This window comes from Musca autumnalis, unplaced genomic scaffold (genome assembly GCF_047663935.1).
Source record: "Musca autumnalis isolate F117 unplaced genomic scaffold, ASM4766393v1 scaffold_1, whole genome shotgun sequence".
In the NCBI taxonomy this organism is placed as follows: domain Eukaryota; kingdom Metazoa; phylum Arthropoda; class Insecta; order Diptera; family Muscidae; genus Musca; species Musca autumnalis.
The window spans coordinates 116,470,346-116,758,703 of NW_027411644.1; the positions used below are offsets into that span (position 1 = coordinate 116,470,346).

The 288,358-nt window shown below is 35.0% G+C and overlaps 1 protein-coding gene and 1 long non-coding RNA gene across 51 annotated transcripts; both read left to right on the forward strand.

Annotated features, from left to right (window-relative positions):
• The first annotated feature begins 6,920 nt into the window (after window positions 1-6,920).
• GluClalpha (glycine receptor alpha 1) lies at window positions 6,921-237,060 on the forward strand. 50 transcript variants are annotated; one of them, XM_073989521.1, is made up of 16 exons: window positions 6,923-7,318; window positions 14,815-15,353; window positions 48,671-48,709; window positions 79,382-79,408; window positions 121,812-121,982; window positions 125,846-125,958; window positions 126,875-126,942; window positions 177,285-177,354; window positions 185,748-185,984; window positions 186,280-186,414; window positions 200,480-200,632; window positions 210,998-211,177; window positions 218,117-218,223; window positions 223,747-223,826; window positions 236,043-236,147; window positions 236,553-237,060. In XM_073989521.1, the coding sequence occupies exons 5-16, from the start codon at window positions 121,921-121,923 to the stop codon at window positions 236,560-236,562; spliced, it is 1,320 nt and encodes a 439-aa protein (XP_073845622.1). In that variant the 5' UTR covers window positions 6,923-7,318; window positions 14,815-15,353; window positions 48,671-48,709; window positions 79,382-79,408; window positions 121,812-121,920; the 3' UTR covers window positions 236,563-237,060. The 50 variants fall into 50 exon arrangements, with proteins under 50 accessions (XP_073845330.1, XP_073845405.1, XP_073845614.1 ...); XM_073989274.1 differs by lacking the exon at window positions 126,875-126,942 and adding an exon at window positions 153,497-153,567 and having other exon boundaries at window positions 6,925-7,146; window positions 210,998-211,162; window positions 223,702-223,826; window positions 236,031-236,147; XM_073989452.1 differs by having other exon boundaries at window positions 6,940-7,318; window positions 210,998-211,162; window positions 223,702-223,826.
• Window positions 154,045-160,380, forward strand: LOC141405355 (uncharacterized). Its single transcript, XR_012413191.1, has 2 exons — window positions 154,045-156,412; window positions 156,567-160,380. It is a non-coding gene; the product is annotated as an uncharacterized lncRNA (long non-coding RNA).
• Window positions 237,061-288,358: the final 51,298 nt, after the last annotated feature.

Below are 288,358 nucleotides of genomic sequence, written 5' to 3' on the forward strand. Positions count from 1 at the left end.
TTCAGTGGGAGCATCCGAATAGTAGTAAGTCTTTCATTAGGTGGGGTGAAGCTGGAGGCCAGTTGTTTTAACCTCCGACCAGCAACAAATCCGCAACCAAACTCATGCTTTATGCCATGGCAGCTATAATACAGTGTGTCACATTTAGGTGTTGTAATAACGCCTTAACCAATCGTATCGTATTTCCTGTATGGGAGTAATGTCGGCCTTGCACATCTGCTAATTCTCTATAAAAAGAGCGAATATTCCAGGTGTAGATTCGCAGATCATGGTTCTTAAAACGTTTGCGGGGTCGTCACTTTAGAGGGGTTTATTCATGTTTTCTTGTTGTTTCTTTTTGCAGGGTTGGGTTACTAGCCCAACCCAAGCTTTTAACGTTCTTATGGGTGAACGCGCGGCACATGTTAGCTCACTACCTTAAACTGGTTTTAAAGGAAGCTCCCCAGGTGACACCACGGGGGAGGTCAGTGTCCACTTGAGATGAAAGAGGGACCAAGATAAGTCTTGGGGGTTTGCAATGTTGAAGCCAGACGAGGCCGTTGCTTGGTATCTTTCATCTCATACGTCTCCCGGATAGTTTGTCTTCAAATTGATTTTTCTGCGTCTTAGAATAGTTTAACAAATGAAAGATATGTATGTGTAGGCAGACAAAAACATGCTGCGATTCATTTGGTAAGATGAATTTTTGACAAGTTTCCTGAATGTTAATGAACATTTTGTATGATAAACATCAGGTGGAATAAATAAATATGTATTTACATACATATTATATACATGACACATCATGTGTCGTATGAGTGATGTCGAACAAAAAACTAATCGTATAGACACTTCATGGACATGATAACTTGTCATGCCTAACGACATCATCATGTGAACAAACATTTATATGACGACACATCCTGCCAATCGTTTTGTATGTAAAGACTAAAGCAGTCATTCAAAGGTCTTGCTTTATGTTTACTTTTTTTGGTGAAAGGATGAAATTTATTTAAATGAAACTCTTCATTACAGACAACTAATGTGCGCCCCGAGACTCATTTATCATCAGGAACAAAAAGAGGCCAGCAGGACACACACTTACACAACTTTGATGTATTGCTTTAAAATTTTGTATCTTTAATTAATTTGTAACTATGTAAAAGCTAATGAAAACAATTTTAAGATTCGCTAGTAATCAACATTTTTTATTATGGTTATGAGAGTGTTTTTCGAAAATATTTAGTTAAATCTGGGCGTAACTGCATTTTTTGCAAGACATATAAAAAAAGTAAGAGAGGGCTATAGTCATTCGGGGCCGGGTTTTCCACAGAATTTATTTTATATTATTGCAACACGTTATGTTATTGATATAATATGCCACCAGAATTTAAAATTTGGACCAAAAATTTAATTTGAATATTTTTCCCACATTGCACAGTGGCGGCACTTACAAGGGAAGGTATGACAAAAATACTTTTGGATAATATATCGATCTGAAATTTTTATCAATGGCTCCTAGTGACATGAAAATACTATAACAAAAATATTTCAGTCGTAAGGTCCAAATTTTCGCGATGTTCCCATATAACACATCATCCTAAATTGTAGAATTTTATTGTTACCAACATATGGTTCAAACGAATTTGTTGTAATCAGGTACTAAGAGTTCTTATTGCATATTAAACCTCCACGCGAAAAATTGTCAATATTGGTCCATGACTTACTATACTCCCTACATTTTTATCTCCATTCAATGTTTTTTACAGATATTTTTCAACCGGAGTCGTCTTTAATAGTGAACTCAGCGTTTAGAAAATCACCTTTTAAAAGAATGTGATATCGGTACACTTTTGCCCACAGTTTATGATTTAACCAACTTTTGTAGCAGAATCGCCTGTAATAATATATTGTTGGTTCTCAGTGTAGGAAATCACTCCTTAAATTATTCAATATAGATCCACGTTTCGGCGAGGTCTAACATTATTAAAGTTAATATTTAAAATGTGTAGATAGTCTAAGTTACCATGACAAATGAAATCGTTAATAGCATCAATAATAGTCTTATTGCAATACATAAGCACTAAAAAACATTTTATTGAACATACATATAAGAAAAGGTAAATAAATACTTTAAAATATTCCAAAAAATATAAATTCAGCACCTAAAAACTGAGTTAAACTTTTAGCCATAACTGCCAAAACCGCAAATTTCCGCAAAAAGTCTAAACAGTTTTGAAATCGACGGAGCCTTGGCTTCAGTTTGGTACTAGTGGTGATTCTTGCATATGCCTGGAAAGTAACTGAAACTTTAAGGAAATCCATACATCTATATTAAATATTTGGCAACACTTACATTTTATAATAACTATTTTTTCTGTATTTAAATAAAATTTCTTCTCCAAAATTAGTCATGTTTGTGAGGCTTTTTCTCCTTAAGAACCGCGAAAAATGGAAAAACAAAGTTGAGTTTTGAAAAACTTGGAATGTTTAGAAGCGATTGGCATCTTTAAATTTTTAAAATGATGACATTATTTTTTTGATTTTTGTCGTTGGACGCATCCACTGTGCAAATCACGGTAAATTTCACACACGATCATTTTTCAAAATTATTTGCATTTTCCTTCACCAAACCACTTCGTTCAAAATTTTTCAGTATTAAAATATAACTGTGATATCCTAGCATGATTATGGTTACACTACACAATTAAAACTATGGGATTCCTCTATATACTAGGCTGTAACTATATAACCTAACCATGTACATCAGCATAATCGGCATCAATGGAAAGGTCAAGAGTTCCTCTTCTAAATATAACTTACAGGGGTGGAACGTACAAAAGTATTAGTCCATTTCACCTGCTAAACATTATCTGTTCCTTATGCTAAATTGCAATCTTCCTCTTCTTCGTAAACCCAAACCTTACTTAAAATTTCAAGCCGATCAGACCATCATTCCGGCCTATAGAACCGCTATTTGTACGTTACAAAATCAGATAAAAATGTTTTTTGTTTTATTTCACATCCTATTTTTTTATGATCATCGCCAAAACTAATCGTTTCTATAAATACAAAATTTTGTGACGTGAATTCATCCAGATATGAATTTTGGTATACCACACGATTGCCATTCCACATTGTGGTGGACCACGATCTGCTATTAAAATTTTGTGCATATACCTGAAGAAAGGAATGGACTGAAATATCCCATACTGGAACTTGATCTAAAATTTGGAGTGATTTTTTCATGGGGGAGTTATTCGAAGCAGTTTTCTGATCTGGTCCATCTTCGATTTAAGATCTTTCAATATTGTAGGTACAATGTTTAAACCTTTTGAGCCATAATGTCAGGAAGCATTGACTTGCCGATGAATAAAATTTGGGAAAAAGGGTGCTTCTATAGACCATTTCTGTAAAAGAGGGTGCATCCGTAGACCCTTTTTGGAAGAAAGGCAGCTTCTATAGACCCTTTCTGGAAGGAAGGGTGCTTCTATAGACCCTTCCTGGAAGAAAGAATGCTTCTATAGACCCTTTCTGGGAGAAAGGGTGCTTCTATAGAACCTTTCTGGAAGAATGGGTGCCTCTATAGACCCTTTCTGGAAGAAAGGGTGCTTCTATAGACCATTTCTGGAAGAAAGGGTGCTTCTATAGACCATTTCTGGAATAAAGGGTGCATCCGTAGACCCTTTCTTAAAGAAAGGGTGCATCCGTAGACCCTTTCTTAAAGAAAGGGTGCATCCGTAGACCCTTTCTTAAAGAAAGGGTGCATCCGTAGACCCTTTCTTAAAGAAAGACAGCTTCTATAAACCCTTTCTGGAAGAAAGAATGCTTCTATAGATTATATATACCCTTTCTGGAGGAAAGGGTGCTTCTATAGACCCTTTCTGGAAGAAAGGGTGCTTCTATAGACCCTATCTGGAAGAAAGGGTGCTTCTATAGACCACTTCTGGAAAGAAAGGGTGCTTCTATAGACCCTTTCTTGAAGAAAGGGTGTTTCTATAGGCCCTTTCTGGAAGAAAGTGTGCTTCTACAGACCATTTCTGGGAAGAAAGGGTGCTTCTATAGACCACTTCTGGAAGAAAGGGTGCTTCTATAGACCATTTCTGGAAGAAAGGGTGCTTCTATAGACCATTTCTGGAAGAAAGGGTGCTTCTATAGACCACTTCTGGAAGAAAGGGTGCTTGTATAGACCCTATCTGGAAGAAAGGGTGCTTCTATAGACCCTATCTGGAAGAAAGGGTGCTTCTATAGACCCTATCTGGAAGAAAGGGTGCTTCTATAGACCACTTCTGGAAGAAAGGGTGCTTCTATAGACCACTTCTGGAAGAAAGGGTGCTTCTGTAGACCCTTTCTTGGAGAAAGGGTGTTTCTATAGGCCCTTTCTGGAAGAAAGGGTGCTTCTACAGACCATTTCTGGAAGAAAGGGTGCTTCTATAGACCACTTCTGGAAGAAAGGGGCTTCTATAGACCATTTCTGGAAGAAAGGTGCTTCTATAGACCATTTCTGGAAGAAAGGGTGCTTCTATAGACCATTTCTGGAAGAAAGGGTGCTTCTATAGACCATTTCTGGAAGAAAGGGTGCTTCTATAGACCATTTCTGGAAGAAAGGGTGCATCCGTATACCCTTTTTGGAAGAAAGGCAGATTTTATAGATCCTTTTTGGAAGAAAGGCAGCTTTTATAGATCCTTTCTGGAAGAAAGAATGCTTCTATAGACCCTTTCTAGAAGAAAGGATGCATACGTATACCCTTTCTGGAAAAAAGGGTGCATGCGTAGACCCTTTATTGAAGAAAGGGTGCATCCGTAGACCCTTTCTGGAAGAAAGGCAGCTTCTATAAACCCTTTCTGGAAGAAAGTATGCTTCCATAGACTCTTTCTGGAAGAAAGGCAACTTCTATAGACACTTTCTGGAAGAAAGAATGCTTGTATAGACCCTTTCTGGAAGAAACGGTGCTTCTATATACCCTTTCTGGAAGAAAGGGCGCTTCTATAAATACTTTTTGGGAGAAAGCGTGCTTCTATAAATCCTTTTCTGTAAATCCTTTTTGGAAGAAAGCGTGCTTCTATAGACCCTTTCTGGAAGAAAGTGTGCTTCGGAAGCGTGCTTTTATAGACTCTTTCTTGTCCAAAAATCGGCCCAAATTTGGAGCTAGGAATATTTTGTCTAAGCTTAGATCAAGTTCGAAGTTGGCCATATTGGGCCTCTCCCTACTACCTCCCCAACAAAAATTCAAAATTGTTCACAAAAATGGTGCGTATAACTTTTAAACGGACTAACCGAATTGGTCGAAATATTTTTTCCATACTTAGATTACATTTTTTTAGTACAATTCCCACAAAACTTCAACAATTATCGCTAATGATAATAATTCTTAAAGATAGTATTCGACTTTGTCATACTATATATGAACTCCGGCGAAGCCGGTCCCAATCCTGGTTGAAAAAGGAGGAGGAATTGTCGCTAGCCGATGAGGTGAATTGAATTACTCCACAATGCATCTCTGGAACGAGCGACATAGAGTCAGGTAATGATCTCCTACCATCAATGAGATCCCCGAAATCGCCTAAGCCGGTCCCAAGCCCGGTTGAAAAAAGAGGAGGGGTTGTCGCGAGCGATGAAGTGAATTGAACTACAACCCCAATTCATCTCTGGGACGAGCGACATAGAAACAGGCAGCGACGTATCCAGAAATTGTATTTTTTAGACATTTTTTGTATATTTTACTCACAAAACATCAAATTCTGTCATCTATGAACATTGCTGTTTCAGAATCCACAAATTTCCCAGGTTTTTGATTTTTTCATCTATGAACATTGTAGTTTTAGAATCCGCAGAAACTTCCCAAGTGTAAACGCCTTCCATTTAAAGTTGGTTTAGGCGCATCCTGTATTATTATCTTAAATCAAAAATTCATGGAGATTTTTTAATAAAATATTTGAATCTGTGTTCGGCAAATTGTAGTTCATGAGATTATCTTTAAATTAAATTATATCGAGAAAAAATTTTTAATATGTGAAATTCAGCAACATGTGACAATTTAGCCCATTTGCGTCGGCGATCCTCTTTCTACATTTGTTACATTTGATCTGAACTTAGATTTAATGTACATCCGCTACTGCATATTAACCATGGTCAGACATAAAAGATTTTCCGAATTTCCTTTATAACATGTAGGATAAATTAAATGACTCTATGACTAAAATGCTGAAATTCCATTTATCCCTTCAATTTGAATGGACCCCAATCTCTAAACCTACCCATGCTAATTAAGCATCTATAAAAATGGCCGTAGACAAGCAACTCAAAAACAAAAAGTAATTGTGGTGAATTGGATTATTCTTCCGACACCCTTCTCATTTGTCGCATACGTATGCCGAGAATTACTTTAGCAGTTCGTTTGGTATGTAAAAGCTTTTAACATTTTCACATATTTTAGTTAATGCTAAAGCTAATTATACTGTTAATTGGGAATATGTGTTTTAATACGTGAGAGTGTGTGCATGTGTTGTGGCATTTACACACATACACACCACCACCACTACCATTATTAATTATGGACATGTACAAATGACGTTGATAAAAACAACAGCGGCAAACAAACATTTGGCCATAAAGCTTTTGCTTGTCATAATTTCAGAAAAGCCGAATTATGACGATGATAAACAACAGAATACGACGACAACAATGCGAGAGAAAATATGTTTTGCATACTTTGTAAAAAAACGAATAATTTGAGAGAAATCATGTGTCTGAAAAGGGGGGAAAATTTTGTAAACAATAAAAGCTTAGGACATTTGAACCTATTTTGCACCCTTTTTGGCCAACTTAAGAGAGAGAGAGCGCGTCTAAGAGAGCCACCTGTACTAAAAAGAACAACATAAAAGCTTTGCCATAATTTAGGCTCTCCAGCATCCGCATAGCACAGCTTATGAACCTCTTTGCATTTTACATGGATTTTTAGTCAGGTGGAGACAGTTGACGTGTACGGTTGTTAAACGGTTAATGAGATTTTGTGTGTAAAAGTTTGCAAATTTTCAAGAAAAGCAAAAAAAATTAACACACACATATACAAATACACAAAGGTTTTTCTACAAAGCATATAAAAAAATTATAGAAAAAATGTAAAAGTTTATAAATTTTTATAAAACAAAATTTTGGTGTGAAGTGTAAGTGATAAATTTGATGAAAAGAGTTAAGATTTTTTTTGGAAAATTGAAGAAAAAATGAAAAGTTGACCTGTGAAAAAAACGGTTATGAGAAAAAAATCAAAGCTGAAAAAACACACATACACACAAACCAATCCAAAAGCCTTTGTTAACATCTTTGCAAAGAAAAAAGGTATACCAAAGTTAATGAGAGATGCTGTAGAGGACGATGGCCATGCTTGCTGGTTGGTGGTGGTAGTGGTGGGTAAAAGTAGTCAAGTGAAATGTGGTGGTATGGTAAGGTTAAAAGTAAAAGGAACAAACACTACCCCCACAAATGAATGGTTCGTTCGTGTGAGGAAAGCTTTTGCTGTGGCTGGCTTATGCTGCTTGTCAAAGGCAGGGCCGTATGTTGTGTTTGTGTGTGTGTTAAGTATATACTTATGTACTCACCACACCCTGATCCTTGTTTAGCATAAAATCAAACATGACACACAGTTTGGGGTTTGAACTGACTTCCTTAAGCTAAGAGCAGCATTTCTAAGGTTTAAGGAGTAGTCAGTCAAGTGAGAGGTGAGAGTAAAAAAGGAGTTTAAGAGACAATGTGTGACCATGTACTACAAACTCATCTCTGAGGCATGGACTCACCACTTGACTCGCTCTCTGGTACTAATGTTATGACGTTTTTATGTTTTGTTGTACATGCCTTAGCATAGTTTGCAGAGATTCTTTTTTTGGGCCATAAAATACTCGACGGATGTGTTTGTTTCATTGTTTTTGTTGTGATACTGTGCAACTTTTCAACAGCATAGAGCAATGGTGATATTTATTAGGCACTGTAAGCTCCAAAGGACCAGACGTTAAGATTTTTTGTGCAAATTTACCCCAAAAACAAATGTGTTACAAAAAATGAAAAGCAAATAGTAAAAAAATAAAAAAGTGAAATTAATTTACAAAGTTTTAAATGAATAACATTAAACAAACACAAAAATTTACAAGTGACAATTTTAAAACCACTCTTTTTTGTCTTCTCTATGACAAATGCCCCAGTTTTTTTGCCCAAGCCTAAAACTCGGCCAAAAGGCTACACAGAGCCACAAAAGTGTTTGAAATTTCTTTTGTTTTTTTGTTGGTGTTCATCGTCTTCACTTTATTCTGAAAACATAAGAAGCGTGTACAATAGTAGAACATAAATAATTTTTGCCAAAGGCGAAAGGGGGAAAGCCATGTAAGGAAATATTTGTGGAAAACTAACTTTGAGGAAAATATGTATTTTACCTCGGATATACAGTGAGACCTTCCATTACAAGATAATCCCGCAACTATAACAGCTAAGCCATTGTGGTGTTTAAAACTATCAAGATACCTATATATAATATATATGTATATATAGTCCACATTATATTAGAAAACATTTCGTTGTCATCTTATTTATTGAGGAGGACTACGCAATAGTGAAAGCTATCCACATTTTATGTTTTCCCTTCATTCTTATAAATTAACCTGGAAATAAACTCAGAACCTTTTGATAGTGGCTCCCTTACCAACATTAGTATACCACTGTCACTAGTCCAGTGCCTTACTTCAAACACGGTTACCAGCAAGCGTCCTCTATTCTTAACAGCACAAAACCAACATCAAAGAAATCATCCAACCAACGTACCAACGACAGCAACGGCAACAACAAAAGAAGCATAAAACAGCATCCTTTGGCAATAAAGGAAAACAGCAACAAAGAAACAGAAAAAAATGAAATAAAAAATTACTCCGGCTATTCTTAAGGCACTTCAGCTGTAGGCCATACAAAGAAAGGAATCTCCAGACATCTCTTTGTTTGTAGATTTCGGTTTTAATAATCAAGCAACAGCAACATATACATCTACATCTACATCTACATACTTACAACAAATACCTCGTCGTGTCTTTCTTCTGCCTTTCTTACCTTTCTAGCACAGTAGAAGTTCTGCAAGAAAAGGGAACTGACATGTCAATCAAATCAAATTAAAAATAATTTTCTTAAAAGCCATAGTAGAATCTTGGAAAAAAAGAAAGTAAAAAAGTGTACAAGAACGAAGAAAACACAAAGAAAAAAAGGAAAAACTGAAAGCTCAAACAGCAGACATAGATAGATAAGTATACACAGATAATTTTATGTCCTTTTCGTTTGGGAGAAGAAAAATGGCAAAAGATTTTTTGAACTCTGTTAAAAATAAATCCAGACGAAAACACACACTGACACATTTGTAATGACAAACGAGATAAAAAATGTACATAGACCCGAATCTGGGATACTGTGTCACTTGAAAGAGTCATTAATGTAACGGAACGGATATACAAGTAAATGACCGGAAACATTAATGTTTGATTATAAGAGGATAGGAACAAAGCAAGGATGGGAAAACAAAATCTAACACACATACATATAAGTAGATAAATGTAACGTTTAAGCATTTTGTTAAAGGCCCACAAAAATGTTTTTGATATACTCCAGGATATTTATTCAAGATTTAGAATTCAAACAGTTTATAATCCAACTCAGAGCTCGGCTAAAGTTGAATAAATGTAATAAAATGTTGTTGCTTTCGTTGTTAGAAGTTTGAATAAATAACTTAAGATTGAATTCTCAGAATAGCTAATAAGATATAGAACCAAATTACCAATAACACTGAAGAATTTTCCATTTCTTAATAAGGTAATTCTAGAGTCTTTGGAGATACATCAAAACCAGTGAACGGCAAACAATTATGAAACTAGAACATTTAAATTTTTAAAATATGCTTATCAAATCGAGTGATTTCTGAGTATTTTTATTATACCAACTCTACGCATTAGGTGCATTAAAACAAGCAAAATGTATTAGTCGGATTTGCCAACAGAGATATATCCGCAGCCTGTGACATAATGAAAAGATGAAACCCCAAATCTTTAGACCTGGCGTCTACAAAATATATTGAATCAAAAGCTTTTGGCTTATTCCATGATTTTTATAGACATCGCCCGGGAACAAATTTTCGTGAGGTTTTGACTCAACAATCACAGTTTTGATATGAGGCAGATCTACGGCAAGAAATTGAAACAAGAAGTATAATTTTGGCGATAATTTTCAACAACCCTCAAATAACGCCACATATAGTTGAGAGCTACATATACCAAATCATTGACCTACGTCAACAATGTTTAGGAACCAAGTTATACTGCTTCAAATGAGACGAACCTCTAGAAGTGTCCGATATAAAATTAAAATTTATGCGCAAACAGGTACTTAAGCCAAAATGTTTGAACTCTTGTGTGGTAGGTATTAGAAGGAGATGTTCGCCATCTTTGTATGTATTTGATGTAAACTTCGAAAAGCTATTACGATGTGCCAAGTTTGGATCAAATCAGAACTCGCTTCGAATTGTACGATGTGTCCTAGTCATTTTAGTTTGTACCTGAAGTATTTTTGCCATTTAGTTCGTCACCGCAGAAATTATGGGCTTGCCTTTGAAATCGAGTATACCGCTGTAATAGCACAAGCGAGGATTACATGATGTAAACATTTCAAAAATATCGAAGAATTGGTCTTCATCTGCATATTTACGAAAATTTTTGAATTTTTTTGTCGGGGGACCAGAAAGATTTGACCGATGTAGTCCATATTCGAAGCTAATCTTTGTCTCCTAGAAATATTATGATGTGCAAAGTGTAGACCAAATTGTTTGATCCGTTCGAGAGTTATCGTGCGCATTAGTCAGCCTCAGCCTTTCAACAAGTAATAAAGAACCTATTTGCTATGTCGGCAGCTATATCACCTCAGTTATAAGATACACACCAGTAGTGCGATTTCCGACAAAAATCGGTAAAATTATAATGATTATAATTTAGGTAATTATCGAAATTTGTCGGTAAGTTAGCGACCAGAATAAAGTTGTCGCTAGGTATTACCGACAGCATCAGTGTTGTATACTTTTATTGGCACTTTTCATTCGTAATTTTGCGTTTTCATTTTACCGATTTTTGTCGGTAATCAAAAAATGAGAATCCCACTACAGGAGTAATGTTAGTAGTGTTTTATTTTTCTAAAACTTGTGGGCATTTACAACCAAAACAATCTACGCGAATTAAATTCTTAATTCGTCAGTTATTAGAAGGGTAATTTTTGGTGAAATTTCCGGCCCATAATTCAGGAAGTGCGGACGTCCCAAAATCTCTTCCGATTTCAATATAATTTGGGACATTTATTTCTACACCATTTTCACATGTAATTCGAAGAATTTCAGTTATAATTCCAAACATTTAACTCGTAATTACTATTGAATTTCGAATTATTTCATTTGTAATTTGAGAATTTCAATTATTTCATTTATAATTTGAATTTTTCATTTGTAATTTGAATTTTTTCATTGTAATTCGAATTTTTCCAGTTGGAATTTGAATTTTTTCATTTGAAAACCGAATTATTACATTTAAAATACGAATAATTACATTTGTAATACGAAAAATTTTATTTGTATAAAACTAATGCAATCAAAAATGTTGTATTTTTTATTTTGAATTAATTAATTTCGACTTTTTTATTTCAAATGGAATAATTCAAATTAAAAATGAAATAATTGGAATTTCAAATGTAATAATTCGAATTTCAAATGAAAAAATAAAACAAATTTCAAATGGAAACATTTAAATCGCAAATGGAAGAATTCGAAATTATTTGAATTTCAATTGGTATTATCAAATTACAGATAAAATAATTCGAAATTCAATTGTAATTCTCAAATTACAAGTGAAATTCTTCGAATTTAAAATGATATAATCAAATTACAACGGAAATTCTTGTAATTACATGTGAAAATGGTGTAGACCAAATTCCGTCACACATTTCTAGGAATTTAAAACGTGAGACGATATGACCCATCTTCGAAGTTTGGAAAATATCTTGGCTGTACACTGTTTGCTCAAAATTGGGTACTTTGTTGAGAGTTAGAGAGAGAGCTTCTGTCATACAGGCGGATGACTAAATCGAGTTCATGTTGTCTAAAACGGAGTTGGTCTCAATGTATGTAGGGCATAAAACCATTTTTTTTCAATGAAGCACATATCCTATCGCATCAAGCCATAAGGCTAAGGATATAAACATTATAACTCAAAAAATTAAAATGATAATATTTGCGCCGTTTGCACCAAATCGGGTACTTTCGTCATTTTAGTTGGTGGCGTTACCTCAAAAATGGATGGACTTTCTCCCGAACAAAAATATATTTTTGTTATCAGGACCACATCATAAAACTGCCAAGGATGCGAGAAAGTCCCTTAAAATTAATTTAAGAGAAAATGTTTAAACTGAATTAAAATTAAACCATAATACCAATGTACAGTGTCGGACAAAACTAAAGCACCCCACCAGTACACTTTTTTAAAATTGTATTTTTTTTGGTCTGTTCCAGTACTGCAAGAATCTACTAATTTGTACAATATTTTTCGATAACATAAAGGAATAATTGTTATCGTAGTAAAATATAGTAGCTTCTTGCAGGTTCGGGAACAGGGCATTTAAGAAAACAAGGTTATAAGTTTGTTTCTTATTTTTCTTTTTATTTATATCTTTATTAAAAAAAAAGAACAAATTTAAGGAATTCTGAATTTAATAAAAAATTTTAAATTCAAAAAATAGTTAAGTTGGGCAGGTCAATGGAGAACTTCTGTCGAATTATTTTGGAATCACTCCTTAGTCACTTTCGCTACAAATTTTGACTCGTTATCTTCCTGGAATGTCCATCTAAGTGGCATCTCTTCTTCAGCACAAGGCAACATCACGCCATTTGATACGTTACGATACTTGAAACGATCCATAATTCTATTAATTTTATGAATTGGTCCAATCACTTGCCCCGAGAAAAAATCTCAGACCTCCATGTTTTACAGTGCCTTTGCAATATTTAGGATTTAACCGTTGCCCATTTGATCCACGCCTTATGCCATTTTAATCCTTTAAACTAACCTTTGTCAACAAAATAAGTCCGCCTCTACCGCTCTTCTGTAAATCGTTCTTTGGCTAATTTTTAAATCTAAGCGACTTTGTATTTGACCAGAAGATGCTGTAGCATCATTTTTGGATGAATATGAACAATATCGGGTAATGTTTTGTTATAGCCCCCTAATAGCGGTACTTCCCAATTTTCGGCATTTTGAGGATTTAAGCCACATTTTTCTACTAAATTACCTGTAATTTGGTACTTAGGGTTCCTAGTGGTCACAAAACTTATCCACCAAAAATTGTGGACCTCTGTACACGTTTGGGTATAGCCCCCATAAACCTCCCGATTTTCAAAATTTTGAGGATTTCAGCTACATTATCCGAAAATAAATAATTTCGCCAGAAATAATTAACAATTTGTTATCCTCTATGCCTACAAGATGTGCGTGTGTCATTCAGAATAAAGATTTTAAATTGGGGTGTGCTTCAGTTTTGTTCACTTATATTTGCGACTTAAAATGTTTTTTGAATTTTAACCTTTTGTTTAAAATCCTGAATTTCTTAGGTTTGTGTTTTTTAATAATGAAGTTATAAATAAATAAAAAGAAAAATAAAAATAAAAAATAAATTTATAAAATTGTTTTCTTAAATAAATTATCATTTAAAAAAATGTACTGAGGGGGTGTTTTAGTTTTGGCCGACACTGTACATAACCTAGTGCGGCCCAAAAGCGATTTTTTTTAATGGCCTACCCCCTTATTTTTTCCATTTGATCGAAAAATATTATATATGAAATTTTATGGCGATCGGTTTACGTAAACCCGTGCCACCTGAATGATCTTTGTTAGTATAGTAATTTGTGTCGGACCAAAGGTGAATTTTCATAAACATTCTCTAAAAGCCGAATTTATCGTCAAATCGATGAAAAAAGATTATCATTTAATTGTTGTGGCTAAAAAACGAATCCTACAAAAAATGTTTGAAAATTGGGTCGGATTTTAATAATAGCTACATTATTGAGCCCAAGGTTGCGTATAATTGGCTAAATACGTATATTGGAGCAATTCTCGGTTTTTATAAATGTTTGTTGAATTCGTTTTTTAGTCACATCAATGAACTGTTTTTCATCGATTCGACAAGTAGACTGACTATGATAGTAATAACACTGTTCCCTTGGACTATGTATGTATATTCCTCGACAATTTGAACCAATCACCTATTAATTGATTTGTATTTTATAACAGCTCTATCCTTTTCATCATCTTATTGTTTAGTACAACTTCTTTGTGACTAATCATTTCAAAAACAACATATCTCATCTCATTCAAAATGAATATGTAGTGTGTTAGAAGAAAGCTTAATTTACGCGTAATTTTTGACGATATCCTGTTTCCTTTATTTCTTGGCACATACATTTTAGGTGCATATAACAATTTCCTTAGTTTGGTTTTAAAAGGGGTTTGGTAAAAAATATCCGAAAGTCATTTGCTGGGGTTATTGGGGTACAATTTAGATTTTAAGTGGTGATAGGCAACACCTTTTTAAGTCTTTTACTTGTTACCTTGTTGTTGGTTGCTTGTTTGGTGGCTTTGTAGTAAAAAATCTCAAATATTTGTTGGCAAACCATAAAGAAGACAATATAAAACGCCCCCGTCAATCGAAAATCAAGACTAAACGAACGACATACCCTAAAGTGAACAAAGTTAAATATAATTATTTTGTGTTCTCGTTTGCAGTGTCTTAATGCAATAAGTGATGTTCTCTGGTCCCCATTGACTTTATGACTATTTAATAATTACTTTTTTTTAAAAATAAAAATTACCCACAAATTGTATAAAAGTTACTATTCAAATAACAATAACAACTAAGATAACCGCATTCAATGACAACAACAACATGAACAATCTACATACTACATAATTAACATTGTCAAAAACGAGAACAACAATATCAACATAATTAGCAGCAGCAACAACAACATCTACATTCCAGCAACAACATCTACAAGCGAAATTACATTCGATAATCATCGCAAAGGGAAATCTCTGCAAAAACAGAATCTCTGGAATTTGCCAAAGACCACTGTGTTAACCACATATACGGACACCCGAACACACGGACACTCGCACACGGACACTCAAACACCCATAACCGACCGAACTGGGAAATCACAATTAATGTCTGTCATCTGTACATAGCCTGTAAATCAACGTCTAGCAAATTACAACAACAATAACATTACAATTACAAAGGCCAATTAAAGCGTTTAATTAAGGTAAGTCAAACAAATAATTTAATCATCATCAACAACAAATGTTTGTTTGTTGTCTTTGCAAATATGAATGGATTTTTGAAAATTTAATTATATCAACAAAATACAAGGTGAATTGAACACATAAACATAATTAAGTGTTGAAATCTGCTGACAAATGATAATAAAATGGAAAAAAAGTATTCCCAGCAAAAATTTGGGAATAACATTAACCGAATAACCCCTTTATAAAGTTATATGAACAAGCTACCTTCTAAATTAACAGTAGGCTGAAAAACAGTGGGTTACATCTTAAAAAACTTACAAGTGAAAACTACTTACTTTATTCATTATCAAGTTATGAATACGGTGGCACATAGCATGTGTATTCGAATACAAAACCGAAAGTTGTGACTCCAACGCTATGGTAATGAGAAACGCGAAAGCGTTGTTGACCTTTAAACAAGAGTGTGTGTTAATCAAAAAATCAACAAGTAAAAAATAACGTTAAGTTCGACAGGGCCGAACTCATGAAATATTCGGAACAAATATGGAGTTATGAGTTTTCTTTCTGTTGCGAAAGTACAAATGCCCACAATTTTAGATGGATAAGTTTTTTTGTACCACTGGGAAAGTACCTGAAATCAGGAGAGTCCGTTATTTTTTATTCATGGAGACTACACCACAACGTGAGTCTATGTCCACAACCTTTTGAGGAGAAGTTTGTTCGTTATATGAAAACAAAACATGGGCCAATGTCCACAACTTTTTTAACCACTTCGAAACTTAAATACCAAATTACATCTAATTCGGTCTTAAAATGTAACTGCAACTTCAAAATACGTCAAATGGGTCTTTATAGTTTTTGACCACTAGGAACCAGAGATGGAAAATTAAAAATTTCTAAAAGTACTGAAATGGTACTTTTTGAAAAACATTTTTTATTATTTTTTTTAAGAAAAAATTAAAAACAAAAATTTATTTCCTAAAAACAACAACAAAGGCTTTTATTTATATCTATGAAATCTGAAGAATGTTTCAAAATCGTATATATTTTTATACCATATATATGTATAATCTCCACTCCTTCGCAAAAGTGCAGTTTAAGACTGCTTTGATTTTTATGTGCTCCACCATAATAGAGATATAATTAACTTTGTCATTCCGTTTGTGACACATCGAAATATTCGTCGGAGGCCTTATAAACCAATAACCATGTCCGTCCTTCTGTATAAATCAAGGTAAAACTCCCTATATTTAAGATACAGGTTTTTAATTTGGTACAGAAGTTCCAAATACTCCTACGATGGTTGTGTGGTATTAAAAATTGGCTCTATCGGACCATATTTTGATATAGACCCATACAATGGTATGTTGATGGTTAGAGCCACATTATCATACCACAATTGTTTAAATTTGGTATTTAGTCTTCGTTTGGGCTAGAAAACTCTCCCCCATAAATTTGTCAGTGGTGGTCATCGTTCTGATCGCAGTCGTAAAGCTTCATTTATATTGAACTTTAAACAATTTTTTTTGAATAATTCGCGATTGATAGCCCAAAAAACATGTTTTGGTGGCCGATGTAAACATCGTTTTACGTCACTATTCAAAACAATAGTCGAACTATCGATAGTTTGCCCAGCATTAATATAGCCCCAGTGAACAGGTATTGCAGGTTCTCATATTGAAAGGTACTACGGAAGTGTTAATTTTTTAGTGTCACATAAATTTTTTTTAACGTGTGCGACCAGACTATTTGAGATGGTACTGATTAGCCACGGGGGTACTTTGGTACTTTTTATAGTGAAATGGTATTGCAAAAGTACTGTTGTACTGAACTTTCCATCCCTGCTAGGACACTAGACTATTCCAAAACGTTGATATATATATCTATTTCGGTCTGAAAATGCAAAATCAACAACGTATGGTGTCAACATGAGCACAGGCGTGTTCAATTTTTTGGCCAAGTCTGTTGTCATGTTTTTGAATCTGACCACTAATGGCGTGAAGATGAGCACATGCGTGCTCAGTTTTTAATATTTTGACCACACACATGCTGACTTTGACCACGGTACGTTGTTATTGACACCATCTCGTCGTCGCCTATCGGATACTGGCGTGTGATCAATGACGTACTGCCAACCTCTAAAGATAGCCGAGCTTGAAAATACAATGGTTGAGTCGGCACTTCTTTGTATCTGAAAGATTGTTAGTATTATTGAAATCTAAAAATATGTCTAGATCCTTATTAACCAGAAGGATCAACAGGTTATCTTAAGTAAGTCTGGAGTGCCTCAGATTAATCTGCAAGACTTTAAGCATAATTTTTGTTGGGCGACGAGGTGGATGGTAAACAGCTTTTCGGCACTGTCGACGTCAGGTACACGGCTTTCTGAATGTCGGACGAACTTTCTAGTTTTTTGTTGGGATTCATAGGATGTCCATCTTCGTTGCTTTTTTAGTGATTTGCTGATGAAGTGTGCGTGGCTAGAGCCCAAGAGGACTGACTGTAACCGAGGGGTTTTGTTTTTGGTTTTAATTGCTGCATTCATAATTTTCTCCATCTGTTGTTCCCGCATATGAATAAAACGGAAAAATATCTCTTATCCAGAATCTCCAATTAAAATTTCGTCATGATTCGATCAAAATTCTGGCATAGAATGGCAAATGGACACACATAACCACATCAATTCAGTACGTCGAGACATTCATTTGGGCACCAAAAACCGACACATATCAAACTAAGTTATAATACCGTTTTCCACATAGTAGTGTAGGTTATTATAACTTACCAATACTTCTTTAATTTTTTTCAAGCTAAACTATTTTCATTTCAGTCTTAAATAATAGAATAACCACCTGAATATTTCCAATGCAAAAACTTGATAAACAAATTGTTAAATAATTTGCTAGTTTTCAACGTTAATATGTAAAAATGTATATTTCACATTCCTCTTAGAATTTTACTATTCCCTTGCATTTGCAGCAGCCACGGATGCAATGCCGTCATTTAATGGCCGACCCTTAAGTGACTGACTACACTTTTAAATGATTACAATTTACAGTCAAACCCTTTTCATACCATTCAATTGAAGGATTCGTCGTCCATCAACAACAAGTATCAAACACTTCAACAACAATTTTTATAGATTCTTTGGCACATTTTAGGGTTTCGACCATAAACGACCTATGAATGAGGAACAACCACAAATATGTTATTGTCGTAAACAGCATTGATGGCTATCAAATCAAAAATGGAAGAGGGCGCTTGCTTACATTGCAATGGCTCACAATACATATGCACATACGTACAAAGTAACACTTATATATTTTAAGATATTTTGTGGTTTCTTTACTTTTGGGGCCATTTCCTTAAATCCGACATATAAGTGCGCCATGTAATTTAAGTACATACATATGTAAGTACATACAACCACATCTGGCATATTTGTGGTCAAGTCGTTAAGGTCATATTTATTTTGTTCTTTTTGTAGGTTACTTGTTGGCCAAAAGTATGTTATGGATAACACAATTAGTGTCACTACAGCTTAGATATTATGTCCACAATTATTGACATTTGATATGTTGTGATTTCTTATTGAAAAGGGAATGTGAATGGAGGCTGGTTTTGGTAATTTATTTTGAGTGGTTTTCATGCCATATAATAGATAAGAAGAATATTGCATTTCCTTTTTATTGGGTGAATGTTATATTTATTCCCACAAAAATTTGAGATCCACATAAGCCGAATAGCCCATTACAAATAATGGGTTATTTCTTACAAAATTTTTCAAAGCAAAACTGCTTACTTTTGCTCATAACTAAGTAATGATTAAGGTGGCGCAGAGCGTGTGTGTCCGACTACAAAAACGTCAGCAAACAATTTATTTGTTGGCAGAATTAGGAAGAGTTGGTGGTGCTTTTAAACAACCCGTAATGTTCGTAAATTGGGCACAGTGTGTAGTGTGTTTGGCTACAACAAAGTTCGCATGTATCATCCAGCAGAGAGCAAAATATTATTTATTTTTTCAACTTCTAGTGGGCTATTCTATTCAGTGCGACATGTCCTTGCTCAAATAATGTGAGAGTAGAGTGATATGTAAGTAGTTACGACTACCAAAAATTACTATAAACCACATTATTTGGTAATCATTTCTTGTACGGATTTTGGTTCTGGTTGCATAGAATATTTTGATATTGAAATCCATCGGCCAAAGCAAATGGGTAAGTTGGGTAAGCTATCTGTTCAAATTGCAGCTTTTCAATGTCCAGTTTGCGTATTGTATCAGATCGTTGGTAATTCGCTATGTTCAATCGGTTGCGGACCTTTGCTGCAGCAATGTAATGATCCAATTCGATTTTTACTCCTCGCATAGATCGTTAGTCGACCACACACGATGAGTAGCCTCCATCATCAGTTTGGATTCTTGAAAATTGATGTGGTGACAGCGTCGTCTATAAGCCCCATCCCGCTGTTGGATGTTTGGTTGGTTTACGTGGTGGCTATACTTCATAGCCTCAATTAGTATGTGAGAAATACCGTTTTGAAGACCACACCACTCGTTCAGATATTGCTATTTCATTGTAACGTGTTCGCAGTTAAATCCATCCTGATGAATTTAGGAATCGCAGAAGGTCTCCCAGTCCTTCTTCGGTTATCTCGGTGATATCATTAAGGAACGGTTGTCCAAGAGCTTTGAATCGTCGTTGCATTTGTGCAGGGCTGTAACAGAAGAGGTGCTCAACAGTTTCCTTCTCTTCTTCATTCCCGCAGTTCCGGCAATGGTCATTGTGTGGTAGATTTAAGCGTTTTGCATCGTTGCCAATTGACCAGTCACCGGTTAACACTGCAATAAGTCCTGCCAGGCTCAGCACAGTGATTGCTATTTCTTTCGGTAGTTTTTGAAGCACGCACGCATGTCCGTAAGCTCTGTCTCTCCACATTCCTAAAGCAAGGAGTCTTGCGGCATTACATGTTGCAGTTGCTTTGATGTGTAAATCTATTGGAAAAATGTGCATCATTATATTGAGGGCTTCAGTTTCCACTTTTGGCCAGCATACTAGTGCTCCATATGTATGAGAATTGGTCTTATTATGCTGGTGTACATCCATAACACAATTTTAGGAATAGGGCCCCAACGGCTCCCAAACATTTTTCGACATGTGTAGTTTGCATCGGTTGCTTTGTGATCACGATGTTCCTTGTTACGTTTCCATTACAGCTTTGACGTCTAGATACTTGGCGTGATCTGATAGGGCTATTTCTTGACCTCGTAGTCGTGGTAGATTGGGGATTGCATATTTGGTCTTCGTAGTGAATAGCACCATCTCAGTTTTTCCTGGGTTCACTCCCAGGCCACAGCTAGTGGCCAAAGTATCTAGTGATTTCAGGGCTCCGCTCACAATGTCAGTTATCTCGGACGGAAACAAACCAGAAACGATAATTACCACGTCGTCCGCATAAGCTTAGGTGATTGCATTTTCGGACGACGTAGTAATACACCATATGGTCAAGTTTGTTAAGGATTTCATTAATGACAAGGAGCCAAAGTAGTGGCGAGATAACTCCTCCCTGTGGTGTTCCTCTGTTTACTTGCTTTGACAGCGTTTTGTTTCCCAGTGTGGCGTTAATAACTCTACTTTTCAGCATGGTAGTTATCCAGCTACCGATAAATGGTTCCACGCCGAAGTTATCTAGAGCTTGTTTTATTGCCACGGTACTAACGTTGTTGAAGACGTCTTCTATGTCCAGGAACCCAGCTAAGGTAAATTGTTTGTGCTCTAAGGACTTCTCAATAGTCCTAACGACTTCGTGTAGGGCTGTAGCTGTGGAGCGCCTTTTTATATAAGCGTGTTGACTAGAAGATATGATGTTTGAGTTGCCCATCTTTTCTCGAATATGCACGCCGATGAGTCTTTCGAGCGTCTTAAGTAGAAATGATGAAAGGCTAATTGGTGTTAGCATTTTCATGACTACGCTTTCCTGCTTGCTATGATAAGTATGTTGCTGCGCCAGAACATCTGCCAGTGTCTTTCTAACTTCGTGGACCCATTCTTCGTCGTCGTCGCAATACGAGACGCTCCCACAGTCTCCCCAACAACAACAAAAGCGGCATATAACGCCACAAGTCGTTGTTCGCAGCGATCCGCGAAACAAAGCTCACGTTTGCGACATTGGTACAGGATTAAGTGAATTGTGGGCAATAGTTAAATCACTTTCGAATCCAAAGGATGATAGAACTGTAGAATAGTGACTGATCCAAAGAGGTTCGCGTGTTATATTAACTGGCAGTTTATATAGGACCCGAGAGCAAAAGGGCGAAGAGGAGTGTGCTACGCAGTATAAGAAAAGCAGCCGAGTTCACCACAATTTACGATGAGCGATGTTGCAGACGTCATCCGAAACGCGAAGTCAGCGTTGGGCCCACAAAGAATTTCAATTGTAATGCTTAAGCAACTGGATGAACCTGGAGGTGACTATTTGACAAGTGTCCTCAATCTATCCCATATTGTACCAGAAGTCTGGTATTGTACTGATTCCGACCACTTAACACCCCAAAATATTCGCTGCAACGTTCGATAGCATTTTTAAGTCATCCGCACAAGCCACAGCTATTTGCGATGAAATAAGAAGTAGGAACAAGGTCCTCAAGTCGCTGGCAGCAGCACTTGGGTTGCTGACAAAGAAACCTTGTTTGCCTCTTACAAATCAATAGGCCAGTCTGTGGTAAGCTATGCGCCGCCAACGTGGTTTGCAAATGTTAGCGCTACGCGGTAGAAGAATATTCCCTGTAACGATTTAATGGACAGGCTTCCCTCACCCAGGCACGTTTGGAGATAACTTCTAGACCAACGAGCCTGTCAGGCAGGTTTGGATAGATTTCAGACTGAAATGGTTGCACAGGCAGTACAGAGATACAGTGTGAATGCCGTACTCGAAGAATATTCCCTATCCATCGCAGTAGAAGAACGCCAGCTGTCAAGGCAAACACAAGTGGTTTTAGCCCAATTAAGATCCAAACGATGCATTTGTATTGGACCACAATTTCCAACATATTGCCCGGCATGTGAATCGGCAACGCACGACATGCTGCATTTGTTTAGCTACCCAGCTAATCCCACTGACCTGTCTCCTGATTCTTTATGGACGCAACCAGATCCAGATCCTGATAACTGAACTAACACACGATCGAAAGTATTTGCGTAACGTCCTTGAAATGGGAATTTCGTTGATAAGAAATTCACTTTAGTTGCTTGGTTCCTCTCGAAGTTCCTCACAAACTTAAGTTTAGATCTTGACAGCTGAAATTCCCATACGCTGATAATGTCGGATCTTTATTTGCATACCTACGAGTATTGCAGTATGTAAATACAATTCGGTATGCTTTCTATACCCTACACCACACTTTGGTAAGGGATATTATGTCTTTGTGCATTTGTATGTAACATGCATAAGGAAACGAGATAGACCCATAGTTCCTTTTGGGGATGTACATAGAATCACTTTCTGAGTCGATTTATGCATGTCCGTCCGTCCGTCTGTCCATGTATTTGTGTGATCAAAGTACAGGTCGCATTTATTATCCGATTCAGCTGAAAATTGGGGAATATCATTTGCTTACCCACAGGAAGAACGCTATTACTTTTGGTGAAAATCGGTTTAAATTTGGATATATATTTTCGGCCGATTTCACATATTTGCTGCACCGAACATGCTATATATGTCCGATTTCGATCAAATTGGAATGTGTGACTGAATTCTGTCAAAAAAAAAACATATGCCAAATTATAACGAAATCAGTCCAGATTTAGATATAGCTCCCATATATAATTTCGGCCGATTTCTCGTATTTGCTGCACCAAACACGCTATATATGTCCGATTTCGATGAAATTTGGAATGTGTTACTGAATTCGGTCTAGAAATAAATGTGTTTAATTATATTGAAATCGGTCCAGATTTAGATATAGCTCCCATATATATTTTACATATTCACAGTGGCGTAGGGTATCATATAGTCGGCCCTGCTCGACTTCGATCCTTTTCTTACCGGTTTTCCACTGCTTCTTTGTCTTTGGCATTTTTGGTGGGTGTTTCTCCCTAAGTACTTTTTTCCACCAGTGCTTTTTGCTAGAGTTGTGCCAATCTAGTTCAATTGAACGACCTTGTTCACTATTTAGTTCAATGGACTCCGATCGTTTGTATGAAACAACTGCGTATACGTAATACAACACGTTAGTTTTTATGCTCATACGTTTTTGAAGTAGGACAATGAACTATGAACTAGATTGCCCAACTTTACTTTTTGCCCGATAAGTAATGGTTTGTCGGATTTGTCTGACGTTAAAATGTGAGATTGAGGCTCTGTCTATTTAGGATGTCGTCTATGACGTCCTGTTCCATTTCTGAAAAATGTATTGTAAAGTGTTTAACACAAATGACACACCCGGAAAAGTGAGCAACAATTTCATATTCGAAATTTTCTAATTTACATATCATCATCACCAAAAACGTCACAATTATTAAATTATAATCATATCTGCTTAAATTAAACATAGTCCTTCAATATCGTTCCAATTCTTTTTGTTTCTCGCTTTTTTTTTTGAAATGAATGCCAACGGTTTTCGCAGTTTTTTTGTTTATTCGAATAACTGCCGATTAAAATGACATTTCTTGGCAAGTTATGATTTTTTCCATCACAAACTGGGTCAGCGTAAATACAAAAAATCTGGGTCATGTGATTTCTTCTTCTTCTTGTGCTCGTTGTTGTATGTTAAATTCAAATTGAAAGAAATTTTTGTTCTGCATATTCAAATCAATTCAATGTAATATCCATTGTAGGACTTAGCAATTACACAACATCAATCGCCCAGAGAAATGTTTTAATCCAACGAGAACAACTATGCAATCCAATTAGGGCTTGGATTATGGGGAAATTGCATAATTAAATTTAATTAAAAGAATGTATATTAATAATTTATTAAGGATTCTTTAAGGATTTACGGCATGTAAAACATTTTATTTTTTCATGTATTATTATAGCAATTACTAATAGGCATTGAAATTCCTCCTCTTACTAGTTGCTATTTTGTAATGCACAAAGTTATTTTGTGGGTTCTGCATGCGCTCCTCCAAAACGAGCTTCCTTATGCCCTGAGTAAACGAATTTTAGCATTTCCTAAGTACTTCTATTTATACAAGTTAGCGTGATTGTGGCCATATCTAGTCTGCCTATCAAACACGTCTGAGTTTGTACTAGCAGCATTTACATACCAAACTCTATCATTATCGTCAGAACATGCAATCTGTAATTGTAATCATTTGACGTTTTCATTTTGAAAAACGTTTGTAAAATTCTCTGTCAATAATAGCAATTCACCAGTCTATTTGTCGTAGGGGGGTGAATGACCGTATTAGAGTTTTTCATTTTATGAAATTTATACAGAAGCACAGAAGAAAAACACTTCCATATGTAAATATAAATAACTGTGTTTTGTAATGCTAATGGTTGTGCCAAAGAAAGAAGATGAAATGGTAAATTGTTGCAAATAGGTCAAATCGGGTGTCACAAGGATTCGTACTCAAAGAATATAAAACGATAGATAGATATAAATAGATATGTAGCCCTCAACATGGGAAATATTTTTGCTTTGAAAATAGTAATGACAAATAGAGGCTACAGTTTATTTGCAGGATAGATAGCTCATACTAACTCAGCGATAAAGCAAAGGGGTGAATCCATCCCAATTTTTCTTTTTTAATGCAATAACTCGGAAACAACTATGTTGATTTTCACAAAATTTTCTGCCATATGTGGCCTTCCTTATACTAGCAAATTGTTACTGTTGATAAACCCTTTTGTCGGGGTGTTGATTTGTCAGAAAAAAATAAAATTTCCTCTATAAACTTGAATTCGACTTAAAGTTCCCTCAATGTGTTATTTTCAAAAAATATGCGAGAATGTTTTAACAAAAAACTAAATTAAATTGGAACGGTGGAATTAATGTTGTGTATTTATAATCTAAACAAATAAGAAAAGCACAAACAATAATACACGTACCTAGGTTTGTATATTCGACACAGTATATTTTGCGGTATTTTCTTTCGAAATAATTTTAATTAATAAATACTATCATGAGAAAATAAACAAGCAGAACAAAATGCACAACACATTTTTGTGTGTACACACACTGCTACCAGAGGTCCGCAAAATGCATATAAAAGGCACACTCTATTGCCTTTTCCCAAAAGCGAATAGTGCAGTGCCTTGCATATAAAAAATATGAATGTGCAAAAAGCAGATTCACCCCAAAAAATGATTCACTGCTTTAGTGCATGCTTGCTTGCTTTTACATTTGTATTCACACGATTCGCAAATGCAGTATGCACAATACTGCATACCACCACACAGTATCGTACCATCTTCTGTTTGAATAAATGAATATATTTTGAGTTTCTTTAATAATAGGTTAAACTAAACTAGTAATTGTTTTTATTGTCTCAACATTAATTTTTTTATGTTTATTAACATGTAAATTTGACCAGAAATATCTACTGCTTTTTGTAATGCAACGTGCTTTTTCGAAGGCAGCGTGCAAAAAAAAGACAACGAGCTCTTGTAGTGTGTTGTGTGTGTGCAATTTGCACACACTCATGAAAGTAAAGGCAAAGCAAGCAATAGCATTAAACAGAGATGGCAATAGCAAGCAATGAAAAAAGCACGAAATCGCGAATATGCATTAAAAGCGAGTGGCATTTTGCGGACCTCTGACTGCTACCAACCTACAAAAAGTGCATATTTATTTATAAAATGTGCTGATAAATTTGGCCTCTGCCACGAATGCATTTTTAATGATTTTCTCTGTGTGAGTTGCATTTCAAATGCAAATGAAATTCACCAGAAAAATAATATTTTTACAGCAAATAAACAAAAACTGCAATGATGGGCAACATAGCAAATTGTGATTGTGTCACATCGAAGGAAAGAAGGATTAAAAAAAGCAACAAAGTCAACAACAACATATCAACGAGGCGCAACAAAAAGATTTAAATGTTTATTAAAATAAATAAATAAAATAATTAACATAAATGTCATTTGACCAATGTAGAATAGGGTAAGTGCCAAACAATCCATTAAAAATATTGGCACTCATAGCTAATAAATTATATTTTCATGCTAAAAAGCAAAGTGATACAAAGTACAATTTTGTTATTCTTTGATGAGGGCGCCAACGTTAGAAATAATATAATTATATACAATATATATTAATGTTATGCCTAACAAGTAAAAAACAATCAGTCTGTCTTGCCGACTAAAATACACGCTCAGCATATGACATTGAAATAATGCTGTGCGACATTTCAAAGGCAATCGTGTGCAAACAACACCTACTAAATGTAGAGACAAGGGCGTAGCCAGGATCAAAATTAGGGTGGGGGGCAGTTATTTTTTTTGGTGATGAGTATAGTTTTTACATACAAAATTTTAAAACCTTTATTTAAGTACTTACCTAATGAAAATTAAGAAAAAACGTCCATCATGAAATATACTGAACTAATACGGAATACTTAGTTTTCTTTCCTTTACGAAAGTACCATGCCCACAATTTTCGGTGAATGTTCTTGACCACTGCGTAAACCAATTACCTACCACCTAACCAAATCCGTTCAGCTAAAATTGAGTACAATACTTGAAATTGGGCGGTATCGTTGTTTAAGTCTATACCAAAACGTGGGACCTATATCCACAACTATTGTCCGTGAAGTCTTTTCGTCACTACGAACCCTTAATGATTGCTCCTTTCGAGAGTTATCGTTCACACCATTTTAGAGAATATTTTGCGAAACAAGCGAAATATGCAGCTAATGACATGGAAGCAAATTCCCTTGTTGTTCGAACGTAGTAAATCCTTAACAGATCACGGTGCGCCTTAACTAACTTTAAATGAAAGGTACTTACACCTGGGAAGTTTTTGCGGATTTTGAAACTACAATGTTCATAGATGAGAAAAATAAAAAACAAAAAATCGCCCGAGGGTCAAAGTTCACAATTTAGGTTTATCTTAGGTTTTCAGGATTTTGTTTGGAAGCGGCAAATCCTATCGAAATGGAACTAATGAAAATTTTATAGAAGACTTTCACTGCTACAACATTTTCTTTAGTGACATTTCGATAGGACTTGCTGCTTCCAAGCATAATCGTGAAAACCTAAAAAAAACCTAAAAATGCTAACTTTGATTTATTATTTCGATTTATTTGAAAATCCCTCTGATTTTTATGTTTTTTATTTTTCTCGTCATGAACATTGTAGTTGAAAAATGCAAAACTTCCCAGGTGTAAGTACCTTTTATTTAAAATTAGTTAAAGCACCGTGTGATGATTTCAATTATTTTCAAGATATTATCTACATCTATATTTGCTTTAATTTTGAATTTAGGGTTAAGGTATTTGGAAGTTATTACCTACATTTACGGGGTAAATTTGCTGAAATTTGGCCAATCTAAGTTCAAGATGATCAAAAAATTTATCCACCGAATTATAGACAATAGGGGTCCACGTTTTGGTATAGCATTTTTATACCCTCAGCCTTTAGGCTAACGAGGTTATATACACTTTCATACGATCAAAATGTGCCTTATCGACATAATTATTTTAGACCCCAATTAAGTTTGGGCGAAATCTGTTTCAGACAATTTGGAGTCGTTTTAGCCATGGACGCACAACAACTCTCGAACGGATCTACCGATTCGGTCAAAAATTTTGCCTTCGTAATATTTTGTCCAAACTTAGTATAAGTTCGAAGATAAACCATATCGATCCACTTCTTCAGCTACGTCCCCCATACACGTTAAAAACTTTTCGCTAAAATGACTCGCACCACAACTCTGGTCCGTGCTTTGCACATCGTAATATTTTGACGAGACATAGATTGTCGGAACATACTTTAAAGAATTTCACCTATGCGTTCTTGAATAAAACCGTTTTCAATTATTAAACCAAAAATATCTATTTAAAAGTGGCACAACACATTTTGACATCACAAATATTTAAAAGGTGGTATAAAAATTGCATATCTCATCTTTTTTTCAACCGAATTCATTGGTTTTTCTAATTTTCGAAAGCTTACTTACAAATAATAAATTAAATATTATAAATTACCGAATTTTACCCATTTCCGTAGGATAATGGAGATAAAGCTTAAAAAAATAATATGCAGGTGTTCTAATGTACCAGTTAGGTTTGGTTGGAGTCCGTGGATGACAAAAATACCTTTGGTTTCATTGGGTTACTTCATTTTCTGATTTTATAACAGTAAATATAGAGAAACCCAGTGTTCTTAGATTGTAAACTTCAAATAGGCATACATTCTGTCGTTTCAGATTTCTATCACTTTCCTTTTCTTTACACTGCACTATGGTCTCAAATCCAAATTTTCTGGCCAAAACAATTTCAACGTCCATTTTGTATTGAAATTGATTATTATTTATAATATGTGTGTAAAACCCGTAATTATTACGTGTTTTCGTCCAAAATTAGGCAAACCGAAAAAAATCATTGAACAGGGTGGTCCGGTTGTATGGGGTCTAAACCAAAACATTGACACATGTTAACAATTTTTGGTACGAAGTATTCTTATCTTCTAAGAATTAGAAACACCAAATTTCAGCCGAATCGGTTATAAAATGTCGCTAATTTCCCAATATATCTAAAATCGGACGGTGTAGTTATATGGGGGCTATGACAAAAGTTGGACATATTCTGAAAAACGTTGACAGACTTGTTTTCTGCACTCTCAATCCTCTAAATATGAATTTTAAGACAAATGGGTTGAAAATGTAGCTATGACCATCAATTTTCATTTGGATACTACATACAGTCATATAGGTATATCTGGTCATATTTGGTCATTTGTTAAAGTTTAATTATATTTAAAAAATATTTGTAAAAAATAATTTTCAATATACATAAAAACATTGATTTTACCACGCCAATTTCACAAATGTCTCCGTTCTTTTTTTAAACATTATGAAAGTACTCACCATCAGCTTCCCGATTCATAATAAATTTTGTCTCACTTCTGTATATTTATGCAAGGATAGAACACAACAAAAAGAGTATATTTTACAACATAAATTCTTTTTTATTTTTATAGAAGAAAGTCTCAACTTTGACACTGCACCAACTAAAGGCATCTATCTGCATTAACAAAAAATTAATTTTTTTCAGTGGAATTAAAGTGTATTGTATTATATTGCGCAAAAAAAATTTAAATTTTTAAACCTCCAAAAAATAGTTTTGTCCAAAATGTCTTGACTGAAACCATAGTGCACTGGTACTCTAGTGCGTGTGCAATTACAAACATACGCACTAAGGTACCAATGTGAATGACAAAATAATAAAAAACACAAAGCCAAGGGAAGTGCGGCATTCATAATACAGATCTGAAATCTGTAAAAAATACTGTTTCTCCATATAAAAAACAGCGTCTGATTATTTACATTCAATGAATTCATTTTCATGTGTTCTTGTGTTTATTATATTTTTTATACACTCAGCATTTATGCTAACGAGGGTATATACACTTTCATACGGGCAACATGTGCCTCATCGTAATAATGGTTTTAGACCCCAAGTATGTTTGGACGAAATGTGTTTCAGACAATTTGAAGTCGATTGAGCAATGTCCGTCCGTCTGTCTGTCTGTCTGGCTGGAGCGCACGATAACTCTCGAACGGATACACCGATTCGGTTCAAATTTTGGTTTTCGTAATATTTTACATAAACTTAGTTTAAGTTCGAAGATGGGCTATATCGGTCCACTCCTTCCGGTACCTCTTCCACAAAAGTTCGAAAATGTTCGGAATATTTGTGCGCACGATAACTCCTGAAGGGAGTAACCGATTTACTTTGCCCATCGTAAAATGTGTACCAGACTTAGAAGATGTTTCAATATAGACTCAATCGGCCCACTCCTTCGGGTACCTCCCACACAAAATTTTGGAAAAGTTCAGTTTAGGGCCATCTCTCTAATCACTTGGACGTTTGTTTTAGCAACTTGTATTCACGACGGCACAAGTTTCATTAGGGGCAAGTCCATACTTCCTGAGAGAATAGCCAAAAAGTTGCAAAAAACCCCTATGACACCGTGTGAGGTGGTTGGAGCGCAATATAACTCTCGAACGGATCTGCCGATTCGGTCCAAAATTTGGCCTTAGTAATATTTTGTCCAAACATAGTTTAAGTTTGAAGATAAGTCATATCGGTCCACTCCTTCAGGTACCTCCCCCACAAAGGTTCAAAAATGTTTGGGAAATTTTGTTCATACGGTAACTCTTGAAGGGAGTGGCCGAATTGGTCCATACTTTACACATCCTAATATATCTACTAGATATAGATCAGGTTCAAATATGGACTATATTTGTCCAATCCATCCGGTACATCCTACACAAAATTTCGGATAAGTTCACTTTAAGACCTACTATCGAATCACTTTGATTTTTGTTGAAGCAACTTGCATTCGCTGCCTCAATTACGATGGTAAACGTCCATACTTCTTGAGCAACATCCGGAAGGGTGTAAAAACCCCCTATGGCACCATATGTAGTGGCTAAAGACCCACTTCCATAATGGTCAATGTTGATCCATTCCTTTTAGTATCTCCTCCGCAAAACTTTTGATCTCTAATCCTAATGAACATTTTTGTCGGTTCAAATTCCAAAATTTTTAAAAACCCCTAAATACATACGTTTTTTGGGAAAAAATTGTTTCAATATATACAGGCTGAGGGTATATCTCTGTCGGCAAATCCGACTGATACTTTTTTACTTGTTCTTTATGAATTTTACATAAGTCATTTGGCATAACATAACACTAGACAATTTGTCCTCCCCTTTAAATCTATGCATACAGTTTGTTTTATTTATTTTTATATTGTTTATTTACTATTTTGTTTGTAATGTAGCCATGTTGATCACGGTGACAACGAAACGTGCACATTTAAAAATAAATTCAAAATTAATTGTTTATTTACAAATGGGAAATGGCATTAATAATGCACAGATGCAACCGTCAATTTACCGCAATTTTGTTTGTGTTTTGGCGTTTTTCGTTGACGAACTGAAACTGAAAGTTTGTTTTGTAAATATTTTTGTGTTAATGCTAAATTGCCTTTGGATATGAAAAAAATATGACAGGATTTTATAAATATGTGGTCAAATAGTACAGGATATTTTTAAATACGTCTAAGGTTTAGATGTTTCATTGAGAAACGCCTTTATTTCTTAAGGAGACAAAGTGAATAAGAAAGTGAAAACACTTTCCTTCTAACAGATACTTAAATTCAGCGATAAACATAATTTCAGTACAAGTATATTTTTTCCTTCTGTAAACGAAGTACCCTTCTGCGTCGGAATTATTATGTACTCATTTTTTATTCTATTCGTTTTGATTATTTCCTGGTTTCTAATTGTTACTGTTCCATTTCCAATAACACTTACATACACATGCACATACATATTCATTGTGCATTAGTAATTCAAGAAAACATCACGTACTATATTTCCACTCTTTAAAATCAGCAAATTATTGATTAGAAGGGGCAAAGTAAAAATACTGAAAATTGCTCGTTGTTTTTTTGCATTTGTTATTTCCACCCACACATACTACCTACAAGTCCTTGTCTGACTAACTGATTACCTAGCAAAATATAGAAATATTGTTGGCAGTAGCATTCCATTTAATATGTCATCTCGTTATGGCAGTGTTCCAGGCAAGTTGTTATGACAAACATGTGAATGCGAAATGACTATTACTAAGAACTATTTTTTGTTTGTTTCCGAATTCTCAGTATATTACAAATGCAACGAACAAAATCGTTCAAATCTGGAACTCAAAATAATTTGTTATATATTTATTACACGTGTATGTTCAGTAATCCCTTCTAATGAAAAATTTAGCAAGAAGAAGTCTAAAGTGGCCGATATATATTTGACAGAAACTTTTCTAGGCTCCAAATGATGATCACAAAAAAATTATCAGTGAAATATTCACACTGATCTTTTCAGTTATTTTCTGCTAGGATAGCTTGGATTTGGCGAAACCTAACTAAATTTATACAGTTCATCTCGGAACTGGTTTTAATGTTGGTGAGAACATAAGGATGCGCAAAGTTTGGAGCGAATCGGATACTCCCTTCGAGACATAGACAACGTTTTTTTTCTAAACCATTTAGTTCGATTGGTCACTTTGGTCTTTACCCAAGGACGACATGGGTTAACACTCGCAAAACCAATTTCAAAATGAAATTGAACCCAAAATATCTGAACTTTATGGGGGAAGTACAAAAAAAATACCTCGTATGAAGCATGTTATAGGAGAACATTCCAAAATTGCTTTTGAAGAAAGAGGAGAAGTTAGATGATAGCGTAGCCGCTCCACAGCCGATATGTTCAATGAGCCTCTACCAAAGGCGAAACATGTTACATAGTGGTGGTTGTGTGGGTTCGAATCTTCGGCTTTCCTTTTACACTTGCAAAAGTCGTTGGTTATTAAGCTCGGCTCTAACGAGAAATTAATTATAATTAATATTAACAAGTATGAACGGCGTTAAGTTTGGCCAGGCCGAACTTGTTATACCCTCTACCACAAGTTTTATTGAAGTAAAAGTGGAACAAATTTTATCAAGTTCGGTAAAACAGTGTGGCTAACCTTGAAAATACCGACGAAAACGTCGATCTATACCTTCAAATTTCTGGCGTAAAGTTTTTACTCTCAAATAAGACTAATACCTTCAAAAATCAAGAGCTACGCTTCTATGGGGGAAATAGGAACCCGAGGACCTATACTGATAATTCTCTTCTGGAATATTTTATAACCCCATGGAAGACTAAATAACAATTTTAAATATTTCAGTGGGATGTTGACGCTACTGCTTTCAGAATTACGAAAATCAGAGGTGCAGTTCTATGTGGGCTATATCAAAACGTGGATCTATTCCGAATTTCAGTCTGAAATGCTTTTACCTCCATCAAACACTAAATACCAAATGTCAGCCATTTCGGTGGGTTGCTGTAGTCACAACCTTCAAAATACTGAAAATCGCGAAGTACCGTTCTATGGGGCTATATGAAGGCGTGGACCTATACCTACAATTTTCTGGGGGAAAGTGTTATGCCCAAAGGGAAGACTAAGTACAAAAGTTCAGTCATTTCGGTGTAATAATGAGGCTAAAACCTTCAAAATACCGAAAATCGGGTGGTACCGTTCTATGGGGGCTATATTAACGGACGGACGGACAGTCATGGTTATATCGACTTAGAATTGTATCCTGATCAAGAATATATAATATACTTTATAGGGTCTCCGATGGTAGAGGGTATATATTATGGTAGAGGGTATAAAAATGATAATCGCCCTAATAGGGAAAATTTTCAAATAAAAATTCCAGATTCCCTTTTACCACCAAAAAGCTGTCACTTTGTTTTTTTTTTTTTTTTTAGAACATTCAAGGCCACGCCACTCATATCAACGGAAGACCCGTATTCTCCTGATAGTACCATGGATTTTTAAGTTGTGGTTTTTGGTACCCAAATATAGACTTTGCGACATTATCGGGACAGGAAATGTCGTTTTCCACTATGTGGGCAAGTTGCGGAATAGGTTTGTGCAATCTGTTGTGTTTGCAGCTTCTCGACATCCGACTGTAGCTAGATGTCGGCTGCGTTAGAACGGACTTTCGCCGTAACACTAAGAAGAGTGAGTACCATGACAGCTTCAAAGATATAGTCCGAATCGATGTTCGCTCCTCGAATCGATGGGACATCTAACACACAGGAAGAGTGTCTTCCGTCTATAGCAACATGATCGATCTAGTTTCTGGATTTGTGAATATCGAAGTCTTAGAACGTGGTGGTGCTCGCTACCATGTCGCAGCAAAATCTATCAGCCTGATTCCGTTGTCGGGGTCCAAGTATTTTCCCTCCCTATTTAGCTTTAAAATCTCCTAGAACAGTCTTAATTATAGGTCTCTCTCCTGGTCTGTTCTTCTTTCTCTTCGGTCGGGGCAAGGGCGCATATGAGACTGATGTTAAAGAACGTTGCTTTTATACGGATTTTGGCAATTCTCCCATTCACCAGAGAGAATCTGTAGACCAGGTTTTCAAGTTTTTATGGTAAATCCAACACCTAGCTCATGTTTCGTTTCATTGCAGTGTAATTTTTTGATCTTTACGTCTGCCCCTGTTTTACCTGTTTTATTACATCCGCCATTTCGCAAACTGCACCTATCCTGAAAAGTTCGGACATTCCAGGTGCATGTTTGCAGATCATGGTCTTTAAAACGTTAGGGTGTTTCTTCAAATGTAGAGAGGTTTAAGGTTTGAAGATTTAAGCCTTATTATTATACCGAAATGCTTAATATTTGGTGTCTAGTAGGGCTACAACAATATTCCTTAGAATTCCATCCTTTGATATAGTTCCCAATAACGGTACTGCCCGATTTTCGGAATTTTAAAAGTTTTGTTAAATTATCTAACCGAATGGCTACAATTTAGTATTTAGTCATCTTGGGAATATACAATATTCTTGCAAAGAATTGTCGGTAATTGTCATCGTTTAGATATATGTAGCTCCCAGAGAACGGTACAGCCTAATTTTTGGTATTTTGAAGAATTTTACCAAATTATGGAACCGAGGTGGCTTAAATTCAAATCATAACAGTACATTAGGGTTATGACATTTTTACAACCTATGAAATTTTGATGCAGTTTTACCTAAGATTATATAAAATCTTAATTATAAGATGATCCGATAAAAAGGCTCACGCACAAAATCATTTGAAAGCTGTTCTATATGACCGTTGTGACAAAATTTGGAGTTAACTATAAGCAGATATATAACTGAAAACAAGTAAGAACGGCGTGAAGTTCGGCCCGACCGAACTTGTTATACCCTCCACCACGAGTTTTATTAAAGTAAAACTGAACTATTAGTTTCCTTTCGTTTATGAAGAAGAGAAATTAATGAATTTTTGTATAGACATTTGTAGTTGTCCTAAGAAGATGTGGGGTGTCGCAAATAGATTTTCAGTCCACGTTTTGATATAGCGCCCATATATCGATGCCACCCTATGTAAGCCTATGTAAGCTTTTTATAAAGCTTTGATCACATTTCCAACAACCTGATTTGTATCGAACTTTGCATATCGTAATATTGCTTCCAGAAAGTGATCAGATTCAAATATAGACTATATCGGTCCACTTCTTCGGATACCTTCCACAGAAAATTTCACAGAAATTAAGTAATTTCGGTAGTTCTAGCAGTACTCGTTGTTACAACAGCAATGTTTTGTTAAAACAAGGAACTTTACTCATAACTTTTAGTGTGAAGAACGTAGGTTACTAAAACTTTCCAAAAATGTATCTTATAGTTGAGGGTCGTATGTGGATAAATATGGGCCACATAGACCTGCGGTTTCCTATAGCCCCCACATATCGGTGGTGACCGTTTTTACGTATTTTCAACCAATTTTGCTGCACTTTGGTATATTGGGGTTTTCAGTGGATGGAGAACATATGTACAAAATATTGTCAATATCTATTGAGCGGTACCGGCCAATATGACAGATTCTAAAAACATTTACCAATCTATTTGTTTGCATTTTGATATTTTATATTCTTAGGTAGAAAACCGTTTTGCGAAATATTAGCAAAGTATTTTTTCTTTTTGCAGTAGCCCCAATATGAGGGGGCACCCCATTTGGGATATTTAAATGGTGTTAGGTAATTATTGCCAACCGAGTTTGGTTTAATTTAAAAAATTTGTCTTCATTGAATAGAAAATATTCTAAAAAACCATTCAGAGCATAGATCCTTGCTTTGGCTCCTCCCCCAAAAATTTTTTTTTGACATTTTTTATTTCAAAAATACCGCCGCATAGCCGTATAGAGCATGTAAAACTACTATGAAATACGGTGCCACTTGTACTCTATCGCGAAAAAAGTTTCCGCACCAAATGCATTGAAGTTCAGTAATACATCATTTAATTTTATTTGTTATAATGACATATACGCTTTTCGTAATAACTTATTATTATTTTTAATCTAATTTAAAATCAATATTAAACCATTCTTGCCCATTTTGTTATCTAATCGCGACATTTCAGAGCATATAATGCACCTTTGACATTATTGCACTTTTTATTTTTCTTTATAAACTCCCGAGTTTTTATGTTTATATTTATTGCACCTATCGGACAGGAGCAATTGATAAGAATAAATCCTACGGCGCGGCCGAACTTAACGCGTTTCTTACATGTTTGCATTTCCTGAGTTCTTTGTCACATTTTCGGGCCGAAATTTGGATACAAAAGTTTTATACGTACATTTTTAATGCAGGGCAACGTTTTGGTGGATACTCCGTGACGGTGGAGCTAAGTACATACTTTTATAAACTAAACGTAACTAGTTATTCCATTTTGCTTCAATGCAAGTTGTTTTTTTTTTTTTTTACTTTTTTGTCAACTGGGTTCCGAATCGCAGCATGCACAGATTTAGCTGATGTTGAAGAATTAACTTTTATCCCAACTGCTGCTAGCTATCTTCTACTAAATTGTCTTTCACTCTAATATAGAAACGACAAATTCAATCTGTCCATCAGGATATTAATGAAAAATCCAGCATTAGTTTCCTACCTTCTTTTATACAATTAAATCAATCGGAAAGGATCTCTTCTAAACGCTACAGGACAAAATATATGCTTTTAGTTCGTGTGAATCCGTCCTGCTATGTGTTGAAATTTATCGCTAACTTTAAGTTGACATTTAGTCCCTGTTGACGATGAAGCAACAGTGACACAACCACAACTGTGACCTCCATATTTCTAACGAACAACGAAGCTACAAAGTCCACTTAAAAAAATTAAATCTGTTTTTTTTTTCGTTCATTCGGTTTAGTTTGTTGTGATCTCCCTCATTGTTGTTTCGAACCAAAACAAATAAAATGTCCAAGTGCATTTTCAGCTAACGTCATGTCCAGTTATCAGAGATTCTGCTTGTTTGTCACACGGTCGATGGAAGGTGATGGTGTTTCCAAATCCTTTTTAGAGCGACATTATATGATGGTGACGATGGTGGTGGAGGTTGTGGTGGTGGTTGAAAGAAAGCTTTATTTTACAATCTCTGTACACGGTAACGAGAATTGTGAAAAAATCCAGATATACAGTTGACATAACAAATGACCTTTGGCTCGATAAATGGACGAGGTAGGTTTTTGTCGCTGCACATTGCATGTAAGCCGAAAGAACGTACACACGCACACTAGACCACCATGTGTACACTACAAGTGCATTTCATACAACTTTATTAATTGGTTCAGAGAGAGAGATGCAGAGTGAATGCAGGCAGCTAAGGGGTTTGGGTGATGATGAAACTGCAACCATGGAATATTTAATTATGGTGTCCAATATTAAGCTTACTTCACATGTCCACATACATTTGTATATACAACACTGCTTAATAAATGTTTGCGTTTAAATAGTTTTTGAACTTGAGCTTGCCATAGTCACCCATCAGATTGCATAGCCTTGGACATCATGATGTTCGTTGTGGCAAACATATAATTTGTATATTGGCCTGCAGTGCCAATATTTTACATGTGACTCGAAAGGCAATATAAGAGAATTTAAAAGGTTTGCAATAACAAAAAAAATGGAAATCGAAGTTTTTACAAGGTTTTCTTCCATTGCATATTTTTGGAGTTTGGTATCAAAATAACGCAATCTATCGGCTACTTTCGTTCCCCGTTTCGTTATGTTGTTGGTTGTAAGTTCGATTGTTGATAAACCTAAAATAGATCAATCTTAAGCATGTTTTAATAGTATTAGTAATTTACCACAAAAATATACAATTCTCCTTTTTGAGAGAAATACCCCAATGTCCGCTTTGACTCGCATACAGCTAATAACTTAGGTTTAGCTTCACTTCAAAAAGCTTTTAGTGAATCAGTATTCTTCATGAATAGACAGCGGAATCCTATTCAAATGCATATATGGTTAGGATGGTCGTAGAGAAACTCGTTTTATCACAAAATAAAACGAATTATGCGCAGAATATTTTTCATATCGTGCATATTTTGACATATTTTTACATATTTGCATAAAATGAGCATATGCAAAACCATATGTAAAAATATATACAAGGATTTGTGGTTTAAAAATCCCACCAAAATGGCTGAAATGTGGTATTATGTCTTCGTTAGGGGTATGAAGTTTTACACTTGAAATTTGTCCGCATGGGTCCACGTCTTCATATAGCCTCCATAGAACGGTACCTTCCGATTTCCGATATTTTGAAGGTTGTGGCCACAACATCACACTTAAATGGCTGACGTTTTGAATAAAGTCTTTGTTGGGAGCATAAAACTTTCCAGAAATTTGGTTTTTACCATATGTGTGTGGCTGGGTGTTTGAACACACATATATAAAGGTTTTGTGTTTGTGTGTGATCTTGATATGTTTTTCCATCTCTTGGTGCCACACACAAAACTCCCTCAAGTCCAACAAATCACGCACGCACACAATAACACAACACAAACTCAGGTCAGGTTTTCTTTCTCTGCTGGTATAGCTTTGATTGCAAAGTGCAGCGTAATTTCATGCAACACAAGTTTTTAATTAAATTTCAAATGTGCTTTTAACATCAAGCATAAGCACAAAAACCCTGATGTTTGCAGGTGTTGTGAAAGGGACCCGCACGCATGCACAACAGCAACAACAACGAAATATTATTACTCGACCAGGTACATATGTATCAAAAGATTTTCTGCTGAACACTCACCCCATAAACAGTTGAGGTAGTAAACGGAAAATATAAACAGAGTTGCCAGATGAAAAGAATCGAACGTATAATTATCCCGTATAATTATGAGGTGATAAGGACATGATATCAGAATATGTTAAAAAGAAAATATGTAGAACATCGATGCGCAAGAGAGCGTACATAGGCTCTCAGTGAACGAAAATAAAGTGTCCATCGCTGATGTGGAATGAATGAAAGTTCTTTTTCAGTCTTAGTGCTATATACATATATGTTAGTTTAATATTCCTCGTTCGAGAAAACTTTCGACAAGAATATTTACACTCGCTGCCTGCATCTTATCACCTCCATTGTGACAGTCCATTTAAGAACAAATTTGAAGAAGGATCAATAGGTCTAAACATCAACCCAGAAAAAAGGAATTATGTGGACTTTCAGATTTTTCGAACAACCAGTTATGCTGAACAAGACAATAAATATTTTTAATAAAGTCAAATGCCTGGAAGTAATCTTGGTTAAGAAACTCAAAAGTTCATATCCAGGGAAGGACTTACAAAAGTTACAGATGTTGGTCAATCTGTAGAAGTTGTGTAGGCTCGAAATGGGATACAATCCTAGAATTACACACTGGTTATACAAAAGCGTAATTACACCAAATACCACACGGTAGTGGTAATCACGACCGCCTTGCACTGAGAAGTCTGCGGTTCAATCCAGGGTTTCAGAGTTGGAATCGGAGTCTGAAGTCTAGCAAATACTGAAGTCTAGCAAATACTGCTGGAGTCGGAGCCGGAGTCGTGAAAAAAGCGGGCAACAATTTGTTCTATCAAAATTTTCTTAAATCAGTTAAATGACCATAATTTAAATATTGTATTTTAATCTCTATACTGATTAGAAAATACATATAAGAACCATTTTTGGGTCAATCGATTCGTTATAATAAACTTTGGAATAATGGTTTCACATCTCATATTCTCTTGTGGAAGATCTTGTTTTCTAGTCATTAATGCCTTCTGTGAAAGGACCTGTTGGACTTCTAAGAAACACCTTTTGGTAATTTAAAACAAATCGTACTGAAGACCAACTGGACTTTTATAGAAGTGATATTGATCCTACTAGACTTCATGCTGAATTTGTATGAGAAAAGTTAGAGTCTTCTTCAAGGTGATATTCCTTTCATTTTTTTAAAGACACCCAAATCGTATGATCTGAGGAAAATTTGGTCTCTAGGAAGTTTATTCTTTTATAACAGAAGATCTGTAAGAAAACCCACTTGACCTTTTGTCTCTCTATGAAGGGATCTACCAGTATGCTGTAAGAAGTCCTGTTGTTCTTCGATGAGAAGATATCAAATGAATTTTTGATTAAATGTAATGCCCATATCAGGCGTGTTAAATAAATTTGTCTAGAGGTTTATGCTAAGGAAAGGGCAAATGTATGTTTAATAATAGAGTTATTATTGAAATGACCGAAAGGGAAAACGGTTAACAAATCTACGTTAAATTATGGGCATTACCCCTATAGGATGGTGGATATATTAATTTCTATGTCTATTAATATTTCTGTTTTTCTGTTCGGCCTAGCCGTACTTAACGTTTAATTGTATTCTGTTTGAGTTGGTAGAAAAATGGCACTTTCCACCATAAGATATTCACTTTGTTGTTCAGTTTGTAACACATCGAAATATTTGGCGGAAACTCTATAAAGTATAAAGATGTCTGTCTGTCTGTTGAAATCAGTATAGACCTCGCAGCATTTAAGATAGAGCAATCCATATACTGATACTGAAGTTTGCATTACTCTTAAGATGTTTGATATTTAAAATGGGTTATATCGTTCCACGTTCCGACTGATTTTCGGAATTTTGTTATATAGTCTTTGTTGTATAGTCTTATATAGTTGTTATATAGTCTTCGCTAGGGGTATAAAGGATTCCTGGTATAGGTTTACGATTTAGTATAACATATTATAACGGTACGGTCGGATGTTATAAAAAATTATAACGATATTGTATTTATTTAATGTTATTTTTATACATACACTAGCTGACCCGGTCCGCGTTGCTGGCCCGTTGTTTGGGTTCTCCGTGTAAACTTTAGTTATCTATCCAGTATTGATACACCCATAATTAGGCATCCCTCTAGAAACTTCATAATATAAATCAATGTTTTGACATAAATTTCATATAATGGTATCCCCCAAATTTAAGATATAAAATCTATTTTATTATACCCTTCACCATAAATCGACAGTTTAAAGCACTTTGTGACCCACATATAATGGTCGGTGCACGTCAATTAACATTGCTATAGTATATTGGATTGTTGGTCTAGGTTGGGGTCGTAATTATTACTGCAAAGAATTGTTGGTATAGGTCCACGTTTTGATATAGCTCCCATAGAACGGTACCGGCTGATTTTCGCTATTTTTGAGGATTTAACATCATTATCACACCGAAATGGCTTAAATCTGGTTTTAATATATTTTAAAGAGGAGAGTACCAGTACCTCCCGATTTTCGATAGTTCAGAGATATAGCCACTGTTCAGTATACGTCCTCGTTTTGATATAGCTCCCATAGAACGGTGGCGCCTGATTTTCGCTATTTTTGGTGGATTTAACCTCATTCAGGCCGATCGAACGTAACGCTTTTTTTCTTCGCGCTCTATATGCAATAGTGGTAAAATACCCCTCAGCGAAATGTATGTTCCTTCGGGATATGTATGGCAACATTTATACAATTCATAAAAAAAAATTACTTCTATAAATTGTAGTTGTTATTATCGAGATTTTGCTGTATTTAAAAAATGTATCTTTACCTAGCTATTCCAAGGACTGAAATCAATGCTCATGAAGTTTCACTTCCCACATTTTGAGATTTTATCCGTAATTATAATATTTTCAAAAATCGAACACGATCGCGGTATTCTGATTCCAATGATGATGTTGTATTGTATATCAATAACTTTGTCTGATTTCCAATGGATCTTTTTGGAACTTCGATCCGGATTTTACTGTATTCCAAAATGTGGAGTTGATCGCGCTGTCCCACTTATTGTTTAGTGTTCAGCGTTTATAGCGTTTTTTAGGCACGCTTAGAAAATTATGTATATTATCTGAAATAATAAATGTTTGCAAATTTTGTGATGACCGCGATATTTCATTTCCGCGAAGACCATTCAGGGTCAAGACAGTAATTACAGTAGTATTGCAAACAATCTGTAAACAATACGTTCAAAAATATCATGGACTTCAGATTTTAAAAAACCACCGGTCACTACTCCTAGCCGTATAAAAACAGCTTACGACATTTATAATTAATTGAAATAATACATTTTTGAAATTTTTGGGATGACCGCGATTTTCACTTCCGCGACGACCATTCAGGGTCAAGACTGTAATTACCATAGCATTGCAAACAATTTGTAAACAATATATTAAAACGTATCTTGAATTTCGCGGTTTTCTTAAAAAAATGTGGGGAGGACCATCGGTCACTACACTTAGCGTGATAAAAAAATAGATTACGACCTATTCTCAGACCTAAAAACTCCACATACAAAATTTCATAAGATTTCCCAATCGATTTTTCGGAATTTCAATATAGTGACATCTCAAGTCATCGGGATTTTACTGTATTCTAAAATATGGCGTTGACCGCGTGATCCACCATATTGAAGCCAGTGTTTTAGCGGTTTTGTAGTCACGCTTACTAAAATTAGGTATATTATCTGAAATAATACATTTTTGAATAAATTGGGATGACCGCGATATTTCACTTCCGCGACGACCATTCAAAAAAATATATAGCCTATTTTCACCACCGGTGTTCCAAGTACATTATCTGAAATTTTCAAGAAAATCTATTCAGCCGTTTTTGAGTCTATTCGGAACATACAAACAAACAAACATACTAACATACACACATTGCCTTTTATATATTAGATAGTCTGACCTTGAAGAACCTATTCTATTCTATAGACTAAAACACCAGAAAAATTTTAAAGGAATTTGACCTCGGCGATTTTGAGCTTAAAGATGAAGAGCTACAACTTTGCCCCCAAGAGTAAAATTCTTAATTAATTCTCTTTCTAGTTGAGTTTTTATGACCTAAGAGTACATTGAATTCGGTGTGGTTGTTTCAGAGAAATTCAAGATCAAAATTAAACTTTGGGTTTTTCAACAATTTTTCATTAAAATATCAGTGTTTTTGTGGTTTTTATATCTTCCTATGTATTAAAGATTGTCAAACACCAACAAATAAACAAATAACACTAAAAAAACATCGAAAAAAATTTAAAAAATCAAAAAAGAATTATATTTTTTAAAAATTAAAAAAAACTCCTTGGGATTTCATAAAACTTATGTATATAACTTGTATATAAAGTCATATACTCAAAAAAATTTAATTTGTGTCAAAAAGCTGTAATTCATATGGGAAACGGTATAGAAAAACATACATTTTTACCCATGTAATTTAAATAAATTGCAAAAATTGTTAAACGGCACGAGTACAAAAGTATATATGGACTGAAAGAGGAGACTCTCGGGCATCTTTCTGTGAAAACAGAACATTCCACAAAAGTTCTAGTCCACTAAATTTGGAATTTCATAAAATTTAGTGCCTGAGGAAAAATAAAATCAACTCAAATCAATCAATTTTTTAATGTAATCTCCTTAGGTCATAAAGCTCGATTAATTAAATTAATTAAAATCTCATAAATAATGCCCTTCGCCCCTAAAAAGGCAAACATTTAAAAATAAAATAGCTCATGTTGTGTAATTTTCTAAAACGATTTTTAAAGGCCACGATCGTACCTACCTTACAAAAATAATGAGCACAATATCTGTTATAGTTTTCGAAAAAATAGCTACGTCTTTCTCCAGAAATTTGCAAAAACCGCGTATTTCCCAAAAATGGGGAAAATGTCCGTCTTTAGCGAGGTAAGCCTAACGGAATAGTATATCTTTAAAATATTGTGGTGGAATTTATTTTCGGAGTCGACTCCGGAGTTGGAGTTGGAGTCAGAGTCGGAGTTGTGAAAAAAATTGGACTGGAGTCGGAGTCTACCAGAAATGACTCGACTCCGAAGCCCTGGTTCAATCCCTGATCAGAACATCAAAATTTTATGCGATGGCAAATCCCTTCCGTGTAATGCTGAATTACATTTAATGAGTATATCAGTCATCACAACTTCTCTAAAAGTGGTGTCGTAAGACACGTGGTTAGCCCCCGTCTATAAAGCGGGGTACACACGGTCAGTTTTGCTCAAATAATCGGTTGTTTTCCAGTGTGGCCGTTCATTTTTGACAGTCATCAGGCAACCACAAAATATTTTAATGTTGCTGGTCAGTTTGACAGTTATCGATATTTCCGAAAAATCGGCAGTCAAAACTGATCGTGTGTACCACGCTTAAAAACAGGGTTCCATATCATTGAGTCAATATGAATTGGCTTGCTCCCATTGATATCAGAGAAGTCTATCTTGTCCCTTTGCGGAGAGACCACCGTACATTCCACCGAATCATATTGAGGATCACATCGAGTGATTCAACAGACCATATTGTATCAGACAGGATGCCCGAAACATATGTAGTTTTTTGTGAGAAACACGAATACCAGACAGAGACATGTGAATCGATGGAACACTAGCATACAGATGGGTCGATGGTAGTGGGATAACGGGGTAGGGAGTTTATGGTGAAGAACAGAAAAACAAAAATCTTTCCGACTGCTGGATTGTAGGACGATTCTTCAGGCGGAAGTGCAAGCGATTACTGAGGGTGTGAACTGGTTTAGTACTAAAACGAGGCCAATCACTGTTCACGTCCTTAGGGCAGTAAAATAGCATTAAAAGCTATAGGAGCCAAGTCAGTGAAATCAAAAACTTGATTGGACTGACCATAATCCCGGTATGATTCGGTGCACATTACATGGGTACCACTGCATGCAGGGTTTAAGAGCAAGGACACAGCTAACTCTTAGGCAAAACATACTAGAGAACAAACTACGGTAAGTGCGGCGCTTCCAGTGTTAAAAGCTAGGGCACAGAATGCCTTGTTTCCCTGTCATTGTCCAGCTTTCGCGAACTTCAGAAGCCAGCTTCTGAAAACGACACAATTCAGGAACTAAAGTAGGCAAACGAGTTTAAAAACTTAAGACATTTTCAGCCATTTCGGTGTGATAATGCGGCTAAAACCACTTAAACAATATTTAGGGAAAGTTTTGTAGCCCCAAGGGAGACGGAAGGAAGACGAAAATCAGGAGGTACCGTTCCATGTAGGCTATATCAAAACGTGGACTTGTACTGAAAAATTTCTGGGAAAAAGTTCTGTAGGCCCAAGGAAGACCAAACACCAAATTTCAGCCTCTTTGGTGTGATAATATAGCTTAAACCTTGAAAATGACGAAAATAGGGAGGTACCGTCCTATGTGACCTATATCAAAACGTGGATCTGTACTGACAAATTTCAAGAGAAAAGTTTTGTGGCCCCAAACAAGACATAATTTCGAATTTCTGGGAGAAAGGTTTGAAGCCCCAAAGAACACTAAACACAGTCGAACCTCGAGTAGCCGGGAAGTGATTATCCGTATCCATTATCCAAAAAAGAGAACAGAGAATTTTTTGTTCATTTTAAACCGAATAACGGCGAAAATCTTTAAGATCCGGGATTGTAATTCATTCGACCAAATTTCAATAGACAAAAAACAATGTACAAATTAATTATTTTAGAATAGTATCAATCTTTTAAATTTCATAATAAATTCACAATTGGCTATCAATTACAAATATTAGCAAAAATGCGTATTTTTTGATTAAAAATATATGAGAAAAAGTGTTACACTATTATCCGGGAATATCGATTTTTTGTATTACCTCCGGTCTTAACTATTACGGTACTACATTTCAGTCCTATCGGTGTGATTATGACCCTTTAACCCTTTAAAATACCGAAAAACCGAAGGTACCGTTCTATGGGGGCTATATCAAAACGTGGACATGTACTGACAAATTTCTGGGGACAAATTTTGTGGTACAAAAGAAGACTTAATACCAATTTTCAGCCATTTCGGTGTAATAAGCGAAAAGAACCTTTCTATGGCTCTATCAAAATGTTGACTGATATAGGACAAACATCCTACCAAATTATAAAGATCTTAAATATTGCGAGCTTTATCTTGATTTTAATAGACGGACGGATGTATGAACAGACGGAAATGGTATATCAATTTAATACAGATACTTTAAAGGATGTCCGACGAATATTTCGATGTGTTACAAACGGAATGACAATTTTAGTTAATTACATCCTTCATATTATGGTGGAGGGTATACAAATTTATGCACAACGGTAGTGGTGTAGGGTATCACATGTTTTATATACGATGACTCTTTAGAGGTGATTGCTAAACTATGACTATATTCCTATGATTGACGAAAGTGTGTCATACCAAATTGATGAAGTCAAATGATTTGGTGGTGATGGAGACGATGATAGGGAAATTGTTTGACCCTTACAAATGGGACCTACAAACTTTAATTTAGATGGGATCATTCCCCACAATGGATGTTCCAATATTGTGTTGTTGGCCTTTTCCTCGATTCTTTTCTTAAGTCCATTAATCCTGGTAGAAGGTATGTCATGCTATTCCGGAAGTGTTTCATTTATTGGTGATGACTCTTTTCCTCTTTTCAGAGCCACTGTAGAATACCAGCTATATTTTCAGAACCCTTGCTCACTTGACGCTGTTTGTTGGAAGCATAACAACGTGCAATCGACGGATAGCGTTTCTCTTGTCAGAATATTTCAGGGTATCACAAACGCAATGATAAATTTAATATACTCTCTTACTTACAAACTCAGACTGTAGCTAGAAAGTTATTTTGCTGCTCATAGCCACCTTTCATTTTTTTTAAACATTTTCCAAAATCTGGCATCTTTTTTTTGTAACTTTTAACAAGCTCCAGCAACTCTCTAGGGGAATATGAAAGCAGTGCAAATGAATTGCATGCTAAGCAAGCTGAATGTTAATCACCTACATACACCATCCCTCCCCAAAAACAACAGGGTCACCACTAGGTCGGCAAATGCAGGCATCCTAACACATATATCTGTAGGAGTATTGTAAATGTCCAAAGTGGTTGTTTTTATAAATCAGTTAAAATATGCTAAGGCAAGTTGATGGGTCGCTGGTGATATGGGCTGTTCACAGAAATACCATGGCCACAGCTTGTTGTCGTTGTTGTTGTTGTTTTGATAGAATCACATGTCTTTGTTTTGCATTCATTTTTCATTTCTTGCCGTTTTTTCCTTTTTTTGTTATAAATTATATTAATTTGCCTACTTGTTAAGCTATCTGCTGGTTTTCGAAACGCGAACTACCATTTGCGAATATAACTTTTCCAGAGTTAATGTTGTTACTGCCATCTTGGGAAAAGCATGACAACGTATGTGTTTTTTTAGTTTAAATTTCATTACAGTTTTCCCTTTTTTATGATATTCCACTTTATTTACGATGACAACATAAAAATAAACTGTCCAATAAGCAAGATAGAAGCCCAACAGCACAACTGTGGTTTGAGAAACGCAGTTTAGTTAAGCCGCTTTTAATGTATGGCAACAAAAAAAATGTTGAAATATTTTACTATGCAATAAATATCTTGGAGGAAGGTTCAAGGCTATGCAATGTGCGACACATACAACAGAATTGGCATTTGGAATATCTGATAGTTTAAAAATAAGCTAGTGATTTAATTTTTATTGTAATTTTATTTGCAAAAAAAAAACTTGTGCGAATTTAAAATAGACATTTACAATTTATCTGATGCGTAACATAATATTTTCTTATTTTGAGAGAGAATTTAATACAAATATAATTATACCCTATACCACAATGTGGAAAAGGGTATAATAAGTTTGTTTTCCCAAAAATTCATGTAACGCCGCGAAATATTCGTCGTAGACCCCTCATGTGGTATACCAAACTTCATATCTCGACGAGATAAAGCGATTTAGCGATGTGTGTCCGTCCGTCCGTCCGTCCGTCTGTCCGTCCATTAAAAATTGTAATCAAGCTAGAGGCCGCAATTATGGACCGATTGTCACGAAATTTAGTATGGAGGTCGGGTTTGGACCAGAATAGAACTGATTAGTTTTTGGCGATGATCGTGAAATGTTAAAGGGATGAAATGGACCAAAAACAAAATTTTTGCTCGATTTTGTAGCCGCTCTGTAGGTCGCAATAATAGTCCGATCGGCGCGAAATTTTAAACGTAGTTTTGGTTTGAGATGAAGAAGTAGCGTGCAAGTCAACGGTATGATCGGATAATATTTAGCGGGTTAAATTGATCAAAACTTTTGTGTATACATTTAAATAAAAGTTATCATTTATCAAAAGCTAGCCCGGAAAGCTAGTGCACAGGGATAGTGGTATAGGGTATCACATGGTCGGCCCCGTCCGACTATAGTCTGTTCTTACTTGTTTAAATGGTTGTGGTTTAAATAATATAAAGTAATATTTTTATTTTTTAGGTAAATGGTTTTCAGAAGTCATTGGAAAAAATTTCTATCGTAAGTATGTAGATTTCGAATATATTTTTATGTCCTACACCTTCTACTTTGTACAAATGCACTATGGTCCCAAGTCAAAGTTTTCTGGCCAAAAATTCTTCTCATCCACTTTGTATGGAAAGTGTTTTTTTTTTTTTGAATGTGTAAAAACAGCTATTCGTATGATTTTCGAATAATAGCTGGTTTACATTCGGCATCGTTTCGTAATTTCGAAGGTGTTTCGTGATTTCATGCAAAAGTTCCGGACCACACTAGAGTAATTTCAATGAAATTTTGACACGAAATTTTGAGCTTTTTGGAAAAAAAACACATAATTTCAATAAACTAGTGTACACGGTTTCATGTGTTGCTTTGTTGCAATATTCGTATGAAACAAACAGACTATTTTATTTTACATTTTCTTTTAATTTCATGTCAAAATTATAGTGAAATTTCTTTAGTGTGGACCGGGACAAATCAAACAAAATTTACCATGATTTCGCATACAAAACTGAAATCATCTCATTTCGGCAATTCAGCGAAATCAACATCGATATACAACGCTGTCTTTGCCTGAAAAAGTACCAAACGTTGCAACGCTTTTCACGTAGCTCAATAAAAAAGGTAGAAGGTAAATTGCTGCAAAAAAAAAAAAAAAACAAGTGAGCCAAGGCTATAGTCGGGTCGGGGCCGACTATGTGATACCCTACACCACTACCCCTGTTCATAAGCTTTTGACTAATAAAATTCAAAATATTAAATTTGGGATAGCTTAGCGCCTTTGCTCTGAATGTCTACATTAACACATGTCAATTTTTTTGAAACGCATTTAAGTGCATCGACAGTACAACCCAAATAAAAAATGGAAAAGTGGGATGTATGCCAACCATCAATAGGCTTCTTTCTGTGTTAGACACCCCATCAACCCCCAAAATTTCGTGAGGATCCGATCAAAATTTCGTAGTGTGATTGCACAAAAATGGAAAAATGGATGCATTACCGACTATTGCGATATCTCTGTTGTTTGACCACCTATGACAACCTACTTCACATCTTTGTAAAGGTGATATTTTCTACTTTCCTTGCTAGGTTTTGCTTTCGATATACCACCTACAGAAGGGAGATATTAACTTTGAAATAAAACGTTGGCCTTTTTTCCAAATATTTTTGTTTGTCACATTCCGACCCCTGAATAATATCCGACCATTATCAAAAATCAAAAGGTTTTTTCCTCTGTGGGACCCCCAATAACACCCAAAATTTCGTGACGATCCAATTAAAATTGCGACCTGTAGCGTGATTTCCAAAAAAGTGGAAAAATGGGATGTATTACCGACTATTGCGATATCTCCGTTATTTGGATACCTACGCCAACCTGCTTTACATCATTGTAATGATGGAATTTTTTACTTTCATTGTCAGACCTTGCTTTTGGAAGGTCCGGAACCAAAGCTGTGATATTCGTCATTATTATTAAAATCGCAAAAATGAACAGTTGTGTTCTATTAGCGGCTTTTGCGATATCTTCGTTGTTTGAACACCTACGAGAACCTACTTTACATCATTAGAAAGGCGATATTTTCTACTTTCATGGCCAGGTTCTGCTTTTGGTATACCCCATATTGAAGCTGAGATATTCGCTTTGGAAAAAAACGTTGTCTTTTTCTCCAAATAAGTTTTTTGCCCATTCCGTCCTCTGAATATTATCCGACCATCACCAAAATCAATAGGCTTCTTTCTCTGTAGGATCCCCATTAGCCCCCAAAATTTCGTGACGATCCGATTAAAATTGCGACCTTTAGCGTGATTACAAAAAAATGAAAAATTGGGATGTATTGCCGACTATTGTGATATCTCCGTTATGTGGCCACCTACGCCAACCTACGAGTACTTTGCATCACTGTAAAGATGGGATTTTCTACTTTCATAGTCAGACTTTGTTTTTGGAAGATCCCCAAGCGAAGCTGTGATATTCCTCATTATTATTAAAATCGCAAAAATAAAAAGTTGGGTTTTATTAGCGGCTATTGCGATATATTCGTTGTTTAATCACCTACGAGAACCTACTTTACATCATTAGAAAGGTGATATTTTCTACTTTCATGGCCAGGTTCTGCTTTTGGTATACCCCATATAGAAACTGAGATATATTTGCTTTGGAAAAAAACGTTGTCTTTTTCTCCAAATAAGTTTTTTGCCCATTACGACCCCTAAATATTATCCGACCATCACCAAAATAGGCTTCTTCATCTGTGTGACCCCCATTAACCCTCAAAATTTCGTGACGATCCGATCAAAATTGAGACCTGTAGCGTGATTTCCACAAAAGTGGAAAAATGGGATGTATTACCTACTATTGTGATATCTCCGTTATTAGGTCACCTACGCCGACCTAATTTACATCATTGTAAAGATGGGATCTTCTACTTTCACAGCCAGGCTTTGCTTTTGGAAAGTCCCCAACCAAAGCTTTGATATTCGTCATTATAATTAAAATCGCAAGAACGAAAATTTGGGTTTTATTTGCGACTATTGTAATATCTTCGTTGTTTGATCACCTTTCATTAGAAAGGCGATATTTTCTACTTTTATTGTCAGGTTTTGCTTTTGGTATACCCCGTATAGAAGCTGAGATATTCGCTTTGGAAAAAAACGTTGTCTTTTTATCCACATACGTTTTTTGCCCATTCCGAACCCTAAATATTATCCGACCATCACCAAAATCAATAGGCTTCTTCCCCTCCGGGACCCCCATCAACATCCAAAATTTCGTGACGATCCGATCAAAATTGCGACCTGTAGCGTGATTACAAGGTTTAGATGGACAGACGGACAGACGGACGGACGGACGGACACACATAGCCAGATCGACTCACATACGTTTTTTGCCCATTCCGAACCCTAAATATTATCCGACCATCACCAAAATCAATAGGCTTTTTCCCCTCCGGGACCCCCATCAACATCCAAAATTTCGTGACGATCCGATCAAAATTGCGACCTGTAGCGTGATTACAAGGTTTAGATGGACAGACGGACAGACGGACGGACGGACGGACGGACACACATAGCCAGATCGACTCAGCTCGTCGAGACATTCATTTTGGTATATATAAGTATGGGTTTACGACCATTATTTCGATGCATTACAAACTTTTTGGCCAAAACCAACTTATAATACCCTCCCCACATAGCGGTGTAGGGTATAAAAACGAGGGTATATACACTTTCATACGGGCAAACTGTCACGGTGCTCTTGAAGCAAATTTAAATGACAGGTGCTTACACCTGGGGAATTTTTGCGGATTCTGAATCTACAGTGCTCATAGATGAGAAAAATCAAAAAACCAAAAAAATCATCGGAGCGCTTTTTAAATAAACCGCGATTCAAGATGACATTTTTATGGGGTTTTTTAGGTTTTCACTATTTTGCTTGGAAACTGCAAGTCCCTGCAAGTCCAGAAGATTGATTTTTTTGGTTTTTTGATTTTTCTCATCTATGAACATTGTAGTTTCAGAATCCGCAAAAACTTCCCAGGTGTAAATACCTTCCATTTAAATTTGTTTCAAGAGCACCGTGCTGTGCCTCATCGTAATAATGGTTTTAGATCCCAAGTATGTTTATGATTTAGCAATGTCCGTCCGTCTGTCTGGAGCGCACAATAACTCTCGAGCGGATCAACCGATTCGGTCCAAAATTTGGTTTTCGTAATATTTTGTCCAAACTTTGTTTATGTTCGAAGATGGGTTATATCGGTCCACTCCTTCTGGTACCTCCCCCACAAAAGTTCGAAAATGTTCGGCTCACGATAACTCCTGAAGGAGTAACCGATTTATTTGGTCCATACTTTGCACATCGTGAAATGAGGTTCCAATATGGACTCAATCGGTCCACTCCTTCGGGTACTTCCCACACAAAACTTCGGAAAAGTTCAGTTTAGGACCTGCTCTCGACTCGCTTTGATTTTTATTATAACGACTTGTATTCACTGCCCCCATACGACGGTACAAGCTTCATCTGGAGCAAGTCCATACTTCCTAAGAAATTCGATCCAAAAATTTGACTTTCATAATAATTTTTTCCAAACTTAGTTTAAGTTCGAAGATAAGCCATATCGGTAACTGCTGAAGGGATTGACCGATTTGGTCCAAGCTTTACACATCTTAATATATCTACCAGATATAGATCAGGTTTGAATATGGACTATATTTTTCCACTCCTTCGGGTACCCCGATCACAAAACTTCGGATAAGTTCACTTTAAGACCTGCTCTCGAATCACTTTGATTTCTGTTGATGCAGCTTGCATTCGCTGCCTCAATTACGACGGTAAAGTTTCTTTCAGGGGCAAGTCCATAATTCTTGAGAAAACAGGCCGGAAGTTGTAAAAAACAACTATTGCCCCATATTTAGTGACTGGAGAGCACGATAACTCTCGAACTGATCAACCGAGTTGGTCCAAAATTTTGCATTCATTATATTTTGTCTAAAATAAGTTTCAGTTCGAATATGGTACTGTCCCCCAATATTTAAAAAAATTTCACTAAAATGGTATGCACGATATATCTTGAACGTGGCAATCAATTTGGTCCAAACATTGGAAATGTATACCTATGCTGATCGTTGTGGTCCTGTTTACAGCCATATTATGTTTTCCATGCTTCCTGGCATGATGTTCCCAAAGTTATATTATGACCCATTGAAACGATATCTATCGAAAAAATATGACTCTCAATATAAGATCCACTTCCATAATGTACCTCCTCCGCAACATTTTTGTACTTTAATCTTAATCCACATTTTGTCGGCAAGTTCAAATGTCCAAAAGGGGCCACAAAATTCTGAAAAGACCCTAAGTACATTATTTTTCTCCGTAGATGAAAGTTTCAATTCACATAGGCTCAATCATATGATTGCTTTAAGTCTGGAGTATTCTCCCATTGGCTTAACTTCATCATTAATCTCTATTACAGAGATATCATATTTCATCCTGGCGAAGGGAATTATCAATTGGTTATTCAGTTTTTGATGATTTTTTAGAGAAAAACCGAACTCTTTGGGAATGCCACAAAAAATGCTCATAAGAAGCTCAACAACAACCACATAGAAATTTGTTTTTGTTTGTAACGTTACTGTCATCGGTAGATGTAAACAAAACAAGGAAATGTCTATAAATTATTGGAATTTAAAAAACTAATATTTTTTTCACATTTGATTGAATATTTTGAAAAACGTGAATGAAAACTCGTTAGATTTTCAATTTGAATGATTCCATATCATTCCACTAAATGCATAATTTCTCGCAGAAAGTAGAATTCTTGCAAAAATGTTTGGGGTCGCGGTAATTCATCGAAAAAGGAGAAGCTGCTTCAATCTTTTGTTTTTGGAAACAAAATAGCACACGTTTATTAGGGCTTTATTCTTTACAAGTTTAACAAAATACCACACATATTAACAAATATTGTACCGCCTCTATAAGCGGTGTTTTAGTGTGCGGCACGTCGTTCGGACTTGGAGGAGGTAACATGTCAATGATATGAAGAAGTCTTTATGGGAAATAGTTTTTTTTTCTGATGAATACATTTTTTCTTCCAAAAATATATATCTCTAATATACATACATACATCGAACATAGAAATAAATATATAAAATGTCGTATGGAATTTGACACTAACATTACAGCCCAGTTCAGTCAGCTGGGTATTGCTGTTACCACGGTGTAATAATAGCTGTGTCTTTTTACGTGATAATTTGTAATAATTATTACTAATGTTGCTGTTTTTGACAGTTGTATAAAAGAAAAGTTCCTGAAAAAAATGTTTCAGCAACATTTAGTAAGAAAAAAGACACCCCTAATATACCTGTCTGCGTACTCGATAGTTTGTAATAATTATTACAAATGTTTCAAATTTTGACAGTTGTATAAAGGAAAAGTTGCTGAAAAAATTGTTTCAGCGACATTTAGTAAGTAAAAAGACACACCTAATATAAGGTGTAAGTGACAATCATAGGGCTTTGAACCTTTTTTATAAACTGAATTGTCAGAGTATATTAAGGATCTACCCCGAATATTCCAAACTTTAATAATAGATGTCCAATCTGTTCTATTCAGTGCCGCACAATAAATATATGAAGTGTAGAATGTATCACATTATGTATAGAGTAATTTCGATGCCAATTAGAATTACATTTTAAATCTTTTTATTTATTTCTTGTAAATTTTTCTGAACTATTTTGGAAAGACCCTAGTATTCAAACGTTGCCATTGGCATTTAATTCCTATAAAATTATGTTGTTATTGTAAAATTGTTAGTTGTTCTAATTCCTGCAAACACCTTATATTATTACACCATGGTTGTTACCTTTTCTTGTTCTACCATGCATGAAAAGGAACATGAGCTATGTGATGGATTTATGCTTAATCCTGGTCTGCAGATTTACTTCGGTATGAGAAAATTACCACAATTACCGGGCATGACATTAAGATTTTTTTAGAATATTTTAATGCTAAAATTGCAAGGCAAAATGTCCTGCGGCTGCTAAGTTCAGCCTCCATGACCTAATATCCGGCATGGGAATGAGGCTGATCGATTTTGCTGCGACAAGAAACATTGTAGTGAGCAAAAGAAGACTCCTACACCTCGAAATATACAAGGCCATGTGGATATCTCTAAATGGAACAACCAGAAACCAGATCGATCATGTTGTAATAGATGGATGACACTTATGTAGAGTCCGATCGAGGGAACCATTTCTATGTAGCAGCTTATGTTGGCACTCGTCTTAATGTCTGCACAAAATGCAAATGTCGAGAGGCAGCAAACACAACAAATAGCGCAAGCCTACTCCATTTACCCATATGCTGGAAGACGGTGCTGCATTAACGCAGTGACAAAGAATAGTCCATCTTCTTTATACTACTGCAAAATCTATACTTGGGTACCAAAAAGCACCAACTACAAATCTATGGTTCGATCGAAGCGCCAAGGCAAAATATGGGGAGAAGAGGAAAGAGGAGAAACGTATTTTCAAGAGAAAAAATAAAGAGAATATAAGAAATAGCGTGAGAAACTCGAGATGTTCAGAAACTGTTCACGTAGGAACAGGCAAATTTTAACAGGATAGATAAGGAAAGGAATCTGGTAATTGATAAAGATATCGACTGAGAATTGGCGGCGATGAACTAATCCCAATTTGGCTGAAGCAAAATATACCTTATGATTGGAATCATAGACTGCTTTGTCCCATGCACTAGAAAGGAGAGTGAACGGCTAAAATAAATGAAAACTGAATAATCGGGCCATAACAATACCATTAACCAAATTTTCACTCTACTCTAAATCCTAGAGGAGAGCAATGAAAAACAGATGAACACAGGCCACTTGTTTGCCGACTAAAATGTCACCTTTGACAGCTCAATAAGGTCAAAGTTGTTCTAAGCCATGTCTGAGTTTGTCAGTTTATGATGTGACCTACTAAACATTTTGTTGAAAAAATCGTACGCGATGAAAATGTATAAGTTAGCACATCCCTGCCGAACTAACAAACATCATTGTTGCTTGCTTGGCTGTGTTGTGTTCTTGCTAGGCTACATTGATGGAGTCGTGTTACGTCTAGTGGCGTGATCATGGTGTCAGCACTTTTTGTCTTTTATAACTTAAGTAGTTTAAGTAGAATAAGTTTTTGGATTTCAATAAAGAAACAGTTTTTTTAAGCTCACCAAAAGACGAAGAAGTCTTTTATTGTTAACTGGCGCCCAACCGGGTTCAACCCTACAAATATAAAGATCTAAAAAAAGAGATCTATCAGTTTAAATCAGTCCTACGAATATAAAGATCTAAAAAAAAGAGATCTATCATCTTAAATTTAAATTTTGCTGAAAAAGGAAGCTTTACTTAAAACTTGCTGGATTAAGAGGCCTCGCTTAAAATTTGCTGAAAATTCTAAGGATCTACTCTTTTTAAATAACGTAATACTTACTGAAAGTAATATTTACTGGAAGGAAGCCTTACTTAAAACTTGCTGGATTAAGAGACCCCGCTTAAAACTTGCTGAAAAATATAAGGATTTACTCTTTTTAAACAACATAAAGTCATGTAAGTGTGTCACTCATTGAATTTCAAAATTGTGTCCAAAACTGGTGAATTAAGAACTTAATATTAAGAAAAAACAAAGTGTAGTGCGTGTTTAAAAAATTTTTATCTTTGTGCCAAAAAAAAAAAAACAAACACAGTGATTTAGATCTTGTTATAGTCGTAACAATTTTTTGTTTGAAAAGACAATATGAACAGTGAAGAAATGACTGCATTAATAGAATCCGCTGTACGTACAGCGATTCTGGCATATAAAACAGAAGTCGACAAAAAAGTCGACGAGTTAACAAAAAAATTATCGTCCATTTCAGTAGGGCAAACAGATGTGAAACCATACGAAGACGTAAAAATTTATTCATCAATAACGTGTGATGAATCACTTGATATTATCAAATCTTTGCCCGAATTTGACGGGAAAATCGAAAACTATGTTTCGTGGAGACAAGCGGCACATAACGCGTATAAAGTCTTCGAAAAATACGATGGTAGTTCAAAACACTACCAAGCGGTCTGCATTATTAGGAACAAAATTAGGGGGTCAGCAGATGCTGTATTAGCGTCATTCAACACTGTGCTAAATTTTAAAGCGATCATAGCTAGATTAGATTTTACATATTCAGATAAAAAACCAATTCATCTAATCGAACAAGAACTAAGTACCCTCAGACAAGGCGAACAGTCAGTGATTCAATTTTATGACGAAGTAGAGAAGAAACTGTCGTTATTAACCAATAAAACAATTATGAGTTACGACAAAACTCTCGCTTTGGCCATGAATAACAAATATAGACAGGATGCACTCAGAGTATTTGTTTCCGGATTGAGGAAACCTCTCTGCGATGTGCTTTTCTCAGCCCGCGCTGCTGATCTTCCGTCAGCTCTAGCCTTAGCGCAGGAGGTAGAGGCGAATCACGAAAGATACGTCTTTGCCACATCGTTTGCGAATAGGAATGATGAAAAAAAGTTAAGGTCTGAAACCTCAAAAAAAATTCAGCCAAGAAAACCGTCTGATAGTGGTTGGAACTATAAACAACAAAACTATCATAAACAGAAAAATCCACATTACGAAAATGGTGGTGATGCTAATTTACAGGCTAGAGATCAAATAGAGGACATGGACTTGGACCCAACTTCGTCTAAATTCAGACAACCGACCAATTATGGTAACGGTAAAACTTCTCACAGACAACCATTTAAGCGTCAAGCTGGGTCTGGCCGAAGTACGGGCCCAAAATTTCAAAAAGTGAATAATATGATTCCAGAATCCCATTCAGGAGAAGAGCAGGCGGGACACTATTGTGACATAGCTCAATCCGAATGTGGAGACATAAACGATGAAATAAATGAAGACCGTGACTATGTAAATTTTTTAGAGGCAGGTCCCTACTACCGTTCATAAGGCGGACGATAGCAGGGAAACCAATACGCCTTTTAATTGACACTGGTGCTTCAAAAAATTATATAAAACCTCTCAATGAACTGAAGCATATAATTCCCGTAAGTACTCCTTTTTCAGTTCACTCTGTCAACGGACAAACTCCTATTAAACAAAAATGTTTTGTAAATTTATTCGGCATGAACTCTACATTCTTCATTTTGCCAACTCTAACAACATTTGATGGAATTGTGGGCTTAGACCTATTAAAGAAAATCAATGCAAACATTGATTTAAAAAAAGGATTTATCCTACATAATTCTGGCTCTGAACTAATTGAATTTTTTGAATGTAAAGATGTTAATTTTATAGACGTCGATAAAATTGATGTGCCTTTCGCAATTAAGGCGGATTTTCAGAAAATGTTAAAAAAACGAATAAAGGTTTTTGCTGATCCTAAAGAAGCACTACCTTATAATACAAATATCGTTGCTACCATTAACATGGAGAACGAAGAACCTATTTATTCTAAACTATATCCATACCCAATGGGTGTATCTGAATTCGTAAATTCAGAAATAAAAAAATTGTTGGCAGATGGTATAATTCGACCTTCAAGGTCACCATTTAATAGCCCAGTATGGGTAGTCGACAAAAAAGGTGTCGATAATCTAGGCAACCGAAACAAACGTCTCGTTATAGATTTTCGGAAGCTTAATGCCAAAACAATTAGTGATAAGTATCCCGTTCCGAACGTAACAATGATATTATCAAATTTAGGTAAAGCAAAGTACTTTACCACTTTAGATCTGAAATCCGGGTTTCATCAAATTGAACTCGCGGAAAGAGATAGGGAAAAAACGGCATTTTCTGTAAATAACGGAAAGTACGAGTTTTGCCGTCTCCCATTTGGACTAAAGAATGCTCCTAGTATGTTTCAAAGAGCGATAGATGACATACTAAGAGATGAAATAGGCAAAACATGTTACGTTTATGTTGATGACGTTATTGTTTTTTCAGAAACCAAAGAGGATCATGTAAAACATATCGACTGTGTTCTTAGGAAACTGCTCGATGCAAACATGAGAGTCTCTGTCGAAAAATCAAATTTTTTTAAATCTGAAGTTGAATACCTTGGCTTTGTCGTATCCAAAGAAGGTATAAAAACCGCACCATCAAAGATAAGTGCAATACAAAATTTCCCAGAACCAACGACGTTGTTCGCACTAAGATCGTTTCTTGGGTTAGCAAATTATTACAGATGTTTTATCAAGGACTTTGCCAAAATTGCAAAACCTTTAACTGATATTTTAAAAGGAGAAAACGGTAAAATTCCTGCAACCAAATCCAAAAAGGTTGTAGTCAATCTTAACGCCTTCCAACTGGATGCATTTCACAAACTGAAAAATATTCTATCTTCGGAGGACGTCATGTTGATGTACCCTGACTATAAAAAACCGTTCGACCTTACCACTGATGCATCAGCACATGGTTTAGGTGCTGTCCTATCCCAAGAGGGAAGACCAATCACTATGATTTCTAGAGCATTGTCGGATAAAGAGTTGCATTTCGCAACAAACGAAAGGGAGCTTTTAGGAATAGTCTGGGCTCTTAAAACATTAAGACATTACCTCTATGGTGTGAAGACTCTTAACATCTTCACTGACCATCAACCTTTGACATATGCAGTTTCGGATCGTAATCCGAATGCAAAAATTAAGCGCTGGAAAGCTTTCATCGATGAACATAATGCAAACTTGTATTATAAGTCAGGAAAAGAAAATCAAGTTGCAGATGCGCTATCAAGGCAACTTGTCCATGCGTTGGAGAACGATAATTCGTCAGACATGGCAACAGTCCATAGTGAAGAGTCATTCACTTACACTATGGAAAGCTCAGACAAACCGGTCAATTGTTTTCGCAACCAAATCATTCTGGAAGAGTCGGAATTTCCCACCACTCGAAATTTTATACTTTTCGGAAACAAAACGAGACATATTGTACAATATAGAGATAAAAACGAAATATTGGCCAAAATTGTTGATGCAGTCAACACTGAAGTTGTCAATGCTATTCATTGCGGCCTACCTGTGTTGGCCCACATTCAACACGATTTGATTAGAATGTTCCCTTCAACGAAGTTCCGATTTTGTAGTAAATTTGTCTCTGACATTTTCAACCAATGCGACCAGAGAGAAATTGTCGTAAGTGAACACAATAGAGCTCATCGGGCAGCCCAAGAGAATGTTAAGCAAATCCTTTCAGACTACTATTTCCCCAAAATGGTGAAAATAGCGAATGAGGTTGTTGCCAACTGCAAGACATGTTCAAAAGCAAAATACAATCGGCATCCAGAAAAACACGTTATAGGAGAAACAAAGGTTCCTTCTTATTCCGGTGAAATTCTACATATTGATATTTATTCAACTGATAAAAACCATTTCTTAACTTGTGTGGATAAATTCTCAAAATTCGCTGTGGTACAGCCAATAGCGTCCAGAACGATTCTAGACGTAAAAGAACCAATTCTCCAATTAATGAATATTTTTCCAAATACCAAAGTTGTCTACTGTGATAATGAGAGGTCCTTTAACTCTGAGACTATCAGATCAATTCTGAAAAACAGGTTTAATGTAGATATTGTCAATTCACCTCCTCTACACAGCACCTCAAATGGGCAGGTAGAGAGATTTCATAGCACTCTTGCCGAAATCGCAAGATGCTTGAAAATAGAAAGGAAGATCGAGGATACCGTCGAACTCATCTTACAATCAACTATAGAATACAACCGAACAATTCATTCTGTCACGAATGAAAGACCTATTGATACGATACATTCTGCACCCTCTGAGGTAAAACAAAAGATTAAAGAGCGAATCTCTAACGCGCAAAACAGGCAGTTACATTACTTTAATAAAAGTCGTCATGACAAAGTTTACAATGTGGGGGATAAAGTCTTTGTTAGGAATAATCGTAGACTTGGAAATAAAATGACACCACTTTATGAAGAAGCTACTGTCGAAGCAGATTTGGGGACAACTGTCCTAATAAAGGGGAGGGTGGTCCATAAGGACAACCTCAGATAAATTTTAGTTTATATTGATAAAATGTTTTTTTCTGCTTTTGTTTTTTACCTAGGCTGTTACTACAATTTCTTTTCATACTAACGTTGACTCGTGCAAAGATTATTGACTATTCACACTCCGATTATGTCCCAATTTTGGATGGGAAAGCCATCGTTTGGAATGACTATGGGTATCTAAGGCATACAACTAACTTAACAACGTACTTTGAGATACAACGTGAAACTAAAAATGCAATTAGCATATTTCCTCAGACTCATGTAAAAAAGATATTAGAATCCGATTTATTGCATATTGATACTCTTTTAACAACCCTCACCATACATCATCGGCATGTAAGAAGCATTAATTTGATAGGCAAAGCACTTAAGGTCATTGCGGGTACACCAGATGCAGATGATTGGGAAGAAGCAAAATTAATCGAAAAACAACTTGTAGACTCCAACAATAGACAGATAGAAATAAATACAAAAATACAAATTGAAATCGAGAAATTAACAAACGCTGTAAACACGATTTTAAGGACTCGTAGAAAGGAACAAATTGATACCGTAAATCTATTTGAAATTTTAATGGCCAGAAATCGGATGATAGTTATGGAACTACAAAATATAATTTTATCCGTAACTTTAGCTAAAATAAATATTGTAAATCCAACAGTTTTGGACCAGGACGATTTAAAAATATTTATAAAAAATCAGAGCAATGAGCAACACACAGATTTCACCATATCAGAACTAATGTCTTTGTCTAAAGTAAAAGTAATATCAAATGAATATTGTTTGTATTTTATCATTAAATATCCTATTCCAATAAGAACATGTCAGAAAATTTCTTTATTCCCAGTACCTCACGATAATAAAATTATCCAATTCGCTGACACCAACACTGTAGTAGACTGCGAAGGCAAGACGTATTCAGCAACAAATTGCAAGCAAACAATATCTTCAACCTATTGTCAACTTATGCCAAGCGAAACCTGCGCTCAACAACTCATATCGGGTGAATCAGCACACTGTAATACGCAAAGCAATAATCTTGATAAAGTGGCAGAAATCGACGATGGAATTATCATTGTCAATGACGCTATTGCAGAAGTGAAAGAAGCAACCGAAAATGTAAGAAACATAAACGGCGCATTCCTCATAACCTTTGAAAAAAATGTGACTGTCAATGGTACACTATTCGTAAATAGAAACAACATTGATATGCGGAAACCAGGAACACCATCATTCCCCTCAATTATTATAAACAACCACAGTGAAATTTTAAGTTTGTCATCTATCCATCAGATGAACTTGCAAAACTTACAATATATTGGCGACCTTGAAAAAGATGCAAGAATGCGACCAATTTTAGTTGGCGGTGTTGTTTTTATGAGTATCGGAATACTCCATTTCATATTGTGCCTCGTCAAACGTAGGACAAAGATAAGAGAACAACAAAGATTTAAATCTGCCGTAGCAATGGCTATAAAGAAGACCGAGGACGGCCTCCACTTAAGTGAGGGGGTAGTTAGCACATCCCTGCCGAACTAACAAACAACATTGTTGCTTGCTTGGCTGTGTTGTGTTCTTGCTAGGCTACATTGATGGAGTCGTGTTACGTCTAGTGGCGTGATCATGGTGTCAGCACTTTTTGTCTTTTATAACTTAAGTAGTTTAAGTAGAATAAGTTTTTGGATTTCAATAAAGAAACAGTTTTTTTAAGCTCACCAAAAGACGAAGAAGTCTTTTATTGTTAACTTATATACAAAAAATGTTGAAAAATAGGAAACGACATGAGATTTGAAATAAAGAGTTGAATAATATTGGCCAACCTTGGTCTAAGTTTAAACAAAAAAAAAAAAAAAAACATACTATACTAGACACTGATGCTATCCGTACTAATGTATGGATTCGAAGCATGACTTTGCGAAAGCAGATGAGATAAAACTTGTTGTGTTGAAGAGAAAAATACCCCTTAGTAATGTTGGCGACATTTTCTGAGTATTCCAGCCTTGAAAAACTTCTCCACAAGTGGCGTCTAAGAAACGCCGTTCGGACTCGGCGATAAACAGTAGGTGCCATATCATTAAGCTAATTATGACTCGGGGTGCACTCATTGATATGAGAGAAGTCTCCCTTGTCCCGTATGGGATGTTGTGGAACAATGTTGTTGTTGAAGAGAAAAATTTGAAAAATACATAAGCCCATATCCGCCATATGAAACACAACTTATACCAGAGACGGATACCGATATAATAAGAGGTGCCGAGCTACAACATTTGCTTTGGTTGGATAATTCCAATAGGATAGATAAGAAATATCCCCACAGAAAGGCATATGAATACGAGCTATTTGACGGTATACGAACCAAGGGAAGACCAAAACTCCGATGGAAAGACCAAATTGAAGATTATATAACAAAACATGGCATCCAAAAGTTCCAGCCATTTAATAATGTTGTACTTTCGTTGAAGAACCATAAATGAGATATTCTATCACGAAACATTCACATTAGTATTCCGGCAACAATATTGACATGGTGCCGTATAAGTAATATTTGAATAACTGTAATAAACCTACGTCACAGCTATTGTTACACTATTTGTATTATCCTAATCTAATTTGTACATCGTATGCTGCTGTTTTTTATACCCTCTACCATAATATGGAGGGTATAATTAAATTTGTCATTCCGTTTGTAACACATCGAAATATTCGTCGGAGTTATCTATGAGTTCATACATATCCCCCGTGTAAGCAAAATTTCATAATTTCAATGCATATGTAACGTTACCGGGTCGAAAACGGCCATGTTACTTACACCACGGATTTTGCCTGGTTCATCGTTGCCAATGTGTTAAAAATTGTAAAACACTTATATGTATGTGGCAATGTTTTTACGAAATCATGAATGAAAATCACCAATGTTACCACATGTTTTCAAAATTTACACGCCTCGGTAAATGGTACGTAGAAATTACCAAACGCGTAGGTAAATATTACTAATAGGTAGCTACCTATCCGGTTACATAGGGCTAGAAATTACGGGCATCAGCATTAAATCGACATAACCATGTCAGTCTGTCTGAAATGTAGTATTTAGTCTTCGATAGGGGTATAAAACTTTCCGCATACAATTTATCGATCCATGCCTTCATATAGTCCCCATCACATTAGCTTTTTACTTGCAAACGTTCAAATTTTGTCCATGTCGACCCAGCTGAACTTAACGCCGTTCCTACTTATTACGAGGGCTGCACGATAACTATCTGGAATAACAAAAAAACGTGAATATTTACCATCAACAATAGATTTATTGTTTTCTTAAGTAGTCTCCAGCATGATTTATACACTTTTTCATGCACTCAAACCAATTGTTGAAGCACTTTTTATACGCCTTCTTTGATATTCTGGAACCAAATGAAGTCATTAGATCCCCACTCAGGGCTGCACGGCGGATGACCCATTAATTCCATGTTTTGTCAGGTCAAACAGGCGTTTGTTAGAATCGATGTGCGAGCTCGCATTGTCATGATGTAGATTGATTCATATTCACTTGTTCGTTTTTCGAATTTCTCAGGAGACTTCAGGCAAACAAATTGTGGTGCACCACTCAGAATTAACCGTCCTACATTTCTTAAGCCATATAGTCGCCACACAGTCAGTTTTGCCGAAGAAACAGCCGACCATTTGCTTCGAAGTGCTTCTTACATGAACAACTTTCGTTTAATTTGACTATCTTTCGAAGACCTAAACGGACGATTCCTGTTTTGTTTCGGGCTTATAAGCATAGATCCAAGATTCGTCGTCTGTGGACATCTTATAATCGTCGTTTGAAGCACCGCTATCATTGTTATTCACAATTTCTTTGCACCACTCCGCAAGAGGCTTTTTTGGGCGATTGTCCAATTTTGCTGGATCTAACGAGAAAAAACCCACAATATTTGGCGGCAAGTGTTCATAAAATATCAAATGTTAGTTGGTGGAATAAATGCCCAAGGATGCCTCTATTATGCATTATCCGTACACGCACGGGTTAATTTTTTACTGGCGCAACGGCCTTTGTTTTTTGGCGAGTGTGGGCAACGATTGAATTCATTAAACCAGTTTTTCATAGTGCTATAGAATGGCTCTTTATAGACATACAACGATTTAATTTGATGATTATCCACGTGGAAATTTGTGAAAAATTATCGGACGGAAATGTTCACAAGTAAATTCGATTTTTTATTTTTTGCAAAGTCATATTTTTTTTAAATCACTGTAAGCAACACAATAAATGGTCGTATGACAAACTGTCCCGAGTACGTTTAGGCTAAAAACTGTCAAACTTTCCAAAAAATTTTTCAAATGGCGCCTGACAACACGCGCTGTTGCCTAGGTCGCAAACTTTTCTAGTTCCCCTCGTACGCGATGTAAATGTTTATGTGTAAAAGAAATGTTAAAAATAGCACCGCCAAAAATAAAACTCACAACATCAGTTTTAAAAAAAAGAGGTGAAAACAGTTTAAAAGCAAAGCCCCCAATTATCAAATTAAAACCACATTCTACCAGACAGTAATATTACACGTATGTATGTATGTATGTATTACACGTGTGTATGTATGAATTTGAAGCATGGGTACTTGCGAAACCGGAGAAAAATTCTTGATGATAAATGAAACAAGAATTTTACCAACCGACAAATATCAATATAATAAAACGTATGGAGTTTCAACGGTTGCCATGGAATGGATAAAAAGATCCATTAAATAAATAAATAAATTGATATTACATATTGAAAACAGTTTAGTACATGGGTTTCTCATTCTGAAAAATGTTGAATATATACATGTGGTGTATCTTCTATTATCCATTTTATACATAGGAAAAAAGATTCAGTTATTTATGGTATAATATTGTACTTTGGTTCTTCAATGAATGAGATATTAGATCACGAAATATTTACATTAGTACAGTATTTCGTTAACAATATTGACATGGTGACGTATGTGTGATATTTGAGTAATTGTAATAAACATACGCCGCAGTTGCTGCAATATTTGTTTTTTATTTTTTATCAATCAATACAGTTTACAACCCCAAACTCTGCAGATTTTTTGTTTTCAAAACAAAACAGCAATTGGTCTCCGAAGAATGTTTATTTTTATTCCACTGTCTTTGAAACAGGTTTTTATTCCCTCAGCATTTATACCAGTGTCGCCCAAGATTTACCATCAATGTTTTAGTATATGTGTATGTATGGGTGAAAAAAACCAACAACCACATGATGTTTTTATTCGCGTACACTGTAAGTTAGAGAGAGAAGCAAATGCAAAAACAACTCAGTGGGCGCCCTCACTATACTTCATCGCAAAGAAGCCCTTCCCTGGGATTTATACTAACGAGGTTATATACACTTTCATTCGGGCAAAATATGCCTCATCGAAATAATGGTTTTAGGCACCAAGTATGTTTGGACGAAATCCGTTTCAGACAATTTGGAGTTTCTTTAGCCATGTCCGTACGTCTGTTTGTCTGGCTGGCTGGAGCGCAAGTTAAATAAAACAAACTTTATAGGGTTGGGAAATTGGGTTTTCGTAGTATTTTGGTCCACTCCTTCCGGTACCTCCACCACAAAAGTTCGAAAATGTTCGGAAAATTTGTGCGCACGATAACTCTTGAAGGGAGTAACCGATTTGGTCCATACTTTGCACATTGTGAAATTTTTACCAGATTGACTCAATCGGTCCACTCCTTCGGGTACCTCCCACACAAAATTTCGGAAAAATTCAGTTAAGGACCTGCTCTCAAATTGCTTTGATTTTTGTTGTAACAACTTGTATTCACTGCTCCTCATGCGACGGTATAAGTTTCATCAGGGGCAAGTCCATACTTCCTGAGAAAATAGTCCGAAAGTTGCAAAAAAAAACCCCTATGACACCGTGTGTTGTGGTTGGAGCGTAAGATAACTTTCGAACGGATTAACCGATGTGGTCCAAAATTTGGCTTTCCTAATATTTTGTCCAAAATTAGTTTAAGTTGGAAGATAAGCCACATTGGTCCACTCCTACTGGTACCTCCCCACAAAATTTGGAAAATGTTCGGAAAAATTGTGCGCACGATAATTCTTGAAGGGAGTAACCATACTATCGTAATTTCTTTACGGGACATAGATCAGGTTCAAATATGGACTATATAGGTCCACTCCTTCGAGTGATTCCCACACAAAATTTGTGAGGAGTGCAGTTTAAGACCTGCTCTCAAATCGTTTAGTATCTTTCTCTAACAACTCGTAATCGCTGCCTCCATTACGACAGTACACGTGTTTTCAGGGAGGTCCATACTTCCTGAGAGAAAAATCGGAAAGGTTTAAAATATCCATATGGCAGCATGTGTAGTGTCTGGAGCGCATGATAACTTTCGAACGGATCAGCCGAATCGGACTTCGAATCCGTTTGGTTTTTGTTGTAACAACTTGTATTCGCTTTCCCCATTACGACGGTACATGTTTTTTTCTTACTTTTGAGATAATGGTTCAAAAGCTCCAAAAAGACTGCCGACACAAACTATACTGGGAAGTACGTAAGATAACGCGAAATTTGGTCCAAACGCTGTGCATCGTATTAAATATACGTCGTAAGTATTGTGTGTTATTTTTTTCTTTAGGTCCGAGGCTGAGGGCGTATCTCTGTCGGCCAAGCCGACTTATACTTTTTTTACTTGTTTTCTATTAAAATATGCACATCTTTCGATTTTGCTGGTTATTAACACTTTCTAAGTGTGTTATGAGCACATCATTGCCGTAATAATTTGATGCTATATCCGACTACCTTGAAAGGCAACAGATATTCTATAGTACAATAGAAAACATTGCGCCTATTCTGGTTAGAATGCAATATCCCAAAAATTCTGTTACACATTGAATTGTTCACCGTTTCCTATAATTGTTTGTTCGTTCGTTCGTCCGTTCACATTCAAGACAATCGGCTATTGACAACCGACGACAAGCGATAGTTGGTACAGGCAATTGTTGCCAAATACTTAAGTGTGTCTTTGAACAGCTTGTTGAGCTACTAATGCCACATCGTTAAGACGATGATTGCAGTCTTTTTTGTTGGTTATTTGTGGTGGTGTGATGTGATGCACATCCATTCCGTCAAATGGCATTGTGATGCGATTTATTGCCCTTTCGCTATTGTCTCCCTATCTCTTGCTCTGTGATGGTGCCACTAACATTCTTGACACAAAATAGTAATTATAATGAAAATATATTTAAAATCTCACACATTGCGTATTAAAAATAAATATAATTCATCAATTTTTCTTTAATGTTCAAGTGTTTTGTTGGCAAATATTTGTGATTTTAATAACACTGGGCAACATTTTTAAGGTAATCTTGTTCAAACAATTTGAACTAAGGATTTTTTTGAAAGTACAGACCCAAACGACAAAATACCCTAGTTGGGCTTTGTTGTGTCAGATCCAACTTTTATGGCCTCATCAAACATGGTTAAATATTGACTTTTTAAAGCAATTCTGGGCTATATCTGTGAAACCTATGCGAATCTTCATATAACCCCTGAAGCAAATTTGTAGATAAGGGCATGATTAAAATATTTGTAGAAATAATGAAAAACCACATTTATTGCCTCAAATTTTATAAAATATGGAAAATTTCCATCATTTGTATACATTTCGCACCATATCTCCAAAACCGTTAATTTTTTCTTTTGGAAAAATATTCACTGGAATGTAATATGTCAATATGGTGAAATCCGAAATGGAGGATAAACTGTTGGTGTGAATTGTGTTTGAAATACGTGTTGTTAAAGATATGATGAAAATACCGCTGAAACAACATGGAGTAAGCATTTTAGAGTTTCAAACTGTTCTGAAGAGTTGCTGAGAACTTTATTTGGAAGGTTTTTGCAACGGGTTACTTGGTTTAGCTCCCAATAGTTTAGCTGATACTGACCAGAATTACTATTATAGGGCTACAATATTGCCAAAGGCAGCAAGGCCAAATTCCTAATCGTTTCTGAGATAAAGGCAAAATAAATGCAAAAAACTGTAGTTTTATGCCGTAAAATCCGAACTGGATCTGACAGGACAAACCCCTACTAGGTTTTTTTTGTAGTTTCAATCTGTACTTTTAAAAAATGCATACTAGAAGTTGTTTCCATTTTAAGTGTTGCATAGTGTAAGTATGAACACTGAGTGTTGTTATCAGTGATGCCAGTTTGCCAATTTATCTTCATTTTGACGAATTTTAGACCAAAAAAGCAGATTTTTACCCCTAAAACGCCGATTTTTAGTTATGGCAACTTTTTCACATACAATTTTTGTTTTGTGTGAATATTAGGGTTATGACTTTTTTACAACCTCATATCCCTGTATCATAGCGTGATGAGTTTTGCCATAAGATTACATAAAATCATAATTATTAGGTGATTCGGTGAAAAAACCTCACGCACAAAATGATTTTAAAATTTGAATTTATATTACATAATTTTTTATGATTTTTTTCCAAGAAAAGTTTCGGACTTTTTTACAGATATTTTTTCACGAGAAAGGTACTTTTTGATCTACATTCGGTAATTTTTGTTGAAAAATATTGAATAGTTTTGTGGCAAATGGACATCTACGAGACATTGTTTTTTAAAAAAGCGTCTTGAGGTGTCCCCTCTATCTCGAAAACGACTGGACGGATCATCACATACTAAGTCCCAATTTACATTGGGCGAGTTTACTTGCGGCAATTGTCATATTGTAGGAGAGGGAGGTGAGGCATATGGTAACCCTTTGCCTCTCAGCACCCTCTCTCACCTACAAACTGACAATTGCCGCAAGTAAACTCGCCTAATGTAAATTGGGACATACTTCTGCTGGCTTAAAAAGTATCTAGTAATCTTGTCTTTAGACGAGGAAATTTGAAAAATATTAATTTAAAAAATTGTGGATTTTTAAATTTCAAACTTTGTTAAAAAATTGTGTAGTTCAAGATTTAGAAAATCTCTTCTTTATAGAAACGATTTCTATGTACTTAATAATAGAGTATAATTGTTACACAAACATTCCAAAAGCGGCAAGTGAGGCTTGGGGTCGTGTTGTACTCAATAAGCCCATAAAAATATATGATGATCGGTACAGTCCTTCTCGACCTATAGTGAACATCGTTTTAGAACATTCCTAGTTTGACTATAATCGTCCGATCGATTTGAAATTTTCACCATAGATATATCTCGATGCCCTGATTATGCAAACTAAAATTTTACCGGCGGTCATAACCGGTTATCCGATTATTTGAACCTAAATTACGGGTAAAAAACCGAATATATAACTGGACCGATATGGGTATCAAAAGAAATGTAATATTTCCAGCTGTATATAAACCGGTTACAATTCTAGAGCAAATTGTGGGTACGCGGGCGAAAGTTTCTTTAAAATTGTAAGTTTTCTTAAGTAGCCGGCCTTCGGCCGGGACTTTCAAACTTTGTCCTATGGACAGGTGCAAAAGTTTCTTTAAAATTTTAAGTTTTCTTATGTAGCCGGCCTTCGGCCGGGGATTGAAGACTTTCTCCTATGGACGGGTTCAAATTTAGGCTACGCGGACAGCAGTTTCTTTAAAATTGTAAGTTTTCTTCCTTAAAATTTTAATAATTACCAAAATTTTTAAGCAAAAAATATAGTAAAAATATACTTTTTTCTCTAACTCCAAAACCGGGTTTAGCATCTTAACAGAAAATAAATCGTTAAAAAAATGTTATTTTAAGCTTTCATTTGATACCCATATTGTTCAGAAAATCCGGTTATATATCCGGTTTTTTACCCGCACTTTCGGTTCAAATAATCGGATAACCGGTTATGACCGCCGGTAAAATTTTATATTTTCGTAATCAGGGCATCGAGCTCTATCTATGGTAAAAATTTCAGATTTATCCGACAGTTATAGCCAAACTAGGAATAAGCCGCCGATTTTTTGACTATTGGAAATACTATTTTGCCGATTTGACGATTTTAGCTCCCGAAAATTGACGATTTTCGACCAAACTTATCTGACATCACTGATGCAAGTTGTTACAAAAGAGAGCAACACGATTTGAGATCAGACCTTAAACTGCACTCTCCACAAATTTTGTATGGGAAATACTCGAAGGAGTAGACCTATATAGTCCATATTCGAACCTGATCTATGTCCCGTAGAGCTATTACGTTACGAAAAGTGTAAACCAAATCGGTTACTCCTTTCAACAATTGTCGTGCGCACAATTTTTCTGAACATTTTTGAAACTTTTGTGGTGGAGGTACCTGAAGGAGTGGACCGATATGGTCTATCTTCGAACATAAACTAAGTTTGGACAAAATATTATGAACGCCAAATTTTAGACCGAATCGGCTGATTTGTTCGGGAGTTATCGTGCGCTCCAACCACTATACATGGTGCCATAGGGGTTTTTTCAACATTTCGGAAGTATGGACTTGCCCCTGATAAAACTTTTACCGACGTATTGGGGCAGCGAATACATGTTGTTACAACAAAAATCAAAGCGATTCGAGAGCAAGTCCTAAACTGAACTTTTCCAAAAACTTGTGTGGGAGGTACCCGAAGGAGTAGACATATAAAGTCCATATTGGAATCTCATCTATGTCTGGTAGAAATTTCACGATGTGCAAAGCATGAACTAAATCGGTTACTCGCTTCAAGAATTATCGTCCGCACATTTTTTCCGAACATTTTCGAACTTTTGTGGGGCAGTTATCTGAAGGAGTGGACCGATATAGCTCGTCTTTAAACTCAAACTAAGTTTGGATAAAATATTACTAACGCCAAATTTTGCACCAAATCGATTCATACGTTCGAGAGTTATCGTGCGCACCAGTCAGACAGACGGACGGACATTTCTTAGTCGACTCCAAATTGTCTGAAACACATTTCGTCCAAACGTACTTAGAGTCTAAAGCCATTATTTTGATGAGGCACATTTTGCCCGTATAAAAGTGTATATACCCTCGTTAGCATAAATGCTGAGGGTATAAAAACAAACGTCTCCGATTTAACATCACTGAAACAATTTGGCAAAACAAAGAAACCACAACACTTTCCAAAATTTTCCATAAAATGTCCGGAAATTCAATCAGCAATTTGTGTAGAACTTTTATAAAAGTCCACATAACTTTTGACCTTTGTAGTTGGTTGGTTGCCATTGGAGTTTATGTGTTTATGTGCAGCTTTGTCTTAGTTGCATCAGTGTTTTGTCCAAACATTTTAAATTAATCTATAACTCAAACCTCTTCTCCCTCCCTCCCTTTCTCCCAACGTCTACAAATCTTCAATTTACTCTTCCTCTACGGGTGGAAACAAAGTAAGCCAACAAAAGCTGGCAAATACGAGAAAATTACATTTTGCAAATCAATTATATCAGTTTCATACTTCCATAGTGTATTCCCGCTCCTCACTTCTACCATCCTTAGTTACCTATTAACACTGGCATTTCATTACTTACTAGTGTGTGCGTGGTTTTAACTTCCTCATCAGTTAAGGGGGGTAGGCAGATTCTAATAATAGGTAGGTTATCTGCTTAACAGTGGTACGTTTGTGTAAATCAAACTTTCAATACCGTATTATATGTCAAATATTATTGTTTGTTGAACCAAAATTTTCACAGTTCGTCACGGAAAATTTTTCTATTATTTTGGGCAAATTTCTTCCAGTAATAATTATAAATTATAATCGAAAACACTTTGCGATACACAGTTTTTAAAGGAAAATTCCACTGTGCATCACTGTGTATTTCTGCATGTTTACGAAATAAAAGATGATGGCTGCCATGACGCCTCTCACAAGCTTTAAATTTAGAGCATCCTTTATTTGGTTTAAACTTTGGCATTTGCTTGAAACAATAAATGCAAATTTCAATATTATTTTTTTTGACGATGCACTTAAAAGGCTTTCGTTTTAACATTTTCAACTTTGCTCTCGTTTTTGTTGTTGCTGCATTTCACAACGACTACCTTGCTCTTTCTCTTGTCTCTTTTATGTGTTTTCATTTGCACACTTTTTATTATCTCTCTCTCTTTGTAAACTTTATTGTCGAGTCCCTAGAGGAAGTCCAAGTGTTATTGACATTTAGGATAAAATACAAATAAGAGCCAACAAATAGCAAAGCGATGGGTAGGCAGAGGGGGATACGTGGTGAAATGAAACCTAATTAATCTCTTTCATTATGAATGAATTGCAACAGCTAGATTTCAGTCAATTGTCACGTGTTGGGGCGTAACGCCAACTGCCGCACACATACACATGCAACCAAAGAATAATGTGCAAAAAAGGTAAATTTGGATGTCATAATGAAGGCTAATACATTTGCAGAATATCTACAAAAACAATTTTCTAGCGTTTCAAGTAATCCGATAACCTCTACTGAAGACAGGGAAATCATTAATACACCACAAACGTGTCAAGAATACAATAATGACACTGAATTCGAAAGAATTACATTCAAAGAAATCTGTAACTCAGTGAAAAATCTCGATAACAAAAAGACCCCTGGGTTTGACTTAATAAGAGGAGATGTTCTTAAGCACCTACCTTACCACGGCATCGCAAAGTTGTATTTTATAATGAATGCTGCTTTCAAACTTAGATACGTCCCCAGTTACTGGAAAGTTGCTGAGATAATAATGATACACAAACCTGCTAAACCCCCAAACGCAATCAACTCATACAGACCAATATCTTTACTACCTCTAATTGGAAAGTTATTTGAAAAATTACTTTGCAAACGCCTTGAAACCATTGTGACTTCAAAGCGAATCATACCGGACCACCAATTTGGATTCCGGAAAAAACACTCAACCGTTGAGCAAGTACACAGAGTTGTTCACACAATAGAAAATGCATTTGAAAACAAGCAGGTATGTACCGCCGTCTTTCTGGACATTTCCCAAGCTTTCGACGGGGTATGGCATAGCGAACTTATTGAAAAAATTAAAACTTTACTACCTCAGAAGTACGTCGACATCTTATCATCTTACCTGGACGATAGATATTTCAGAGTCAGATACGACAATGATTTTACAAAATTATATCCAATAAAATCCGGTGTCCCACAGGGCAGTATTCTGGGACCCCTTCTCTACCTCATATACACCTATGATATGCCTTTACACGATAATTGTTTCATTGGAACTTTCGCGGATGACACGGTGCTAATGTCAACTGGTCGAAATTCCACCGAATCAACAAAAAAACTCCAATCGGCGCTAAATAATGTAGTCCAATGGACCGATAAATGGGGCCTAAAACTAAATAGCAATAAATCCGTTCACGTTGACTTTTCGACAAGGCCGATACAATACAAACCATTGTATATAAATACCAATGAGGTTCCACATGAATCCTCAGCTAAATATTTAGGGATAACCCTAGATTCAAAACTCAGCTGGAAGGAACACATCAACAATAAGCGGGAAGAATTGAATATTAAATACCGCAGTTTAAATTGGCTGTTGGGAAGAAACGCAGTCCTTTCAACCGACAACAAATTAATGATATACAAACAAGCATTAAAACCGGTCTGGCTCTATGGTATTCAGCTCTGGGGCTGTGCTAAAGATAATCATCTGGAAAAAATCCAACGTTTTCAAAATAAAGTTTTAAGAAATTCTGTTAACGCACCATGGTATGTCCGCAATAGCGACTTGCATCGCGACCTGAAAATGAAAACTGTCAAGGAAGAAATATGCCTGCATGCTGAAAAATACTACTCAAGACTTCAAGAACATGAAAATATTGAAGCAACGAAGCTGTTACACACATCAAATCTGCGGAGAAGACTCCGCAGATATAAACCGTATGATTTACTTACCCGATTTGATACTCTAATTATATGATGATAATAAACCTTATTTAACTTATTAACTAATTTTAAGTTGAATACTTTTGTTTTTAATACCTGCACTATATGAACTACTAGTTAGTCACTTTAGTTATTAGAGACTAGTTGTAGTATTAGTTAAGCTGTCTTTGTATAAAAAGCTTAATAAACAAAAAAAAAAAAAAAAAAAAAAAAATAATGAACGACGATTTACGACAATTCAGAGAGAATTGTTTGGAGACACATTAAATGACATGCATGACACGTGTTTATGACATGTCACCTGGAATTATGACTGTTATAAAATATTTTTATTTAAAATCTTTTTGCGTTTGGTTATTTTCTAGTAATAAAACGGTGACAAAATTTTGGAATAGCATGAGCTACTTTAGAGGTACTTTAATAGAGGTGGGGACCCACAGACTTTACTTATTTATCTAAAACGGTCAAATTTCGGAGTTATTGCTATTGCATTAAGGACAATACAAGATGACCTTGCTAAACTATGAGAACTTTAAGTTAGTATAAAATATGTTCCCAGCATATTAAATGTCAGATAGACTTCTTTTCTTTCTTCTCTTCTTTCTTCTTACTATGACCTTTTTTCTAAATGTCAAAATTTCAAAAAAACAGAGATATACACAGAAAAAAAATTGTAGCCATTTGATAAAAAATTAAAGGATCAATAAAAAATGTATCGATCTTCCGGCGATAAAAAAATTTTCATATTGACAAAATTCGATAAAAATATTTGATCACGAAGTAAAAATACAGTTTGATAAACTAAAATTGTAATATTGACTAAAATATAAGTCGATTTTCTTATTTTGAACCGACAAAATACTTCACATATTGACAAAAATATTTATCAAAATATTCCACATTCTGCTCTATAAAAACAAAAAATTATTTTCTTGATTAAAAAAATTTTTGAATGCATCTTTTTTTTCAATCGATGAAAAAATGATCATATTTACAATAATTTTGTAGTTTTTGGTTAAACACAAACCCAAAAGCCACAAAAAAATGCATATACACATTTATAAATGGTGGTGTTTATTTATTTAATCAACAAAAATTACAGATACAAACAACAGATTAAAGAAAGAAAACCGGAATAGAATAATTAATAACTGAAGTAAATAATTATTTAGTGACACAAATAAATTTTAATGAAAGAAAACAAATAAATCACTTTTAAATATAAAGTACTGGGAACATCGCTGAACGTAAGTTTACGCTCACGAAAGTCACAATGCCTTACTCTGGTATACATACAAGCCTTCACCCGATCACAAGTAGATAAACAAACCAAATGCCACAGAAACGCGTCATCCCTCCATGTCGCAAAAATGCTTTGCAATAAACACAGCAACGACACTCACATCTGAAGAAAAAACACAGCACATTGTTGTAGCGCGCTCTCTCTATGCCGTAAAAAAGTATTTTCTCTCGCTCTTGAGAGAGCGAAAGTGATTCGATAGCAGGTCTTAAAGTGAACTTATCCGAAATTTTGTGTGGGAGGTACCGGATGAGTGGACAAATATAGTACATATTTTAACCTGATCTATATCTGGTAGATATATTAGGATGTGTGAAGTATGGACCAGTTCGGTCACTCCCTTCAAGAGTTATCGTGCGCACACTTTTTCCGAACATTTTTGAACTTTTGTGGGGGCGGTACCTGAAGGAGTGGATCGATATGGATTGTCTTCGAATTTAAACTATGTTTGGACAAAATATTACGAAGGCAAAATTTTGGACCGAATCAGCAGATCCCTTCGAGAGTTATCTTGCGCTCCAACCACTACACACGGTGCCATAGGGGCTTTTTGCATCTTTCAGGCTATTTTCTCAGGAAGTATGGACTTGACCCTGATGAAATTTGTACCGGCTTCTCAACCGAAATGCTTCTCCCAAATAACTACATATGCATTGGGGGATTTTCAGATTTTGTGGTCCTTTTTGGACGTATAAACTTGCCAAAAAATATGTACATATATTTGGATTAAAGCTCAAAAGTGTTGCGGAGGAGGTACCCGAAAGAATGCATCGGCATAGTCCATTTTGGAAGCGGATTTTATTTTGGGTGTCATTTTTTTAATAAATATTCATTTCAGTTGTTCTCTGTTTAACTTAGAGGTTTTGGACCACTATGTCATGGACTTGCCCACGAAAAACATAATATCGTTGTAAACAGCCATTTTGTAATTTTCAAAAAATCTTCGAATATATCCTTAACTGCAACAAAAGATAACTGACAAGCAACAAAAATGTTGTGGGAGAGTTACTGTAAGGAGAAGACCGATATGGACCATTTTCAAAGGAATGGATTGACCGTTAAGGAAGTGTGTCTCCAGCCACTACATATGGTGCCATAGGGGGTTTTTACACCCTTCGGGCTGTTTGCTCAATAAGTATGGACTTGTCCCTGAAAAAACTTTTACCATCGAAATTGAGGCAGCGAATGCAGGTTGCTTCAACAAAAATCAAAGTGATTCGATAGCAGGTCATAAAGTGAACTTATCCGAAATTTTGTGTGGGAGGTACCGGATGAGTGGACAAATATAGTACATATTTTAACCTGATCTATATCTGGTAGATATATTAGGATGTGTGAAGTATGGACCAGTTCGGCCACTCCCTTCAAGAGTTATCGTGCGCACACTTTTTCCGAACATTTTTGAACTTTTGTGGGGGCGGTACCTGAAGGAGTGGATCGATATGGATTGTCTTCGAATTTAAACTATGTTTGGACAAAATATTACGAAGGCAAAATTTTGGACCGAATCGGCAGATCCCTTCGAGAGTTATCTTGCGCTCCAACCACTACACACGGTGCCATAGGGGCTGTTTGCATCTTTCAGGCTATTTTCTCAGGAAGTATGGACTTGGCCCTGATGATATTTGTACCGTCGTGTGGAGGGCAGTTAATACAAGTTGTTGCAACAAAAGTCGAAGCGATTCGAGAGCAGGTCCTAATCTGAACTTATCCGAAATTTTGTGTGGGAGGTACCTGAAGGAGAGGACCGAGTGAGTCCATATTCAATCCTCATCTAAGTGTGGTAGAAATTTTACGGTTACTTCCTTCAAGAGTTATCGTGCGCACAAATTTTCCGAACATTTTCGAACTTTTGTGGGGGAGGTACCGGAAGGAGTGGACCGATATAGCCCATCTTCGAACTTAAACTAAGTTTGGGCAAAATATTACCAAAGCCAAATTCTTGACCGAATTGGTTGATCCACTCGAGAGTTATCGTGCGCACCAGCCAAACAGACAGACGGACGGACATTGCTAAATCGACTCCAAATTGTCTGAAACACATTTCGTCCAAACATACTTGGGGTCTTAAACCATTATTTCGATGAGGCACATTTTGCCCGTATGAAAGTGTATATACCCTTTCTAGCCTAAAGGCTGAGGGTATAAAAATTAGACGATCACTAAAAAAATATTTCTGTAAATTTTGTTGATAATATTAAAAGTTTTGGATGGGGATTTGATGGGTGGGCAATAAGTATAAAATTTTAATACAATAAGTTGATTTCAACTGGACATGGGCAAAGTACCGCTATCAAGAATTAAAAAATTAAATTTGATAAAAAATTCTTAATATTTCGTAGAGTATATCTTTTGATTGCCACCTTGGCTTTTAATTTCCGTTAATTGGACATCTCTTCCGAAGCGAAACCTTCTGAGATATATCGGTTCAGATTTTATGTAGCCCCCATATATATTTTTTCCCGATTTTGCTACAACTCGTTCAATTTTAATCGAATTGTCTTCCAATTTAGTATGTGTTATCTTTAGGCCCCTGAGTAGTTTCGCCGATTTTCGTTTCAGTTTTGGATATATCACCCATATATGTATATCTTCCCTCTATTTTGCTATAATTCGCTCAATTTTTGATGAACAGCCTTCAAGTTTAAGATGGGATGTTTCCTCAGGCCCGGTTCAGTTTTACCGGTGACCTAGTTTATGAATGTTTGCATAAGTACTTATGAAGGCACAGGAATGAAAAATATCGACTTTGGTCCATATCGATTCAGGTTTAAATATGGCATCCATATATAATTTCGACCGATGTCACTCAATTACGAGTAATTACGTCACATTTTCGTAATTTAATCAATATCTCACATACATTGCGTGTTCAGTGCATCAAATACATAAAATCGGGGAAAGATATATATGGGGGCTATATTTCATTGTTTTATTTTATTATTATATATTTTATTGTTATTACTTGTAATAAATAAAATAACTCAAAATAGTGTTATTTATTGTACTTACAGGTAATTAAAAACCAGTATCTACATAACGTAAGTAAAAACCATTTAAAATAATTTAAAAATTTCTAAAAAAATATCCACATGAGCAGAATAATCCACTAAATAAGTAGAAGGCTTAAAAATAATGAGTTATTTTTTAATTTTACATTATACTTTATACTGATGCCAATTGCTGTTTAAAGATTGTAAAAATTGTTTTTTTTTTTTTTTTTCTAAACAACTAATCCTAAATAAGTTACGTCTTAAGGGCGTATTCAATAATTTAAGCTGATTAAGTGATAAAATCAAAAGAAACAACAACAACACCACAATGCTCCATATACACTCAACTCATAAGTATGTAAATCCCTCTTAATGCACTCCTTCAAATAGAGTACCACCATAACTTTTAATTTAGAAACCACATATTTTGAGTCGCAAAATAAAAGAGAACATCCACTTCATCAAGTTATTATTTATTGAATTCATCCGCTTAGAAATACTTCAGTGGTATTTTATTTTACGTACCGACTGATTATGAAAAGAGGCCTAGCTAGAACAGAATGTCAAAGTGTGTGTGACATAAGTAGAGCGGAATATTCCATTTGATGGAATTAACGGAATATGTGTGCATCCTGTTTTCAATTTTTGTCCTATGACAGATCGTCACTCACAATCACTAAAAGGAAGGAAACTGCATTGGCTTATTTAGTAAACTTTTAACTTCATATGAGAGTGCACGGAAACATACATACATATGTACATACATCGGTGTGTAATCTCTATATCCGTTATTGGATGTGTATGTATTTATGATTGTCAGATACATACAGTTGTACATTAATACATGTGAAGAGCATCATATACTTTGTAAAAAACAAATACTTATGGCCCATACCCGCTCTCTTATTTTCATTATAATTTCTCGCCGGAAAGAAAAGTCATTAGGTTGATTAACTAATCGAATCAGACTAAGGAACTCTCAAACCTGAGTTAATTTAGAAATTGTAATACAAATATATACTGAATGATAATGAAAGCACAGAATGAGGTATGACCGGAAAACAGCAAGGGGTGTTATTTCAAAATAGAAAGCCATATCCTCATGGGTGGTAGAAAGAGAACTTTGTTGATATAGCCCACTCCGGGATAAAAAAAAACATTTCCCAGGAACACCACGGTCTCTTGAAGCAACTTTAAATGGAAGGTGCTTACGCCTTGGAAGTTTTTGCAGATTCTGAAACTACAATGTTTTTAGAAGAGAAAAACAAAAAAATTGCCTGAGTGCTTTTTGATAGAGCGCGATTCAAGTTGACATTTTTAGGGTTTTTTTAGGTTTTCACGATTTTGCTTGAAAATCGCAAGTCCTATCGAAATGGGAGTAAAAAAAATGTAGCTATGAAAATTCTCTACAAGATTGACCTTTATGATAATTTCGTAGGTTTTGGCGTCATTGAGATATAGAAGTTCAATTTGGGACAATGCAAACACTTTATCGCTACCTTATAAAACAATGTCATACATTTTTTGGTTTGGGTTTTTACAATTTGCTTGAATATGGTAAGTCTTATCGAAATGGGACTAGAGAGAATCTTTTAGCTGTGGAAATTTTCTACATGATTGGGTTTAGTAATTTTTTCCTAGGTTGTACCATTTTCGAGACATACAAGTTTAAGTTGGGAAATTGCAGTCATGACATTTTTTATAAAGAGGCGATACAGTCAATGCATTGTCCCAATTTGAACTTCTACATCTCAATAACGGTAAAACCTACGAAATTATTATAAAGGTCAATCATGTAGAGAATTTTTTATAGCTATTACATTTTCTTTTGTCCTATTTCGATAGAACTAGCGGTTTCCAAGCAAAGTCGTGAAAACCTAAAACACCCCTAAAGACGTCAACTTGAATCGCGATTTATTCAAAAAGCTGTCCGGCGATTTTTTTTCTTTTTTGATTGTTCTCCTCTATGAACATTGTAGTTTCACAACTTCCCAGGTGTAAGTACCTTCCATTTAAAGTTGCTTCAAGAGCACCGTGACAACCATTAAAAGGCAAGGGAGACTTCTTCCACATTAATGATTGCAGCCAGATTATTTAGCTCAATTATATGGGATCTCTCCGAAGATGAGCAATAACGGTCCACTCCATCAGATACCTCCCCACAAAAATTCAAAACTTTTCGTTAAAATGGTTAGCACGATAACCCTTGAAGGAAATAACCGACTTAGTCGAACCTTTCGTTCTCGTCATATTTTGTCCAAGCTCAAAAATTGGTGATATCCGTCCACTCTTTAAGGTACCCCTCACAAAATGTCAACATTTTTATTTTAATATACTTGAAAATCCATGCCCATAGTTCAGAAGTTCTAAATTATACGGTGACCAACTGAAATGACTGCTGGGCGCAATATTTATTGGTAGTAATGACTCCCAAAATAAGATGGTAAAACAAGAAATGATCATATTGTGATAGACGTAAAACCCTCTTCTAGTGCGGTAGATTCGGACCATTTTCTTGTAGCAAACAATGTACACACTCGTCTTAATGTTGCGGGAACAGTGCGATCTAACACAGCACGATGGGGTCAATGGCAGGTTTTTGAGGCAAAAAGTCATTTTTCAAGTCAGTGATTGAAATCAAATAATAACGGAATTATATTCTTAACACTTTCAAACCTCCAAAACCAAAAAATTACAATCTGACAACGGTCCGCGGTGACAATGCCAAGCTGCCAAAGATGTCATAATTTGCATTCCGTTTATTTCTGACATTCAGTCATAATTAAACAACTTAAGTATTTTGGCGCCAAAACCTGATCTGTTGATATTAAATATTTTTTCAAAATACGGGTAATAGTATGTATGTAAATTAAGATTATTATTAAAAATGTAAATGTAATATTAGATGTGGTCAATAATTTGTGGTGTCAGTAAGTGATGTTTTTTGATGTAGTCTGTGGTATCGTCCATGTGTTCTTTGGAGTAGAACTTTCGGTATCGGGGTGTATTCTCGTAAAAATATGTATCTGGTGAAAGGTGACAATGCCGGCTAACAGATTTTGAAAAGAAATTTTGCGTATACTTGCGAATTTCCAGATTTCATAAAACTTAAAAATTGTCAAAAGACAACTTCGTGACGGGAGTTAAAAAATAAGTTTATAACATTTGTGCACGCCTTAACCAAAAATGGATAAAAATTGGAGGTCAAAAAATCGTGTATTACAATTCGAAAGCTCATGGTTAGCTAGCGACACAGATTTACGCTAGAACAAGGTAATGATACAAAGAAGAGAGGGCACCCTAATGTGGATTATAGTGAAGGAAGAAAACTCGCTTCGGAAGTCTCCTATGAACACGGCCACAATACCAAACACTTGATTCATGCCGCATCTGTTTCGGCCAATTTGTCAAAAGAAAAGTATGTAAACTATGTTCTGACGGAAGTTCGGTATCAACCAAATAAAATGAGAAAACAATTAACTTCGACAGAGAAAATTTATGAACGATATATCAAAATCTGAACCGATTTCAATATGATGTCTCAATAATGTTTTCTAGATTCCGTCAGACACTTTAAATTTCATCACAATTGGACATATATAGCGTGATTGCTGCACGAAATAACTAAAATCGGATGAAAATATATATGGAAGGTATATCCAAATCTGAACCTATTTCGATATAATTTGGCATACTTTTTTCTACACCTCATTCCGTCGCACATTTTAAATTTCATCGAAATTGGACAGAATTTGGGTGTTTGTTGCACCAAATACCTCAAATCGGGCGAAAATATATATGGGAGCTATATCCAAATCTGAACCGATTTTAATATAATTTGGCAAACATATTTCTAGACCGAATCCTGTCAAACGTTTCAAATTTCATCGAAATTGGACAGAAATTGCGTGTTTGTTGCACCATATACCTCAAATCGGGCGAAAATATATATGGGAGATATATCCAAATCTGAACCGATTTCAAAGTAACTTGGCAAACTTATTTCCAGTCCTAATTCCGCCGCATATTCCAAATATCATCATAATTGGACAGAATTTTCGTATTTGGTCCATCAATTACTCGAAATCGGGCGAACATATATATGAGAGCTATATCTATATATAAACCGATATCAACCAAATTTGGCAGATTGGTTTCTAGGCCGATTATAAACATCTGCCCGAAATTTTGAAGGTCTAGCTTGCCCCTGTGATTTTTTGCCTCAAAAACCTGTCATCGGCCCCATCGTGCACAGGAGGGAGGCTGGCCTACATGCTGTAAGGCACTCCTTGTAACGAAAATGTGGAAGCGCAGTGACAAAGAATAGCCCACTTTCTTCAAAGAGCCGCATAATCTATACTTGGGTAGCAAAAACCACCACCTAAAAATCCTTGGTACGATAAGGAGTGGTGTAAGGCTACTGAAGAGAGGAACGCGGCATACAGAGCAATCCTGCATTCAGTAGGAACATGAAGCGTCAAGGAAAAATTTCGGAAAGAGAGGAAAATCCTATTTTCAGTAAAAAGATGAAAGAGCAAGAAAAACGTGACCGTGAGAAACTCGAAATGTTCAGGAGTCCGAATAAAGTCCGAACATTTTAGCAGAGTGTAAAAAACCAGACTGAAGGATATGGTGCAGGCACTTTCTCCTCCGTCATATAAACTAATGTGCGATATTACGTATACGCAAACGTATGGTCAATAAAATAATTAGGTTATACCAATACGATTTTAGACTGGGCAAATCAAAACTTCACACTGCGCCAAGTACTAGAAAAGACCCACGAAAAACAGATCGACATTTACAACTATAAGACGGCCTTCGACATCCCATCAACATAAGTAAGATTATGCAGGATGACATTGGCTGACACAAGATCAGCAGTCAAAATAGGAAAGAACCTCTCCAAGCCTTTAAATACAAAACAAACTTTCAGACAAGGTGACAGTCCACCGTGTAACCTATTTAACATCCTATTGGAAAAGGTCATACGATATGTGAATGCATATACGGCAGAGATAACAAATAAAAAAGTATCAGTCAGTTGTGCCGACAGAGATATACCCTCAGCCTCGGGCATAAAGAAAAGAACCAAACACAATACTTCTGACGGAGTATTTTGAATTTTTGTGTCACTTTCTGAGAAAGTATGAACTGGTCCCGGCAAAAAATAGTACGGCATACACCACATGTTGCCACAAATTTAAAACGATCCCAGACGATTCCTTTATCTGCACTCTTTCCAAACTTTGTGTTGATGTTACACGAAAGGGAGATGAACTGTTAAACGCCATTTTTTTTCCAAAATTTGAAATAATATGAAGTGCAAAGTTTGGACCAACTACAAACTCCCTGCGAGAGCTACCTTGCGGATTTGCCAATTTAGTTGGTGCCTTCAAGGTTTCATGGAGCTTTTGGGCCATTATCTCAGGAAGTATGAGCAAGTAAGACTTGCCCCCGAAAAAATGTACCATCATAAAGGAGGGCGTAATACAAAATTTTCAAAACGATCCGAGAGTAGCTCTTAAACTTCATCTTTTCCTATTTTTTTTTTTTTTGTGAGGTAACCGAAGGAGTGGACCAATATTTCTTCTTTTAACAATATATCCAAAACAAGTGAGCCAAGGCTATAGTCGGGTCGGGGCCGACTATGTGATACCCTACACCACTACCCCTGTTCATAAGCTTTTGACTAATAAAATTCAAAATATTAAAATTGGGATAGCTTAGCGCCTTTGCTCTGAATAAAACGCATTTAAGTGCATCGACAGTACAACCCAAATAAAAAATGGAAAAGTGGGATGTATGCCAACCATCAATAGGCTTCTTTCTGTGTTAGACCCCCATCAACCCCCAAAATTTCGTGAGGATCCGATGAAAATTTCGTAGTGTAATTGCACAAAAATGGAAAAAGGGATGCATTACCGACTATTGCGAAATCTCTGTTGTTTGACCACCTATGACAACCTACTTCACATCGTTGTAAAGGTGATATTTTCTACTTTCCTTGCCAGGTTTTGCTTTCGATATACCTCCTACAGAAGGGAGATATTAACTTTGAAATAAAACGTTGGCCTTTTTCCAAATATTTTTGTTTGTCACATTCCGACCCCTGAATAATATCCGACCATTATCAAAAATCAAAAGGTTTTTTCCTCTGTTGGACCCCCAATAATACCCAAAATTTCGTGACGATCCAATTAAAATTGCGACCTGTAGCGTGATTTCCAAAAAAGTGGAAAAATGGGATGTATTGCCGACTATTGTGATATCTCCGTTATTAGGATACCTACGCCAACCTGCTTTACATCATTGTAATGATGGGATTTTTTACTTTCATTGTCAGACTTTGCTTTTGGAAGGTCCGGAACCAAAGCTGTGATATTCGTCATTATTATTAAAATCGCAAAAAGGAAAAGTTGTGTTCTATTAGCGGCTTTTGCGATATCATCGTTGTTTGACCACCTACGACAACCTACGTAACATCGTTGCAAAGGTGATATTTTCTACTTTCACCAGCAGGTATAGAAGCTGAGATATTCGCTTTGGAAAAAAACGTTGTCTTTTTCTCCAAATAAGTTTTTTGCCCATTACGACCCCTAAATATTATCCGACCATCACCAAAATCAATAGGCTTCTTTCTCTGTTGGATCCCCATTAGCCCCCAAAATTTCGTGACGATCCGATTAAAATTGCGACCTGTAGCGTGATTACAAAAAAATGTAAAAATGGGATGTATTGCCGACTATTGTGATATCTGCGTTATGTGGCCACCTACGCCAACCTACTTTGCATCACTGTAAAGATGGGATTTTCTACTTTCACAGCCAGGCTTTGCTTTTGGAAGATCCTCAACCGAAGCTGTGATATTCGTCATTATTATTAAAATCGCAAAAATAAAAAGTTGGGTTCTATTAGCGGCTATTGCGATATATTCGTTGTTTGATCATCTACGAGAACTGACTTTACATCATTAGAAAGGCGATATTTTCTACTTTCATGTCCAGGTTCTGCTTTTGGTATACCCCATATTGAAGCTGAGATATTCGCTTTGGAAAAAAACGTTGTCTTTTTCTCCAAATAAGTTTTTTGCCCATTACGACCCCTAAATATTATCCGACAATCACCAAAATCAATAGGCTTCTTCATCTGTGTGACCCTCATTAACCCTCAAAATTTCGTGACGATCTGATCAAAATTGAGACCTGTAGCGTGATTTCCAAAAAAGTGGAAAAATGGGATGTATTACCTACTATTGCGATATGTCCGTTATTTGGTCACCTACGCCGACCTAGTTTACATCATTGTAAAGGTGGGATCTCCTACTTTCACATTCAGGCTTTGCTTTTGGAAAGTCCCCAACCAAAGCTGTGATATTCGTCATTATAATTAAAATTGCAAAAATGAAAATTTGGGTTTTATTTGCGACTATTGTGATATCTTCGTTGTTTGATCACCTACGAGAACCTACTTTATATCATTAGAAAGGCGATATTTTCTACTTTTACTGTCAGGTTTTGGTTTTGGTATACCCCGTATAGAAGCTGAGATATTCGCTTTGGAAAAAAACGTTGTCTTTTTATCCACATAAGTTTTTTGCCCATTCCGACCCCTAAATATTATCCGACCATCACCAAAATCAACAGGCTTCTTCCCCTCCGGGGCCCCCATCAACATCCAAAATTTCGTGACGATCCGATCAAAATTGCGACCTGTAGCGTGATTACAAGGTTTAGATGGACAGACGGACGGACTGACGGACGGACACACATAGCCAGATCGACTCAGCTCGTCGAGACATTCATTTTGGTATATATAAGTATGGGTCTACGACCATTATTTCGATGCGTTACAAACTTTTTGGCCAAAACCAACTTATAATACCCTCCCCACATAGTGGTGTAGTGTATAAAAATTAAGGATTTCGGGAGATCTTGACCCTGTATGGAATCATGTTAAATTAACAGTTCAAAATTTAAAGTTTTTAAACATTATTAATAGATAAATTGTGTATTTATCGATGTAATTTTACTTTCCAAACTTGGACAGCTTTCATTTAACCGTGAACAAAAAATCATATGGTATTATGTTTTTTCTAAGTGTGTACAAATATTTTACTGTAAATAACTTGTGATAACGACCAAATTTATTAAATTTATTAAAAGTGTTGCCCATGGGGCGCCTTCGGTGGGGCAGCATCGCCACCTCATTTTTCTTGTCATTAATATTTTTAAGAAAATTATTGGTATAAAAATATCACTATATACAATAAAGAAATAATGTTACTGGCCTACGCAGAAGACACAGACATAATTGCTCGATTAAACCGAGCCGTACAAGTCACCTTTAGAAGAATTGAAAAAAGAGTCCGCCAAAGTGGGTCTGGCAGTCAACAGTGATAAGACGAAGCTAATGGTATCAACACGAGAGACGTCCAGTGGACTCGGGTCAACTGTGGATTGCTTTGGCTGGGTCATGTCAGTAGGATGTATAAAGATGCCACCGCCATTTGACGGTATACGTCCCAAGGGAAAGCAAAAACTCCGATGGAAAGATCAAGTTGAAGCTGATATATCAAAAACAATGGCATATAAAAATGGAGGAGTAGAGTAGAAGATCAAAATGTTTGAAAATCTATTCTTAGTTCAGCTTGTGGAACATAATGTTCTATTGAGAATATAAAGACATCAAAATTCGGAATTTTTGCTAATAAATTTGATTTTAATGAAAGAGCAAAAGTATTGAACTTTTGGAGAGGTGGTACCTGATGGATTGGAGCCGACATAGTCTATCTTGGAAGTGGATCTAATTTTGGTAGCCATTTCTTCTGATAGTTTTCACGCCAACCAGCAATTTTGTAGAGCTTTTGGGCCATTATCTGAGCAAGTAAGAACTTCCAAAAAAATCTACCGTCGTAATGGGGACTTTAAAACGATCGGACAAATGTCCCAATTTACACTTTTGGGAACAATTTTGAAAATTTTTGTGGAAGTAACCAAAGGTCTTGGTAGATATAGTCCATGTTCGAATCTGATCTATGCCTCGAAGAAATATAAGGATGTGCAAAGTTTTGGCACAATCAGTTACTCCCTTCAAAAATTATCGCGCGAACCATTTTATTAATATTTATTTTGTTATGGTTTACATCTTACTGTACTCTTTGAGAATAGCACCAAAAAAGAAACATTTTAACAGGTTGGATTTCGAGGTGAATTTAGTGCAAGAGTTAAGTGAAAGTAAAATATTATTATCAAACAAAATGAACTATATATTGACCAAACTTAATTCGAATAAAATATGCATTGAAAAAAACAATGTATTAACTTAACTTTTATGCAGTTTTGTGTTTGTTAATTTTTCATTAATACGTGTGTTGACTGAAGGACTTTTGTAATTTCATTTCTTCAGTATAACTACATTTCATGTAAAGTTTTAGATATGTTCCCCCTATTTCCCCCCAACGAAATCAGTAGTAGTCCAAAGATTATATTGTCAAACTATCAGCTGCATCTTTCCGCATCTTTGGAACTGGTTCCCAAAATACTAAAGGTACCTTTCAGGGCGTTTTTGTCATTTTTCAAATGTGCAGGTGATACATTTCTGCTTTTTAAATATATAGAAGAGACGATGTGCTGTTCAGTTACATATGTACATATATGAAGGATACATCAAAATGTGGTCCTCAATGTCAAATTTGGAAATGCAGTTATTTTGATTGATTATTACCGCTAGAACCCTAAAAATACCGAATATTGGGCGGTACCGATTTATGGGGACAAAATCAAAGGGTGGACCTACATTAAGCGACAATTGTCTGGCTGTAGCCTACCTCCAGGAAAGATTACGTGGCACTTCGGCCATTTCGAATTTATAACTTATAGGAAACCTTTAAAATTCCAAAAATCGGGCGGTACCATTATATGGGGACCCTATCAAAACGTGGACCCAATTCAAAACATGTTTGCAAATAGGGTTTTTAACACTAGGGAATACCGATAGCCTCCAAAATGCCAGAAATCAGGGGGTACCGTTCTATGGGGGCTTTACCTAAAGTTGGACCTATGTTGAATTATTTTTGCTTCTTTTTATTTGTGTTGCTATACTAGTCTTTACAGAAATTTTCGTATTGATATCTGCTCAGGAAGTATTTTTGACCGCTCTTCCCATACAAGTTCGACCACAGTGCCATCCCAGCAAAATTTGAAGGAAGGGGTTCCATGCGATGGCGTGATTTCATGGCATCGTTTGCATTGGTTCAAACGAAGTCGTGAAGAATCCGATCTTTTCATTAGGATTTGAACCAATGCACAGGAAGTCGTGAAAGATCCGATCTTTTCTTCAGCATTTGAACCCATGCAAAGGAAGTCGTGAAAGAACCGATCTTTTCATCAGCACTTGAACCCATTCCATAGATCCAATTGAGGTGAATTTTGTGTTTTTATTTATACACATTTTTCTAAATATATAAGATTAATTATTTACAATAGGCTTGATGATGTCGGAGACTCGAAATCACAACCAACGTTGTTAAAACTCTCGACGTAATGATAATGTCATTGCAAAGGGTTGGTGAAAATTGCATGTCAAGGCATTGGTGAAAATGACATTCCAAATCATTGGTGAAAATGACATGTCAAAGATTTGGTGTTAATTACATGCTTTGGATCCAAAAATGAATAGCATCCTTTGGGATCGCTCATATAAAATTCATCGATGAAGATGCTAAAAAGATGACATGCCAGATCACTTGCACCCATGATTAAATGGCATCTTTGGCATCGAACATTTTGCTGGGATGAGGTTGTGAACAAATTGTTCAACTATTGACTCTAATGAACGTATGGAGCCTACTAAAGATATATAGAAGCATAAATTAGAAATTTTCTAGGCACCGACCAAATTTCAAACAAATAATCCATTTCGGCAAATGAAAGCGATTTCTTTCCATTCATAACTCATTGTGGCTTTGCGAATTTGAAAGCATTCTGACTTATTTCGGATACCACAAAAGCTATAGCAGCACCATTCACCATGGTGACGAGACAACGAATAGAATGTGAAAATGTAAAGCAATAACAACAACAGTATGAAACTCATTGCAAATTATGCCCATTTTTATACAAACCAAGCCAAAAAAAAGGACAGAAACAAACGAACAAACAAAACAGACTTAACATTGACAACACTTCAAACGCATTTTTCACCCACAGATGAACAGACGACGACACCCTGGCAAACAATCGAAGTCCTTGTAGCCTTGCATTTTACTTTGTCAGTGTTTGTGAATGTGTGTGTCTTTGTGCGAGTGTGTGCGTGTGAAAATATAAATTGAACGCAATATGCCTTAAAATGATAACAAACCAAAAGAACCGTTCGCTATTCGTTCATTCACAAAGCTTTACAACAATAACAACAACGAACAAAAACGAGAAACATTTATCTGAATGCATTTGCAGCTGGGCATCAATGACAAATGTATTCAGAGCCCTTGGCATATTGAAATTATATCCATTCATTGTGTTTGCTGGCTGCCCAAGGAGTGTAGCGGCGAGGCTGCATTCAAACGACCACTGAAGCAAAATAAATGCTGCTAAATGAAAAACTCAAATGGTTTTTTTGTTGTTGTAAAATTTCGAATTATCCATGAGTCCATGAGGACGTAAAAGATATATCTGAATTACAATTGAATTATGCACTCAGAATGAATGGCGACCGATGCTTTATTGTTCCATTATTTTTCGCCACCTCAATATTTGTTATTTTTTACGCAAGAGATTCAATTGTCAGCCTATACCTCGGCAATTCAAATGTTGCGTGGTACAGTCGCAATCTCAGTAGGCACTTGTCCATGTGTACACAATATTAATAATAATTTCCTGTCCATGTTATTTGTTGTGTTGTCCTTAAAAATCGCCATAACAGACACCTCATTTGTTTGTTGAAATTTGTTGAGCACGGTGCTCTTGAACCAAATTTAACTTGGAGGTGCTTACACTTAATTTGAACTTTTATATCGCAATAACGGAAAAACTACGAAGATATTATAAAAGTCAATCTGGTAGAGAATTTTCATAGCTGCAACATTTTCTTTTGTCGTGAAAACCTAAAAAACCCTTAAAAATGTCAACTTGAATCGCGATTTATATAAAAAGCGCTCAGGCATTTTTTGTTTTTTTTTTCTCATCTATGAACATTGTAGTTTTAGAATCCGCAAAAACTTCCCAGGTGTAAGCACCTTCCATTTATATTTGTTTCAAGAGCACCGCGTGAGTTTAAGTAATTCCTGATTTTGCGTTCAATTTTGATTTTGGTAAGTGAAACTGATTAAAGGATTCACTCGTGGAGTCGATCTTTATACACTCAACCTGGTTTTAAACCCCAAGTATGTTTGGACGAAATCCTTTTGTACGCACGATAACTCCCGATTTGGCTCAACATTTTGCGTATTGTAATATTTTGTCCAAACTTAGTTTAAGTTATATAGTCCATATTGGTCCACTCCACAGTGCCTAAATTTCCAAAAAACCTGACCAAAAATCGATAGACAATTATATCAATTTACACTAAATAGTGTCAAATATTGTTTACAGGATCCCACTTGTTCAGTAAGCGGGCATAAAAGCAGGTCAAAGTGTCCCTATTTGGAAAAAAAATTTTCTCATAATTTAAGTTGTTTTTTAAAATATTATAATATCCAAAATAAACGACGGGTTTAAAATATTTTGTTTGTAATTGTAATAAAAAGTATGTTAAATAAATTTAAAATGTTCAGTGTCGCCAACGAAGTCCGCGTTTTTTTAATAATTGATGTCCGTACTTGTTGATTTTTTAAGGTAAATTTTCACAATAAATGCTGAAAATAGTTGTGAGTAATATCGAGTTGGGCTATGTACCTTATTATTTGATAAAAAATAAGACTTTTTTTACAAATTTCCATCGATACATCCTGCACATATTTGCACTTTTCGTTTTTATGTGATATTTTGTCTTCCTGATATATGTATACACATTTTCTTTAATTCAGAATGTCAGGGTAACTTCCTGACGTTTCAGTAAAATTTAGAGTTTTGATGTGTTCTAGGACCTATAGTAAAATTTTATGGCGAAAAAATTTCTATAATATTTTGATACGATACGATCACATTTTATAGGAGATTTTAAAGACTTGTTGAAAAAGGGACCAAAAAGACCCCTTTTATGACTTACACGAGGGTTAGTTTCTTAAAGAAAAATATTCCTCGCATTCTTGGCAGTAAAGTTGCCAAAGCCACTATGTACCTAAAGTGCAAGGATACCAAGTAATCTTAACTCAAATATTTCCAGAACTGTAGAAATGGCAGAAGCATGCAACCCTATTCTAGTTTCTTGCTTTTTTGGCAAAATTGATACCGAGATTTCCTTGGTATGTAATGCAAATAGAGATTTCATTTCTTTGGTGGCTTATAATAAAATTTAGCGGAGAACATTTTTGTCTTTGACGCCATTTTTTTTAAATGACAATTTTGCCAAAACTCACATGAAGTACGACCTTAACCCTAAAATTTTTTCTTAATTTTGTATATTTGTGGAGTCTAAGACCTATAGCAAAAATTGATGGCGAACAAATTTATAGAATATTTTGATCTGATACGATCACATTTTATAGGAGAAGTTAGTAAAGAGGCCCCTTTAATGATGAAATGAAAATGAAAAATATGAAAAATGAAACCAGCGACCCGAAAAACATAAGAACCCAAAGTTAGTTTAAGTCCATTCATTTCTAGAGTTTTGTCCAGGTTTTTTCGTGCACTCCTCCAAAAGTTCAAAAATGTTCCCTAAAATGGTGCGCACGATAAATCTTGAAGGGAGTGACCGGATTGTTCATAACCTGGCATATTGTAATGGTACTTAAAGACATAGGTCAGGATTAAAAATGGACTAAATCTGTATACTCCTTTGTGTAATTACCACACAAAATTTGAAATAGTACAGATTAACAGCTTGGCTCGGATAGTTTTGAAATTGTTTGAAACAAGTTCTTTTTGTGGACGCTTTTACGACAACACAATTCTTTTCGGTGGTACGTCCATATTTCCTGGGATCGTTTTTAAATTTCAGCCTATTTCAGCGGCCTTAGTTACGACGGTACAATTATTTATAACCTCAGCCTTTAGGCTAACGAGGGTGTATACACTTTGATACGACCAAAAATGTGCCTCATAGAAATAATGATTTTAGACCCTAAGTCTGTTTGGACGATATCTGTTACAAACAAATTGGAGACTATTTAGCCATGTCCGTCTGTCTGGCTGGTGCGCACAAATTTCAAAATTTGGCTCTCCTAATATTTGGTCCAAACCTAGATCAAGTTCGAAGATGGGTCATATCGGTCAACTCCCTCGGGTATTTCCCCCAGAAAAGTTCAAAATTTTTCGGAAATATTATGCGCACGATAACTCTCGAAGACACTAACCGATTTTGTCCATATTTTGCACATCGTAGTTTTTCTACCAGACACAAAGTTCAAATATGGACTATAACAGTTCACTCCACGGTCCACATTTTTGTTGCCGATCTGTCTATACATTAAAGTTTAAGTTTACATAGGTTGAGGATATATCTCTGTTAGCAAAGCCGAACACACGTATGTATGTACTTACTTACAGAACATATGTCCTATAAGCCGAACTAAGAAAAGATTCCTCTCAATTTGTTGCATTACTTTTCCAATGTGGAATATTCTTATTCGATCTAGTCTTCCGCTTGTTTACTTCTTTGAAGCCTTGGCCATCCAGTTCTGTGTGCACCCCCGTATTTTAACGCCTTTTTGGAGGGTTCATCATCGCTAATTTTTATGACATGGCCTAGTTAACACAATTAACTACCTCTAAGTTATAGGTGCCAATTTGTCGCAGTCTACTACTTATCAGCACGGCGCCTTCGGGTTTGAACAGCTCAGCCGGTAAGCCATTGGCTCCTGTTGCTTTATTATTCATCAGACGATTCTTTACATTATTTTGGCCGAGCGTTATATACTAAACTTAACACCATCCTCTGGAATTGGATCTGCGGTATCTTCTTCTCTTGTATTGGCTATCAACATTTTGGAAAAATGCCCTGATCCTGTCCTGATCACATTATATGTATCTTTTACCAGATTGCTTCGCTCATCTCTACAGGAGGATGTGCCTATAAGAATCTAAAAGGATGTTGGAGTTAAAATCCCGAACAACAACTACGTCGCCGTAACCTAGTGTTACTTTTCCTGAACATTGTAGATAAGTTCCTAGTCGATTGTATTTTGCAACCAACTACTAGTTTTTTAGCATTTGGCACAAGTTCAATGAATATGTATATCGACACCTCCAAATAATAGTATGCTAAGTCTAAAAAGTGAGTTTTGCAGGAGAAGCTCTCAAAGTTTGGTAATTTTTTTTGAACTTCAGTACTATGCTAAGTCAATATTTGTTTATAACTTCTGTTCGGATTGACCGATCATTACCAAAATTAGACAGAATTTAAGTTAAAGGACGTTCGACTCTTCCATATAATAATTTTGCTAATTCTGAAAAGCGAGTTTTGCAGGACAAGCTCTAAAAGTTTGGAAATTTCTTTGACCTTCAGTACTATGCTAAGTAAATATTTGTTTATAACTTCTGTTCCGATTGTCCGATCATTACCAAAATTTGACAGAATTTAAGTTAAAGGACGTTAAATATAAAAATGTATAGAACTTGAAAACATGCTAAGTCGACTTAGCATACTATTGTTTGGAGGCGTCGCTATATTCGATTTGTTCACCCAAGGCAGAATTTAATCTAACTTTTAGATTATTTTTTTTTTACAAATATTGCCACCACGCCTCCACGGCGTTCGCTATCAAATCTGAAGACAGTATATTCACACAGATTTACTAAGCTATCTGGTATACCACAATTTAGCCAAGTTTCTGAAAGGCAAACTATATCTCTACAATTGAGTAAGTTGGCCTGAAGTGGACTGTATCGAGAAGTGGATGCGGTTTAGGGTGGCAACTCCCTCAGTTGCAAACATTAGCGGGAGTGCGGGAAAAATAAAAGATTTTTTTGTTAAGGTGTTGTTGTAGCGGCAGAGTTTTATTGCTCCTTGTTGTGTTGGAGGTCTTGGTACAAGTGAAGTACAATATATTTGATGCAGACATTTGCAGTCATTTTTGTTCTTTGTTTTTAAATAGGAATGAAATGGAAGTGGTAACCTTTTATACGTAGAGTGAAAGCTCTTTGTATAAAAGGTTACCGGACTAAAAATTAACATATGTTTAAGATAAATATGGAATAAACTATTATAACTCAAGTTTGTTGAACTCGTTTCAACAATATCCATGCCGGAATACTCAAATATACACGTTATATCTAGTTGAAGGAGAGGAATTGTTAGTTATATTTTTGTGGACATGTAAAGTATATAGTAGCCGAAATTTTCAGTAACTAAAATTTTTCTCATATGCGTTAACGGTACCTTTTACTCGTTTTATGAAAATATATGAACTAGGGTTATGACTTTTTTACAACCTCGTAGCTCTGTATGATATTTTGATGAGTTTTTACCAAGATTAAATAAAATCTTAATTATAAAGTGATTCCACCAAAAAAAGCTTCCACAAAAAAAGCTTTTAAAGTTTTTCTGTTTCAAAAATTTTGACAATTTTTTGAAGTCACCCAAAACACAACATAACCAAAATAACATAACCGTTTGTTTCTCATTAATATTATCATCGTATTATTATTATTATATATATATATATATATATATATATATATATATATATATATATATATATATATCATTTTGTGGTATATATAACATTATTTCATATCTATCTATTATACATATATTTGAGTTTGGTGATAAGTGACAGACTGACTGACTGACTCATCATCAACGCCCAGCTAAAACGGCTAAAGCTAGGAGCTTGAAATTTTACCAGTAGGTGGTCACTGTTGGTGCAAATGTGCGAGATAAGGCCGGGCTTTGCAAAATTCGTCCTGGAACCACAAAAAATAACAATAACAAAAATCCTTATTATTCACTGTTATTACTTACTTATGTACTTAGTTGGCAACACATTTGTCAAATTAAATGCTATAATTTCTTAATACCGTAAAATATCACAAACATTTTCAAATTTTGTAGTTTACTTCTAGGCGCATTTATTTTATCGTAAACCAATATATATATTGGAAAGACAATGAAGGTTGTTATTTTCCATTGCAACAGATGTCGCAGTTGGTGATAATGGTATAAACTTCATTCTGACTTACGAATGATTTACGTCTCTTTAATAATTTTGTTTTCACATAACAGGTGTCACACAAAAGATTTTCTTTCTTTAAAATCCAGTTAGACAAAAAATGACTAAAAACTATGAATTTGTAAAAATTTTGATTTTCAATTTCAAATTAAACCAAAAATTCTCTCAATAATGTTTGGTTTGTTGAACATATGAGATGCTGTTGAAGACAAAATTAGGGTACTAAATTCAGAAATCGGTCAGAAATAACAAAAAAAAAATTCTATTAAAAAAATAGTTTTAATGTTGAGATTTTCTTTATAATTGTGTCACTTCCGCTAACGAAGTAGCGGGCACATGCTAGTATCATATAAACATTAAAAGTGGTTTGTGCGGGACCTTTTTCAATATTTAAGTGGAACAAGAGTTATTTTAGTCATTAATAGGCAAAAGGTCATTCTTTCGGGGAAATAATTTTTTAAGACAAAATTTTTTCACTTCATAGAATTTTTTCAAAAAAAAAAAAAAAAATTGTTTGTGCGGAACCTATTTTTGTAATAAAATTGAATGAATGTTATTGTAGGCATTAATAGGCAAAATATCATTAATTCTCACTACAGGAAATCGTTTTTAAGAAAAAGAATCAAAAAGTCATAACCCTAATATGAACATTTTAGTCTTTTTACATGGTTCACCAGAATAGAACAATGTTAAAAATTTACGCAAATCGATTGTTGGTTGCGGTAAAAACTTCGGACTTCTTTCTGTCCCTGTAGCTCTCGGCCTTTTTTCACACTGTTTTTCCAAAAAAAAAAAAAACGTTTCGATATCAAAATCCGATCCGATATTCACACATTTTAGAATAATTCGTTTTTACAGTGTTTTATTTAACTTGCTTTGGTGGCTGTTTAGTTCAAATTTAGTAACTCATTTTTCACACAGTTGCAGTTGACCAATCCACTATGGTTTCAAATCGATTTTTTTGTGTTTTATTTTTAGATTAGATAATTAAAAAAATTTTAATTCTATTCGTAGAGTAGCACTATAAAATTATTATTATGTTAGGTTATATACACTCCCGCTAATCTGATTAGGATGGATTTTTTTCATTTTACATGTTCAGGCCTCCTTAGTTGTATTTGGATTACAGGTCCATACTATATTGTTTTTGAGAGTCCTATAATATGCCAACATTCATAAGAAAATATATATCGGACTTGCTATATTTGCTGGCAATATACCTATTGCAATAAAAATTTACAAAAATTTGCATTTTTTGGGTCCTCAAAAAATTGGTTTGGTCAATAGGTTTTAATCAAATAAAATTGAAAAAAATTATATTGTTATCATTCTCATAACCATATGTATCATAAATGCTCGAAAATTTTTCTGAAAAAATACTTCTTCGATGACAAATAACGTAGAAAATTGTTATTTTAATTTAACACATCTTTTATACTGCTGTAGCCCCATAAAGGCTTGAGATTGCTTCCTTAAGCACTACTGACAAATCAGCTTGAACTTTTATCGATACTGCTCGAACTAATAAATTTTAGTCATTTTGTTGGGACATCCTTAAATTTGTGTTTGCCTTATCTTCCTGCTTTCTGATTTTTCGCAGAACGGAATTTGTAAGCGTCCACTTGATTGTTTACCGTTATTTATTTCATTTACTTGTCTAGAGTGAGAGTTTTGGGGTTCTGTCGATTCTACGTTCATTTTGAAATTTAATTTAAGCCAGTAGGAACATTTTCATCGAAAAAGCTCCACTTTCTGTTAAATTTTTCCAATTTCGACACAACTTTCTATAAACTATGCGATATATTGTACTTCATAGGCGAGTGTCTGTGGAGAAACCGTTGGATCCTATTTTATCTCTTAAATTTTTAGAAAAATTTCCTTACAGAATATCATCTGTTTATTCTTCCAGCCAAAAGTCACAAATTTGTGAATTTAGTAAACTATAAAAATATATATCTCGTAAAGAGAACAAAAGAGCACCCTGTCCTTTTAAATTCATTAACTACTGACTTCAAAGTAATTCAAATTTTTTGAGAGGTGTCACCAGTTAACAAAATTATTTGGGACTAGAGCCAAAATTTAAATTAAACAAATTAATTAAAATTTAATAAGCTATCATGCCCGTAATTTCTAGCCCTAGGTAACAGCGTAGGTAGCTACCTATTAGTTATCTTTACCTACGCGTTTGGTAATTTCTACGTGTCATTTATCGAGGCGTGTAAATTTTGAAAACATGTGGTAACATTGGTGATTTTCATTCATGATTTGGTAAAAACATTGCCACATATAAGTGATTTACAATTTTTAACACATTGGCAACGATCAACCAGGCAAAATCCTTGGTGTAAGTTACACGGCCGTTTTCGACCCGGTAACGTTACCTATGGATTGAAATTATGAAATTTTGCTTACACGGGGGATATCTATGAACTCATATGTAGATAACTACGCGTAGAAATTACGAGTATCAAAACAGCATTTATGAAATACAATTTGTGAATAATTTTTATTAATTTTTTTTTTTGAATGAAACCTCACACTCTAAACCGTATTTTATTAAAAAAAAATATTTTTGTTTTCGCGATATTTTGAAACAGAAACTATAAAGAACACTGCGCACGTGACTTTGATATGAACTGGGTAAACTAATATTAATTCTGACAACGTATATTTATAACGGTAAATAAAAATTTCTAAAAAACAAACTTTATTGTCACTGTTTTAGAGTGTTTACTTTCATAGGACAACGAAAAAAACAATAAAAGGAAATGTCAAAAAAAATCACTTTTGGCCAAAAAATTCGAATTTGAAACCTTAGTGCAATCGAACTAAAACTTTGCACACTTTTCATATTTGGGTGACAATACATGAATATGAAACCAAAACCAATATGGATCAAGTTTTTCCTATACTCGATTTCAGGTATTTTGAGAATTTTATCTTCATTTTTAGCCCGATTTTGCATTTAGCTGTAATTTTGCATTTGGGGTTCCAATGCTACAGAAGCTTCCCCACCATAAATTGTGGACATAGGTCCAGGTTTTGGTATAGCCCTTATATAGGGGCACCACCCGATTTCAAGTATTTTGAGGATTTTATCTTAAGTTTTAGCCCGAATTGGATGTAACTTGGAATTTGGAGTTCGCAGTTGTACAGGAGCTTCCCCACCAAAAATTTTAGACATAGGTCCACGTTTTGGTTTAGACCCCATACAGCGGTATCACCCTATTTCAAATACTTTGAGGAATTTATCTTAATTTTCAGCCCGAATTGGCTGTAACTTGGCATTTGGAGTTCCCAATGGTAAAGAAACTTCTCCACCAAATATTGTAAACATAGATCTACGTTTTGGTATAGCCCCATATAGCGGTGCCACCTCCATTTCAGGTATTTTGAAGTTTTTATCTACATTTTCGGCCTAAGTTGGCTGTAATTTGGTTATGCGGTTTCGTTGAAGGTGGAAGGGGCAAGTTGAGACGGGAAAGTTCGGAGGAGGTTGTTCGGAAGTTCGTGGAGGTTGTTCGGTGGATGTTGTTTAGAATAGTAAAATCTTTTTACTAAAAAATTAAAAATAAAAAATAATTAAAAAATTAAGTTACAGTATTTTATTTATAAATGCGCTAAAAACAAGAAAACTATTTTTCTCTTAACCTCAATAAGTATATTCTTCCTCATTATGGGTTCTCTCAAATAAAACGCTTGCTTATTTCTTTCGTAATATTTATAATTTTTTACATACAAATGACAACACACTAGAAATTATATTTTTTATGAATATCAGTGGGTTTGAAAAGTTCATCTGACATACATTTTTAATTTAATTTTGGACAAAACAAGAAATCAGAAAGCAGGAAAATGTGAAAATTGAAATATTGCAGCCGTACTCCTTTTGAAAGTTCTTAAATATTCCAAGTGATTTACATTTCCATGGCTTTAGTTGGCAGGTTTAGTTGTACGGCCTGCCATTTCAATTTGGACCTTCAAGTCAACCCAACTCAATAACCAAATACAGAGGCCATTAAAATTAAAATGAAATTTGAATGCATGTTACCGAAAAGGTGAACATAGAAATGTTAAGGAATCGAGTGGGAGAGTGGAGGTGAGGTAGACGATGGCCAAATGTTTAGGTAAGCAACCGTTCATCTATGCCCACAATGTAGAATTGTATGGTCGTAAAGGTGTACCCCATTAAACATACATATGTACATACGCTCAACATACGACCCATGGACCTACCCACAATTCAAGTGGCGAATACATCTTCTCACAAGTACATAAATAGACATACGACACTCTTTTCACATGGACATAAAGAAACACACACACACACATTTGCATGGACATTATTTAAAAGTCAAAAATGACTCGATGTTTTTGGCCCGTGCTCACCACCTCACCCTCGTTCTGCATAACATACATATAACAGACACTTTTATGAAATTTCCTGGTCTTGGGGTTTGGGAGAGATTTTTGGTTGGTTGGTTATTCGGCTGTTCGTTCAGTTGGTACACAAGATTGCCAAAAGAGGTGAAGGCTATTTCAATTTGGTTAAATTAACATTTAAAATGTCTCGAGGGTGCACATGGCCATTCAAACGAACGAACTGTTACGGAAAGTCATGACACAAATACCACGACGACGGCCTGCTGCTGTGTATGTATGTACATTTCTATGAAGCTGTGTAATTCATTCATAAGCACCTCTGTTCAAGAGGAAATCTACATAAATGAAAGGAAGTGAATAATCACAAGAAGAACATTTTTCTAACTTATTTGATATGGGTTAGCTTTGTTAAAATTTTGAATGTAAATTTTGTATAAATTTCATACTTGTCTATCATTAGTCAGTGGTGTGTACTACTCACACCATGGATGCGATTTGCATCGCATGTTTTATTTTATTCTTGAAATGTTTTTCTAGAGACGAAATTATTTGATTCAAAAGCTCCTTCAATTATTACAAACTATGTCGAATTTGCAGATGAATATCTATATATCTACACGGAGAAACAAATGCAGTAAACAAAAAATATATGTTTGGGTCCAAACATATATTTGTTTGCACCCAAATATATATTTGTTTGCAACAGTCCCTAACATAACATATGTTTGGATGCAAATGTATATTTGTTTGATGCATTTTTTCTCCGTGTATATAAAAATAAAATAAATAAAATAAAATAAAAACTGTATCTTATGCAGGTCTATTGTCACCGTGATGCAATGGTTAGCACAGCCGCCTTGCACACTGACTGCCAATCAATCAGACGTAGCAAGGGCAACTCCCCCCTCAGAAATGGTATTTTTTAGACATTTTTTGTATCGGATTTAAATGCTTTGCATTAGACCTGTTCTTCTGGCTGATGATAATTCGAGAAAGTATTATCCGATTTTGTCTAAACTTTGCCTCTCGTATTATTTCGTCCAAACTAAGATTAGGTTCGAAGATGGGCTACATGGGTCTACTGCTGCTACTACTGCCCACAAAAGTTTAAAATTTTTCGATAAAATGGTGAACAAGATAACTCTCAAAGGGAGAAACCGATTTGGTCCAATTTTGACCATAAAAAGTTTCCGCACCAAATGCATTGATGTTCAGTTATGCATTTTTATACCCTCCACCATAGTATGGAGGGTATATTAAGTTTGTTTTTCCGTTTGTAACGCATTGAAATACTCATTTGCTACCCTATAAAGTATATATATTCTTGATCAGGGTAAAATTCTAAGTCGATCTGAGCACGTCCGTCCGTCCGTCTGTGGTAATCACTCTAGCATCCACAAAAATAGAGATAGGACGCTGAAATTTTGGGAAAATGCGTCTTTTGTTTGCAGGCAGGTCAAGTTCGATGATGGGCTATATCGGTCCACGTTTTGGTATAGCCCCCATATAACGGTACCCCCCGATTTACGGTATTTTGACGTTTTTAGCTGCATTTTCAGACCGATTTGGCTTTAGGGTTCTTAAGTGTCAACAAACATATATAAAAAAACTTGTGGACATAGGTCCACGTTTTGGTATAGCCCCCATATAACGGTACCCCCCGATTTGCGGTATTTCGACGTTTTTAGCTACATTTTTAAACCGATTTAGCTATAATTTGAAATTTAGGGTTCTTAAGTGTCAGCAAACATATATAACAAAAGTTGTGGACATAGGTCCACGTTTTGGTATAGCCCCCATATAACGGTACCCCCCGATATACTGTATTTTGACGTTTTTAGCTACATTATCAGACCGAAGTATCTATAATTTAACATTTAGGGTTCTTAAGTGTTAATAAACTTAAAAATTAGAAGTTGTGGACATAGGTCCACGTTTTGGTATAGCCCCCATATAACGGTACCCCCCGATTTGCGGTATTTTGACGATTTTAGCTACATTTTCAGACCGATGTAGCTATAATTTGACATTTGGGGTTCTTAAAAGTCAATAAACTTATATAACAAAAGTTGTGGACCTAGGTCCAAGTTTTGGTATAGCCCCCATATAACGGTACCCCCGATTTACGGCATTTTGACGTTTTTATCTACATTTTCAGACCGATTAAGCTATCAATTGACATTTAGGGTTCTTAAATGTCAATAAACTTATATAACTAGTGGACATAGGTCCATGTTTTGGAATAGCCCCCATATAACGTTACCGCCCGATTTCAGGTATTTTGAGAATTTTACCAACAAGTTTTAACCGAATTATCTATAATTTGAACATTTGACATTCGAAATTCTTAGTGGTCACCACACCTCTCCACCAAAAATTGTCAAGAAAGCCCCCATATAACGGTACTTCCCGATTTTCAGTAATTTGATGATTTTAGCTACAATATTAAACCGAACAAGCAGTAATTTGACATTTGAAGTTCTTAGTGGTCACAACACCTCTCCATCAAAAATTGTCAACATAGGTCCATGTTCGGATATAGCTCCCATGTAACGGTACCTCCCAATTTTCAGTAATTTGGCAATTTTAGCTACAATTTTTAACAGAACTAACTGTAATTTGACATTTGAAGGTTGTAGTGGTCACCACACATCTGCATCAACAATTTTCAACATAGCCCCAATATAACGATACTTCCCTATTTTCGGTACTTTGAGGATTTTACTTAAAATGTTTAACCGATCGTAGGTCCATGTTTTTGTATAGCCCCAAAACAAACCTCCCGATTTTCCGTACCTTAGCTTTATTTTTTGGACGAACTTTCTGTAATTTGAAATGTAATAGCCTAGATACCTCCGAACTAGCTGTTAATGACATTGGATTTCCCACGTTATGTACCGATTTTCGATATTTTGAGGATTCTAGCTAAATTTTTTAACCGAATTAGGAGTTATTTGACATTAAAGGCTCCCATCAAAAACTGTCAACATAGGCCCATGTTTTATTATAACCCCTATATAACAGTACCTCCCAATTTCTAGCCCACCAAAAATTGTCAACAGTTAGATATAGGCACCATAAAAAAGGGCCTCCCGAATGAAGCATTTTATGTACATTATCTGACATTTTAACGTACTCACTTAAAGTTGGGGACAGGAATGAATATTTTATGGTGGAGGGTATGAAAAGTTCGGCCCGGCCGAACTTAATGCTTTTTTACTTGTTAAATTTTATTTGTTATAATGACATATACGCTTTTTATTAAAATTTGTGTTATTTTTAATCTAATTCAAAATCCATATCAAACCATCCTGGACGAATTTGTTATCAAATCGCGGCATTTCAGAGCATGTTAGAAACTTTTGACACTATAGCAATTTTGTTTTTTTTTTATAAACTCGCGAATTTTATGTTTATATTTATTGTACCTATCGGACAAGAGAATATGGTGTCATTTGCAACGAATTCGCGAAAGTTACAGGCTTTTTTGTTGACTTTGCTTGTGAGAATCGTATTTGTTTTCTATAAATATTTATTCAAACAAAGCAAATTTAAAATTTTAAGTAGAAAAAATATCAAAAGGGTTTTAGTAATCACAGTTGTGCGGAAACTTTTTTCACCGAATCGAACGCGTTTTCATTATTAGGACAAAATTCTCCACATGGTACTGGTCGTGCAAATATTTGTTATTTTTTATACCCTCCTCCATAGTATGGAGGGTATATAAAGTTTGTTTTTCTGTTTGTAACACATCGAACTAATCATGTGCGACCCTATAAAGTATATATATTCTTGACCAGAATAAAATTCTAAGACGATCTAGGCATGTCCGCTAAATTTTTGCACCCGAGTGTCTTTTTTGCATAGAAAGGTAAAGTTCGAAGATGGGCTATATCAGTCCACGTTTTGGTATAGCCCCCATGTAATGGTTCGACTCTATTTCAGGTACCTTGAAGTTTTTTTGTACTTTTTATACCCTACACCACTATGTGGGGAGGGTATTATAAGATGGTTTTGCCCAAAAAGTTTGTAACGCATCGAAATAATGGTCGTAGACCCATACTTATATATACCAAAATGATTGTCTCGACGAGCTGAATTGATCTGGCTTGTGTGTCCGTCTGTCCATCTAAACCTTGTAATCACGCTACAGGTCGCAATTTTGATCGGATCGGATCGTCGAAATTTTGGGCATTGTTGGGGGTCCTACAGAGGAAGAAGCCTATTGATTTTGGTGATGGTCGGATAATATTTAGGGGTCGGAATGGACAAAAAACTTATTTGGAGAAAAAGTCAAACAACGAAGATATAATTTTTGCAATTTTATTAATAATGACGAATATCACATCTTTGGTTGGGGACCTTCCAAACGCAAAGTCTAACTATGAAAGTAGAAAATCCCATATTTACAAAGATGTAAAGCAGGTTGGCGTAGGTGGGCAAATAACGGAGATATCGCAGTAGTCGGTAATACATCCCATTTTTTAATTTTTTCGCAATTTTGATTGGATCGTGACGAAATTTTGGTTGTTAATGGGGGTCCCACAGAGGAAAAAACCTATTGATTTTGGTAATTGTCGGATATTATTCAGGGGCCGGAATTTGAAAAAAACTTATTTGGAGAAAAGGCCAAAGTTTTATTTCAAAGCGAATATCTCTCTTTTGTAAGAGGTATATCGAAAGCGAAACCTGGCAAGGAAAGTAGAAAATATCACCTTTACAAAGATGTGAAATAGGTAGTCATAGGTGGTCAAATACAAGAGATATGGCAATAGTCGGTAATGCATCTCCGACTACAGGTCGGAGTTTTGATCGGATCCTCACGAAATTTTGGGGGTTGATGGGGGTCTCACAGAGAAAGAAGCCTATTGATGGTTGGCGTACATCCCACTTTTTCATTTTTATATCCTACACCACTATGTGGGGAGGGTATTATAAGTTGGTTTTGCCCAAAAAGTTTGTAACGCATCGAAATAATGGTCGTAGACCCATACTTATGTATACCAAAATGAATGTCTCGACGAGCTGAGTCGATCTGGCTATGTGTGTCCGTCCGTCCGTCTGTCCGTCTGTCCATCTAAACCTTGTAATCACGCTACAGGTCGCAATTTTGATCGGATCGTCACGAAATTTTGGGTGTTGATGGGCGTCCCGGAGGGGAAGAAGCCTATTGATTGAGGTGATGGTCGGATAATATTCAGGGTTCGGAATGGACAAAAAACTTATGTGGATAAAAAGACAACGTTTTTTTCCAAAGCGAATATCTCAGCTTCTATATGGGTTATACCAAAAGCAAGACCTGATAATAAAATTAGAAAATATCACCTTTCTAATGATGTAAAGTAAGTTCTCGTAGGTGATCAAACAACGAAGATATTACAATAGTCGCAAATAAAACAAAAATTTTCATTCTTTCGATTTTAATTATAATGACGAATATCACAGCTTTGGTTGGGGACTTTCCAAAAGCAAAGCCTGACTATAAAAGTAGAAGATCCCATCTTTACAATGATGTAACCAAGTCGGCGTACGTGACCAACTAACGGAGATATCGCAATAGTCGGTAATACATACAATTTTTCCATTTTTTTGGAAATCACGCTACAGGTCGCAATTTTGATCGGATCGTCACGAAATTTTGGGTGTTGATGGGGGTCCCGTATGGGAAGAAGCCCATTGATTTTGGTGATGGTCGGATAATAATTAGGGGTCGGAATGAACCAAAAAGTAATTGGGAGAAAAAGTCTACATTTTATTCCAAAGCAAATATCTCAGCGTCTATATGGGGTATATAAAAAGCAAAACTCGGGAAATGAAAGTAGAAAATATCACATTTGAAACGATGTAACGTAGGTTGTCGTAGGTGATCACACAACGAAGATATCGCAATATTCGCTAATAGAACCCAACTTTTAATTTTTGCGATTTTAATAATAATGATGGATATCACACCTTTAGTTGGGACCCTCTAAAAGCAAAGCCTGAAAGCCAAATTAGGTTGGCGTAGGTGGTCACATAATAGAGATATCGCAATAGTCGGTAAAGCATCCCCTTTTTCCACTTTTTCTGCAATCACATACAGGTTGGTATTTTGATCGGATCATCACGAAATTTTCTCACAGAGATAGAAGCCTATTGATGTTGGTGATGTCGAGAGTAGTCAAATATAAAACTAAATATTAATTATTTTGGTTCAGTTCGCCTTAAGTCATCTTGTATAAAAGCCAGATAGGTGAAAATTTTTGTATCTCCGTAAAAGAAATGTTTTCGAGTGAAAAGATTATGCACAGGGGTAGTGGTGTAGGGTATCACATAGTCGGCCCCGTACCGAATATAGCCTTTTCTCTTTGGTTTTTATTTGAGTTGTACTGACGATGTACTTAAATGCGTTTCAGCAAAATTGACCTGTATTAATAAAGACATTCAGAGCAAATGCGGTAAGCTATCCCAATATTAATATTTTGAATTTTACCAGTCAAAAGCTTATGCACAGGTGTAGTGGTGTAGGATATCAAATAGTCGGCCCCGACTCGACTATAGCCTTGGCTCACTTGTTTAGCTAATTTTCCTACTTTCAGTGACCATAAAATAACTAGTTATTCTAGTGGTCTTAGAATAACTAGTTAGTCACTGTTACATGCCCTTGTGAAACAATTGGGTTAGTAGGGGGATTTGTAAGCACTTACGACTACCAATGAGTACAAAAAACCCATTATTTAGTAAGGATTTTTTGCTGGGATATTTTCTCCCCTTAAATCATATTCGAATGGGGACAGAAATTAAATATTTTTCGCAAACATGCCGTATTGGGACATGTCCAGGCCGTCCTTCCGGCTCATATTACGAAAGTATAATTTTTTTATCGGTGGTCGATAGGGCTATTTGTTCCAATCTTTGTTCTTCTAAATTTAAGTCGAAATTCGTAGATGAACTATATCGGTCGACTTCATCTGATTACGGACTACTACCTCTTGACTTGTTTAGATAATTTTTATGAAGAAGCAATGTCCTAAATGTCTCCATCGATCCTTATTCAGGCCTTATTCAGAGACGGCTGAAGTAAGAGTTGTAGATTTAAACATTTTCTACAACGAGTCACCCCCCGGAATCTAAGTGTTAAATTATAGCCGAGTAAAAACATTATTGGCGAGCCGGTTAAAATAAGCACACCATGTGATCGGCATTTCCCTAAGCTTTAGACGATACCCACTTTGTAGTAATCGGTCCAACCCGATGTAATCGGATAAAACCCAGATAACCGGATCCACCCCCATAAAATGATATCGTAGAGACTTAAATAAGTTAGTCTGCAATAAAATGATCCGATCCGATTAAAAAAAAAATTGTAGGATTCGGGTTTTAGCCGCAACAATGAACTGGTAAATTTTTTCATCGATTGGACCATCTGGCCTTTAGAGAATTTTCGTGAAAATTACAAATTATTATGGAAACAAAGATCGCGCAGGTGGCACTGGCTATCGTTAATCGATCGCCAAACATTTATATGGATACAATGGAAAAAATGGGGGCAGGCCCTCAAAAAAAAAAAAAAAAAAAAAAAAAATAGCAGCTCTAATATACATACATTACATACAAAATACATATGTATATGTTACTATTGTCAAACTTTGCTTTAATAAGGATATTAGCATCCACCGGAATCTGGAGACGATGTCCTTACTACCAGCCGATTATTTCAAAAGAGTATACGTGCGGTATAAACGGTTTTTTGTTTTATTTATACCATAATTTGGAGGGTATAATTTAATTTGTCATACAGTTTCTTACACATCGAAATATTCATCGAAGACCCTACAAAAATTTCCGTCCGTCCGCCCGTCCCTCTGTTGAAATCAATCAATAATTTAGTATAGAAGTTTCTATTAGTCCTAGGATGTTTGGTATTGCAAATGGGCTATATCGATCCACGTTTTGATATAGTCCCCATAGAAGGGCACCTCCCGATTTCCGGTATTTTGAAGGTTTTAGCTTCATTATAACACCGAAATGGCTGAAATTTGGTACTTAATCTTCGTTCGGGGTATAAAACTTTCCCCCAGAATTTTATCGGTATAGGCCCACGCCTTCATAGAGTTACCATAGAACGGTACCTTCCGATTTCCGTTTTTTACAAGGTTGTGGCCTCAATATTCCACCGAAATGACTGAAATTTGGTATTTGGTCTTCATTCAACTTTCCATATGAAATTTTTCGGTATAGGTCCACGACTTCATATAGCCCCCATAGAACGGTACCTCTCGATTTTCGGTATTTTGAAGGCTGTGGCATCAATATTCCTCCAAAATGGCGAAAATTTTGTATTTAGTCTTCGTTGGGGGTACAAATATTTCCACCAGAAATTTGTAGGTACAGGCCCACGCCTTAATAAAGCTCCCATAGAACAGTACATCCCAATTTTCGGTATTTTGTAAGTTGTGGCCTCAATATTCCACCGAAATGGCTGAAATTTTGTATTTAGTCTTCGCTGGGGGTGCAAAACCTTAAACCTGAAATTTATTGGTATAGGTCCACGCATTTATATTGGTCTCATTGAACGGTACCTCCTGATTTTCTGTATTTTGCAGGTGGTGGCTTCAATAATATTCCACCGAAATGGCTGAATTTTGGTATTTAGTCTTTGATACCACCAACAAACTTTTCCCCAGATATTTGTCCGTACCGGTCTATATGGGGCTATATGAAGGCCCCATTTCCGTCCGAAACTTGTCGGTATACGCCTACGTTTCGATATAGCCCCCTTAGAGCAGTACCTCACGATTTTCGTAATTCTGAAGGTTGTGACCTCAATATCCCACCGAAATTAATGAAATTTGTTATTTAGTCTTCCATGAGGTTATAAAATATTTCAGAACAGAATTATCCGTATAGATCCACGTCTTCCTATATCACCCATAGGAGCGCACCTCTTGATGTTTGGAACATTCTCTTACCGAAATATCGGAAATTTGGTATTTAGTCTTTTTTGAGTCTACATTTTTGTCGGTATAGATCGAGATTTGTCTGTATAGATCGTCGGTTTAATATAGCCCCCATAGAACAGTACGTCCCGAATTTCAGTATTTTGAAGGGTAACCACATTGTTTTACCGAAATCGCTGAAATTTGGTTTTCAGTCTTCTTCATACACGCAAGGAAACTAATTGTTCCATTTTACTTCAATAGAACTCGTGGTGGAGGGTATAACAAGTTCGGCCCGGCCGAACGCAACTCAACGCCCATATTTTCTTCTCCAAAGTTCATTGATCTCTGATGGTGGTTTCATACAATAGTTTTAGATTACACAATTTCTTAGTCATTATCATGTTTTTATATGTTCAGCAAAATATTCAATTTTACTCCTGACTTGGCAAATAAATGACCTGACAAACATTAAATCACATGACCTGACCAAATCACAAATCATTTGGGACAAAAGCCAAATTGACAAATTGCAAACGATTAAATGGCAATTGTGTATTTTAATTTACCCTCAAGCTGTTTTTGTTCATTTAGGGTTTTCCACGTTGTTTTGTAGTTTTATGAATTTCCTAATTACTTTGCATTCATTGTTGCTGTCTGTCTGTAGGTGATTTTGCTGAAAATTAACTAAATATTTGAATGGCTAAATTGTGTCCATCCGTTTGTTATGCCAGCAGCATACACTGGCTATTATCAAGAGTCACCCAAATTCTGCGCTACAATGCAATGCAGACATTCCCCTATTGACAAATTGATTGACCTAAAAAGTACTCAATGGTAGGTGAAATTGTCTTCCACCACTAGATTATTGTGAGATAGCAATTGTTCTATGTATGTATGCTATTTTTTGTTCTATTATTTGCATTATGCTTGCTGTCTTTTTCTTTTTTTAGTATAACGATTTGATACGGACCAAAGAGTTGGTTGATATTGGGTGATGGCGATCGGGGTTATAACCTCGATCATTTTGTAATAAAACAATATTTTAGAAAATTTTGCATTTGGGTCTTTTGCGTTAAGGGTATAAACAGTATATGTAACTTGTTCTTTACATTGGTCAGTCAAGTCAGTATTGTTGCATGTACGTTCCAATTAGAACATGGAACTAATGGAAACCTAAAATATAAAAGGTGCAAACAAAACTAACTGCAATCTTTTTTTACATAAAATTTTCAAAACAATTATTTATTTGAAGTAAAGAGAAAACTATTCGAACTAGCAACATGTTTCTAATTGTCACTTTTCTTCCGCTTTCGCTTTATGGGTATGGCATGTTGTCGCAAATTCATTGAAACAAAACATCATTTTAAGTGCTGTCATTTTGATTTATTTAGCGATTTGTCAGAACATTTTGTGCAGATTAAAATAAAACGAGCGCCGGAAATGGCTCAAATATGGAATTTTCCTCTGATAGGAGGAACAATTGTCTCCAGCCATGCAAAGCAGCAGCAACTCTTCTATTCCAATTTACATACATACTAACATACATACATATATACATACTATGTATTTATATTTCGAAATATGTATATGTATATAAATTCATACAAATCAAATGCATGTTCATACACGCCATGCATCTATATAGCTGAATGGCAATGCCGTTTTGGCGAAAAATATCAACAACACAACAAATTGGCAAATGACAGCAATAAAAAAGCGAGTTAAATGTTTTCTGGATGACAATGACAATAAAAATATAAATTATTTCGTTTTATGAAATTTTAATATCCGGTTGCACACAAGAATTATTGGTATGGCGGTTAGGGGTGGTTGGAAAGGGGTGAATAGAATCAGAAGGCATGCTGTTGCGGAGCCATATTCAAATTATACCATGACAAATGACAATCTAAATAACATTTGATTTGTGGCAACATTCTGGCAAAAAAACTATTCAAGGGACAATGAATGAATTCACGTGAAATTAGCCAAGCCATTAGCCCGTGGCCATGAAAATAAATTTCATTTTGAATGTGACAGCAGTTTTTTTTAATCGTGTCAAATAACGATGGAGTGAATTTATTGTAAAATCGATTAATTGCAAATACTTGTGTGTATGTAAATATAAATATGTACATATATGTATGTTGGTGTGTATGAATTTCATTTGATTTTGTCAATGTAAATATGCTGCTAACCATTTACATTGCTAACCTTTAACCATTTCGGTTTGACATTCTGGTTAGTTGTGTTGCTAATTGTTTAGGATGTACAACAAATTAGTTGCCGACAAATTGGTAAGAAGTCATATTTAGTTACATATAACATTTTGCTTTTTCTTCTCTCATTTGAAGTAGTCATTAATATAAACAATCACAATTTTGGATGCGACAGATGTAATATATCCGAAGCCCCATTACTTACTTACTTAGCTGGCCTTTTACAGAACATTTGTTCCATAAGCCGAACTAAGAAAAAATCTCCAATCCTCTCTGTTTGCTGCTGTATTTTCCCAATCTGGGATATGTAGCTTTGTGATATCTCGTTTCACTTGTTCGCTCCAACGAAGCTTTGGCCTTCCAGATCTGCGAGAACCTCCATGCGGCCCGTATTTATACGCCTTTTTAGCGGGTTCATCATCACTCATTCTTATAACATGGCCTAGCCATCGCAATCGTTGTATCTCGATTCGTTCAACTATATTGATGTCATTGTATAGTTGATACAGCTCGATGTTCATACGACGCCGATATTCGCCGTCAACACAGATTGGCCCATAGATCTTTCGTAGAATTTTTCTCTCAAACACACAAAGCACTGCCTTATCTGCTTGAGCAAGTACCCATGCTTCGGAACCATACATTAGCACGGGTAGTATCAGTGTTTTGTACAGTGTTATTTTTGTTTGACGAGAGGTGGCTTTATTCCTAAACTGCTTACTCAGCCCAAAGTAGCATCTGTTAGCCAACACTATTCTTCTTCGTATTTCACAACTGATGTTATTTGTTGTGTTTATGGCGGTGCCGAGGTAGACGAAGTCCTTTACTACCTCAAAATTATAGGTACCAACATTCACAGGTGGTGCGGTGTTTATGGACATATTACGCGTCGATACCATCAACTTGGTTTTTACGCCGTTTACTGCCAGACCAACTTTAGCAGATTCTCTTTCGACTTTTGCAAAGGTATCAGTTACTGCCTTTACCGATCGACCCATGATGTCAATGTCGTCGGCATAAGCCAGTAACATGTGGCTGTTCGTGTATATTGTTCCATTTCTTTTGACCTTCGCGTCTCGTATGACCTTTTCCAGTAGGATGTTAAATAGATCACACGACAGGCCGTCTCCTTGTCTGAAACCTCTTTTGGTAGTAAACTCTTCGGAGAGGTTCTTTCCAATTTTAACTGAGGATCTCGTCTCAGTTAATGTCATTCTACAAAGTCGAATGAGCTTTGCAGGAATACCAAAATCAGACATGGCTTGGAACACCTTTGAACGTATAGGGCTGTCGAATGCTGCTTTATAATCGACGAAAAGATGGAAGGTGTCGATCTGCATTTCTTGGGTCTTTTCCAGGATTTGTCTCAAGGTAAATATCTGGTCAATGGTGGATTTGCCAGGTCTAAAGCCGCACTGATAGAGTCCAATAATTTCATTGACCATAGGCTTTAGTCTCTCACACAATATGCCAGATACTATCTTATATGCAATAGGGAGCAGACTTATGCCCCTATAATTGGAGCACACAGTCTTATCACCCTTCTTGTGGACTGGACATAGGATGCTCACGTTCCAATCGTCGGGTACGCGTTCTTCCTGCCAGATGGTGCTAACTAGCTGATGCATACACCTTATCAGCGTGTCGCCTCCGGTTTTGAACAGCTCGGCTGGTAGGCCATCTGCACCTGCCGCCTTATTATTCTTCAGCCGGTTTATTGCTGTCCTTACCTCATCTTGGCTGGGCGGTATACATTCAATACCATCATCTGGGATTGGATCTGTGGTATCTTCGCCGTCTTCACTGCTATCGGATACCAACAGTTTGGAAAAATGTTCTTTCCATATCCTGAGCACACTATCTGTATCAGTTACCAAATTACCTTGTTGATCTCTACAGGAGGATATTCCTGTACCAAAGCCATCAGTTTGATGCTTCACTCTTTGGTAGAATTTTCGGACTTCGTTCTGTCTCCTGTACATCTCCATTTGTTCACACTCCCTCTTTTCCATTTCTCTCTTTTTCCTGCGGAAAAGACGTTTCTCCTCTCTCCTTTTCTCCCGATACCTCTCTCGTGCGCTACGCGTTGCTACTGATTGTAAAGTAGCCCTATATGCCGCATTTTTTCTTCGGTAGCAGCACGGCACTCCTGGTCATACCACGGATTCTTTGGTGGAGGTCTCTGGTATCCAAGTACTGATTTTGCGGCTGTTTGCATGGAGTGGGCAATATTTTGCCATTGTGCTGATATGTTATCGGGACGAGAAGCGCTATCATTAAGCAATTGGGTCAGTTGAGTGGAATATGCTGTGGCTATCTGTTGTGTTTGCAGCTTGGCGATGTCCAACTTTCGTGTTGTGTCTGTCCGTGCTTTATTTGCAACGTTTAGACGGGTACGTACCTTTGCTGCAACGAGGTAATGGTCCGAATCTATGTTTGCTCCTCGGAACGATCGTACATCCAACACGCTCGATGAGTGTCTTCCATCTATCACAACGTGATCAATTTGATTTATTGTTCTTTGGTCTGGAGACAGCCAAGTGCCCTTATGAATATCGAGATGCTTAAATCTGGTACTGCTAACTACCATGTTTTTTGCCGCTGCGAAGTCTATCAGCCTCATTCCATTGTCTGATGTTTCACTATGTAGACTGAATTTCCCAACTGTTTGTCCAAAGATATTCTCCTTTCCAATTTTGGCATTAAAATCGCCTAGAACAATTTTAATGTCATGGGCAGGACAACGGTCATATGTTTCTTCTAAGCTCTCGTAGAATATATCTTTGGTCTGTTCGTCCTTGTCTTCGGTTGGGGCATGAGCGCAGATAAAGCTGATGTTGAAGAATTTTGCTTTAAATCGAATTGTAGCAAGTCTTTCATTCACTGGGGTGAAGCTGGATACCAGATGTTATAACCTCCGACCAACTACAAAACCGCAACCAAACTCATGCTTTGTGTCATGGCAGCTATAATACAGTGCGTCACCATTAGGTGTTGTTGTGACATCTTTCCCAGTCCATCGTATTTCCTGTATGGCAGTAATATCGGCTTTGTACTTTCCAAGTACGTCTGCCAATGCGAAGACTGCACCTTCTCTATAAAGAGTGCGAACATTCCAGGTGCAGATTCGCAGATCATGGTCCTTAAAACGTTTGCGGGGGACCCCATAACATTCTAAAAACAACCTCGACATGGCCAGAGGATAACCCAAATATGAATGGGAGGAAATAGCGTCACTCAGATGTAAACGGCAACGCGAAATAGAAGGCTCATTGGCATCAAGGCTTGAACAACTCGGACAGCAAATGGCATCGTATAAGATCGACAAGCAAAATGAGGTGGAGTAAAAGTGACAAACTTCCCACAGATAACGGAAACTATGTACTATACAGTGAAAAAGAAAAGTTATGGTGAATGCGGAGCTAGGATCATAATGTCGCAGAACTCTAAGAATTCGTTTCCAAAGTGGCATCGTGTGATAATGCCACGATTCAAGATTAATGTAAGATACGTCACCATACTACAGTGCCATGCGACTACAGAAGATGCTTGAGAAACTGTGAACGATGAATTCAACTCATACTTAACATGACATGAGCCGAATAATCCATTACAAAGTAGTGTTAACAAGCCATATCTGCATTACCAGTAGGCTGAAAAATAATTTTATTTCAAATTTACTTACAGTCCGACTACAAAACCGAGAGTTGTGAGTTCAACGCTCACCTCACCTATAAATCAGAAGTTCGTGTGTTTAATTCCGGCATAGAGTAAAAAAGTGTGTATTGATGGGAGTTAAACGCAATAATGGTGAGCGACTGAGCGAAATATTCCAGCTGGTCACACTGTGCAACAGCCAATCTGGACTGTGGAAAATTCCAAGTAAATAAGAATATAGTATGCGGTTAGTAGATCAAAACCCCAAAGAATATAGGGTTCTCTGGCCAAACTTTTTTTGGAATCCATTATAAATGCATGTAGATAACCTTAAAATGCGATATAGGTGCACCTTTTGATAAGCCCTCATATATAGGTACCCCCTGATTTTATCTATTTCGAGGGCCTTGGCAATAACACTCGAAGGGAGCAATCGATGTTTGTTGCATGTATTGTATGTATGTTTGGACCAACATTGCACATCGTCAAAGACCTACTAGACATAGATGAGGTTCCAATATGGACTTTAACGGTCCCCTCCTTCAAGTACCTTCTACACAAAATTCCGGAAAAGTGCATTTTTAGACCTCCTCTCGAATACCTTTGATTTGCAACAACTTGTATTCGCTGTACCCATTACAACGGTACAATTTTTTTCGGGGCGTACAAAATATAGTACCCTTTGTATTAGGCAAACGGGAAGAGCTAGAATTCTGAAATTTGAAATGAGGGTCACTGATGGAGAGATCGAAAGGTGTAGCAAAGGGGTTTTGGAAATTCTAAATAGAAGTGTACGAAAAGTACTACAAATTACTAAATTTGGTACCAATTGTATATTTTGAACGGATATAGTTAGAATCTTGGAATTTGGTATGGGAAGTGGTGCTTCTAAAATAAAATGGCTTGGAAATCCGTACTCATGTGTTCGAAAAGTGCTAAATGGTACTAAATTTAGTACAATTTGGATTTGGTTGAACGGATAGAGCTGAAAACCTGAAAATTTTAATTAAGATTACTGTTGAAGTGTAGGATGGAGATATGGGAAGATTTGGAAATTCGTACTTATGTGTACGAAAAGTACTGAATTCGTAGTTATGGGTTAATTACTTCCGACCATAACTGAAGTGTATCTATTATCGTGAGCAGCAAATCTACTGTCCTTAGTTGAAACATAACCCGGCCTTAAATCATTTTAAAATAAACTTGTGTTTTTTGTTTATTGCTATACTTTTATGATTTTTTTTTTTTGAAAATCGAACTAAAGTGGCACGAATAGTACCTTCTTAAAATTGGTGTTATTTTCAGTGTTCCTGGCGAACACATATTCAATATTAGGTCTGTCTGGTTACTTTCCCAGCAAGAATTGTCCAGCAAGAGTTTTTAATCTTGGCTTGCCAAAACAGAACAATTTGTCCGCCAATACAGGAACCAAAAATGTATTTTATTTGAAATAAAAAAGAAAATGAACCAAAAAAAGGAATTTTTCAACTTTGCAACTTTGTTCTCTGGAAAAAAAAACAATACAATTAGGCTTGCTATTTCCACAATATTTTTTTTTTTATTTTCAAAAACATAAATCACCGAACAATTAAAAACAGCTGATGGTTTTCAGGAAGAAAAAGAAGAGTTTGCTAGTGATTGCTAAAAGAAATTTGTCCAGCAAGAATTTGCAAACTTCAACTAAAAGAACTTTCAAAATGTCTCTCTCGATTCGCTATCTTTTGCTGGTTTTTTGTGTTAACAGACGACTTCCAGCAACAATTGGTACAAATTTTTACAAGTTTTAGCGTAAGCAGACAGACCTTTCGTTTATTTATGTTTTTATGTCCTTTCCGCATACGAAGTAGCGGGCATTTTGCTAGTATATACACTGTAAAAAATGAATTCTATCCATTGTGACAGAAAACATTGATGACGTGCGTGAACTAATAATGCGAGATCTTCATGTGACATACCGTTAGATAGAGGCATGCTAGGGCATTTCTCCCATTAGCATACATTCGATATTTCGTGAACACCTGTCGATAAAAAGGCTTGTTCTCGCTAGATCCAGCCAAATTTGACAATCGCTCAAAAAAAGTTTGTGTCGATTGGTGCAAAGAAATTTTGAATAAATACGATCGCGGTGCCTCAAGCGACATTTATCAGATCGTCACAGGGGACGTATCATGGATCTGTGCGTATGAGCCTTAAACAAAACAGCAATCGACCGTATGGATCTTCGAAGACGAGACAAATCTAACGAAATTTGTTCATGGAAAAATCGCTTGGAAGCAAATAATCGCATATTTCTTCGTCTAAACTGACCATGTGGCAACTGTACAACTTGAGGAACGTGGGACGGTTAATTTTGAGAGGTATACCTCAATTTGTTTGCCTGAATTCTTTAGACAATTTCGCAAAACGAATAAGAGAAGACAAATCATTGTGCACCATGACAATTCCAGCTCTCACACATCGATTCAAACTAGCGCCGACCGGACAAAACGTGGTGGGTCATATGCCGTACAGCCCCCACTTGGCACCCAATAACTTCTTTTTATTCCCACACATCAAGAAAAGTCGTGATTTTCTTCTCCAAAAGATGCTGTTGAAGCGTTCAAAAACCATGTTTTGGAGGTGTCTCAATCGGAGTGGGAAAAAGTGCTTCGACAATTGGTTTGCATGCAAAAGTATATAATCCTGATGAAAATACTTTGAAAAACAATAAAATCATTTTTGATGATTAATATTCGCGTTCTCATTATTAGGCCAGAAACCTTTGAGGCACCGCGATCATATTTATTCATAAAACAAACGCATCAGGATCATATGGAGACTATTCTAGCCCAAAACCAGGAATTCATACATAAGCCGATTTAACGTTGTACGGTGCTTGATAAGAATCTTCAAGGATTACGAAATCGATGTCAGTCGAGCAACACCTGGCGGCGAACAGAACTATAACAAAATTTTCTCTGAACCCTCCGCTCCCAAAAGACTATTAGAAAAAAATATCCGGTGAAAGATCTACTTACTTTGTTGGCCCTTTACATAACATTTGTCTTAAAAGCCAAACCAATTTGCAATACCAAACATCCTAGGAGTAATAGAAACTTCTATAGCAAATTACAAAGCTCTATCTTCAAAATTGCGAGCTGTATCTTGATTTCAACTGACGGACTTACAGACGGACGGACATGGCTACATTGACTTAGAATTTTACCCTGATCAAGAATATATATATCGGCCTTTTTGTAGAAAATTTACTTATGTTGAAACTGAAGTATGGGGTATTGTAACTCGCGAATTGTTGTAATATACCATTACTTTTGAACGCATTTAGGTAAAATAAACTGTTTTAGCACGATTCACCGATGGATTTCTTCAAATTATAATTTGAGCGGATGCTGTGGTCATATTAATGAAAAAAATAGGAAAAAATCGTTGAGGGAAACAAGTTTTTTTAAGTAAATTTTCAATTAGTGGCTTTACAATACAATGTAGAGTATAATGTTCAAAGAAGAAGTTAAAGAATACACTTCAGAGATTAAGTTTCTAATGTATGATTTTTTAATATAACCACTGCATCAATCTCAAACGGATGCTGACATTTTGAAGACTGGAAAATTGAGTTTTTGTATTTTTGCTCTAATCGGGACGCGCAACTGTACTCGTTTAAAAACTGATTATGGGATTGTGGTTCTCGCGATTACGCATTTTTTGATGTATAACTCGGGCGTGTAGCCTTCAAAGGTTCACAACAATCTCAGCTTAAAGTCGAAATTTTTGTGAGTAAATTTTTATAAAAAACCTGTTTTTTTGATTCAAAATTTGCAACTGCCATTAAATTGTCGGTGAAACCCGCGTGAACTTAGTTTTTTTACGATCTGAATCTAATAAGCCATGATACGTCCAAATCCGTCCACTAGATCGGCAGATATGATACCCCTCAAATTTCTAAAATCCGCAAAAAATGTTTTTGAAAATTGCGCGCATTGAAACGCGTTTTAGAAGTGTAATTTTTACTGAAATAAATAGAGCTATATGCCTGTTTAAAATGTGCGAAAAAATATATTTCAAAACTATCGCTAATCCGGATTTTTCTAAAACCGATTTTTTCTAAAAATTGAGTGTGATGCTACATCCACGGTTCTTGATGCATCGCAATTAAACGATATCAAATGATGCATATTTTAAAGGTTATCATCGAAATCGGATGCGCATAAAATGTAAATGAACTTCGTGGAAATTATGACCATTTTACTGTATTTTGCGCCCTTATATGCAACAGATGCTACATCGTGGCCGCCAAATAGAATTTCACAAACTGTACATCAAATAAAAGGGATTGATTCACTGTGTTGGAAAATCGGATGCGCATCATGTCATTTTCACTATTACGCGGTTTATATGCGTTTCAAATGTTGTAATATTCTATATAAGATTATTTTAATTTTATGCCACAATTGGTATTCCTTGTGATTTAATATAATGTTCTAAAAATATTCGCCAATAGGAAAACTATAAGCGAAAAATTTGTTGCAACGGAATATCTTCATTATTGCGTGAAATTTGGACGAAAATGACGGAGAACACAAACATTTTTTCTTTAACTTTTCCTATAAAACCATAAAAAATAAAATAAGAATAATATGATTTTTATTTTGTTCGTCATATTTTCTTCGTATTTTTGCAAATAACATGAATACTATAGCTCCAACCTTCAACTGAGGTTTAATTTTATTCTTCACAATGTCAGGATGCAGTTGTACATTTTTTATATATTTCTTGTATGTATAAGCGCGATTGTTTCAAAAATATGTTTGTAAATACGTGAAATAATTTAACAAATTTGATTTTTCGCGAATCCATTGAGGCTTTTCAAATGTATTTTTGCATCATCGCAAAGGGTACGAGTTCAGTTAACGATAATAGGATATAACAGCTTACTATATTAAGCCGCGATTTTTTTTAGAATTTTTTCTAATTAGCATAATTAAAACGGTCATATCTTTTGCGCGCAACGATCAAAGTTGGTAACGAAAACAGATTTGGAATGACGATTTTTTTCTTAATCTATGTACCAAAAATCATTGATGTAGTATCAAATTTTTTTTTAATTTTTTTGAAATGGAAAAGTCGATTTTAGAAATTTTTGCTGATATACCTTATAGGGTCTCTGACGAATATTTCAGTGTGTTAAAAAAAGCTATAATTTATATGGGAAACGGTATAGAAAAAAACACAATTTTTACCCATGTAATTTCAAAAAAAATTAAAAAGTGTTAAACGGACATTTCGGAACATGTACAAAAGTATATGTGGGCTGAAAGAGGGCACTCTCGGGCATCATACTGTAAAAACGCAACTTTGTTCTTAGTTCTATCCCACTAAAATTGCAATTTTACTAAAATTTAGAACCGGCGGAAAAATAAAATATCTCACTTCGTGTAACGCTACGGTAATTTATTGAAGCGGTTCTTAAAGACAACAATCCTACCTACCTAATAAAAACAATGAACACAATATCCGTTATAGTTTCTGAGAAATAGCTATTTTTCCTCCAGAAATTTGCAAATATTACGTATTTTCCAAAATTGCGAAGAAATGGTCGTCTTTAGGAGCACGCCACACCCACACATTCCAATATTTTGACGTAATTTTTTTGGTTTCCTTAGTTTTAATATGTTTACCATCGTAAGGCGGGAATATATGTAGCGATCAAGTTACCATCCCCTCTAATTGCTCTTATACGGCTATTCCGATAGCCGTAGTCGCTAGTGCTTTTAGCTATAAGTTTATTATAATTTTTAATTGTAATAAATATTTAAATAAATAAATAAATACTTATTCTTAGTTAGAACAATAATGATATTTATAATTAATTTATTTATTATTTTAACATTTATCGCCACTATATTTCACAGACTATTTTTGTATTCGAAATTGATTACAAATCAAATTCAATTTGGTGTACGTGTAAATGATACTAATATTTCCTTATCATTTTCTTCTCTTTACAGTAAAGGCTAATTAACAAATTAGGGAGACGCATCATCATTAAACTTCGCCAGCATCATCATCAGCTATAACATCAACATCGGCAAAAACAAAACGACGCGCAGCTAAAACATGGGAACCGGTCATTTTTTCTGGGTGATATTTTACTTTGCCAGTTTATGTAGTGCATCTCTGTAAGTACTTTTGAAACCACAACTTTGTCTTTTGTCACTTTTGATCTTCTTATATCAAAGCGAAAAAAAGAAAATGTACAGACTTGTATTTATATTTAAATATTTCCATGAGAAAACAATACTATTTTGCACAGGATAACTGTTGTCAACACCGCTGTAAATAAATGAAACGTCTTTTTGAAATTCTACAAAATGTTAAAAAGCTTCATTTTCTAATTTTTATAAAACTAAATTTAGTTAATTTTTTTAATTTTTGTCGGATTAGACATTTTGGAATTATTGCAAATTTTTATTCAAATGAAATACTCAAAATTAAGCATATCTTTGATTACACTTAAAAAACAACACGAACAACAAAAAAGCATCACAAGCTTAATCCTGGACACAAAGAACTGACACATTATACAATCACATTAATACACAAAATATGTAGCGGACACAATTCACTTTTCACTTCATCACTCTTAAGCTTTTTAGTATCTTTCACACACATACACACTAGCCGCAACACTGACTCAGCATGAAAATACGTTGTCACTCACTAAGCCACACACACTTATCACTACTTTAGACAACTGAAACATAACTACGGACCGACGCCACCGACCTGTATATTCTTACAGCAGGAGTTACACAGAAGAAGATATGCTTAAATTTTTTTATGATATGTGCGGCTGTATAATATTCCAATAATAACATACTTTTCCACATCACTGTTATAATTGGATTGTCTGTTTTTTAGCTTTTTGTTTAAATTCGCAATTTTACAAAATTGTTAAATTTTTTCATTTTTCAAAGTGGTTTATTCAGTTTGCATAAAATGCCTTAGCTGTATATGGGATGTTTTTAATAGTTGCCCAGGAATGAGAGAAATAATGAAATAATTAAAAAAAATAAACAAAGTTCGGCAGTTGAGTTTGTGTTCCCTTGGCCAATCAACGCGGTTTTGCCAGTACATATATCTTTCGAAGAATTTTTTCTCAAACGCATCCCGTGCTGGTCGACCCATGATGCCAATATCAAAGGCATATCATGAGGCAATTTTAGTATATTGTGCAATATCCTTTAAATTTTAAAGGATATTAAATGATATTTTAAAGGATATTATATGAAAACTCTTTTGGCACTAAAGAGGTTCTTTCCTATTTTATTTGAGGTATCACTTAATGTAATCTTCCGAATGAAATTTAAGGGAATGCTTAATTAATGACTTGTAATACCTTTGAATGTATGAGGTTTTCGAACTCTGTTTACAATCGACAAAAATATGGTAGGTCTCGATCGGCATCATTTTAAGGGATTTGCCGTATTCTATTCTATCTCTCTTATCTATTTTTATCTCTCTCCACTTTTCTAAAGGATGATCACAATGGACCATAAGGTCTCCGAGTGGCGCAGTCACATTTAGTGGCTGCACATCCTCTAACCTAACATCCTCTAACCTAAGGATTTACCGTAAGGTAAATATCTGGTCAGTGATGCATTAACCAGTTTTAAAGCCGAACTGATATTGCCCAATTATTTCATATAAATACGATTTGTCGTTCACATATATATTATTCAGGACACTGGCAATAGGGAATAGACTTATGCATCTATCTCCTTTCATAGCTAATTAGTTCACGCCCCACCTTATCGGCTCTACTGGAAACTATCGGCTACTGCGATGTTATTATTGTTTAGTTTGTTTATGTTGATCTAGCAACGCAAATATATTTGTTCGTATATCTATTCTGTTATCTGGTTGTGGTTCCTCTGTGTACAGATTCAAAAATTCTCCAACCAGATGACAGACATATGAGTAGGTTTTGCTGGGCAATTGAACAAATGCAGAGTGTGAGGCGGTACCAATCCAAATGAAGGGCATTTGTTGGGTACCGTACCATTGATTATGGCCCAATAACAATTGAGGCGGCTACATCGTCCGGATCTTAACTGGGTTAAAACCACTCGTGTTTGACTTGGCAATTGACTTGCGCAGGCAGGCAGTGAATCATTGGGAATACACATCGTATACACTATAACGTGGTGGGACAACACCTTCTTGTGCTGATGCACCGGTAAAATCCTCTCATGTAGATGGTCCACTGGTGTCTTGTGGAGGCACCCTGGAAGGTTTGAATATTCTTCTACTGCGAAGGGCTAACATTTTATGTCTTTTCGCGGATGACAAATATCTTGGCTGGTCGGAACCATCGACCCACTATGTTTAGAGGGATTCCCATTTCAGGCATCAAGGTGGTGAACAGTGGGGCAGTAGATTGATTTAGTGGCGGATATTTTCATATTCCTCAGATGGAAGAATTGCACTAATTAAATAATGCACACTAAACTGACCCAAAAAAAATTGAAACTCCTACTTCCATTTGATCCAAAAACCTTATGTATGAAATTTTATGGCGATCGGTTAACGTTAACCCGTGCCACCCGGGCGATCTTTGTTTCCATAGTAACTTGTATGGGGCCAAAGGTGCATTTTCACGAAAATTCGCTAAAAGCCGCATTTGTGGCACAATCGATTAAATTTTTTATCAGTTCATTATTGAGGCGAAAAAACGAATCCCTCAAAAAATTGTTAAAAGTCGGATCGGATTTTGATATAGCTCCGATAGGCCAATTTTAGGTATTTTAGGCCGAAATCCGATCCGATTTTCCTACATTAAACCTATCACATTTGTCATCGCAGAAATGTCCCGGAATGTTTGTGTTCAGACGGTTTATTGCTGCCTTTATCTCAACCTGGCCGGACAGTACACAATCAATACCATTTTCTGCGATAGGATCTGTGTTATCTTCGTCATCCTCGTTAGTATTGGGCACAAACAGTTTGGAAAAACGTGTTTCAATGCCGCATTTTTCTATTCGACAGTAGCACGAAGTCCTGGTTATACCATGGGTGTCTGTATGGATGCCTCGGATACCAAAGTAAGGATTTTGCGGCGGTTCACCTGGAGTGGGTAATACCACTTTACTGATATGTTATCAGAACGAGGAGTGATTTCATTAAGCAATTGACCAAAGTTGAAAGGAACATTCAGCGCTTATCTGTTGCGATTGGAACTTTCTCATGTCTAGCTTCCGTCTGTTCGTACTTTATTTAAATATACATATATCACGCTCGATAAATGTCTTCCATTTCTCAAAAAGAGATGAAAATGATTTCTTGTTTTAACATCCTCAACCTTTAGGCTGAAGAATGGTTTCAGTTTCAGACAATTGGGAGTCGATTTAACCGTGTCCGTCCGTCTCTCTGGCTGGCAGGAGCGCACGATAAATTGTCGAATGGATTAACCGATTTGGTCCCAAACTTAGCTTAAATTCGAAAGGTTAAGCCTTTGTACTTCGTATATAGTTTGAATATAGACCATATCGAACATCGTCGAACGTAGCCCCTGCGATTCCGATTCCGATCTTTTTGTGGGAATGTTTATGTTTCCGTCCAAAAGTTCTCCAATTTCCTGCGGTTTGTATTTTGAAGAATTTAGCTAAATTTTTTTACCTAACTAATTGCAATTTAAAATTTGAGGTTTCCAGTGGTCACAAAACTTCTCGACTAAAAATTGTTTTAGCCCAGAATATTTTATGATGGACGCTATAGAAGTTCGTCTCAGAATATTTTATGATGGACATTTCGTTTCGCTGTTTGATATCTCTAAAAAAAAAGAATCCACATACTTATTCCCATTTAAATTTCCCATTTCTCTACCAGCCAAGGCCTACCTCATGCAAATTGAATATTAACAATGCTAAATTTCATTTCAATTTCCATTCCAAAAAAAATTGTTATTCTTCACTAAATTTTTTACTCACTCAAAATTAAAAAAAAAACACTTATTATACGTTCGTACCTATCATAATTTCAGAGCTAATAATGCCAAAATAAATTTCCGAGAAAAGGAGAAAAAAGTCTTAGATCAAATTTTAGGTGCAGGCAAATACGATGCAAGAATACGACCTTCTGGTATCAATGGAACGGGTAAGAACAAGCTTTTTCCTCAACCGATTTAATTATATTACAATTATTTCTTTTTACAAAGAATATTTTTTTGTTTGTTTTTTAAATACACAAAACAAAACTAATATAAGATTCAACAGCAAAAACAACTCAGGGAAATATTTTTTTATGTTTTGTTTTTAATATAGATTTTGTTGTTTATTATTTTAGATAAAATTATATATATTAAAAAGAAGCAAATATTGGTTGTAAGTTTTAGTTGAAAACCAGAATTTAGGACAAGATCAGGATTATTTAACACACATAAAGCACTTCTAAAACTCAAATTGCCGTATGCCACTAAATAATGTTTATATATTTTGTTTTCAAGGGATTTATGATTTTTTTTTATCATTTAAACTTTTTTCTTTTGCATAATGACATACAAACAAATAATATTTTCTTAGATATTATTATTTTTATAATAATTATTATTATCAATATTGCCAAAAACAAGTCATCTATCTTATAAACATATCTATTTATTGAGTATTGTATTACAATTATCCCAAAATTAAAATCAGTAAAAACAAATCAATTCAAACCAACCAACCTAGTTAAACCTTTCTACTAATCCAATAATTTCTCTCTATATTACTTACTTACCCACTTATTTTGTATTGACGATCAATCAAAAATTGTTATTTGAATAAAACAAAAAAAAATCCACAAAAACATTGTATCCATACTCTACCTCTACTACCTTACAAAATCAACCAAACCAACCAAAAAACGTCATACTGTACTGTTGTAAATCAAAAACAAAAAAAAAACTTGTGAATCTGTCAAACTGATCAAAATGCAATGCAAAAAATGCTAAATGAAAATGCAAAATCCAATATATACATGCAACAACAATGTATATATGTGTGTACAACTATTAAAATCTAACATACAGATGGTCCCGCCATAGTCAGAATCAATCTGTTTGTTCGAAGTATTATGACGATTAGTGACATTAAAATGGTAAGTCCTCACCAACAACCTGGCAAAACAACAACAACAAAAAAGACACAGAGAATTGTTTTGTTTCAACAACAAACAATTTGTGTGTATTTTTTAATTATTCGAAATGCGAAAGTATCCCCCGCCCCCCGTCCAACCAAACCAACTAAAAATAATCTAAAAAATTGTTATTGTGCCCTTGACCAATAAGCAACAACAACAGCAACAACCAAAATAGTTAATTTTCCCCTAAAAGTAACAAAATAAGAAATCTCAAATGCTAACTCCCTTCCATTTGAAAAGTAATCAACATAGTTTCTCACTGCTCCTATGCCTCCAAAAAAATATAAAATTTGTGAATGTCTAACCTTGCCACCTATCTTACCTACTACTAACTACCATCCACCACGTACATAAGTAAAAGTATAGAACAATTGCAAGATGTATTCAAAAAAAATTCACTTATTTCATATTAATTAAAGTTTCGAAATTTTCCAAAGCAAACACATTAAGCATACGATTATATAAAAAACTCTGTCTCTCTCTCCCTCTCCCTATGTCTCGCTCTCTCTCTTGTTAAGAATTAGTTGCAATTTCAAAATTATTTGTAACGAATTTCGCCTACCCATCAGAAATCAAATCAAAATCAGAAAATGTTGATTCAATATAATCGATATCTAAAGTAACCACCCAACCATTCTGAGACATCTGTCCAAAACTGTCTACACCATATTCACATGTACATAATTTGAAATTCGAAATATTCAAAATATTTCGCTGGGAACTAGAAGAAATTCTTAGGAATATATTTTTTATTCGAAATCCAATTTAAATTTCCTATACGCAAAGAAGTAATAATGTAGGAGCAATCGTATTCAAAGAACAAAATAGTGTATTCTAAAAATCTGAAAATATATATTGTTGGTGCAACAATATATATTTTTCAATTTCTGCAACAAAAAAACTTATTTGGCTGGCCTTCTATGGAAAATTTGTGCTGCAAGCAGAAATTAGAATAGATTTCCACTCCTCTCTTTTTTTGTTTCTTTCCCAATTTGGAATATCGTGATTTTGATTATGTATTCCACTTGTATACTCCATCGGAGCCTTGGCCTTCCAATCCTGCGTCTACCGCCATGCTGCCCATATATAAGCATGCCTTTTTATGGATCATTTTGATGACATGACCTACCCTACGTAATCGTTGGTAACTCGATACGTTTAACTATAAAAATGTCATTCATTGTGCTGTCGGTACAGGTCGTTTATACAACGTCAATATTCACCGCCAACGGAGATTGGCCAGCAGATCTTCATTGAACCAGTTGAAGCAGATAAGCACTTTGTAAAGTGTGACTAAATGTGACTTTGTTTTTAAATACGAGGGTCACTCGAAAACCTTCTGGCATAGGTAACACGCAGTTTCGCCAGGTGTCATTTGTAATTTTTTTGGAAAGTTTAACAGTTTTTAGCCTAGGCGTACTCAGTATAGTTTGACATACTACCATGTGTTGGGTTGTTTACATTGGCTTGATTGTGACACCTCCGAAACATGGTTTTTGAACGCTTTTGCAGCATCTTCTGGCGATTGCTGCTATTTTTCGGGTTCGTACGCATAATTCCGTGATTCGTCACCTGTATCCATCTTATAAATGTCTTTCAAAGCACCGCGATCGTATTTTTTCGAAATTTCTAGGACCGATCAGCACGTGATCCAACGAGAAAAAAGCCTATTTTTGCCGCCAAGTGTTCATGCAATATCAAATGTTAGTTGCTAGAATAAATGCCCAAGGATGTCTCTATCTCACGGTATTGGACATGGCGATCTTGGATTATCGGTTCACACACGACCTATTTTTTTCTGGCACAACGGCCGTTTTTGGATGACCCTCACGACCTTTGTTTTTTAGCGAGTGTCCGCCACGATTGAATTCATTGAACCAGTTTTTCATAGTCCTATAGGATGGTCCTTTATCGGCATACAAAGTTTTAGTTTGATCGATTCACTCTTGCCGTGGTTAGCCACGTCGAAAGTTATGAAAAATTGTCGGATAAAAATTTTCACAAGTAAATTCCATTTTTTTTTTGCAAAGTGATTTTTTCAAGTCACTGTAAAGAACCCAACACATGGTCATATGTCAAACTGACATGAGTACGCATAGACTACAACTGCCAACTTTTCAAAAAATTTCAAATGACTCCTGATGACACTGCAAATTGCCTAGGCCAGAAGGTTTTCGAATGACCCTCGTAGTTCTAAGATGTTGATATTCACCGTCAACGCAGATTGACCCCCAGATCTTTCGAAGAATATTTCTCTCAACTACACTAAGCACTGCTTTATGTCAGTATCTAGGCTTCGGAACCAACCTCCATAGATTGTCCAGGTTCTGTGGACGTAATACGCATCGATACTATCTAATTGTTCTTATAGTCGTTTACTGTCAAACCCACTTTAGCAGATTCTCGTTTGACTTTTTAAAGGTATCTGTTACTTCTTTTATAATTCGAACCATGATGTCACTGTCGTCGGCATAAGTAAGAAACATTTGTGTATATTTGTGTTTTCTTTTAACAATTGCATCTCTAATAACCTATTCAGCAAAATAAGGAAGATATAGCACTAAAGGCTGTACCCTTTTCTTTAACCTCCTTAGCTACTAAACTATTCGGAGGGGTTCTTTTAACTGAACATCGGGTATCAGTTAATTTCATCTTACAAAGCCGAATGAGCTTTGCGGGATTTCTAACTGGAATTCCTTTTAACTCATAGGGCTGTCGAAGGCCATCACGCTCAACGAATGTCTTTCATCTAACATTTGGTTGATCATTTGGTTTCTTGCTTTTTGATATGGTGTCTGCCGTGCTCACGTGTCATGCAGCAGCAAAGATGTTGTTGCGACTTTATACCCAAACCATCGTATTTCCTGTATGACAGTATTATCGCCTCTGTAATTTGAAAGTAGATCCAACAGTGCATGAACTGTCCCTTCTCTATGAAGAGTCCGAATATTCCTGGTGCAGATTCGCAGGTTATGGTCCCTAAATCGTTTGCGTGGTTCGTCATCTTTAGGAGGTGTTTTGTTCTTATACCCTCCACCAGGGTAATATGCACGTCCTTCCATCCGTACGTCTGTAGTACTCACTCCAGCATCCAAAAATTGAGATTGGACGCTAAATATTTGCATAGATGCGTCTTTTGTCCGCAGACAGGTCAAGTTCGTAGATGGGCTATATCGGCCCACGTTTTTGAATTTGGAGTTTTTAGCAACATCTTCTGAACGAATTAGCTATAATTTTGTACTTAGGGTTCCCAGTGGTCACAAAACTTTTCCAGTAAAATTTGTGGACATGGGTCTACGTTTTGGAATAGCATATATATGACGGTACATCCCGATTTTAGGTTACTTACAGTTTTTAGTTCCGATCGCATAGTCTATAAGTTAGCATTTAGGGTTCTTAGTGGTCAGACAATTTCTTTATCCAAAGTACCATATAATGGTACCGCTCGATTTCAGGTATTTTGAAAATTTTTTGGGATTTTCGGCACTGATTGGATGTTTGTTGGCACTTAAGTTCAATGTTCAATCTAGTGGAGAAGTCTACCACTAGAAATTGTGAATTCGTGTACACGTTTAGGATTAGCCACCATAAAACGGTACCCACCGATATTTGGTTTTTATCGACATTTTCTGCCCAAATTGGATGTAGTTTTGTAATTGGGGTTCAACATGTTGTCATAGGTCCATGTTTTGGAATAGCCCCCATATAACAGCACAACCCGATTTGATGTATTTTGAAGTTTTTATCTGCTTTTTGTTGTAATATAGTACTTTGGTTCAAGGTGGCTAAATGACTTCTCTAAAAAAATTTTAGGTTTGGATCCACCTTTTGGAATAGTCCCTCATATAATGCTATCCTCCGATTTCAGATTTTTTAGATTTTTATTGACATTTTCTGTCCAAATTGGATTTAGGATGTTGGGTTCAAAATGATCAATAACTTCTCCACCAAAATTTTTTTGACATAGGTCCACGTTTTGTAATAGCCCCAATATAACAGTACCACCCGATTTCAGATATTTTAAAGTTTTTATCGGCATTTTCAGCTCAAATTAGATGTTATTTGGCATTTAGGGTTCCCAGCGTTCAGAAAACTTCTCAACCAAAAATTGTGGATGTAGGTCCATGTTTTGGTATAGCTTCTAAATCACCATATTTCAGGTTATTTTGAAGTTTTTATCTAAATTTTTGGTCTAAATTTGCTGCAATTTGGCAATTAGAAAGCGGTCAGGTCATACATAGGTACAGAAAGAATACTAATTATTATATTTAAGTTCAGACTATTTCATGGTGGAGGGTATAAAAAGGCCCGGCCGAACCTAAAGCTTTTTTCCTTGCTTTTTACATTAGGATGTTTCCATAGGGGTGGGTTAATAACCCGACGCCCAACCCATGTCTTTATCGCTGTTATGGATGAACGCGCGGTACATGTTAGCTCACTATCTCTAACGGGCGTTAAAGGCAAATCCCCAAGTGACACCATGGTGTGATCAGCGCCTCTCAGCCAAGGAGGTACCACAACAATTTTCGATGAGCGATGTGCGATGTCAACCGAAACGCGAAATCATCCAAAGCTTTAGGGCCTCACAGAATATCAATGATAAAGCTTAAGCAACTGAATGAATCCGGAGTTGAGTATTCGACCAGTATTCTTAATTTGTCGTTAGCTACTATTATTGCTCCAGGCGGATCTGTCGGTATATGCCTAGGACTGAACCAGAACAGGCCGTGCGACTGAGCAGTCATGATGGCTCTTGAACAATTGAAGGTCTTCGATATCATATAACTATTCGGGGAAACGTTGGATAATCAAGTAGTTTTGTGGACTTCAGTCATTTGTAAAATTCAGAAATAAAAAAAGTCATTCAAAGCCAAACTCATAACTTCCCAAGGCTGGGCTAAAAAGCGTTTGTCGTGGAAGCCTTGCAGGTTGAGTGGGAAAAAAAAGTTTATCACTGTAAAAAACACATTGCATTTGATAAATGAAAATTTCGAAGACAGAGAAGCCACTCCACAGCAGATATGCCTGATGAGTTTCAAAACTAACAGCGAAACCGGTCACATAATTTGGTGGTTGTGTGGGCTCGAATCTTCGGCTTTCATTTTTCACTTGCAAAAAATCTTCTATCATTATCAACTCCAAAGATAAATTAATAAGAACCGAATATAGCATAGTAAAACAGGGAGTTCAGGGGGGTTATGTCTTCGGAACGGTTTAACATCTACATTTCTGAAATCCCACACCTTCCGAACTTAGAAATGGGCACTATCGTCAATGGCATAAATATGTGTGGTTAAATGCTTACACATTTGAATTTAGTGCAGTTCTTCCATTTGATGGAAATGTGAAAATATTCCTATTGCCTATCGGGAAAATTTGAATAGCATTCACACTTATGCCGTAATACAGGCAACCTCCTCCCCATTCATCGCAGCAGAAGGACGTCAAGTGCCAAGGCAAACGCGGAACAACTAAAATCTAAATGTTGCATCCGCCTCAATCCGTATAGGACTCGAATTGATAGATCCGTTGCTAACGCAAGCATGGGAACAGGGACCACACGATACGTTGATAACTAAAATGATGATTCTTGGCATCAGCTATAGATTTTGCGGCAGTCTGCAGAGAGCGGGCTTGCTTTCGCGCATCCATATTGTCGGGACATGTCTCTGTAAGGAGTGATTCTCCTTCTATGTGTACCATTTGCTTATATTACTCGTGATAGCCTTAAGTATATCGTATCCATTCTAAATTAGGTCTTTATTAACCGAAGAATATTTTAATTTTCAAATGGTTCTCTTTTAAATTCCCAACACAAATGTTTTGAATTTCAGATGAATATTCAAATTGCATGTGAAAGTGGTGTAATTTCCATCCTATTTCTTTTAAAATCAATAAAATGAACGAAAGCAAAAAACCAAAACCTAACACTGAAAAAAAAAAAACAAAAACAAATCAATTCCAACCAAAAATGTTATTTAATTACTTTTAATGTAGTTTTATTTTTATAGAGTTTTTCTTGCATACGTCTTATTATTTTGAAATGCATTACAAAAAACCAAAAAGAAAATAAATTTTAAAATATAACAAAGTAACTGAAAAAAAACTTTCCATTCAAAAATCCACCTGAAAACTAAATTTAAAACTAAAGTTCTTTAAATAAAGAGTTGATATAAAATAAAAATTGATGTTATATGTACTTGTAAATTGACACACAGATATACATACATGAGGAAAATAAAGCACGACTGGTGAGAGAATTGGAGCAAGAAATGAGAGCAATATGTAGACATACACTCTCTTCCTTAAAGGCCTTGACTTGGTACTTGATATATGGTATTTTGTAAAACGCAAGGCAGAACTCGAATGCTGCGCCACGATCGTTGTGTTCAACGCTGTGATTTAGCAAAAAATACCACCCCAACCCCATTAGTTGTCCCTATCGGGGATCGTTAACTATTTACTATGATTAGTTAACATTCTCCAGACTTGCAATTGACCCTTGTTTCCTTGTTTTGCAAATCACAGCGTTTGAATACAAAATAACGAGTTCTCAAAGTTCTCGTTAATGCCTACATTCACTCTTGCAATGTTCATGTAGTCATTCGATTTGGCTATTTTGTTTTATTACCACCAACAACAAAATGGCCACAACTTATTTGAAAAGTGCTGCTTTGCATTTTACAGAATATTTGCTTTTCACAATTTTTAACGGACTTAGGTTAGATATATGTATTAGTTTACGAAAATACTTTGTTCCAGCACGAATCTTAGAAGAAAATAAACCAATTTTCCCCGCCTTTGTATTGTAAATGCACCACCAATTGCCAATGCCCGTATAAAAATCCCCGTAGATTTATAAGCATCTAATAAATAGAGTTCGAAAGCCTTACTGACCGGACATTTCATACGATTTAGACACAGTTTGCCAAGAAGAATAAAGCAAAAGCTTCATTGATTGAACATGATCAAAAAAGTTTTAGATTTATAACAGCCCACACAATGCCTAAAATGTTTTTTTTTTTTTTGTGAAAATAGGAAACAATTTTTGTCGAAGCGAATCACTTTCTCAGAAGAGTGTGGAAAACGGAAGTAAGAACAGAGACATGTTAAACGTAAACCGAAGAAATATATCTTATTATCCTTCTTATGACGCTACATAACCCCAAATTAAGATGGCTTGCAATTGGTTTCCTTATACGACACTCCTCGTGATACGGGGTTCCTTGACGGAGTTCTCTGGTAACCAGGGCGGAATTAGCACGATGTAGATATTTTGCCACTGCGCTAATAGTATTATCGGAGCGATCGGGTAAGTTTAGCGGAGCATGAAGTATCATTGGTTAGCCATGTGTAAATCATCCACCGAGGAGACGATATAATCCCTATTTGGCGATAAGATTTTTGTACTGTGTAACTTGCCTTGCTTGTTGATTCATTCGATATTCTGAACATATTGTTATGACCTCTATAACCGCAGCTATATTGACATTAGATATATGTTTCCATTCTCTCGTTTCAGTGGCGCCCGGCATTGACAATTCTGGAGAGAAAAAAAACAAAAGTTTTTGGATCGTTTAAAGAGGTCGAACGATTCCCCGTACTAGAAAATGTTATCATTTATCTGGTTTAGTCCAGAGACCTTGTTATTAATAGTCCTCTATAACCGCAGCTATATCGACATTAGGTATATGTTTCCATTCCCTTGTTTCAGTGAACATATTGTTATGATCTCTACAACCGCAGATATATTGACATTAGATATATGTTTCCATTATCTTGTTTCAGTGGCGCCCGACGTTGACAATTGTGTTTTTATTAGTTTTTTGGGCGTTTTAGAGAGGTCGGTCGAGTCCCCGTACTAGAATGTTTAATCATTTATCTGGTTTAGTCAATAGACCTTGTTATTTACAGTCGAAGCTTCCTAGTCTAAGTTTCCAAATCTAAATCTAAATAGACCCCTACAACCGCAGCTATACCGACATTGACAATTCTGGAGAGAATAGAAAACACATTCTGAACATATTGCTGTGACCTCTACAACCGCAGCTATATTGACATTAGATATATGTTTCCCTTCTATTGTTTCAGTGGCGCCCGACGTTGAAAATTCAGGAGAGAAAAGAAAACATAAGTTTTTGGGGCGTTTTATAGAGGTCGGACGATTCCTTATTCATTTATCTGGTTTAGTCCAGAGACCTTGTTATTAACAGTCCTCTGTTTCCATTCTCAGTGGCGCCCGACATTGACAATTCTGGAGAGAAAAGAAAACACATTCTAAAAATATTGCTGTGACCTCTACAACCGCAGCTATATTGACATTAGATATATGTTTCCATTCTCTTGTTACGGTGGCGCCCGACGTTGAAAATTCAGAAGAGAAAAGAAAACATAAGTTTTTGGGGCGTTTTATAGAGGTCGGACGATTCCTTATTCATTTATCTGGTTTAGTCCAGAGACCTTAGCTTCGTTCCCGTACTTTTTAATAGTAATACCCGTAAAAGAGAGAACTACAAAAAATTTGTTCTCACACACAAGTTTTTTTAAATAGTTAGGGAACGGAAAAATGGAAAATACGTCAAAAAAACTGGAACAAATGTCAAAGTCAGCGTATCAGCCAATCAGACGCCGGCAACCATGTTACTATTTTTTTACTCGCCCAAATTTGTCGTGTAAAAAGTTTTTAAAGAGAGCGTCATTCAGCGCCATTTTTGTTTAAAGAGAAGTGAACATTTTACAACTTTTTTGTGTACGTGAACGCTTTTTCGAGTAAACTGTGTAAAAGTCGTAAAAATTGTAAAAACTTTTTAGTTTTGGAACACAGCTCTTGTTATTAACAGTCCTCTGTTTCTCTTGTTTCAGTGGCGCCCGACATTGACAATTCTGGAGAGAAAAGAAAACACATTCTGAACATATTGCTATGACCTCTACAACCGCAGCTATATTGACATTAAATATATGTTTCCATTGTGTTTTCATAAGTTGTTGGAGCGTTTTATAGAGGTCGGACGAGTCCCCGTACTGGAAAATTTAATCATTTATCTGGTTTAGTCCATAGACCTTATTATTTACAGTCCAAGTTTACTAGATAGTTACCCTGTCATTCCGATGGATGTCATATGTCCTCCAGTAAGGGGGCTTCTTGGGAGTTGCTGATCGCCAAATCTTGCTCTGCGTATTTTTAAATAGACGACATTGAAGACGTGATACTCCCTTAGTCTTTGTCTGGCTGGCCAGTGAGAGATCATCAAGTCCCACAACAAGAAAACAATCCCACGGCAGCGGGTTCTTTCGTACCGGATTGACCCGAAACCATAGTGTTTCGGCCAGCGGCTGCCAACCCAGCATCAAACCTGTGCTTCAGCTAGGTTTCTATGCTGCTACAACAACAACCACAAGGAGAGTACAATCCCCTTTCAATCGATTGAAAATTGTAGTTAAAATCTTCAAAATGCCTCAAGTTTATCGATCGGATGCACTTTGCCTTGGAAACTATTACCCTAGACAGACGGCAGCGTTAATTTGCATTAACTACCTTCTTCTTCTTTATTTGCCGATCCGTATTCGGATTTTGGCGATCATACAATTACAAATTGAATATTTTAGATGTATATATAATATCTACTGTGTACATTTATTCTGCAATGGTGAGTTCTCTATTCCTCGCAGCATTTATAAAGTTGTTCTCATCTGGCGTATTTGTCCGATCTAGAATATTTTTTATCCATGATATTTCTCTTCTCCCTCTTGGCCTTTTCCCTCAATTTGGTATTTTATTATGTTCTGGATGATTGAGTATTTTTCGTTTCTGATTATGTGTCCCAAATAAGATGTTTTCCTATTTTTTATGGTGTCAAGAAGCTGTCGTTCGGTGTGCATTCTTTTTAGCACTTCTTCATTTACACGATCTGCCCATGGATTTTCAGAGTTCTGCGATAAATCCATATTTCAAACGCGTTCAATTTATTTTCGTCCGTTGATTTTATTGTCCATGTTTCGGCAGCATAAAGTAAAGTGGATTAACTACCTTAATTCAAATTAACAACAACACATCCTTAATACACAAAATCGAACTGAATTTAAAAGGCATTTAGGTATTTCAATATGGCAATACCGTAAAAGAGATCCTATATTCATATGAGGGACAGGGAACATTCATGCTCTGAGACACAAGGAAAACTAAAAATTACAGTGCAAACAACAACAAAACAGTAATCAGCTGTTTCGTAAATGCAGAAACTGTCGTATGTCAGGGTGAAATTAAATACAGTTCTTAATGCAAATTAAGACTGCCGTCTGTCTAGGCTATATGACTACCCACTTTGCACAGGAATTGACACCATCAGATATAGTCGCACAGTACGGAATCATATTAAAATCTTTTACTCCATATCTCCCTCTCACTGATCATTATTGTATCGATCGGGATTACGAACTTCTGTGCAAGATCAAGCATGATTTGAAGTGTTTTAGTGCTTCATAAACTCAAAAACTGTTTTATTGAATTATGCCAAGCACGTAGTAAACAAGCTCTATCGCGATGAGTTTTAGAGATATCACATACAAATTTGACGCAAGATAAAGTAAAAGTTGTAGAACAAATAGAAATCGCTCACTCAGAAAACGCGTTTTTTTAGTTATGTCACTCTTTGAGTAAATGAGCGACATGTATCCACTTCTTGGATTGTGACCTTCATGTCGACGGGAAGAATGTGTTCCTTTAAACCTCGCTGAAGATTCCGTTGATCCTTAATGAATATTACATAAATATTACTTTCATAAATAGAGTATACTGGAATTACACTCTGTACTTGTCAAGATCCTTCAATTAATCTCCCACTCGTTTGCTAAAGAACGAATCTTTCATCAATCTTTCAAGAACGAATCATTCAATGGAATTATCGTTAGGAAATTTGCACATTTCGGCAAGACTTCCATGTGGTTTGAAACTAGAGTTGTTTAGTTCACGAACAACTAGTTCAATTGAATGATATAGTTCATTATAGTTCACTGAACAATCAAGAAACGAACGATTAACGAAAGAACGATTGTCAGTCTAGTTCAGCACGTCGTTCATGTAAGCATAAAACTAGCGTTGTATAGTTCACGAAAGAACTAGTTCAATATAACGATTCATTGAAAAGAGCTTACGTACTAGATTAGTCGATATAGTTTATTATAGTTTACTGAACTAAGATGAGCGAACGATCAAGGAACGAACGATTGCCAGTCTAGTTCAACATGTCTTTCTTGCAAGCGTAAAGTGACGCCGCACAGTGGTTCAGAAATAGATTTTCCTGGCCAAAAGCCCCATTTTTGTTGCCACCTATTCTTAATTTCTACATGGGATTAGATAGTGAACATATTGAAACTAAGGAAAGCAAAAAATTGGAATTAAATATTGGAAGGTTCGGCGTGGCGTGTAGGGATACGCAAGTCGATTTTCGAGTAATCGATTCCTCGATTTTTTGATTTGAAGAATCTGAAAATCGAAGTCGATTTTTTACTTCATAGAAAATCAAAAGATCGATTTTCTATTATGATTCTTAGATTTTTTGCAGTGGAAATCGAAAGATCAATTATGTTTTGACTTTTTGATGTACTAAGAAAACGAAATATACAGATTACATTGGTAAGAGCAAGACAACAATATTATATTATTTGTTGTATTGATGAACAAAGTTAATCTAACGGTACTATGAACACACCATTTCTTTATAAGACCTGTCAATTTGGTTAATAAAAGAAGTAAAACACCGCTGATTGTCACGTACACCTTATTTATAACACTATGCATGTAATGCAATGTAAAAAATGTTGAAAATAAAATCGAATGATCGAAAAATAGATTACTCCGTTTTGAGTAAAGATCGAAAGGTCGATTTTTGAGTTCTAGGTAAAAATCAAAAGATAGTTTTTTTGATTTCAAAGTAAGAACCAAAGATCGATTTTTGACGTCTAAATAAAAATCAAAGGATCGAAAGATCGATTTTTAAGTTTTAACCAAAAATCAAAAGATCAAAAAGATCGATTTTTGCTTGGTAATACGTATCCCTAGTGGCGTGCTCCTAAAGACGAAAAATGTTTCCCAATTTTGGAAAATACGTAATTTTTGCAAGTTTCTGGAGAAAGAAACAGCTATTTCTCAGCTATTTCATTGTTTCTGTTAGGTAGGTAGGACTGTTGCCTTTAAGAATCGTTTTAATAAATTTCCGTAGCGTTTACTCGAAGTAAGCTATTTTATTTTTCCTCAGTTATTAAATTTTTGTGAAATTCCAAGTTCAGTGGACTAGAACTTTTAGGGAACAGCTTGGAACAAAGTTCCGTTTTCACAGAATGATGCCCTCTTTCAGCCCATACATGTATACTTTTGTACACATTACGTTCGGCCTGTTTAACACTTATTTAAATTTTTTTAAATTATATGGGTAAAAATGGGTATTTTTCTGTACCGTTTCCCATATAAATTATAGCTTTTTCACACAAATGGACATTTTTTTATGAAAACCCAAATAGTATTTTTCCAATTTTGGAAAAAAATTTAAATTTGTGTTCTTGGGTTGGTTTGTATTTTTTGGGTTGTTTACTGGGGTTTGACCTTTATTAAATATTCAGGACATATGAAAAACTCAAAACCACTCATAGGAACTTTGTGTTCCTTTTAAAATTTAAACTGCGCCCGAGAGTATGCTGCACCAAAAGCAAGAAAAAATTGGCAGCAAAATCAAATCAACCAATCAGATTTGAGAAAATTTGAGGTATACAGATTTTTTGCTCGATATTGCCATATTTTTACAAAATATAACATTTAGTTTAAATGGAAGATGTAATAACAAATCCCTTGTAATGCGAACTTTATTCCTTACTTTTCTTAAAGTAAGGTATAACAAAAATGGACTTTATAGACAAGATGTAAGAACGGGCCATATTTTATTTTGACCTTAAATTCCTCGGCACCCGGAATGCTGAAAGTGTTATCTGTCGAACAAAAAAAGTATTATATCTCTATCCGTTACAGAGTTTTGACCAGGAAAAAACGATTCTGAACCACTGTGCCCCGTCATCTGTGTTTTGTGCTGCATTTGTAAATTTAATGAGTTTTGTTTACGTTTTCGGTAAAAAATTATTTAGAAGTATAGGAAACATTTTAAACATACTCGCTCAAAGCTTTTATTCTTCGTAATGTTCGTTAATGAAATTCACTTGATTGACAGATGATTTTTACACAGTGCAATTTACAGTTGAAATTCACTAGATTTCGTAAATCTAAGCATGCTTTAACCTCTGTCCGTTAGCTGTCTTTTCGTAAGGCTTGATATTGTTTCTCAGATGGCTTCCTGCTATTGAAGAATCGTACATTTGTGCACGATCATCTGCAAAATTTGACGATTCTAACTTGCAGCCCTTTCTGTTTGGCGATATATCAGTAGATTTGTTAGATAGCAAACTTCGTATCGATCGAACTAGCTCTTTCCAATGAACTACATTTTAACAACTCTTTATATCACCTTTGGCAGTTGTGACAGGGGGTGTGGTTCAGAGAGAGGTGTATTTTGAAATTAACATGAGAGTGTAATCGATTAAATTCTATTCTGAATAACATTGTGTGGGCATTAAGAAAGAAAAAACACATTTAGTCAACTCATTTTTACACTCTTACTGTGGTAATATAGGCTACTCAATATAGACTTAAAGGTAGACATTAGACAACAAAAAGTACATATAACATCATTTTACATATTGTTTATTTAAACAAATACATAGTTGCATTTCGAAATGTGCCTTATTTAGAGGACTTAAGATATTTCCGTATTGGTTATTCATCATGTCGTCTTAGATATCTCAAACCATAAAACCAAACCAAAGAATTCACTTACCTTAGATGAAGAAACCAAACAAAATACAAATATTTTTTATATTTATTCTGTTGATGAATTACAATGAAATGTTATTTACTATTAATGTTATTTCTTATAAACAAAATGCCTATCAAGTGAATTAAATTAAAAAAAAGACAATATTTAATTATTTATTTAATTTCATAAATTTATTTTATTATAATTATAATTATTGTTTTTTTACAATAGTTAACTTTATATTTAATAAATAATTTCCAGTATTACTACCTCTTTACTTTGCCAGTTTCATTCATTTTTCAACTTCGAATACCAACCAAAAGTTAAAAATAAAAAAAACTAGTTAAATCCAGTCCAAACAAAAGTAATTTAAATCCTAGAGCAGTTAAACTTTTTGAACTTAATAGTGAAAGATATTTTTAATTTTATTTATATTTATTTTGCCGTAGATTTTGTTTTAGTTTCTTTTTGTTAATATTTTCATAACTTTTTTTAATTCCTAAGTATATTTTTTAGGTTCATATTTCATTGCGACATTACCATTTAAGAAGAATGAAAGAAAGAATTTCCAGTGAAATTCTTCCACAACAAAATTAGGAGTAATTTAAAATAAACGTTGTTGAAGAAGAATTGTTATAATTCCAGTAAATTCCTATAACAATTTTGTTGTTATCACAGAATATTGTTATTTACTTCTTGAACATTGAAATTTCTATATCTTTTTCAACAAAACCACACTGCTCCCTCCAACTCCAAACAGGCAATGGAACGCATTTTTCTTTTATAGCAAAACAATTTCAGAGAAAATATTTAAAGATAACTTAAAAGAGAATGTTTAAAATTAATTTTTTGTTAAATTATTTATTTTTATATTTTTTGTGGTTTGTGTTTCTCTATAAGTTTTGGGTTTTTAATATTCTCAAAATCACTATTCCTATATAACATTATTCTAAACAATTGTTGGACAATTTCTGAAATTGATCGAAACGTAGCTTTTAGTAATAAGTTTTCGGGTCATGCCTTATAGAGAGAATATTTTTATGGATGATATGACCTGTGAGTGCTCGCGTACATGTGGGTTTATCTCAATTTTCGTTGAAATCAATTGAAAATTGATTATTAATTTATTCCTTATCATGAAATTTAAAACCCCGGCAAGAATAATAACTCGTGGCTAACTTACTGCCGTGACCTGAGACAGAACATTAGTTCCACGAACTTAGAATTGGCTTCCAAATGTTCCGATTTTTGCCACTATATCCATAACAAATTAATAAAACATAATAACTGTCGGGACAGTGAATAAGGAGCAGTCAGCTCTGCAGCTTGCGAACAGCAACCTATTTATGTATGAAGGTGCCCTCGACAAGGTCTGTGATGGTGTGGAGCGCCAGTAGAAAATGGATTTCGTAACTGAGTTGGTATTAACTTCTAGACTGGCGTTCGTGCCGTTGTTAAGACCGTAATTCACCAGCGAACGTTTGTGAGGTGGTACATTCGCATAAGTATTCGAGGGACTGTCCGACTTGCATTCCATCATCATCCTAGCAAGTGCATGTAGATCCTCAGAATATCGAAATTTGTTCATATTTGTCTTTTGTTAATTAGATTCAATCGACTTCGTTCAGTCGTTTCAGCCACACAATCCTTTGGTCCACAATTCACAGAAGTGCGGGACGATGATTGGCGATGTGGTCTTGCAATGACCTGTTTGGAATCTTCCTGCTTGATCAGTGCTCCTTAACATTTACCTCTTCGCCTTTCTCTACGGCCTTTATGCATTGTCTGGCATTTGGTATCTGTACCTTTGGCTTCTCCGACTTGAAAATGATAGCCTCCATAGTAGTTGTCTGAAGTATTGTCGTCAGAGTCAAGTTTCTCAAAACTGTAACAGACACGACTGGTTCCCTCCGAGAGTTCAAGCTGCTCCAAACCAACAGTTTTGGTCTTTTTCCAGAACCATTATATTAATGCACAGTCCTTCTTTAGGCGTGTGTATCCTTTCTTCCTTTCTTACATTTTCGTCGCTGGGGATATAGAGAAGTGGTTCATTTTCTCTTCCATAGCCACATCCACTAAAGTATCCTGTCTGGATAGATGGAGTCTATCGACATGAGCTGATTATTTACCCTCTAAGGGAATTGCAATTTGGCTGCATGGAGCCACAATGGAGGACACCTCGTTCGTCAACTGAAACGCAATTGGTATCAATATCATTGTCAGACAGTTGTTCCCGAAAGAATGTTCCCAAATCAGCCTCCTTTACAAAGTCGAGCAACTTTCTGCTCTTTGCCACAAACACGAGTGGTGACCGAAATTGGTTCAAGCCATCGCTTCTTAGTCTATTTCGAGAACCACTAAAGTATCCTGACTGGATAGATAGAGCCTGTCGACATCAGCTGATTATTTACTCTCTAAGGGAATTGCAATTTGGCTGTTTGAAGCCACCACGGAGGACACCTCGTTCTTCAACTGAAATGCAATTGGTATCCATATCATTGTCAGACAGTTGTTGCCGAAAGAATGTTCCCAAATCAGCCTGCTTTACAAGGTCGAGCAACTTGCTGCTCTTTGCCACAAACACGAGTGGTGACCGAAAGGGGTTCAAGCCATCGCTTCTTAGTCTATTTCGAGAACAACTAAAGTATCCTGACTGGATAGATAGAGCCTATCGACATGAGCTGATTATTTACTCTCTAAGGGAATTGCAATTTGGCTGCATGGAGCCACCACGGAGGACACCTCGTTCTTCAACTGAAATGCAATTGGTATCCACACCATTGTCAGACAGTTGTTCCCGACAGAATGTTCTCAAATCACCCTCCTTTACAAGGTCGAGCAACTTCCTGCTCTTTGCCACAAACACGAGTGGTGGCCGAAAGGGGTTCAAGCCATCGATTTTTAGTCTCTTTCAAGAACCGGTGTGGTCAAATCATACTTAGAGTTGGTGGCCCCAACCGGAGCAGATGTTGAAACTCATTTGATGGGGAGGAAACATGTCGGAACGTATTTCCTATCAAATCGCCTCGCGAACCAGAGTTTCAGCAAAATCTGTCGAAATTTCTTTTTCGAAACCTCGTCTTGGGTACTGTCAATAAACTCCCATTGACAACTTGGTACACTTGTTCATGGCCACATTTGTGGTTGTTTTTGTATTCAGTACTGCATGGTGCGAAATCCTTGCTGATTTCATGTTTATTGTGAACTCCGTATGTTAAGACAACACTTGTAACAAAGTTGTACATGGTAGAAATAGTCTGGAAATGAGTATTCCATTGCACCACTATGGCACCCTTGCCACCCTATTACAATCGTACAAATACTGATGGGTATATGTTCGCTTAACATCCCGTCATTAGGCGATCCACAGCGCGAACCACTGATGGTACGTGTCTAACAGATCTACAAGACATATGTTAGACTTGTACCGATCTGTTTTATAGACGTTTGTTTCTTTCTTAATTTCTGTAACACTTCGCAATGTCCATTGCCTTATGTTGATTTCATCAGCATAGTTAAGTAGCATGTGCTTTTTTGTGTAGTGTGACATTCTTATTTACATCTTGTATGATCTTTTCCAGTAGCTTGTTAACATGGCACTGAAAGAAAAAACCGTGTGTCAGTTAAAGTTGTCCGATTTGCGGAATATCAAGCTCAGATTGTTTAGAACGAATACAAAGCAGCCCTTTCTTTAGTACTACAATTCGTACCATAAATTCTCAAGTGGTGGTCTTTGAAAACATAGGTAGTGGGTTAGATGCCCCGGCCATGCAACATCAAATTTTTAACGGTGGCAAAATACCCCCTCAGTAATGTTGGTGACATTTTCTGAATATTTCAACCATGTAAAACATTTCCCTACAAGTGGTGTCCTAGGATTCGCCGTTGGGACTCGGCGATAAACTGTAGGTAGGCTAATATGAATCGGAGTGCACTCATTGATATGAGAGAAGTCTCCCTTGTCCCTTCTGGGATGTTTGTGGAATAACTATATTATAGTTGTTGGACAACTAAATTTTTGAAGCGATATTCCCTCCTGAAATTGATGGAACTTCTAACCTACTGAAAGATTACAACATAAAAACTTTTGTATATTGAAATACTTAAATCTTGTACTGCTCTCTGCCATATTTTTCGCAGATGGGACTGAAGTGGAAATGATAGCGCTCACAAGCACTTTAAACATAAGGTTAAAAAACTGTGGAAATTCCTACACTTTCGATCATTACTTTAATTTCAGACTTGTCCAACAAATTGTACAACACATTATTTCTTTTACTTGGATACTTTAGTTATTTATTTGCAACTCTACAGTAGACGTTAACGAGGAGATAAAAAACAGAATGCATCAAATGTTAAAGTTTAAATCAGTTTGACATTTACGTGTATACACATTGCAGTACAATTTTGTTTCTGTTTTCAATTTATTATTAAATTTTATCATTTCTGTTTAAATAAAAATATGTCAATTGTTGAAGAAGCCAAGCTAAAAGTCAATTAAGGGAAACAAGAATAACAACACGACACACATATTTTGACTTGTCCTTCACGAAATTTATGTACATATATATCATCATCTACCCTACTTTTATTGTACTCTACTCTAAACACAGATGGTCCGGCTGTTGTGAGCGTCAACATTTTCGTAAGAAGTATTTCAAAAATCGATGATGTTACCATGGTAAGTGCGCGTTGGATAATGTATCGCTTTTTTAGAGAAAACGAAGAAGAAGAAGAGCAAACAAAATCAATGTCCCCCATTAGATAAATTTATAAAGATGATACATTATCTAGGAACATTATTCTGAATGTCATGTGTGTAATAGGAATAGGATGCGTAGTGGTCGTCGCCGTCGTTCACCTATCCCCAACAGCACTTTTCCCCATAAAAATGCAAACTTTTTCCATACAAGAAGGTTTCTCTTTTACTCCAAATGAAGCAACAACTCGTAACTTCTTGTGCTAATACACTCCAGGGTAATTCAATGATTTGTAATCAAGTCGACACGCAGTCGATCTTTAAGAAATACAAAAGAATCCCAAATGAAAGAACCAAATCTTTTCAACCTCCTTCAAGATATGTACATTCCAATCAATCCCAAGTGCTAGTCAGTACCAATCCAAAAAAAAACAAAGCAAAAACAATTTTATTACTCTCTGTACATATTCGTTTTTTTCTCTCCTTTGAAATTATTTCTTCTCGTTAATGCCAACATCAAGTTAACGATTTGAGTTACAGCGTCTGTGAATGCAGTGATCGATCCCCTTTTTACTAGAAACATCAACTAATAAATAAATTATATGAAATTAATTACTAACTTTTTATATAATTACAATGGAACTACTTTTTCCTTTTCATTTCACTTTATTTTCAATATTCAAAACTAATTTGATAGAAACAAAACGTGCAAGGAAAGTTTAATACAATTTAATTATGAAAACGTATTCTTTGAATTTTGAAAACAAAACACAAACTAAAAAAACTGTAACATAAATTCATTCGATTATTAGCAATGTTCTGAAAATTTATATAAATTTTAACATTTTCCGCATTGGATGAATTTATGAGAATATACTATAGCTCTAAATATTTTTTTTTTAAGATTTTTCAATTACATTTGACTTTGAAACTCTATATTTGCAAAAAAAAATATGACAGATGTGTAAATGGTATGGATATGAATTAGAGCGAAAGTGCTATTATTGGTTAATATTATTCTTCTTATTTATAACCCCCTGATAAATGGAAAATCATTAACTAACTCAAAAACTAATTTTTCTATTCTTTCTTTCTCAATTTGCAAACGGTGGCAGTCACAGCTTGCAATCGTCGATGCACTGTATCGCTAGCGAACCCCAACATATGTATCAATTTGACTGGAAAAAATTTAATACAAAATAAAATAAAAACTAACCATCGCTGATACATATTTAATATTTGTCTGAAAGAAATTTTCTCAAGCAATTAAAATATTTTCTTCCATTCAAAAATTGTAACTTCTTTCATTACGGTAAGCGAAACAGTTGATAGATCCTGAAAGCATAAATATGAACAGGTCTAATACTAAGCTTATAGGGAAGCGACATATTTCGTTTCAGTCGATAAGTATTTATTATGAAACCAGGGGCTCAATTCTGTTTCGATGAAAATGAATGGTTTGTTCCAGTACTGCAAGAATCTAAAAATTTTTATTATTTTTTTCGATAACATAAAGGACGAAATGTTATCGTAGTAAAAATTAGTAGGTTCTTGCAGGTTCTGAAACAGAGCAGATAACTTTTATAAAGGAAAAAACTGTCAAATGAAAAAATATAAAGGAAACATTTTTCATTTCAACCCCAGGTAACGAACGCTCTATTTCTTTTTTTAGCTTTTTATCAGGTTTTCTTGCGTGACAATTAAACTTTAACAATTTATTGAAGTTTGATCCAAGATATTTAAAAGAGTTTTCAAATTAAATTTCGTAACTTTTTATCTAATTCAAATGTTTATCGTATGCTTTTATTTTAGAGGCATTGATGTTAATTTTTATAATTTTTCAATCTGCAAAGTGTGATATTTCCTGTCGGAGATTCTTGTCTCTTGTTCTTGAATCACTACATTCGTGAGGAAAAATCAAGTATAAAAATATTAAATAAGGGGGAGAATTTTTTTTCAAGAATTCTTTTAGTTGCAAAATTTTGAAATGTTGTTTATACCAGAAGATTTTTTGTTTAGAAAATGTACCATGTCTCTAACTTCACTTTGGGATGCTAACATGGAACTAACAAGTCCGTTTGCATGGTAACACTATCATTAAATGTTGCAATTGAATTATTGATATAAATATAAATGAACTAGCTGAAGAACAGAAACTTAGATTTCTGCACTATAGAAGTGCGATTGCGTTGGCTAATATAAGAATGAGCGATGATGAACCCGCTAAAAATGGGTAGAAATGCGAGCCATATGGCGGTATACGCAGAGCTGGCAGGCCAAGGCTTCGGTGGAGCAAACAAGTGAAAGAAGAGATGGAAAGACGCCGTATTCCAAAAGGCAAAGCAACAAACAGAGAGGAATGGAAATCTTTTCTTAGTTCGGCTTATAGGCCAACTAAGTAAAAAGTGTGATTAAACCAACCTATAATGTTTTAAATTTCATTGTATGTTAATTGACCAGGTTTAATTTTAGCAAGAAGCTTACTAAATGGTTAAGCTTGATCAATATATATTTTCTCTTTTATGACTACCATGATAAGTTCAATTTATAAAAAATAAGGGTACTAAAATTAATATTTTTTTCAGTTGTTCTGTAACCAAATTTTAATTTAATCAGATGATACAATTTCATCAGAGTGACAGGATGATACTAAATTTACTAACATCTCGAATTTTTCTTCATAATAATTCACATAAATGCAAATTTTGATGTCTCGGAAATATAGCCAATTATTTACTCTATAAAGCCGAAATAAGAATAAATTTCGACTTCTTTCTATACGAGCATGTTTGCCAATTACAATTCCAAATTGTAATACCGTGTTTTTTCATCTCGTCTACCACTTGTTTACTTCATCTAAGCCCTGGCTATGCTAATGTCGTTATATTGCCGATACAGTCCGTGGTTCATACAAATAATTTTTCTCTCAAACATACCAAGCACTGCCTTATCTGTTTACCAAGTACCCAGTGGTAGCATGGGTAGTATCTATGTTATGTAAAGTGTTATTTCGGTTTGACAAGATGTCGCTTCGTTTTTAAACTGCTTACTTGGTCCAAAGTAGCATCTGTTGGTCCATACGTTTCTTCTTGTTTTTCAACTGATGTTGTTTGTTGCGTTTATGGCGGTGCCGAGGTAGACAAAGTCTTTAACTATCTCAAAATTGTAGGAACCAATTTCCACGGTTGATCTGAGTTCGAGTTGGGACGCGTTTCGCGTCGATACCATCAACTTGGTCTTGTTGCCATTTGCTTCCAGGCACACTTGAGCAGATTCTCTTTGGAAAGGTATAAGTTATTTCTTTTTCTGATCGACCCATGAAGTCAATATCGTCGGCATAAGTGAGTAACTTGTGGCTATTTGTGAACATTTCGTAATTTCTTTTAATATTTACATCTCGTATAATCTTTTCCAGCAGGATGTCGAAGAGATCACAAGGAAGTCTGTATCCTTGTCAGAACTCTCTTTTGTGACTAAACAGTTCGAAGAGGTTCTTTCCCATTTCCACTGAGGACCGGATATCAATTAATGTTATCATGCAAATCCTATTGAGATTTGCGAGAACACCAAATCCAAATATCGCTTGGAATACATTTAAACGTATAGGCTGCTTTATAATCGACAAAAAGATAAGTACCATAAGTATTAATCTGCATTTGCCGTAGGATAATCATCTGGTCAGTGATGAATTTGCCAGATCTGAAGCAGCAGAGATATGGTCCAATTATCTCATTGGCCATAGGGTTAAGTCATTTGCACAATACCCACACACTACCTTATATGCAATAGAGAGCAGACCTTTGGCCCTATAATATGAGCATTGAGTTGTGTCTCATTTCTTGTGGACGGGACTAGGATGCTCACGTTCCAATCATCCGATACGTTTTCCTCTTGCCCTATGGTGCTAACCAGCTGCATAGACCTTTTTTCACTCTCCCGCTTTTCATTTTTTCCCTTTTTCCTGCGGAATAGACGTTTTCCCCTCTCTCTCTCTCCTTTACAACCGATACGACTTTCGTGTGCTACTAATTGTAGAGCAGCTATATATGGTCGCATCCTTCTCTTCGGTAGCTGCACGACACTTCCGGTCATACCTTGGGTTCTTTGGTGGAGGCCTCTGGTATGCAAGTATGAATTTTGCAGCTGTTTGCATGGCGGGGACAATTCTTTGCTATTTTGCTGACATGTTATCGGAACGTGGATTGCTTTCGTTGCAATTAGTACAGTTGAGTGAAATATGCTGTAGCTGTACAATGTAGTGATCAGAGTCAATGTTTGCTCCTTCGAACGATAGTACAACCAACATGCCCAATTAAAGACTTTCATGTATCACAACGTGATCAGTTTGGTTTCTTGTTTTTAGACCAGGTGACAGCCAAGTCCGATTATTAGATTCGCAGATCATGATTCTTAAAACAAGTACACTACTATACTACAAATCTTTTAGTATTATTATTCTTCAGCCGATTGTTTATCATTTGTGTTTGTTCACGTACATAGATATTTACACCCCCCTCCTCCACCAATTATTTGGCATAGAGCAATTGTTTTGCCGCAGGGGCGTAATTTGATCGTAGTCGGTTTTGACCATCTGTCGTGGCTAGCTCTATCCAGCTGGCTATGTGTGTTTAGATTTCCAACTATCTATCTAAGCCTCGGTTTTGACCATCTGTCATGACTAGCTATATCGAGCTGGCTCTGTGCGTTTAGATTTCCAACTATCTATCTAAGCCTTGTAATAACGCTACAGGTAGCAATTTTGGTCGGATCGTCATGAAATTTCCATATACCCATATTTCCCATATTTGGGATTTTAATTATAATTATTACAAATACTGCAGATATAGAAAAAGATAATTCCAAATCGTGCAACTTTTCCATGCTTCTACTGAGCGCATTTCAAGGGAAATGAAAGTAGACCGCCTGAGCTTTAAATCAATACCAAATGCCGGTGTTGATATAGTTATTGCAAAAGGCGCTAAACTATCCCAATCACAACATCAAAAACATAACCTGCGCTTTAAATTAGCACCAAGTAGGTTTTCGGTCAAATATAAAACATATAATAAAAGGCTCCAAACTATCCCAATACTCTACTTGTTGGATTTTATTTAAATCGCCCTTATATAGACAATTTAAAAAAAATTAGACGTTGCTCATTGCACGGTCTATATAATAATTACGGGTTTTCTACAGGACATAGCTTTAAAGTATGTTAATTTATAAAAAATACCTTGACTTCGATAGTCATTTAATATTATAGGTCAAGTACACTACTATACTACAAAAAACTTCAGTACCTCCCTAAAATAAATGTTGATCCATAGAAAGCTAGAGATAGTCCGCCCGTCCCAACTATGGATTTTATTTCCTTGGTTCTTACTACCATAATAACGTCGTGGCCAGTAAGTGGTTAGTCATATGGTATATCTCTAGACCCTCGTAGAATATGCAAATTTGGTCCATATGCCTTTGTATTTGATCTGAGCATAGGCACAAATGAGTCACATGCAAAAGAACTTTTACATGGATTGTGACAAACTGGAGACACCTCTGATCCCTTCCCATGTTACACTTCCTGTAAAGAAACTATTTATATGATCGTGCTTTGTGCGATTATTCTTTTGGTTCCTTCAGAACTTATTAATTCTAAATATTGATAATTTTCTTTTTAATTTTGTTTTTTCAAAATAGTCTGGCTTAATCCCATTGTTGTTGTTTTAATATTTTAAAACAACTATTTTATTAGTGGAAAAGATTTGGCATTGTTCGCCAAGCGGTAAGGCAGGGAATACTATAGTTTCGATCCACGCCACCGGATCTCATCAGTTTCCTTGTATATATATATATAAATATCTTTATACAATATAATATAATTGTTCCACAAACACCCCAGAAGGGCCAAGGGAGACTTCTCTAATATCAATGAGTACACCCAGCTTCAAATTAACTCAATTATATTGGACCTACTGTTTATCGCCGAGTTCGAACGGCGTGTATTAAGCCACCATTTGTAGAGAAGTTTTACATGGATGAAATACTCAGTAAATGTCGCCAATATTACACTGAGGGGTATTTTGCCACCGTTTAAAATTAGATGGTGCCTGACCTGGGAATCAAACCCGGGCATTCAGCGTGCAAGGCGGGTGTGCATACCATTGGACCACGGTGGCACCCCACATTTATACAATACTATTTTCTATGTCATTCGAATTCAATGAGGAATTCTTGAAAAAACCACACTTGCAGAACTGAATATCGAGGCGGTTTATAATTTCTGTACCAATAATATTAGATTGTCCATACCATTCTGTCTGTCATATCTACGTACATAAAATATCCGACAGAAAATACACAACATTTTTCTTATTCATTGTATAAAAAATATATTTTTTTAAATAAATTTTAAATTAGTTTCAATAATATATACATAAAATAACCAAACAAAATTTTAATATTTTTTCTCCGAAAGAATGATAATGTAAGATAAATTTATTTCAATATCAATATAATACTAATAATATTATTGATATGTTCAGTTAATTTTTCCATTAAAATGTCGTTTGGATCTCTTAAATCTTGTTTCACTCTATATTTTAATTCTAACTGTCTGTCTACATAACTCTGTTTCTCTATATATCTTTTTACCTCTCTCTCTCACTAGTCCTATTTTCCTCTATATATAACTCTGTCTGTCTATTGATATACTCAAATTGTGTTAATTTAATTATTTCACATATAAGCTACATATTATTTTATATTATTATTAATAATAAAGCAAAATATTTAAATCTTAAAAATATATGAAAAAAAAAATAATATTATTCCGCCATAGAGTATGCAAATAATGAAATGAAATGTGATTTGATGTTATCACCGATCCAACAAAGACAAACAAAACAAAAATAACAAAAAACATTTAATAATTTTACAAAGCAGAGTAAATTTATTTATAAATTTTAGTTCACTATTCTTTTGGTAACATTATTCGGAACAAAAGTTAAAATTTCACATAAAAGTTATTGTGTTTTATTTATTTTATTTTAAATATGGAAACTCTATGAACAAATAAATGTGCTTTAGTCGTAAATTAGTTAAATACAATTTAATGGGATTTTTGTTGTTTTAAATTATTAACAAAATCTGTTATAATTTAATTCATTATTCATTTTTTTAGAATATTTTTATGATTTTTTAATGAAGAAAAAAAAACATTCGTAACTTTACCATGAGAACCCAAAAATAACTAATTGTGTTTTTGCTTTCCATTGCATATATGGAGAACAAGAAGAGTTTAGAAGTGAAAACCTAGCAGAACCTCTCCAACTCCGAATGAAAATGTTGTGTGGCATGCATTTTTTTCAATTTTCAATGACAAATCCCTCAAAATTATTAATTATATAATTATTTTGTTTTTTTTTTTATTTTCTTATTTAATGAGATCCATACAGACATTTTTATTTAATTTATTACGAAAAAAAGAAAACATAACAAATTTCTGTTAATACTTTATTTAAAAATTAAATCTTTATCAATTGTCATTAATTTTGTTCATTTTGTCATCTCAGCAACGGCAACATAGAATAGCCATAATATCTACGGTACACTCTAGGCAGATCGTATTATTAGTGGAGGAGTTTGAGATTGCGCCCGTTTTAGTATTAAGTTTAGTTCTAGTTGTTAAGCCACTCATTCGCTACCTATAATATTTATTTTATTATTATAAGTTTTTAGGTTTCCTATTAATTTCCATTTCGTATTATTATTCACAACTCACCGATGGAAGTCTACACTTTATATAGAAAAACAAAAACAAAACAAAATGTTGGTCCAAACACTTCTGCCAAGGAGTCATCATAATATATCATCTTTCTAATTTTATATTTTATTGTTTTTTTTTTTCTTTCACGATTCAAAACTAAACGAAAAACAAATGAAAACCACGCCACTATTGTAGAAAACTTACCCACCTATGTCTATGTCAACATGTTCCTACGGTCAATTTCAAAAATCGACGATTACAAAATGGTGAGTGGGTTTCGAATTCGAACCAAAACAACAACAAAATTTTTACAAATCCCTACCTTCTTTCTTAACAAAATAAAAACAAATTATCACTGCTACTACTAACTAAATAATACTTTGTTAATAACACTTTGTTCAAGTGTTGTGTCGTCTCCGAGACAAAGTTGTGTCTTCCCTGATGCAAAATTCCTTCACATGTATCTCCGCCTAATACATACAAACAATAATGCAATAATAACACTTATTTACGCTGTGATTATTCTGCTTTTTGACGTTACAATTTCAACGTTGAGTTTCAATGTCTGTTACTAACCGAGGAATAACACCACCACCACCCGCCTACCGCCTTTTATTTCTAACACAATTATTGCGGCGGCCATGGGTCGGTCACAAGTTCTGTATTACAACATTCAATCCTTTCTTACTACTCTGTCAGCTATGTATTTTCTTGGGGTAAAATAAACTTTTTTTAAATGAAATCAGTGTAAAATACGCTAAAGCGAGCTTTGTATCCTTTGTACTTCCAATTTATGTTTCCTTCCTATCCTCCTTAATGTTTATCGTTTGTTTTTTATTATTATTCAAATTAATATTCCTCAACATGTCTTGGAATAAATCGAAAATCGTTTACCTTGTGAATTTTTAAAAATAGCAACTATTTCAATGGTTTTGAGCACTAAGCTTTGCTTTTGTTAGTGAATGAGTGCATCTCGATTCTATATTTACCTCAGTTATATGAGAACTGTTTGTTATTACCATTGTGTTAACGACACCACTTGTAGAGAAATTATACATGGCTAAAAATATTCGGAAAATGTATGCCAATATTACGCTGAGTGGTTTTCGTCAAGTTGAAAAAAAATGTTTTTGTTTTCCAACCTGAAAATCGAACTCTGGTATTCTACAGATTTTATTAAACAGCTAAATACCTATAAAATAACGATATTTTTGTCGATCATTGTAATCGATTTTGGAATTTCATTGCTTTCTTTTTTTGAGATCGCGTCCGCACAAAGGCAGTGTTAATCAAATACTACCAATACATGCGCTTTATTTGTATTGTTCACAGACACGAGTTTTAATCTCATTCTCTTGCTAAACTTGTTGCTGTTGGAAAACGAACGAACTAATCGGTGGTGAAATTTATAGTTGTGTAGGTCCGTAACGAACGAATTCATCCCAACAGGGAACTGTTGGAACTATAGTCCCATTGGTTTCTTAGTCCACTTTGTTCATACAGTTCGTTTCGTTCCTCATCTCGGAACTATTTAGAACGAAAGAACTACATTGCGGAACTAGTTCATTTTGAGAAAAGAAAAAAGAAAGTCCGATCTGCTCCGTGAACTAAATTGCCAAACACTACTGCAATTCAACACAAAATTGAGATTGTGTGTACCAAGCAAAAATTCATTATGTAACCTATTACAAAGTAATGTAGACGAGCTACTTTCTCCATTATCAGTAAGCTGAAAAACTGGGTTATTTATATATTACTCCTTACTAAGTAATGAGTATGGTGGCACAGAACGAGTGTGTCCGACTACAACTCCGAGGGTTGTGTGTTTAACGCTCTTCGTCGGCACGTGAGTTTTTGGTTTACGAAATAAACAACAGTTGGTGGTGCACATGTAAACGTACGTTTAAACAACCCTTAATGTTCGTACGCGTGACACAGTTTATAGTGTGTTTGGATACAAATCAGAAGTTCGAATGATTAAATCCAGCAGAGAGCAAAGTAAAATAAAACAAGTAAGAAAGTATCAGTCAGCTGAGCCGACAGAGATATACCCTCAGCCACGTACCCAAAGAAAAAAAGTTAACACAATACTTCTGTAGGTTTTTTAGCTGTTGGGAAAATTTTCCAGGATGGAAAGGACCGCAAAAAACTACATGTTGCAGCAAAATTCAGAATGATCCAAGACGAGTGCATTTTTTCCAAACTTTGGGTAGGGTGTAACCATAGGAGTGATCCGATGTAGTACATATTCGGACCTAATACAAATCTGTAGAAAATATTTTTTTTTTCTTTATTAGTCTATGGATATTTTTCTTACAGACTATATAATTAAATATGTTGTACTTAATTTTCTGAATTTAAATATATTACAATTTTACTTTTCAATTTACAAAGTTTGAGCTTAATCGATTTCTCTCTTAAAGGGTTATTTTACACATTAGCCAGTTTAGGTGGTGCCGGTAGGATTTTCTGGACCTTTTTGGGTCATTATCTCAGGAAGTATGGACTTTCCCACGAAAAAAAAAAATACAACGTCGTAACAGGGGCCACAAGTGCAACCTCCTGCTTCACAAATTAATAAGATCAGAGAGGAGTTGTTAAACTATACTTTTTCCAAATTTTGTGTGGGAGGTACTCAAATGAGTGGACCGATATAGTCCATATTAGAACTCGATCTATGCCTGAAAGTAATATTACCAATAGCGAAGTTTGGCTCAATTCGGTTATTCCCTCCTAGAGTTATCATGCCCACAATCTTGGCGAAAAAGTTTGAACCTTTGTGGGGGAGGTACCGGAAGGAGTGGACCGATAGGGTCTATCTTCGAATTTAAACTAAGTTTGGACAAAATATTAAAAAAACCCAAAATTTTAACCAAATATGTTGGTCCGTTCGAGAGTTATCGTGCACTCCAACTACGACACATGGTATTATATGGGTTGTTTGCAGTTTTCGTGCTGATTTCTGAGGAGATATGGACTTGCTCCTTAAAAACATTATATCGTCGTAATGGGGGTAGTGAATACAAGTGGCTGCAACAAAAATCAAAGCGATTCGGGAGCAGGCCTTAAACTGCACTTAAGCAAAATTTTGTGTGGGAGGTACCCGAAAGAGTGAACCAATGGGTCCATATTGGAACCTCATCTATGTCTGGTAGAAATGTCACGATGTGCAAAGTATGGACTAATTCGGTTACTCCCTTCAAGAGTTATCGTGCGCACACTTTTTCCGAACATTTTTGAACTTTTGTGGGGGAGGTACCTGAAGGAGTGGACCGATATTGCCCATCTTCGAACTTAAATCAAATCTGGACAAAATATTTCGATACCCAAAATTTGAACCGAATCGATTAATACGTTCGAGAGTTATCGTGCGCACCAGCCAGCCAGACAGACAGACAGACAGACGGACGGACATTGCTAGATCGACTCAAAATTGTCTGAAACGGATATCGTACAAACATACTTGGGGTCTAAAACCATTATTTCGATGAGGCACATTTTTGGCCGTATCAAAGTGTAAATACCCTCTATAGCCTAAAGGCTGAGGGTATAATAAAACTATGAAGTATGTTGAAATGATAACAAATTCCACCTCAACTGTTCTAAAAATAGAACATACGTTCTTTAGCTTATTATAACTTCCACCAAAATATGGAGGGTATAATTAAATTTGTCATTCCGTTTGTAATACATCGAAATATTCATCGGAGACCTTATAAAGTGTGTATATACATATATTCTTGATAAGGTAAAATTATAAGTCGATATAACCATGTCTGTCTGTCCGTCTGCTGAAATCAAGATACAGCTCGCAATTTTTTAAATAGAGCTTTGTAATTTGGTATAGAAGTTACTACTACTCCTAAGATGTTTGGCATCGGTCCACGTTTTGATATACCCCCAATAGAACGGTACCACCCGATTTTCGGAATTTTGAAAGTTTAAGCTTAATTATCACACCAAAATGGCTTATTCGTTCCCCCAGGAATTTGTCGGCATATGTCCACGCCTTCGTATAGTCCCCACAGAACAGTACTTCCCGATTTTCGGTATTTTGAAGGTTGTGGTCACAATAATTCACCGAAATGGCTAAAATTTGATCCTTCTTGGGGGTATTAAACGTTCCATATGAAATTTTTCGGTATAGGTCCACGCCTTCATATAGCCCCCATAGAACGTACCTCCCGATTTTCGGTGTTATGAAGGTTGTGGCTCAATATTCCTCAGAAATGGCTAAAATTTGGTATTTGTCTTCATTTGGGGTAATAAACGTTCCATATGAACATTTTCGGTATAGGTCCACGCCCTCATATAGCCCCAATAGAACGGTAACACCCGATTTTCGGTATTTTAAAGATTTTAGCCTCATTATCACACCGAAATGGCTGAAATTTCGTTGGGGGTTAAAAACTTTCTCCCAGAAATTTGTCGGGATAGGTCCACGTCTACATGTTGGGACCATATCGATTTACTAATGTCTCTCTGCCTGGCAGTTCTGCACGAAAGCCATTGAAGATTATATTAAGAATGCAAAAATAAAATATCACCATAGAGTCTGCCACCGTTGTGCACACTGCAACGCGTCTTGCACACTGAATGCACGGAATCGATTCACAGGCCAGAGAACATCACATTTTCAACGGTGGCAAAAATATCCCTCAGCGTAAAGGGAAGCGACATTTCCTGAGTATTTCAGCTACGTAAAACTTTTCAACAAGTGTTGTCTTAAGACTCTCCGTACGAACACGGCGATGAAAAGTAGGTCCCATATTCTTGAGCTGCTATGAATCGTGGTACACTCATTGCTTTAAGAGTCTCTCTTGTCCCTTCTGGGATGTTTGTGAGAACATATGTATGTAGTTTCCGAATTATTTGTTTGTCACCCTAAAATGTATGAGGAAATAACTGTGTTTGTCTGCTTCCCAGATGAGTTTCTTCAGTGAATTCGAATCAGTAATTCCTTAAATGTTCTTTTCGTCCTTTCTTTTCAGAACCGTAATATAATAACCATAAATGAGATATTCTGACATCTAAATAATCTATAAAACTTTAGTCGAGACTATTTTCCGTGGGGTAATCGCAGGCAAGAAAACGATATTATCATGTTTTTATTATCCTTTTTCACCTTAATACGATTCTTGTTCAGAAAAACGTATGCATACGATTATGTAGAAAACTGATGTGCCTCAGCAACTATTACGATAAAAATAACTTGAAGGGCAAATCCGGTAATCTGGAAATTGTTAGGCCCATATTTCAATATTAAAACCGGTTCTTGTTATTAACTTGATATGTATTTCATTAGAAACCTAAAAAAATTGCCAAACATGAAATTAATTCGCCGATTCAAATGTTTTCATTTCCATTCTCAAACAAATAAAACCTTCTTCGTGAACTATTTTTTAATAAAAAATAAAAGTGGAAAATTCCTTCTATAAGGTATTGTATTCCGAACAGCGTACGTAAAAATACTTTAAATAACATTTCCAATCGTTTCGTTTCGTATTTTCCATAGGAACAATACAAAACGAAACATAACCCACGTTGGTCGATCTCGCTGTTTAGTTTTGTTTTGATTACATTCGTGAGTGCAAACAAAACGAAAAGCGAAAAGTACTCCACTCCACAAGAGCAGATAGAAAACGGAATAGTACTAAACACATGTGAATAAATCAAAAACGTTTGGTGGTTGATAAAATTCACTGTGGTATGCTGATGCTAACTTATAGGGTTGTTAAGCAATCACATGTGCGTGGGAACGCACGGGAAACGTTTCCCAAAAATACTTTTTGTTTCGGTGGTGAATGAAACAACTCGGCAAAGCATAGCCGAAGTTACAATTCAGCAATCGTACGGTTTCTATCTTTTTACATTGAAAAGTTTGTGTTTTGGTTTTGGTTGTGAGAATGAAACGATTCAGAGAAGCTGAAAAGTTTGTGGCTTTGTGTGATTGGTACGGGAATCGTTTTGTTTGTTTCCGTTCATTGATTCCGAATGAAAAAACGCAATCAGTTCAAAGCTTAACTTTCTATAATCACTCATCAACAAGATGCTCACCGGTTTTTGGATATTCCATAAGTGGAAGTAGGAAATCTCAGCTTATTATTATATTGTGAGCTCGCACTTTCCCAACTAGTTCTAAGTAAAGATTATACGAAATGAACTACCGGAACTGTACTTGACCGTTTCGTTTACCTAGTCAATTTATCTAGTTGATTTCGCTCAATCGCAATTATTTCGTAACTGCTTCCATATTTTTTAGAGTAATGGATAATTGAAATTTTTAGAGACTCTTTTCCGATATACATGCGTTGAAAATTACAGAAATAAAAATGGCTATATAATAAGAAATCGAAGTGGACCTTTTTAACTGTTTGATCGAAAACGTTAAAATTCGAAGTAAAGTTAGTTTAATAGTGAACTTATAAGAGAGATTAACACAAATATTGAAAACTTTAAAACGATAATCGAATAATCGACGATTTTCACAATTCTACGATTTTCCAAAACATGTTGTGTGTGTATGTAATGTCTAACACAATCCTTCGTTTTTATTTCACTTTTTCACAATCAGTATTACAAACTGATTATTGATTGTGTTTTCCCCATTATCTTCAAATTAAATCACAAAGAACATCATATACACATTTATTATTATAAATGTTATAATTCTACGGTGTAATTTGATTACTCTTTTGTTTTTGTATACATACTTACCATACAATATTATCATATAAATATTGTCTATATACTCTATATTTTATAAACAAAAACTATGTAAATCTGTTTTCAAATCTAATCAACATTTTAAATAATTGGATGATGCTGATAAAGAAAAATATCAAACGAATGAATTGATGGAAATAATAAATTTATTTTTATATTCAGTAATTGAATAAAATTTGAAATACGGCATAAAAACTGTAAATAATGTTATCCAACATGAAAATTTCTTGTAATGGAAGTTATAAAAATAAGTTTATTATGTCAACAATTCAATTTCATTTCTGTGTAACACTTAAAGAATTTGTCAAGACATTTCAAACACAAATTTATTCGTTTTTTTATAATCCCAAAAAGAAGAAGTTAACAAAATGTCTTTTCAAATTTCAAACCATATCTAAACGTCTATATGCTAGTGTACCTCTATTCTATTCAACTATTCTATATGTCTGTCTATATGGATCGCTTATCCAATATAAATTCAGTGTTTCATATAAATTATTATTTTGTGTTTTTCCTTTGTCCCTCCCACTTCCCTCCGAAAATCCTAACAACTAATTCTCGCTCTCTTTCTCTCTCTCTCTATCTCTTTCTCTTTAACCCACCCAAACCCACACACTATATCTCTGTCGGTATCTGTCTCTAATATTTGAATTTTCGTTAACTGTCTATAAAAAACTGTTTGGCTCGTTTGAATATCTAAACAACAATAACATTTATTTGAATAATCGTTTCGACTTCCGTTTCCTTTCCATTTTCGATTTCCTTATTCACATTTATGTTAATCATTGAAATTCGTCAAACTTTTCAGTATTGTTTCTTTTTTTTGAAATTTCGTTTCACTTCAACTTATATTTTCACTGGCTTTTGCTTTTGTCACCACCACACGCCCACTTATTTGTGTTGTCCATTCGTAAATGTACAGATCATGGGTAATTTATCATTATATTGTTATTATTAGCAGATATCAAGTGCCTCATGCGTTTGTATGTTCCACCTGAGGCAGCATACACCCCAAATTCAAATGGAAACGTTTGTGTGAAACATAGAGACCTCCAAGTCACCATGCTTCAGTTGCAACATATAAACGTAGTAAATCTTTTATATTTTGTTGCATTTTCATGTCATTTTTTCTTTCATATAAATTATTTCTGTTTTCTTTCTATTCGATAAGTTGAGATTTGCCAATTGGGTTGTCCTTTTTTTTGCGTATCGAATAAGTTAGATTAAGAAAATATAGTTTGTGTCCTAGGAACAAGTTGTTTGGTTAAGATTTTTGATGCATGTAACAGAAACAGATGCGTCGTGATACCTTGATCCAACGCGCACTTTTTTGCAAGACGTCCGCCATCACTGAAGTGATGAAGTTTTCGTATTTTACAAAAAATATTATATTACTATTTTCTATGTTTTATGTGTATTAAAAAAAGAACAATTTAAGAAAGGGCCGTTTTTTTAATAACAAAGTATTTTTGTTGTTGTCACAGCTTAAGCGTACTTTACACAATAAAATCTATACAAACCGATATGAAATTTAATTGAAAATATTTTTGAACCTTAACCTTTAGGGCGCATATATTTGTATTGACTCTAGGTAATATACGGTCAGTGAATATGTAAAAGTTTAGTAAAAATTGCTAATTATGAACAAGCGATTTTTAAATGTGTTAATAGTGTAACTATTGTAGAAAAACTTGTAGTTTACAATCTCAAAATGTCAAACTTTTAAGTGAAGGATGTAATTTGTTAAGCAGTTTTCTCATCTTATATCCGTGTCTTAACAAAATGTTGTTCCATGATGTCTATGACATCTTTCTTGGATGGTGATCAGAATAAATATAGAAAAACACACATTATAGAATGTGCGAAATAGTCCCAAAATTCACCAAGCTATCGAATCCATTTATAGAATTAATTTGTGGCTTAACTTTTAAACATGTACAGTGTTTACTAGGCTGGTTTTAAGGGAAAATCTATGTCGATTTTTTATGCAGCACACCCCTAAAGTGTTAAGTTTTGTTAGATTTTACGATTTCCAGTACAATCGGAATATGTTAACACGAGCCACTGGGGCCAAAGGTGAATTTTCACGGAATTGCTTTAAAAGTCAGGTTTCATTTTCTTCATAGCCGCTACCGCGCACTTGCGTTCCATTTCCTCACTGTCTAATTCGCGTTGAAGATCCTCCACTTGTCGTTGAAAAGGCTTTACCACTTTATTGTTGTGGCTAAAAACAATATCTACAAAAATGTATGACGATCGGTTAACGATAACCGGTGCCACCTGACCGATCTTTATTTCCATAGTACTTTGTCGAATTTTCAGGATTTTCAAAATTTTTTTAGAATTTCATAAATTTTTGTAAAATTCGTTTTTTTAGCCACAACAATGATTTGGTAAATTTCTTTCATCGAAGATAATTTTGGCCTGTAGAGCGATTTCCCGAAAATTCGCCCCGCCACAGAAATTAGCTGGCAAAATTTGCTCATCGATTGGAAAATAAATTTAGGGCAATTTCGTGAATTCACCTTTGGCCTCGCACAAATTACTATGGCCCCAGTGGCACGTGTTATCATATTCCAATTGTGCTCAAACTTTGACAATCTTAAAGTCTATCAAAACCAAACGCTTTAGGGGCGTGCCGCATAAAAAAATCCGACATCGATGTTATAAAACCAACCTAGTGTTTAAGTGCGAGTATATACAGCAGATATCGTTTATAGTGGTGGGGGTAGTCATTATAAACATATATTAATAAAATGGCAAGAAGACACCACTTGTAGAGAAGTTTTACATGGCTGGATATATTAAAAATATATTTTCTTGTGTGTCTCTTCTCTACACCAGAAAACCCTCGCCAAGGTGTTTAGAAATTACAATAAAAGAACATACAACATGTTCGAAAATTGGGCCGGACAATGCAAATTATCGCTCACAACCTAATGAACACATCCTATCCCACACATGAGCCGAATAAGCCATTACAAAATAATGTAAACAAGCTACAGTTTGCATTACCACAGTTTGATATATGTCTTTAAAATTAACCGGCATAAACCTACTTTTTTAACTAAGTAATGAGTACGGTGGCACAGAGTTTGTGTGTCCGACTACAAAGCCCAGAATTGTGAGTTCAACGCTCACCGTTGGCCCCTTTGTGTAGGGTGTTTAGCTACAAATCAGCTCAACAGTTCTAAAAAAACATATGTTCTCTCTCCTTATTTGTTGACCTTTTTGTAGCCATCAAGTAACTACTTACTTCGAGTGACAAGCCCTTGTAAAATAATGAGTTAGTAGGTCGGTTTGTAAGTAGCTACGGCTACCAAAAAGTATTATATGAACCCGTTATTTGGTAATGAGTGATTTTGCTGGAATGTTCACTTAGCCATCAGGGCTATAGATGCTACATGTTGTTCTGGAACATATCATAGACTTTAAAGCGCCTAATTTTTCTGCGTTCCTCCAACTTGAAACACAAAATTTAAGAACGTTCCATCCTAATATACAGAGTATATAATGTACTGTGAGACCAACCATTGCGTCTGAAGAAGTACTACTCCCAAGATAGACAAAAGTGGTATTTGCGCAACTGCGCTCTGGATTGCGTAGTATTCTTACTGAGTTAGAATTGATAATAGAGTTATAATTGATAATACAGTGTGTGCAAACGGGATACAACGTACGCTATTCTCATCTAACCGCCAGGTATCTATGGACGCACCTAGTTGAGGTTAGATACATCCTGACCTTGGAAAAATGGAACTGCAGCAACAACAAGTACTATATCGGGTACTTTCGAAAGTAGCCATTCCTACGAGCGATATACGAAGGCTGCTCGATAACTTACTAGCTTAGACAACACTGTGCTTTGCCAGACGCCATTTGACATTTCCATTGTAAAATTTGACATTTTGTAGGATAAATGTACTCAGAACCGTTTGGCATACGACCATGTGTTGTGTTGTTTACAGTGACTTAAAAAAATCACTTTGCAAAAAAAAATGCATTTACTTGTGGACATTTTCGTTCAATAATTTTTCACAACATTCGACGTGGATAATCACGACAAAAGTTCATCGATCAAACTAAATCTTTGTATGTCGATAAAGGACCGTCCTATAGCACTATGAAAAACTGGTTTAATGAATTCAATCGTGGCCGATCCTCGTTAAAAAACGAAGGTCTTGTTGGTCGTCTAAAAACGGCCAGAATAAAATAAAGCCGTGCGTGAACGGATAATTCAAGATCGCCATGTTATACACTGTGAGACAGAGGTATCCTTGGGCATTTCTTCCACTACCAGATAATATTGCATACACACCTGGCCCCAAAAATGGGATTTTCTCGATAGATCCAGCACAATTTGACTAACGCTCAAAAGAAGCTCTTGTCGATTGGTGCAAAGAAATTGTGAATAAATACGATCGCGGTGCTTCATATTACGTTTATAAGATCGTCACAGACGAATTTTGGTTCTGTACGTATGAACCCGAAATAAAAAAGCAATCGACTGTGTGGGTTTTCGCAGGCAAACCAAATCCAACGAAAGTTGTTCATGGCAGAAACACCTCGAAGCAAATGGTTGCCTGTTTCTTCGGTAAAACTGAAAATGTCGCGCCTACACGGCTTGAGGAACGAAGGACAGTTAATTCTGAGTGGTACACCGCAATTTGTTTGCCTGAAGTCTCCTGAGAAATTCGAAAAACGAATAACGCAATGACTTCATTTGACTCCCGCACATCAAGAAAAAAGGCGTGGAACATGCTGTATAAGCGTTGAAAAACCATGTTTTAGAGGTACCTCAATCGGAGTGGAAAATGTGCTTCAACAATTGGTTTGTGCGCATGAAAAAGTGTATAAATCATGCTGAAGACTACTTCAGAAAACAATAAAACTATTGTTGATGGTAAATATGCACATTTTCATTGTTGGGCCAGAAAGTTATCGAGCAACGCTCGTAACAACACGTACCAAATAGTTTTTTTGGCGATTCTCCTTGTAGTTTGGAACTGTTTTCTCAGTTCAAATTAGCATCAGTTTAGTAAAATTGTTCCTCGTTTTAGGCTAATTGCCGGACGATAAAATCAGGCTATTTACTCTATGTTTCGAACTTGTCAGTTATTGTTCATAAAGGTCGTCTCACGAGGTCTTCAGCACAGCATTTGCATAACGTATAATCTTTTCCAGCGAGCATTGAACAGCGTTATATTGTGTCTATGTCGGAAACTTTATTTGCAACAAAACTGTCTAAAGAAGTTTTTTCCCCATATTCACAATGGCTTGAGAATTTCTAAGGGACATCAAAATTAGAACATCGGCCGCATAGTGCACTCGGCATGAAATCCAAAGTACCAATCTGCTTCAATCTTCTATAGTAAAGTGAATATTTGGTCGATTGTAACTAGGCCTAGAACTTGGCATCGCAAGTAATTATTTTTCTTCGAACTGTCTATTATTTTTTGCAAGAAACAACACCTTAAGACTTCGAATGCGGCAGTGCTACAATGCATGACCACTTTGCACATTGGGAGTCTGTGGTTCAATCCCTTCGAAGAACATTCGGTGGTGACAAAACTCACTACATTTCTGATATCACCATCGTTGTTATTTCTTATATGCAGTTTGGATGTCAAATCTGGATCAATATGAATAATAAATAAATCTACAATAATGGAAAAAGTGGCAGAACTCATATTTGTTAGTACAGCATAAATTGGAAGAATTTCTGAGCGATTTTGATCGCCAATACAATATAAACACTATATTCGATAGATCAGGTCCATATTGTTGAACTGAAAATAGAATTGGAACCTAAAATTCTAGGTTGTTCATGTGAAATCGACAAATTATAAAAATGACTCTATCGCTTAAAATCTCACAAGTAACTTCTCACTATATAATGTACAAAAGGTTTACTTAAGGTTCAAAGATAATAGTGTGCTATATCTCCCATGACAGAACTCTAACGAGAACTTGTCATTTATAATTTCCATCGTCGCCTTCGAAATTACAAATTTCTTTCCCTATAGAGTTGTTTAGTTCACGAACCAACTTGGTCAATGCAACTAGTTCAGTTCATATACATATTTCAGTTTAGTTCACTGTAGTGCGATCAACGAACCGCATTTTATTCATGTATATAATTTTTCCAAGATCTAAATGATAAAATCGCTAAAGCAATATGGAAATTATAATGAGAAGAAGAAATAACGGTCGATTTTCTCTTTAAAAAACTTCCCTGTAACGAATACTTCTCTATAATGAAGTTGTTTTTATGACAAAATTGGAAATTCTCACACAAAATCATCTCTTTATAACGTAGTAATTTGTCGGCCCCAAGTGCTACGATATATAGAAGTTTTACTGTATAAGTGAAACTGGAAGGGCACGTGATCTAGCGCATCGTGTGCATTGACTATATTAACGAACTACTACATTCAAAAAAGCCGAACAAGAGCTCTTTCAATTAGTTCGAGACTTTCCTGAAGTGAATATGTTGCGGAAGTCTCTCACATGTCAGAGATGTTGTCGTTAGCTGAGACACAATGCTTGACCCTCTACAAAGCTTGTTATAAAATGTTTTTTGGTGTAATTCACGACTTAAGCCATAGTTACTGATTCACATTGAATTCACCATTCACGTTGGAAGGCGGACCAGCATGGACATTTTATATATACCTATACATAGGGAAGTCGATTTATGCTGTGGCTAAGACCTACAGTCAGAGTCTAAAGAAAGTTAACACCCTAGCAAAACGTTAGCATTTTTTTTATATTTCTTTAACTTGGTATGCCTTTCATTGGGCATTAAAACTTATTTTCATCACATTCGAGTGTCCAAACAATAACTCCACAAGTGCTTTGGTGAAATCCGGTGATAATTACCCATGGGACCCGTAGTACCGGGCAATCCTGGTGTAAAATTTACCTCTATTTAACTTTCTGTAATTTTTATTCTGTAAGTACATAATGGATTTGAGATCTATACACTATAATTTGCGATCCTTTATATATCGGAGTAAAATATAGCAACATGTTATTCATAAATATGGGCGAGTGCATCAAAAAAATTCGTATGGTTTGCTAGGGTGTTAACTTTCTTTTGACTCGTAAAATTGTGGGCTATTTTGTTACTCATTTATTCTATAATGAAACTTTTGAAAGTCTTAATATTTATTGGATGTTAATTCAACACTAAACACCAAAAAAAATCCATTTATATTTTATATGTATCATATCCTTATATCAGTGAAATAATAATATAATAATAAAATTTAAATTAAAATGTTAGGTGTTAACTTTCTTTTGACTCTGACTGTACATATGTAGGAATGATATAAAGAATCCATATCACGGTGCTTAGGCAAAATTTTCTTTCTTTTGTTTTACACTTAATGCAGGTGTTAAAGGCCTTTCCATATTAGTAATATTACAAATGACATTTGGTAGGTAGGTAGCACCTTTCCAGTTTTCCAAAACCAATATTTACCGTTAGAATATGAAACTCATGTGAATTTTTGTATGTACATTTTGTTTTCATTAAAGTCTCATGGAATTCAATGCAACAACAACTAGCAGCTGTAAAAATCCAAAAAAAAAAAATGCAATAAGTTTCACACAACACACTAACTAACGCGTTGTAAGTCACAAATCATTCTTCATTGATGTTCAGTTTATTTTGGTACAAAATCAAATCTAAAAAATTGAACTTTTATTTATGTTTGTCCAAGTATTTTGTTGATGTTTTGTTAATATTTGTAAAAAAAAAATAATTTAAATATTTGACCATAAAACAAAATGCTTACCACACAGGCCAACAAAAACAAAAAACCGACATAGCCAGCTAAATCCCCGAAAACCAACAAAGGTCAACCAAACAGCCAACCAACAATTCCAAAACAGCGAACATAACAACAAAAGAAAACTTTGGTTGCGATTTTAATTTTCTAATTAAACCAAGACAAGAGCCAATGCATTTTTTTCTTTACAATACTCGTAAATTAACATGAAGACGCAAAATAAAAACTTGTAATAAAGAACAAATTTTTACACCAGCAATTTTTTATACAAACAACAAAGAAAATGTAAATTTAAGCTTTATTCGTAAGTTTTTTGAATAATAAAAAATTATAAGCAGAAATACCACCAACAACAGCAACATACAAAACAAATCAGCTTAGGAGCACCAGAATCATCCACTTTATTTAAGTTCAACTTTTTTGTCTTTGTTATATTATTTTGTGTTTTCTTGTCTTTTTGCTTTTGTTTAAATTAATTGTTTTAGGATTTTTTTTTTAATTTTTGTGTGTCTAATTAATGTGTTTGGTTAAATTTTAATTTCATTAAAAGAAAAAAAAAAAACAAACAAGAATATTCTATGGAAGAAAAACTTAACAATACATGCCACTCAAATAAAATGAAGACTTTTTTTCAATTTTAATAAAGTTCACAAGTAATAAAAAACTGAAAATAAAAATTGAGCGAACAATGCCATGAAACGGTTCACTCTCATGACTTCAATGCCAACTTTCTCTTATTCAGTTTCAATATCATGGAACTGCAAGGTTCAATACACATTGTTCCGCATCTAACCATGATTTCTTTACATAGTTTTAAGTTCTTGATTTAATTACATATATTATATATTTTCTTAATTTAAACATAATTTTGTTGCTTCTGTTTTTTTTTAATGTTTAGGGATTTTTATTTGGAATACTCGATGATGGGTATTCCCAATTATGGTTTGTGTTTTTTGTCCCCCTTTTCCTTTCTTTGGCTTTATTTGAGTTTTTCTGATTTTGATTTATTGAGCATGATTTTTAATTTTCTCTCTCATTTTTTGGCTTGTTCCTCCAATGACAATGATAAAATAATGATTGGTGTCAAATGCATGTTATATCAACGTTGCTCCTCAAGAAGAACGTTTTTTATGTAATTTACACATATTTCATATTACAGATAAGATATTTTGTTCATTTAATATACATATTTAAATATTGAACAGTACATGAATTTAATTTATTTTTTCCAGGTCTATATTTCGCTTTCAGTGTAAAGGATTTACACTACGTTTCGATCCGTTATAATATTCCATTTATATTATGTTCTTTAAAAATATTCTTGTAATTTTTTTCGATTTCAGTTGTCGTTGATTCGTCATATGGTCCTTGGTATTCGTTCATATGTGGTTGCAACGGCATATTTGTCCGTGAGACGAGCTCATATTGTCTCACCACTTTGGTACACCCTATTTTGATACACCATCTTCTTCTTGCTCATTTTATCTGAGCTTTGATGTAAACTGGCTCATTTGTTGCTCTCGACATCCACCTCGATATCTGTAGCATATTTGGTGCTGTTATCCGATTAACAATATGTTTCCACGGTTCCATTATATCTGATGGAATTACTTCATCTCAGCCTAATTGGATTATCCAATTATCATTGGGGTATCCAATTATCACCCAGCGGATCAAAAATTCTTGCAATTATTGACGATATTTTTCTTTTAGTGATTTTTGATTTTTCTTCAAACTTGATTCGATTCTTAAAGAAAGTAATGATGAAGTTAAGCCAATGGAGGAATACTCCAGACTTAAACAATCATATGATTGAATCATCACCAATAACAAAGCAAACCAAAAACAGCGAAGGCACGCGCAAAAGGTAATTTTTAAATTCCAAAAACATACTCAGAGGTAACTGTGTTGATGTTATTTCAACTTACAGAAATCGATGATTTCTTAGTTGAATCGCGCTGTCAGCTGGCAAATATTTTGTTCTGCTGTTTTTTGGGAAAGCCGAAAAGTGAGCATCATTCTCATTAACATGAGAATGCTCGATGGTTAAAGAATTCAGGTTTTCACTAGAAAAATCATCATTTCAAAAACTGAAAAGCCAATTGATAATTCCCTTCGCCGGGATGAAATCATGATATTGGTAGCGATCAGTAAATTTTGCAAGCTGTCAGTGCGTTTTGTAAACATTACTCTCTGTAAAGGAAGTAATGATGAAGTAAAGCCAATGGGGGAATACTCCAGAATCAAACAATCATATGATTGAATCTTCAACAAAACAAACATTTAAATTTATCTTTAAGCGGATCCCATAAACCGAGTAAAGCGTTTTTTATGGACTCGTCATTTTCAATCTTCAGCACATCATTATTTCGTTTGAAAGTTACGAAATTCAGGTTTTTTCATTCATTAGAAAACCATTTTCTCAGGTTGAAATGATTGGTCCACAAATGACTTAATTAATTTATATTGATGAATCCGCTAATTGTCATTCTCTCTACATAAGATGTACTGATACTCCTGATCAGCTAAATGTACCTTTATTTGACTATGCATATTTTCTACGGACGAAATCAAGCCCAGTTTCGTTTTCTGTGCAAAGGGTCCTCTTTAATTTTGCTTTCCTTCTACCATGATTTCAGAATAAAGATCGCCTCCGATTATCAAATCCACTCCTTCAGGAAGGATCTGCTAAAATATATAGTTATGTATAAGTGGCAGCATTAGAGCTTTTTTGCTAAAGAAGGTTTTGATCAAAATTCGAGGTTCAATCTCTAATTTATCCTTATATTTGCAGAGGTTCTTTCCTTTATTAAAATAGGGGAGTGTGAATGAGCTTTGCGGAAATATTCCCAGACCCTATCTAATTAGCAATAGGGAGCAGACCTATACTCCTACAATTTTAACGCACAGTCTTATCTTATTTTATTGTGAACGGAACATTGGATCTCAATCTTCGGGTACGCGTTTATTCTGTCATACGGTGCTAACTAGCTTATGTCTACACCTTATCAGAGTATCGTCTCCAGTCTTGGTAGGTAATCTGCTTCTGTGGCCTTATTATTCTTCAGCTGGTTTTTGTTGCCTAAACGGATAGTATACACGAAATATCATCTTCTTGTATTGGATCTGTGGTATGAAATTTGGAGGAGATGTTTATACCCTACACCACTACATGAGGAGGGTATTATATGTTGGTTTTGGCCAAAAAAATTGTAGCACATCGAAATAATGGTCGTAGGCCTATACTTATATATACCAAAATTCATGTCAGAACGAGCTGAATCGATCGATCTGTGTTTCCGTCCTGTCTATCTAAACCTATTAATCACGCTACAGGTCGCGAGACAAAAGTTAGCGTTTTATTCCAAAACGAATATCTCTGCTTCAATAAGGTGTATATTAAAAGCAAAACCTGGCAATGACAGTGGAACATATCAACTTTCAAAAACTAATGTGGAGAAAAATTGAACGTGAAGTTCTTATCGAAATATCTCCGCTTCTGAAAGCAAAGCCTGTCAATGGAAGAATAAAAATGCACATTTACAATGATGTAAAGTAGGTTGTTGTACCATTTTTACTTGAATTGTAATGAGAATATCCCAGATTTCATGGGTACATTTCAACCAAAAGTGACCTATAATAATCAAGACATTCTGAGCTTTAAATTGATCTCAATTGCGTTACCAAAAGTGGCCAAATACTTGAGATATAGAAAAAGACGCTCAGATATACCAATTTGTGGAATTTTATTTTCAATGCGGATATCTCGTTGACCACGCTTTTTCTGCGAAAATCAAATGAAGTCGTTGGATTCCAAGTCAGGGCAGTACGGCGTATGACCCATCAATTCCACGTTTTGTCCGGTCAAAAAAGCACTGGTATGAATCGGTGCGTGAGAGCTCACATTGTCATGGTGCAGATTGATTCGTCTTCTCTTGTTCTTTTTCGAATTTCTCAGGAGATTGCCCGTCATCCGTTTCTCAACCGTATATAGCCACATGACCAGTTTAAGCGAAGAAACATTTCCTTCGATGTGCTTCTTCCACGAACAATTTTCGTTAAATTTGGTTCGCCTTCGAAGAATCTCACGGTCGATTGATGTTTTGTGTCGGGCTCATACGGATAGAACCAAGATTCGTCTGTGACGATCTTATAAACGCCGTTTGAAGCACCGCGATCATATTGTATAGCGATCTAGAAACGCATAATGTCATGAAATTTTTTCAATGAAATCGCTCTAGTGTAGACCTGGACTTAGCTAGCATGTTTTCTATCCCTTCATGTACAATTGCTGGGAATTTTTGAAAGAACCATTTTAATATTTTTGTCACAAAATATTGAATTGGGACACACTGTGCTATCTCTACATGAGGATGTGCCACTCTGATGTTTTATCATTGGTAGAATTTTCTGACTTCGTTCATTCCTCTCTTTTGCCGGCGGAAAACACGTTTCTTCTTCTTACCTTTCTCGTGAGTTTCGCTTTGTTACTGCTTGTATAATAGCCCTATATGCCGCATTCTTCTCTTAGGTAGCAGCACGATACTTCTGGTCATATCATGAGGATCCATGGTGGAGGTATCTAGTATTCAACTATGGATTTTGCATAGAATGGATAACATTTTTCCCTGCGCTGATGTTTTCGGAACGAGGAGTGCTTTCCTTAAGCAATTGGACAAGTTGAGTGGAATATGCTGTGGCTATATGCGAGTCAATGTTTGCCAGTCGAATCTATCGTACATCCAGCAGTCTCGAAGAATGTCCTTCATGACAACATGATTAATTTGATTTTTTATTTTTGTTCTGATGGCAGCTACGTGCCCAATATGAGTGTCAAGATGCTTAACTGCTGAAGTCTGTCAGTCTCAATCCTTTGTAAGTTTTTTCAAAGTGCAAACTGAAATTCCTGACTATTGGTCCGACGGTATTCTCCTTTCCAATTTTGGCATTAAGATCGCTTAGGATAATTTTAATTTCATAGACACGATATCAGTCATACGTTTTTTTAAGCGCTCGTAATGTATATACTCTTATGTACTTTTTTCAACTCGTCCTTGTCTTCGGTGGAGGCATGGACGCCGATAAGACTGATGTTGAAGTATTTAGCTATCATCCGAATAGTAGCCAGTCTTTCATCCACCGAGGTGAAACCAGCTGGCTTTATTACGTCATCTTATAACTGCCAGAGTTCTGCAATCTAATTCCCACAGCAGATCGATCCTTCTAATTCCTTTTCCCAAAAGGGCAATTGACATGAACAAATTGATTTACGTTTACAATGTGGTAGCATCTGAATAACGATAGAAGCGAAAGAAAAAGATTTTGGAGTGATAGTGGAATTAAAGGAGATTAACTATACGAATGCACGACATGAACTATAAAAATTAAAGGAACTATTTGAAAGCAAGAGCTGGATAGTTCTTTGGAACTAGTTCATTCCGGTACTGCACAACTCTTATATGGAACTAGTTTAATGGGGACGTTCACAGAAATGTAGTTCATTTCACCAGCAGAACGAACGATTGCCAACATTACATAAATATATAAAATGCTGCAACATGAAAGTTAAGTGGACCTCTAGCCAGCGTTGTTATTGGTCGGAAATCGTCAAAAAAAATCAACATCAACAAAATTAGGAAAATCTTCAAAATCGTCCAAAACTAGGTTTGATTACCGTTTAATGCGATTGTTTCGCTGATAGTTTTGTCAATGAGACTTTGTCAAAGTATACAACCCACAGCAATAAATCTAAACCAATCCCACTTAAATGCCGCTATAAAAACAGCTTTCAGATGATGTGGTTATCGAGTTTGCAGAAATGCAGCAAAGGTAAAGCTGCCCAGCAAAAAGTTTGCCTCCAAAGAGGCAGTTAAATGATATGTACAAGTGATCTGGAAGTGCATCAAATTATGCATTTTCACTCATGATTTTTACAAGAGCGTGACTACTGAAAGAGGCACTCCATTGCACTGCATTTTAACTGACCCTCTGGCACTGCATTTTAACTGACCATTTGGCACTGCATTTTAACTGACCCTTTGGCATTGCATTTTAACTAACCCTTTGGGGTAGAATAGGAGGCAGTCCAAAGCACGTGTTTTGATACAGGCCAGAACAAATAAAATGCATTTATTATTTGTGTAAAACAAAAATATTAAGAACTTTATTACATTAACACAAATTATGAAAACTCTCCATTGAATTCAATCGCAAACATGCGTGTTTCCTCCACTCTCTATTTAATTCAAGCTGAATTGTTTATGCTTCATCTGCTATTTGGGTTTGATATTGTCTCCAACAGCACTCCATTGGGAAATTTTCTTCTCGTGAGTTACCGGAAAAATGTTCACAAATTAAATATTTTGTAGTTTGTATTAGCAAATTTTTGGAAATTTTAACACGCTTATTTCTTTTTATAAAATGTATGCCGCTGAGTAGAGATGTATACACTGATTTATGAACGTGTAGGGATCTCTAACAACTGCTAATAAAATGTAGCGAACGGAGTGCCTTTTTCACGACTCCGTTTGGACTGCATCCGGATGCTGTTAAATTGTGAGGAATTGGAGTGCCTTTTTCACGACTCCGTTGAACTGCATCCGGATGTTGTTAAAATGTGACAATTGGATGTGATTCTTTGGATTGCATCCAAATGCGGTTAAAATGTGAGGACTGGAGTGCCTTTTTCACGACTCCGTTTGAACTGCATCAAAACATGCCGTGAAGAACTAGTCCACATTGCACTACTTCCAATTTATTTTGCTGGGTGGGTACACATTGTCAGTTTTGAATGACAGATTAGCTCGCTTGATTGATACTGTGATCGTCTATGTTTGTCGGTACACGTATGTACATTTAGTTTGATGAGTAGTCGCAAATCGACGAAAACTGTCATTAAAGAAGGCATCGGTAGGAAGTATTTTATCTAGAAAACTTTCAAGGAAGATTTTCATCCATTAACAATCCTATATGAAAATTTTCAGCTGATGTAAATCGAAGATGAGACAATAGCTATGAAAATACCTGTACTCCATATATACATATGTCTAAATATATCCAATCCGTCTGGATCTGCTGATCAAAGTATAGCTATCGTCTTTTATTTCACGCAATTCTGGATTACGTGAAAAATCGTCATTTTGGACAATAAAGTCGTCAAATCGTCATTTTTCAATTTCGGAACAAAAAATCGTCAAAATGACGATAAATCGTTAAATTTGGATAGCACCTATTAATCTGAAACAAAATACTCATATTATAACAATTTTTCGTCAGTTTTTTTTTTTGTACGTGATCTGTCAAACTAACAAATGACTTGGAGCTGGTGATTTTTTTCGTCAAAATATAATGTCACTTCCAAACCATACGATGTGATATATCTATCTGAAGCGCTTTTCTAAAGAAACTAAAATGTACAACACTGGTTTGGATTTTCATGTATTTCATGAAGATGGCGTTTTTGTTTTTAAACATCCTTAAGTTTCGTTTCTTGTCGGAAGTATTGATAGAAATACATACATATTGAAAATTAAAGGATTTTGATAGTGAACTAATGAATCTCCAGTTTTGATTTTCATATTAATAATGAAGTTGTTTTGTATATTCTACAGAGTCTCAGCTGCAATTGATTGGAATTGATGGAAATAAGAATTTCATTACCATTTCCGTTTCAAATATTGAATCTATTACCAAATGTTCATGTTACTGTTCAATATAAGTACCTATTCATTTAATTAAAATTTATTTAATACATTTTTTTATTTATTTAATAATTTTTTTTTTCTATTTATTCATTTAATTAAAATTTATTTAATATATTTTTCTATTTATTTCATAAATAATTTTATTATTACTTTATTGTGGTCTTTTTGTTTAACCACAATTTTATAATTAAAATGAAAAATACGATTACATTAAATAAAACTTAAAACAATGAACATTTTTAATATGCATACATAAATATACATATTAAATATTTATTTATTTGCAATTATTGCTTGTAATACAAACAAAACCGTTATAATGACAATAAAATAAAATTTAATAACTATTAATTAAAACTCCAACAACAACCACAAACAAATGTAAATTACCATAATAAGGACATTTATGAAATTATGATGTATCTTTGTGTGAATTGCTAAATACTTTGTTGATATCGTTTGCAAATTCATGTCGAGATAGATCATATCATAAATTTCCTTATTAAAAAAATGAAATAAAACTTGTTTGATTTTATAATAACAATTAAAATTAATTCTATTGAAGCATGTAAAGTTAAGAATACAGTTGTTTTTATATATAAATCTTAAAAACAAAATATTTTAGCTGTAGTTATGCTTACTATTTTATAAGTTTTTATTATATGTATGTATGTAAATCATATATATTTAAATTGTGTGTGTTGTTATATATTTTGTGAATGCCAGTGATGTTTGTTATGTACTTTTTTTAAACACGCTTTATGCTGCAAGCCACAGTAAGATATTTGTAATTGTTTTTAAATGCCTGCCGCCTGTCTGACTGCTTTGCTTTTTTAAAACTCTTTTCTTTAACTTTCTTTCAACTCTATTCTTTGTTTCTATGACTTCTTAAATAATTCTGTTGCTTCTTGCTTCTATTTTGTTTCGAATTAAAATGAAATGCCTTAAAACTTGAAATAAAAAATACCTGAAAATATATTACGAAGTATTTAAACCAAAACTATCCAAAAACCCATTAAACAAGTTGTTGCCATGCGCTTTGGAATGCTCGATAACATATCAGTAAACCAACCAAGAAACCCCAAATCAGAATCAGATCAAATTCGAATCAGACATAAACTCAAAATCCTCCTCGTCACGTAAATCACAAAATTCTCAAATTCGAAATCATTGCTAGAATTGCCATGAATGATACCAACCAAAAAACAATGCAACCCCTTCTCTCCACATTGGGCCTTAACTGCATAAACTAATCGGTACTGAAACATTTTAAGAAATTAGCATCTCACGACCCAAAATTGCTTATTATGAAATGAAATTCGTTTCCCCCGCTAAAAATCAAATCAAAACTGAAATCAGAAACCACCCATTCGTATGAGATCACCACTGTATTAACAAGCAAATGATGAAAATCAAAAATTGACACCTCTTATTAGCTCCCGCCCCCCTTAATACTAATAGAAAACGCATCTAACCTCTTATGATATATTTTTAATAGATTTATTTTGTTGAAAATAAAATATTTATAATCGCAAAATATTAATGATAACTTATGTATTTTTTGTATCCATCCCCCATTGTCCTTCCAAAAAAAAAAAAAAAACTCAACTCAAATTCAAATTCAAATCGCCCGTCCATCGCCATTACTATTCACCAAAATAAATAAATCAAAAAAATAATCACCAACGTTCACACCACCACCAACCAAAACAACTACCAAAAAAATCCACAACCTTCACCAACAACAACGCCATACAGGAATACAGTGTACAGCTAACATTCCGTGAACAATGGACAGATGAACGTTTAAAATTTGATGATATACAAGGTTTGTATTAATTTAAGACAAGTTTACACTATGCGATTGAATCGTACGGTTTTCCAGTGATCAACTGAAATCACTTGAAATGTCTCTCACACCCCCCCAAATAACATTAACCACAAAGCCACGCCTATACACCACGCTCTCACTTAGAAGACACACCCGGGGCACACACGAAAAAACCACCTACATACATAGATGTCTATACTATAAATGTACAATATCCGAGCTACCACAGCCTGTTTTCGTGAATCTCTTAAGCTTACACTTTTTTATGTAAATACCTATTGGATGTATGTAATTGTGAACAAAAATTAAGATTTTGTGTTTTTTTTCCAATTTCCTCGCAGTGAAAATAACAATAGGGACCGTGTACAATAAAATGTTCAATATGTGTTGTCCTTAAAATTATACCTTCGTATCTATTTTAAAATTTCTATATTCACTTTTCTCTCAATGTACATACCTAATATACATATACAAAATTATCTGCTTGTAAATAACAGAGGGAAACATTATGTACTCGTATGTAATGTAATACATACATAAGTAAAATTGTAATAATTCGTTTAATTTCAAATTCAATTAATTATACGTACAAAGCATAGTTAAAAATCTTATTGCGAAAGCAAAACGTTTAATACAATGCCGCGTATACTAGTGCTTCTTTATCGTCATAAATAAGAGTATGCTTAAATCGGGATAGAATAGTTTATCATCATAATAAGTACTAGGGTGAATGACGTTTTAAGATAAATCAGTTAAGCCGAAAACACAATCAATGTTTTAGTAAAGTTTTGCGTCAATTCTAAATAAAGAAAAATTCGAACTGTGTTGTCCTTGGTTTTTTTATTCTTTTACCTGAAATGACGCAAAACTTTACTCAAACGTTGATTTTGCTCTCGGCTTTATGGTGATATTGAGATGTAACATTACGTTTAGATTTACTAAATAAATTAAATTTTAAATATTACTTCAATAACCTATACGTCAAATTAAATACACTGGATGACGTGGATTTATTTAACGTATACCCAATAAAATTGACATTTTGAAATCCAGTGGATTTAGTAAATCTAAACGTACTATAAGTGTTTGCTCATATGATATATAACTTTACCTATGTGTTGTCACTTTTTGTATACATTGTGCATAAAATACGTGACAAGTCATATGTAAAATGGCATATCGTGTAAACAACTCCTACTGAATCCTAAGCGCTTAAGTCATTTTTCTGAAAGGTTGAAACACACTCAACGCGGTAGCATTCTCCATTTGTTCGCATATGTGCAAACCTTTGTTGTTAAATCGTCAATAAATTAGTAAGTTTGCATATGACATTGAACCAATACACTAGAAATTGAAAACATTGTCGTAAATGTCGGTATAAACTTGTATGTACATTTCATTAAAGCTCGGTACGATAACATCCACAGCACGTGGCTATATTTTTGGCCGTCCCATTGTCGTAAAACATTTTCATATTTCATATCCATTTACAGAGAGGCATGATTTTTAAACATATCGTCTGATTCAGTCGCATAGTTTAAACAAACCTTTATTCCTTTCAAAGGCTAGTTTACACGATACTATTGAATTGTACGATTTTGTGAAGAAATCCCCCCACATAATAAATTTATTCAAAGAATTACAATTTATATGGGAAACCTTAAACATAAAAAAGCTAAAAAAAAAACATTTTATTTTGTGAAATATTTGTAAATTTAGTCTTATTTTTAAAATATTCCTAATAGGATACTAACCTTAATACGTTTTATTCTTGGATAGTTTTTATATATATTTTACGTCAAATTGGGTAGTTTATTAATGAAAAGCGTTTCGATCATTACTTACTAGGTGCGATTACCTGAAATTAACAAACGGACCATATACAGCTAATTCGTTTACATGGTTCATCTATTAATATAAATCGTTCTTTTAGTTCAATCGATTGTCTTAATCAGCGAGATTGCCCAACACTAGTTGTCAAAGTAGTGTTATATTAGCAAATAACAGGGCTGCGGTTTTTGATTTTGGTATTACACTGTTCAACATTTTAAGACAATTATTTGAGCACAAACGACATTCTGTATTCAATTGTGGGTAAAATTTGCGCAAAAAGCATAGTAGCAGATTTTCTTCCAGCATGTTTTATGATCTTTCTGCTTGTTCATAATTAGAACTTTGCTGAAGATAGCAAAATGTTCGGAATCTTTATATAGAATATGTTGTTTATGCACTGGCGGATGCACTTGCAAAGAACAAAGCTGATATTACTGGCATACATGAAGTACGATAGATTGGAAAAGATGTCATAATAAAAAAATGAAGAAAACTCACTCACTCACAATATATAAATCATGAGTTGCGGATTTGTAGTTATATAGAGGTTAAAACATCTGGTTTCAAACGTAAAATAAAGTTTCCAGATTTAGGCATCTCGACAAAAATAAGGGCACGTGGCTGTCACCAGATAGAAAAACAAAGCAAATTCATTACGCTACGATAGATGGATGACATTCTGAATGTACGATCGACCCGAGGAGCAAACATTGAATCGGATCACAGCAAAGGTACGTTCTCAATCAAACGCAGCAAATAAAGTACGAACAGACGTAACGTGGAAATTTCTAGAGTTGTACCAAAGGAACTATATGGAACTATCTCGTTCACTTCGCAGTTCCAATGGCCCACACTTTTTCCTTGAACAAACTGCGTATACTTAACAGCACACGTTACATTTCATGATGTTACCCATACGTTTTGGAACTAGTACAAGGAACTAGGAACTAGATTGCCCAACTCTAGAAATTTCACATCGGCAAGCTCAAATCACAAGAGATAGCCACACAATAATCTACTCAATTTGCCCAATGGCTAAATAGGGAGAACCCCTCGCTTCGAAAACATATCAGCGCAGTGGTAAGGTACGGCCAACTTCATACACACAGGCGCAAAATCCGTACTTGGATACCACAGGCCTCCACCAAGAAAACCATGTTATGACCAGGAAGGTCGTGCTGCTAACGAAGAGAAAAAAAGAAAAAAGTATCAGTCGGCTTTTCCAAAGTGTTGCGGAGGAGGTACTTAAAGAAATGGACCAACAAGTCCATTTTGGAAGTGGATCTAAGTTTGGGAGTCATATCTTCTCGATAGATATCGCGTCCACTAGTCATTTCAGTTTGGACCAGTATGACAGGAAGCATGTATACACTTCCAAAGGATCTTCGACCTGATCCTAAACTGGGGGGAAAATAAGTTTGGACAAAATATGACCAAAGGCCAAATTTTGGTCCAGTTTTCGTGCTCCCCAGCCACTACATATGGTGACATAGGGGGTTTCTACACCTTTCGGGCTGTTTTCTCAAGAAGTATGGACTTGCCCCTGAAAAAACTTTTACCGTCGTATTTGAAGCAGCGAATGCATGTTTCTTCAGAAAAACAAGTAAAAAAGTATCAGTCGGCTTTTTGCCGACAGAGATATACCCTCAGCCTGTGTGGATCGAAATACTTTTTTCCAAAAAAAAAAACCTATGTATTTAGGGGGGTTTTCAAAATTTTGGGCGTATGGAGCGACAAAAGTATGGATAGGATTTGCGGGGATATCGATAGATAGAGCTTTTCTATCACAGTAGCCTAGGAAAAACATAACATTGCTGTAAACAGGGCCACTAGGAAAACCTTCGGTAAAAATGTCCAAAGGATCCTCGAACAGACCCTGAACCACACAAACATTTTGAACATTTGTGTGGGTGGTACCACAAGGATTGGACAGATAGGGCTCAAATATGAACATAAACTAAGTTTCAAAAATATTTAGACATCAAAAGTTTGGACCAAATCGGTCACTCCCATCAAGAGTTATCCTGCGCGTTTTCTCAGGAAGTATGTACTTGCCCCTGATAAAACTTATACCGCCGTATGGGGGACAGTGAATACAAGTTGCTAAATCAAAGCGATTCGAGAGCAGGTCCTAAACTGAACTTTTCCAAAATTTTGTGTGGGAGGTACCCGAAGGAATGGACCGATTGAGTCCATATTGGAACACCATCTAAGTCTGGAAGAAATTTCACGATGTGCAAAGTATGGACCAAATCGGTTAATTCCTTCAAGAGTTATAGTGCGCACAAATTTTCCGAACATTTCGGAATTTTGTGGGGAAGGTACCGGAAGGAGTTGACCGATATAACCCAACATCGAACTTAAACTAAACTTGAATAAAATATTTCGAAAGCCAAATTTTAGGCCGAATCGGTTGATCCGTCTGAGAGTTATCGTGCGCTCCAGCCAGCCCGACAGACGGGCAGACATGGCTTAATCAATTCCAAATTGTCGGAAACACATTTCGTCCAAACATACTTGGGGTCTAAAACCATCATTTCGAGGAGGCACATTTTGCCTGTATGAATGTGTATATACCGGGTATATATTATACCCTCGTTAGAATAAATGCTGAGGTTATAATTAAAGTGATCCGACAGCAGGTCCTAAACTGAACTTTTCCGAAATTTTGTGTGGGAGGTACCCGAAGGAGTGGACCGATTGAGTCCATATTGGAACCTCATCTAAGTCTGGTAGAAATTTCACTATGTGCAAAGTATAGATCAAATCGGTTACTCCCTTCTAGAGTTATCGTGTGCACAAATTTTCCGAACATTTTCGAACTTTTGTGGGGGAGGTACCTAAAGGAGTGGACCGATGTGGCCCGTCTTCGAACTTAAACTAAGTTTGGACAAAATATTACGTAGGCCAAATTTTGGACTAAATCGGTTCATCCGTTCGAGAGTTATAGTGCGCACCAGCCAGAAAGACAAACGGACAGACGGACAGACGGACATTGCTAATTAGACTTCAAATTGTATGAAACGGATTTCGTCCAAACATACTTTTGGTCTAAAACCATTATTTCGATGAGGCACATTTTGCCCGTATGAAAGTGTAAATACCCTCGTTAGCATAAATGCTGAGGGTATAAAAACAACATACATATAGGATTAATTTGCAACCAGTAGCAAATGCGCAGCGCACAAGACAGAGGGAAAACTTTTTTCGCGAGAACAAGTAAGAAGGTATCAGTCAACTGTGCCGACAGAGATATACCCTCAGCCTCGGACCTAAAGAAAAGAAACAAAGGAGTAACAATACTTCTGACGTCTATAGGGTTTTTTGAGTTTTTGGGCCAATTTCTCAGGAATTTGTACCGCGTTAACTAGGGCCGCGCATACACAACATGTTACCAAAAATTTAAAAATTATCGGAGACTACATCTTCTTTTCAAATTAATAACGACGTGCTCATTTCGACCACAAAGGGTATCGATATATTAGTTGTGTCCCTTTACTTACCTGAGGTAACCATTTTTTAACCCGCAAAGCAATTTTTAAGAGAAAAAGAACAAAAATGGTTTTCTCTTCTACCACAGGCTATCAGACAAATTTCTTCGGGTAAAAAAATGTTGAAATGAGGAAAAAAATTAACAAAATTAAAAGAAAATAGTGAACGCTGACAAAACAAAATTAAAAACAGTGAAATAAAAGAAGAAAATTGAATTTTTATGCTTCTTTTTGACATTGTTACCAGAACTGTCATTTGTCCGTTCCTTCACTTTACTGGTAAAACTGGACGTGAGAGAGCAATTTTGACAGTTTTCTCTTTTACCACTTTTACCATTAAAAAAAAATAAAGGTAAAAAGCTATTATTGACAACGGATGTTGTCAGTTTGTCCACGTATGGTCTATTTAAATTACAATATGCAACACTGAAAATGCAAACAACTTCTAGTATGCATTTTTTGAAAGTACATATTTAGACTATTAAAACCCTAGTAGGGTTTTGTTCTGTCAGATCCAGTTCGGATTTTATGGCCTTATCTAAACCGGGCTAAATCTACACTTTTTTGCATTTATCAGGCCTTTATCTCAGAAACGAATAGGAATTTGGCCTTGCTGTCTTTAGCAATATTGTAGCCATAAACTAGTAGAACTTATCTTTTGAAAAAACCACATAAGAAAAACTCCATCTAGGGCATCAAAATCTATGAAGTATAGAACATTTTACATAATTTCTGAAATTCTGGTCAGTATCGGCTAAACTATTGGGATTTGAACCAAGTAACCTTTTGCAAAAATCTTCCAAATAAAGTTCTCAACAATTCCTTAGAATATTCTGAAACTCTAAAATGCTTACTTCATGTTGTTTCAGCGGTATTTTTCATCATATGTTTTACAACACGTATTTCAAACACAGTTCACACCAACAGTTTTTTCTCGCATTTCGGATTTCACTACATTATTGACATTTTTATTAAATCGTCATTGAAAAATGTACTAAAATCAACGGCATAGAGGCATTTTACAACAATGACATGTTCTGAAGAGTTGTGTATTACATTCCAGGGAATATTTTTCCAGAAGAAAATGTTCAGAAAAAAATAACGGTTTTGGAGATACGGTGCGAAATTTATAAAAATTGTGTAATTTTTGCATATATTTTAAAATTTGAGGAAATAAATGTAGTTTTTGGAGTTCATAAATTCTCCAAATATGTTATTCTTGTCCTTATCTACGAATTTGCTTCAGAGGTCAGAAGAAGATTCGCATTGGTTTCAGAGATATAGCCCCGAATTTCTTTAAAAACTCAATATTTAACCAAATAAAGTTCTCAACAATTCCTTAGAATATTCTGAAACTCTAAAATGCTTACTTCGTGTTGTTTCAGCGGTATTTTGCATCATATGTTTTACAACACGTATTTCAAACACACAAAAACTCAATATTTAACCATGTTTAGATGGGGCCATAAAATCCGAGCTGGATCTGACACAACAAAACCAAACTAGGGTTTCTTGTGGTTTGGGTCTGTACTTTCAAAAAATCCTCAGTTCGAATTGTTTGCACAAGATCACCTTAAAAATGTTGCACAGTGTTAGTACAAAATTATCTTGCGGGATGTTGAAAAATTACACTGTCTGTCAGAAACCGCAAACGGACGACGTATCTGGTGTAGCTAGGAACCTTTGACTGTACATCTCGCTTTTCAAATCTGCTTTTCATTTTCTTTTTTTCTTTGCGGAAAAGACTTTTTCCTTTCTTATTTCCTCCCGAGACAAATTTTGGAACCATTATGACAAGATGTCTTTTGCTATTGTTTGAATTTTTAAAGGGAAAATAAACACTTTCGGAGGCTTAAAAATTTGAATTTCACATTATAATTTACACGTAGGAACTTCCTCCTATTAATTAATTGACCACTTTTAACATAACCAGGAGGCTGGTAATCTTTCCGTAAAATATAAGCAATTATCTATTAGTACTAATAAGGTACGAAAGAGATTAGGGATTTCATCAAGTAATTGCTGGTGTGCAGCTATTTGGAAGCTTCATTTTTGTGTTAAATTCTTAATTCTAAAGAACTATGTTTACCTTAATAGGTCAACAGAATTAAAAACAAAACTAAACATTTTCTTTCACATGAAATCCTTATAAGTTACGTTCATTACGCACAGTACTGCGAATTTGGTTTCCCATATACATTTGCAATCTCAATCTTATAAATGTTCAATTTATACACATATAATACATTTACTACGTGCGGGCGTGTAACAAATATACGGATATGCAACAACGTGTCTATGTTTGTAAATATATTTTTTTCTTTACAAAACCATCGAGTGAAGATGAGAGCGAACAAGAGACATAATACAAGTCTTAAGACTCGATTAGTAAAAACGTATCCTGGTACATTAAGTACACCCCTCACCACATGCAATATATAAATCGATATATTTCGACTAATCGAGCCTTCCGAGACTAAATGCACTACACTGTCCAGCACTGTGACTGTGACTGCATTGTAGAGTACATCGCCTAACGTCTTTGTTTTTGTATTTGTGAATACAGATCGTACGACTGGCATCGTGTAAACTAGCCTTTATTGTATGTAAAGGTTATCTATATATTATACAAATCAGCTATGTTTGCGTTTTGTTTACATCAATTAAATGAAATCATCTGATTCAAACGCATTGTGTAAACTAATCTTATACTCTAAGTGAAAATCAAAATCAACCTCTAATTTTCATTTTTTTGTGTTCTTTTTTTCGTAGAAATATTAATTACATCATTTTCCATAGAAAATGTGATTTGTATTGTAGTTGAAATTTTTGTTTTGGTTTACCTTTAGTACTTAATTCATCATAAGTTATTTGTTCGTTTTGAGTTTTCGTTCTTGTAGATTAGCGAATATCTATCTATTAATTAAATACAACAAATATATATTTTCATTTCATTTATATATATTTATCTAATATCTATCTATCTCTCTCTGTGTGTGTGTATGTGTATACCAATGAATTGTTTAATGAAATATATTAATCCATAAACTTTTAACAATTTTATAGGTCGTTTAAAATATTTGACCCTAACAGAAGCAAATCGTGTCTGGATGCCTGATTTGTTCTTTTCAAATGAAAAAGAGGGTCATTTCCATAATATCATTATGCCTAATGTTTATATCCGTATATTTCCAAACGGTTCTGTTTTATATAGTATTCGTATCTCATTAACATTGGCTTGCCCTATGAATTTGAAATTATATCCCTTGGATCGACAAATTTGTTCACTACGTATGGCCAGTTGTAAGTATAAGTTGCTCAAGTCTCTATCACATTATTTCTGTTCTGTTCTTGTTTCTGTCTTTCTTTCGATCTTGAAGGCTTTTCCACACTACGATTATTGTCGTTGGAGATATTCATTTTCACACACACAAACAATTCTTGCAATGTGTTGCATCCAATCGAATTAAATATATTAATATGTGGTTTCTCTCTTTTCTTTCTCTTCGTTTCTTTGTTCTCTATAAATGTAACTTGATCTTTTCATCTATAACCTATAAATCACTTCACCCATTCAACACGCTGATCTGATATTTAGATGGCTGGACAACAAATGATCTTGTCTTCCTGTGGAAAGAAGGCGATCCCGTGCAAGTGGTAAAGAACTTACACCTACCTCGCTTTACACTCGAAAAATTCTTGACTGATTATTGCAACAGTAAAACCAACACGGGTATGTTTAAATTTGTTCGTTTCATTGTTTTCTTTGTAATTGTTTTTCAAAAAGAAAATGTTTTTGCTTAAAAAATAAAACATAACATAATATCAGTTGGATTTGTTTGAAACCTAAAGATTACAAATTTAAATAAACAACATTCAGTTAATTTAAAATTTTAACATAATTTCCTATTCATTCATTGCGAAATTATTTGCCAATATTTCTTATGTTCTGTTTTTCGTTTTTGATTTTTGGAATAATGTTTTCTGGCTCAATAATTGCCTTTTCATATATAAAATATAAATATTTAAAACATATCTATCTATTCTTTATCAACTTTGTTCAATGTTAGTTCTTTCCTTTTACCTTCAAAAATCAGTTCACTTGAGTTTAAGTTTTTTATTACCTTGAAGATTCTCTCTATTTCTCTTTTCGAATTTAATTTCCACATTTTGCTTGTTTCTTTCGTTACTGTAATTCTACTTTGTGTTAAATGAAAGAAAAAGAAAATATTAAAATAATAAAATTCTTAAACCAGCAGCTACTCTTAATCTCTAACCAGTGCCCATGAAAGAAAAGTTGTTTGTTACAATTTTCACATACACCGTTACTCAGATTAACTCACATTTCAAACACACTCACACATTTACTCTTGCATATGTACACAGTGCTAGGACTCAGAAGAATTTGCCAAGTATTGATGTTATATGTAAGTGAAAAATTATGTCACAACAACTAAAACAAAAGGGGTCAAGCACTTTCAGACAGGGTTGTCAGATCTTGTTCTAACTAAATCGCCAAATCAAGTGTCAGAAATCGCCAAACCGACAATTATACTGCATTTAGCTTTTTATACCCTCAGCATTTATGCTAACCAGGGTAAATAACACTTTCATATGGGAAAATGTACCTCATCGAAATAATGGTTTTAGACCCCAAGCATGTTTGGACGAAATCCGTTTGAGACAATTTGGAGTTGATTTAGTCATTTCTGTAGGTCTGTCCGTCTGGCTGGCTGGAACGCACGATAACTCTCGAACGGATCTACCGAATCGGTCCACAATTTGGCTTTCGTAATACTTTGTCCAAACTTAATTTAAGTTCGATGATAGGTTATATTGGTCCACTCCTTCCGGTACCTCCCTCACAAAAGTTCGAAAATGTTCGAAACATTTGTGCGCACGACAACTCATGAAGGGAGTAACCGATGTGGTCCACACTGTGCACATAGTGAAATTTCTACCAGACTTAGATGAGGTTACAATGTGGACTAAATCGGTGCACTCCTTCGGGTACCTCCCACTCAAAATTTCGGAAAAGTTCAGTTTAGGACCTGCTCTGGAATCGCTTTGATTTTTGTTGTAACAACTTGTATTTGCCGCCCCCATACGACGGCACACGTTTCATTTGGGGCAAGTAATACTTCCTGAAAGGCTGAAAGGTGAAAAAACCCCTATGACACCTTGTGTAGTGGTTGGAGCGCAAGATAACTTTCCGACGGATCTGCCGATTCCGTCCAAAATTTGGCCTTCGTAATATTTTGTTCAAACTTAGTTTAAGTTCGAAGATAAGCCATATCGGTCCACTCTTTTAGGTAGCTCGCCCATAAAAGTTCAAAAATATTCGGAAAATTTTTACGCACGATAACTCTTGAAAGGAGTGACCGATTTGGCCCATACTTTACACATCCTAATATATCTACAAGATGTATGTCAGGTTTAAATTTGGACCTTCGGATACCTCCCACACAAAATTTCGGATAAGGTAACTTTAAGACCTGCTCTCGAATCACTTTGATTTCTCTTGAAGCAACTTGCATTCGCTGCTTCAATTAAGACGGACCAGATTTTCAGGGGTAAGTTCATACTTCTTGAGAAAACAGTCGAACTGATCAACCGATTTGGTCCAAAATTCATAGTTTGTCCAAACTTAGTTTCACTTCGAAGATGGGCAACAACTTCCGGTACTTCCCCTAATATTAAAAACGTCACTAAAATGCTATGCGCGATATATCTTGAACGGTGCAACCAATTTGGCCCAAACTTTGGATATCCTAATTTATTTTTGCATTAGAACGCTTGAATATTTTTCTGTTCAGCTTTTGTAACACAGTGTCATTTATCGATATTTTCCGCAAAATGTGCACTTTCTCGAGGCCAAAACTGCCTGAAGGAGCATTCCAATGCTTTTCGATGTACTAGAAAGTTCTTAATTATTGTCTTGGCTACAATTATTGTCTTAGTGTTGGATGGAAAATCTCAATAGTTTACTGTTATATGCCAAAATATCAAAAAAAACGTGAATAAAAAACTTCAAGTCAAAATCGGGAGGCTCGATTTTCTCCGTAGACATATGGTCCAGTGGACTTTTTTGCTCAGTCCTAATCCCAGGAGCCAGAATCGCGACACGCCCTTTAAGGTTTTTTCCTTCCATACAAATCGCCCCGCCCTAGTATATAGCCTTAAGGCTGTACACTTTCATATGGCCAAAATTTGCCTAACCGAAATAACGGTTTTACCCCAAGTATGTTTGGACATAATCCGTTTCAACCTGTCGGTTTGTCCGGCTGGCTGGAGCCCACAATATATTTAGAACGGATCAACCGATAGGGTCCTAAATTTGGCCTTCGTAATATTTTGTCCAAACTTAGATTAAGTTAAAATATGGGTCACATCGGTCCAAGTGAAGTTTAAGAGCTCCTCTCGGATAGCTTTGAAATATTTCAGTACTAAAATGACTATTGTGCAAGATAACTCTAAAACTTTTTCAAAAAAGGTATTCAAAACTTAGTTTAACGTAATTTAATATTTCGAGTTCATTATGAAGAAGTCTGATTGCTGAAAATTGTTGGTATATGTCAATGATTTGGTATAGCCCCACATTACGGTACCTACATATTTTAAAGCAAACTCCTGATACAAAATCAATATATTTTACGTACGGCATAATTATGTATTTGGTTTGGTTTTGTGTTTTTTTTTTGTCAGTTGCTGAGGATTTATCTCCGTCAGCTCACCGATACTTTCTTACTTGTTTTCTTAAAATATAGATCATGATTGAGTATGGGCTATATTAGCCCACTCCTTCAGGTACCTTCCAGAAAAATTTTCTTTTATGACGGTACAGTTTTTTTTCGGGAATAAGTCCATACATCATGATATAAACCAATCAATTGAATCAGTGATGAGCACGATAACTTACGATATGAATATTCGATTTAACCGAAACTTTGCACATCGTAAAATTTCGTCTTCCTCACAGAGGTTCTATATCGGACAACATCTTCGGATATCTTCCTCACAAAAGTTCCATATTAAGTGCAGTTAAGGTCTGTCTAAAGATCGTTTTGAAATTTTTACCGAAGGTACTCCAGTCGATATTGTTTTCAACGATATTACGTGGACAACCCCATGCTTCCAGACATAATGCTCCAATAGCTCTAAATTCTGCGGTGACCAACTGAAATTGATGATGGGTGCGATAAGTAAGAAGAGAATAAATGTCAGAATTAGATCAACTTTCAAAATGGACTATGTTGGTTCAGCACTTTTGCCCTTTTATCCAAATCAAATTTAATAGCAAAAGCTAGCTTTAGGCGTTTAGAATACTTTTATTTTTACCGGCAAGTTCACAAGCCCAAACAAGGCCACAAAACATATAATTGTTGTTGAAAAGGATATAGGTTGTGTAGCTGGTATTCGATTTGTCCATAGATGTCTGTCTGCCTGTCGGCAAAATCGACTGATACTTTTTTCCTTCTTTTAGCTTATTGGTCGAATTTTAGTGTCCACAGAATAACTACTTACTTTGTGACATACCCTTGTTTAAAATAATAGTTAGTAGGTTGATTTGTAAGTAGTTACGGCTACTAATAAATACAATATACAGCCGCTATTTAGTAATGGGAAAGAATCTAAATTTACTTTGCAACTGAGGCCAAAACGTCGACCAGGAAAACGCTATTTTATAGGAAAACGAAAGTGGAACCGTGGAAACCCAAATGGAAATACCATACCCAGGAAATTGCTAACAAAGCTCACATACATATAGTGGTCAACCTATACAAGGACTATAGGCCCAGAACAGGGCTTCCATACTAGATTTACACATTGGCTATTTAAAAGAATATTAATTGTAACATACGCAGCTATAGTAAATAACCATTGTACCAACTAGGCACTACAATCAATTGTTTTTGTTCATCTCATAGAAATTCGGGTAATGTATGAAGAAACGAATGAACTTTTGGATATTAACGACTGAAATAACGTTAAATATTAAATTGTTAGTCATTATGTAACCCATTACAAAGTAAAGTAAACAAAAATAACTATTTATATTACTCTTACCTAAGTTATGAGTACGGTGGCACGGACCCGAAGGTTGTGTGTTCAACGCTCACCGTCGGTCGGGTACTTTTTGTTTAAGAAACATAGAACAAGTGGTGGTGCGCATGTAAGCGTTTAAACAACCCTTAATGTTCATACGCTAGGCTTAGTGTGTAGTGAGTTCGGCTACTGGTCAGAAGTTAGAATGATCAAATCCAGCAGACAGAGAAATAAAATAAAATAAAATAAAATAAAATAAAATAAAATAAAATAAAATAAAATAAAATAAAATAAAATAAAATAAAATAAAATAAAATAAAATAAAATAAAATAAAATAAAATAAAATAAAATAAAATAAAATAAAATAAAAATATGAAGTGTGATGAAATTGTACACAAATTCCTCCTCAAATGTTCTAAAAATAAAACATACGTTAATACCCTCAGCCTTTAGGCTAATACGGTATATAAACTTTGATACGACCAAAAATGTGCCTCACCGAAATAATGGTATGTATGTTTGGACGAAATTCGTTTCAGACAATTTGGAGTCGATTTAGCCATGTCCGTCCGTCTGTTTGTCGGTCTGTCCGTCTGTATGGCTGCGAACGGATAAACCGATTCGAACCAAATTTTGCACTTCGTAATATTTTGACCAAACTTATTTTAAGTTCGAAGGTGGGTCATATCGGTCCACTCCTTCTTGTACCTAACTCCCACACAAAAGTTCAATTTTTTATTTTGTAAAATGGTGTGAACCATAACTCTCGAAGGGAGCAATCGATTTGGACCAAGCTTTGCACATCGTATTATCCCCTTCAAATATAGATCGGGTTCGAATATAGGCTACGTCGGTCCACTACTTCGGGTACCTCCCACACAAAATTCAGAATAAGTTAAGTTTAGGAGCTCCTATCCGATGCTTTTAAATTTGTTTTCACCATGTTGTCCTTGCTGTCCCCTTTACGAGGGTATAATTTTTTTCGATGGCAATTTCATACTTCCTGAGATAATGGCCTAAAAGCTCCAAGAAACCCTGACGACTCCAACTAAAAAAAATCGCAAGGGAGTTTCTGATTGGTCCATGCTTTGCACATCGTAATAGTTCATCCAAGCATGTATCAGGTTGGAATATGGACTAAATCCCGTCCCGTCCTTGGAGCACCTCCCACACAAAATTTGGGAAAAGTGCTGTTTGAGGACTCGTCTTGGATCTAGTTGAAAGAAGATTGTTTTCACGGTCCCTAATACAACGGTACAATTTTTTACCGGAGTAAGTTTATACTTTTTGAGGAAATGGCACAAAGTCTCCAAAAAACCCTAACGACGCGTACTAAAGTGGCTACACTGCAAACTTTTTCAAAAATTTCTTTCAAAACTTTGTTTAAAATAATTTAATATTTCTCTTTTAATAAGATTACTTACTAAAAATGTTTGGCTTATGTGAATAATTTGGTATAGCCCCACATTACGTCACCTACAGATTCCAAACTAGTAATACAAAATCAATATACGGCATAACAATATTTACGGCACACAGTAATTATGTGTTTGCTTCGTTTTTGGTCAGATGCTGAGGGTATATCTTCGTCAGCACAGCTGACTGACACTTTCTTACTTATTTTTCATCTTCTAGTGGCCATGGAATAACTAGTTATTCAGTGCGACATGCATTGTTAAAATAATTGATTAGTAAGGAGTTTTGTAAGTAGTTACGAATATCAATAAGTAATATAAGAACCCACTATTTAGGGGTAATCCCGGCAGACATAAAGTGAGGATTACCAGCCACTTTACTTGATGGCTGTAGGTTTTGTAGAGCTTCAGTGTCATTATCTCAGATAGATATCTTATATGGATAATATGATCGTTTTGTAATAAGAACCATAAGAACTCCAGTCGTAATAATTTAAAATTTGTGCAACTGCAAAAGGATATGACAGATGTAGTACATTTTCAAAGTTATCGTAACTTTGGAATACATATTTGCCTGCACAAAGTGTGGACCAAATCGGCTGCCCGTTTGAGAGTTATCGTGCGAAACGACCAGAAGTGACGTGCTTATATCGACTCATAACATATAAGGGGTTTAAAAAATTGATGCACAAAAACAGGGCTGGAATAACAACTACAGTCTGCTGTCTTTCATTTTATTTTTCGTGTTTTTCGAATATGAAGTAAAGTAAGTAAAAGTAAAAACAATGTTTAACTCAATCTTGGCAATTTCTTAAAAATTTGTTAAACTTAAAAGTAACACAAATACACACAAACACTTTCAAATGAACACATTTTGAGCAAAATATCATTTTTATTTCAAACACCTAAAGTTATTTTTGTCTAAATCGATACTCAAAATAGAAATTAGTTTTGCATGATGTTGATTTTTGTACGACCGGAATACATTTAGACATATTTTTATAAAATTTAGAAATGTTTTAATATTAAATAATGTGTTGTTATTATTATTATTTCAATAAGAATGAAAGCGATTTACTATATCAATAATGTTGACTATGTACTTATAATGAAAACTAATACATTTAATTAAAGTACCACATGGATATGGATGGTTAATTTCCTCGCTTCGGGCACTCATATTATGGTGACTCACAAAAATATGTTTTCAACAACAATAGTTCAAATACTTATTATGTTCTCAAAGTCTATTCTCGTTTTCTCAAAGAGTTTAAGTTGGTACTTACACTGTGCTACATGATAATTATGCAGAGGTTCTGACGAACCAATTCGGCCAATTCGGGGTTTTTTAAGTCCATGAAGGCGAAATTGCCTTTGGTTTCATTTGGGTGAATTTTAATTAATTTTTTTATTTTGTGTCGGCAAATGTAGAGATTTTCCTCTTTTTGCAACACCGATTTCTATCATTTTTCTTTTCTTTAAAAGAGTCGAATATTATCTATCAAACAAGTGGATAAGTTATGACGGTTTACTTGTAAAAAAACAATTAAGAAACAAAAAAATGTTGCTCGAGCTCAAAGCTGCTTAGAACATACCAAAAAATATAAGTATTTACTAACAGAAAAAGTAAGCTTTCGAAGAAGGAAAAAACAACAAAATCGTTGTTTAATATTTTGTATTTATTTTTTAACCTTAGAACATCCATGCGTTTAATTCATATTATAATGTTTCCATTTAATATGAATTATACGCATGGTTGTTCGAAAGTACAAAAAAAAAACAAAATATTACACAAAAACCAATGAGTTAATAATAATCTGTAGTTTTGGAAACTTCCCAAGTTATTTGCGGGTCTTTGACTTGATATTTGAAATGGCTGTATAGATGTTATGATGTTTAGAATGGCTCACATGGTAACACCAAACCAGGGGCTCAATTCTTGTTTCATGAAAATGTGAAAACGAAAACGTATGTATTATTATGCCAAAGGAGGGGAACAATCATTGCTTCATCATCCAATGGAGTCATTAGCCTATTCGTGACGACTATGTCATTCGGACTTAGTGATAAAAATGAGGTCTCGTAACACTGACCTAAAAAAGAATCATTGATATGAGAGAAGTCTCTCTTTGTCTTGTCGAAAATTTTCCCAGGTAGCTTAATATAATACACACAGTCCATTTTCCAAACCTCGGAACGAGGAAGGTAGCTACGGCTTGTTGGGTATTCGACTCCTGACTGAGCTGTTTGGGTATAACCATAATTTAGTTTTACCATTATTGCAGTTGCTAAATGTGGCTAAGTAACCATTGCTAAAAATGTGTTACTTTTGCGGCTCCAACTTTGCCGTACTTTAGATGATGTAGCCACTTTTTCCGTTTGCGATCACCGAATTATCTGCTGACTTCCAGTGGCAGAACCCTGACTCTTGGAGTCAATAGGGTTGTTTCGGTGAAGCAAATCACCATCAATTTCTAGTCTCGCTGCCTATGCTATAACATTTGACCTTTATTCGAGTATTCAACCCGCAGGTATGTATATAGCGAGCATCTGAGGCAGTACTGTTGTCCTGAAAAATCCGTTCCGCTATATATAGAATGATTGATTAATAATTACCAATCTGTTGGCTTTTTATGCCAATTTAGTAATGAGAATGGTAGAATAATTGGTTCCCTATCGTTTTCATAAATTCTGACGTAATTTTGACGTGATCGTAATTAGTGTCCCTTTTTAGGCAAATGACTATATCTAGAGTACGTTAAAACAATTTAATGATATATGGAAAGTCCTGTATCGGCCAGGTTTGCCCCATATTAGTATAGTCTTTAACGGCATTACCCTAATAGAGGAAAAAATCAGGGAATAGAACAAAAGTTTTTGCACTTTTCTTTGAAAATAGTTTTTAGAAAAATTAGATTTGTCCTCGTACTTACTAAATGTTGCTGAAACATTTTTTTCAGCAACTTTTCAACTGTCAAAATCTGCAACATTAGTAATAATTATTACTAATTATCACGTAAAAAGACACATCTATTATTACAAACAAAGAATAGAAGAAATAAGACCTGACAAAATGCATGCAACAAAAAATTTTTATGAAACAATGTATAGAAACATTACCCTTAACAGAAACAATGCAATGGGAGGAATATTTCATGTAATAGTATCAGAAACGAAGTTTATGAATTCAAGGATCTATTCCAGAAGAATTCCATGTCAATTGGATCGTTAAATTCGGTTAAATACGTACATTTTCCTACTTGGTTGCGATTTTAAATTACGTGCAACCTGCATTGTTTCTGTTAAGGGTAATGTTTCTATACATTGTTTCTTAAATTTTTTTGTTGCATGCATTTTGTCTATTCTTATTTATTCTATGTCTATGTAATCACTTCGTAAGGAGTATTAATATTAGACAACGGAATCCTATGCAAATGCATATATGGTTAGGATGGTCGTAGAGAAAATCTGATTCGACAGAAACTCGTTTTATTACAAAATAAAACGAATTAGGCCCAGAAATTTTTGCATATTTTGCATATTCTGCATATCGTGCATATTTTGACATATTTGTACATATCTGCATAAAATGAGCATATGCAAAACCATATGCAAAAATATATTCAAGGATTTGTGGTCTAAATATCCCACCGAAATGGCTGAAATTTGGTATTAAGTCTTCGTTAGGGGTATGCAACTTTACAACTGAAATCTGTCCGCATAGGTCCACGTCTTCATATAGCCCCCATAGAACGGTACCTACCGATATTCGGTATTCTGAAAGTTGTAGCCTCAATATCCCACCGAAATGACTGAAAATTGGTATTTTGTCTTCGTTGGGGGTATAAAACACTCCACCTGAAATTTGTCGGCATAGGTCCACGTCTTCATATAGCCCCCATAGAACGGTACCTCCCAATTTCCGAAATTTTGAAGGTTGTGGCCTCAATATCCCACCGAAATGACTGAAATTTGGTATTTAGTGTTCGTTGGGGGTAAAAAAACTTCCCACCTGAAATTCCTCGGTATAGGTTCACGTCTTCATATAGCCCCCATAGAACGGTACCTCCGGATTTCTGGTATTTTGAAGGTTGTGGCCTCACTATTTCTCCGAAATGGCTGAAATTTGGTATTAAGTCTTCCTTGGAGGTATAAAACTTTCCACCTGAAATTTCTCGATATAAGTCCACGTCTTCATATAGCCCGCATAGAATGGTACCTCCCGATTTTCGGTATTTCGAAGGTTGTGGCCTCAATATCCCACCGAAATGACTGAAATTTGGGTGGGTATAAAACTTTACAACTGAAATTTGTCGGTATAGGTCCACGTCTTCATATAGAACGGTACCTACGGATTTCAGGTATTTTTAAGGTTGAGCCATCAATATCCCTCCGAAATGGCTGAAATTTGGTATTAAGTCTTCCTTGGGGGTAAAAAACTTCCCACCTAAAATTTGTTCATTTAGGTTCAGGCCTTCATATAGCCCCCATAGAGCGATACCTCCCGATTTTCGGTATTTTGAAGGTTGTGGCTGTGGTTTTACATTTCTCTATTTTATTGACTTGTCTGAAGAGAATTTTAAACAGAAAAATTGTACACACAAACATTTTTGTGCCTATTATTGAAATATTTGTTGCATAAGAAAATATGTAAAATGCATACATTTTGCATATGCAAAAATTTATGCATTTTGCATAATTTTGCATATGCCATATGTTTCGATTGCAATGTAATCAGAAGCCAAAAATATGCCCAGCCTCAAAATTTGATATGAATTGGACCAAAACTAGGGGTTGCATAAAATTCCGCTGTCTAATTATTATTTGGGCTTGACGGCAACAAAATGTATTGAATTTTTGTTTTATAAAAGTCACGACATTGTTACCAATGTTTCTATAAACTATTTTCAAAGATAAGTGCACAAAAACTGTCTATGCCCTGTTTTTTCATCTATTAGGGCAATGCCGTTAAAGACTATACTAATATGGGCAAGCCTGGCTGATACAGGACTTTCCATAAACCCAAGGCCTGTAGAAGGTCGGCCATTCAGAGTTCTGTTAACAACTTTTGACAACAAACACAATAGATTTTGTATTATTGTGATTTGAGTTTCTCTGTATTTTAAATCACAATAATGTTTTTGACAACAAACATAACAATCAGGTGGGCTTAGTGCCCAACTGTATAAACTGTGCATATATCATTAAATTATTTGTACGTACTGCACGGTGCACTTGAAGCAACTTTAAATGGAAGGTGCTTACACCTGGGAAGTTTTTGCGGATTCTGAAACTACAATATTCATAGATGAGAAAAATAAAAAAAAAAAAAAAAAAAATTGCCGAAGCGCTTTTTAAATAAATCGCGATTCAAGTTGAAATTTTTAGGGGTTTTTTAGGTTTTCACGACTTATCTGAGCATATCGGAAATGATAAAAAATAACAGACCTTGTTGCAGATTGGGTTCGATCAAATACATGTTGTGAAGATTACTCAGACGTAATGTATTTCATGCACCATATATACATATACAGTAGAAATCGCTTATAATGTCGTCGTTTATAACGTCATATCGCTTATAACGACGAAATCCAAAACTCTCGAATTTTGGCCCTTTATATTCCACACAAATAAATATCGCTTATAACGTCATATCGGTTGTAACGTCGTTTTTTGTGAAATATTTGAATTTTGCTATCAGTGAATTTTGCTATCAATGTGGTTTGTGCGTGACCTTTTTTAATAATTAATATGGAATGAACGTTATTTTTTATATGGAATGAACGATAACACTGTGCTACAGTGAAAATTTGCAGGGGTTCTAATGCATAAATTCGGGTTTGTGGGAGTCCATAGAAGACGAAAATACCTTTGGTTTCTTTGGGTCACTTCGGGTTTTGATTTTATAACGGTAAATGTAGTGAAAAATGGGCTTTCTTGGGTTTTCAACTTTAAACGGACATTACTTCTTTTTTCCACAACCGATTTGCACACACTGTTTTTCATTATAAGGGGAGAGTAATGCCTTTCGAATAAGCCATAGATTTTTAAAATTGGTTAACAAAGTGGTTTAAGTGTGACAAAAACGCATTAAAAAACAGTAAAATGTTTTTCCTTGTGCTCTAGGCTGCGTAAATGATACCTAACAGTACAATTATTTACAGTTAGCAAGTAGGAAATTTAGTTGGCTTTCCAAAATGGGAAAAAGCAACAAAATCCGTTGAAAAATTAATGCATTATGGCATTTTTTGTGTTTCAACTTTTTGGTTTTTTTTCATATTTCCTTTATAAAAGATGGGTACATTAATACCTTGTGCGTAATTGTTAAGCAGGATAATCACAATTAGAATCATACATGCTAAGATACCCATCTTTTATAAAGGAAAATATGAAAAAAACCAAAAAGTTGAAACATAAAAAATGCCATAACGCATTCATTTTCCAACCGATTTCGTTAGTTTTTCCCATTTTGAAAAGCCAACTAAATTTCCTACTTGCTAACTGTAAATAATAGTACTGTTAGGTATCATTTACGCAGCCTAGAGTACAAGGAAAAACATTTTACTGTTTTTTAATGCGTTTTTGTCACACTTAAACCACTATTTGTTAGCCATTTGTTAACCGATTTTAAAAACCTATGGCTTGTTCGAAAGGCATTACTCTCCCCTTTATAATGAAAAACAGTGTGCGCAAATAGGTTGTGGAAAAAAGAAGTAATGTCCGTTTAAATTTGAAAATCCAAGAAAGCCCATTTTTCACTACATTTACCGTTATAAAATCAAAACCCGAAGTGACCCAAAGAAACCAAAGGTATTTTCGTCTTCTATGGACTCCCACAAAACCGAATTTGTGCATCAGAAAGCCTGCAAAAAATTTTTGTCCACTTTTGTATCACAGTGTAATAGGCAAAAGTTCATTCAATCTCGCTACAGGAAATCATTTTTGAGAAAAAAGGTCAAAAAGTCATATCCCTTGACCGAAGTTATAAGCGATTTCGACTATATATACGAATTATAATGCTGGATCCAGGGAAGAATGTCTAAAGAATATCATAATAACGCACAAAAATCTTGAATTTTATTGGGATTTAGGAAATAAAAAATAATAACAACAACAGTTAAATTAAATGCATGTGATTATTTTGAATTTTCAGTAGCGAGTTTTTGTCATTAGTTTAGAAAATTGTATTTACTTTGATTTTTAATTAGTTTTAGTTTGTCATTTTTGATTTTTGAAAAAGCAATTGTTGAAGATCACCCTAGGCTATGTTTTTTTCTAGAAAATGTTTTTGTGATCTTTTTTTTTGTAAAAAAAATAATTTAAAACACTACTGGGTCGCTCTACAATGATAAGTCTTGGCTGATGACCTTTTTGTCAAACTGTTCATTCCTTTTTGTTTTATTTGTTCAAACGAGTAACTACAACAACAATAATAACAACGATACACTTAAACAACAATTCATAGAAACAACAAAAACACCAAAAAACAAAACTCAAACTCTCAGAACGAGAAACTTCGACAGAAACATCTAAATCACAATGCAACTACAACAAATAACTCCAAACAACAACAACAGTAACAGCAATCGATCATTTGAATTGTTTTTTTGAAGGTTGGAATTTGGAAGGATTTGCCAGATGCATTGATGAGATAAATTCTACGAACCTCCCACAATAGAAAATGTTGCTATTTTTTAAAAAACAAGCAAAAATGGAAGACTCGAAATAAAAGCATAAAAATATGAGAATATGAATACCCAAAAAATGAAATGCAAAGTTCAAATCACATAATGTTTCTTAACAGCAGCAACAACAAATAACTTAATATAAAAACAACAACAACTTTGTCTTGAAGAGTATGGAACGCCCTGGCAACAAGTTAACGGAAATGAACGGAATTTAATTTCCATTTCTGAATTCTTTCATTTCCGTTAAATTTTTGTTGTCACAAACACATGAAATTGCCATGGATGTGTTGATTCTACTTGCCTATGAATGAAAAACAAACCAAAAAAAGAAAATGTAAAAATATTTATCTAAGTTGTTTTTAGTTTTTATTTTTTGTTATTAACAAAATTTCATTTTGATGATTTCCGCAAATTTGATATGTTTAGTTAAAAACAATTTGAAATGTTCATTTTTAATTTTCATTTCCGTTTTCTTTATTTATTACTTTTTTAAGTTTTTTTTTTAAATTATTTATTTTAAGTTGTACAAATCTTACTAACTGCCAACAAACAAACAAACAACCAACAACCACTACCCTTTTACCCGAAGTATTTTACGTTTTATCATTTGTTTCCGTATGTTTTTTTCGTACCTTGTATACTTCATAGGTGAATACAGTTGCCTCAAAGTCGATCTACTATTCAAGCGAGAATTCTCATATTACTTAATTCAAATTTATATCCCATGCTGTATGCTGGTAATTGTCTCATGGGTGTCATTCTGGCTAGATCAAGGTGCTGTACCAGCTCGTGTTTCCTTGGGTAAGTTGTAACAAACAAGCTTTTGCCATCAGCGCTTGGCAATGTTAAGCCGAGTTTCAAACTACAATTTTGTTGAGCGCTGTTACACAATCACACAAAACAATTGTAACTGAAACTACTTTGACCACTTTTTATAATCGCTTTAAACGTTCGATTCTTCGGTTTCTTCGATTTGGTTTAAATTTATTGAGAACAAAAATTAATCATTTGTAAGCGTAGTGCAGCGTAAGTAGGTCGTTAAGTCCACTGCGCAAAATGTTAGAAAAACAATGCTAATTTATGTTCTCTCCCATTTTATATACTAATGATTAGAAGAAGAAGAAGAAGTTGCGTTGTAATTTATTTTATATCTTTTCCAGCTCAACATTTTAAATTCCTAGAAGAATCAAAGTGGCTCTAGCATGTACATTATTTGATGCTCTTGTATGTATTATGTTTATTTTGTGAGATGTTTTTACTGCTATCCTATGCATAGCGACTTACAAATATTTTAATTAAAAATTCCATGTTATGACATTAAAACAAAATTTAAAAATGTTCTCCAACGATAAACTATCGATATTATAACTATCGTTCTTCCATAATGACTATGGATAGTATACCCGCTATTATTGTACAGATGGGCCCTATTCCACGAAACAACTTATCGCCTTTTCACTTTGCACTTATCAAAAAGTAGCTATTTTGAAAAGTGACATTTTTTTTGTTCAACAAAATTCATTGATGTCAACGCCTGCACGTTGTCGTAACAACAAAAAATAACGAATTCAAATGAGAGCTATGTCAGCCATTGTTTAACAAAGGGACATTACTCTCCCATCAATTCTCTCTCATTTATTTTGGACATCAACTACAAAATTGCTTATCTTTGTACTTAGCAAATTTGACAATCACTGTTCTCTTTCGCAAAGTGCTTGTGCTCTCTTGCTTAATTTTTCCGCCATCTTTCTAAGTCAATGGTGCACAAGAAGAGAATGCTATTTTGTGTTTTTGTATGGGAAAGAGAGTTGTAGTTAACTTTTTCGTAAAGACGCGTGCATGGCTGTTCTAAGTCTCTCCGTTCTCTTGCAAAGTGTGGATGCTATTTGTTCCAAGGAACATTTTATCATCTTTGCATTATTTTCTACTTGCCAGTGATAAGTAGATAAGTAGTGAAAAAAAAAAATAAAATGAAAATAAAATAAAAACAAGTAAAAAAGTGTCAGTCGGCTTTGCCGACAGGTATATACCCTCAGCCAATATGAAGTGAAACGTTCACCTACGGACAGATTGAATGTATTTAAGGTCTCTTCAGAATTTTGTGGCCCTTTTGGACATTTGACTGCACTAAGACACAAATGTTGAACTTTTGTGGGGCAGGTACCCTTAGGGAGGACCGATATGGGCCTCAAATATTAGGAGATCCAAAGTTTGGACCAAATTAATTGCCACATTCAAGTGATATCGTCCTAGCATTTTAGTGAAATTTTGTAAATATTGGGGAGAAGTACCGGAAGTTGTGGACCGATATTACCCCATGAAATTAAGTTTGGATATAATATAACGAAGACCAAATGTTGGACCAAATCGGTTGAACAGTTCGAGAGTTTTCTCCGACCGCCACATATGGTGACATAGCGGTTTTTTACACCTTTCGGGCTGTTTTCCCAAGAAATATGGACTTGCCCATGAAAAAACTTTTACCATCATAATGGAAGTAGCGAATGCAAATCGCTTCAACAAAAATCAAAGTGATTCTAGAGCAGGTCTTAAAGTGAACTTATCCGAAATTTTGTGTGAGAGGTACCAGAAGGAGTAGACAACTATAGTCCATATTCGAACCTGATCTATATCTGGTAGATATATTAGGAAGTGCAAAATATTTCATTTTTGAACTTTTGTGGGGGAGGTACCTGAAGGAGTGGACCGATATGGCTTATCTTCGAATATAAACTATGTTTGGACAGAATATTACGAAGGCCAAATTTGTACCGAATCGACAGATACGTTCGAGAGTTATCTTGCGCTCCAACCACCACACACGGTGTCATAGGGGCTTTTTGCATCTTTCAGGCTATTTTCTCAGGAAGTATGGAGTTGCCCCTGATGCAACTTGTACCGTCGTATGGGGGGCAGTGAATACAAATTTCTACAACAACAAGTAAAAAAGTATCAGTCGGCTTTGCCGACAGAGATATACCCTCAGCCTGTGTATATTGAAACAATTTTTTCCCAAAATACGTATGTATTTAGGGGGTTTTAAAAATGTTGCGCGTTTGAACAGACAAAAATGTTGATTAGGATTAAAGATTAAAAGTTTTGCGGAGGAGATACTAAAAGGAATGGATCGACATTGACCGTTATGGAAGTGGATCTCCAGCCGCAACATATGGTGCCATAGGGGGTTTCTACACTCTTCGTCCTGTTTGCTCAAGAAATATGGACTTGCCCCTAAAAAAACTTTTACCATCGTAAATGAGGCAGCGAATGCAAGTTGCTTCAACAAAAATCAAAGTGATTCGATATCAGGTCTTAAAGTGAACTTATCCAAAATTTTGTGTGGGAGATACCGGATGGAGTTGACAAATATAGTCCATATTTGAACCTGATCTATATCTGGTAGATATATTAGGATGTGTAAAGTATAGACCAATTCGGCCATCCATTCAAGAGTTACCGTACGAACAATTTTTCCGAACATTTTTGAACTTTTGTGGGGGAGGTACCTTAAGGAGTGGACCGATATGGCTTATCTTCAAACTTAAACTATGTTTGGACAAAATATTACTAAGACCATATTTTGGACCGAATCAGCAGATCCGTTCGAGAGTTATCTTGCGCTCCAACCACCTTACCAGTGTCATAGGGGTTTTTTGCAACTTTCATGCTATTTTCTTAGGAAGTATGGACGTGCCCCTGATGAAACTTGTACCGTCGTATGGAGGGCAGTGAATACAACTTGCTAAAACAAAAATCAAAGCGATTCGAGAGATGGCCCTAAACTGAGTTTTTTCCGAAATTTTGTGTGGGAGGTACACGAAGGAGTGGACCTATTGAGACCATATTGGAACTACTTTCTACTCTGGTAGAAAGTTTACACTATACAAAGTATGGACCAAATCGGTCACTCCCTTCAAGAGTTATCGTGCGCACAAACTTTCCGAACATTTTCGAACTTTTCTGGGGGAGGTACCGGAAGGAGTGGACCGATGTAGCTCATCTTCGAACTTAAACTAAGTTTGGGCAAAATATTACGAAAGCCAAAATTTGAACCGAATCGGTTCATCCGTTCGAGAGTTATCGTGCGCTCCAGCCAGCAGGACAGACAGACAGACGGACGGACATGGCTAGATCGACTCCAAATTGCCTGAAACACATTTCGTCCAAACATACTTGGGGTCTAAAACCATTATTTCGATGAGGCACATTTTCATCGTATCAAAGTGTATATACCCTCCTTAGCCTAAAGGCTGAGGGTATAAAAATCAAAGCGATTCGTGAACAGGTCCTAAACTGAATTTTTCCGAAATTTTGTGTGGGAGGTACTCGAAGGAGTGGACCGATTGAGTCCATATTGGAACCTCATCTAAGTCTGGTAGAAATTTCACTATGTGTAAAGTATGGCCTAAATCGGTTACTCCCTTCAAGAGTTATTGTGCGCACAATTTTTCCGAACATTTTCGTAACGTTTTAAAACTTTACTTTTTTAACAATGTACATTGGCAAAGAGAACCCCCGCAAATATTAGGCAAACTTACCAAAATTTGGTCTACAAAAATAAAATGCAAAGTTTTCTGTGGAACAAAAGCGCACAATTTTTTACAAAACCTTAGCAAAATACACTTTGCAGTTACAACTTTTCACTTAGCAGAAGAGGACGTTTGTGGAACAGAAATAAAAAAGAGAGCAAACGTGGAACGAAAAAATTTACGAATTGTCAAAAATATTGCTAAGTGCAAAATGAAAAGTTGATAAGTTGTTTCGTGGAATAGGGCCCTGCCGCCGTTCTTTACACTACCAACAATTTTATAAAATTTCGGTAATTAACGACATTTGTCGGTAAGTTAGTGACAAAAATAAAGTTTTACCGACAGTGTTGTAAATTTTTAGTTTATAATTAATATAAGTCGATATAACCATGATAATTTGGTATAGAAGTTTCTATTACACCAAGGATGTTTGGCATTGAAAATGGGCTATATGTGTCCACGCCTTCGTATAGCCCCCATGGTACCTCCCGATTTTTGGTATTTTGTAGGCTGTGGCCTCCATATCCCGCCGAAATATCTAAAATTTGGTATTTAGTTCTCGTTGGGGTATAAAACTTTCTTTATAAGGCCCCCATAGAACGGTACCTCCCGATTTTCGATATTTTGAAGGTTGCGGCCTTTATGACTCATCGAAATGGATGAAATTTGGTATTTAGTCTTTATTGGGAGTATACAACTTTTCACGTGAATTTTGTCGGTATAAGTTCCCGTCTTCATATAGGCCCAATAGAACGGGTGTATAAAATAGGTGTATAAAACTTTCAACTTGAAATTTGTTGGTATAGGTACACATCTTCATATAGCCCCCATGGAACAGTACCTCCCGATTTTCGATATTTTGAAGGTTGCGGCCTTAATGACACATCGAAATGGATGAAATTTGGTATTTAGTCTTCGTTGGGAGTATACAACTTACCAGCTGAAATTTGTTGGTATAGGCCCACGTTTTCATATAGCGCCCATAGATGAGTACCTTCCGATTTCCGGTTATGGCCTCAATATCACACCGAACTGTCTGAAATTTGGTGTTTAGTCTTCTTTAAGGGTATATACTATCTGCTACTGCATGGAATAAATGGAAGAGCTTAGTACTTCATAAACGAAAAGAAACTAATTTTCCTATTTACTTCAATATGCACTCCACGTCAGTAGAATAGAACACCTAAACTTCTTTTAATGTTAGCTTATTTATCCCGAAGCGAATGAATCTACGTTTTTAGTCTTGTAGGGATTTAAAGCCTATGATGTTCCGTATCAAACACAGAAAAAATTATGTTTCTAGCTCTTCGCGAAATGATTTTCTGATCATTTTTCCGATAGTACTATGAAAAATAGGCATTTATTTGCGGTCATCAGGATAGAACAGTCATTTTATTTTCGCGAATTGCGGAGATATTAACGCCGAATTTTCTTTCAGTCGATAAAGCGGGGCTTTCTTATCATTTTTCACCAATAAAACCATACAAATAATTCCGCGGACGCCGAAATAACAGCGTAAACGGTTTTAAATTGACAGATAATTGAAACATTTTGGAATATCAATAAGAGTCGCGCAGTTATGTCATATTTCTTCACAATAAGATAGAATATGACACAGACAACCTCGACGGATACGTTCGAGTGCTGCGGATGCTGATAACATGGAACATTTTCAAAATAAGTATGAAAAACGTCAATATTTCTTATAAAAACCTTGATGTTTTGTTCAATAAAATGATTTTTCCGCGAACAAGTCTGCCGTTTAAAGGTTTGGAAATATGCTCCACATTTAGAGGAAGATAATCTGATATTGAAACAACCGCTATTTTAATACACTGAGCGAAATTTTAGTACTTTTTAAAAGCAACTTAACCAACCTAAATCCTTAATTTTCATGAACACAGTCATTCCCGCGAAAACGGGGCTTTTACATGCGAGTTCAGTTAAAAAAACGACTAATTCGTAAAATCCGGTATGGAGAGCATAACCTGGTCCATTATTATTGGAACATAACACTATTGAGAACAGTCGCGGACGCCGAAATAAGAACACATATAAAATGCAAAGTCCAAAGGGTGTGTTCAATTTGAAAAATGTGCTAATATTTCCCTCAGTGTATTAAAATAGCGGATGTTTTCATATCAGATTATCTTCCTCTAAATGTGGAGCACATGTCCATACCTTTAAACGGCAGATTTGTTCGCGGAAAAATCATTTTATTGAAGAAAAAAATCAAGGTTTTTATATGAAATTTTGACGTTTTTCATACTTATTTTGAAAATGTTCCATGTTATGAGCATCCGCAGCACTCGAACGTATCCGTCGAGGTTGTCTGTGTCATATTCTATCGTATTGTGAAGAAATATGACATAACTGCGCGACTCTTATTGATATTCCGAGATGTTTCAATTATCTGTCAAGTTAAACCCGTTTACGCTGTTATTTCGGCGTCCGCGGAATTATGTATGTGGTTTTATTGGTGAAAAATGATTAGAAAGCCCCGCTTTATAGACTGAAAGAAAATTCGGTGTTAATATCTCCACAATTCGCGATAATAAAATGACTGTTCTATCCCGATGGCCGAAAATAAATGCCTATTTTTCATAGTACTATCGGAAAAATGATCAGAAAATCATTTCGCTAAAAGCTAGAAACATAATTCTTTCTGTGATTGATACGGAACATCATAGGCTATAAATCCCTACAATATTAAAATCGTAGATTTATTCGTTTTTGGATTAATACGCTAACATTAACAAAAATTTAGGTGTTCTATTCTACTGACGTGGAGTGTAGTTCGTGGTGGAAGGTATAAAAAGTTCGTCCCGGCCGAACTTAATGCTTTTCGTACTAGTTTGTGAATTGTTTTCCATTGCTGCTCTTCCTCCGGTTGTATTCAGCTCGGTGCTTCTTGTGGAATATCTGAAACTTTTTATGTATCTTTCCAGGATTAGTTTTGAAAGGGCTTGACGGACTTCTACTGTGTTGAAACGCTTGTTTGGCTGGAGAAACATACTTTTTGTTCTACACCGAACAGACTTCTTTTCGATCGTTTTCCAATTCCTTCTGTAATCGGCAATTAAGTCAAGTAGCTCGCGTTGTTTAGAGACTGCGTTTTGGTCATCTCTACCGATCTTGAATTGCTTCTTGATTGCCACTCTCATTTTTCGGAGCACATCGTGTAATTTAGCCAATGCTTCCTCTTGCGATGGTCTCATTTGGTGTATGTAGTTGGAGAGTGGAGTTTCTTCATTGTTTTGTATGGTATCTTATGCTTCTAATGCTATTGCCGATGATTTGACTGATGAGATGAAAGCCCTTGGTGAGTATATTTAAAACCCAAAAAAGAAATTTTCGCCATAGGAAATGTTCCTGAGTTATGGTGTGATGAATTTTTATATTGTCACCCTATTATGCTTGAGAAAGGAACTTTATATCTCAGTTTGGCGTTATTCTAGCTTGACTTTTAGATGGCATGTCTTCAGTCGAATCAAGTGGAGATTCTTTTTGTAGAAAATTTCGTCCTTGTAATTCAATTTCTTGCATATCCTTTTCGTCCTTATTTTATTGAGCTGTACGCAAGATGAGATTTTTTAACATCCAAATATTCTACAAAAGTATTGATCAGAAGATTTTAGGTACGATTCTCAAGGATAACTAATCAATATTTTCACGTCTTTATTGTTCTTTTTGACTTTCTGAAATAATCTTTAAAAGTATTGGTTTTGTGTTTTGTAGAAGAACCGCAACAACCAATCATCGAATTTATTTCATGTGATTGTCAATTCTATAAGCTTTCTTATGATATACATATATGTTCAATCGGTTACTTAAAACCGATTCCAAACCCGGTTTTGTTTTCAAAATATCCGGTTCGAAAATGTAGATAACCGGATTTTTCATCCAAGAAAATTTGTTATTAGTGTTTTCAACACAACGACATCTATTAGTGCTAAATATTTAAGATGTACATAACCAATACTTTTAAAGTCTATTTCAGAACAAGGTAAAAGTCAAAAAGGACAATGAAAACGTGAAAATATCGATTAGTTGTCTTTGATAACCGTACCTAAAATCTTCTGATCAACATTTTTGTAGAATATTTGGAGTTTAAAAAGCTCATCTTGCGTACTTTTACTACGGTTCAATAAAATAAGGATGAAAAGGACATGCAAGGAATCTAGTTACAAGGGCGAAATGTTCTACAAAAAGAATCTGAAGACATGCCATCTCAAAACCAAGCTGGAATAACCCCAAACAGAGATATAAAGCTATTTTCTCAAGCATAATAGGGCAAAAATAAAAAATTCATCACCCCATAACTCAGAAACTTGACCTACCGCAAAAATTTCCTTTTGGGTTTTCAATATACTCCCCAAAAGCTTTCAGCTCCAAAAGGAATTTTCCACCGCACAAAAACCTTGTTGTACAGTGTTATTATCGATTATATCCGGGTTTCGGTTACTAATGAAAAATCGAAAGTCGACTTTTGGAACACTCTTAAAGTGGGGTACACACGATAAGTTTGACTGCAGATTTTTCTGAAATATCGACAAATGACAAACTTTCCAGTAACCACAAAATATTTTGTGGTTGCCTGATGACTGAAAAAATGAACGGCCACACTGGCAAGCAACCGATTATTTGAGCAAAACTGACAGTCAAAACTGACCGTGTGTACCCCACTTAAGTTTTAGACGAAAACCGAAAAACCGATTATTGAATTTATTGGTTCTTTTTCTACTCTTACTTCAAAATAGCCTTTTAAAATTCATGTTTTCAGAAATATCGTCCTTTATACGTTCATTAGACCACAGGTCTTAGAAAAATTGTCATTTTAAAGTCAGCGTTTGTTAGACTGCATGTTGTTGAAAAATGCTATTTAAAAATACAAAAAAATTGGACTTCTGATCCTTGAAAAAAGTCTTCTAATCTCAGGGTTGCTTGGCTGCTGACCCTTAAAATGTAATGGAAATGTAAAACGTTTATTAGAACTCTGGATCCCTTAAAAATCCAAATTACTACTTTGTAACTCCCTGAAAACATATTTTTATGTTGTTGTTTAGCATGCTTGACATAAAGAAAAAATCCTTGTCTTTTGAAAAAATCCCATGCGTAAAATAATATTGTTAAAAATGTAATTTTCTTTGGAGCTAATTAAGCCTGAGATTAGCAAAGAACCTTTCCTATCATATAAGGTTACAAAGTATTATCAATATAATTTTTTTGGGCTTAGGTGGTCCTCCTAGGTCATAACAGCTCAACTCGAAAAAGAATTATTTCGACCAATGAGGTCGATATTGTCGGCGCCATCGTGTAACATGTGTTGCTTTGTGTATAGTGCAACAATTCCATTCACATTCGAGTCTCGTTTGAGGCAGTGTTTTTCCATTTTACCTGAAAATTTCAATTCTAAAAAATATTCGGCTAAGTGCTTTAAGGTTTTAGATCTGTAAGTAATCTTATCATAACAAGTGAAATTGAATTGTTTAAACTTGACACATTAAAGAAAATCTTAGCATAGCTACACCTACTTCTGAAATACCAAAACAAAAAACATAATAAGTCAAATCGTTATATGAACCTCTGGCTTCTTAGAACTAGTTGCCATCTTTGTCCATTGTTTGTAATTTCATTCTTTGCAGGTGCCAAAGTCATAACTTGTAATATTTTACCCACATCCTAAGAGTTGGTACTTTAAATGGTCCCATTTCGAGACATAGTTCCATTGCCTGCATTGGATTTCTCCTTATTGGAGAATTGTCTCCACTCTTAATAAAACCAGAACGGTACCACCCAGCCATAGCAACCTATCCTGACCAATGTCCAAGGTAAGTTACCACCCATTGAAAGGACTTTTGTTTTTTATTGCAAAAAGAAAAGAGGTTCATTGCATTGTGGTGATTTTCTTAACTTTTGTTTTCCCCCTCAAAAATAATCCCGCTTACAATATGGGTATTACACACCCATAACATCAGTATTTGTATTGTGCACAGGAGATTTTTTTCCTTCAATTTATCCATTTTCTGTTTGGTTGATTGATTTTATTTTTTGTCTCAATTTCTGTTCACCCGGCGAGATGGGCAATTCTTGTGTTGGTTGCTATCTGCAGAGGCATGGTGTAGCTATGGCGGAGACCAAACGATGTTGGCTTCTGTCTCAAAGTTTGAGGCATGAAGCTCGTCTTCAGTGGAGATGTTTGACATCTCACAAAAGTTAGTTTTTCGTTTCTTTTGATTTTCTTGAAGAGGAGGATTTGGAGTAAAGAATTGTATTCTCGTTTGAGTTTGCTTCAATTAGAATATTCACCACATTAGGCAACGAAACAAAGGTAAGTTATATGACGGAGAACGGAGGATGTAGATGTCCCTTTTTTTAGATCTCATTCCCAATTAGAATGAAAAAACAAAAAACATAGATATATGTACATATGTATAAAAAAATTGTAGTCGATTTTGGAATTATTCATTAAATTGTTCCAATGTGATGACATCTGTTTCACAAAACCTACACACGCAAACATGTAGCCACTTTTGATCTTCTAGGAATTGTACACTTGAACTTCACAAAAACCATTTTACCATCCATCAACAAGAAAAACCGTTGGTTCTCACATTGTTCCACTGTCATTTTCTAGGTGTCACCACACTGCTCACCATGGCAACGCAGACATCCGGTATCAATGCATCACTGCCACCGGTCTCCTACACCAAAGCCATTGACGTCTGGACTGGTGTGTGTCTAACGTTTGTATTCGGCGCCCTGCTCGAGTTTGCCCTGGTGAACTATGCGTCCCGCTCAGGTTCGAATAAAGCTAGTAATTGAGATTTTATATGCTTCTTATTAACTGTATTTAATTAATTAATGGTGTTTTCTATTATTATTTTTTTCTTATGTACGTACAACTACTTACCACCACAAACACATTAAAAAATAATAATATTTGTTCTATACATACATACATGTGTATATATTATACATACAATATAAATATGTTTTAACAAGTTTTTTTTTGTAATTCAATCTAACACAAACCACTAACCACCCACCCACCATCATTATTTTCATGATTTCACATTTGCCATCACTGCCACAAACATTCAAATATACATACACACATACTTATGTACATCATTATTCGCACACAACCCATGACCGACCGACTAATCTCAACTTGTAACCAAATCATGGAGCTTAACTCTGCCTGGGGTAGGGTGATTTATTTATTTTGGCAATACCCTGGGAAAATCGGCAAAAATGACAGATGATGACAAATTACATGAAATTCGATTAATATGAAAATCCATGTCATTCGACGAGAGTTGACATTGTTTTTCGTCCAAATTCCATGATGAGATAACCCGAAATCGGATTCAATCGACACAGACACATGTCGTTTCAAATTCATTCAAATATCATTCGAACCAACCAATCAACCAACTAACATCAACCCCAAGCACCATCAATGTAATCAGAGCAAATGAAATGTCCAAAAAGAAGAGGAAAGAGAAATTATAGTTTCTTGTTCTCTTTAGAGGAAAATCAGAGTTTATTCACCATCAGAGTTTGTGATATTATTCAAACCTGAAAAAGGAATAGTAATAGTAGTATAACAAAATGTAATATATATTGAAAGTAATTCGCACAAATGTCGGTTATATGATCAGGAACTAGGGTGTTGAATTAACCGGAATTTGTGAACAAAATATTATCGGTAATTTATTGTTATTGTGTGTCCAAAAATTGCATGCCTGAAAAGTTGGTATTGGATACTGCGAATCGAATCTGGATAATATAAATCATCATTAAAAGTAGAACCTACAATCGACTAGTCTAATGGTTGTTAACTTTGAGTTGTCTCAGAAAGCTAACAATTTTGATGTTTTAAAGTCTTGGAAACTTCTGGCAATGTAAGTGAAAACTGAAATTTCCCTTGATTTAAGCCGAATTCAGAAAATTTAATGTGTATTAGATGGATTTGAATTGTCTAACTTTTTCTGATAACCACATTAACCAAAATGTCCGGTTTAAACATGAAATTCTATGAATATCGGACGTCGATATCGATTCTGTAGACAAACAACAGACTTTTCAGTTTTGGTCTCCAAAGTGTTAAAGTTCCTGTTAAGTTTAGGCCCGTAAAGGGTTCCACGTTGTCCGATTTTTCATACCGAGGCTTTTAAGGTTGGTATAGATAGAGACAACAAATTTGATTATTTTAGTATTTTGGGTTCTCGGCAAATTTGAAAGGATACTGGGATCTATGTGTGATAGAAAGGTGAGCGTATCTACATATATCGTAACTACCCAGTAGCCGGTGTGTTCTTGTGTCCCACAAAGGACACCTGCAAAGTAGATGATCCACCGACTATATGTCTTTACGTAATAAGTCCAACAGTGATCCTCATCCAACTAATCGACTGGATGTTCTGTATGCAGGTTCCAGATCTCACGAAAATTGCGAATGTAGTCGCACATTGGTGGTCTAATCGATCCATCAATTGGCAAATCGTTCACCTTACAGTCAATCCGAGCAATTTTATCACCCTGTCCTGCAACCCAACAAAGTTCAACGCTATATCGTTCATCATACATAGCTTTTCTCCAATCATCCATGACTTGAGAGCCTTAAAGGTCGCCTGACTATCGATGTAGCCATAGGCCCTGTAAGACTGGTTTCAAGTCCCTTAAACAAATCAGCAGCTTTCCTGACGACAAGAATATCTGCTTGAAAAACGACACATCTGTAATTAAGCTTATGTGACACCGGTGCCAATGGCTTATCCATCTTGGATCCATCTGTATATGTTGCCATATCGTCTGCCCAAACGTCTCTGCTTGAAAAAAGTACGGAATGTGAGCCAAGCCTGAAAGAGATGGACATATAATCGCTTATACGATTCCTGTGCCCGGATTCAAACTGTTCAAATTGTGAAACTCATCACGTTCCTGAATTTCGGAGTCTAAAAGCCGTCCTCCTGGAAACTGGACTAAGATATCCCGAGGTTAGAGATGCAGGATCATGTTTAGAGCACCCTGAAAGGTTCTTTTGATTACTCCGCTGATCATAATTGGTACAGCTAATTGAAGGTTAAGATGGGCGGAGCCACGGTTACATACAGACAGTGTATGACATTAGATGTGAATCCCCAACTTTTACCAATGGAGTTCTTGCAGGAGTAGAATACAATAAGACCTTTCTTTTTTCTCTTCTCAGTATTCCATTTCCAACCATCCATCCAAAACTGGTGGCAGAAATAGGGAAGTAGCGCTTCCCGGTGAATAATAGCAGTTACGTTTTCTCCGGGTTCATTCCAAGATTGTTATCATGGGTCGAGGTTGAAAGTTGTAACAGAACACCTTGCATAGGGTCTAACGAAGTCTTAAAAGCGTACAGCCTGCGGTGTACCTCTGTTAAGAGTTTTCCTCACGAAACGCTCTCCTATGCGCGAATTGGTGATTTTTAGCATCCAGCTGGATTGTATAAACAACTGTGTTACTGAGAGTGTTATGGATGGATTCTCCATATTCTTCTCAACGTACCTAACCACCTCATGTAAGGCAGTTTATATTGACTTGATCTAGATGTAAGCGTTCCAGCTCCAGTAACCTTCCTATCGTCTTTAATAAATAGGCAAAAGGCAGTTTCTATTGACTTAACTTAAGCGTTCAAGATCCAACAAACTTCCTATCTTCTTTAACAGATAGGAAGAAAGAGAATAAATCAATTAATAGTCTTTACGTAGTGTGTGACTTTGCTTCCCGCATTGGGGACCGAGTATGAACGAGAAGCGTTCCTCTACATTCTAATCCATAGATAGTTCTATAGCATACGGTCCCGTCGACGTGTAAGTTTTATCGACTTGAGGACTACTTAATCCATTATCCCTAATAGCTGTTCTCCTTCTTTAGTGCGGAATTGATAATGGCTAGCGGTAGACAGTGCACAATCAAGGTCCGAGCAACTGGGGGAGTGAATTCCTCGGAATACTCGTATGCCCGCTTAATTTACACCCTCTATATACTCACAAAAGCTGATCCAAAACATCCGTTTAGCTTTCTTAATTTCAGTCTTGTACTTATTGAAATTAACCTTGAAGCCATCCTCAACGGATAGGTAATCGGGCAGGAGACCTCATAGGAAGTCAGCAGAGTTTTGGTTAAGACATCCGCAGCTCTCTCGACTTCCTCCGCTGTGTATATACTATTGCTTCCATACAATTTTGAAACGGTCAAGGATCTGAATTTACCCCAATCCATTATCCTTGGGTTTCTAGAGGGACTCTGTTTGAATCCACGTACAGAAATTTGAAAGAATATAAATATCATCCTGTGATCCGAGAAGGAACACTTTTCAGATACCTTTCAACTCTTGATCTCAGAGTCGTCTCAGAGTTTGACCAATGACATCGTAAACATAATTGAATAACAATTGTTCTTTTTAGTAACGTTCTCATTTGGAGGTTGAGGTTTTTTGAGTTTTTGAGCCAATTTCTCAGGAAGTACGGATTCGCCCCGAAAAAATTTGTACCGTTTTAACTAGGGCCGCATATAAAACATGTTGTCAAAAATTTAAAAACAATCCCAGACGAGTTCTTAAGCTGCACTCTTTGTAAACTTTGTGTGAGAGGTACCCGAAGGACTGGTCCGATGTAGTCGATATTCGGACATAATTTGAGGTTGTAAGGAATAAAACGATGTAGAACGTTTGAACCAAATCGGTTTCTCACTTCGAGAGCTATCTTACATACTATCCAGTTTAATTGGCGCCGGCAGCCTTTTTTGGAGATTTTGGGCCATTATCCCAAGAAGTGTGGACTTACCCCCGAAAAATGTGCCTTAAAGAAGAACTTTTAGAAAAAAAATCAAAACGATCCGAGAGGATATCTTAAACTTCACTTTTTCTGAATTTTGTATGGGAGGTACCCGAAGGAGTGGACCGAAATACTTCATATTCGATATAGTCCATAATTCGGCTATTCCCTTCGATGGTTATCGTGCTCACCATTTTAGCGAACAATTTTGAATTTTGGACCCGTTTGGCTGCTTCGTTCGAGAGTTATCGTGCACACCAGCCAGCCAGACAGACGGACGGACATTGGTCAATCGACTCCAAATTGTCTGAAAAAGATTTCGTCCAAACATACTTGGGGTCTAAACCCGTTCTTTCGATGAGGCACATTTTTGGTCGTATCAAAGTACACAGCCTAAAGGCTGAGGGTATAAAAGCTACGGCCATCTCTCCAGAGTTCGACCAAAGTTAAAGGTCTGGCCGATAGCGTAGGTTCAAATCTTCGATGATATGGCAAAATTATTTAATTGTCTTCAGTCCTCGATATAGTACAAGGGATACAATTCCATATCTGATAGGAACTTGATTTACCTCTATGAATTTTAAACATGTCTTAAGTCCATAGAATACATAGGTTCCAATCATCTACTACATATGTGTTACTATTGTCAGACGGTAACAAACAGCGACGACATCCTGCAACCCTTCTGCAGCTACTGTTATACTGTTGTTGGATTACTGCTACTTTCTGGCTAGGCAGAATATATTCAATGCCAAACTCGAGGTTTGGATCTTTGCCATCTTTTCTATTACTGAATGCCAACAGTATCAACTATCTAAGCCCGCTGTCTGTTCCCAGATTTTAACTCTTGCCTAAAATTTTGACTTCTTTCTCACTCTCGATTTTTTCACTCTCTCATTTTACTACCTACCATATGCAATTTTCTGATACCAAAATACCGTCCTCGATACCTTTTTACGCCAAACAAATATATATATATATATATATATATTCAAAATGACTTCCTTATTCCACACTTTCCAAAATGGTACTATATACCATGACACCATCTGTGGCAATTGCAATAATCAATTTCCAAATATTCTTCTAAATAAATGAAATTAATAAATTCTTAAAAATAAATTATTTGAAATATTTTTCATCTGTATGAACTATTTTGGATACAATTTTAGAAACATCGAAAATGGTATTTTTGGCATCAACATTTAAGTAAACTAAACAATTTTCATTGGCAAGTTTTTCGAAACAGGTGATTTTTTAACTTCTTTCTCCCTGTATGGGGTACATCTTTGGATTTACCAAAGACAAAACTTCATTCCATGACCTAACACGCCCCTATTCCGGCATCAGTACGTTTACTGAAAACCAGCGCTACAATATTTAGTACAAATGTATATCGGTGAACGGCACTCGGCGAATATCCATAAATCTTTGCTAACTATGTCATAGAAAAACAAACTCTGATTTTCCCCTCACGAATAAATAAAACACTTCAGTTCAACAAACTTTCAACAAAAATTTCCTCATACATCATTTGTTTGAATTTCATGAATGTAGAATTGTAGAAATTTCCAATATTTTATGAACTAACACAGTTTCTTTTATTTCCTTTCTTATTATGCCACGTTCTGTGTGTCTACCCATTCACACCGATGTTTTGTACATAACAACAACAACGAACAACAATAACTACAATCAAACCATCGAATCTCAACGATGATTATTTGCAAAACCTTTACGACGATGATGACGACTTTAATGAATGAATGAATGAAACTACAATCCACACAATCTCGGACCCTGATTATATATAATCACGCTGTAAACAAAAAAACATGAAAATGTGACAACACTTTTGCACACCACTGCTATACAAAAATATATATAAAATTTATATGGATTGACACTTTACACAAATTTCTGACATATAACAACTCATTGCTCACATCAAATTTGTTTTAATTTTGGAATTTTCGTTTAAACCTTTTGTTTTGTTTGTTTCGGCTTCTAATTGTGTCAATTTATGACTTATTTGCAAATGAAAATAACTGTGTGGATTGCATTTTATATAAATTTATACATGTATTAAACAAATAATAAACAAACATACAAACATTTATGAATTAATCCTTGTTTGGCGTTTTTTGTTTCAATAACTAACAAAAAAAAAAACACATATGTTTAAAACATGAAAATAAAATGCTTTTGAATGCATCAAAAATATCTACTAATAACAAAAACAATTATTATATTAAAATAAATCGTATATCTATTATTATTTTAATTTGAAATTCTTTGCGTTGTGGCACAATTATTTATTCTTTATTTGTCTTTTATTTTCATTTTCGTTTCATGTACATCATTCCCCATATGTGGGGTCCCTCTTGAATAATTACCAACATATCAACCCAACAACAACAACAACAATCATGAAAAATCAAATTTCAAATTTAATTTCTTTTAATTGTAATTTATTTCTCTCTGTGTATCATTGTATGTGGATGTAATACTCGGTGTGTGTGTAAATATTAAACACGTAACGTAACGCTGCGCATCAATCACTTAACGCGACGATCATTGCGACTGTGTTGTGTTGTTCTTCCGTTTGTTTACTTCTTGATTTTCCGTTTTGTTTATTTTTATTTACGTAACCATTGTCGTCACTACCACCATCTACAACTGTTAACAATATCTCTACTACCATTTATTGCAACTATGTTACTACTAACCTCAACAAACAACTACTCTACTACTACTACTACCACAATTATTTTGAACCACTTGTATATGTGTGTGTGTGTGTTTTGCAACAATGTTGTATTAATTTTCGAAAAACAAACAACAACAAATCTGCCAAAACCATGTCACCATGTCGCCGAACAAATAAATTCTTGTGCAAATTTTCTTATCACCCCATGCAACATATACGGATCGGGCCGCAGACATGCACAAGGAGAATATGAAAAAGAAACGTCGTGATTTGGAGCAGGCGAGTATAGATGCTGCTTCAGATCTATTGGATACAGATAGCAATGCAACATTTGCCATGGTACATATAAATATTTGAGTTCCTTCTTTATTGTTGTTTGTTTTGAAATATACATATATTTATTGTTTAGTTTGTTATAATAATTGTTATAATTTTTTTTAATTGCATTCATTGATCATAAGATGCTGTTTCATTTGATATTTTTTGGAGTTCAAAAACTATTGCATAATTTTAGGTGTTAAAAAAGTTATTGCCAAGCAAATTGGTGCTAGTCAAAAGCTGTCAAACTCTTCCTCTGTCTTCCTTTTTCGCTTTAGAATTATTGTTGGGAACAAACATATAGACCAGCTTTGAGATTCAAAACAAAATTGCGAGTGTTTGTACTCTCACCAAGCGCCCGTGGTCACATGGTAGTTACCGCTATTCCATTATACATACATATATTCAAATTATTGGTACATATTAAATATTATTCCTTAAAGTTTGAACGTATCTGTGGAACGGCAAAAAGGACAGATTTGCCCTTAAATAGAGATTTTCTCTGTCCACACCAGAGAAGACACCATATTTTCTCTACATACTTTAAAGAGCTATAATTGTGTGAGTACATGACCATAGACAAATAAAAGAATAGTATAGTTTCTGGTAAAAGCCAATATGTTGGGGAATCTTAGCCGCATCTACATCCTTATATAAAATATTCAACAAATTATTTCAATTTACCCCAAAACATTGTGCAATTGAGTGAAAACGGTGGCACTTTTCGAAAGGGCGACACCTAGAAAAAACAAACACATTACAATTTCTCTGTCTATACATTTATCAGTCTATGACAGCGTCAGGCAAGAGAGCGCCCGCGTGCTCTCAGTGTACGTTTCTCTCTCCACACAAAAGTCAACCAATTGATAAAGTATGCACTCACACAATGACACCCCCGAAAGTATGCAATATAAAAGTAATGTGCCTATCGCTGTTCTATGACAAGCTGAGCGAAATCGAGAGAGAGCATTCCTTTTACTCGCAAGCAATCAAAGAGAGTTTCTCCCTCCACTCACACAATTCAACCCATTGAAAAACCTTGTACCCACAAAGTAGGCAATAGAAATATATTATGCCGATATCTGTTTTAGATCGGCGATAGGCCCGATATTTTCATTTGCGTACTTTAGGGAGCTATAATTGTGTGAGCTATAAGTGTGTGTGTGTGGAGAGAGAAACGTTCACTGAGGGCCCATGGTCTCTCTCTTGCATATGGGTGTTTTAGACCAGTGTTCACCAGCAACAACAAATTCAACCGCTGCGTTTGTGTTGGGCACACACACGAGATTATCTATCCCTCTCTAGATAAACATCGTGTGCGTTAATTCATTGCTAAAACAAAGAAGATGATCGGTGGTGAGAGTAACGTTCAAACTCACCACAATTGAGATTGTGTGTGTTCACACAGACACGGCTCGCGAGCCCAGTGGTGATTAACACTGTTTTAGACAAATTGAATTATGAGCTCTTCTAGTTTGCGTGTGCCGCCATGTGACCGTACTTAACGCCCTTTTAAAGGGTTAATCGTTGCTCATTTTTCGCCATAGTCTAGCCCAGCATCCGGCAAAAAGGGGCACACGTGAGAATAACATCAGAAGCCAATGAAAAAGGTTCTGCTGTCGCTTCTTTCAATGATTTTTAATTTTAGCAATGCATTAACGCACACGCTGTTTGTGGAGAGAGAGTCGTATGCGTGAGGCCGCAAACAATGCGTTTGTGTTAGTGCCGATACCTGGTCTAGCCAATGCAACCGATGTACGCCTGTCCGTTTAACTATACTGATGTCGTTGTATAGCCGATACAGTTCGTGGTTCACATGACGTCGACATTCACCGTCGAACGCACCATGTACTGCCTTATTTGCTTGTGCAAATACCCGCGCTTCGGAACCATACATTAGCAAGGATCGTGTCAACGTTTTGTAAAGTGTGATTTTAGTTTATGTTTTTAAACCAGAGCTCCGATTTACTCGCGTGCCTTTTTTTTGGTGGGGATGGGGCAAGATTATTTGCGGGTGGGGTAAGTGTTTGTTTGGGGCACATTACTTAAGTTGTCCCCACAACTTGCTCGAGAAGAGGTGCACAAGAGAGTGAAATTCGAGTATTTGGAGCTATGTTTTAAACTGTTCTTTTTTTAATTTAAGTCGCCAACTTTGTCCACATAACCATCTGTTGTTAAACACTATTCTTCTTATTTCACAATTGATGTTGTTTGTTGTGGTTATGGCGGTGCGGAGAGAGATTAAGTCCTTAACTATGTTAAAATTATATGTACCAACTTTCACAGTTGGTCGAGTTCTGTGGACGCATTGCGCGTCGAAACCATCATCTCGTTCTTGCCGCCGTTTAATGTCAAGATAGGAAGAGTCGTTCTGCACATCTTGGGTCTTCTCCAGGCCGCAAGATTTTCTAGGTATAAAGCAATGATATGATGTAATTGGTTCATAGTCGTTCACACAATACGAATGTCCCATCACACAATAAGAGAGTTTGAGCAACCAGTCTTAACTTTTTTCTTGTGGACAGGATGCTCATCGGGTACGCGTTCTTCCTTCCAGATTGTGCTGACTTGCTAATATACCTTATCCCTTCACCTCTAGTCTTAAACAGCTCGTCTGGTAAACCTTTAGGTCCCGCAACCTTATTATTCCTTAGCTCAACCTGGTTGCCCGGAAAACATGTAATACCATCTTCTGTGAATGGATCTGTGGTATGTTCGTCGTATTCGCTAGTATTGGATACCAACAGTTTGAAAAAATACTCTTTCTATATCCTGAGCACAGTATCTTTACCCGTATTTGGTCGTCTTTACAGGAGGATCTGTCTGTACTAAAGCCATCAGTTTGATAATTCACTCTTTGGTAGAATTTTCGAATTTCATTCTGGCTCCTGTATATCTTGTTTTTTTTTCGCATTCCCGCTTTTCCATTTCTCTCTCTTTTTCCTACGGAAAATGCGTTCCTCTTCTCTTCTTTTGCAACGATATCTTTTCCTTTACTGAGTAGAACTATATGCCGTATTCTTTTCTTCGGTAGCAGCATAACACTCCTGGTAATAACATTTGTTCCTTGGTGTATTTTGCAGCAGTTTATATATAATGGACAGTACTTTGCCACTGTTATGAAAGTTTATCGCGACTAGGAATGCTTTCATTAAGCAATTGGGTTAGTTGTGTGTAATATGCTGTGGCTATCTGTTGTGATTGCAGCTTACCGGGGTCCAACTTCCGTGTTGTGTCTTGTCGTATTTTATATAATACGTTTAATCGTGTACCTACCTTCCGAGTCCATGTTTGCTCCTTGGAACGATTGTACATCCAACACCCTCGATGAATGTCTTCCATCTATCACAACGTAATCAATTTTGTTTCATGTTTTTTGGTCAGGTGACAGACAGGTGCGCTTGTCATAATCCGCCTCCGGTGGGCCAAAGATATTCTCATTTTCCAATTTTGGAAAAAACTTCTGCGGAGGTCGTCAAGTTTAGAGGTGTTTTTATACCCCCCACCATACGATGGAGGGTACATTAAGTTTGTCATTTCGTTCGTTTACTCCTCGAAATAATCATTCTATAACCCACAGAAGAATATATATCTTGATCAGAGTGCAATTCTACATCGATGTAGCCATGTCCGGCCGTCTGTCTGTCCGTCAGTCTGTGGAAATCACGAACGGATTGAAGTAGGAGGACAAAATTTTGATGAAATCATTTGTAGTTCCGTATAACTTTTGTTATCGAAAATGGGCTATATAGGCCCACGTTTTGGAAAAGCCCCCATACAAAGTCACGCGTGATGCGTCGACGTTTTAGCCCGCATATAAAGCGACGCGACATTTTAAGCAGTTTTGAAGGTATTAGTCCCATTTGACCACCGAATCGGTTGTAATTTGGTGTTTTGTATTTCCAGAAGCTTAAAAAGAGTTATACTAACAATTTTTTATATACGTCCACGTTTTGGCATAGCCCCCATGGAACGGTACCTTCCGACTTTCGGTATTTTCAAAGATTTAGCAGCATTACCTAACCGAAATGACTGAAAGCGACGCGTCATTTTAAGGAATTTTTAAGGTATTAGTCCCACTTGACATCCGAATCGGTTGTAATTTTGTGTTTTGTGTTTCCAGAGACTTAAAAAGAATTCCACCAAAAATTGTTTATATAGGTCCAGGTTTTGGCGTAGCCCCATGGAACGGTATCTCCCAATTTTCGGTATTTTCATGGTTTTACCAACATTATCTCACCTAAATGACTGAAATTTGGTATTTAGTCTTCGTTGTGGGTACAAAACGCATCCACTTAGAATGGTCGGTACAGATACAGTTTTTTTATACAGCCCACATAGAACGTGCCTGCCAATTGTCCGTATTTTGATGATTTTAAACAAATTATCCTACCGAGATGACTGAAATGTGGTATTTAGTACTAGATATTTTATACCCATATCGAGTACTAAATACCACATTTCAGTCATCTCGGTAGGATAATTTGGTTAAAACCATACCTACTAAGAATTGTGGTTATAAATGTACTTTGTAGTGTAGTCCCATAGAAGAGTTACGCGCCATTTACGACATTTTTGGTATTGAAATTATTTTTTTATTATTTTAACCACATTTACTAATTGAATTAGATCTAATTTCACATTGAAGGCTCCCACATATTGCTATTTTGGGGATTTTAGCAATTGTTTCGCGGAATAATATCGTCACTTCTAAAAGGTCAAAAAACTTTTGGTATAACACCATATCACGATACCTCCTACATACCTACTTCTTTACTTTAGCTATATGTTCCATAAAAACAAACTCTAAAATGCAATTTAGGGTTGCTAGTGGTTAAAAAATGTATCCATAAAAATTGTAGATATGCATAGGCCCACATTTTGGTATAATCCCCTTAAACGGTTCCTTCCGAACGAATTTTCTGTAATTTGGTATTGGACGGTACAACGATAACGCTCGATCGTTATCATTTTTCTGAGACTGACATAATAATAAGAAGGCAGCATAGGCCTTAGGTTCAAATACTCCATAAAATATCAAATTGATGAAACATAACATGCTTGTTTTTTAGATAGATTTTTATTTCTCACCCTCCGCTCATAAATGTTCATCTAATACTTCTTAACAATGAACATTGCTCATTTGTTTGGGTTTCTAATCAAAATAAAAAATATTGGCGAAAAAAAATATTTCTTACTAAAACATAATCACCTTTTCTTTGTATCTTTAACCTACTTGTTTTCTTGCCTACATCTTCATGCTATTATGTGTATATCTCAATCATCACATGCTCGTTCCAATGACATACCCAAACCATCAAACTTTCATTGTGCATCCAATCAACAATGACAAAAAACCATGGAAAACAAACAAAATTTCAAAATAAAAAACACTGTAAAATAAAACAAAACGAAAATCGCTCATGCTGTTAATTGGAAAATGATTGGTAACAATATTTCATCTAAATCACAACAACAAAACTCTCACAATCAACCTAGAAACCTTTGGTACGTCATCCGGGTGATCCATTGGCACTGGAAAAGTTGAGACAATGCGAAGTCCATATGCAGGCGCCTAAACGTCCCAATTGCTGCAAGACATGGCTGTCAAAGTTCCCCACAAGGTAATCCAGAAATGTTGTCCAATTCATTGTTATCGTAATCGTAATTTAGTATATCGTTCATTGTTATTTATTAAATGTGAATGCCAATAATTTTTGTTTGCTTTCGCTTTAACTTCCATTCTACTAAATATTCTTTATCACTTTTAGATTTTCTTTTTTTGATGTTGAGATTTGTTCTGCTTAATGATGATAATGATTTTAACAAGAGTTCAATATTTTTTATCCCGCCTAATGCCTGTGTAAAGTATTTAAATATTGTGTTTTTTTTCTAATCTATTTTAATGCTATCTCTATTTTGCTCTATATTTGTTTGCTGTGAATTTTAATGCTTTAAAAATTGTTATATTGAAAAGTATATTAAATATATTACGTATTATCCTTTTAAAAATTGTGTAAATGCTTAATGCTTTTCTCCCTCCAACAAATATTTGTTTGTTTTAATCCAATTAAAAAATAAGTAATTTCTATGCTAAAAAGATATTCTACACCATATACAGAAATACATACAATCCAGCTAGCATTGCAGTAACTGAAAAAATTGGGGTATTAAAACAATTGTACCAAGCCAAATAACTTATTTTATTCCCTATAACGTAATAGGTGTGGATTACTGGAACACATAGTTGTAAGTTAGAATCTTAGCGTCGAAAAACAAACCAGAAAATAAATAAATAAATAAAATACATATATATAAAATAAATAAAAGTTCATATTCGTTATTCGTTCCACATTTTTTATGAAAATATGAAGCAATTAGTGGTAATTGCAATAACGAAGAAAAATTTCAAAATAACAAAACAAATTTTTAATTTATTCCATCACAATATGGGTCCAATGACAGGTTTCTGAGGCAAAAAGTCTATTTTTCAAGTCCATTTTTGAAAAAAATAGTAACGGGATTAAATTCTTGACGCTTTGGACCACTTAATAAGAAAAACATTTCAACCTGGCAACGCTTCATACCGGGCTGTCAATGACAGTACATCCTACATTGTAAAATGTTATAAAATTCAATCACAAGAAGGACAAAATTGTTTCGCTCAACAATCATACGCCGTTAACATAATTAACTTTTTTTAAAATGGAAAATACGTGGAAGGGTATGCAAATTAATATTTTAATTAGGAAATAAAAAATTAGATGTGTTAAAGAATTGTTGGCGTAGACATGTGATGAGTTTTTTTGTGTAGTTATTATTGTGGTTTATATGTTTTTTGGAATAGAACTATCGGTATCTCGATGTATCGCGAAACTATATACAGTTAGGCAACAAATGTATTGCAAAAACCAAAATTGTAGAAAATTTCATATTAATTGTTCGTTTATGGCAACAAATTATGTAAAAACTATACGGTTTTTTGTGCAAATCTCTTGCTATTGGTGTATAAAACAATGTTCCATCAAAATATTCAAAGGTTATTTGCGATTTATAAAAACACGGTCAAAAATAAGAATTAACTACTATTTGGGGGTGACAATAAAAGTATTGCAAAAATTACCAATTCGAGAATTACCAAAGGTGTGTTCCTTAATTAATTGTCTATCCACTTTGGACATTCATTGGAGCATTACGAGTAATGAGCTTAGTTAAACCAAAAATTAATGCACGGTATGTTTCACTCTAAGGATACTGGTTCCCCAATTTATGGAAAATCGTGTTCCTTCGTTAGAGGATGTTTTTGGAGTTTTTTGTCAAATTGGACCCAACAATTTTATGAGGGTTGATATCAGGATGTTGGTCCGACGTATTTAAGAGTTTTGTGTTCCCAGCAAACCATTCGTACCGATATCGTAACGAAATCGGAACAAATTTCGGACGTTACGTCCGATATCTGATCCGAAATCGTAACGATATCTTAACGAAAGTTGTATGAAGTGGTTGACATAATTTCGGAACGAAATGTCGGAGCGAAATCGGATCGATTTCGGTCAGAATTCGCAATGAAATCGGAAGAAAATCCTTGGGAAATTCGGATTTCGAATTTCTTCCTCCGAATTTTCGTACAGATTTCTGAACGATTTCGGAATAATGTCGTATTAAAAAGCTGTGGTACCTTCCGAACTTTCGTAAAGGTTTCTGAACAATTTTGGAATAATTTCGTATGATTATCGAAGGAAAAAATTTTTCTCTGATGCCTCTTTTTTATTGATAATTTTTTTATTGTAAGATTATAATTTCAAAGATATCTAATGATTTTCACTGTTCTTATCATTTTGTAGTTATAGTAGAACAATGTAAACTTTGTGTACGAATATGTTGAATCTATCAGCACTAGCTTGAATTATTATATGTTGCATTTATATCTTCTTCTAATATATAAAAGGCAATGTGTGTATGTTAGTATGTTTGTTTGTTTGTATGTTCCGAATAGACTCAAAAACAGCTGAATAGATTTTCTTGAATATTTCAGATAATGTACTGGGAACACCGGTGGTGAAAATAGGCTATATTTTTTTTTTTTTGAATGGTCGTCGCGGAAGTGAAATATCGCGGTCATCCCAAATTATTCAAAAATCTATTATTTCAGATAATATACCTAATTTTAGTAAGCTTGACTACAAAACCGCTAAAACACTGGCTTCAATATGTGAGATAACGCGGTCAACGCCATATTTTGGAATACAGTAAAATCCCTATGACTTGAGATGTCACTATATAGAAATTCTGAAAAATCGATTGGGAAATCTTATGAAATTTTGTATGTGGAGTTTTTAGGTCTGAGAATAGGTCGTAATCTATTTTTTTATCTCGCTAAGTGTAGTGACCGGTGGTCCTCCCCACAATTTTTTTAAGAAAACCGCGAAATTCAAGATACTTTTTAATATATTGTTTACAAATTGTTTGCAATGCTATGGTAATTACAGTCTTGACCCTGAATGGTCGTCGCGGAAGTGAAAATCGCGGTCATCCCAAAATTTTCAAAAATGTATTATTTCAATTAATTAGAACTGTCGTAAGCTGTTTTTATAGTGACCGATGGTCCTCCCCCACAATGTTTTTAAGAAAATCTGAAATCTTTGATATTTGATTGTTTTCCCTGAATGATCGCCGTCATCATAAAGTTTTCAAAAATGTATTATTTCAATTAATATACATAATTTTAGTAAGCGTGACCCAAAAATGATATGTGATATAAACACTAGCTTGAACAAGTGGGATAGCGCGGTCGTGAACTATTTTAATACGGCTAAGTGTAGTGACCGGAGGTTCTCCTTCAAAATTTTTTTTTTTTTTTTTTAAATCTGAAGTCCATGATATTTTTGAACGTATTGTTTACAGATTGTTTGCAATACTACTGTAATTACTGTCTTGACCCTGAAGGGTCTTCGCGGAAGTGAAATATCGCGAAAAGTGAAATATCGCGGTCATCACAAAATTTGCAAACATTTATTATTTCAGATAATATACATAATTTTGTAAGCATGCCTAAAAACGCTATAAACGCTGAACACTAAACAATAAGTGGGACAGCGCGATCAACTCCACATTTTGGAATACAATAAAATCCGGATAACTTGAGATGTCACAAGATCGAAATTCCAGAAAGATCCATTGGAAATCAGACAAAGTTAATGATATACAATACAATATCATCATTGGAATCAGAATACCGCGATCGTGTTCGATTTTTGAAAATATTATAATTACGGATAAAATCTCAAAATGTGGGAAGTGAAACTTCATGAGCATTGATTTCAGTCCTTGGAATAGCTAGGTAAAGATACATTTCTTAAATACAGTAAAATCTCGATAATAACAACTACAATTTATAGAAGTATTTTTTTTTATGAATTATATAAATGTTGCCATACATATCCCGAAGGAACATACATTTCGCTGAGGGGTATTTTGCATATAGAGCGCGAAGAAAAAAAGCGTCACGTTCGATCGGCCTGAATGAGGTTAAATCCACCAAAAATAGCGAAAATCAGGCGCCACCGTTCTATGGGAGCTTTATCAAAACGAGGACGTATACTGAACAGTGGCTATATCTCTGAACTATCGAAAATCGGGAGGTACTGTTTTATGGGAGCTATATCAAAACGTGAACCTATTACTGTTACATACCGAGCGCAAATAAAAAGGCGTGTCTTTCGGTCGATACGAATATTCATGCTCTTCTCTTTAAAATATATTAAAACCAGATTTCAGCCATTTCGGTGTGATAATGATGTTAAATCCTCAAAATAGCGAAAATCAGCCGGTACCGTTCTATGGGAGCTATATCAAAACGTGGACCTATACCAACAATTCTTTGCAGTAATAATTACGACCCCAACCGAGACCAAGAATCCAATATATAGCAATGTCAATTGACGTGCACCGACCATTATATGTGGGTCACAAAGTGCTTTAAACTGTCGATTTATGGTGAAGGGTATAATAAAATAGATTTTATATCTTAAATTTGGGGGATACCATTATAAGGAATTTATGTCAAAACATTGATTTATATTATGAAGTTTCTAGAGGGATGCCTAATTATGGGTGTATCTATACTGGATAGATAACTAAAGTTTACACGGAGAACCCAAACAACGGGCCAGCAACGCGGACCGGGTCAGCTAGTTTAAAATATTTAAAAAATGTATATGCGAATTTTATAACCAACCATTTTGTTTTTCGACAACAAACTAAAATGTTACTTGTTTCATATATACAAAAGGTAGTTGTTTCCGACATATCGATCCGAATTCGTAACGAAATCGGAAGAAAAACATTAGCAAATTCGAAGGGAAATTTACTTCCGACATTTTCTCCGAAATCGGAACGAAATCTGAACAAATTCCCCTACGAAAAATCGTATAGAAATCGATACGAAATCTGAACGATTTTGCTTCCGAAATTGTTTCGATATGTCGGACATCCGACATTTGGTTTGCTGGGTTGTTATATTACATCGGCAATTTACACAAATAAGATTAACATGCCATGATCTTGACTTTGAAATGGTGGTAGTTGACTTTGTTTGAGCTTTCGGGATCGATTTTTCTGACTTTCAGACTAATGACTATTAAATATTTCTTAATAATGTCAGTGGGGATGTCTTCCCAATTATTATTATATCCGTGAACCCAATTTCGCATACCGTTTTCCATGGTAAAGAATATAGTACCCAAATATTCGGTATTCCTGCTTCTCCAGTAGCGGTTTAATTTCCATATTTGATGGGTTTTATTGAATTTGGCGCAATTTTTTGGATTTATTATGATAGCAGAGGATAATATCTATCCACTTAGTAAAAATTAAATCATATTAATACCATTGAGAGAAGAAATAGTGCTCCGTCGTAGGTCGTTTCAAAATACTACACTGGTGTCAATTTTTTCCATATACTTTCCAGAGGTATTTCGATGTTCTCAAAGCCAAAATTGGACTATTTTGCATTGTTCCATAATCCTATAATACATATTGAGTCAAAAATTCATTCTTTGCAAACTTGCCTGTGGCCGATTCGTCATTGTCTATTGTTAATATAGTCCCATGCGTTTTTACCTGTCTAAAGACCCTCCATTACGGCTTTTATTATCACAGAACTTTATCGCATTCAATACTGTTAGTCCATTATTAGCCGCAAAAGTCATAAAAATGCATAATGACCGCAAAAATTTGCAAAAAAATGTATAGTTTTATAGTACTGATTTACCCGTGGCAATACTTTTATTGTCACCCCCAAGTAGTAGTTAATTCTTATTTTTGACCGTATTTTTTATAAATCGCAAATAACCTTTGAATATTTTGATGGAACATTGTTTTAGACACCTATAGCAAGAGATTTGCACAAAAAACCGTATAGTTTTTACATAATTTGTTGCCATAAACGAACAATTAATATGAAATTTTCTACAATTTTGATTTTTGCAATACATTTGTTGCCTAACTGTATATGTGGTAGAAGGTAATAGGGAGTACTACATGTGTAAAAAAAATTATCCGCGTATGGCCACGAAAGCTTATGTAAACCTATTAATAGATAGCGTGCCACTTAAAAATTTGGATATTTGTATGCATTGGGCTGGCCTGGGAGTGGGACTTGTCTGTATGGCACATCTTGCAAATTTGATAGCAATCTTATCCGAGTTATATCAAGGATTTAAATCATCAATATTCTATATCTTTAACTTTAGTAACTGGGACTACAAACACCTACTAAGTTTCGAGATCTTAACCTGTAATTATAAAGTTTTCAAAGTCGGACGCGATCGCGTTATTCTACTTCCAAAACATAAATTATTGATAGAGTTCACATTTACTATTGTTTTGTATACCAATACGTCTAATAATCTCTAAGATTTTGCGGTTGGATAAAAACACGTTGTGGGGGAGGCCCCCGCCCCCTCCATTTTTCGGTATAAAAACTACCTTGCGATATATTCTCAGTCCTACAAACAAAATTTTATCAAATTCGGTCCAGCCATTTCAGAGGATTTATAATTCGAACATCATGGCATACCTGAAGAATTTTCTACATATATATAGATATATATGTATATATCTGAACAGTTCAGAACCGAACTTTCCGGACATGATTCTAAATTGAACTGGATTTACCATATCAAACTTTAAAGCCATCGGATGCAAATTGTGACCTTTGTGCGGCATAAATAAAAATCGGATAACATCGAATGAAACATATTAATGAAAGATATATCTATATCTGAACCGATTCCTACCAAATATTGCAGATGTATTTTTATGCAAATTATAAACATCGGAACGTAATTTGAAATCTCCAGCTGCTCCCAGTGACTTGTTGCCTCAAAAACCTGTCATTGGGCTCATAGCTCATCATTTAGGTTTATAGGCATCTGTGTGGGTGGCAAAGTTCGTATTCGTACACCTAAGGGCACTATATATCTGTAGTATTTAAGAATTTTTTAAGCAAAATATTACCATTTTTTCTTTTCTTCTTTTGGAATGCCTCTGCTGTGGATGATTAACTATGGCAATTTATTCTCGATTTTTTGAAGAAAATAGCTAATAGCAGTCCTTCTGCAACAATATTCGAGGTCTCATCTATATAAATAAAAATCATATGACGTTGGAAAATTCATGTTTTAAAATGTTCGTCATAACCCAACTTAGGTTTTTGACCCACATTTTAAAATTTTAAATTTTAATCTTTTCTACAAAAACTACTGAACTGATTTTCCTGAAAATGTCAGGGAATATACAAATTAAGTTTCGAAGGAGGCGGTGCACTTCCCCTATACTTTTTAAAATTGCCATATATAAAATAATTACGAATGTATCGGTTTGGAAATTAATTTGCGAGACAATTTTAGTTGTCTCCAACCTTATATACTTTTTTAGGGCAAACTTGACCACTTTTTAAAGTATGTTACATCTACAAAACTACTGAACCGATTTTCCTGAAATTTTCAGGGAATGTACAGGGATGGCCTCCGTTGGAAATAGGATGCATCTTTTTTTTTTGAATTTCAAAGGGCGTGGGGTACTTCCCTTTGCCATATTTAAAAAAACGCCATATCTTTATGAATAAAAATCAAATCATAACCCAACCTAGGTTTTTATGGAAAGAAAATTTTACCGCGCCCACTTTTTTCAATTTTCATTTCAATTTAAAGTTTTCCTGCAAAAGCTACTGAATCGATTTTCCTAAAATTGTCAGGGAATGTACAGGGATGGCCTCCGAAAACAAGCTACATATTTTATTGAATTCCAGAAGGGACGGGGTACTTCCCTTCCCTTACTTTCCATAAGTCTCAATAAGCTGTAGAATTCGACTTAACCATTTTTTTAACTTTTATAATTAGATCGCTTTAGGAAAAAGACAGGGACATAGACGATAATAAATCCTAAACAGCATCAATGGGCAAAAAATCCGACAGTCCGTAAAAGAATAGAAAGGTTACAGACAAAATCTGTTGGTAAATTTAAAATCCTCCTCGGTTTGACAATGGACAGAAGAAGTGAGGTAGTAAATACCTATTTTTGAATTGTCAAGTTCTCAAAAAGTTGTCATTAGAACTCATTACGACGGGCCAGTAACGCGGACCGGGGTCTGCTTGTATGAAAATAAATGTTGCCAGCGTGCGGAAATGCACCGAACGTAATCCGGGGTAAGGTAACAAAAACACATTTTTCTTCGCGGTAAAAATCGAAAGTTTGTTTTATATTTGAGCTACAATGTATAGAAGTTTAAAAATACGGTTACAAAAATCATTTTATGTCGAAAACTATGAGAAATTATGAGGAACAATTAATTTATACAAGTCTTCATACAGTCTGCGTACGACTGAAATTCTTCGCTTACTATATACGGTTGATAAAATTTCAAAAATAATGGATTTTACTTTTAGAAAATTTTATGTCTTCACCGAACAGTACATAAATGTAAAGGGAATTAAGTAAATTGAAGAAATGCATTATTTCCCGCGAAATTTTCGCCTCTATTAAACTATTATTCTTCATAATTTCCAATATGTCTTGACATAACATGTTTTTTAAAACTGTATTCCAAAAAAATACAATAAGTAGAACGACATTTTTGATTTTTGCGACGTAGAAACCAAACTTTCTTTACTTTTCCTTTCCATATGAGACCTCGAATATTGCTGCAAAAGGACTGCTATAATCTATCTTCGTCCAAAATTCGGGAATAAATTGCGATAGTTAATCATATCTATCACATTTTTCTTAAGTTCCTCCGATTTTTATTCATATGCATTCAAAATTGTTGATAATAATCCTTATTATTAAATTTTTCTAAAGCACAGGTCTTCCAGAAGCAAAAAAGATCAAAAATGAATGGTATTTTGCTTAAAAAATGCTCAAATAGCACTAATATTTAGAGTACTAATACGAAGTTTGCCACCCGAACAGGCGCCATCTATACCTAAATGACGGAATAAATATTTGTTATCTTTAAATCTTTCTTTGTCATAGTAATTCCCATCAACTGATTCATGTTTGCATATAAAATATGGAATTAATAACGATTTTATTCATAATCGTATGATCTTTGCATACTGTACTGTATGCAAAATTGCAGATAGTTTGGGTACAAAATGTAGCTAAAATCTTCAAAATACCAAAAATCGAGAGGTATGGGTACTATACCAAAACATGGACCTATATAGACAACTTTTGGTGTAGACATGTTGTGACCCCTAAGAATCTCAAATGTCAAATTGCAGCCAGTTTGGTTAAAAATCGCACCTAAATTCCTCCAAATACCGAAAATCGGGAGGTAACGTTATATTGGCGCTATGCCAAAACGTGGACCGATGTTGCCCATTTTTGATCTCGCACTCGGGTGCAAACATGCAACGGAATATATGTGCTTAAAAGGATCGCAAATGAATTTTTCAATGTGTTACAAACGAAAAAACAAACTTAATATAACCTGCATACTAGGGTTGGTGCAGGGTATAAAAAAATGCGATCGTAGGGGAAATCGTTAAAAATAGATTACTGCTGTTCAAAGAAGGAAGGAATTTTCGACAAATTATACCATCGCGTGAACCCATCATAATCAAGGTTGGTTATTTTCCGAAAAAGAAACACATTTATTCTTTCAAGCTACCAATGCTGGACGATGTTATTTCGGAACTCTCTGTTGCGGCAAAGTATCTCGGTACAATTCGATTAACGGGGAGAAATGTCGAGGAACGAGCCAAAAGAAGTCTGATAGCACTAATAGTTGGGGATGAAGTGTGATGTCAATTCATCCATAGGATATTGATAATTATAGAAATTCATATTCCTACCTCTATGTTTAACCGGGTACCTACCCTTGCGGCAACAAGTTTGTGATACAGGTCGATGTTTGCTTTGCTATGAAAGTTCAAACAAAAATTTCCCTCACTACTGCTATCGGCAGAGCATAGCGACTATTATATTTTGATCACAACGCACCGAAAAATTCGTTAATTACCAATATAATGGCACTTTAATTTTACCCGCCTTTTGTCGTGATAATGACTGAACGTGCGGCACTTGTTAGCTCACTGCCATTAACGAATGTTAAAGGCAGTTAGCTCATCCTGGATATAAGATAACCAGATTTTGTGAGACTGGTTAAAGTCCTCAAACCAACTTTGCTTCAAAAACGCTGCAGTTATCGTTAAGCTTATCTGAATGTTCGATTAATGGATTTTCAGAGTAGACACCGGCGCAGTTGTCATCCTTCATCTTAGATCCCTCTGTATATATTGCCAGACCGTGCAGAGAATTGCCTGCAGCACAAATGTATCTGCTTGGAATAAATGCTGAGGGTGACTCAAACCAAAAAGAGGTGGGCATAGAAGATTACATAGATCCATTACTGATGTCAGATTTAACTTAACTATCAATTAAATTTTAGTTTAGTAATTTGTTACCCGAACCCGGCGATTCGTAAGGCCGAAAGCTGGTAATCGCTCATTGAAGTCTTGATCTTGCTGATCGCCGCCAACATCCATGAAATTAACCTCTTATAATAGAACCAGAGCTGTGGCGACCAAAATCATAAAAGAGATTATTTAAGAGAGGACTAATATTAAACTGTTCTTGATATTGGATTATTTATTTTTAAGATCTTTTAAACCAGAGCTGAGGAAAATGGAGAGAGGGAAATTTAAGGGAGAATTAATATTTAATTTTTCTTGATGTTTCATTACTTATTTCAACATTTTTTAAACATTAATGCTGTCTAAAATCGTCCACAATGCAAATTATTAAAAAATATAAATAAAAAAACTGCATAAATGTTTAATTACTCATGGTTCACAAAAATTAAGAGTACGTTTTCAAAATTTGCTCACCCCTATTTTAAACAGAAATAATGTTTAAACCACTTAGCTCCGATTTTTTTTTTGTTTTTTGAGAGAAATCTTAAAGTTTTTTATGAAAATGATATTTTTGAGACCTTTTAACATTTTTTAAAAAATTAATTTTTTCTTGCAATCGGCCCTTTTTTAAAAGTGCCGAAAACTTTGAAGGGTTATATAGGTGTATTTTAACATGCCAATCCATTGGTTTTTGATTGAGAAAATACTCTTACTATACTCCTAACAAATCCCTGACTTTATATGAATGTAACATTTATGATTAAATGTATATCGCATATTAAAATTTTTCATCAAAAGTAGAAAATTACAAAAAAGTCGATTTTTTTATTTGCTTGCGTTTTAGGCCAATTGCGTGGAAATGTATGAACCAAATGAAGCTTTATAAGCATGGTATGACAGATAACAGACAATACTATAACAAAATGCAAAAAACCCACAAAAATTTGCGAAAATGCTCAAGTTTTACGTCAATTTTTACGACAATTTTTGGTGGCGTTTAAACGACCAGTAGCTTTATGTGGGTTAAGTGTTTCTAGTCTAGAGTTAATCCACGTAAAGGTCCTTCTAATAATACCTATGGGTTTGGGATCCTAAGATAGTATTTTGCGAAACCTGGTCGCTTCGTTTACTCCCACTATGGACTTACTACAGCTGACTTTCGCATAGAAACTTCAAGCTGAGGTGGTATTTTTGATATTTGCAAAAAAGTTGTGACCCTAATGTACATTTGTTTCTTCTGATTTTGATTGCAAGCCTAGTCAAATCTCAAACGACAGAATTTGTTATGGGTCAATCCCATATACAATTTTACTAAGGTCGGAACATATCTACATAAAGAAACGATGTAAAGCTGAACGACGTTGAACCTTCGCATACTGCTTGGTATTTTACATACTTATAATTTTTGTCGAAATGGACTTTCTTTTAATTATTGTGCAATCGCTAAATAAGTTATTTTCTCTGTACAGATAAAATCCTATTGTTCTTCGGATTACTGGTAAGTCTAGAATCTGCTTGTTTACGCCGCTTTGTAATGGGATAGATTGTTAATTTAACAATTCTTGATTGGTACATATATAAATATGGTGTTGAATAGTTCTTTATTATATAAAAATAAATTTAAAATATTTTGTCCCAAAAACATATGTCTAAAATTGCCTATGAATGTTCTAATTTTGTTAAATGTAGTAATTGTTCTTTGGATTTACAATTTATTTACATGCATTAACATAAAACAAAAAAATCCGTATATAAATGAATCAATTAAATAAAACAGTTTTTTTTAAATTACTTCAATAAACTATGCCTTAACTTTTTTACTAAAAATACCCAAATCAACATACAACAAAAAAGGTGATCTAAAATGTGATAATTAATCTGTGAATTCCTTCCAAATATTTATTCAAGACAATGTTCTAGATCGAAGCGGATCGATGTTATATCACGAATAACGTTTCCACTGGTCTTTGCCCTATTCAATTTGGTCTACTGGAGCACCTATTTATTCCGAGAGGAGGAGGATGAGTAAATGCCAACATTTTTTGTTTTATTTTTATTTCATTATTACTATATTGATTATCATTATTACAATTATGTGTAAAATTATTATTATGATAATTGTGAAGAGCTGATATGATGAAGTGAAAGACCAAAAACAAAATTATTAACTATTAGGGTTTCTGTCTTAAAACAAACATAAAGCTTCTTAAATTTTATACTAATCAACTATTTTAATTTTTTCTTTTCTTTTTTTGTTCGTTGTTTTTTATTTTCCTGTTTTATTTATTATTTTTTTATTTCAATCATGATTTATGTTTTGTGTGCTTTTGTAAACAAAATCGAAAATTGGGAAAACATTTGAAATTTCTTTTCTACTAAAAAAATTTGCATGAAAAATAAAAACCAAAACAAAAATCATAAAAAATATAGGACTTTCTAAAGACCATTGATAATGATGAAGTTCACAGCAGTGATGATGATGATGTTGAGGATAATGAGGATGATTGATGTTAATAAGAAAGTAACAATGGCTATGTAGAATTCTATCGCTAGAACGAATCCAAATCTTCCTTCATTCTGCGTAACTAAAAAACTTCGTAACAAAATAATTAATTTTAATTTACGTCAAGTCAAGGTGTGATTTGTTAGAGCAAAAGCATTTCATCTATCCCTTTCATCAGACAAGCATAACTTGCCTCTTGCATCGGTCCTACTTCTATGAAAACAAAAAAAAAACGAATTAATTAACCAAACCAAAATGTGAGCCAAGGATGTTATATATTCTAGACGTTCAGTGCAGTGCAGATGATATATGAATAGGATTAAAAAATATTATACAAAAGAAATGAACAACATGACAACCTATGACGTAGTTAACAAATTAAGGATTAGCAATTAAGTTAAGGAATCTAATTTTCAGAACTAAAAAAAACAAAAATCCAATTCCCAAAAATCCCCCCAAAATGTCCCCCCTCCCCAAATAATTTTAAGGCGATACCACCCCCTCAACAACAACAAGAACCACATCTTGGGAAGTATTCGTGTGCATATATATTCACACAAAATATATATGTACTCGTATGTAGTACATACGTAGTATTGTAAGTACATATAAATAAATATATATAACATATGTCGAAGACAACAATAACATATGTATTTATTTTATAAGAATTTATATATAATTTAAAAAAGAATGAAAACAAATAATTAAATAAATTCCCACACAAAACCAAAAAAAAAAGATAAAACAAAATTTAAATCATTTTAAATCGAATTTTAGCTCTAAGGCATGTTTCATAAAAAATACATACATTTATTAAAAACAAAAAATCAAACAAACAGAAATAGAATGTTTTTAACAAAAGAAAAAACGAAAACCTGTTAATTTATTGGTAAATAAAATAATTGTTGTTTTATTTCGTATGTATTTGTTTTTATTATTCTGTTAAAAAAATACAAGCATACCCCCATTCACACACACACATACACAAATATAATTGTTACAGTTGATCCTTTTTGTTCACATAAACACACACATATATATTATATGTATAAGCAAGATAGACACATCCTAGCTCGAGAATGCCTTAAATTCATTTCAAAATACATATTAATGATGTTTAATAAGTTTGGTATAAACATAAAGACATATGTAAATATTTATATATAAATAAACTCTTACAATGTAGGACATATTCTGTCCTATGGGACATCTCATGTTAAAGAGTACAGCTCGATTATATTTTGCAGTTTCACACCCTTTTTCGAATATTTAGCCAAAGGCATAAATATATAAAGATGAATCAACTAAATTGCGGAACGTACCTGTCCGTCCGTCTGACTGTCCGATTTGTTTCATATGTTGGGCCACGTAACGTTTTATCCTGATTTTGATCAGGACAATATCGATCAACTCCTTCCTCTCACAAAAAGTTTCTAACATTTCCACAAAAGTGCAGTATAAAGGTATGACTGTGATCGTTCTGATTTTTTTTTGCAGCACATTGTTGTTCTTTTTGTAGCATCGCAAATATGTTTGTTCGTATATTTTAATCAGTTCTGGATTCTCTGTGTCCAGGACTGTGTCTGGACTGGCTGCGTCTATAAAGAATCAGGAGAGAGGTCCGTGTGGTTAGCTGGGCTGGGTTAAACAAATTCGGCGTGTTGTTCGTTCACAATCCACATTGCAGGGCATATTTTCCGGATCTGAAATGGGCTAAAACCATTTGGGTTTGCCTTGGCAGCTGGCCTTTTGCTGCTGCAATGGACGGGGGATGGTCTTCGAGTACGGCAGTCATAACGTGAATGCTATTCAGGCCTGCTTGATAGGGTCGTCGATCTAGAAGTTCCCGCTTTTACCTTTAGACCTCTCTCTCTCTCTGCAGATCATGGGTAGGGGAAGCCTGTCTCCTAAATCGTGGCAGAGATGCTTACGGCGGTATAACCCAAGCAGTTACTGCATCGACAATATTTTGTTGTGTTGATGTATCTATATAATCTGAAGATGGTCCACTGTTATCACATGTAGGCTCCTTGTTGCAGTTCTCAGATCCGCATTCTAGTAGGTGTGAATATTATTCCACTGCGTAGCGCTAACATTTTTATATCACACTGGCGCCACATAGCTTTCCACAGATCGGCCTCTTAATTTATAATAGGTCAGCAAGGTTTCTTTATCAGAACCCAGCGACTTGAGAACATAGTTCCTACTTCTGATCTTGTCGCAAAAAGCTCTGGATTATGGGGACGCCTTAAACATGTTGTCTATGTTACACCCAATATATTGGGGGTAGTTAGTGATCAGCCATCCAGATGATGAGTAGTGTGGCAGTTGTTTTTGCGGCGGATATTTTCATATTCCTCAGATGGTGCACTAAGTCGGCTATGTAGACGTTAAGCATATAACATATGTCTTCTACGATAGAAACCGACGCCAAGATTGTACAGTCATCCGCATACGATCTCTGGAGGTGTGGAAATTCAAAAAGGTAGAGGTTCTATTGTTTCGGAGATATTACCCAGCCTTGGGGAACTTCCTGATTCACTCTACGGGGCTTGGACTTCTTATTTCTGAATTCTACAAACGACCGAAGTTATTATCCTTGCTGACCTATTATAAATAAATTATCCGAAGTTATCTATATCCTCGAACAGTTTGGCATGGTTGGCGGTATCGAAGGCCTTCGATAGGTCACCATAACTGTTCTGCTATTGGCCACCTGTTGTGGTAGGCAACTGGACAACTTTTCCTCATCATCGGGATGAGCCACTACTCTGGTGACGTGATTCAACTCCGCTGGTATCCTTGCCTGGCTTCAGTAACGGGACCAAACTGCCAACTTCCCTGGCTTCTGGTACAATATGGGTGGCTAACGATGGACACTTCTTAAATACTCAACCCCGGGTTCATCCAGTTGCTTAAGCATGTGCATTGAGAAACCGTAAATTGTGGTGGTAAATTCCCAAACACGTTGTTTTCAGGGTTCTGCTGAAGATATTCGGGAAGACGATGTATTCGGTGTTCGGCTTTAGATGAACGGGAACGCGATGTATTCGGTGTTCGGCTGTAGATGGTCGGGAACAAGATGTATTCTGTACTCAGCTGTAGATATTCGGGAACACGATGTATTCGGTGTTCGGCTGTAGATGAACGGAAACACGATATATTCGGTGTTCGGTTGCTGATGAACGGAAACACGATATATTCGGTGTTTGGTTGCTGATGTTCTGGAACACGAGGTGTTCGGCTGTAAATGTACGGAAACACGAGGTATTCGACGTTCGTCTGTACATGTTCGGGTATTAGTCTAGGGCTACGGTCTAGTTTCTACCATGCGCTACAGATTTCCAAATACGGAACAGCTGAGCGGATGTTCCTGTGAAGCTGCCGAACCGAAGGCCCAGTGGAACAGCCGACGCGAGCGTCCTGAGGAACTGCTGACCCGAAAGCCTTGTTCGCATATCAACAGATAACCATCATAACTTAATGGGTAGCTCTCAAAAAGAATTCCCAACGCTATGAATCCGAGGTGTAGGTTGGCGGATATAGAACAACTTTTTGTCCCAACCCGTGAAGCTAACTCACTGCAGTATTAAACTCACTTTCAACATACGTTTCTGAAATACTTAAGTGACATGAGCTATAAAGTGAACGAGAATTATTTGTCGTAAGTAGTGAAAACTGTATTAGTAAAATTGCAATGAAATACAATTCTCCCTTGTCCAACATGCTCTACCAAAGAGGGTCAGTAGTTATGATGTAATGTATATTGCTTATTGAATGGTTATTTCCGTATGACTGTGAGAGGCCTCTTGGTATCAGTTATTGTGGGTTGTTGTATTATGTACGAGATCATTTTGTCATGGGAAACTGACGCTTTGGTAGAACTTTCGAACTTCATTCGGGGTCCTGAACATTTCGAAATTTTAACACTCCCACTTTTCCATTTCTCTCTTTTTCCTGCAGGAATGACGTTTCTCTTCGCTCCTTTTCTCCTCTCTCGTGCAATTTGGGTTAGCGACCGATTGCAGAGTATCCATATAAGCCGCATTGTTCCGTTCGGAAGCAGCACAATACTTCTGGTCATACCATGAGTTCCTTGGTGGAGGCCCATGTTGTCCAAGTATGGATTTTGTGACTATTTGTATGGAGTCGGCAATACTTTGTTCTGATATGTTATCGGCACGATGAATGCTTTCGTTTAGCAATTGAGCCAGTTGAGTGGCATATGCTGTGCCTTTCTGTTGAGTTTGCTGTCCAACTTCCTTGTTGTATAGGTTTCATCAATCACAACCTGATAAATCTGGTGGCAGCCAGATGCACTCCAAAATGTCGAGATGCTTAAATTTGGTGCTGCTAGCTTCCATGTTGTTGTTGCGAAGTCTATCAGCCCCATTCCGTTTTCATATGTTTCATTGTGGACACTGATCCCAATAATTTCTCGTTGCCGAGCATTGAAGGTTGACCACCCCGAACCTCCATGTATATTTGAAAATATTTACTGAAATATTTATTTCTTCCATATTCGTGAATATCTTTTGTAAGGAAAGTATACTCACACCTTCAAACTTGCTCCTCCCCTCCAAATGAACTTTGAGTGATTTACCAAACTTATTACAACACCCTTTAATACCTTTGCCTCATACCTATTTACCTATCATTATGAATGTAATGTATTTTATTTGACACAAAACCATTGCTTACCCCAAAAATCCGGCCCCCATCCCTCCTTAAATGTACTTAAGTTTAATGAGAAAATGTTAATGTCAATTTTGTATTGTATTCACACTGCGCGTATATCCCCAAATTCTGTTAATTCTGTTTACGATAAAATCATAAAAATAATTTTTAAAATTTTTATAAATTCATATCTGTCAAAAAAAAACATAAAAATATTATATCATATTGTATGTATGCTTGTTTTTGTTGCATTTTGTTGTAAATAATTTTATCAAAAAAAAAGTAATATGAAATCCTAATAACTAAAATAATGTAAAACAAATAATTTGTTTCTCATCTATCAACAAAAAAATATAAACAATAATTGTTTTTCTTTAATTTTAAATGTTGTAAACTTTTCTTTAGTTTTTATTGCAAACAAATAAACAAATTGGAAAATGTTTTGTATGTAAATTGAAAAAAAAAATGAAAAACATGAAAAGAAATAAATTGAGTTTTAAACAAAGTTTTTCTATGATTTATTTATTTTTGCTTTGCTGTATTCTTTAAATGTTCCTATCCATCAGAAAACAAGTAACTATGACTGAAGTCAATTACTAGATATTCTACACCACTACCTCTGAAATTCAACATAGACGTATCAGATGGACAGAGCTATGGAAATTACCATAAAGAGAAGGGTGACGTTTTTTATTTCTAAAACAGAGGTTTTATTTGAAAAAAGTAAGAAAAATATTAAAAGTAAAATTGAAAATACAGTCGAACTTCTCTATAGCGAACGAGTCTATATGAATAATTCTCTATAACGGATTTTCTTATAAACATAACATAACGATGTATTTCTATAACGTCTTATCTAGGCATGTGCGTCTGTCCGCCTATCTAGTTAACACTATGACTTTAGAAGGGAGGAACCGGTTTGATCCGAACTTTGTGTATTTGTGTTTTTGGAACAACTGTGTTTTATTTGACGTATATTCTTTTCAATTGACAAGGATGGGCTTAAACATGACCTTATACACTGAAAGAAAATTACGTTGTATCAATGAAATTTGTCATTGATTTTGAACCAACGTAAGACTTCATTGTATTAATGAAGATTTTTCATTGAGTTTCATGAAATAACTTTCATTATTGTTTCATAGTATTAATGTGAAAGTTTCATAGCAATAATATAATTGTAACTTCTAACTACTTTATTGAATTAATAAAGAAGTATCATTGCACAATTGTGGAAATTGTATTGGAATAATGAAGAAACTCATTATTGTTACATAACACTGTGCAACACGAAAATTATTAACCATATTCTGACACCGCAGCATTATAGAAGATCAATAAAGAGAGGACACGTGTCTCGCCGTTTTTCCTTATCTCATAAAATTTTGCGGTTATACGCCTCCAAAAGTTTGAGGCTTTGATGTAAAAAAGGGTCATTTAGTCAGGACTATATTTTCCAAACAGTTAGGAAATTTGAATTTATCTCAGAGCCAAAGTTGTAGCTCTTGTTTTAAAGAACAAAAATTGTGAACACATATAATCCATCAAACTTCATCTGCAAGGTTAAAATCGCCATGGTCAAATTTCTTTTAAAATTTTTTCTCAAGTTTTGGTATACAGCCATCCAACCGATCAAATTTGAACCAAAGAATAGACGGTTCTTAAAGGTCAAAATAGCAAAGCAAATGAGATTTATATCCTGTTTTCTCTGGTTTTGGTCACAGATACTAAACCGTTCAATATTCAAGAAAACAACCAACTACAATAATGTAGCAAAGGCATAACTTTCTGGAACATGCGAAATGTCTATGAACGGTTCTTAATGTTAAAAATAGCAAAACATTTTTGAAAAAAAATAAATTTTTACACTTTTTTCTCCGACTCTGGTCTAAAGATACGCAACCGCCCAAAAATTAAGAATACAGTTAACTACAAAAATGTACCTTAGATTTCAACAAACAAGTTTCTAGAACAAACGAAGATTCTAGTTGTTTGTTTGCTTCAAATTTGATCGGTTTGATGGCTGTAGACAAAAACTTGATAAAAAAATTTTGAAAGAAATTTGACCATGGCGATTTTGACCTTGCAGATGAAGTTTCATGGATCATATGTGTTCACAATTTTTGTTCTTTATGGCAAGAGCTACAACTTTGCCTCTGAGATAAATTCAAATTTCCTAACGGTTTGGAAGATATAGTCCTGACTAAATTTTACATCAAAGTCTCAAACCTTTGGAGACCTATAACCGCGAAAGTTGATGAGATAGGGAAAAACAGCGAGACACGTGTCTTCTCTTTTTTGGTGTTCTATCACACTGTGGAGTCAGAATATGGTTAATAAAACATGACTCAAAAAATCACACACAGTGTAATGAAACTTTTCATTTATTCAATGAAACTCTACGTTGCTTCAAAATCAATGAAACATTTTTCTTTCACTGTATTTTGCAAACATTTGCAATTTTTCATCCATGTAGTGGTGTAGGATACATGTTCAAAATTAAATATCAAAAATAAAAAAATGTGCACGACTAAATGTGTAAAGACGATGTCATATAGAAACACGGTGGGTACCAATTTTCCCCTTTTTTATTCCATGTCATCATTGGAAATCCTTATCAAAATTTGTCTGAAACATCCCAACGCTAAATTGGCATCTGGTTCCTTAAGAAATTAAAATAACTATATTTTACAAAAACTTTTATTAGTGTAAGCTTTTATCATAATGATAATGACCGTATCTTGATTCGGTTAACAGATATTTTCATAAATTCTACGTCAAACCAATTCAAGATAATAAACGCAAGTATACGAGCCCTAACCACTACTAATTCGTACACCACGTATTTTTCACTCTTTAACATCAAATGCCAGAATAACGGTTTAATTATGATAATAACACCGACAAATTTATACTTTTCTGAAAGGTAATTTTATTTTCTCTAAACTGGTATAGAAAAAATATTAAACTCAGTTTTAAAATGCTACAAGTATTAAGTAAACAACAAGGCCCTTAATGATTGCTGCAAATTATTTGACAACTATTTATTCGCTCAATTTATAAATTGCGCTGAAGCTAAACGAAAAAGCAAAATGTAAACAAAAAATGTAAATTTATTGTTGCAATGACAGATAGGAATTTAAATGAGTCAAAAAAGATAACTTTTTTCCCTTATTTTATTTTAATTTTCATCTTTTCTAAAAATGACACGTGGCAAACGTATTTGGGAGGAAATTTGAATTTTAATCGTCGATAAATTCAAATCTAGAACGACATATAGACAGATTTCGACTGATCTTAAAATTCCAAGATCTACAATACAAAGTATTGGTAGAAAATATGAAAAAAGTGAAGTGAGCAGTAATGTTTCAAACGGAGGCCGGACTTCCAAAATAAGTCTTCGCGATAAAAGAGCTTTGGCAAATATCATTAAACTAAATCGTAGAAGCACTATTCGAGATATAGCCATATGGTGGTCTGAAGCAATTAGAAGACCTTCAAACGTGAGTGGAAATCAACTTGATAATTTACATAATTTTGTAGGCCAAGGAAAAAACATTGCTTATAGCTCTTAAAATGAAATAAACGCCTATTATGGACTAAAAAGAGAATATTTTGTGTACAACGGCAATGGGACAGCATTATCTTTAGCGACGAATCCAAGTTTGATGTACGCATGTTTTGGTGATGTAAGAAAAAGGGTAATACGTAAAAACGACGAGGCATACAATAAAAACTGCTTAAAACGTACTGTAAAGTTTTCAGCTAGTGTTATGGTATGGGGATGTATGTCTTCAAAAGTGTTGGTCAGCTCCATTTCATAGATGGAATCGTAAATGCAGAAAAATATATAAAAATCCTGGAAGAAAATCTGATACCATCCGTATCGAAATTAGCAGACTGTGGGGAATACATATTCTAACGGGATGCTGCTTTTTCCCATACTGCTAAAAAACGAAAAAGTGGCTTGAAGAAAATGGCATCGAGGTCCTGGATTGGCCATCCTCTTGTCCAGACCTTAATCCAATTAAAAAATTGTGGGCTATTATGAAAAGAAAGCTTCGAAATTCAGAAATTTTGTGACTCGATAACCCCAGAAGATTGTCAGCGCCATGCCAAAGCGGGTCGAGACCGTTTAAAAAAAAATAAAGATTGCGTAACATAATTCTAAAGGTGATAATTGGCGACTGTACGAATTAATAGTGGTCACAATAATTTTGTTTCAAATAATGAACTTTCGTTTTCGTCTGTTTTTTAAAAGGACCTTTTCTTTAAATGTATCTTTGTTAATACAGTATAATCTCGATAATCCGGACACCACATGTTTTGGCGGTGTCCGGATTATCGAATTGTCCGGATTACCGAGTAGCTACAAAAAACACATATTTTTGTGTTTTAATTATAAATGCATTTAAAATTTAGTCAATAAAAATATTATTTAATATAAAGAAGTTCTTACATAAATAAAATGCATAAGTTATCAAAAAATAGAATTTGAAAATATATACAGTATATTAAGCTTTTTACTATTTGAAGTCTGAGAACAATGACATCATCGGAATCATTTATTTCTATTGACAATAAGGTGTAAAAGTTACTTTCTCTGGATAAGTTCTGAGACACACTTCACCTCTCACTTCACGCCTCAAGCATTTTGTTCACCCCATTTACTTTTATTTACTGTGAATTTTTTTGGGGCTAAAATTCATTAGGCGTCCACAAAATACTCGAAAAATATGCGTAAACGGGGCGAACAAAATGCTTGAGGTGTGAAGTGAGAGGTGAAGTGTGTCTCAGAACATACCCGAATATGGTACGATCGTTTCGCTGGTGGTTTAATTCAGGTCATCAGACATATCGGATATGAATGGCTAGAACTCAAAGGCTGATTTTGATAACTTATATTTATACAACCATTATTACAAATTTGCAGATATGAAGTAATTTTGAAGCCTTTTTTACCAAGTCAACCTGGTGTCTTTTCTAGATTTATTTCAATACAAACTCCTTAGGTCATGTTAATTCGATTAAAATTCAATTAATTAAAAACTTTCATAAATAATGATCTTCGTCCTAATAAGACAACAATAAATAAAAATTATTTTCCTTTTGGCTTTTAAGCCAGTTGCATCAAATCATATTCAGCACTTTGAGTGTTTTTACGTTTGCCAATTAGGGTTATGACTTTTTCACATTTTTCCTCAAAAATGATTTCCTGTAGCAGGGATGAATGAACTTTTGCCTATTAATCACTATGCTATCGTTTATTCCATTGAAATATAAAAAAAGTTCACGCACAAATCGATTTTAAAAAAATAATTTTTTGAAAAAATATATGAAATGGAAAAAAATTTTTTTTTCAAAAAATTATTTTTTGTTGCACGAATGAATAAATATAAGCGTACTAATAACTATAATAACGTTTATTTCATTCAAATATTAAAAAAGTCGCAAAAAAAGTCACTTTGAAAAAATTTTAAATTTTTTGTTTTTTGCTAAAAAAAATATATTTTTGAATAAAAGCGTTTACGACATTTTTACTGTTCTCAGAATTGAAGAAATATAGTGAGAAATAAATTTTATGTCATTTTAATTATCTCATGTGGCTCTAAAATTTATTTTCAATTATATATCTGTTTTCAGTGACTTCACAAAATTGTCCATAATTTCGATAAATTCAAATTTTAAAATCATTTTGTGCGTGAGGTTTTTTCACAGAATCACCTTATAATTAAGATTTTATGTTATCTTTTGGCAAAACTCATCACGCTATGATACAGGGATATGAGGTTGTAAAAAAGTCATAACCCTATTGCCAATACCACTCTTCGAGCACAGCTTCAAAAAATATAAATTATTTTTGCTTACAACGAATTAATTTTCATATAATATCTATTTTATCAATAAAAATACTCTAAACAATAAAATAAGTAACTTAAATGACTCAATGTAGAAGAAAAGGAATGAGTGTCCGGATTATTAGTGTACAGTATAAATATTTTCAGTGTCCGGATTACCGCGTTGTCCGGATTAACGAGTGTCCGGATTATCGAGACTATACTGTATATGTCTAAAGAGAATAAAATTATCTTTAATAGTAATAATAATAATAATAATAATAATAATAATAATAATAATAATAATAATAATAAAAATTTGTTTGTGTAGTAATTATAGTTCAGAATAAATTCCTATTTTAATTTCTTATTGTTGAAAAATGCTCTGTGTGCGAATTAATAGTGGTTAGGGCTCGTAAAGGTAGTCTTATTCAGCCCAATCACGAATGAAAATTCCGTGCGAAATTTCTCTCTTTTCACTTCTCTCCTATCACAAACAAAAAATCCACACGGAAAAAAATTCCGATGGAGAAATGTAGGTATCATGAACGCTCTCAAACATGTGTTTTCCTCAAAAAAGGCTCCCTTGCAAAACTGAAGGGAGATTACAAAAAAGTTGGTATTTCCCAAAAAATTTTTACAAAACATGTAAGATAAACAGTTTTGTTGGGCTTTTATACTAAAATCTTCAACTCGCGGTTGGAAATTTATTAAAAACTGAACATATTTTACAAAATGAGTCACTCTCAACTTTTTCAACGATGGGATGGCAGAATTTTGCACATACAAACACCGGTTCGTTATTGTTAAAAAGCACTGGACAAATGAATATTATCAATTATTTTTATTTCAAAATTGATATTTTTAAATTTTTGCCATCTTTTTAATACATTCATGATAGTGGCAGTTCCATAGCACAATACACTGTTTCCTTGGAATTTTCCAATCTTATTTGATGTTTTTCATAATAAGTAACAGCTTCTGAATATCTTTGATGTGTAAAAGTGTAATTTAAGTTGTGTTCCTTTACTTACCTGAGGTTACCATTTTTACCCTTTTTAAAGCGTTCCATAACCCCAAAAAATGGTACAACTGGAAGCAATTTTTATAAGTGTGAGAGAGGAGAGAGAGCAAAAATGCCTCTCTCTTTTACCACAGGCTACCAGACAAAAATCTACAGGTAAAAAATGGTAGAACTGATTTTTCGACATTTGTTTAACGATTATTTGACAATGAAGTAAAAAATGTACAAAAACAGAAGAAAAATGCGAACGGTGACAAGACAAAATTAAAAATTGTAAAATTAAAGAAGAAAATTGAATTCTTATGTTTCTTTTTGACATTGCTACCAGATCTACCATTTTTTCGTTCCTTTACTTTTCTGGTAAAACTGTTCTGAAAGAACAATTTTTGACAGTTTTCTCTTTTATCCCTTTTACCATTAATAAAGTAAAGGAACAAAGCTGTATTTGATTAAATTAGTTTATTTTGTCTAGAAACACAAACACTTAACAGTTTCTCTTTGTTTTCACAACAATTAGGGCACACAATGATTATTTTCAATGATTATTTTCTCTAATTATTCATGATTGGAGGAATGTTTTCTCGAGAAAAATCTATTTTGCGAGAACTGCATACCGCAAGAATATTCATGATTGGGCTGATTATATATTAGACATAAGATATGATTGGGGAATCAATGAAGCAGTCAAGTGCATTATGCCGCGCTGTTGTATTTGTAACAAATATTGAAACATGACATTGATGCCGCTTCTCATGATTTCGAGGTGAATTGTCTTTTTAAAGAGACATATTTTCAACCGTTGTCATTTAAACCAGCAACAGGTACGAAAAAGAATATTAGACGTGGGAGTAAATCGAATAATTTCATTATCATAAAACTTATTTTCATTATGATTGAAATCATGTAAAATGTATAGTTTGAATATATCTTATATGTCTCCCTATAACTTAAATTAATTCGGTTTACGCTATGATACGCTAAAACATACAGGTAATCTCTTACAAGTGAATAGTTGGACACATTTATACAGAATAAGCATGTGAGTGGCTAAGTTGTATGCGGGCATTAAATAATTTCCCCACGTAATGAAAATGTAAGTATTCAATATAAAACTGAAAGCAAAGGTAATATTATTTAAATTCAAAAAAAAAATTTCATTTGCTGGCCCTATATTTAATACGTAAATATTACTCTTTTAGAATATATTCAAATAAATACCAATGCGACAAGAGATATATAATAATTTAGTAATCTATTTAATAATAAAAGAAAATAATGAATTAAAACATCCCCTAACTTAAAACGCAACATTTTTAATTGATAGATATCTGTAGATCTTAGCGACAACATACATTATTTTGATCACAAACTACCAGGCGATGCACTATAGGTAATTTGGTCTGTTTTTGAGGCAAAAATTAATAGCGGTGGACTTAGGCTTTTTATACGTTTTTAATGCTTTAAATGCAAAAGTAAGTTAAAACATAGGATTACACAGTACAAGTCAGATATAGCGAACATCGGTTATAAGAAACTACGTTTATAACGAACAAAGTTATATGTTCTCAAAAAAGTTTTTTTAATATTTGTACACATATTCAAATTGTTAAAACGACCACATAGTGTATAGTAGAATTTTTACAATTTGTTAAGATTTACAAGCCCACTTTTAAGCACAAGCAGATAACGACGAATTTAAGCACCGTTTCAAATATTTAAATATATGCTGTTTAAATATAAGCTTTAATAAGAATTTTACAAATGAACACGATTATAATGAACGCCGGATATAAGGAACAAATTTTCTTGTTCCTACCCCCAATTCTCATTTTAACTATTTTTTTCGTTCCAACCCAATGAACGCGGTTATAACACAAATGACGATTTTAATGAACTAAAATATTGATCCGCCAAAAGACTTTTATGAACATTGGTTTGCGAAGAGATCTTTATAAATATTAGTTTTTAAAGGACCAAATAAATCGCGCAATCATGATCCCTAGTTAGAACGTATTATGTTGACCACGCCACGCCTGTAAATTTTTACATCACACGGTGAATATTTTTTTTAAAGAAAATGTCATTTTAGTTCAAATCGGATGCATTGCTGTGCTTAATATTTTCTTCACCATTCTGCTCTAAGTTTTTAATATTTGTTATTTTGTCTTCGAATTTTGGTTTTAACTTTGAATTATACCGTGAGTTTGAATATTTTTGAAAACAAACATCCATATAACTTGACATGTGCTTTCAATTCAATTCAATTCAATTTATTTAACTTGTAATTCAAAGCCAACCGGCCCATCAGTGTAAATTACAAAATGCATAAGAATTGCTTAACCAAATAAAAAGGAAAAACTACTCGAAAAATATAATGTAAAGGGGAGTACACACTAACAGTCAAAACTGACAGTCAACGTTCTTTAAGGACAATTTTCCGGCAAATAACAACTTTTATTTAGCTAAAAACGTTTGAAATCAAACGTTTGAATCAAATTAGAAAACTCGCGTTATTAAAAGTACAAAAATCTACTTTTTGCATAAAAACCTCTCCAAATTACCTATAGTGCGGTGACGAGGAAAATTGAGGCATAAACTACCTCTGGATAGTAATTACCAACTTCTCACTTGACCCGAGTTCAATGGAGACTTTGCGGGTGATACCATTAACTTTGTCTTACAGCCGTCTACGTCCAGACCGACTTTAGAAGATTTGTATACTTTTTTAAAAATATTACTTCCTCTACACAGCAATAACTCCCATTACCAAATAGCTAGTTGATCACACTCTAAAAACACCTAGAAATAATAAAAATGTTGTTATGTTAACAAATTTACATATTTAAACTAAATAATGAAGTTTTCCGATTTTACTAAAGCGATCGGAATCTGAAGAAAAACGATCGAAATGAAATTACGGAATTGAAACCATTCCAATCGGAATCTGTGACATGCCTGTATGTAGTAATTTTTGGTAACTGTAACTACTTTCAAATCAATCTACTAACACGTTTTATTAAAATGGGCATGTCACCCGAAATAAATGGACAGCACGTTGAATAAGAGTTTGTTCTCTATATTTAAAACATACAGTCTGATCTTCATTTTGGGGACGGGACAGAAGGTACTTCAGTTCCAATCATCAGTTATGCGTTTCTCTTGCTAGATTGTTTTATCTAGCTGTGTGGTAGAATATTCTGTCTTTATTCTGAATTTTGTACAGCTCGATTTTTTAACGCTCTTGATTTTCCATTCATTCCTTTTTTGCTGCTCCCTTCTTTTTACCCGACATAACTCTCATGTGCTACTGAGTGTATTGTAGCATTGTGTACCCCATTCTCCTCTTCTGTAGCAGTACGACATTCTTAGTAGTACCATGGGTTCCTTTGGGGAGTGCTCTGGTATCCACATACGGATTTTGGGTATATATGCATGAATTTGGAATTTGAATTAGGATTTGGATAATGAATGATTTCATTAAGCAATTGGGTAAGTTGGGTAAAATATCCTCAGGCTATCTTTTGTTGTTGTAACAGTTTGGCTGATACTTCCTCGCCGTTGCAGTACATTTGCTCGTGTGTAAACTGTACGTTCTCTATTAAAAGTCCGGATATTAATGTTGCAGATCATGTTCGTTAAAACTTTTGTGGATGTTTATTTATGTATTTTTTTGTTCCTCCATAGTCCATAGTTGTAAATATTGAAATAGGATTGATTACGGCCCAACGCCTAATTCCATAACTTTTAACGTTCTCATAGGTGAAAGCGATATTGGCCTTTCAAGGAGAATTATAAACACATCCCCAGATGTGCCAAATTACCCGCTAATTATTTATTTTTTGCCTATTTTTCAATAAAAACTACTTATTATTAGTCATCGGATTTTTTAATATTTTTGAAAAATTATAATGCAAATAATTCGTTTATTAAACAATAGAAGCTGAAGCTTTGTACGTATTATTGATTATTTCCAATATAACATCGAATTGCTGTTATTGGAACGATATAAATCTGTATAATAACAATTGGTTGAAATTTCAATAATATGCAAAAATCCGATGTCTACTTACACTGTGCGACACGAAAACTATTAACCATATTCTGACACCGCAGCGGGATAGAAGACCAAAAATAAGAAAAACGTATCCCGGCGTTTTTCCTATCACTTGAGGCCTTGAAGAATTTGGGTTGTTTATTGAAATCGTAGGTACATTTTTGTAGTAGATTGTATCCTTAATTTTTGGGTGGTTCGGTATCTGTGGACCGGAATCGGAGAAAAAAGTATAAAAATCGAATATTGTCAAAAGCTTTTGGCTATTTTCTGATTTAAGAAACTGTCATAGATATTTCGTATGTTCCAGAAAATTATTTGCGGATATCATTATTGTGGACCATTGTTTTCTTGAGTTTTGAACGGTTTAGTATCTATGGAGCAAGAACCGAGAAAAAAAGGATATAAATCGCTTTTGCTATTTTGACCATTAAGAACCGTTTCGACAGAGTTCATATGTTCTAGAAAGTTGTTTACTAAGACCTAATGTACATTTTTCTAGTTGGTTGTTTGCTTCAGTTTTGATCGATTTGATATCTGTAGACTAAAATCCGAGAAAAAAATAAAAGGGAAATTTGACCTTGAAGGTGAGGTTGTATAGATTTTACGTGTTCACAATTATTATTCTTTAAGACATGAGCTAACACTTTTCTTCTACGAGTAAACCCAAATTCTTAGCGGTTTAGATGATATGTGCCTTTCAAAATGATCCCTTTTAACATCAAGGCCTTAGGTCTTTGGGGGCCCATAACCGCGAAAGTTGAAGTGATAGGGAAAAACGCCGGGACACGTATCTTTTTATTTTTGGTCTTTGGCGGTGTCAAAATGTGGTTAATAAACCATGACTCGAAAAATTACACATAGTGTTATTATATGTACTGGGAATAGTTGAAATATTCTGTTGTAAACGGAGTATAGAATGCTAAAGTTCCAATAATAGAGAATATGTTCCCCTCGACGGTTTAAGCTATCGAGCTGATGTATTCAAAGCTTATCAGGTTGTCACTCCCGGTCTGCAAAAGCTCGACTGGTAACCACTCTGTTTATGCTGACTAATTGTTTCCCATTCTTGCGGTTATCTTAACTGCATTATTGCATTCAAAATTATTTGCAAGGATAGCTTCTCCGACCTACTATCTGATACCATCAGTTTGCCTATATTGAATCCATCAGTTTGGTGTCCAAGTCCTTGGTAAATTTATAGGACCTTATTCTGACTTTTATACCTGCCTAGTTTTTCCTTATCTTTTTACATGTTTCTATTCTTATATACCACATTCTTCTTTTAAATAACAGTACGACACACGTATGATTGGTCCCTTGGCTTCTGGTATCTCAGATCCTTTTTTGCGCCTGGTTTTATGACTTGAGTATGGCAATGTATCTACCACTAGGCAAAGTTGTTGAGTCGCGTTCCGTTATCGATATTTCAATATTGAGGCAAACATTTTCTACAATTAGTCCACTCTCCGATGGAATGATATACATATATATATTATGGCTATGCCTTTTTGACGTTTTTTTCTCAAAAATGATTTCCTGTAGTGAGAATGAACGAAGTTTTGCCTATTAATACCAAAATTAATGTTCATTCCATATAAATATTAAACAAGGTCACAAATCACTTTGAAAAAAATTGAAAAATACTATGAAATGAAAAAAAATCTCAAAAAATTATTTTCTGTTGCACGACTGAATGACCTTTTGCCTATTAATAATTAAAATAGCTTTTATTCCATTTAAATATTGAACCAGTAAGGAAAGGATCAAAGTCGGGCGGGGCTTTATAATACTCTACACCAGATTTCGATATAATTTTTCACATTTATTTGTAGACTAAATTCCGTCACATAGTCCAAATTTCATCAAAATTGGGCATATATGGCGTGTTTCGTGCATCAAATAGTTCAAATCGGTCGAAAATATATACGGGAGCTATATCCAAATCTGAACCGATTTCGATATGATTTGGCACAGTTATTTCTAACCACCGTCACACATTCCAAATTTCATTTAAATCGGCCAAATATACCGTGTTTCGTGCATCAAATATCTCAAATCTGCCTTAAGAATATATGAGAGCTATATCCAAATCTGAACCGATTTCGATATAATTTGGCACACTTATTTCTAGACTAAATTCCGTCGCACATTCCAAATTTCATTGAAATCGGACATATATAGCGTGTTTCGTGCACCAAATGCCTTAAATCGGGCGAAAATATATATGAGGGCTATATCCAAATCTGAACCGATTTCTATATAATTTGGCACACTTATTTCTAGACTAAATTCCGTCGCACATTCCAAATTTCATTGAAATCGGACATATATAGCGTATTTCGGGCACCAAATGCTTTAAATCGGGCGAACCCCTAAACCGATTTCTACCAAAAAAACATCTTCCACAATTTTCATGCGAATCGGACAATAAATGAAACATGTACTTTGTTTACAAACATACATATATAGACGGACAGACAGACGGACATGCGTAAATCGACTCAAAAAGTGATTCTATATATATCCCTAAAAGGAACTATGGGTCTATCTCGTTTCCTTTTGCATGTTACATACAAATGCACAAATACATAATACCCCTTACCACAAGTTGGTGTAGGGTATAAAAATGTCACAAACCACTTTCAATAGATGTGATATATGGAACAAAGTTATATATGATATAAATTGATATATATGGAATGATATGGCGATAAAATTGGTGAAAAGCAAAAGCTTATGTCATGTTGGTTATGTCATGTGGCTTTAAAGCTAGTTTTGAGTTATGTATGTGCTTAAAGTGACACCAAAAATTTTTCAAAAAAGCTCATATATAAAAAATTTAAAAGATTTTTGTTCGTGAGTTTTTTTCATCGAATCACCTTATACTTAAGGTTTTATCTAATCATAGGTAAAAACTCATCAAAATATGTTACAGGGAGGTTTTAAAAAAGTCATAACCCTAATGTATAAATATTACGAAGGTTTTAGATTTTTCTTTCTGTTCTCTTAATAAAAGGTTCCGTTATTTGGCATTTTTAAGGAAATTTAATTATAGTGTTTAAATTTGTCATGGTCCCTTCATAAATGCATGTCCACAACTACATTATGGAACAGTATTTATGACCGAATAAGCCAAATTATCATTTTTAATATATGTAGATTTAAAAGATTTTATACTTTCTTTACTGTTATGTGGCTCCTCCATTGTACCCGAACATAGGAATCGTTATTTACTAGGTCATGTTTTTATAGTTTTATTCTTTTCTCGTCGATACAGGAAAAGAGAACATGAACTAGATCAGTCGATATAGTTCGTTTTAGTTCAGTAGTTCAAGAACTTGCAAGTACTTTTTATTTGAGATGTTATCAAACAGACCTAATCAATTTTGTTTAAATATTGTATTTTACAGGTACACAAAAATTAATTAATCGTAATTTTAATACCCTCATTTATTTTTAAGCTTTATACGGTGTTTGTATACAAATGAACGAACTTTCAATCTAACGATTCTGAACCGGTGAACTATAGAACGAAAATACCGATGACCGGCAACGAACGCTTAAACTACTGAACTAAAAGAGGGACCTAGTTTACTTAGAAAAACTGAACTAAAAAGATCGATCAGATAAAAGAGCTAAAAATACAACTCTACATACATACATACATATGTTCCCACAACGTCCCCGATGGGACTAGTGAGACTTCCCTCATATCAATGAGTGCACGCCGATTCATATTGGCTCAATGATATGGGACCTACCTTTAATTGCCGAGTCCGAACGGCGTGTCTTACGACACCACTTGTAGAGAAGTTTTTCATGGCTTAAATACTCAGGAAATGTCGCCAGCATTACTGAGGGGGAATTTTGCCACCGTTGAAAATTTGATGTTGCTTGGCCTGGGATTCGAACCGCAGACCTTCTGAGTGCAAGGCGGACGTGCTAACCATTGCACCACGTTGGCCCCCAACTCTATTCGCTAGTAAATCGGAGCTCTGATTACTTCAGAGCAGTTCACCCTAACGCCGATTTGTTCGCTTTTTACTGCCTCTTGAGTATTTTGCTTGAATATAGATTGAATAATAAGGGTGATAGTATGAATTCTTGTCTACGCCTTTGGATATTTATATAGTGTCACTTAGCTCTTTAACACTTACAGTTTCGGTATCCACCAAGTTTTCCATCATTTTTTCGTGTCCAACCGTGTCGAAGGCTTTTTGTAGTCGACGAAAAATAAGTGTCTTTCTGAACATATCTGCATTGCAGGATAAGGACTTGTGCTTCTCGCGTTCCCATGTCTTCTTTGCCTCACACTTGGTGTAGATTCTTTTGTGTAGTATTTTAATGAATATTTTTAGAGCATTGCACGTTAGACTACTCAGTTTGTAGTCAAAACATGTTCGGGCATTTGTTTTTCTTGGTATAACTACGTGGACCTTTATCAGTCGTTGGGGTATTGTCCTGTATCATAAATGTAGTTGAAGAGTTACAACAGTCATTGAATGCTGTTATCTTCTATTAATTTCAGAACCTCAGCCTTTTTATCGTTTATTGATTGATTGCCGATCTAATTTCGTCTTCGGTAATAGAGTTTCCCGACATGTATGATTAGGTATTACTGCTAAAGCCGATAGCCTTTATTGCTAGTGCTTTATAATTATAATTTTATTATAATTTGTTATTATAATAAACATTTAAATAAATAAAATAAATAAAGGTATTATTGCTATTTTCTGGCCTTTCATCATCAGTGACAATAGGTATGATAACCTATTATTTTCTTAAAATACGTTTCCTTTGAACAATGTCTATTTCAACGTGTAAGAGCTTCATGGCTTTCCCAACCATCCTTGGGGTTTCCAAGTTCCTAAAATATCGTTATGAGAAATTTACTTAACGAGTATATTATTTTATGTCTTCATAGAAGAATTGCCATTAAATTCTGTAGATATTTATTCCTTGTAAACATGAACATTTTTGTTATAGTATAAACCACAAAAACTCCTTGCACTCACATAAGAACATTTAAAATGTTATTTATTAGAAAACGTCAACATCACTCACACCTTAACTAGTCTCCTTCGTAAAGAAAATAAAATACCACTGGTTTCATACACTACAGATGGACGATATATGTAGTAGATCAAGACAAACTTCCACAGACGAAAGAAAAGACAAAATAATACTACTTAAACCACTTAAAATAATTGTTTTTCACGCAAAATCAAATTTCACCAACAAGGTTACAATGAACCAGAAAAATAACTTTTTTATTCAATTCTACATAGCACATTAAAAGCAAAAAACGTAACCTTTTAAAAAATCAACAATAGAACATTTTTATTTTGGTTTAACAATTAACTTTGGCTTATTTTATCTTTCACAATTTTAATTTAACCAAAAAGGATACTTAACGGCTTTCACATAACAAAACAACTGATTAGATATAAAGCAAATCAAATTTATAAAACTTTCACTTCACTAAGACCACAACAAATAAAGAATAAACAAACAACCCAATCAGAAGAAAATAGTTGAATGAAATAAAAAAAGTAAATAGTTCCCAATTAAATGTATCAAGATACCAAAAAATAGCTATGTTTATATCATGTTTACACTATGGTATAGTTAGCAAAACTGCACTGCACCTGTAGTGTAAACACGATAGCCAAACCTACATAAAAATGAGAAGGCATTACTCACAATAGAAAACATAAAAAATAGCATATAAATAAAATACATAACATATGGAATAGAAGAATAGCTTATAAGAAAGAAAATAATTATGACGATGATGCTAATGATGCTGATGTATTGTTATGGTGCTTTTGAATGCAGCATTTTATAAGAAAACATCAACAACCAAATTCAAATAAAAAAGATACAGGGTTTTAAGAAAACAAAAGTCGCTTAAATGACGCCAATACAATTAAACCAAAAAAAGAGAATGTTATTGCCTAGATTATGTTGTACTTATTTATGAGTCTACTAAACGTACTAAAGAAACAGCAACAAAACTAAAAAGAATACGTAGTATATGTATGTAAATGTAGTGTTTGTACACACCAAAAAACATCCAAGAATTTTAATACAATTAAACAATAGAATGAGAACACAATAATAGAACATCAAAAATCACAATAAACAAAAGCTTTTAACAAAACCAAGACTTGATAGAATGCCATCATTTTCATTATGGGCTCAGAGAATTGCAAAAGATTTAAAATTTATTTATTAATGTTTTTACGTATTTTTTGCCATCCCTTACTTTAAGAAAAGTAAGTTCGCATTACATGTTCCATTAACAGTAAATTTTATATTATGCGAAAATATGTTAATGTGAAGCCAAAAAAATCATAATACTTCAACATTACTCGAATCTGATTCGTTGATTAGAGTTTGATGTCAATTTTGTATTGTTTTTTGTAGGATATTTTCGAGCGCAATTTAAATTTAAAAAGGAACTCAAGGTTCTTTTTATCTTTTTTCGCACTTTAATTAATGGGCTATCTGTTCGATACCTACCAACATTTAACTTCCTTTGGCATTTAAAGCAGCATCCAGCAAAAAGGGGCACACGTGCCCTTGATGAGAATAACAACGGAACAACCACCACTCAGTCTTCGTTCAGAAGTCAATGAAGAAGGTTCTGCTGTCGCTTGTTTCAATGATTTTTAATTTTAGCAATGCATTAACACGCTGTTTGTGGAGAGAGCGAGTGATAGTCGTATGCATGAGGCCGCAAACAATGCGTTTGTATTAGTGCCGATACCTGCTTTAAAGCCAGGTCAGGCAATGTGCGCTTGCTGAGAGCAAGTGAGCGAAAACTTCAATGTAAAATGCATTGAAATGTATGCTCACTTGCTTTCGCCAAGCGCACATTGCCTGACAACGGGCTCCCATTTGTAATTGTGTGTGTAAAAATTTCTCAAGCACACACATTTCAACTAATTAAAACCAGGTCAGGTACCATACTTTTCTATTGCATACTTTACGGGGCGTCATTGTGTGAGTGCATGCTTTTTCAATGGGTTGAATTGTGTGTGTGGAGAGACCCAGCTAACAATTTTTTCCGAGGGCTCTGATATCAGATTTTTTTCTGTGATTTTCTGAATATTTTTTAGAATTGTGGCCGATTTCTCTAATATTTTCCTAGAAATTTGACCGATTTTCTATAAGTTTATTTTAAGAATCTCTGCACATTTTCTAAAGAATCTTAAGAATCGTCGTTCCGAATTCGTTCCGATTTCTAATGGATATTCTAAGGGATTTTTTTTCGTTTGATGAAAACAAAGAAGAAGAAAGAAGAACAAAATGACTGGTCATAAAATTCGCATATACAATTTTAAAATTTTTTTAATATAAATGCTGCATATAATAATTCAAGCTAGTGTTGATAGCTTCAACATATATGTGGAAGTATACTTCTGCATATTGTTCTACTGTTAATCATAAAACGATAACAACAGGCAAAATCATTAGAAAGTTTGAAATTAGAATCTTCCATAAATAGCACATTGAAAGAAAATTGTCTCTGAGTGGGGTTTGTTCTGTACAGTACGACACGTGGCGTCAGCGTCAGAATTGTTTCCGATTTTTTCAGAAAATCTGAACTTTTCTCCGAATTTTTCCAGAATTTCTTTCCGAATTCGGACGGATTTTCTTAAGAAAATCTAAATTTTTCATCGAATTTTCCAGAGTTTTCTTCCGAATTCGGACCGAATTCTGTCAGAAAATCTAAATTTTTCTCCGAATTTTCCAAGAATTTACTTCCGAATACGGACGGAATTCGTCGCGAAACTCTAATATTTTTTAAGTATTTCCTTAGAAAATTCTTTCCGAATTCGGTGACCACGTCCATACAACTTTCGTACCGAATTCGATACGAATTCGGCATCAGAATCGGATATTTTTTCAGAAATTCAGAAAAAATGTTAGCTGGGGAGCAACGCTAAATGAGCGCACACGGGCGCCTAATTGCTTGACCTGGAATTAAAAACCATGCGTTCACACAATGATAGCGCCCTAAAATATGCAATATAAAACATTGTGCGTATCCATACATTAGACCCTAAAGTTTAGGAAATTGTTATTCGGGGCAATTATGAATAAAAATTCCGTGCGGAATTTGTTCCCTTTCCCGAATTTCACAATTAGTATGTCCTTAAAGGGAATAGTTTTGTCAATTCGTCGAGAATAATCCATAATTATGTGATTCTAGTAGTTTTCAACGCTCGTGGCAATAATCATCTTCAAGAAGATGGTTCGAACCAACCAACATTTAACATTCGTAATATTTTGTCCATACTTAGTTTAATTTCGAAGATGGCCCATATCGGTCCATTCCTTCGGGTACATCCAAGACAAAAGTTCGAAAATGTTCGGAAAACTTGTGCGCACATAACTCTTGAAAGGAGTAACCGATTTGGTCCATACTTTGTACCAGATATAAATGAGGTTCTAATATGGACTCTATCTTCTTCGGGTACCTCCCACACTTTGATTTTTATTTAAACAACTTGTATTCGCTGCACCTATTACGACGTTACGACTTTTTTCAGGGGCAAGTCCATGCTTCTTGAGAAAATGTCCCGAAAGCTGTAGAAACCCGCTATGGCATCATGTGTAGTGGCTGATAGCACGGAGAGGACGATAACTCTTGAACGGATGAACCAACATTGGCATTCGCAATGTTTTGTTTAAACTTAGTTTAAGTTAGAAGATGAGCAATATTGGTCCACTCTTTTAGGTACATCCTCCACAAAAGTTCAAAACTTTTCTATAAAATGGTGATCACGATAACTCTTGAAGGTGGTATCCGCTTTTGTCCATTCATATATAAAGTTCAACGTTTTTGTTTAAGTGCAGTTCATGGTACAATTACCAAGGTAGTGGTATCACATCAACTCTTCGAATATGAAGTGTCAAATCCCTTTATAAAAAAATATTTTTGTTGTAATTTCCCCAACAACATGTACCAGGGTTTGATATAACATATTCAAAATTTGACGATGCCTCTAGTTCGGTCTTAATCTATCAAAAAAATGACTCCCAAAAAAAGATTCACTTTCAAAATAGACTATACCGTTGCATTCCTTCAGGTAAATCATCCGCAACACTTTTGAGATGTAATCCAAATATATTTTTGTCGGTAAGTGCAAACGTCCACAAACGGCAACGAAATCTGAAAACCCCTCTAATACAGAATTATTAGGGAAAAGGACTTCAGTTGCGTAGCCGGTATTCGATTCGATGTTGCCAATAGATGATAGTTTAAACTCACACGTGCTGAGGATATACATATCTCTGTCGGCAAAGCCTTTACTTGTTAAGGGAGCACTGCTTCCGAACAGTTGCCACTTCATATTTGGTTCATTGTTTTCATCCTGAATAGTATGTAATGTAGAGTAGAAGTGAAGTTGGAGATGACACATTTTGGCTTCAACATAAAAAATGCTTGCCCGTTCAAAACATTTTTACATAGCCGGCATAACCAACACCCCTATCATCCCATATTAAAGTTAGGGACCCAGTGACTTTCACATCTTGCTTATAGGGGGAGGTTAGAGAGTGGGAATGATTGTTTTTGGACCATTTAGAGACCATCCTATCAACATACCAAGCTTCATGAGAAAAAATCTGTCTAGCCACAGATATATAATATCATTACCATTGAGATTCTGTCTGTTTCCAAGGAGGTCACTAGGGTAATCTACAAATTGCCTGTAAAAACCATACTCGCCTGATAAGAATGATAGTTATATGAATGAAATAGTAGTCTTATTCTGTTAGAGGGGCCGTTGCTCACAATGCTGTACCAATGTTGGAGGGGTCTAAGCAAATTTCCCACTTGGATATGCCCATAAGCGTTTGACTTAATGTAAGTAAGTTTCCATCCCCTAAAGTAATCGATTTTAACTATATCCCTCTTTAAACTTGTTGTTTTTAAATTTGAAAACAACAAATATGAGATTAAGTTTGACTTACCTACAAATAGTAAGTAAAACACACATCTCAACAAAACTGCCAAAGTGAATCTAAAAAATCTCATTTTTAGGGTTTGTTTAGATTTTCAGGATTTACCTTGGAAACTGCAAGTTCTATCGAAATGGGATCAGAGAAAATGTTGTAGCTGTAAACATTTCCTACAAGATTGACCTCTATGACTTTTTCCAAGGTTTGCTCATTTTTGAGATATGGACGTTCAAATTGGCACAATGCACTGACTGTATCGCCTCTTTATAAAACAATGTCATGCACGGTGCGCCTTAACCATCTTTAAATAATAAGTGCTTACATATTTTCGGATCCTGAAACTATATTGTTCATAGATGAGAAAAATCAAAAAATTAAGAAATCTCCGGAGGGATTGATATATAAATCGCGGTGAAAGGTCACATTTTTAGGGGTTTTTCGTTTTTTAGGGTTTTGCTTGGAACCCGCAATCCTTACCGAAATGGGACTAAAGAAAATGTTGTAGAGAATTTTTACAGTTACAACATTTTCCTTAGACCCATTTCGGTAGGGCTTGCGGTTTCCAAGCAAAATCTTGAAAACCTAAAGAGACATCCTATCCTCCTACATTTCAGGATTTCAGAGATGAACCGTTGTTCCCAATACATTGTTCCTATACCAATCTTACAGGCCTCAAATGGTATAGATACACTTCCCACTTGCGCTTGTCAAAAATCCTGTTGATTTCGAGAGCAATTTTCTAGTGTCCTCAGGTTCAGTGTCACGAAGGATATAACGCTTGTTTGTTAATCCTATCGCTTTTACTAGACTTTTTTGTATACGAACAGTCTTGTCAGTGTGTGGCAGCCAAATGGCCCATATATAGTAAACGCACACATATACGTCGCGTTCATTAGAGTACAGTTTGTATCCCATTTGTATCCCGTTGGAGACTATGTGCTACTATTTTTGAGATTTGAGTTTCAGTTGTCAGAAGAGGCCATCCATCGATTAGTCAAAATAATGATTTGTGTTTTGACCATTGGCTAATTTTATGAGAAAAAACAAACACGATGGGGAGCCTGCCATAATAATCTCAGGTTTAGCCTTTGGACGTTGAACACATCGAGATGTATCTTGGTAATGATGAACTGGATAATATTTTCATACATTTTTTTATTTTCACCATTTTTAACTCCTAATTTCTTTTACACAATTCAATTCTCTGAGTTTAATAATGAACAATCAAATCACAGAAACTGTAGTGAATTAGACGCCCATGATATATGGCGTTGTATCCTTCTTATTTTCGAAACAAACAAAAAAATGCCAACCAAATGCATACCAACATATTTATATATAAACTATATGTAAAATGGGTTGTACTTACATGAAAATAAACAAACAAAAAACAACAACAATAAAGAAATACAGACTAACTCATTAGCATAGTTTAATATATAAGCCAAAACGACGATGGTTAAAGCTTAAAACTCTCATTTACTAACAGCAATGATTTTATGAATTATGAAATCACACAGATAGACGATCCTCGTTTAACTTTAAAGGTTTAGTTTAAAAGGATACATTTCACATTTAAAAGTTTCTACACAAAAGATACGAGACATATCTGTTAAAAAAAAGAAAAAAAAATCAAATGAAATATGTGTTTTTTGTATTTTATTTTCATTTTGTTGGAAATTTTATTTATTTTTAAGAAGAAAATACAAAATAAATGTTTTTACCATAAAAAAGCTATTATTTTAAAAACCTGTTTAGTTTGATAAGACAAAAAATGAAACTTTATATGTAATTTTGGATATTACACAAAGAAAGAAATGAATCAAAAAACAAATTGTAAATAAAAAAAATTATAGGTATAAAATATTAGAAATAAAAAATGCCTCAATGTATAAATATTACAAGGATTAATGAAACCAAAAATAAAAATGTCACCTTAGGATCATTCATAAATCTAACGATTTTACGTCTTTAAGAAATTTACGTTGTACTAAGTACTAATTAACTTTTTATACTCTCCGTAGCTACAATGATTTACAGAATGTATTTAAAAAGAAATACGTTAAAGATCTAACAACTTTTTATACCTACCCTCCACCATAAAATGATACGTAACTCCCCGAAATAACGGAATTGCTAGTATATGAGTATTGCAATTTTGTACTACCAGAAAATATCGTTCAAGCTAATGAGCTATACACTTTCATCCAAATATGAATCCAAGTGGACACTCAGTTAGTGAACAATAAAGGGCCCCTGAATCAAATACACTGTATCAAGACACAAAGGACACTACAGTCAGGGACGTACGTAGGGCATTTTCAACGACAATACCACAATAGGGAACAATATTAGATCGAGATCGAACACTACAGGAGATAAAATAATGATATGATATAAAGCGACCATACAAATGTAAATAGTACTGTCGAAGAACTTATGGAAATACTCACTCAAATATGCGAGGTTGAGATCCCAAAAACTAAGATTTGCTGAAGGACCAGAAAACAAAATTATTATTGGTGCGAGGAAATTGCTGAACTACTTAAAAAATACCTTAAAGCAACACAAATGGAAACTAGGAAAATCGATTATCTCGCAGCGCTAGAGGAGTACAGACAAGCAAGAAAAAATCTAAATAGAAAAATACAAATACAAGGGAAAAATAATGGGATGAAATATGTGATGAACTTCGATGAACAAATAGACGTAAAAATCTGCCTTCTGCGACCACAGATAATGTGAAGCTCTTTACTATCGCCGAAATGCTACCCATACTCTAAAAAAATAATCTTAAACGAGAATACAATGTATGTACGTTACCTAACAAAGTTACAGACCGCTCTGCATGCTTGACTTTTGCGGAAAATTGATAAGAACAAACTATAACACAAAAATGGTGGCATCTCAAAACTATAATTTCGTTTGATCAAGAGAAAGTTGACGGTAGATGCTATAAAATAAGTAGTGGAAACAGCAGTGGTTTATATATTCCAAAAGCATGGGTCTTTTGCGCTACACTCCATCTCCGAACATATTAGTTCTATGACCCTGTTGTTGGGGCCCTTTGATATTGTCAAGCATTCCATGCTGCTTGAGGACATTCAAGAGACTAGCCTCCGGCCAAGTGTGAAACGTTGGATAATCAATTATATGTGTGCACGCCAGTCGTACGTACAATTCAGGAACAAAAAGTTCAAATCTCGTGGAGTGAAACAGGTAGTTCCTCAAGGTGCGGTGATATCTCCGGAACTGTTTAACCTCTAGAAGGAGGCAATGAGATAGTAACGTATGCGGATGATTGTACGATCATGGGGCACGTACCTTCATTGATCTTATATGTGACCTATGTTACCACCTTTTTCCACGCAAAGAATATGCAAATATCCTCCACTAAATCTGTATCCTCCACTCCGTTCACCTCATGAACGGCAGAGGTGAGCACTGAGTTGAATGTCATGGTCGATGGTAGCAGAATTCCGACCACAAACTACCCCAAGATCCTAACATATTCATAATGTTCGCGCATGCCACAGCTATCTGCAACAAGCTAAGATTTGAGAACAGGGCCCGGCAACATTTGGGGTCATATCGCTCCACTTTTTGGTAAAGCCTACATATAAAACAAAACCCGACTACTAGGCCATACCTTCCAATAGATTTGCCTGCAATTTTTAATTTTTTCCTCATGTTGCAGAACATCTCTTTGCAGGAAATTTCTTACTTTCGTATAAACCCCATATTAGGTATAAAGCCCATGGCAACGACAGTATTAGTCTCTGTTCTCTGTTTTTATATCCCCAACCTTTAGGCTAAAGAGGCTATATACACTTTGATACGACTTAAAAAGTGCCTCAATTGGTTTAGTGTGTTTGAACGAAATCTGTTACAGGAGTCGATTGAGCAATTTCCGTCCGTCCGTCTGTCTAGCCGGCTGCTGCGCACGAGAACTCTCTAACAAAGCAACCGATCGGGTCAAAAATTCGGCCTTCGTAATATTTTGTCCAAACTTAATTGAAGTTTGAAGATGGGTCATATCGGTTCACTTCTTCCCGTACCTCCTCCACAAAGTATACAGTCCATAGTATCGGTCCCTTCCTTAGGGTACCTCCCACACAAAATTTGGGAAAAGTGCAGTTTAACAGTTCATCTCGGATCGTTTTGATTTTTTTTCCAAAAAGCTCTTCTTGTGGGTCCTGGTACGACGTCCAGGACCTCGAATGGAGAAACAAATTTGGTCCAAACGTTGTACATAGTTTTATTTCTTACAGCCTCGAATTATGTCAGAATATCGAATTTATCGGACCACACAAAGTTTAGAAAGGGTGAAGTTTGGGGACTCGCCTGGAAGTGTTTTTAAATTTTTGCCAACATATTTTGTATGCGGCCTTAGTTAAAACGGTACATTTGTCCGGGACGATTGGGACAAAAACTCAAAAAACCCTATAGTCGTCAGAAGTATTGTGTTTGCTTCATTTCTTTAAGTCCGAGGGTGAAGGTATGTATATCTCTGTCGGCATAGTTGACTAATACTTTCTTACTTGTTGTGTATAATCCCCTCCCTTTTAGGAAGAACCTTGGAATTTGATAGAGACAATTAGATTACTTTTATAATCTTTCGTACATAAAACTTTTCATATGGGTCCTCACCATGGTATATCCCCTATAAGGGTAAAATATAATGTCAAATAAATATAAAGACAGCGAACAAAAGTTTGGCCTTTGAACTCAAAGACTCTTTAGAATAATCGATGCGATGTTACATTAACAACCGTACAGTCTGAAACTAAACGAACAATTACTTGTTTTTCTAAAATTCTTTCAGAATACATCATATGTATATGACTCAATTAGGTTTTATAGTGACAAATATAAAGAGGTGCATATATGGGTAGACGGCACATTGTGATCCTGAACCCGTTCCTCTGGAATATACTCAATGCACCATCTGACGTTTACTCTGATAACCAAACATTTTCTACATTTTTCTCTCTCAAGGTTTTATTCTGCTAATTATTTCTGATAAAATGAAATTTTACACATTTTAACAAAAATTATTTTATTAAAATAACTCGAAACCCATGAAATTAATGTCTCAAATATATCTAATAGTATGTTTTTACGGAGAGTATAAAAGTTAGAATTTATCCGTATTTTATTTAAAATCAATCCAAAATTTCAAAATACAAAACATCACCCAAATGATGAAAACAAAATATAAACGATGTATTAAAATTAAAACAACTTGTTATCGATCCAAAGAATGGTTACTCAAGTAACTACCGATACTAACATTATTACATATATGTATAACTAATTGTGTTGTTGTTTTAATTTTCAATGTCTCTCACAGACTTACTAACTCACTGCTAAACTAATATTATGACTCACACCTTTTGCCCATTTCCCCATCACCACAATCAGCCAATTTCACAAAAACTCCACACACATACTCTTACTAGGAAATATTCACCTTTGTACCACTCACTCACTTAACTGTATTACCAGATTTAGAAACAGAATATGAAATGAAAATAATAAATTTGAAAACTGACAAAATGATAAAATCAAACAAATGTTTATATATTGTTGATGAAAACAGACAAACAAATAAAAAATTAGTACATATAAATAATAAAATAAAGAATGAACAAAAACAAATCAACACAATAATAAACTTGTGAGGATATTTATATAGGATACGCAAACAAAACAAAAAACCCTCAAACAGAAACGGATATGAAAAATAATAACAATTACAAATAACAATAATAATAAAACCAAAGAAATTAATCAAACATCCGTTAAATGTAATAAATGAAAGAAATAAAAAAAAAACAAACAAAAACAGAAACAAATGATAAATGTTTATGAAATCAGAATTGTGAAATGTGAAAAAAAAGAAACAAAAAACAATGCAAAAAATATATTGTATATAAAATATTGAAAAAAAGTAATAACAATTATTTTGATTTTTTTATTGAAGTATTTACAATGGATACAAATTTTATATTTCTAATGTCCTGTGATAATGTTTTATAACATTGTTCGAAATACACGCAAAACAATATTTTCAACATTTCAAGGAAGGATGGATATTAAGACGAGCCTGCTGTATTTGTTTCTACCGGATATTAGGATTTTTTCGGACATAATACTGGCAAGCTGTAAATGGCAATTATGATAATAATTACATACCCAAATTGAATATTTATATTTTTATTCAATAAATTTAATAGAAAAAATCAACAAATCAGCATTATTACTTTCGAGACATTTCAAGGTAGGTATGAGTATATCTATGCAGTAGCCCTCTTATATGTATGGTTATGACTTTTACAATCTGGTATCCCTGTATGATATTTTGATGTGTTTTTACCTAAGATTACATAACATCTTAATTATAAAGTGATTCGATAAAAAAGCTCCTGCAAAAAATGATTTAAAGTTTTTATTTATCAGGACATTGGACAATTTTTGAAGTAACTGTAAGCAGATATACATATAACTGAAAACAAACTTTAGGTCCACACGACATAACCATTTTTATACCCTCAGCATTTATTCTAACGAGGGTATATCATCAATATTTTTGAAAATTTAACATAGCTGAAGCCAAGGTTTACCCTTTTAGAACACGCGACTTGTGATTGTATATTATACAAATTAAATGTTTATGGATAAAATGAAATGTTTTTGGACGTGGCAAAAAATATTGGCCTCAAAAGTTAATTTGCGTGGAAGCTGTGGCTATATTTATGTTAAAAAATGGGTAAAAATGGGTTGAAGCCAACGTGTCTTTTTTTGTTTTCTCTCGATTTGTGAGTAAACCACACTTCTCACGATTTTCCTGTCAAAGTAAAAGTAGAAGCCAACTAAATAAGGATAATCTCACTAATGTATAACTTTTCAAAATTTCATCAGCGCCTACCAATAAATGACGCTGACATTTTGAAGCCAAATTTACAGTGTTTTTTGACATTTTCTTCTAGTCGCGTTCCGCAAACAGATTTTTCAAAAAGGCTTTAATAGGATTATAGTGTTTGCGATTCTGAGCATTTTGATACGTATATCGTGAATGTAGCCTCCACAGCTTCACAGAAATATGTATCGAAATGACGAAATTTTGTGTGAATATTTTTCTAAAAATCATATTATTCGGGCCTAATTTTTACAATTGTCATTCGATTTCCTCGTACTTGATTGCACATTTTAGTTTTTTACGTTCCGGATCTAATAAATCATTCTCCGTGAAAATCCATCCACTAAAACGCGAGTTACAAGAAAATCTAAAGTAGAAAAATCACCTAAAATTGTTTTTGGAAATATCGCGTATTTTATCGCGTTTTCTGCGGTTCTTTTCCACTGCAATGAAACAACTAATACAGCATCTTTGTTTTAGCGGAAACAGAGATTTGAAAACTTCACTGATAAGGAAGCTACATTCATTTTATCCCAAAAAATAGTGTGTGATGCTACATCCACGGTTCTTCGTTGACCGCCTTGAAATAGATATATATCGATGTAGATTTTTATGGTGGACACTGAAATCGGATGCGGACAAAAAGCATACGCACTCCGCGCAAGTTAGCGACGTTATATAGGTTTTTAGGCACTAAGATGCAGCCGATGCTACATCTTAGCCTCCAAATTAAATTTCGAAAACTATATTCAAATTAAAAGATACGGTATTACTGTACATGAAAATCATATGCGGACAAACTGATTTTGATACTTACGCGATTTACACGTATTTAAAAATGCATATAAATAAAAATGGGTTATTTGACCTCTATTTCCATTTCAGAAGCTTTGACATATATCCCCATCAACCCAATTAGCTTCCCTAATGGGAAAGCTTTAATATGAATGTCAATAAAGCAAAATCCGTCTATTTTGTTGGGAGATTTAAGCAAAATGAAGGAAGTATTCCTATAAATTTTTACAATATTTTCTACTACATAATGCATGTGAAAAATATTTTTTTAAACAAAAAATTATTTTTTTATTTTTGCCTTATTAAGGCGAAGGCCATTTATAGTGATATTTAATTAATTCTCTTTCGAGTTGAGCTGTTAGGCCTTTAGAGATACATTGAAAAATTAGGAGTCTACCGAAGTCCCACGCATCCAACCATTACACTACGTTTCACGGGTGGTAAATCCGATCTTCAGGTGTATTAGGATGTTGTTTTTGTGGCAGACGAAGGCAAAGCTTGGTAACTGGTATATATATCGAACTTCATTAGATAAATGTATATGCGAAATTATGTCAGTTAATTGAAACTCCAAACTTTTCCTATAGTCCTGCTTTGGTAATCCCATTTTTCAATGTTCACAAATACTATGGTAAGTTTTATTCCTACATCATTAGTAATTGCTCTTCTATATCAGAAGATTTTATTTTTTGATCATCAATTATTGTCTACTAAAGTTTTGACAAGTTGATGGTGGCTTAGAACGCTAAGACGCCGGCAACCTTGACACTCAGTTGTCGGAGACCCAGGTTCGAATCCCAGCCTGGCTCATGCTGAAATTATTTTTTTATTTTTGCCTTATTAAGGCGAAGGCCATTTATAGTGATATTTAAAAAACAAAACAAAACAAAACAAAAAAACAACATCCTAATACACCTGAAGATCGGATTTACCACCCGTGAAACGTTGTGTAATGGTTGGATGCGTGGGACTTCGGTAGACTCCTAATTTTTCAATGTATCTCTAAAGGCCTAACAGCTCAACTCGAAAGAGAATTAATTAAAAAAATTATTTTTTTGACCGAAATATGTGCTTATTTTGGCTGTAACATCCAAACTATAACACCAATCTGTATGATTGTAGTCTCATTTGATTTGCCGTGAAGTTTGGATCCACAACAATTTTTTTTTTTTGTAATTTTATGACCACTAAATGGGCCTTAATTTTGAAAAAAGTAGACTTGTATTCAATAATTTATCAATTTTTTGTACATTCCGCGAATTCTGTGTAACATTTTGCAGGTATTATGCAATCTACTCGCTGAAGTAACTTCGAGAGAACTTTTTTGTAACAATTGTGCTCATTAAAATAATTAGCGTTTTTATAATATTTTCTTTCTTAAAAAGCGAAATAAAAGCGCCATAACTTTTGTCCGCAACAACCAAAAATTGGCTCGCGACCAGATTCGTACTCGGAATTTTTTTCTTAACCTACATATCAAAAATCGTTGATGTAGCGCGAAAAAAATTTATCCTTTTTTTCTGAAATGGAATATGAAATAATTGACAATATTCCTGATATACACTTTCATACGGGCAAAATGTGCCTCATCGAAATAATGGTTTTAGACCCCAAGTATGTTTGGACGAAATGTGTTTCAGACAATTTGGTGTTGATTTAGCCATGTCCGTCCGTCTGTCTGTCTGGCTGGCTGGAGCGCACGATAACTCTCGAACGGATCAACCGATTCGGTCCAAAATTTGGCTTTCGTAATATTTTGTCCAAACTTAGTTTAAGTTGGAAGATGTGTTATATCGGTCCACTCCTTCCGGTACCACCCTCACAAAAGTTCGGAAATGTTCGGTCCACAATTTCGTCTTCGTAGTATTTTGTGCAAACTTATTTTAAGTTCGAAGATTAGCCATATCGGTCCACTCCTTCAGGTACCTCCCCCACAAAAGTTCAAAAATATTCGGAAAAATTGTGCGCACGATAACTCTTGATAGGATTGACCGATTTGGTCCATACTTTACACATCCTAAAAAATCTATCAGATATAGATCTGGTTCGAATATGGACTATATTTGTCCACTCCTTCGGGTACCTCCAACACAAAATTTTGGATAAATTCACTTTAAGACCTGCTCTCGAATCACTTTGATTTTTGTTGAAGCAACTTGCATTCGCTGCCTCAATTACGGCAGTAAACGTTTTTTTTCAGCCTATGACCATATGTAGCGGTTGGAGGGCTCGAACCGAATACTGCGTTCGTCCACATTTTGGATATTGTAATATTTCTTCGAATATTAGATGAAATTATAGGTCCACTCCTTCCGGTACCTCCTCCACCAAAGTTCGAAAATGTTCGCTAAAATGGTTAGCGCGATTTCTCATAGACGTAGCAACCGATTTGGTCCAAACTTTGGATCTCTAAATATTGTCGAAACTTTGTTTATGTTCAAATGTGGGCCATATCTGTCCAATAATTATGGTACCATAAATGTTCAAATGTTCAACATTTGTTGGACATTTTTACCGAAGGCTTTCCTAGTGGCCCTGTTTACAGCGATATTATGTTTTTCGTAGGCTAGTGTGAGCTTTAATCCTATCCATACTTTTGTCGGTGCATACGCCCAAAATTTGGAAAACCCCCCAAAATACATTTTTTTAAGTATTTCAATCGACACAGGCTGAGGGTATATCTCTGTCGGCAACGCCGACTGATAGTTTATTACTTGTTTTTTTTTTCATTTCATTATTGACCTGTTTCTCGAAGACGATTTGAATTCAAATTCGCTCGAACTACGACCATTACTGAAAACAGAAATGAGTCAAATATGTTTCAACAAACAGAAGTTTGATAGTAGTTCGAACGAATTTGAATTCATATCGTCTTCGAGAAACAGGTCAATAATGAAATGAAAAAAAAAAAACAAGTAATAAACTATCAGTCGGCTTTACCGACAGAGATATACCCTCAGCCTGTGTCGATTGAAATACTTAAAAAATGTATTTAGGGGGGTTTTCCAAATTTTGGGCGTATGCACCGATAAAAGTATGGATAGGATTAAAGCTCACACTAGCCTACGAAAAACATAATATCGCTGTAAACAGGGCCACTAGGAAAACCTTCGGTAAAAATGTCCAAAGGATCCATGAACCACAGACAAATGTTGAACATTTGAACATTTATGGTACCATAATGATTGGACAGATATGGCCCACATTTGAACATAAACAAAGTTTCGACAATATTTAGAGATCCAAAGTTTGGACCAAATCGGTTGCTACGTCTATGAGAAATCGCGCGTACCATTTCAGCGAAAATTTTCGAACCTTTGTGGAGGAGGTACCGGAAGGAGTGGACCTATAATTTCATCTAATATTCGAAAAAAAAACATAATCGAATCGTCTTAGTGAAACAGGCCATATATTTTTATTATTACAGTGTTTTATTTAACTTGCTTTGGTGTGTGTTTAGTTCAAATCTGGAAACTCATTTTTAACACGGTTGCAGTTGACCAATCGAACTAAAACGTTGCACACTTTTCAGATTTAGATGACAATACATGAATATAGAACTAAAACCAATATGGGTCCATTGTTTCCTATAGCCCCCATATAACGGTACCACCCGATTTCCGGTATTTTGCTTTTCAAATCTGGTAACTCATTTTTCACGCAGTTGCAGTTGACAAATCGTACTTAAACTTTGCACACTTTTCAGATTTGGATGACAATACATGAATATGAAATCAAAACTAATATTGGTCCATTCTTACAGTGTTTTACGGTGTCTAACTTGACCCCCTTTTAAAATCTGGTAACTGATTTTCTGCACGGTTGCAGTTGACCAATCGAACTAAAACTTTGCACATTTTTCAGATTTAGATGACAATACATGAGTATGAAACCAAAACCAATATGGATCCATTTTTTCCTATAGCCCCCATATAACGGTACCACCCGACTTCTGGTATTTTGAGGATTTTGTCTTAATTTTTAGCCCGAATTTGCTGTAATTTGGCATTTGGAGTTCTCAATAGTCCAGGAACTTCCCCACTAAAATTGTGGACGTAGGTCAAGGTTTAATATAGCCTCGATATAACGGTACCACCCAATTTCAAGCATTTTAATTTACATTTTCTGCTCAAATGGACTGTAATTCGGCATTTGGGGTTCTCAGTGGTCAAACAAATGTATTTACTAAAAATATAAAAATAAAAAATTATTTTTTAGTTTTAAGTGCATTTCTAAATAAAACACTGAAACTTAATTTTTTTAAATAATTTTTTATTTACAAATATATAATTTGAAAATTTTTTGAGCGGAACCTTTTTTAATACATAAATGGAAAAAGCGGTAGTTTAGGCATTAACCCTCCTGTTTAGGTGAGGGAGGGGAAAACCATAGGTTTCTTCAATAGCTCAGTTACCCTATGATGAGCAATGTAAGAAGGAATAGAACAAAATAAAACAACAAAAGCAGAATCAGTTTAAATATAATAAATGATTGCCGTTTATTGATTGTATTTCTTTTCAAACAACTACAAAGATTACCTTGTGTAATCTGGGGTGGCGACAGAGGCCTGTTAGTTATAACGCGTAGACGTTATGTTAAATCGCGACAATTCAAAGGTGGATCGGCAAGTGAACGCAGAGGTTCATGCAATCGCAGAGGATTGCAGTGATCGCAGAGGATCTGAGTCTATTTATATTTCTACAATTACATATTCCAATGAGAAAAAACTCAACAACCACAACACGTCCGCAGAGGAAAGCGTGTAGAGTAGATGCCTGATGATGTCAATCAGCATCCGGGTTCGACTGACCTCGGGAAGTTGAGTTGGAACGTATCAAATTTATATACCTCCGTTTGACACCTAAATCTCGCCAGGCCTTTTTCATTTTATTTTGCATTTTAAACTTGGTTACTATAAAGCTATGAACCTGATATTCCAGATAGCTTCATGAACTTTTCTTACCATACCTATGAAAAAAAACATGAAGTGAAAAGGATCAGCAGAAAAGGAGCTACAAGGATTTTTTGGCATACATATCACATTCGTAACACATGGGTCTGGTCAGACCCCACCCATTTTCACTCAAAATTTTCGGAAATTTTTTCTTATTGGATTATTCTCCATCTGCGTATAATTTTTCGAACATTTCTTCCGTCTGTCACTCCGAAAACCGCCTCATTTGCTTTTGCAAGTATCAGTGCTTCTGAGACATATCGTCGGTGTCATGCTTAAGTGTTCCATACGCCATTTTTGACATTTTGAGATAAAGGTACCTTACAAGGTTTTGAAACATGCTCTTTCAGATTTTTTAGTCGGGTTTTCCCTATTTCTTATAGATTCTGAGATATTCAGATGCCAATATGTTCCATAGCCTTGCGACACCTAAAAATTTATCGTTTTGTTCCATATCCAAAAAGCCTGGCGTATGGAACAAAACAACTTTGAACTTTTTAGTTCCATATCCATGTCGTTTGACGTATGGAACAAAACAAAACGAATTGTTCCGCAACAAAAATGATGGCATTTGGAACAAAAAATTTCCCATTTTTTCAAGTTGCGAATAATGTGGCGTATGGAACAAATTACTTTAAAGGACTTAGTTAAAAAAACTGAAGAATTATAGTTTTTAAATCTAAATATTTTTAAATATTGTTCTGTTATATGAAACCAAATTTATTTTCGCTTAGTTTTAACGCCTCCTCCTAACACAAAACATATAACATAAACTAAACAAAAAATCGCTATTCTTCAAAGTGACAAGTCGTCGGTGTCATGCTTAAGTGTTCCATACGCCATTTTTGACATTTTGAGATAACGGTAACTTACTAGATTTTAAACCATTCTCTTTCAGATTTTTTAATCGGTTTTCTTCTGTCTTCTATAGTTTTTGAGATATTCAGATGCCAATATGTTCCATATCCGCCTTGCGACACCGAAAAATTTATCATTTTGTTCCATATCCATGCCGTGTGGCGTATGGAACAAAACAACTTTGAACTTTTTAGTTCCATATCCATGTCGTTTGGCGTATGGAACAAAAAGAGACAAAAACGAATTGTTCCGCCCCAAAAATCATAGCATTTGGAACAAAAAATTTCCCAATTTTGTTAAGTTACGAATAATGTGGCGTAGGGAACAAATTATTTTAAAGGACTGGGCTTAAAAACTGAAGAATAATAGTTTTAAATCTAAATATTTTTGAATAATGTAATTTTATATGAAAACCACAATTTCTTTTCGCTTAAGGTAACGCATCCTATAAAAAATTTTGATTTAAGCTCACAAAAATATACGCAGATACGTTCATTCGTCTTGACGTTAGCGTAGACACCGACTACAAAAATGGTATTTTGAGAAAAAACGCGTTTAAAGTTACATTAGAAATGCAAAATCAGTTCCGATCGAAATTTTTACCTCATATTCTACGCTACTTCTATATATTTCAAATAAATAAATGTTATGGAGACCTATAATAATGATCCTTAATTTATTTATTTGCTCATATAAATGTTTCATTTGGAGCCGTGAATTTTCAACCTCACAGTAGTACTTCACATAAGAGAGGTGGAACACAATTGGTAAAAAGTGGTTCTGTTGAAATGTGACAAAATGTGTTCCATGTGACACAAACAGCCAAAAACACGAAAAAAGAACCCATGGAACAATTCAGCAACCATTTGCAATTATAAAAATCGGCCATAACTTCTAGACTATCAGAGATATCTGACTACAATAACCTACTGATATTTTCTTTGAGTTTAGATAAGTAGAACTGAGCTCTTAAGGTATTGGATTTTTGTACCACTTTTAATCCGTATGGGCTCAAACTTTAACTTAATTTTTTCTCGAATCAGGCAAATGGCGTATGGAACACTTAAGCATGACACCGACGATATGCCCCATATAATATCTATTGATTAGTATTATTAGTTAAGAGGGCTGCACGATAACTTTTTGGTCTAGGCACCACTGCGTGTTGCCAGACGCCATTTGACATGTTTTGGAAAATTTGACAGTTTTTTGCCTAAACGTACTCAGGACAGTTTGACATACCGTTGGTGTCATGCTTAAGTGTTCCATACACAATTTTTGACTTTTTGAGATATAGGTGGTTTCAAGGGTTTTCGCGTATGCTCTTTCTGAATTTTTGGTCGGCTTCTTCCTATCTGCTCTATTCCACGTTTCGGTCCGACAGTTAAAGTGTTTTTCAGGTATCAAATTAATAGTTAAAAACTAACAAATTTAAAAACACATTTCAAAAATCAGAACTTAATGGCCTGTTTCTCTAAGACGATTCGAATTCAAATTCGTTCAAATTGCTACCAAACTCCTATTGTTGTAGAAAAAAATTTTTGATTGAAAACACAATGAATCAAATATTTTTTCAAAAAACAGAAGTTTGGTAGTAAGTCGAACGAATTTGTATTCGAATCGCAGTTTCGCAGACACTTTCGTCGGAGTTGTATGAGGTTGCCAAGGAAAAACTTCTCATTGAACTTTTTTCTTTGCTTACCTTTATACTTCGAGCTGACGATTGATGTTTGGGTATAAAAAGTTTCTTGTTGAAGAAGTTATTGAAAAATAACTTCGGTGGAGAATATCCACAAACAAGAAACAAGGGATCTGATGAGATCCAGTGGCGTGGATCGAAACTATAGTATTCCCTGCCTTACCCCTTGGCGAACAATGCCAAATCTTTTCCACTAATAAAATAGTTGTTTTAAAATATTAAAACAACAACAATGGGATTAAGCCAGACTATTTTGAAAAAACAATTCTATATTTAAAAATTTCTCTATACCTTTTATATTGCAACGGATATCCCTCTAATTTTTGCAAATACGTTCTATTTACTATTATCAATAATTCAAGTTGTACGATCAGTAGGGTTTTCCTAACCGGCAGTGTAATTTAATTATTTTATTTTATTAAACCGCACTGCTGTAAAGTTCTTGGGCAGTGTAAAATGCGAGAACGATAAAAGGAGCGAAAAAAGAGAAACACAGATGTTGCTTCAATGCTTCAAATAACAATGTTTTATTGAACCCAACAGACAAAACAGCCAGAGCGACGGACAACGAGACGAACAAGAGACATAGAAAAAGATATATACATATGTACGTACGTACACATGTACGCATGCAGATATATAACGATGCTTTTGGTTTCTAACTCTCGTTAGAAACCAAAGCAAAACAAAAAAACACTCATTCCCGATCGAATGCTTTGTTATGCTTATGATCGTTACAAGCATAGAAAGCATCGATAGGGCGGCAGCGAAGAAACGAGAAATAGACGAACAAAGCGGCAGACAGACAGACATGTACAGTGGAACAACGATAAAAACACAATAATAAATGAAATAAAATAAAGTAAAATTTAAGTGAATATTACATTAAATAGATAAAAAAGGAATAAATAAATACCATCTTAAATGCAAATTAATACGAAATAAAACATAATGAACAAATTAAAAAGTAATAATTAATAATAATACAATTTAAATTAAAATCGAGAATAAAGCAAAAACAACTGAATTTAAAAGAATAAAAGTGTTGACACGCTGACCCAACACAAGTTAAAAATACAAATATTTTCTTCAGTAAGCTCCACGCAGTTGTGAACCCAAACTTTAAAATGCGATTATCTCAAAAGCGTAAAATAGCGTATGGAACACTTAAGCATGACACCGACGATGTGTTGTATTGTTTACAATGACTTGAAAAACCACTTTGTAAAAAAAATGGAAATTACTTGTGAACATTTTCGTCCGTTCTTTGTATGTCGATAAAGGACCATCCTATTGCGCTATGAAAAACTGGTTTAATGAATTCAATCGTGGCCGACAATCGCTAAAAAAAAAAGGTTGTGAGTGTCCTCAAAAAGCGTACATTGTGCCAGAAGAAAATTAAACCGTGCGTGAAATTATAATGCAAAGAAGCATATAATGAGATAGAAGCATCCTTGGGCAATTCTTCCACCAAATAATATTTGATATTACATGAACACCTGGTCGTTAGACAATCACTCAAAAAAATGCCCTTGTCGATTGGCTGAAAGAAATTGGCAATAAATGAGATCACGGTGCTTCAAACGACGTTTATACGATCGCCATAGTCGACGAATCTTGGATCTGCGCGTATGATCCCGAAACAAAACAGCAATCGGCCGAGGGGTCTTCGAAGATGAGCCAAATACAACGGAAGTTGTTCATGGAAGAAGCACTTCGAAGCAAACGGTCGCCTGTTTCTTGGGCTGAACTTACCACGTGACAGTTAATTCTGAGTGGTACACTACAATTTGTTTGCCTGAAGTCTCCTGAGAAATTCGAAAAACGAACAAGAGAAGACGATTCATTGCTTTGCAGAACAATTCCAGCTCTCACCCATCGATTAGAACCAACTCCTTTTTGACCGGACAAAACATGGAATTGTTGGGTCATCCGACGGACGGCCTGGCTTGGCATTTGATTCCCGCACATCAAGAAAAAAAGGCATGAGCAATGATTTTCGTCGCCAGAAAATGCCGTCGAAACGTTCAAAAACCCTGTTTTGGAGGTGTCTCAAACAGATTGGAAAAAGTGCTTTAACAATTGGTTTTCTAAAAAACAACAATTGGTTTTTTAAAATCCAATAAAACTCTTTTTGATGGTAAATATTAGCGTTTGCAGCGTTAATCCAGACAGTTATCGTGCAGTCCTCGTATAATTAGTTTAGTTTGTCGTTCCATTTCTAATTTCTCGAAATAATAATTTTAATCCTACAATGCGATAGATGAAAGACGACCATGATCCGACCGAAGACATTTAGCCCCCATAGTGAAATATCCGCACAGTGGATGTAGAATTGCGATAGACGCGTGAATTCTGTGAATATATTATTGCGGAATCTTTTGTATTTTTGATATACCATAAAGGTATTTAAATAAATTAAATAGTTTGTAACCCTTAAGTTATTTTAATTTAGATGCTTCGGGGTAAATAAATGTATGGCCCATTTTTTTTTTCTAAATTCTTTAAATAAAATAGGGATTTAGTATGGAAATTCGCCGAGTTTAGCTTTCATTTTTTTTTTAATTTTTTATGAATCTTGTCTAGAATAATGTCTTAAATTTTTACCTGCGACTTCCTGGGACTTTTTTCAATTTGTAGGAAATATGGCAATTCGGGAACTAAGCTTTTTTAAGTTTGGTTCAAATAAAACTACGATTATGGGACACATTTTGTTAAATAAGATCAGATATCACTTAGAATTGATCACGGCATAGCAGATAAGAAATTACAAAATGAAAAAGTCCGCCCTACGGTTCCAACGGTACGGGTGGAAGTAGGAAAATTAATGCAGTGATGCGTCTCCAAACAAACTGTTAAATACAAGTTTTTATTACCAAAAAGTGCAGAATGGGGTGATTTTGAACTCTTATTACACCCTCCACCATAAATGATGTATATTCAAATCAGATTTCTCCCATTTCGGTTGGATGATGTGGGTGAAATTTGAAAAATGCCAAAAATCGGGTTGTACCGTTCTATGGTGGCTACATCAAAAAGTGGACCTGTACCGACAATTCTCGGTTGGAATACTGTATACCCCCCAACGAAGACTATATGCAAAATTTTATAAATGTCGGTTGGAAGTTAGATCAAAAAATATATAAATAATACAAATAGGCCAATTATATTAATGAAATAAAATTGCCAATCTAAAGCTATTCTTATCATAATTATGGATAAACATACAATAAAACATCGACTTTTATTTTCTACACGCTAGATCTGAATTTTTTCCCACTGTGATCCGGCGGCAAGGAACATGGTAATCAGCAGCATTCCGACATACACAAGATACCAGATAAAACAAGAAACCAAGTTGATCATGTTGTGATAGATGGAAGACGTGCCTGAAAACATCGACACGGATGAGGAGGACTATTTTGTTGCAACAAAGGTACCGCCGCGACAGTACACCGCGAATAATAGGCATAGACAAATTTTGAGCTAAATATAAATTCAAATGGTGTAATACTTTTTGTTTTGCAAACAATTAGCTCTCTAACTGTACGTGTGTGTGGGATTTTGAATTTTATTGTGAACACAGCGCCATCTGTATTTGAGAATAATAAATATCAATGTAATCTGTTACCGCCATCTGTACATGAACTTAAAATGCCACAGTTTTAGAAATGCCGAGTCTGCCATCTACTGGTCTTTTCGACTCCAAGTATAGACTAGCTCCATCTTGGTGCGCCATCTGGTGGGTAGTAGTAACATAAACGCTGAGAATGAAAACTGAGAACAGTCAAGATGGTGGTGCAATTTTCATTTTGTCGTCATTGCCATCATTAAGGCGTGCAATTTTCATTTTGTCGTCATTGCCATCATCAAAGCGTGCAATTGTCGTTCGTCTTGCCATCATCGAGGCGAGCAATTTGACAATTTGAATTTGTCCCCGTACCGTTACCAGGTAACCGAATGACAGCCCAGCAAAATGTTCGATGCCAAAGATGACATTCAATCATGGGTGCAAGTGATCTAGCATGTCATCTTTTTAGCATCTTCATCGATGAATTTTATATGAGCGTGGACCCCAAAAGATGACGTTCTTTTCCGGATCCTAAGCATGTCATTTTAACCAATGCGTTGACATGTCATTTCCACCAATGCTTTGGCATGTCATTTCCACCAATGATTTGACATGTCATTTTCACCAATGCTTTGACACGTCATTTTCACCCATGCTTTGACATGTCATTTTAACCAATGCTTTGGCATGTCATTTTCACCAACCCCTTGGCATGAAATTTCCATGTCTTGTTTGGAAAATGGAAATGCTGTATTGAAATAGGGTTTTCATGAAAAACAAAACTCTTTATTAATTCAAACGAATTCATGAAAAAACAACATTTATTTTATCAGCAAAAAGTTTACATCCAAAATTGCAATGTAATCACCACCGCTGCAACGCAAAAGATTACTTCCTCCGTACTCCGCAACTGATATTCCTTCATCTTACAAAAGGTTTTTTCAATTATCTTCCCATCACCAGTTCAGATTTCGACATGGACTCCAAATGCACTCCTTTAAGTATTTTTATTTCGTAAATTACTTTTATTTTATAATTTTGTTATGTATTTTATAACAACATTTTGGTAATTTATACTCTTTTGTTTAGTGACGAAAATATGTATGTAGGGATCTACAACCCGGCTTCCTTTAGGGATCTCTAAGAACAAAATGTAACGAACGGGGAGGAGAGACTTTTTATGGAAAATACCATTTATGCTTAATCAATTTATTTTTAATTGTTTCTTTCCAAAAGTCGTTTCTTCTTTATTTTCAGATTCTTGTTCCTTTTCGTTTCGGACTTTTTTTTCAAATTCCAAGAAGCGAGATTTAATTGATTTCATTCTATGTCAGATTTAGACAGACAAGGGAACTTTTAAAATAGCAATGTGTGCAGTCCAATTCTATTTTTAGCTCGATGGTTGGGACTTCATTTTTATTGCAGACATTTCGAGCTTCATATAATACCAATTGTTTAGAATTTTTAGTTGTTTGATATGCAGGAAATGTAAGACAACATCACGACGACAGTTCTAACAACTTTGGTCTGTTCCAGAAACTGCAAGAATCTACTTATTTTTACTACGATAAAAATTTTTCCTTTATGTTATCGGAAAAAATAGTAAAAATTAGTAGATTTTTGCAGTACTGGAACATACCAAAATGAAAATAAACAGGTGTGTAAATAAAAACACAAACATCATCTCTATTGGATCGATGGAATGGGTACAAATGCTGATGAAAAGATCGGATCTTTCACGACTTCCTTTGCATTGGTTCAAATCCTAATGAAAAGATCGGATCTTTCACGACTTCCTTTGAACCAATGCAAAAGATGACATGAAATCACGTCATCGCAAAGAACCCCTTCCGTCAAATTTTGCTGGGAGATTACTTAAAAATTAAAAAAACTAAAATCGTTGTCTAAAATCTCTTGATGAAAAGTTCAGAAATCGATTTTCCTGGCTAATACTCCAATTTTTTGTCGTCACCGATTGTCAATTTATATATTGAAGAAACTAACAGCACTTCTTTTCTGTACATCGAAACGAAAACGAAACTATAACATATATTGTGTTCATTTTTCCTAAGTAGGTAAGATTATTACCTTTAATTTTAATAAATTAGTTTTTACACGAAGTGAGATATTTTATTTTTCCTCAGTAGTGCGATTCTCTAACTCTTTTTTGATTTACCGACAAAAGTCGATAAATTTAAAATGTTTATAATTTCGGTAATTAAAGATATTATTCGGTAAGTTAGCGACCAATAAAAAGTAGTCGTAAACTTCTACCGATAGCAACAGTGTTGTCAACTTTTATTTGAGCTTTTCATTCATAATTTTGCGTTTGTATGTTACCGATTTTTGTCTGTAACTCAAAAAATGAGTTAGAGAATCGCAGTACACGTACTAAATTTTAGTAAAATTCCAAATTATCGGACTAGAACTTTTAGCGAACAGCATGGAACAAAGTTTCGTTTTCGCAAATGATGCATGAGAGTATCCTCTTTCTTCAGCTGTTTTTCGTTCGCAATCATTTTATTTCGACATAGTGAAACAGGCCTTTAATGTTTGAACCAGTTTTATTTTTTTGAGAAATTTAAAAAAAAAATATATTCCATTTTTTTCAGTTTTTTTTGCTATTTTTAAGGTTTGTTTATTGGTATTTGAATTTGATACAAAATATGAAAAAGAACTCAAAATTTTAACTTTGACCTTAAATTCCTTTGCAACTACTACAGAATTTGATCGCTCTTGCTGAATGTGTTGTCTGTCGAACAAAAAATATGAAAATATCTTTATCCGTTTAAAAGTTACAGAGTTTCGACCAGGAAAAAACGATTCAGAACCACTGTGGGCCGGAAAGTGGTTGGTCGAAGGTCCCTCTAGAGAGGTTTCGTGAAAAAAAATTACGTTTAATTATGCACCACAAATATTTCAAAAGCCTTATGAATGGAACGTACAACATCTTCTGTATGAATTCACAACGAAAAACCATCAATATGAATTTACAGTATCCAATCACAACGACAATCTGTATGAAAATTGGAAAATATGGCCCTAAATCCTATATATCAAAAACAAGTGCTGCTAAGAATGTTATATGCTATGGTTACAGATTTCTTTTATTCAGAGACCCATAATGAAATTTCATTTGGAACATTTCTTTCTTTAACAATATTCCCAAAAAGTAAAGGATTTTGCTAGATTTTGATCCAGTATGGAATTATGTAATATTAACGGTCCAAAATTAAAACAATTAATTTCATCCTAATATATATAAATTTTTAATCTAATTTTTTAAGGAAATAGTATACATAGATATACAGTTTATTTTGAAACTCATAGTGAAATTTTGTGTAGAATTTTTCATCTTTTGACACTTTGCATCTAGAACCAAGTTTCATATTACTTCCATGTACCAACTCGAAAAAAGGAGGAAAAATTTTTCATAAAAAAAAATGGGAAATATTTTCATGTTTTTTCAGCAAAATTGATACTGATATTTTCATGATATAAAATATAAATAGACATTTCACTTCTTTGGTGACCCATAGTGAAATTTGACGAAGAATATTTTTGTCTCTGACATCATCTCTCTGAAATTATGTTTTGTGGGACAATTTTGAATAAACTCAGATGAAGTCCGACTTTAACCCTAAACGTGTTTTCCATTTTTAGAGATTCCTGGCGATTAGACAAGAGTTACAGATTTGATGTATTCTGAGACCTACAGTAAAATTTTATGGCGAACAATTTTGTAGAATATTCAGATTTGATACGAACACATTTTTAATGAGTTTTTGAAAGGTTTTCGAAAAAAGGACAAAAAAGACCCCTTTGATGAACCGCATGAGGGTTAAAATTTTTAACAAAAATATTTCTCAAACCCTCCTAAGTAAAGTCGCCGAAGACACTATATACCTGAAATGCAAGGATTCCAAGATATCTAAACTCGAATATTTCGAAAATGGGCGGAAATTGTCCCGCCTATTTTGGTTACTTTCCGACGTAAACTTTAAAAACGCCGATACACGTGTCTCATATCTTTAGCTCTACTTTCATAATCTACTCGGTTTTTCTCATCATTTTATAAAAAATTGAATTTTGTTGCACAGTGTTATAAGCGTAAAGCTGAAACCACATACAACGTTTGGGTAAAGTTTTGTGTCGTTTTGGCCGTTTTTACACTGTTGGGCATGATGCCGAAAAATTCAAATTCATTTGAAATATATGCCGACAAACAGATAAACACTGGACTTTGGTGTCGTCGTCGCCCTGTTGTTGTTGTTTTTTTTTCGACGCCCAACGCAAAACTTTAATCAAACGTTGTATCTGTTTTCAGCTTTATACCGTTTTTTGCACGCTACGCTGCAAGCGATGCTACATCTTAGCCGCCAAAGTAAAACCTGGCAAATGTGTACAAATTAAAAGAGAAGAATTCGGCATATTGATAAACCGCATGCGCATCAAGTGATTTTGAGGATTTCGCGATTTACACGCATTTCAAAATGAACATAACCGATACAGTTTTATTTGAAGATTATACCCCATTCAAAGGAACCCAAAATTTATTTGAACGTTACCCATATCTTCCGCTAGATGTTAGCGTGTACTCGAGACTTGATTAGAATACAAAATGTGATTTTTTGCGTGAAATTTAACTGAAATAGAAAAATAACTCCGACCTAAGTTTCCTAAATTTTCTTCAACTAACAAAATTAATTTGAAGAAATATTTTCTCTTACAAAAATTTTATAAATTCCCTCAATATATTTTTTGGTTTTGCTATAATATGCAAACGGCTAAACAGATTTGTATATTTTTGGTTTCAAATGAATCTTTGCGATGTTTAGATTATGCACATAATTATTTTTATATTTTTCCGATGCATAAACAGCTTAAATTTTATTTAAACATTGCAACTTGGTTTTTGAATTCATTCTTATTTTCTTAATTGTTGTGTTGGCTACAATTTTGGCCTTTGTGTAGGGTCGCAAATTTTAATGGTTTGGCTGTTATATGCCAAAATATACAAAAAACGACAATAAAAAACTTAAGTCAAAATCGGGAGGCTCGATTTTCGCGGTAGACATACGGTCCAGTAGACTTTTTTGCTCAGTTCAATCCCAGGAATCGGAAACGCGAAGGGCTCATTAAGGTTTTTTTGCTTCCACACAAATCGCCCCGGCCTAATAGACTTTCATACGGGCAAAATGTGCCTCATCGAAATAATGGTTTTAGACCCCAAGTATGTTTGGACGAAATGTGTTTCAGACAATTTGGAGTTGATTTAGCCATGTCCGTCCGTCTGTCTGTCTGGCTGGTGCGCACGATAACTCTCGAACGGATGAACCGATTTGGTCCAAAATTTTGCCTTCGTAATATTTTGTCCAAACTTAGTTCAAGTTCGAAGAAGGGCCGTATCGGTCCACTCCTTCAGGTACCTTCTCCCACAAAAGTTCGAAAATGTTCGGAAAATTTGTGCGCGCGATAACTCTTGAAGGGAGAAACCGATTTGGTCCATACTTTGCACATTGTAATGCCGATTTGGTCCAAAATATGGGATTCGTAATATTTTGTCCAAACTTAGTTTAAGTTCGAAGATGGGTTATATCGGTCCACTCCTTCCGGTACCTCCCCCACAAAAGTTCAAAAATGTTCGGAAATATTTGGTCCATACTTTACACATCCTAATATATCTACCAGATATAGGTCAGGTTCGAATATGGACTATATTTGTCTACTCCTTAGGGTACCTCCCACACAAATTTTTGGATAAATTCACTTTAAGAGCTGCTCTCGAATCACTCTGATTTTTGTTGAAGCAACTTGCATTCGCAGCCTCAATTATGACAGTAAAAGTTTTTTCAGGGGCAAGTCCCTATGGCACCATATGTAGTGACTGGAGAGCTCGAACAGAATACTACGTTCGTCCACACTTTGGATATCGTAATATTTTTTTCGAATATTAGATGGAATTCGAAGGTAGTGCTTATACGTCCACTCCTTCCGGCACCTCCCCCACAAAAATTCGAAAATATTCGCTAAAATGGTACGCGCGATATCTCATAGACGTAGCAACCGATTTGGTCCAAACTTTGGATCTCTGTTCAAAATTTTTGTGTGGTTAAGGGTCTGTTCGAGGATCCTTCCTGTTTATAGCGATATTATGTTTTTCGTACGCTAGTGTGGTAAAAAAGCCCTACCTGTCGATATTCCCGCAAATTTTTGCGCTTTAATCCTATCCATATTTTTGTCGATTCATAGGCCCAAAATTTTGAAATCCCCCTAAATAATAATATATAATTGTTCGACAAACATCCCATACGGGACAAGGGAGACTTCTCTCATATCAATGAGTGCACCCCGATTCATATTAGCTCAATGATATGGGACCTACTGTTTATCGCCGCTTGTAGAGAAGTTTTACATGGCTGAAATACTCAGGAAATGTCGCCAACATTTTGCCACCGTTGAAAATTTTTATGTTGACTGGCCGGGGAATCGAACCCACGACCTTTAGCGTGCAAGGCGGGCGTGCATACTATTGAACCACGGGGGCACCCAACCCCCCCTAAATACATACGTATTTTTTTGGGAAAAAAGTATTTCAATCCACACAGGCTGAGGGTATATCTCCGTCGGCAAAGCCGACTGATACTTTTTTACTTGTTTTATCATAATTTTTGTATTATTTTAAATTACAAATAATTTTGTTTTTTACCTCAATTCTGTATTTCTCATGTAGTATAATAAGTCGGATAATAACTTACAATTTAAACCTGTACTGTAATTTATAAGACATAGTCTTGTTGTGCAGGGAAAACAAATAAAATAAATAAATAAATATCGCTTATAGAGTCCGAATTTCATCGGTCCCTTGACCGACGTTATAAGCGATTTCGACTGTATTTCTAGAAAATTACGTCACACATTTCAAATTTCATCGAAATCGGACAGAATTTGCGTGTTTGGTGCACCAAATACCTCGAATTAAAAATGTTTTCCAAAATAAATAACGTTCGTTCTTTGACCAAAAAAAATGATCTTACCCAATTTTTATTTGAATCGGACAATAAATGCGACCTGCACTTTGATTACAAAAATACGAACATGCATAAATCGACTCAGAATTCTATGATTCTATGTATATGCCTAAAAGAAACTATGGATCTATCTCGCTTCCTTTTGCATGTTACATACAAATGCACAAATACATAATACCCCTTACCGCAGTGTGGTGTAGGGTATAAAACGGAAAGATTTACCTAAGGATTCCTGCCATTTGGTTATCCCCAAATGAATCAAACATTGATCCATTTCAATAAGTGATTTTTTGAATGACTTAAAACACACATGGCAAATGAAAGTTCGGACAA

Coding starts and splice junctions, on each gene's coding strand:
- GluClalpha (XM_073989187.1), top strand. CDS start 121,921: ATGGGAACCGGTCATTTTTTCTGGGTGATATTTTACTTTGCCAGTTTA. Junction 211,178..218,116: donor CTCAGGTTCGAATAAAGCTA/GTAATTGAGATT, acceptor ATCGGGCCGCAG/ACATGCACAAGGAGAATATG. Junction 223,827..236,030: donor CTGTCAAAGTTCCCCACAAG/GTAATCCAGAAA, acceptor TATTTATTCAAG/ACAATGTTCTAGATCGAAGC.